Source organism: Lineus longissimus, chromosome 4 (assembly GCF_910592395.1).
Source record: "Lineus longissimus chromosome 4, tnLinLong1.2, whole genome shotgun sequence".
Lineage (NCBI taxonomy): Eukaryota > Metazoa > Nemertea > Pilidiophora > Heteronemertea > Lineidae > Lineus > Lineus longissimus.
This window is the reverse complement of record NC_088311.1, coordinates 23906656-24128480: the sequence shown is the minus strand read 5'-3', so window position 1 is coordinate 24128480 and position 221825 is coordinate 23906656. Positions and strand designations below refer to the sequence as shown.

At 41.2% G+C, this 221825-nt stretch overlaps 19 protein-coding genes and 1 long non-coding RNA gene across 42 annotated transcripts; 13 read left to right on the top strand and 7 right to left on the bottom strand.

Moving 5' to 3' along the window:
- Positions 1-824: 824 nt before the first annotated feature.
- On the bottom strand, positions 825-4043 carry LOC135486430 (uncharacterized). Its single transcript, XM_064769210.1, has 2 exons — positions 3879-4043; positions 825-3021 (listed from the first exon to the last, which is right to left on the bottom strand). Exon 2 carries the CDS (start codon positions 3003-3005, stop codon positions 1080-1082), a length of 1926 nt encoding a protein of 641 aa, XP_064625280.1. The 5' UTR covers positions 3006-3021; positions 3879-4043; the 3' UTR covers positions 825-1079.
- A 760-nt stretch (positions 4044-4803) lies between these two features.
- LOC135487139 (receptor-type tyrosine-protein phosphatase F-like) lies at positions 4804-24427 on the bottom strand. 2 transcript variants are annotated; one of them, XM_064770557.1, is made up of 33 exons: positions 24190-24427; positions 23079-23306; positions 22664-22798; positions 22286-22483; positions 21474-21677; positions 20982-21122; positions 20550-20705; positions 19899-19994; positions 19096-19178; positions 18529-18772; positions 17990-18093; positions 17613-17769; positions 17316-17421; positions 16776-16898; positions 16327-16435; positions 15945-15990; positions 15473-15602; positions 14589-14719; positions 14029-14114; positions 13577-13661; positions 13249-13322; positions 12853-12987; positions 12461-12586; positions 12040-12182; positions 11317-11452; positions 10920-11078; positions 10370-10469; positions 8706-8776; positions 8216-8353; positions 7280-7420; positions 6790-6923; positions 6176-6311; positions 4804-5618 (listed from the first exon to the last, which is right to left on the bottom strand). In XM_064770557.1, exons 1-33 carry the CDS (start codon positions 24266-24268, stop codon positions 5544-5546), a joined length of 4209 nt encoding a protein of 1402 aa, XP_064626627.1. In that variant the 5' UTR covers positions 24269-24427; the 3' UTR covers positions 4804-5543. The 2 variants fall into 2 exon arrangements, with proteins under 2 accessions (XP_064626627.1, XP_064626628.1); XM_064770558.1 differs by having other exon boundaries at positions 6790-6920.
- Positions 24428-26098: 1671 nt separating this feature from the next.
- Positions 26099-60119, bottom strand: LOC135486991 (cytochrome c1-like). 10 transcript variants are annotated; one of them, XM_064770234.1, is made up of 13 exons: positions 59733-60109; positions 57098-57115; positions 55465-55497; positions 53906-53965; positions 52902-52949; positions 51883-51909; positions 41647-41838; positions 39027-39053; positions 37355-37510; positions 36534-36572; positions 35740-35778; positions 34235-34293; positions 26099-28951 (listed from the first exon to the last, which is right to left on the bottom strand). In XM_064770234.1, exons 1-12 carry the CDS (start codon positions 59830-59832, stop codon positions 34256-34258), a joined length of 777 nt encoding a protein of 258 aa, XP_064626304.1. In that variant the 5' UTR covers positions 59833-60109; the 3' UTR covers positions 26099-28951; positions 34235-34255. The 10 variants fall into 10 exon arrangements, with proteins under 10 accessions (XP_064626304.1, XP_064626302.1, XP_064626305.1 ...); XM_064770232.1 differs by lacking the exon at positions 34235-34293 and adding an exon at positions 35023-35061 and having other exon boundaries at positions 59733-60107; XM_064770231.1 differs by lacking the exons at positions 26099-28951; positions 34235-34293 and adding exons at positions 29594-29621; positions 35023-35061 and having other exon boundaries at positions 37355-37507; positions 59733-60111.
- Positions 60120-60730: 611 nt separating this feature from the next.
- LOC135486989 (neurensin-1-like) lies at positions 60731-72363 on the top strand. Of its 2 annotated transcripts, none has more exons than XM_064770228.1 (2): positions 60731-60903; positions 70426-72363. In XM_064770228.1, the coding sequence occupies exon 2, from the start codon at positions 70460-70462 to the stop codon at positions 71231-71233; it is 774 nt and encodes a 257-aa protein (XP_064626298.1). In that variant the 5' UTR covers positions 60731-60903; positions 70426-70459; the 3' UTR covers positions 71234-72363. The 2 variants fall into 2 exon arrangements, with proteins under 2 accessions (XP_064626298.1, XP_064626299.1); XM_064770229.1 differs by lacking the exon at positions 60731-60903 and adding an exon at positions 68425-69171.
- A 308-nt stretch (positions 72364-72671) lies between these two features.
- LOC135486988 (serine racemase-like) lies at positions 72672-77416 on the bottom strand. The gene is made up of 9 exons (XM_064770227.1): positions 77225-77416; positions 76618-76659; positions 75436-75602; positions 75176-75260; positions 74825-74951; positions 74632-74682; positions 74195-74322; positions 73823-73873; positions 72672-73729 (listed from the first exon to the last, which is right to left on the bottom strand). Exons 1-9 carry the CDS (start codon positions 77396-77398, stop codon positions 73583-73585), a joined length of 972 nt encoding a protein of 323 aa, XP_064626297.1. The 5' UTR covers positions 77399-77416; the 3' UTR covers positions 72672-73582.
- A 1539-nt stretch (positions 77417-78955) lies between these two features.
- On the top strand, positions 78956-96934 carry LOC135487245 (potassium voltage-gated channel subfamily C member 3-like). 2 transcript variants are annotated; one of them, XM_064770767.1, is made up of 4 exons: positions 78956-79708; positions 92381-92640; positions 93924-94189; positions 95653-96934. In XM_064770767.1, exons 1-4 carry the CDS (start codon positions 79635-79637, stop codon positions 96526-96528), a joined length of 1476 nt encoding a protein of 491 aa, XP_064626837.1. In that variant the 5' UTR covers positions 78956-79634; the 3' UTR covers positions 96529-96934. The 2 variants fall into 2 exon arrangements, with proteins under 2 accessions (XP_064626837.1, XP_064626836.1); XM_064770766.1 differs by having other exon boundaries at positions 92378-92640.
- Positions 96935-111241: 14307 nt separating this feature from the next.
- On the top strand, positions 111242-124823 carry LOC135486984 (uncharacterized). Of its 3 annotated transcripts, none has more exons than XM_064770214.1 (16): positions 111242-112067; positions 113591-114204; positions 114482-114634; positions 115235-115358; positions 115806-115948; positions 116192-116337; positions 116850-117006; positions 117425-117513; positions 117949-118183; positions 118510-118655; positions 119014-119185; positions 119545-119709; positions 119931-120180; positions 120628-120694; positions 121145-121291; positions 122685-124823. In XM_064770214.1, the coding sequence occupies exons 2-16, from the start codon at positions 114195-114197 to the stop codon at positions 123207-123209; spliced, it is 2529 nt and encodes an 842-aa protein (XP_064626284.1). In that variant the 5' UTR covers positions 111242-112067; positions 113591-114194; the 3' UTR covers positions 123210-124823. The 3 variants fall into 3 exon arrangements, with proteins under 3 accessions (XP_064626284.1, XP_064626285.1, XP_064626286.1); XM_064770215.1 differs by having other exon boundaries at positions 113591-114208; XM_064770216.1 differs by lacking the exon at positions 113591-114204.
- A 3029-nt stretch (positions 124824-127852) lies between these two features.
- Positions 127853-132986, top strand: LOC135486985 (dynein light chain Tctex-type 5-B-like). 3 transcript variants are annotated; one of them, XM_064770217.1, is made up of 4 exons: positions 127853-128355; positions 129757-129892; positions 131764-131974; positions 132335-132986. In XM_064770217.1, exons 2-4 carry the CDS (start codon positions 129768-129770, stop codon positions 132536-132538), a joined length of 540 nt encoding a protein of 179 aa, XP_064626287.1. In that variant the 5' UTR covers positions 127853-128355; positions 129757-129767; the 3' UTR covers positions 132539-132986. The 3 variants fall into 3 exon arrangements, with proteins under 3 accessions (XP_064626287.1, XP_064626288.1, XP_064626289.1); XM_064770218.1 differs by lacking the exon at positions 127853-128355 and having other exon boundaries at positions 128973-129892; XM_064770219.1 differs by lacking the exons at positions 127853-128355; positions 129757-129892 and adding an exon at positions 131223-131495.
- A 361-nt stretch (positions 132987-133347) lies between these two features.
- LOC135486983 (uncharacterized) lies at positions 133348-134770 on the bottom strand. The gene is made up of 4 exons (XR_010446760.1): positions 134700-134770; positions 134233-134308; positions 133814-133864; positions 133348-133488 (listed from the first exon to the last, which is right to left on the bottom strand). It is a non-coding gene; the product is annotated as an uncharacterized LOC135486983 (long non-coding RNA).
- Positions 134771-137652: 2882 nt separating this feature from the next.
- Positions 137653-139627, top strand: LOC135486837 (dynein light chain Tctex-type 5-B-like). The gene is made up of 4 exons (XM_064769940.1): positions 137653-137732; positions 138395-138530; positions 138800-138827; positions 138971-139627. Exons 2-4 carry the CDS (start codon positions 138406-138408, stop codon positions 139172-139174), a joined length of 357 nt encoding a protein of 118 aa, XP_064626010.1. The 5' UTR covers positions 137653-137732; positions 138395-138405; the 3' UTR covers positions 139175-139627.
- Positions 139628-145061: 5434 nt separating this feature from the next.
- LOC135486982 (RING finger protein 11-like) lies at positions 145062-150194 on the top strand. Its single transcript, XM_064770212.1, has 3 exons — positions 145062-145311; positions 145901-146052; positions 146487-150194. Exons 1-3 carry the CDS (start codon positions 145195-145197, stop codon positions 146659-146661), a joined length of 444 nt encoding a protein of 147 aa, XP_064626282.1. The 5' UTR covers positions 145062-145194; the 3' UTR covers positions 146662-150194.
- A 569-nt stretch (positions 150195-150763) lies between these two features.
- Positions 150764-156087, top strand: LOC135486981 (minor histocompatibility antigen H13-like). Its single transcript, XM_064770211.1, has 11 exons — positions 150764-150980; positions 151178-151276; positions 151668-151750; positions 152063-152151; positions 152419-152504; positions 152634-152759; positions 152973-153030; positions 153189-153309; positions 153466-153568; positions 153975-154060; positions 154391-156087. Exons 1-11 carry the CDS (start codon positions 150789-150791, stop codon positions 154482-154484), a joined length of 1137 nt encoding a protein of 378 aa, XP_064626281.1. The 5' UTR covers positions 150764-150788; the 3' UTR covers positions 154485-156087.
- Positions 156088-156928: 841 nt separating this feature from the next.
- LOC135486980 (WD repeat domain-containing protein 83-like) lies at positions 156929-161407 on the bottom strand. Of its 2 annotated transcripts, XM_064770210.1 has the most exons (8): positions 161263-161407; positions 160892-161073; positions 159201-159425; positions 158909-159021; positions 158517-158649; positions 158066-158174; positions 157680-157794; positions 156929-157482 (listed from the first exon to the last, which is right to left on the bottom strand). In XM_064770210.1, exons 2-8 carry the CDS (start codon positions 160980-160982, stop codon positions 157339-157341), a joined length of 930 nt encoding a protein of 309 aa, XP_064626280.1. In that variant the 5' UTR covers positions 160983-161073; positions 161263-161407; the 3' UTR covers positions 156929-157338. The 2 variants fall into 2 exon arrangements, with proteins under 2 accessions (XP_064626280.1, XP_064626279.1); XM_064770209.1 differs by lacking the exon at positions 161263-161407 and having other exon boundaries at positions 160892-161092.
- A 2096-nt stretch (positions 161408-163503) lies between these two features.
- LOC135486978 (2-Hydroxyacid oxidase 1-like) lies at positions 163504-167703 on the top strand. Its single transcript, XM_064770205.1, has 6 exons — positions 163504-163658; positions 165034-165185; positions 165599-165888; positions 166385-166612; positions 166892-167120; positions 167385-167703. The coding sequence occupies exons 1-6, from the start codon at positions 163519-163521 to the stop codon at positions 167450-167452; spliced, it is 1107 nt and encodes a 368-aa protein (XP_064626275.1). The 5' UTR covers positions 163504-163518; the 3' UTR covers positions 167453-167703.
- Positions 167704-167924: 221 nt separating this feature from the next.
- On the top strand, positions 167925-172509 carry LOC135486977 (2-Hydroxyacid oxidase 1-like). The gene is made up of 7 exons (XM_064770204.1): positions 167925-168200; positions 168491-169271; positions 169943-170094; positions 170509-170798; positions 171283-171510; positions 171796-172024; positions 172289-172509. Exons 2-7 carry the CDS (start codon positions 169132-169134, stop codon positions 172354-172356), a joined length of 1107 nt encoding a protein of 368 aa, XP_064626274.1. The 5' UTR covers positions 167925-168200; positions 168491-169131; the 3' UTR covers positions 172357-172509.
- A 386-nt stretch (positions 172510-172895) lies between these two features.
- On the top strand, positions 172896-179554 carry LOC135486979 (2-Hydroxyacid oxidase 1-like). Of its 2 annotated transcripts, none has more exons than XM_064770206.1 (7): positions 172896-173106; positions 173394-174174; positions 175910-176061; positions 176477-176766; positions 177251-177472; positions 178841-179069; positions 179334-179554. In XM_064770206.1, exons 2-7 carry the CDS (start codon positions 174035-174037, stop codon positions 179399-179401), a joined length of 1101 nt encoding a protein of 366 aa, XP_064626276.1. In that variant the 5' UTR covers positions 172896-173106; positions 173394-174034; the 3' UTR covers positions 179402-179554. The 2 variants fall into 2 exon arrangements, with proteins under 2 accessions (XP_064626276.1, XP_064626278.1); XM_064770208.1 differs by having other exon boundaries at positions 172896-173113.
- Positions 179555-185578: 6024 nt separating this feature from the next.
- LOC135486975 (uncharacterized) lies at positions 185579-190625 on the bottom strand. Of its 3 annotated transcripts, none has more exons than XM_064770202.1 (2): positions 190517-190625; positions 185579-187802 (listed from the first exon to the last, which is right to left on the bottom strand). In XM_064770202.1, the coding sequence occupies exon 2, from the start codon at positions 187660-187662 to the stop codon at positions 186226-186228; it is 1437 nt and encodes a 478-aa protein (XP_064626272.1). In that variant the 5' UTR covers positions 187663-187802; positions 190517-190625; the 3' UTR covers positions 185579-186225. The 3 variants fall into 3 exon arrangements, with proteins under 3 accessions (XP_064626272.1, XP_064626273.1, XP_064626271.1); XM_064770203.1 differs by lacking the exon at positions 190517-190625 and adding an exon at positions 189298-189740; XM_064770201.1 differs by lacking the exon at positions 190517-190625 and adding an exon at positions 189302-189740.
- An 886-nt stretch (positions 190626-191511) lies between these two features.
- Positions 191512-193143, top strand: LOC135486688 (sterile alpha motif domain-containing protein 15-like). Its single transcript, XM_064769723.1, has 4 exons — positions 191512-191755; positions 192248-192346; positions 192497-192584; positions 192766-193143. The coding sequence occupies exons 1-4, from the start codon at positions 191633-191635 to the stop codon at positions 192900-192902; spliced, it is 447 nt and encodes a 148-aa protein (XP_064625793.1). The 5' UTR covers positions 191512-191632; the 3' UTR covers positions 192903-193143.
- A 685-nt stretch (positions 193144-193828) lies between these two features.
- LOC135486199 (uncharacterized) lies at positions 193829-197318 on the top strand. The gene is made up of 5 exons (XM_064768845.1): positions 193829-194310; positions 194831-194967; positions 195264-195376; positions 195908-196138; positions 196582-197318. Exons 1-5 carry the CDS (start codon positions 194194-194196, stop codon positions 196674-196676), a joined length of 693 nt encoding a protein of 230 aa, XP_064624915.1. The 5' UTR covers positions 193829-194193; the 3' UTR covers positions 196677-197318.
- A 1026-nt stretch (positions 197319-198344) lies between these two features.
- Positions 198345-208633, top strand: LOC135486974 (tubulin polyglutamylase TTLL7-like). 3 transcript variants are annotated; one of them, XM_064770200.1, is made up of 15 exons: positions 198345-198456; positions 199158-199303; positions 199604-200293; positions 200585-200774; positions 201016-201174; positions 201368-201584; positions 201905-202323; positions 202549-202690; positions 202959-203171; positions 203272-203649; positions 203856-204071; positions 204211-204371; positions 204684-204851; positions 205227-205251; positions 206475-208633. In XM_064770200.1, the coding sequence occupies exons 2-15, from the start codon at positions 199225-199227 to the stop codon at positions 206493-206495; spliced, it is 3078 nt and encodes a 1025-aa protein (XP_064626270.1). In that variant the 5' UTR covers positions 198345-198456; positions 199158-199224; the 3' UTR covers positions 206496-208633. The 3 variants fall into 3 exon arrangements, with proteins under 3 accessions (XP_064626270.1, XP_064626268.1, XP_064626269.1); XM_064770198.1 differs by lacking the exon at positions 205227-205251; XM_064770199.1 differs by lacking the exon at positions 205227-205251 and having other exon boundaries at positions 198364-198379.
- The last annotated feature ends 13192 nt before the right edge of the window (positions 208634-221825 follow it).

Genomic DNA, 221825 nt, shown 5'->3' with positions numbered 1-221825 from the left:
CGGTCGCCATTCACAGCTTGAGGGCTAGATTGAATGTTTACCTTTTGTCTTGCTTGTTGAACAAGGATTGCTTCGTTCTTTAGGCTACTGGTTAATTGAAATGATGACGGGCGATGGCAGCACTTTTTATCTCACCGCATTGAAATAAAAAGCGCCAATAAAATACAAAGTTGAATAAGCCAAGGATAGACACGAAGCCTTAAGGAGGCTATTGCACAAAATCTTCGGACAAGGCGGCCATCTTGAAAATTAAACAAAGTCCTATTACTCCGAAACTAATGATCGGATTGCAACCAAACTTCATGTGATTATGTATCTATGCACTCTCATCAATATCCTCAATTTTCAGTCAAATCCCATGATAAATATGGCCACCAGGCCGCCATTTTGAAAATCCAACGAAGTCCTATTACTCCTAAACTGTTGAACAGATGTCAACCAATTTCCATGTGACATGTACACTCTTCAATAACCCTGAAATTCAGTCAACTTTATAACCAAAATGCTATACTTAGGTGGTACCGGTAATTTTCTTTTGTGCCATTGAGCCAAGAAGAATAATATTATTCAATGGAATCAAAACTGGTGAAACTAGCCAGAAACTGTTCTCCCCATATCCACTGCAAATGACATGTATTACATTACCCGAGGTGAGCACATGGTCCCTGGACCATTTCATTCTTGAATTATTCCCATACGATGTGGTGTATGAATCCTGAAGTGCAAGTGCGAAACTGAACGGCTCAGCAATTTAGATTTCATGAAATCCCTGAACTGATGAAAAATAAAAGAATTGAATATTTTCACTTCAAGTAACAGTTATATTTTCGAAATGAATCGGCAGCCAGCTCATGAATATTCATGATCATAGCATCGAAAATGCACATTACCGTGCATTACGCCACTTTGGATACTTTGTAATTCAATCTTTGTCTTTTTACTAGTTTATGTATACAATCCAATTTAGGAACTAAACGTTTCATTCCACATACTTGCTCCTCATTTGACATACCAAAAATTACAATTTCATTGAATATGAACTCCTTAAAATTTGAAATGACATTTATTATTAACATACCTCATTTGGAAACCTTATGATCCTTTAAATCCCGGATCCGCCCAGGTTTTTTGCACACACAGTAGGCTGCAATACGTGGAAACACGTAATAAATGCAACTTGGCGCGTCCCCGTACATGTTAGTTCGGCTAATTTCACGCTCCAGTACCGTAAATGTATTATTTTTTAGGCTGTGCGTAATTGTTGCCTCAAAGTGGCCGCCACCAGGCTTGGTATGAATGGTCAGTTGATACAGCATTACCTCAGCGTGTGTCTTCTCCAGGTATTCCTTTCCACGGGAGTAGGCAACGCTCCTAATGATCTCATCTATTTCTAACATATGACATTGATCCTTTTTGCTCTCCATCAGCGCATTCACGAAGTCGATAAAGGCCTTTCCAGCCGCCTTGACTGCCGAAGAGTTCGTGGCGATCGTCTTCCAGTTCAAACAGTTACAATAGTGAGGTTTGATACTTGCAGTAGCACATGTCCTCGACACAGGAATTTCTGAAAAGATGCTTATGCCCCTATTGGAGATATTGCCAACGGGAACATTGCGAAAATTCAAAATGTGACGAAATGTCTCATGGATATCGAATGGTGTTATAAGGCGCTTTGAGTTAACCAGGAGATTTTTGAAAGCACGAGGATATCTTTGTTTGAACCAGTGGGGAAGCCTGAAGGAAAAGAAGGGATTTCGTTCCTCCGTTTTGCCTTCATTTGTTTCCCTCAACTTTTGACTGAACCGTGCGCCGTGGTCTGCCATCAAAATCAGAACGGTGTTGTTAAGGTAGCCATTACTGTACAGATATTTAAGCCAGCCTTTAAACTCTTCGTCAGCAATGTTTAGGTATTTAATGCCGTCGTGACTCAATTCTGCATGGATTCCAAACGAAAATGTCCTGCCGTGCTTAAACATACGAAGAAACTCCGACACCCAGTTAAACATCACACTGTGTCTATATTCAGATCCCAAACAGAACTTTTTAAATTCAGCATAATGATCATTCATTATTCTGTAAAAATGTAAATTAGTGTAGTCCGTTGGATGATTTTTGAGTCCATTCATTCTCCATTGCCAAGTTCTCCCATCCTCAGTAAACTGAGTTACATAGCCAGCCTTCTTATATTCGTTCCAAATCCATGGAAAGTCATCTAATGTATTGTTTGTATGTCCCCTTCGTACATCAGGTAGTTCATTCTCCTCCTTTCCCGTTAACATTGGTAGCAATGCGGCTATTGTTCCGTCCCCAACAATATTGAAATTCTCCAGTACAGTGCATTTCAAGACTTTCATCATGTAGGCGTACGACTTAGGCAGTTTCCGCTGCCACGCCATCCGTGAGACGGAATCGAACCCAAACATTAAAACATTCATTCCTAAAGCCCCCTCCGGGAGTTTGAATTCTTCAGCGCGCTGCAACAGCCGTTCTGCCGGCGGTACGGTTAGATGATAGTTTGCGTACCGAGCTCCGCCAGATGAACAATTTACCTCCGAACCTATATGTTGTACGTCCGCACCATCCTTAATGCGAACACTCAAACCTTTGCGGTAGTCGAAGTCATCCTTTCCCCTAATAAGCGGTGCCAAATCACATGTGATGTTCCTGTACTTCGCTTTCGCCGATTGCGTAATTCTGAAAACGCCGTGATCTATTTTGACCCAGTTTTCTTCTTCCGCGCATTTCGTTTTTGGGATATCATGGTAGTAATCCCGAAACAACTTATACTTGTTTGAAGGCCAAAGTTCCTGTTTGACCACTACACAAGTCGCCTTCTCATCACGCTGTCCAACCTCGTGAACGCGTTCAGTCTGCCCTTGGAAAAAGGTCCGAAAGTTTGTGGTCGATAACAGCAACATTTGGACAATGGCGATCACTGCGCATGCAAGGAATAGTTTGCGAACTCTTGGGCCGCAGATACTCGACATCAATTCTATGGTATTCATGCTGTCACCTTCTCTACTGAAAGACAAATGCGAGTTTTTCAGGCAGGTTTCACATCTCTTTATACTAACGAAGAAATACGATATGCAAAGGTCTATTGTCTTCATTATACTTGCAAGGATACTCATAAACAAGGAATAAGTAAAATCGTCATGGCTCGTCGTTGATAATTGTAGTGGGTAGGTTTCGCAAGTTTCGCGACGAAGTACGATGTATGCAACATACTGTACTTTATCGACAAATCTTTGAATGATTTTCACAATTCCTCGTAAAACCTAAGTATAGAAGATGTCTTAGTTGCGAATGGTACCCAATATGAAATGAAAGGTATTTTATAAGAGTTGTTCAGTTTGAGGTTACAATATTCAACCCTTGATTTTTTATTTTTGAAATTTGAAATTTGACGAACTATAAAGAATGAGTGTTTTTTTGCCACGGTACACCCTGTCAAATAAGAAGTTGGGTAGCGGGTGACTTGTCGAAGAGAAGTGGAGGTGGTTTTGGGAACAAACTAGGGTGTAAAAGTCTCGAAAAAATGAAAAAGGGTTTATATTTTTTACAATTACTTGCAATTCATCAGACGCGATTCGTTTTCTTTCAAAATAGTGACCAGTTCATATATTGTCGATGATAATTAGCATCACAGCACAATCACGATTACAAGTATTTGGTTTTTTAACGTGTAAGAAAGCGTACGTTGTCTACGTAATTTGTCACGAAACCCCTGAACTTGGGATTTCGTGGAAATTCCCTGAGGGGGGGGGGGGTCATTTTGTAATACTAATATACCCACTGCCACTCCCTTATATTTACGGAGAGGAGGGACAGGTCGGCTTAATTGTTATCGAAAATCTGGAGAAAAAAATTATGCTTACCTTGTTTAATTTTTGTGTGGAAGATGAACGAGTGATATGTAAGATCGTTACGTATCTCAGTGGAAATTGATACGCATATTCTAATTTGTAGCCTTACTTCTTCTGTCTTACACTTCAGAACGAGCACGATGGAAAGCAAGTTTGATGTAGGTTATGACAGGTGGACCTGAGTACTAGCGCTAGACTAAATGTCGAAACCATATATGGTGTGTTTGCCTCTAATTTTCTTGGGCATGTGCAGTTGAAGTGACCCGTGCACTCATTTATGCGTTTTGCATATGTCGATAATCAATTTTTAACCGTTGAAAATATGAACAGTGGTGTCCCATTTCTGCAGGTACATTTAACTATCAAGTACTTCAGCTTTATCGAACTTCCTCCATGGTTCTACGAATACACAGCTCTGTTGTGTCTTGAAGTTCTGTGCTATTTTTGTTACGTGGCACTGGTAAATCATCCTAGTTGCAGAAGGAATCGGGTAAAAATATCTTTAAAATGCGTCGAATGAAATACAGTTAATTCATACTTTGCGTTATTCGTCGTTCGAAGCTCTTTGTAGGGCTTGCGACACCTACTTATTGCACAACCAAAGGCATTTGTACATTCTCACATTAGTAGCGCAGCGAAAACCGGGCGGGAGTGGTCAAGGTGTCTCTAAACACAATGCCACAGCCATATTCTCTTGGTCTCGTTGGACAATTTAGGTGCTCAAGTTACAATTTAGCAGGCCTGGGACAACAGTTGTCACAACCAGGCGACATCTATATATCCTGAGGCTTGTAACCATAGTTCAGGACAAGTTCACAACGTTGAATCCCACGTTGATGCAAAGTGCAGCTGCATGTGCTGATGATATGAGTCACAGGGTGAAATGAATACTTCATGCCACCATGAATAGACAAAATATTGTAAATATATAATTGGTTTAATCGGATGTTACAGTCAACAGTTGAGCTGAGCCTCACTGCCAGCACAATGTACATCAATTTTGTGTTTCCCTGGCAATGTCATTTTGTGATTGCTTTGGTCGATCGACACTTGGGGCATTCTGTTATGTATGTGTCACTTCTGTTTTTACATGACTACTAAAACATTTTAGGGCCCTCCCGAATATTTCAAAAAGCACATGTAAATACAAACGTGCCGGTGTCACTCGCATGATTGTCCGCTCATCTATGTGTTTAATTGTAGTAGTAAATTTTGATTGAACTGATGAGAATTAAGCTATGCCATGTCTAATACATTTACGATTCTGAGTATCAGTGGTTCTGATTTAAAACTCACGTTCACATTCCATCACCAAAAATACTAAACTTTATCAGTTTTGCTATTCTTGGGTATAGGAACTCCGTCAAATTTTAGTTTAAATAGGCCGGCGAAAATAGAAAATATGATAATTAGTTCTCCGGATTCATCGGTTTTGTTTTTTTCATCAGGTTGATCATATATTTTCACGAAGAGCAATACAGAGTATTTTATACTGTAGCAATTTTTCGGTATGCACATTATAAGCATGTCACAACTCCCAATTTTAAATGTTAATGAGAATACAGTCTTTAATATAAATCTGCGATATCGTAAATGACTACAATCGAACGTTTCTAGGATGAATATCCGCCACACACGACCGCTGGATTCAGCTCTTTGATGGATATCCGTATTGCCTTATTTGAGATTCTCGTAGACGACGAACGAATCGAGGAATTTCAACGCCACTTTATAACAGAAGTCGTATTGCTCCTGGAATGAGAGAGAAAGGGTGTTCAGGATATTGCTACGTGCTTATAACTCTGCCATGGCTCAATATGTTAGTTTCAGTGTTAAACTCTAATCGCTGATAAATACTGATTCTGATGCTGATATAGATACCGACAGTACTGTCTCGAAAAAAACAGACACGGTTTTACAGGGTAAAACCTAGTTATATAAGATCTCATTCAGTTTCGTGTAGATTTACAGTGGAACCTCCCTTAGCGGACACCTCTCTATTAAGGACAACCTCTATTAAGAACACTAGTTGTAGTCCCAAATTGGTTATTTCCATTCAGTTTGACCTCTCTGATCGGGACACCTCCCTACTAAGGGAGGTTCTACTGTACGTGGCCAATCCCTGAAAGATTCTTGTAATGATATTGTTATTGTATTAAAAGTGTGTTGGTAAAGTTTGGTTGGTTTAGGATCTCAAACTAGAATCTTACAAGAATCTTGCAACGATAGCACATGCACATTGCTCAGAAAATGAATAAGACATTAAGTAAGACTCTCATTATGGAAGGTTCGACCTTGGTCTGCTTTACCTTTGTCCAGACGAGCTGAGGTCTGCTGGTACGTATTCTGTGTATACATTGGAGGACGTTGACTGTCTCATCCAGTTGCATCTGCTTGCAGATGTGATGGCACGCACACAAAACTCCACTCCATCCCGCCCCATCTCTGCAGAAGATGAAATTGTGTTTGAAGTACTTGACAGTTAGACTGTTTTGACAGCAGCATTTGGGTATCACATTATTTCTGCGATTTGCCAAAGATCTTTTAAAAGATAGTGTTTAAAATATATATATATTGAGTTGAGCGCTTCTGAGAAATTTAGAAAATGTTTGATCAACCCCAATCTTGGACAACCCTGTTAACACGAATGGTCGTATAGGTCGTCAATAAGTTTCTGAAATTCAAACATTTTCGGGGGCTGACTGGTCCTATCTGATCACTCAACACCTCCCGGCCTTTCATAATATGTGAAGTGATTTTTTTTGGCTTTGCAAATTAAACCTCCTTGAACGGCTAACGTACCTTGGTGGTGGTCGTGGAATAAGATAACTTTGTTAGTTTTATAAGAAAGACAATATCAAAAAGTGTTCTGAGCAAGACATTTCTCAACAAGTTTCCCTTCAGGAAAACACCCGTGACTTACTGACACAATGATACCACGGGCCCTTTCGACATGAACTGAGACTTATTGTCCAATTCGCCAAGGATGACAGAGATGGCGACTGGTGATGGTGGGTAGCTGGCAAAGGAGTAATGGGTGATCTCGACAGTGTTCTTCTGAAATAGACAAACTTCGTAAATATCATTTATCATAATTGTTATTGTCTACACCGTGCTTCAAATTCTGAAGAAAAATGAGGGTATGATATTTCTTTTTGTTGTTTGGTTTAAAAGAAAACCATCAGGCCTTGTTGACGAATCCGACTAAAAGAGACACATACTGTAATGGTTCTTAATAATATCAGAAATATGATCGGGCAGCTAATGTCTTTCCTATGACTTTCGGCCAGTAACAGTAAAGTCACGCCAAGCTGCACATGTCCTCGCTGGATCTAGGGCCATTTGACTTTTACAGTATATATTGAATCTATTACAACCGATGCACAGACTTGATCTATAGAAGCATTACTTACCTTTGTTGGATGCCCACACACCAGCTTTCTACAAATGATTTCTTCCATTGGGGGAGATGTTGATTGGATTGAATGCAACTGCACTCGGAGTGTTCCCACCAACAAATCGTCCTCATTGGTTGGCAAATAGGATGAGCCATTCTGCAATGTTATTGTATCCCCAGGTCAATCATCCAGGAAAGATTTTTATAAGATGCATGTACTTAGTTAAGATTGTTTTCAGCTTCCTATTAATAAACCAGTACATCTGTTACAAAATTTTCTTGTAATGTTCTTAAATCTTCCAAGATTGGCACTTATGTGTATGACTGTGCATGTTCATTCGTTACAAGACCCATGTATTCTTGGTTAAAGATTAAAGAATCTTACACGAATCTTGCAACTAGTGTCCATGTACATGTACTAATCATCTAACAAGAATCTTGTGAACTTTGTACTGTATATGTACATATTGTATAAAAAATTCAATAATTTAACTGAGACTCTCATGATAACTCTAACTCCGATATATTAGTATCTTATCGGAGTTGTCGACCGGTGTAACATCTGTGGTTGTTCCCATGTTTCAGTGTTTCCAAACAATAGGCAGCTAGAGAGACCATGACTTTTCAATAGGGGGGATACACAGAAAAACTCGTCAATCTATTTTTGAGCGTTCCCAAACAATGAGGGGAAACACTCAAAAACAGAAACACTCAAAAACATTACACCGGCAGTCCACTCCAAAACGAAACAAATGATGGGTTAGTGAACGATTAGTGATTAGCATCGCTGAGAACAGAACCGTTTAGTACCGCATCGTTGATAGCACAGGGTCGTCCCAATGGCCGCAGAGCTGTGGGACATGATGATGATGATGATGATGATGATGATGATGATGATGATGAAAGATAAGACCACGAAGGCAACCGACTTCAAACTTGATTGAGTGTATACCTGCTGCTTGAGCTCGGGGTCCTCTGTCATCTGGACCAGTACAGTTGCCCCGCACTCATTCACCATGTTCCAGAAGTCATCCGTTGTGTTGGCCATTGGGATCTGAGTCACAATAAAGGCCCTCGGTAGCATATACCCCTGAAAGATAATTTTGTTTGATACGGTGAAAGTTTATAAGAAAAGCTTTTATTTTTAACTGTACAGATGTAACCCAATATCAGTACAGCTGAATGTGTAATTCAAATGATCTTTTCTAATTTTATGATCATGTGTCGATGAAAAATGGTAATCAATTCTTATCGATTGAAAATCACCGCAGTATTATCAGCAAGATTGGCCTCTAAATGAAACGTGACCCCGCCCCCCCCCCCCCCCACTTGTGCCTTTTTAAGTCACTGAAGTGACCAAGTTTACCCATTATCCCCTTCGTATTGTAACCCTCTGACAATGCGGAACACAGTCATATAATACTGTTAGTGTGGTCACGTACATCAACATACACCGCATTTATGTAATCGGAGCATTGTCCTGGAGCCGTCAACTTTACTGCATGGTCAAAATCTGGAAGAAGATAACAACAATGATAAATGCGACATGGCAATGCTCAGCGAACTTTCGAGTTAACCACTCGAGGTGACGACGTAACGTAAAGCATGTACTCAATGTCAGTTCCTGGCTATATACTAGGACAAGGTGAACACATGTGGGTAGTTGTAAAACAAGAAACACAGAAACGAAACAGAAACACAGAAACGCAGAAACGAAACGCAGAAACGAAAATCAAACGGGTTTTCATAAAAGTTGGAATCAATCGGCACGCCGATACTTTCCTTGCCCAATCCGTTGTTATTGTCGTTTAAAAGTAAAATCTGAGGTTGGTGGGTTGCGGCCAGCCGGAATGCAATAGAGTTGTTGAGGGGATACATGGAGCAACTTGGGGGGGGGGGGGGGGGGCGGCACGATATGGGTGAAGTCTTTTGAGGTGGTGGTGTAGTACTTTGGTAGGTTCGATTCGATTCCTACAGCATGTTATTTTAAATGAAGGTGCAGTGCAACATCTTGCCTTGTAGTGTTCAATTTACATGAAGTACCAGGATCATCCTACAAATCCCGTCTGATGCAGCACTAAATGCAAGGTACGGTACCAGTACATGGGTGAATCATTTCGACGTTATGTGAGACGTGAGAGACCAATTTTGGCGACTAGAATAGAGTAAATTGGGTGGGGGGCACTAGACTTGGACTTGGAGTAACTCAATCTTGCCTGCCCAGCTGCTGCCTTTAAATAGTCCCTTTAAATATCTGTTTATGTTAATGAGGTTGCAGTAGGGAAGTTCAGCCTAGTGTCGTGCACAGGCCATGGAATGTACAAAAGAACAGGACTCGCTATTCGAATGACTATTTTCTATTTACGCCGTGTAGTACATACATGTAGTGTATTGGCACGATCAAGGCCGGATGCTGCCAATCTGCGCACACGTTGATGAGGCTAAAAGGGTATTGGGAAATGAGCATTCCTCCTTCCATTCCGACTGAATACCAGTTTTAGTTACACCCGCGTTCGCGGCAACAACCATGGCAACAAGATGGAGTCTGCAGACCAGAATTCGCCACAAGACTGGTTTCTGCGTTTCGTTTCTGTGTTTCTGTGTTTCTGTTTCGTTTCTGTGTTTCTTGTTTTACAACTACCCAACACATGTTTGTGCCGCCGCTCCTATGTAAAGGTGACTGGCCTACATTTTTTGTGCAGGTGTGCATGAATTCCGAATTTTGTGTCTTATTTCGGTCTTTTTTTCGAGATGACAGTGATAGATTTTTATTTTCAATTGCGTCATGTGCTTGACCTAATTCGATTTCCTCGTAAATCTTAGTGATATATTGAACATGTCGGGACTGTTCTTAGTTGATAGACATTTTGAACCACATATTAGTAAGTTACAGTGCGATTTCCATCAAAATCACAGTGGTGATAGTTGGGCCCATTCTTCAAATAATAGTGCCGGAAAATGTCACCATCAAACCGGTGCATTAGTAAAACATGGTGACAAGGGAAATTATAATGGTTTTGGTGATCTGCATATAGTATCGGACATATGTAATGTTGTTTGCCATGATGTGATAATGGTCGTTAATAAAAGTTAAATATTGACTCACTTGGAAGAACTCCTGGGTGTCGGTTCTTTTCTTTATTGGCTTCTGATAAGGCATGTCTTAGTTTTCTTTCTGGGACACGATTCGTCATGCTCTCAAGTACCTGAATAAACTCCATGGCATCACCACAAATATGAGTTGTAAACAATAGTATGCAATGGTATAGGTTGAGATGATAAGCTCGTAGTAAGGGCGTGCCCATCTTTTTGAAATAAGCCACTCAGACGTTCAGACATTCAGTGCGCTCAGTATAAGTTTGTCATTATCATGCCCACGTATCGTTACGACTCCACCCAAGCCCTCTCTGTGACGACAAGCCAACGACATTCTGTCTCTCTGGTTGAATGCCAACATAGATGTTCACTGGTCAAGATACTCTTAGATGGAATTATGGGTGACTAAAACGGATCTCTGTTGTGGTAAATACAGCCTTAACAGCTCATAGATTATGTAGACACTTCCCAATAATGGTGACAAGACACTGGCGCTCTGTCTCTAACTCGAGATTATTTCGAATGCATCCCTAGTCATTTTTAGCAATGCCAATCGCTACCTCAAATTCTTCATCTAAGCCTGTCGTAGTGAAACCATCGTCGGCAACCATTGGTTGCTGGAGCTCTTTGTAATGCTGGTGAAGCCTGTAAGGGTCTATGGCAGTTTTCCTGTGCTGAAGATAGTCTCCAATCGTGGTGTAGATGTAAATGTACTGGTCCTGAAAAGTTTAATTTCAATTAAGAGAAACACTTTATGCCTAAGGTGCTCAACAACTTACTTTGTCAAATAGGGACATGTACCCCGGGCCTGTAGCTTATGGTTCAGTTGTTGCACAACACCCATTTTGGACACTACTTTTTTTGTGTTGTTTCAAAATCATGCATTAAGAGGCATGGTCTCATCTTAACGAACTGACTACCAACCAAAACCACACTGCGGATTCTACTAAACTATACCTTGGTTTGCACCATCGAGGGCCTGCTTTGCCTCATCTGAAGGACAAACTTCATGATGTCTACTGCACCCTCAGCCTGGCCTTGCATCAGTATCTCCCTGATGGCAAAAAAGGTTCCTGTCCTACCGACACCGGCGCTGAAATGATTAGTGAATATCATGGCATTCAGTAAAGTGCCTCCACTTGCGATATTTATATATGACTTCCCATGCCCACTACATAACTACTTTCCTCAAAAATACAAAATACTGGACGAAGAGAGAAGAGCAGCCCGAGAAGCGCGCTTACGATTCGATCTCGGTAATCGTTCTTTGCAGTACATGTATATGAGCTTTGGGCCATCTCTGCATTATAATCGACGCAGGAATCAGGGTTTACACCTGTAGTAATTTGTTTGCAAGCAGACGTTCAGTCCGCACTGAACATGGAACTGCATTATCAGGGTGCCATATTTTCGTGAAAACTGACGAAGATTTCCGATCACCTATTTTCCTGAGAGAATTTAAGTTAAGATCTTAGTACGCTTCTGATACATGCACATTCTTAACGTGGTGCTTTTCAGATTCTTTTTCAAGAGCTTAAATCAGAATATAAAAAGAATCTTATAGAGAATACGTTCTTAGTTAAAAGCGTTATCAAGACTTGAGACCTGGGCAGTGACACAAATCTTCGTTGTCGACACCGACACAGCAGAGGTGAGGTCTAGTTGATAGCTTTTACTGACCTGCAGTGGACTAACATGGGCGCATCAACCTCGATCTGGCCTACATGCTTCATCATTGCAAGCAGTGAATGGGTTTCTGTGGGCACCCCGTGGTCAGGCCAAGCCATGTAATGGAATTGTTGAATTTCACGGACAACATCGCCCTGAAAAGGATTTTTAACTTAGCACCAGGGCAAGCTAGAAGTAATTGTAAGTTGTATTTCATTGCACCTTGAATTGTGGTTGTCATTCCGTGACAAACATTTGTTTTGATTGTATAAATTTAATCTATATAAAGTGGAATAAAAAACAAAACAACCAGTCAATCAATATCCCAGTTGCAGCACCCTGAATTGATATTTTTTTACTGTTGTTGCCTCGAACCTCATCATCACTGCAATTTACCCGTATGGTCGTTTCGAGATAAGATTCCAATACCCACCCGCTGAACTTGGAGGCGGCGGATGGTGAAACCCTGCATCTCGATCTCGTCCAGGCAGGTGACAGTCAGGTCAAAGTCAAAGGAGTCTGTCTCAGACACGTCCGGCCAGTACTTGTGGCACTTAGCCTTGGAAAAGAAACACGACAACAGCATTATATTTATTCTCGAAGTAAGAAAATAGGCATACTGTTAAGGGTCATATATTGTGTCATGGATATACCTCGTCGCTTTATGTTCGAAAAGTAGGCATTCTAATTGTTTTCTTTCTGTAGCTTTTTTGAAGAACTCTGACGTGCTTCGACTTTGAATGATTACAAATACAATCACTTTCTTTGGCTGAGCTACACGTAAATCATTACAAATGCATGCATGGTGGTTAAAAGAGCAATTACCCGTCCCTCTTCGACCACCTTGGCCAGCATCACGATCTCTACCACTTCTTGCTGCCAAACCATCAGCCAGAAGTCAGAAGCTGTCGTCGCCTTGGGTCCTTGCGTGGCGATGTAGGCCACCTTGCCCTCGTGGTCCTGGAGGGGAATAATACTGAATACATGAAAAAGAAGCTTTGTCGAAAATCCTGTGAAGATTCTTACAAGTTATTAAGATCTTATCCAGTTTTGTATATATACACATGTACAATCTTTACAAGATTCTTATAAGATTCTTGGTTATCATAACCCTATACCATTAGGAGAATAGGATTTAACTTTCAACCAAAAATGTTACATCTTTTCTTCGGAATGAAGAGCTCTTTACAAATCACAACGACCGATGAAGGTTCTACGTACCTTAATGAAATTGGCGTTGATATAGTCTGATTCTACTGGGTCATCCATCTGGAGGATCACGCGGGAATGGTCATCTGCAAAAGATAGGTCGCACGATAAGGGACCAATTGGCTTGGAACCAAATAAGGACCGCTTACTAAAAATGTGAATATATATTGTTTTACCCGACACGGAAAGAATTATTTTGGCGTGTTTAGCTGTCATTACTAAATCCTATGCTGATGGTCTTGAAACTACTGTTTCCTCAGACTCTGCTCTCACTTACGTTTTTTTACAAGGATAAATGCTTGGAGTGTAAAATCAATATCATTAGTACTTAGAAACTTACATGAAAGAACGTTCTGGTATCTGTTCTTATTCATGTTGGCCCTGGCCACTTCCGTTGGATGAGATCCTTGTCCACTGCAGATCAACTATATAATACAACATAAAGCTCGCTTTAAAAGAACCAACCCGAATGTGGAAATTGTCAAAAGCAAAAAATGATCGTTTTGGAAAAAAAATGAACGACTACCAATCGGAATCGGAAGCGACTGTTTAAATTTTCTGCATACCCAAAATCCCAAGCTTCGCTTTTATAGCGTCGAATGGGATTGGTGTGGTTGGGGTCGGTCTGGGAGGGGGGGGGGGGAGGTGACGTTTTAACGGAGAAAAAGTTGATGCGGTAGAGTAATAAAAAGCAGAGTCTGCGCTGCTTTGAGTATGTTGTCGTGTTTAGATTGACAGCTGAACAGAAACACTTAGCGATAATAGCACATGGATTGGGCATCGTTGGTCTACCTGGTATTCCTCGGTGAAGAGTGCGCCACCTTCCTGCCTCATCTGGCGGACACAAGTCAGGAACTGTTCCAGGTCCATACGATGACCTATGAACACAAAAAGTACAACTAATTATCAATGATGCCATCCTTGTTTGGTGTCCGTAGGAAATTTTCCAACGCGAATGTTTTTTGTCACAATCATGACAATCGGAAAGTTGCAAATATTTGATTCGGATATTTTGTTACTGCAATGTTGTTTTCGTCACCAAGAAACTAAATCCATGACCAATAGAGCTGTAAATAGGCAATAAGAAAGCGAGGCAGGTAATGTTTGCCACCCGAATGCACCTCATATCATTTATATTTTAGCCAAACTTGTAAGGAATTCTGAAGAAATATGAAGACTTTACTCCTTGGTTTTAGTGACGTCAAACCATCCACTCAATGGGGCAATTTTCTGGAGTTGTGGCTGACGTACTCGACCCAGTCACGGAAGTTAAGAACCGCCGAGAAGCCAATTCAACGGTGAATTGGTGACCGAGGTGTATTTACACGATCGCGGGACAAGACATCTCTTACCCAATAATGCAAGGACTTGGTTCTGACCGCTGTGCCGCGACAGATGGTCAAAGAAATCGGAATGACACGTCGGGGCTAGTTCCACATCTTCCACCTCTGGGTCAGCAACAACCTTGGGTCTACTTTTCCTCCTACAAAGGAAATAGAGATTCACCAGAGGCACTGCTGGGCATGAAAAGTGTTTCGAGCCTCCACATCATCCACCACACTACCAGTCAGATCAAAGCTACCCGGTTTAAGACTCTTGTAAGATTCTTAGTGAAGATCGGATCCAGATGTGCATGTTTGATCTTTACAGTATTCGTCTATGATTCTGGTTTAGAACTAGAATCTTACACATTTATTGTAAACTTATAAACTCTACATGTACTTGAAAGTATGAAATAATAAGATCATAAAGAAGAATCTCGAAAGAGCGGCGGAATAATGCTCATATGTCTTCGTGAGCTGTGAGGGTTGGGATAGTAGGATCGTTTTCCCTCAGCATCTGAAACTATTTTTGTGCTGTGCATTCGGTGTAACAAATTAAGAGGATATCAATAATTAATCGTCCTAGGAAATCAAACCTCTTAATGTAATGATTTCCAGTTTCTGCCCGAGATCACCAGCTACTGGTTGGTATACAGGATAACCAGTCCCAGTTCCTAGTATTTGGCCCACGAGTTTTTCTCCCAGGGTCTGAGACTCCGTCCCATTTGTAAAGAGGAGCATTAATTACATGGTCGGGCTTGATACTGAAATTGACCTAATCTACTTTGACCCATTATAGCTTTGTAACTTTTCTATGCACTGCTCAAAATTTCACTAAATTGCTGGCGATATCACTTTTATTTTGTGATCTGTATGTTCTCATTAAACAAGATTCGAACATGCAAAACCTATACCTGACGATGACCACTATCACCGCTGCAACAGTTGAAATCAAAAGTAAAGACGCGGCAAGGCTCACTCCTACAGTAACATACGGCCCGGAAGAACTGTCTTTTCCAGAATTGATGATAACTTGCTGATGAGCTGGAAGGGGAAATTATTACCGGTAATCAAACTTAAGACGTTCGAACATTTCTGGCCACCGATGACTTAGGCGTCCTTCGCCAACTCTTATAGGTGAACCACGTGTGCATATGTCTTCTAAGTCAGTGAGCGGCCATTTTGTTTTACTGTAGTGATATTAACTGCGCTTTTTGGTGACGCGGAGATGCGCAACATTAAGTATTTTGGAGAATAATATGTTAGATATATGCTAGCAGCAGAATATAGAGTATGTAGAGTACGAAGATAAACACATGAAAGCAAGCCTTCCAGTGCCGTTTTTGGGTATCATCTTCCCCATTTTTCGAGTGCCTATAAACTCACCTTCAATTATGCTTCCCATTTCTGTGTACTTTGTCTTCGTAGCGTTCTGGAGAGGAATCGATTCAAAAACGGATTCAATCATTAGGAATTGGTATTAGATTTTAAAAGCCAATGTTGAAACATTTTGTATTGCTCTACCAAAATTAGAGTAGACTGGAAACGCCTCCCATTTCAGCCAAAATGTATTTGTACCAAATTTCCAAGGAGATCCTATCTCAAGATGAAAAGAAATCCCACTGTCGTTTTAACCTAAATGTTATCCTCGGCAAATAATGCATATGGACACCGTCAAGTTGGTGTTGATGTCGGGGGTGGTGAGGAGGGGGGTGTCGTATGGCAAATTGTTATGAATAGTAATGATAAATACAACATGTTGACTTACATGTTGACCTCGGACTTCAACGCCATAACATATCACATATTTCGTATCTGCCTCTACTTCCATTGCAACTTGTTTTCCAGGTGCCACCTCGTCTGCACCAAATCGTATGCTTAAAAGAAATTTGTAAAGTCAAAGACACCGGCCCTGATTATTATGTACACCGTTCTACGAACCACGGTGATCAGACAAACGTTAGTGCTAAAATTGAGTACGAAGACAATGAGGACGCAAGGCGCTGAGAATACTTAAGGGCGTGTTTCTTTTTCGAAAGCGTGGCAGGGTTCCAAGAGAGACAAACCTGAGTGACCCAATTTTGCGGTCCTGGTGCAATGTAATAGTAGTCTTGGTAGGTTTACTAATGTATATCGAGAAGAGACTGTCGAATGCTGCGATTTTATCTTAAGAAATTATCTATAGCTCTGGTAAAACTGACTCCAAGAGTCACTTACACTGTGTTCTTTGAATTGAAGTCCACCTGAAGTCCGGCATCGTTCACTGTACAGCAACGGCCATCAGGTTTTTCACGTTTTCTAAAGCAAGTGTTCGCCACCATAAGCTTCAAGACGTAACCTCTGAAATGGTGACAAAATGATGACGTGTATGCAAGGAAAGATATATTGAAATAGGTTAAATCACTGGATAATATAAAGTAACAAAATATCCCTAATGATTTTATGGCTTCCGCTCTAACCTGAAAGACTACAACTGCATGTTTGTATTAAGAAAACATATTTCAGAAGGTATATTGAGCTACCCAAATATTGTAGTTTGATTAAAATGTGCTGATTGACAGTGAAACTTTTCCAACAATTCTAATGTCAGAATGCAGATATATCGCTTTGTCAACTCTTAGCATTTGTTGTTGTTTTTGTGTTTCATTTAGCATAGGTCGTCAATCTCCGTCAAAACAGATCAAAGCAATGAATTTATAAACAAAAACAACCAGCGAATTTAGAACGCTTATAACAACTGATTGATAAATAACTTACATAATTCTGGCACCATTCGATTGAGAAGCAGGAAAAAGTTGTACTGATATTGAATTTGCTGTCGTCATGTCTTCCATTAGTATTGGTGGCTTCGGAGGAGAGGGATCTGAAAGACAAGTCACGAGAGTATCTCCAATTCTAATTGGTGTTTTTATTGAAATTGTTCATTGGATAATACGAGTGAACATAATCCCAAGTGAACGGGAGGATGGAGGAAAAATTCAAGAAGAATGAGGAGGCTCGTGGCTCGAATCCCCGCCCGTTTTCTCATCCACTCATGCACGAAGCCTCGCTTACCTTCGATATCAGTCCAAGCTTTGATGCTCTTAGGTTCGCCAAAGCCAACTTCATTTCGTGGAGTGACCGAGATTAGGTATTCCGAGCCAGGCTTGAGCTTTCGGAGCGTCACCTCATTATGGTTCCCGTTTGAAATTGGGCTCTCACCGTAGCTCACCTATAGGTGAAATAAGTTTGTTTTTATTCTTAATGATGGAAAGTGACTAAGGGAGGGGGAGAGGCACATATGAGATCAAGTATCGCCCATAGACATCTATATGTTTTATAAGCCTTACACTTGGAGGGTAAAGGGTTTGTCAGAATTATCTTATGTTAGGACACACAAAATATGGTTTCATATCTGATTTGTAGCCAGAACGCGGCAAGTGTTAGCCAACCTTGTAATCAAATAGATCTCGGTCATCTTCATTGGGATCCCATTTTAATGTCAGTGAAGTCGGTGTTCTTTGAGTCACTTGCATGTTCTTCACAGGTCCTGGATCTGGATGAAAAATGTAAAATCACCTGTACGTTAGAAGAACTAATAGGATAAAATTACAGATAAAAAGCCACAAGAAACTATTATGCCTACCTAGCAGCAGGCATTAATTGATATCTACGCAGACGATTTCGGAAAGTTAGTCGGAGAATGGACTGCATTGTTGGACAATAATGAGTGATTGATTGCCTTGTTCCAAATAGAAACCCTAACCGATACTGTATATCTAATTTGCTCGGCACACCAATTTTTTTTAAACACGACCGTGGATTTTCTTTGGGTGGTCAAGTGTGGGTATTCCCGTACAGACGATAGTTCTGATGATCCATATCTTACATGGAAAGTTCAGTCCACCCGACTTGAAAAAAACGTTGATGCATTCATGCAACACTATGCAGATGATACCAGATAATAGAACCAAGGTGTGCGACTACTTACATTTGTTCGACGATGTTATCGAAGATGCATTTGACCATTCGGATGACTTGCAAGGATAATTAGAGCAATTCAAAGACTGAACCGAAACAAGAATCAGTGAGTTAGCTGAAGCATCCGCCCACTCACTGAGAAGTTCGTCCGTGGCGTTAACATAATATTCAACCAGACCTTTCGTGGTCGCAGTGGTAGTGAATTTGACGTTGTACTTCATGTTGAATTTACATTCCTCGTTTGAAGGTGAAGCCTGTTAAAAAAAGTTACATGTAAGATACGATATCTTGGAACCCATATTGATTGTTTCGTCCAACTAATTATTGTCCTTACAAGAAGATTAATCCCCTTAAAAACCCAAACCTCCTCCCAATATTGCAACTCTTCCTCTTTTAAGTTATATTCCCTATATTTGAGGCAGATTAGATAAATCGCCTCAGTTTCCTTTCCTTTCGGTTTTGTAACCAAGGAAAATAAAAAGAATTATGATATTCATCGGTAAAATCGAGCTCCATCAGGACAAAATGCGGTTTCAAAGAACCAGCAAATAATTGTCTGTCATCGTGAATATTTTACCTTCCAAGTCACTCTAACGATAGCTTGTTTCCCCAATCCGGCTGGTTGAGTTGTCAGAGTGATGTTAATCGGAAGGGAAGGTCCTGCAAATATTCAAAGGCAACAACTCTTACGGGTAAGATAAACGACATGTAGTTATTGAATATGTTAGCCTGAATGGCCGCGAGAGCAGTAGCATGCTGTTTGTAGGGTATAGTGAGTCTTTGGGTCCATATCAGGAATTCGTCTGCATATTTCGAGCAGCTTTTAGCGTTTCCGAAGGGATGTATTTAGTTAAAACTCAACGTCTCAAACTGAATTCCTATCAAATTAGAATAGTTAAGGCCTCGGTCAATGCAGAACAAGTAAATGATGGGGATACTGTATGGTTAAATGAACAATACCTTCAGTGATGTTGGCCTACCTACATATTCAACTCAAGAAGTTTATAAAGCACTTTTCCTGTCGGCACAACGAGTTTCACTAATCAACTAATCAGCACTGTCGCATCCTGCTACACTTTAGTACTAAACTAAACGTTTATAGGTCTTAAAACCCCTCTAAGACACGAGTGTTCTCACTTAGGGATGTTCGACAACATCATGAAGCTTTTTATTTGACTCCACCAGGGGATTCAGAGCTCAGAGAGATCGTTATATTGGTCGCATTGGATGAAACAATAAAACTTGTGGGATAGTGATTTAAAAGACAAAACCTTGCTAGTCCTTCTATCGTAACATATTGTTCCTTTTTTTCATTTTTGTTAATATCCTACTGGTCTATGCCATCAAAAACAAGAATAATCCTTCTACCCTAATTCATACCTTCAATCGTCGACACGGTACTTGTGTGTTCGATGGTAGTGGGTGTCGAATCGACTGCTGTAGTCAATCTTGTAGTGGTTGTTGAAGTGCTTGCAACTAAAAAAGTGGTACTTATAATGACGATCAGATCGGAAATACCAGAAGTTCTACTTCCTGAACTGATATATAACTATATTGATCGGTCCAGTCATCAGAGCAACGCATTCATCTTTGTACGAAAGCAGTTCCACCAGCCTTCTAAGAAACAAGGACTTGATCAATCTCGTTCGTCAAATTCAATGGTCTCAGTAAAAAGGAGAACCATGCGAGTTTTCATTCCTGTTGCTGATGGGAAAACTCTAAAACTCATGGTTCATAGTCAATTTCAAATGTTTGTGGGAACAGCGGGACTTAGCGAGTCCCAAGACAATTGATATCAACAATTAAGGAGAACAGTATGCCCTTAAAAAGAGTTTTGGCCCGGGCTGTTCAAGTCTGCGTTTGGTGGCGTCTGTGTTTTCTTCTAAGAAAACATAAAGACGAGAAATGTACTTTCATGGACTAGAATATGGGTCGTATACATTGGATAGGCAAAGATTCATCTCTATTGGTTCCTTTGAATTTCACCCGCTTCAAACAACACTTATATAACATTATCATTAAATGCCTTACCTGTTGTTGCTGTTGTTGCTGCTGCTGTTGATGTTGCTGTTGTTGTTGCTGTTGTTGCTGTTGTCGATACGGTCGTGGTAGTGGAAGTGGTAGTGATCGTGGCGGGACTACTGGCGGTGGTGGTCAATGTCGTCGTATCAGGTGTGGAAAAAGTCTCTAAAAAGCACGATAATGATTTATCACACCATTGTTGGTTGTGCTTGCCATGTTCACTAGATTATTACGGTAACATGGGTTCATATACCCCCCCCCCCCTGGTATTGTACGATGGGAGTCTTTCTTACCCTGTGGCATATAAGAGCATGAGTGTGGAGACAAAGATAATATCTACCGGAAAGTCCAAGTAAAATTTGACATCAGAGCGAAATGTTTTATTGACCTTTCAGGGGTATTTTGCTTCCACTCAATTCCTTACAAATTGAAAGAACTTACCACTTTGGCAATCTTCTCCTGAATGGAGTATATTACACCCGGACACTGGACAGCTCCCGGTGATGACGTCACACTTCTCGGTTGCATTCTTACATTGGCACTCGAGGTTGCAATTCGGACCATATTCTGAGTAGGGACAATCTGAAATGGTTGGAGTTTACGAGCATTTTACCATAAGCACTTCGTGTTTTTCTTGTATTGCTAGCCTCAAACGGTACGAATTAAAGTCTGGGAAGACATGAACTCTCTTAACAAAGAGGCTTTTAGAAATGTATTGCTATGTGTCCTAGTGTCTTAATTACATTATCATCATTTAGATAAATATACTCAACCCTCGTTATGTTTTAGAACAGTGTGTCCGAGTTAAACTTTATATTGGATACTTATGTGCAAAAGCCACTACATTCGATCTCACGTGCATAGTGACCAAATGTGCATCGATTAAGCAACCTTATAAGTTGTGGATCTAACCTCCATCCTAATTATAAATACCTTTGTATTGATATGCATGAACCCTAACGTCACAGATCCTCATTCTGTCGTCACTGTACTCTAGTTGTATGAATAGGTATCGGCCAATCACAGGCTTGTTACATACTACTTTGTGACTTTCTGGTTCAGGATTGTTTGCATAGAAGGAACTGCACAGTTTATATGGTGTCGATGAAACATTAGTATCTTTTATGAATATCTTTGCTGGAACAAAGAAAACAAATGTCCTGTACCTTGCGTTGCGTTGCAGTTTGTAATTGTGTCGGATAAAGGACAAAAGGTGGCCAGAGTTACAATCACAGGGGCATGCTTTATACGAGTTATTGCTCCTGTTAACTCGTCAACTCGTTAACTAGGTAGATCACATTTCCAGGTCAAAATGTTTCTCTCACATTGAATGAATGAATGAAAAGCATTTATAGGCGGCGCCTTTCCAAGAGCCTGATCAAGGCGCCACCCCGTTCAAAACCGAAAACATCATTCAGAGAAGTGCTTCTTAAAAAGCCACGTCTTTAGCTGAAGTTTGAAACTGGTGATATTTTGGCATGCCTTGACGTGGCCAGGGAGGGCGTTCCAAAGAACAGGTGCACAAGACGAGAGACTCCGGTCGCCTAGCCGAGTTCGGGTTCTTTTGACGGAGACCCGATCAAGCCCATTGTTATATTTCATATCAGTTACATGGATATGACGATTCTGCATGGAGACATGACATGTGAGTGTCCTACCAAGTGATATGGTGTTTCAAAGGCGTCGACCTCATAGGTAATCAACAAGAGCCCACCCATCTCTTGGTTTAAATGAATAAATCTCACCCGCGCACTGGTAGCAGTCTCTAGTGACGATAGTCAGGTTGAAGAGTACCTGGCGATGCTCTAAGTCCACAATCAACCACTGATTGTTTTCACTGTGCATGTACAAGCAGCTACCATCATGGCGGTCAACAGCGCGGCCAGCATCAACAATTCCATCAGATGATGTTGTAATTGCAGTTTTGTTGTAAGCTGCGTTGCCTTAAAAGCACAGATGGAAAATGAACTGAGGAAACTATTTACGATCATTCGACCTCGACGACCTACGATATGCATAAACTTGGCCTAAACAGCGACATAATCCTGTTGTTCAGCCCCATCTAGAAGTTTTGGGAGATGTTAACAAATAATTTCAAGGAAAAAAAGAAAGTAATGGTTTACCTAGCTGACAAGCTTCGCCACTCCATCCAAGGTCACACCCTGAAGGACACGATCCGGTCTTTTTATCGCAGACAGCATCATTCTTACAATGACAACTATATTCACAATTGATACCAAACTGGCCGCCTTCACAATCTGCAACGTGTAATCCTTCAGATGAGTCCTCGAATTTCATTATGACATGATATATTCATTAAAAGTTACACCTCTTTTTACTATACCGAAGAACTAGACAGTAAAGCTGAAGATAACAGCTGTACCAGGAAAGTGACAAAATAACGTAGTGTGGAATGATCTAAAGCGTGTCATTGTGTTGAAAAATAGTTTTCGTGGCTCATCTAATGAAAAACCCATAATCCACACATAAAAGGAAAGAATTGTTATTTGATACAAAATATTCCCAGGGAATACTCACGCAAGGTTGTTGAACTTGGAGTCGTCGGTGAACTGGCTACTTTTGTACTTGCCGTGGCTGGTGGAGATGATGTGACACTGGTAGTGACTGTAGATGTTGATGGAGAGGTTCTTCTGCGGCATATACCGCATGTTGCCGGACAGTTGTTTCGGATGTAGTAGTTTTGCGTGCAACTGTCACTCTTTGCATCAAATCTCAGGCAATATTCTAGCCAATTATCCCGACAAGCTGCAAGAAAAGATAAGAATACATGCGCCTTTTTGCCCAAAAGCATTCTTTCTAATATTCATTTGTCGAGGTTATGGTGCAACGTCACAGGTGTGTACTGTTAGTGTCAAGAAGCATAGCCACATGTTCACAATGTAGCCGGACGTAAGTGACGGAGCTTGGTAGTTCGAACACAAGGCCATGGTTTTTTTCACGGTTGATTTCAATTCTTCCTTGTGAGGAACAGTCCAGATTAGCCATTAGTGAATGCAATGCGCTTTACATCGTTTACCGAATGGTATATACGACGGTATTGTGCTGCACAATGTATGTGACTCTCTTTTGAAGTTGCATTGGTGGATAATATTTCTCTGTCCCAAGGTTAATGGATGGCGGAGAAAAAAATGTATGCTTTTGGTGTATATAGTATTTCAACACTTAACATATGATAACTACCGGGTAAATTTATGGCAATCTATGGTAGCTTCGAACACCTCTCAACAGACCCCAGCACACCCTACAAATCGTTCTACCGACTCCAGATCCTGTATCAACCAAAATAATGCCGCTCTATACAAAAGATCCTGACGCACTAAAACATTCAACATTGGCAATCTTCTTCTTCTCGTTCGCTCTAGACAGTCAAGTCCGATCTTCTGATGTATTCTATGGTGTTTCGCAGCTGTTGGAGGTCTCCATAGAACTGGTCTTGTAGGCTGGTAAATTCTGGCCAGATGTCTTTTCTCAGAGCTGCCAATCTCGCACATCTTGTCAGGATGTGTGCCACGGTCATCGGTTCCGTGGCACATGGGCACAAGTCGTTGTCTCCGATCCGTAACATTGGCAATAATTATTTGTATAAAATAAGCATGACCAAACACTTCTAAAGGCAAAATATACTTACCAACGCCATGGGCAACCTCTATGAAGGCCGATGATATCAAAATAGGGTATAACACCCTCATCGACCCGGTCAACAACATCACAAAAAGAAATTTATCACAACCAATTCTCTAAGCCTTTTCAAATTAGTCTTATATTCCAAGATGTTTATATTTGTAAATACTTCACGTCATTAAGAAATGTGTCGGAATATGAGACTTGAATTCATAATCCAGGAGAGAAGTTTTCTTATTTTAGTATCCAAAGCAAGAATACATTTCGACGCGTTTTGAGCAGTTCAAGATAATTAATCCCATTTCGTTATGATATTCCATGCCTTGTTTCAGTAGTAAAATTAGAACTAGTCATGAGGATATCACGAATGCATAAGGACACTGACCTACATCAATATTGTAGTGGACTAATCATGAGGGATGGATGAAAGTACTTGAGTTTGAAATATCAAGGTCGAAATCGCGTTGGAAGATAGAGAAACTCTCGATAGAAGATTCTCAGTTAACATCTTATTGAGTTTCGTCTTCCGGTATATTCCTTACAGGATTCTTGTAATATTCTTTGTTGAAATCTTAAATGAATATGTTCTATGATACCTAAAAGGATTGTACAATAAAAAAACTAAATACATAAACTAATAAACTTGTTAGAATGTTATCGAGCGTTGAATAAATCCGGGAAGGATTTTTATGTATTAAATTGTTAATTAATATCTTATTCTATTTTGTGTACTTGTGCATGTACATTCGTTACAAGCTATACGACATTAACGAAGAAAATTACATGTATCGAATGTACACATGTCATGTACACGGAACTGAATCAGATCTTCACTGAAAACCTTATTCATCTGAACAATTATCGACCTCGGGCGGCTATAGATGAACTGTCTTGTTCAAGCCATTTTCTCTTCTTCAAACAGCTATTGCTCGAGATGTTTTGTATAAGAAATATTGTTGTAAAACGTTCGCTCTCAACATGTACACGTATGCATGTTACAAACCATGTATTGCACATTATTTGGCCTGGTAGCAAGCCAGCAGCAGTTAAAGACAACAGGGGAAATAGCCACTCGGCACGAGTTCTGTTTAAGGCCCGTGACTTGCGCCGGATGCTGACCCAAATGGAACGGATGGCATGAGCTCTTCCTTCGGGACACTTACTACAGTTTAATCACGCATATGTATAGATCCGATTGTTGCGTAGCAGGTTTTTCGGGTTCGAAAAGTCTAGACACAAGTTGAGATTATAATCAATACAATATGTCCTCCGATACGACGGTTAACTGCTGGATCGAAATCAAACCTTCACCATACGGTCCCCAGCCGTGCAAGTCAATTACAGTTTCACCAAGGGCTGTTTTTCCGAACTATTTTGCATTCGTTGGCTGGAGTGCCCCTTGTGGGCACTGTTGTACCTTCATAGGATTGGGTGTTGACTGTCGTCAGCCAAATCATCAAAATGAAACTGGGGCTGTGACAACGGTTGCAGGTGCAGTGAGCAATCAGGAAGGGGATCTCTTTCTCCTCATTGAATGTGTTGCAGACATCCACACATCTGAGGATCTGTCCCCTTCCCACCTTCCCCTTTCCAGACTCATCACCAATCTGTTGTTTACCTCTCTCCCGTTTGTCGTCTTAATGTTATTGGTCGAACGTGCCAAGCAATTCCGAGAAGACCATCTTTTCCACGCATGTCAAAAGTTCGGACTTTTTTATACGGCAGTCGCCTTTTTGACCACTCCCGGATCTTAATCTCAATCACACACTGTCAGGTATTTTGGAAGTCAAAAATATGGCCAAAGCTACCCATGTGCGGCATGATGCAATGACGCTAATATTGACATATTTTTTTCTTCAAATTCCTGATGGCGGTGAATGTTATAATGATCATCAATCAAACAAAAAACAAAGATGTCCAAACGAATCGTAAAAACTTTATTGACTGGTGTAAACAGACATAGTGCGGGTCGCTTTTCAAGGCGAGGTTGGTCACATCTTTGCACGCATCCTCAGAGATCCCGTTAGGAAATTGGAACCAATTGGAACAAATATTTATCATAAACACGTAATTGAATTGCTGCAAAACTTTTTTTCTTTTAAGAAATAATCTAACTTCATCACAATCACATTCGGACCGATTTGATTAAAACGTGTGTTTTTTTCCATTAGCTCAATCAACTTCGAGAACCAAGTACCTTGATCTGAGACAAGAGAGAGCCGCCGTAGTTATTTTGCGTGACGCAATTCGCGCTTATTGCATGATAGAACAATCGATGAAGCCATTAGCAAAACGTGGCAAATTAAGCCTGCCTGTTTTTCAAATATCGCAATTGCGGGAACTTTGACATTTCATCGCATTCGCAACAGATATGGCACTTTGTGCAGTGCAAGATTTGACCAACCTATGGACGGAATGTTTAAGGATAATACAATGCATATGGCTGATGTACAAACACATGTCTAACAACGCTTTAAAACAAAGATGTGGTCCACTACTAGGATATTCCAAGCAATTGACCAAACAGCAAGTAATTGTGCGGACTGGCCCTCGAACGATAGTTTTGCAGCCGTGACCTTGAACTTATCCAGATTGCACTTTCTACTACTGACAGCCAAAAGATATTTTGGGAAGACTTGAGTACTATACATTTTTTCCTTCGCATTATTCAAATGTTATTTCGGGCTGAATACTATACGTGTTGAATATTATACATATAGGTGTGTCTTCATTGAAATGGACAAGGAAAATGATACTTGGGTGTTTACAATGGCTAGATGTCTCTCCTCGTGCCATACATTACAACATGCCTCCATATTTGGTATCATATCTTCATCCTTGGAACTTCCACTATGCATTTGTAGTGGATAGTGATGTTTTTCCAGTTTCTTGACTTTAAAAAATCATTTGGTCATGGCTACATTCTGCCATCTCATTTACCTATTATTATACGGTGTTCGTTTACAATAATTACTCAACAAAACGACAATGTTTATGTACACATACAATGTTCTTTATCACAGTAGTTGCTTCCTTATCTGGGGTAATCAGCTTAGAAAGTGGTGTGAAGCACACAAAATGGCGCCGAGATGACATCATAATAACATTTCTGTTATTTTCGTCTACTTTGTATACAATTGAATTGTTGCTTGGAACCCTAATGCCAATAAACTGAAACGTAGAATTCGTTCGATATATATATATTTCTGCTCTGATACACAATCAAAATGGTTAGTTTCTGACACGATTATGAATTAAAGGGCAATGTCTTGATTTGATGTCATCAGGGAGATGAAACCATGGACGGAATGTGATATGTAAAGTAAACGATGCATTGTACGATATTGATAGGACCCTGGCATTTTGTTTAAGAATCGTCAAGATTTTGAATTTTTTCATACATGGACATTGGCTCATTCGCAAGTATTTATGTACGATTTTGTAGTCCTCTAAGAATGGCAAATGTCTTATTCGCTCACAGGTCAATGGTTTAAATAACGCTTAATTTTGCGCTGCCCATTCAACACGCCTCGTTTTTAAAGTATCTCGCAAATGGCTTATTTTGATGATAAAAGCGATTGGAATTGCACTTGAAACATCTTCTGTATATACATGAGTGAAATATGTGAAGTGAAATCACCAAATCATACACAACAGAGAGAACGTCAGATTCAATAAAGTTAACATGCTCAATATAAAAATATCGTTTATACTTACATTAGTATATTCAAAACTGTCTTTATTCCAGGAAGTTTTTTAATTAATAGTTAGGAAAAACCTTTCTAAATCTATTTCTTTCTACCAAACTTATACGTACATCCAATTTTCAACTTGCACACTGCGATAATAACTTAATCAGTTGCCTCAGTGTCGCCGGTTTATTTACAAAATTAATAAAACTGCTGTTCATTCTGGTTTAAAACTGCAGTTTGCATAAAAAGTGGAGCACTGTTCAATGTTCATGAAATATCAAACGCCGTACCAATTAAATGAAGTAGAATTATTTTTGATATCGCTGAAATTCCATTAAATTCCCTTCACCAAGGCCATCTATAAAAACCCTTTTATGTCAAATACATGCATGTAGTATACAAAGATGACCTGTTGCATTTATCTGACAAAGAAGAACTTGTAAAGACATTACATGTTAAAATATCTGATAAACCCCATGATAAATCATTTCAAGTATTATTGCAAAGTCACAGTCACAAAACGGCATGACATTTTCCTGCTCAACGCTATTCAGGATGAACCAAGAGGGGTTCTACGTAACACCGAAACAGATTGAACACTACAATGGATACTCCAGTGTTATAAGCCACCAGTGATAGTGTAACCCTCTTCACTACATGTCAGACAGTGTGTGTTTGCCACCGGTAATAGACTAATTCTCTTCAATACATGTCGGAAGTAACTCCATAGTGTTTTTGATTGACTTTGGGCGACAAACGACTTCGATGATAGGCAAACTCATCTTGACACATCCTGTTCACAAATGTATCCGCGGATTTATAACCCCACAAGAATGACGGAGATCGCTGTACGCATATACATAAAATATACAGCTGATTCCGGCTATCTTGAACTGATAGCAAATCATAATGTCTATAGAAAGTGAGCTGGATCAAAATCGCCACAATGTTCCTGCTTCAAAAGTTTGGATGTTTAAGGTTGTAACTGCCATGGATCTCTCTGCAAGGCTGATGTCAGCTGACTGGCTCTATGGTACAAGGTATTTTTCTACGTGGGAGGAAGCCGCTGTTACTATTCTGCAAGTACAAGAAAGAGAGCAAATGAGTCGAGCTTCAATTTATTAGACTGGAATATTTTAGGTTCTTCAGTTCTCGGAGGGGGCGCTGGAGTTAGATAACATTTTTTATATACATGTACTTGAACAGTCCGTTAAACTAGAATCGTACAAGAATGTTGATCATCGAGACAACTCAATCAAATGTCGATGTATTAGTGTATCTGATCTGACAACTTAATTCAATGATTTCTTTATCTCACACTCAAAAATATCAGTCTTTTCAAAAAAGCCAAAATTACAGAACAACAAAGAAATAAACAAAAGAAGGTAAAATACTTTCATCAAGATTTTCTGCAACCACTTTGGAAATTTCAATCATAAAAATCAAGTTACCTCTGATTTGCATGCATCCGATTAAGAATTTAGCAAGAAAGGTTTCTTTCAAATTTTTCAGAAATAAATATGTCAAATTTATTGAATTTCAACGCAAATTTAAGGTTTTTGAAACTACTGGTTAGTTTAATTCATACGTGATTTGTTTTTTTTACTGTAATTTCTACTGAAATTTCCAAAGCGCAGTTTGCAGGCGTGCCAGGTAGACTACTCAACTCAAAAATGATCTCAATTCAAAATGGTGCAAAACACAGGTATTTTAACCAACCTGTGATGCTCTTAAATTTGATGAAGGTCTATTGGAAGAAGAAAAATATTGTCGCTTTAAAATACAGATGCATGCATATTAAGTAGGTTTGATTTTTAAAGTAACCTTTCTGTTTGCTTCAACCCACAGTTTTGGTTGTTTTAAATGAATTTCCGTGCGAAAATTGCAAAGCTCAATTACTGTCATAAATTGCAGCTTATTACTGCTGCGGCATTTCTATTCATAAAGAGCGAGTAAAGAGCGATTTGTAAAAAAAGAATCTTCCAGGATTATTCTTTCTCTTTGCTTTCATTTGTATTTCAACTCATCTGACCAAGATCGAAGAAGAGTCACGTACAGAGGACGAAAATCCTCACAATGTATCAAACTAGTCTAAGTTAATATCTCATTTGGTTTCTTATACATGCACATATTGTTCAATCGTTACACGATTCTTGTAAGATTCTGGCCTAAAATCTTTAACCAGAATCCTAAAAGAATTTTGCAGATATTTTTTTAGATAAACATGCTCGTACACAAAACTAAATAAGATATCAACAAAGAATCTGTTAAGAACCTTAGCTGAATTTTCTACCAATGACTAAGTTTCTTTTAATCATTTTCCATCAAGCAATAAAGGAAATCGTGGAGCAAATTCCGCTCCTTAAACTGTGGAAAGAAACAAACGTTATAATTTGCAAAGTAGTCCCAATTTTCTGGCTTGATGAACTTAAAACACGATCATTTCTGGATACATTTCAACTCAAATCAATGATCAAGCATACAACGAACGTAATTTCTTTAAAACAAATATGATCTTTCGATCAACACTACGTACTAGGATCTCACTTAGTTTTCAAATTGGCGCGAGTCATTATTCACTTAGTCCCCAGCTTTAGCTCCAGTAGATGTGTCACAAGTTACAGAAACGCGATCTTTACCCTTCTTTCCAATAACCGAAATTTCAGAAATAACGTCTGCTTTTGAAGCTTGTTGTAGGGGAGGAAGCCGTGGGGAAGCCAGGCTTACTGGGTTTTCAGGAAAATTAGGCAAAGGGTTCTTTTTATCAGGTTTAATTGCATCAGTTTTTAAAGGCGGGAGGCGAACACCAGCTAGGTTCTGTCTTGGGCTCTCAGGAGAGAATTCTCCAAGCTCATTGACGTCTTCATCGTTTCCAATATCTTCCAAGTCTCTCAGACGGTCACCGACATCTGATTGTGTTGACGAAGACTTGAAGCCAATCCCGGAGTCCGGCCTGCTCTCGGTTAACTTGACCGAGTGCGGACGTGAAGATTTAACTATGTAGTTCCTACCGTCGCCAGAGGCAGAAACTCGCATGTTTTTGACACCTGTAGCAGTTTTCGTTCCAGACGCCGATTTTGGGCGAGCTGGCTTTGATTCTATGTCCGGTAGAACATTCTTCCCCAAGTTAGGCATCTGTTCGACACGACTCAAGCTTGTGGCAGAACCAAATTCTACGTTCTTTGCAGCATTTGGGACCAACACAGAACTCGAGTTACTCACAATAGAAGCTCGTCTGCTGTTGTTCGCGGACACGATGCTATCAGCACAATATTCTTCTTGCTTTGATGGCGAATCGGGTATTAAGCTCAGAGCTGAGTTTGGTCTTGAGTACCTTAGACTACCCGAAGCTTCTGCTTGGTACAAGTCAGCTTCTGACATAGGTCTTGAATAGCTACGAGATGCGTTAGAGCTAGATATCGATGGAGTTCGAGAACGTTTGCTATCAGCAGTGCCAGGACGACTTTCTGTAATCAACTGTCGTAAACTGCCAGTTCGTGAGCCAGGTCTGGTTGTGGTGCTTGTAGCCGAGGTCGGCCTTTCATAAGCACCAGTATGGGAAGTGACTGATCTATTCGAGAGACTATGGGCAGAACTTACCCTCGAGGATTTTTCACCTCTCATCGAACTAACTGATCCATCGTGACCATTGGGCAGCATTGCGGGAACCAAATCTCGATTCAACTCGGCCTGAGAAGTGTTTCCCGCCGACGCATTGATAGAGACCGAATCTAACTTATGTTCATTGTCATTAACATTGCTACTGGCTGCCGATTTAGGGCGTTTAGAATTGTCATTCCATTGTTGCTCTGCTTTGTTTTGAATTCTCTCTGGAGCTTCAGCAGTGCGAACAACAGAATTAGATTCCGCCATTAGATCTCTGGCTGTCTTCGCACTGCTGTCATGATTCGCCCCCGATAGCCCTGATGAGCTTTGACTGCTCTTGTTACTGCTCGCGGAATAAGGCCTATCTGAGGTAAACAACGATTGCGCAGAGCCAAGGCGTTTGGATGGATCTGGACTGTTACTTTGCTTGATTCGATCATTGCAAGACAAGCTTATTTTACTCGAATTTGGGGTCGATTCTGCCGAACCCGGTTGTGCATCACCTAAATCTTGGTCAATCCGAGGAAGGGAATTCGATCTAGATTCAATGTCATCACTGCCAATCTTTCCATTTATACTCAATGATTCGCAAGACCCTGGGTGTTCTGTGGTATCATCGTAATCACATCGATCCTCAAAACCGGGTCTGTAACTGTTCGATGATCGAGGCCTCCTCCTGCTGGCACTGGACCCAGCAGAGTCCGGCCGACTGACATTACTCGAGGAAGACCCTGGTCGGGTGTTAGGTAATCTGCCTGTTGTTGACTGAGAGCTTTCAGCATGAACATTCCCAGCGTCGCCTAAATGCACGGGCGCCTTTTCTGACCCAGAAGTTTCAGGAAGCGTTTCAGAGGACGTGTCCTTGGCAGTCATTGGGATGATTCTGTTACCATCTGTATGACGCTGTGAAGACTCAGAGTCTCCATCTGCAGCAATCAGATGAGGGTCTCTATGCAAGTGCAAGTCTGAGTCTGAGTCAGACCTAACTCCCTCAGGTTTGAGAGGGATTTTGTCGTTCATTGACTGATCTGCCTTGACGTTATCCCGCCTACAGCTGTCACGACCTGAAACTGAACCGGAAGTGCTGTCTGACGACTTATTATTATTGCCTGCTGAAACTTCAAAGTCCCCATGGTCTCGCTCATCCTGGCGGCCTAAAGACTGGTGGTCGTCAGATGGCTCAAGTCTTTCAGCGCTGAACACCTTGTGACCGATGCTAGGTCTTGTGAAGGAATCAGCGCTGTGTTTAGTTGGACTTGACCGATGGCTGACATTGTCCTCGAATAAGCTTCCCGAGCAATCACCAGAAACTGAGTCGTCATTAGGGATATCAAATTCTTCATGCAAGTCAATCTGCACAAACTGACAAGCATCAGCTGGAGGGTCGTTCGATATGTCTTTATTTTGAGAATTGTCTGGTGGCGGAGTATTACTTTCGCGAGTACAAGTTGGTTTGGTTCTGGGCAATGCAACTTCCCTATCGATCGTCCCCATTTCACCCGGATCAGGCCTAGGGGGCCCTTCATTAGCTGATTCTACCATGCAGTCAGGTCGTAGGGGAGACCTGATGCTCGCTTCCTTTCGAATTATGGACATTCTTTTAAGTTTTGACGTATCTTTGTCTGTGCCCTGGTCTTTCTGTACGGCGGATCTCGGTCGGAGACCAGATTTCGGGCGAGGTATTTGACTATCAAGACTTCTTAATGAAGTAACGCTGCCTTTTAAGCTAGGGTTTGGCTTACTTAAACTAGTTAAAGAATCAGAAATTGGTAATTTTGGCTCAGCGAGATCTTTGATATCTTTCAGCAAATCGGAGAGACTTCCCAATGAACCAGAAGAAGAAGTAGCATCAGAGTTTTTCGTTGTGGTGGGGCTGCCACCTTTGACGGTTACCCCTGTTTTGATGATGTCAAACCCAACCACATATTCTGAATTCGTATGAAGATGACCAGCCAGCTTTTCATCGTAGCCGGGATTGAGAGCTTGAAGTGTCCGAGATTTGTTCGCGCTTTTTACCCGTTCAAGATGACGCCGAGACCCCTCATCTTTGTTGACGTCAATCCTAGACACGTCACACGTTTTTGCTGATGGCGAAAAGTCAGATACTTTATGGTCAGGCGTTGTTTCTATTTCTGTTACCAAGAAAATGGCATCGCCTCCGCCTTTAGTTTCAGATGTACCCGCTATCTTATTTGAAGACTGCCCATGACCCGTGAATTCATTGTCTACAGGAGCTAAGCTGAGGTGAGATTGCGGGTCTTTGTGTTGATGTATTAGTGAAGAGGACTCTGTGGCAGAACTGCCGGCTGTAAGCGGAAGGAATGGTGAATGTTAGAAGCGTAGGAGACAGCAAATCCGGGATGAAGGGTGAGATTGAAAAAAACGTTTAAATTCTTTTTTTTAAGTTTGAACAATCGAGATAGTTTTCTTTGAATGTTATTACTGTCAAGCTTATATGAAATATCTTCAGAATAAAACTTGTGCATTGATCCAAATAGCACTGTTACCTTTATCTAGAACAAACCCAATCATTATGTAGTGCAATTTTCAACAACTTTACTTTTGAAAAGACTTGCGTGCCGGCGATCGTTAATGCTTCCGACAACACTTGAGAAATTTTGTTGCGATTTTCATCAAATTTGTGGTCGGTGATTTCGGATATATTTCATGAAAGCTTGAGTTAATGGTCTTTTAACATGAAATGCCATTAGCATTTATTACATTATTAACATGATTTTAAAGGAAAAAACTCACAGAGAAAATTTAATACTAAATCTAAGCTTCATCGTGATGATGGTGGTGGTGATGTTCATCTGTGAGATAAATTGCACTAGTTAATTCATGAGTTTGATCTGGACACGTGTTACACGAGGGGAAATAGAGAGGAGTGTGCGGTAGGTATAGCAGACATGGCCATAGGCAGCAGATACACCAATAATGCACGAACATCCTTATACTGGAGAGATGACAAAATAAGGAGTTCAGATGCAAATTCAATAAAGCCATTTCGGAAAAAAGAACTGATTATGATAATTTCACTGACGGTATGTCAAAAGCATTTTACTGCACTCAAGTGGGTTTATTTGCATCTGAACTCGTATAGACAATAATAAACAATGTCAACGGAACACTAGCAGGAATGCAATAATACCCGTAAAGAAAATGGCAAGGACGGGGACGGATTCCCTATGGCATCAAGCATTCATCTGAACATCATAAATTCATCACTTGTAATCGAGTTTAAAACAAATATCTGACCATTTCCTTATCATCAAATCAATGTATTCTCAAGAACTAGAGAAGTTCCCTTGTAACACACACACTGCATGCTGCAGAATATATAAAATTAACTTGAAATTATTTCTTTTTCTGATCAGGAATACACAAGCCATATCATACAAGGTTTTTGAACCAGTCAGCTACTTTATGGTATGGATGATTCTCATCCCCTGCTGCCCTTGCTCTCTTGCTTAAGGACTTTAACCAAGAAATAATAGCAATAAACGAAAAATTAGAAAATAATGACATCATTGATGAAATACCTTCTTTTGTTTGAATTTCTTCGTTACTGGGTGGTTGCTCTGTAATGTGATTAGGCGCTAGTTAGTAATGAAACCTACTTAACGTTAATGTCTTGCATGTAAGTATGTTATGACAGGCAATAGACCATAGGCATCTGATGAGAGTGAACCGAATTCAAGTGTCAATCCTGTGGCAATTCATGCAAATGTATCCTGTCAAAATCCCAGTAAGATTATCGTTGGAGTATTAGTCAGCTTCATATGTATTTATTTCACATATCATGTACAATCTTTACAAAAATCGTATATGACTCTCATACATTAGTCAAGAATCCAACAAGAGTTTTGTAAGTTATCATTGTATATGATTGTTCATGAGAAGGGGTCTGAATTAACTAAACAAGGTCTTAACTAGCAATCCTCTTATAATCTTGTCTGGATTTTTGATCTTGCCTAACAGGATGGTAAAGATGAGATGATAAAGAAGGCGTGGGTTGATTTAGTGAGTAAAGTTGTATGGGCACGATTGCTATAGAGTTCGTGCAGTGACAACATTCAAGCAGTCATTTTGGATTCGTGGCCTTGACCCTGCTGACGTCGCCAACAATTCGTGCCACGTGTTGAAAAATGGCGTCTTTGCTGTCATGACGTCAGCTGTACGACTTCTATAGGCTACAATGCCAACTCATTGAAAGTTTACTGGAAACAGGATAGGGAATTTTAATAGGGAATAACTACCTTCTTCAGCTGGTGGACTATCTTCTACGGGTTGTGACTCTGTAAGCAAGTGCACATACATGGACGTGAGTTAATAAGGTATCTAAAGGCATGTTACGAAATCGTGAATGGAACTACGTGTTGTCTACGGGTCAAGTTCCTGGTACTCTCTTTTCATTTTTATATTGTCGGCAGAGTTTAATGCAGTCAACAACACCCCAGCTTTCCTGCTCAATTACGTATCAGTTTTCATAGGTTCCGTGAGCCTGGCCTTATAAAGGTGAAGAGAGAGTACTTGCAAACATACAAATTGACATGCAATGGATATATTCTAAACATGATATACGACTAGTAAAGTATGGGCGTCGCTGGACACTTAGCTACCAGGCATTGGCGAGTAGAAGCACAGTTTAACAAACAGAGGTAGGATATCCTAAAGATACGAAACAGAGATCAGGAAATCGTCAAAGAACCACGGTATGATGGCTTGTCATGGAGACCTACCACTGATAATATGAACATGGTGTATTGCTAAACTTATCAATGACATTCAAATGCACATGGTGTTCATAGCTCGCGCAAGTATTTCAACCTTGCTCTAGCTGTATAAGTACAATTGCTGGCACACAACCACGACATTTGCCAGCAAGCGATGCAATGTTGATGACATCTTGTTCGTCAGCAACCGGGTCTTCGGCAAATGTCGTGTTTGTCCTCAAGCGAATAGACACCGACAGCTGACGACTGTCCGTACACCAACAACTGACTGTTCATCAAAGAAATGATAATAAATCAAGGGTAATTTGTCAAACTACCTTGGCTAGCTGGTTCGGCTTCATCTTGGGGTGAATCTTCTGCAAGCAAGTGCACACACAACACACGTGAGTAACAAAAACACAGAAAGAAGGACAAGACAAGTATCTATACGACAGGGTTGTTAACACTTTCCACTCATGTCCATTATGTTGACTCTAAATGACAATTAATTGCCTTTAATTTCTCTTTGTTAATATAGCTTAAGAACCAGCTGGTAAAAGGACTGCAGTTATGTATACTCTTACTTCAATGCTGGCGGGTGAACAAAATTGTATATCACGAAATATTTCATGTCTTAAATTACTTAACATACCATATGTTTTAGGTTATGATGCTTCTTTATTACATGACACGTGTAACCAAAAAGAGATTGGAGAGCATGGAAACTTAAAACAGCAGATAATATGCAATTGAGGTAGATTTGAGTGGAAAGTGTTAATGAATAGAAAGAGTCTGTGACTAACAAGGGAGTAGGCTAATAAGCAAAGTATCACGGAAGTTAAGGTTGTTGGGATCATTTCAAATTTTACTACACTGATTAGTTAGTATTAACTGCAACGCCATAACTCAACAACATGTAGACTCAATGATGAAGAGCCGGGAAAATGATCACTATTGCACCATCTAGCCAGATAGCCAAACAGGTGAAGGGAACTAGCATGTGATTTCAAAGTGTTGTAGGCTTTTTTCACCCAGCCCAGTATTCGTCATATTTAGCTCCCACACCCCATGTCCTAATGTTCAATGTACCCGCAGCATTTTAACTAATGTGACCTATACGGCAACGGTTGACAGTTGCTCTGGAGTCTGATTAGGCTACCTTTTTGTTCGGAAACTTCTGTAGTTTCTTCAACTGGTGTTTGTTCTACTCCAGTATTTTCCTCAGTGGTTTGTTCTTGGTTAGTTTCCTCAGCGGGCGTTTCTTGTTCAGCTACAGTCTCTACTACAGGCGTTGACTCCTCTTTTTCTACTTCTACTGTAAGCAAGGTAATAGTGTGCAAGTGAGGAAAGCGAACTTGATTCAGTTTAGTAGTACGCACTACCTGTAATTTTCCTACTTCTTGTTCAACTGGGCCCAGTTGCTCAATCAGCGTGAGACACAAACGCCGGCGTTGTCTTACTACTCAGCGTCATTTACCGTAGCAGTGCCAAGACTGATCGCTAACATCACTGCTATCATCGATTGACCAACTGGGCCCAGGAATATTAGCCAGGGACAGAATCCCATTCGCAAGGTTTAATGACAGGATTTGTGTCCAAACTGTGAACGGAAATGTTATATAACACATCAAATTATTCAGTTCAATATCTCAGGCAGCAGGCAATAAAACATACACGAAATAAATAACGAAAAGCAAACACCCCACGACCCGTTTCGTTACAACAGGCATTTCATTGTTCTTCCGATGTGTGCTGAATTATTTGTTGCAGAATTTCATAATCTGTTGCAGCTTGTTTGATTCACCAACGTCAGTAAATCTATTCAACTTCCTTGTTGGTATTTCCACATTGGGCTGCCCATCATTTCCCACAAGAAATAGGTCATGTTACCAGTGCTGACCCCTAGCGGTATCTCAAGGTCCATTTTATAATGATATTGAAAACTGACTCCAGACCAACTGGTTAAAAATGTTTAGAAATAATTTTCTATTGAACTACGAATGGACGACATCTCGCCGTAGGACCATTTGATTATACAATTCCTTTTAGCAGGCCAAAAATGTTGTAGGAATGTGAGACGACATTCCTTCATGTGAAAAGTCTTAGTTTTAGAATATAACGATTACCGACATTCCTATGGAGATTTTCGTCGAGTCACAGAAATTCGCAACAAATAACTAGCTTCATCGGAAACTTTCTTTCTCAAGATTATTTCCAACCAACCTGCCAGATATTTTTGAGCTGAAAAGGATGCCATGAAGAGGTTAATCTATGTGTGTGGAAACGAAAAGGAGTTGATACGATAGGAAGTGCTGGTGTTGGTTAGATTTTCTGCAAATGCATCAAGACTAATTGATATAGCCCGAACCACACCTTTCATAAAAGATAGATGGATAGTCTCCAGAGGTGCAACAAATACCTCCTATGGCACTGAGTAGCTAGATGACCAACTAACCTATGGTGCACCTCATACCAAGCTCGGTGATCGGCCAAGGTATATCACTATAAATCCAGTGAGTTTATGTAGCTGTTAATAATGAAGTTAAAACACAAGCAACATGCAAAGTCAGATGCAACCGAGTCCAGCCTCCAACTTTCTTACCGTTTACCATCATGCGAGAAACGTCACGAAATGAGTTTAGATTTCCAACCATGTCTTTGAAAGTGGCATGTTTATCGAAGCAGCCTATCTTTAGAAATCTTCTTTCGAAGGATTCGATCAAATGATCAAGGTATTTCGATACCATACATTAATGGGTTTCCGCTTCCGAACATGCAACTTCCAAATGTCAACGGTTCAAGATCATGCAAAGCAATTATATGAATCATACCTGCAGCTGGCTCTTCACTTGCCCCTCCTGAAACGGAACGAAATATAAAAATGAATACACATGAAGAATGCAAAAACACTTGATTGGTCTAACATTGGAACTGATCTGCAGAAGCTTAACTAAAAAGCATAATTTGAAGCAAGTTTAAGAAAATAGTTTCGTTCAGCTAAAATAAAATGAAAATAAATAAACTGTTCAATGCATGGAAAATTATAATCAGGTAGGAATAATCAAGTATCATCAGTAGGGCTCTCATAGTGTAAAGTAACGTGTGCAATGCTGCATGCTACAAGACAGAACGAAATAATCTGACTTTAAAAACAAACATAATAAGACTTTAACCTTAATGCTGAACTCGAGAATTTTTGGTATTTCCACAAAAGCAGTACGAATATTCTTTAAACGAAACGTGATCAGAAGTATAACTTCTTATACTTTTCACTGACTAAGCATGTCGAGTTTGATTATCCTCCAAAACAGGGATGCACCCTCATTTCAGGGATCCTTCCTTGTAAGTGACTGTATTGAAAAAGAAAACTTTGCTTAAGATGAGAAGTTACGTTTTCAGAAAATATTACAAGGTTGTATTTTAGATTTATTATTAGATACTTTAATCCTGCAAATGAAATTAAACTTAGGTGACAATCTGTGTTATGTCCAGAAGAAAGTGATGCGAGTGACAGAAACAATACGTGAGAATAGGGAAGTATTCGGTTATACCATATGGGGGGAAACACACACCCCTTTTGGTTAATCAAAGTTTGACATTTCTGTTAGAATGCAATCTTAGGGGAAATGCATGTACTCACAATGGAAAAAATCTAGTTCTGATACATGTACATCTAAGAATAACAAAGAAATTATTTTTAATTTTCTGATTAAAGTTCATCGTTCAGAGGTAAGGCTGAAAAGACGACATTTACTTTGGTCAATCCTTCACCTGTCATGTTTGTTTATGCGCTGGACATTTTGATGATATCGAAGTAGATGCAAATGAGCCCTCTGATTGGAGAGAGTCGCAGAGGTTAGGATCGATTATTAGAGGGTGAGTAAGTTATGCAAACGCATCAAGTTAATCACTACAACATTAAATGAATCTCTTCATGAACTGGTGACCGTTGGTAGACCAAATACTAGTTGATTCAATTCAAGTCCGATTTCGGCAACCTATTATTCAGTATCGTACCACGGCCATCGGTATGAGCAGTTTTGGTATCATCACGGCATGTTGTCCAATCAGAATCACTTGATTCTGCATCACCAATGATCGGTTATACACTAATCATAGAAGAATATTAGTGGCATTATGTCACTTCTGTTTCCAAAAATATGCATAATTGTACCAACGACCATATATGACAGAATATAGCAGATCGTTTAAGCCTATTTAATGTAGGTATGCTAATGGTATATCCGAACAGATAGGAAGAATCAAAACCAAACAGGAAAATAACTCATTAACTTTGAATCTTATGTGGATGTTTTAGGTTGGCCCAGCACCACTGCTCGACTTTGTATAGCGCATTGACATGGCGACGACGAGAAGTTACACCAGGCTATGATAGAAGTACAGTATTCAGGAAGAATAGTAAGAGACTGAACGTATGAAACTCAAAGAGAGAACAAGAACTCGACCATAAAAGAGAACTAGAATTCAACCAAGACCCACAGTGGAGGCAGTTGACGAAATGGATAGGACAGTAATCAAAAAAGCTAGGAACTCAATATGAAGGTAACTTCTGTGATATCAATTCAAAAATCAAATTGTGTAGTTCTCATCCCAGTGAATAGAACTCACACTCATTCGAAAACCGGTAACTAACAAATAATTCCAGGTAGAAATTGATTACCAACTTGAACCAGAAGACGTGTTTTTTGTGCACAGCGGTAATTTATAATTTCACCATTTAATTTTTCTGGTAAGTTGTTATTGAACCGATTTGAAATGTTCCAGATGCAGTTCTTTCATCGTTGCTTTAGAATATTCTTTAACCAAATGCAAGTAGACGATAACACTAAATAAATGAACTGTATGCTATTTATATAAACTAGAAGATAAACTGATAAATAATCACTAAAATCGCTCGTTAAGATATAGTCACTCCAAACGTTGTGAAAGCCAGAGCCTGCGCGCGTACTTCAGGACAGAGACAGGTCTCCAAGCTAGTTTTGTTATTCGTGGAATCAGAAAAAGGCACACGAATATGAGGTGATTGATGTTATTTCGGCTTGTGGACTTTAACGGCAACAACTATTGTTAGGTGTTAGAGGGGGTGGGAAAACCTCACTCAGTGGGTTGATTCACCTCCTTCCGCCATGTCAGCCTCGGGCTGTTTGGATGGTTCGACGGGTTCCGACTGTTCGGTTGTCTCAGTTTCAACAGTTGTTTCTGCAGCTGTTTCAGTTGCAGTAACTTCGTCCGTTTCTAAGGTTTCCTCGGTTTGTTTAGGACCTGAACTATTTTCTACAGCATTTTCTGGCTCAGTTTCTACATGTACAGGGGAAGATACTTCAACTGATTCCACGACAGTTTCTACACTTTCTTCTTGATTAGACTCTTCTACAATATGGGTCTCTGCCTCTGTCGTTTGCGCATGCTCCATCGTGGCCTCACTCTCACCTGTCTCCGGCGTCACTTCTGTTTCCTGGGTTTCATTTTGATCACTAGGGGCCTCTGTTGTGTTTTGTTGTGTATTAGTGTCATTTGTTTCTGTTTCTGTTACTGTTTGTGACTCTTCGACATTTTGTGATTCCTCTACTGCAGTGTTTTCCACAACTTTTGGTTCGGGTTCGTGTTGTTCTGGAGTGACACCTTTTGAAAAATGCAGGAAATGCAGTGCTGTGGTTAGTGACATGCTTATCTCATCAGAAATCGCTGTGTTTCTCTTTCTGAAGGAAACCTGTCACCGCAGGAACGCATGGAAGTTATAAGAGTTGTTAAGACTTTCAGACTTATACCTGAACGCCAGGAAATGTTGAAGTATTAACTGATATGCTAAGGCTGAAGAATCTTACGTGCAAATATGGAATCTCAACGTCGCTGTCAATAGCAACATGGACCAAATTAAGCCCGCAGTGGGCTTTTGCTATAATTCATTTCACATAAATAAGATGGCACCCGTACTTCAGGCGTTTGGAAAACTGGAATTGGTTGAGAAAATATTTTCTAACTTCGAGCTGTTCCGAGGGTTACAGATTAAAGCATGCAGGGAGAGGAACACGCGCTACAAGCTGATACGTGCGAGCATTTTACAAGCGATGGCGTACTGCAAAAGCATTTTCGGTCTATTATTCTGAAGCTGACTGTGAAGATGGGGGATACGGATGCAATCATTAAATTTATCAGAAATTCAAATTCAGTTTGTTTGAAACTTTAACTAGTCTTACAATTTTTGTAAAAAAAATGTACGTCTACATCTACATGAAACTAGATACGGTCTTAATTAAAAAATTAAGAAACATTTTATTGATATTTTGACCTGGATAAATCTGCGCGTATTTTCTATCCAAAAAACCAATTTCTGTAGCAGTTTAATTACAGACACGTCTATCGCCAAATCCGAAGAGTATATTTAATACCAATTCAAACTGAAGCCAAGTCTTTTTGTTTCCTTGTCGAAATAGTAGTGTGACCAATAGTCTGTACCTGGAATACATCAATCGTTGGGTGATTTAGTTCATCACTTAATCGCTAGAGGTTTTGGATTCTACCATCGATGCGATTTTGACAAGATCCAAGCAATTAATGGAATTGCATGTAGCTTATCACCTGTTGTATTGTTTTTCAGTATGAAAGTTTACAACAGTGGCGCCAAGCAGTGTCGTAAACACGGCCCATAGTTGACCAGAAATTTAAAAAAAACATCAAAGGTGTTGTACATGCAACCCGAATGCACTTCCCTGGTTCTTTTCATTGTACACAGTGCTAAATGGTCGTCATGGTTACTGTAACAAATGAAACAATTGATGGGATTAAAATCCGACGGTTGTGCCTTTTCATATCCATGAATGAAAAAAGTCATTATTTGCGTATGAATTGACCGGAAAAGGTGGGCTATCACAATTTCACTCTGTGTTGTGATAACCGAAGGCCATTGAAAGTGCTTGTAAATTCTAAACCTTTCTTTTCACGTACTAGATGAGTTCAGTTCCATGTTGATGTTTGCTAATTCATCGGATTGTTCGTCTTCAAGCTAGGCCTTGTGAGGCCCTTCTCTTCCCACCAATTGAAACATGTGGGGAGAGAATGTTGTCTTCCAATTGCATTATAAAAGTCGGAAGAAAGTGTATTAGTGTAAGGGTATCATGTTCTTTCATGGTTCGTCGGACACAACACAGTATGACACGTAAGCCAATGGCGAATAAATGAGGGTTGATCGTGCTAATGTACTAGTCTAATTGTTTATCAGTAACTAGCATGCTACTGCACAGTGGTCTATGTCGTGATCACCATTGGCACCGCATGCAAACATACAAATCACCCCACGACAGCCCAAGGTGCTCAGGCACATAAACATTGAAGCGGCAGCCATGATGAGTGTTGTCGATAGGGCTGACTGTTTTGATCTTTATCTCCCTGTGCTAAGTGCGCTCAATATCCAAACACTGCCAATGCATGATACTGCAAACAGTTGAGTGAAATTCATTCATGGAATAAAATCGACAATATAAAGTGAAGACTGTGAACATTGACATGGCGTGCAAGCTACAACTAAGTAATGGGTGTCCTAGACACAAACACGTGATCGAGATAGAGCAAAAAACAAAGAAATGCAACCTGCGAGTCAGAGTAATCCACCTGCCAGAGAATACAAGGCTACTGTTATATTAAGTCGATCAATAGCGACTTCATAGTTTTTTCAATGGCATTTTAGGAAGCTGGTCTTTTTAATTATTGATTGAGTAAATTAAATGTTGTTTGTAATCTGATAATTTATTCGGCTACGACGTTTCACCCTATCTTTTTTCTTGCTGTTGGTCGTTCTTCTGATGTGAGATACGGTACGGAGAGGTTGGATGTCAATATTATGATGCCACTTTCAACCCACCTAACAAACATCGGGTAAACATATAGGCCTATAATCCTAAGATGTGTATGATAAAGGAATGTGTCAGTAAAGTAGCACTGAACAACTTTGAGGTTGAAGCAATGCAAAGTTTCTGTTCAATTTGAAATCTGTCGCATGTCTTTAAACAACTATAGTTGTAATTGGACTCGTTCATAACCTTCAAAGGATCCGCAAGTCCTCATGTCCAAAGTGATCGAGAACATATTCGCCTGAGAAATATGGAAGCTAAGGAGGGCTACATCTGCCAGTGAACATGAAAACGGGGTTAATCTGCAGGTAGAAACATCATGCTGAAATAAACCTTCGATTACAAAAGAAATATATGAACAACATAAAGACAGTTTAGTGCTAAAGTAACGCTGGTATAAAGGTTCCCTTTGCCAAATTATTTCTTTCCTCCAATTTCGAGTAAAGTCTTATTGGTCCTGTTTCATTTTCGTCTGTGGTGGGCCATGCTTCGTGAGTTCAGATCAAATCACTGTGAGGTCAGAACGATTGTCATTCCATGCGTGGTGAAGTTCGAGAAAGAGAGAGTAATCAAATTCCCTTGAATTGAGAGGCAATCCATGCATAAAGTATTTTGTGTACGAAGCACGCTTGGTGATTTGACAAGGCGTCAGGAATGAATGGTGGTAGTTGAAACACACTGAGAGAACGTAAACATCACCTTCAGGTTCCGCTCGCTTCGACAGAACTAAACCATTGTAGTAGTTATCTTTGTAGTTATCCAATGTCTCACCATCCAGCTCTAGAGGCTTCAGCGTCCTCCTCACCTTCCGCCGTCTCAGTCGTTTTCGTACTCTCATCTGTTCCTTCTCGTCAAAGTCAGACTCGGTGTAAGATTCGGAGCTGCCAGATGGCGAGGTGTCCCGCATTTTCTGACCTGCCTGAACCACCGTGTTCAAAGTGTTGGCCACGTCAGCCATATGCGACTCCCTACCATCGTGCACTGGATCCGGTGTCCCACGGGCACTGTGTTTCAAGGAAACCTTACTCCCAACACTTCTTCTACTTCCGAGGCTTGTCTGACTGCCACGAAGCCTCTGGCTTACTTCGTCGACGAGTTGCACTGTTTCGACGATGTTTGCAAGTTGCGACGCTCTATTTTCTCCTTCCACAGGATCTGGTGTTCGAGGATTAGAGCAGGCTCTCTGTAAGTTTTCACAACTACTGGGTAACCTGTCAACACATTCTGGAGTATGCAATCTTGTACTGCCGGTGCCATTATGCTCCGATGGAAGAGGTGACTGTATGTTTAAGGTACATCTCGCCTCAGTCTCCGGGAGTTCTCTTGTGTCTGTCCCTATTGGAAGCGGTGTGGCCGTTTTCTGGCACCCCGGTTCTCCATCGGGTTCGATAACCGGATCGCGATGCTGGAGACGGGGGTTACACAATTCACAGTTTAGGGTGAGGCATGATCCAGACTCGTTGCCGATTTCAGTCATGACAGCATCCCCTTTTATGGGCGGGTCATGATTGCATTCCACGGGAACGCTCATTGTTTCATGTGCTCCTTTTATGCCTTGGCGACTACCAGAGACAATGCTGGCTTTACGTGACGCTGGGCAAGGCTGACAAAGTTCACAATCAAGGTTGAGACAAGACTCTGTGTCACTGTGACGTTCCATGCTGGCTTTACGGGACGGTGGACAAGGCTGGCAAAGCTCACAATCAAGATTGAGGCAAGACTCTGTGTCACTGTGACATTTCCCTTTTGTGGTCACTCCAGGTACCCCACGATGACTTCCAGGCGAGATGCTGTTGTTTCTTGGGTGAGACTGGCAAAGCTCACATTCATTATTGAGACAAGACTCTGTCTCACTGTGCGTATCATGTGCATGCGACCCAAAGCAAGGTTCCGGTACGTTAAGGCTACGGCTCGATCCATGCTGGCTGTGTGCATCCGGCCCAGCTACTCCCGCGCTCGACAGGTCAAGGTTACTGGCGTATCTGTTGCCCCCAGAATGCCTGCTACCCGATCGGCTGCGAACACTACCAGGGGTATTGCCCCGGCGTATTTCGGGGGCATCAATCGCCATGGGCTCCGCAATAACGCATATACCTGTTGCCCCCTCGACATCCTCCCTTCCAGCATCACCAGGGTTTTCAATGACCACGTTAATGGTCTCATCATGCATCTCTCTTTTCGAGCAGGCAGAAAAATTCCTTTCAGTGTCGATGTTTGCCTTTGTGGGATTATGCTCACCAGATACGGATGCCCTTTGCTCATTGGCAGGAGACGCCCTCGAGCCATTTGGGCTTCCATTATTTGACTGGACGCCGTAATTGATGTTAGAAACATATTTCTTGTTCAGCTTCGAGTCAGTTTCAGATTGATAGTCACTGTCCTCTTTGTCCTTTGTCTTTTCAAAGTGCCCAAATACCTGGACTCCCTCGTCCGAGTCATTGCTCTCTGATCCAGAAGTTGCCTCACTTTTGTATTTAGAAGCACGGCCCTTCCTCGGAGCTGGTGATTTGCCGCGATTGCTTTGCCGGGATCGCCTCCCTTTTCCTCTTGATTGATTTTCAACTGTACTGCTTGTAGGGACAGGGTGGTAGCTGTTGCAAGGACTTGGTGCTGGGCATACTTAATGTAAATGAAGAAAAAATAAAATTTTACAGCAACGAAATAATACAGTGATTTAGGTATGGTTTCAAGTGGTTTAATTAACTTTCATGTGAAAACGTAAATAGTAATTATCATAGAATTTGTAAATGTGCATTGGAGACAAAAAGGTCATGTAAAAAGAGTTTAATAATACTAATTGGCAAAGCTGTGTAAAGTACCTTTGTGTGAATGTACAACAACAGCGTGGCAGCATTGGACTTGGAGGGAAATGAACAGAAAGGAGACCGATTGGTTTCTTTGATTGTTTTGTCAAGGATTTAGGGAAGGATTACAACGTTTTCCTTCATAATTTAGGAGTTCAGAGGGCACATGCATTCCAGCTATCACAGGGCTCCAATCTGTAAAATCTAACTCAAACTCAACTTTTTATAACTCCTCAATATTTCGACATTGTCATCATAAGATCTTGACATAATTAACTTTTTAAGTGGATTTACAAAACCTCCCTGTTTGGTAATGACTGGTCAAGCCTCGATAAACTGACACATAAGCAGAAACGAATGAATAATGAAAAAATCATGGAAGTTGTGATTGCACTATGGCTACGCAAAACAACACAACAACGCAATCGATGCGGTTTTGGCAACCGTGCACAGCGGCCTTTGTTGTCATTGTGCTCCTGTGAACAACTAGCAGGAAAATGTATCAACGCATGGGTCGTTATTGACGATATGCGTCCCCTGGTTGGAGTGATGCATGCATTAGATGTTTGTGAGGTAGCTCATGCATCGGGCTCATTGCCATCACAATCTGGGTCAAGAGATGTCGCCCTTTTGTGATTTGTGATTTGGGCTTGTTCATTGCTCATGACGAGGTAGAACGCCTCAATTGAGTGGTAATAGTGTATCACAGGCCGGTCATGGCACCAAGTAACAGATACGTGAGATACAAACTAAGCGGCGATGTTGTTGGTTCAGCCCTTGTGGCATGATGTTTCCTAATGGAGGAGCAGTGGTTGAGAGCCCACACTGTCGAAAGTTGAATACTAGCCCTGAAAGTAGGCCTTTAAATGATAACTTTCAATGCTAAAGATAGCAGACATGCGGATTGGAGATAAAGAACAATATGTCCATAAGTCACGGTGTGAAGTTAATATGAGTTTAATGCTGTCATGACGCAATTTTTGTAAGGTTAATCATCAATTACACCAATCGTAAGAATCTATGCCTGCTTCGAGTTTGTCACACATTTGTTTCAGGTGTATAAATGTAGAATCAAAGTGTTATTATACCTATATAACTTGACGTCGGAAATCTTACTTTTGCTTTGCACATACACATTAATCGAAGCTAATGATCTAGCAACCTAGTAATATTTACATTGTTGTCCAAGATGTTGCGTAAGACTAACTATTGTCAACTATGTGATGTTTTTATGACCTGTTTTTTTTTGGCGGTTTGGCTTTTATCCGGACAATGCTACTGGTTTTGGTATTATTTTTGACTGAAATGAACGTCACTGCACTTAAAAACAATTTTTTCTGTTCCAACTTCGATATGTTGAATCCTATACACTGGAATTTCGTTACACTGAATGCATTGATACCTTTTGGTGACGTGTATTGAATGTTTATATCAGATTAGCTAACGCATCTGGTTTGAATTCATGAAATTTCTGATGAGTCGGACTTTCTCTTGTCAAAGGTTTTATTCATGCGAAACAAGGAGAGGGCTAGTTTCGTGGTATGCCCCCCCCCCCCCCCCCCCCCCCCCCCCCCCCCCCAACTTATCAACCATCACAATACATGTTTAGAACATAACAAATGTGTTGTATATTATTCATTTTAATTCTGATTTGAATGACCGTAATCCGGACAACTAATCCGGCAATAGAATGAACGAAAATCCATAATACATACTGGCCACATTATACCTCAGAGCTATTTAATATTAAATGTTGCTTATTTTCTTATGTGTGGTAATCAAATACAATCAATCTTGTTTTGGCAACAACGAAATAATGAAATGACCACGAAACTCAAAGTGTAGGCGATATGAAAAAAACACACAACACTTGTAATGCTTTTAGTTCATTTTTTTACAGAAAGGTCTAGTGAAAATATATATGGCGTTTAAGATAAGAAAGATAATTTACTAGTTTGTAAGTTCTACCACCTATTGTTACAATAGTAATTTAAACGAGTTCAAGTTGTTGAACACTTAGTTATGTGAACTGCCCAGTACATCCGTTTGATCTATATTGATATACAAACGCTCAAGAAACCAATGTAATGTGATACACACAAAAAGCTAAGAATAAATACGCCTCCGCGAACGTACAGTGTACCAGTCATATCTGTCGTGTGGTTTCTTTATTCTTAGAACGGTGATAAGAAACAAAAGGTCAATTATATAAGCAAATTAGCCGCCATCTTATCAGGGTGATCGGCCATCAATTAGAGATATTTCAGCTCAAATCAAACAAAATCAATGGATATAACGTTAGACTTTAGTAAACTTTAGACAGTCCCAGGTCAAGTAGAGGTACTTCTGGAGGTATGTTTATGTATCGTCGCCTTGGAGACGAAAGTAAATTCATCATATGGTGGAATACAGGGTTAAGTACCAGGCAGAGAAGATTGGTCTATTCATTGTTCTTGAGTATAAGTTATAACTTATTCCGTTAAGAATTCGTAACTGTACACAGTGATTGAGTATGTACTTCGTCATGCATGAAGGACACATTACAATCACTGTGGCCTGTTTACTAATGTAGTTTAGTGTCTATGATTACACATACCAGTTGTATTAATTTAATAACTACATTTGATACAAAAGGAAACCAAGGGTTACGATTCAGCTTCATTTAGAGATTCTATTATGAACTGAATGAGGATTAGATTATAATCGCATCAGGTCAATTGAACTTAAAACCCACCCTCTAGGGGCTTAGAGTAAGCCTTAATAGGTTTCGACACAGTAAAATGAAACGATGTAAATACGCCTATAGTTTCGCAAATGTAGGCCTTCGCTGAATCTGTAGGCCTTCAAGCCAATATTGGCCAATCTTTGTGGGTATTATCCAATATTGGAAAACATTCTGCTGGTATTTTGGCCGACATGCTGGAGCTAGACCTTAGACATGTTAGAGAGTTATTTTCTCTCAGCCCGAACATATACCACTAAAGGTAAACAGTGCCACTACATCTTCTCAAGAAGTCAATTTTAGTTTTCATCTCCAATGAAAATGGAATTAAAACTATTGTTTGTTCAAGTGCATCGACTATAGTGGGAGATAATCTACCTAAGGTTTGGATGAATGCACTGTTGGCGAGGAGCATGTGTCAATAAAACTGATTTTACCGACGAAAGGGCAGTTTAAAACTTGGCATGGTTATCATTCATCCATTCTACAACGTTCCCACATGTGTGATTAGTGGGGGTGATTTGATACCTATTTTCGGTCAGCACTCACTCGGTGCATATTTCCACTAAAGTATTACAAAAGTCAAAAATGTGAAATACTTGTAAGTCAATGTAGACTTTCACGAGAGGATTGGGTCGTCGATTATAGTTTGCATTCTTTTTCTATACCTTGGTTATATATGCCAAACATTTTGAAGTTCTAATCTCGCCAGTGTACATAAATCAAGTATTCATGCCCCACATTAAGACATAAGCGCAATATCTTCAATAATCTTTCCTTTTAGGGCCTATGGGCAAACCCGTTGTCAAAATAGTGTTAATAAATACATGGGCTTAAGTGTATTTTCCTTCTATCGAATGTTTCGACCAGGCGTTCAAGCCCAGGCACAGTAAGGTTAATAATAGCTGTGGCACATTACAAAAAGTACCTTTTCGTGGGCCTACATACAGAGCTCATTTTGTTGTTTAACCTTTCTTTTTGACCGCATATCGCTCATAAGCAACTGCAATGTTATTTTTCCTTTTAATGTCGGGAAGTGACGAACCGACGTCAGAAGCTGTTTTATTTTGTGGACACATTTGTCTTAATTTGGTCAAGCTGTCATTAGTCAATAAGTTCTGATCCTTCATAGAATAGGTGGTTTCTCACTGATGATCTTCATGTGCTGACCATTCATGTTTCACGTGATTTTCAACGGTACTAGTAGCTAATTAGCTAAGCCAAGATTTGCCACCCTGCTAATGCTACGATTGCATGGGTTGACTTTAGGGTTTGGCCATGCCTAAGGAACATGCCAACTCTACAGGTAATATATCACAAGAAAAAACATGTAACATGCATGGGAACAGTCATATGCGGGTGGCACTGAATTTTTTTGATTTCTAAGGTTCACCTTTAGAATTCGAAAAAGTGCCCTGTACACATGCTACCCGAAATTGGTGGCTTGCATTGGAACTAACTTTTTCCCCCTTGTCCGTCATTAAAGGCATTCAAGTGTGTTGGTCAACCATGACTATCTCCTCTGTCCCTTCACCATAAGGCCTAGTTTCCCCTTATGACATCACTATTTCGGACACTCGGCGCCCCATTTCTGGAAAGGTGTATAAGTTGACATTTCTTTATAACGACTCTAGTTATGCTATAACTAAGTTTTCGTGTCTTGCATATCACGAAACTATTGTTTTATCAACACTGGCAGAAGACACACAACATGGAAAAATGTGTATATTTGTAAAAAACGACAACATGTAAAACACTTATAGATTACTAAAATTACTTTACAAACATCGAGAAATACATCACGACATCAAGGAGGATAGGAAACCCACATGAGGATTGTTTTTATCTGTCCGCACCAAGGAAGCAATTTTGGCATCCCTAGAATGTATTCTCGATCATTTGGTGGGGCAATGCAATCGTACGTTTTGCGAATAATATTGTTCTTTGAAGAAGGAACGACTACACCAAAGGTCCAAATCAGTGATTTCATTTTTGGAATATACGTCTTAGCAATGTAACTGGTGGGCAGAAGAAAAGAGAGGTGGAAATGTTTATCATCTAGTGGGCAGAGTGCACATATCTTGCAACGATGATAGACATTTAAAGATATTTCGAGAAATAAAATGTGGAAAATGCAATTGTCAATATGGTAAGAGGATAGAATGCGTTTCAATTCGTGTACAAATGTTCAAGACTTTGTTTTCTTTGCATGTATAAAATAAGGGTGTATTCAATTCACAAATGTGTCTGATACATGAGCTGGACAGAAAACAATAGTGCATTCTCAAAATACCTTCATCTTCAACACTGCACTGCAAACCTGTTCAGAAATATATGGTATACGATTTCATATGAATTAAAGAAAGAATGAAAGGAGTGGCAGTTTTTTTTAGAGCAACGAGTATTCATAATCATTTAAAACTGTCATGACTTTAATTTTTGTATCATACAACACTGTAATGAGATTGATATTAAGTGTTTTGAAACATCAATACAAGTAGGTCTGCGATTTTATGATATAATACGGACCGAATATCCTGAAAGAAATATTTTGTAGATGTATTAAAAAACAGTGTTCGTTCAACGTCATGGTGTATATAGTATTTTATATAATAAAAGAAGTGTGTAACATATAAGGCTTTCTGCTAACCATGACCAGTAGCAAGATGAATCCTCACAGTGAACCCTGCTTAAAACTTCCCGCTTGTTAACACCCAATCCAAAAGCAATGCTAAGAATTTAGGACAATAATTGATAAACCACACGTCAGGTCAATGATAAACAGATAAAACTTTTTCGTACTGAATAATTGTATGATTTGATTTGATATATATTGCTTTAAAACTGTGACATAACAGTCTGTATTGTATATCTGCCTATGATAACAGCGATGCCTGATATCTGCGTTGGTGCATTGTTTCACAGTTGTCAGAAAGAGAACACATGTGTGCGGACGTTAATGTTTTATTCAGATATGAAAAAAATTGATAAAGAGTTTGAAAAAGGCATGTGAAGGTACAAGTAAGTCAAAAATGATATTCTTGATATTAAAACTATCAAGAATTCATAAAGCTTAAAGTCTTCATTTATTCTTGATATTATCATGTTATCATTGATCGGTAACATTCTCATCATTGTAATAAGTTGATATTATTTCGACCCTTTTTGGAAGTGGGCGTTTTGGGCATTACTTAGATCTATGAATTGGTTAATTTTCAAATGAAAAAAAGATTTACATGCGTATATAGCTGTTGGAAAAGTCGGCTGTGCTCTTTAAAGATAGTGTAATGGATAGTAGTTCGTTGGTAATACCTTCGGGTTCAACAAAGTTCTGCGGCCAGCGATCACTTGACATTGAAGCTGCATAAAATGTAAATATTAGACTGAGATAGATTAGTCTGTGAGTTTGTCAGATTACCAAATTAACCTAGGTACTTTACATCAGTAGTGAGAGGTATGTGTAGTAACAGTACCACTTTTGTAAATGAAAAATTATTTCATTTGAACCAGATTGAGATAATATATCATCTCGTATTCTAGTTAAGCAACAAAAGTGCAATATTATTTATTGATGACAGTGTGATGCTATAGGGGAATTTTATCTGTGTATTTCCACCAAGTCGTTATGTACGCGATACTTACACCTGGTTTGTGTTTGTCGATTCAAAGAGACATGTAGTTGGGATGAAAACGTTGTATAGTGCATTTGATCAGAACTACTACTAGAGACCGGACAATTTTAACTAACAACGTACAGTTTTTCAAGTTGAAAAAACTGAAAGGAGAATTTGTAAGCTACTGTCAAGTATGTAGTATACATACTTGCTACTACTAATAACATACACATGAAAAGCAAGGAATCACACAGAAGGAGAATAAAGCATTGGTGAAATATATTTGAGTATGCAGGAAGTTTGAAAATGGATACATTTGAATGTATTTTCATCGAAGTTGTATGTTATACATGTAGTTTCTGTAGGAATGGCGGTGTCTTCAACAATATTTTTTAAGGTGTCTTTCGGACATGTCGGGCCTCTCAGTGACGCTTCTGTTGTCTTGTTAATGAAGTGCACAGCGAGTGTATATTGTGGTTTTTTTTAAAGGGTGGCAATTGAGCTGACTTTAGAAGTTTTTTAGACCACGTGATTGCACAGAACCTTAATGAAATGATAGCATTGCGCAATTTGCAACGGTGTGGGAAAGTCGGAAGCAATCTCGACACTGCAACCAATAAATCGAAATAAAACTGACAACTGAACTTGAGCACGCTTTGTTCTGTCGAGAGAGCTAGCAGACGACACCGTGCGTTACAATACCTTGCGGTGTCTCTTCTGGTTCCTGCGATGTATCTTGTGACGTCATTCCGTAGATGCGACCTATGTCAGTGGAAATAGGCATTTAATGGTGATCATGCTCTAAATCCAACTCCGATGAATAAAATGTTGATGGTTTAGGCCTAAAATCATGATGTCCTACAATGGTCTACCTGTGGCGTATATACCGATTTGAAAAACTGTATAGCCGCAGGGACTGCTATGTTTTGTAATTTTGTCGAGATTTCGACTAGGGAGGACTGACTGATGGAGTACCCTGCACAAGTTTGCTTCCTCTAATCCTTCGCCTTGCACTTTGAGAGCCACGAGGTAAGCAAAAGTCATGAAGCTTTTAATACTCCCCTGGTGTCATAGAAATGGAAAGAAATTGATTAAGTGGTCGGTGCCTTTGTTTGGCCTTGGTTACATTGCCGTGGCTTACACCATCACATGCAATATATCACAATATGGACCAATAATCTTTTTCATAAGACTGCTTTAAGTGACTCTCACCACAGGGTCACTGGTTTTACACAGCTGATTCGTGCACTGCAACGCGTGTCAGTGGATATGCCTATGTGAGCAAAATACAACATAGTCAAAACTATCCCTATCAAGTTTGACTAGTCATTGTGTTCAATCAGCTTATTCTATGCTTCGACAGCTCACAATGGAAATTTAATGCTTCATATAAACATGCATATTGTCAACGAACTTTGCGCTGTTTTTTTCTTTAGTATTCACAAGAACTGCTGGTAGTAGGCTCCCTATTTTCCCTACTCCAGACGTTTGCTCCTACGACATTTTTTTTCTGGATGGTATTCAAAGTTACCCCCAGTGACGGTAGAAAATGCAGGATAGTTGAAATCATACAGGATGTCACCAACTTCCTCCATACAGTCGGCAGTACATTATTGCTGATTTTGTGCAGGTGCTTAGATTTCTCTCACACTGTCGGAGGACACACACCATCTCCGATATTTATGTGACCAAGTTGATATAATCCATCTTTTATTATCACCCGCCAGGAAACCTGTTGTTAGCAACCGTTGCTATGGACGCATTTTAACAGCGTCCATAGCAATGTCTCAATATAGAATTCAGCGATGGTGATTTGACCTCATGGTCGCAAGAATAACATCAGTCCATTAAAAATATCAGGCTGGGATTGAAGATGTAAAAATAATATCGAATATTAATCGAGGCAGGGTGCTGCTATATTTAGGTCTATTATAATGCAAAGAAACTGCGCAGGGATAATGTCCGATTAGGTAATGAAAATGCTTGGCGTGGAATGCTTATGCTGGAGCTTGATAGGCTCGTTTTGAAATTGAAATAGCCAATACATAAATAGCCGGCCTGGTGAAACTTGTCACAACATAAGTAATGATCAGTCAAAATACAATGATTATCAAAATTCGTTATTTTCAAAATGGTGAACTATAAAAAAGAATTGAAATGTATTCAGTCACTTATTATGTAGGATATGCTGGTACAGGGAGTGTAAATATCAATTAGCATGTTATTGACGTCATAACTAATCAACCAATAATAACGCTTACCTTCTTCTTCGGTTTTTTGAACTTCACCTCCTTCTGAAATGACACAAAAATGATGAAATTGAAAAATCTACTTAAACTTATATTTTCATTACCTTTTGTTATTCATACTGATATTGGAATTGGGAATACACTCTGACGCTGATATAAACTACGCTTGATTCAGTTACAATTTCGGAAATCCTAGTCAATGTAAAGTACATTTCGTGTACATAGAGTAAGCTGAAGTATGTTAGCAGTCTGCGGTGTCACGGTTTTGTTGAGGCATATACAGGTACACATCAATTGGTTCCCTAAACACAGAAAATTGTCGCCATTAAGCTTGGCGTCATTATCAAACTAATTGATGTACGCATCAGAGCAACCAAACTTCCATGTGCAGTTTCTAGAGTCCATAATCTCCCTCCTACTATATTTATCTTTTTTCTGTTACAGTATGCAGTTTAGGAATCTAGAATTGTTCGCATACTGCTTTTAAAAGGTGGTCGATAACATTCAATGGCCATTAACAATAGGAAAATATTAATTATTCAAGACTGCATTTGTTTATAGCTGCCACGAATAGTGTGCATTGGAGACTTGAACAGTTTCACGTTATAGCACGCATTCTTCAGTGCATAATGCATCACTGCACGTGTTTTGCACACAACTTTTATCAGGTTTATTCATTTCATTTGGGTACACATATGGTCGTTTTTACCTATGGACAAGAAAATGTTATCAGTGTACACATGGCTTTAGGTTTGTAGAAGATTTAACTCCGATACATAATTCGTCAAAATCTCCATGTGTCACTGAACGGCACTTATAAACTTAGGTTGTTTGTGACCATCGAGCGATTTAAGCCCAAGAATATTAAACCGATGCACCAGAGTGATGTCGGCTCAACGATCAGCCGAGGACATCCCACTGTGTTAGAAAAAAAATCATGTCTGAGACTAACATCAATGAATGGCTCCTTAGCAACGCGGTAATCAATGTAAACAAATGAATTAAATGTGTAATTGGATCACAGACCATGACCCCGCTCTGCCAGCCGCTTCAATTATAGCCAGAGATTACTGGTTTAATATGCTCTTTCCTTGCCAACGGATGGTTCAAAGCAAGCCATGTTTAAACGTTGGACAGTCCTCTGAATGGCTTCCTAAGCCATTTCCTCGGCTCAGAACGTAGAAACTGCCTTATCCGACATCAAAGAATGCATTCAAATGTACAGCATTTCAAGAAGTATACATGAGGGTGATAATGAAGTTGGCCTTCTCGTGTTGGAGGTTGCCCCGAACAGCAAGACAACTCATTTGTTCAAACCAGAAAGTGGTACACGTAGAGTACGCTTCATCTTGAACAAATCCGGCGTCTACGCAACAGCAATTAACCTTGGTGTCACAAACCCAGTAATTAAAGTTGCTCGTGTATCCATCCACTCCTGTGCAATGAATTCAGACCCATAACCATGTGTATGAATTTTAATAGAAAAAAGCTGAGATAGGGCTATAATCGATGAACTCCCACCTCAAAAAATCTTTTTACCATAAAATGATCGGAGTGCGGCACAAATGCTTTTAACTTCACCTCAGTGAAGACTTATATCTACGGTCTACCCTATGCAGCAAGCTGGCCCATTACCAAATCTTACCTTTCATATCAATGGTGACTGAAACGGTCATGGAAAAAAATTAATTGTCGTTGAGATATTGCCCAAGTGTTATCTCTGGGTAGAAATATATGTCATATTCTCCGACCCCTTTACTCGAACAGGATGGATATGCCCGTGTAGGCCTTAGTTCAATACTTTGAAGGAGTGTAATTCGGGTGCATTTCCGGGAACAACTCTCCCTAAAAAGTTGTTGAAGCTTTATCCAAAGACAATATTGATGTCTCTGGTTACTACTCGTTTGCAAATTTCCTTAGTAAAAAAATGAGTAAAAACGGCCTGCGACCCAAAAGAGGGAAATCAACAGCATTAAAGAGGTAGCTTTCTAAGCCTAACCCATGGCCAGAATAGACTCGTTCATTGCAGTTTTCAAGATTTCTGTTGTCAAAGTTATAGCATGCAATCCCAATAAAAAGTACATTGATACTAGATCAAGTATGTGTCTTAATTTTTTCTTGAGTACATGTGACATACACATAGGACAGTCTAAGATTGTCCAAAAGCACGGAAAAAAAGATTGTCCAACGGCATGGTAAAACAGGTCATGACATAACAAGTGAAAGTAAGTATGAAAGATCTTCAAGTGCATTATTGATTGATAATTGATTTGACAATAGAATGCAGAAGTAAATAAACACCGCTTAGCCGATTAAATGACGCCCTTATTTGCTATCTCATCTCAAGATTAGCAGGGTAGTCATTGTCTGGAATGTCAACCGATAGCTATGCATATAGCTTTTATAGTCCATTTAGTATGCTGACCAATATAAACGGTATATACATGTATATTGATTGACACATTAACATTTGGTAATCATGCCAGGTAAAATTTGAGTGAAAATTCTCTAAAAAAAGTAAAAATATGTTAGGCTGAAGGAGGTAAATGTGTCCGAGATCATGTACAGGGGTCTTTACAGTCCAATATCAACAGACTCTCAACTAAATATCATACAGAAACTTGGGACATTGCCGGAATCTGTCTGTGTGTGCACGTTGTCAAGAGTGCATTCCGATAGAATAGTGGAACGTCGCCATTAGAAGCCACTAACCATGCAATGATGTCCAAAGTCGTTGGTAACCGCCAGGCATGGCTCGATGCTCGCACTGGTGTTTAACTAATCACACTGAGATGGTCACATTACGACCGGGCGATCACCAACTCGACGAGACCACTGACTGTGCTTGTTGTAACAAGGAGCCATGGTTATCGACGTATTTAACAAAGCTCAATTTTGCTCAAAGAGTATTTTTTAGGTCTTTGGGTTAATTTAACGAAGTAATGACCGTGTCTTCATTGGTTTCACACTGGGCCTATTTTGGAGATGAACCGTAAATTACCCGTCAGACACTGAGTCTTTGTTATCACATTTGACCTTTTTTAATGGGTGTGATATTTATATCTTAGGACGTCAGTACCAATAGCAACTGACGTATAGGTCCTTAGTAATATATTTCATGCAGTGTATTTCTTTATTTTTGCATCTGATAACTTGAGATAAAATACTTAACTAAGCTAAGACGTTCACATACATGGCATACTTGTACCTAGTACAGTGCTTGCATGTTATAATAGAGGCGGTGACCGGGACCCCAGTCTTACAAGTTCTGATAGTCCGATGAGTTTTTGTTTCCGTTAAAACGAAAGACGAAGATGCTCTGAGCCACTCGGATAACCTGACAGTGCTACAATGACATGGCGCGATGAAATAATTGAAAACTTCAGTATTTAGATTCAAACAACTTTCGCAATTTTTTTAAACGATCCCTTAAAAAGACCTATGTCCTGCAGACCAGATCGATAGCCCCAACTTGACACGCACATTCTTCAGATTTGGGTTGATACTTGATATATCTTTATATCAAGGGCGTTCTTGAAACTGCTGTTGAAAGCAATTTAGATAGGTCGCAAGGCATCCGCCTTAGTCATGTTGGTATCTATATCGGCCACGAATGAAGCCTAATATTGACACGCTGATTGGGCTGCCAAATATACTCTTCTAATTGATGATGACTTGACACAGCGAATGTAATGCATGATATTTTTACTTGAGACGCCTTGACCACCATTACTCATTTTTCAATACTGTACGCATACGCGTCTCCCTGGCCACGCGTAGCGATACAGATAGATCATAGCCGATAGTTCTCAAAACCTATATCAAGGCAAATGTTGGATCTTAATTACTTTGTACATGTATTATAATATTTTCAGGAAATACGGAATGTTACGTTCTCATAATTCGTTGCAACATTGATTCCATGACTGCAATTCGGCCAACATCTCAACTTACTCGTTTCTAAAGAACAGAAACACAACGCAATCCTTAATTAACTGTGTATGACAATCTTGTTACTATGTCAGTCAATGATAATTTCTCATGATGGAGAGATCATGGCAAGAAAGTCGTACAGTCTATGTTATACACCAGCCTAACGACTCGCTTGTCGATACAAAACTGTCAAAACAGAAGCCCGAAAAACCAAAATATGCCTGGTTATGTTCAAATAAATCCCTTTTTACAAATACGACATTTGCTTGACGTTGTCTACACTTAGGCCTCAAGTCCCAAATGTTTAAACAATCATTGACCGCACAAGAAAGTAAAATCTCACGTACCTTGGTTATCTTCTATTTTTTCATCCCGTGGCTGTGGTTTCACTTCTTGCTTCGCTCTACTACCATCGGCTGGGGCCGGTGAACTTGAATTGCAACCCATTTTGAATTTGAAAGTCCTAAAAGTTATAAAATGCAAAAAATGCTAGGGATCCTCTTAACGTTCGAACTGCTTGGGCCACCAGTTAACACTAACCTAAAACCGAGGGCAAACCAACATTGTTTAGCGTTGCCCCGACGACGATTAATTGGTCTAAATTGATTATATCAGCGGATATGGTCGGATCAACTGTCCATTTGAATTGAGCGCTCCCCGTGGCTACAAGGTGAGTTAATCTGTGAAAACTTCGTATGTTTGAGCTGATCAAATGTGAATACTGTATCAAACTAAACTTGATTATCACAGCTAAGTGCGGAACACGTGAAGTAAGTATACAGGTGTAACACACACATATTGGAAACTGTGTTGATATTTACTAGACGATTGTCACAACATTGGTGGCGGTGTGACAGCGGATATAGTCCCCCTGGAGTCATAGTCCGGTAGCATTGTATTTGATCAATTAAGCAGCCCTAACCAAAACATTTAGCAATGCGGGCTATTGTTACAAGGACTATCAGCCCTAGGACTACTATCCCTTGCACAGCGGTAAATCGACAAAAACAGTAAACCGTCGTAAATAACCTTGCCCTTCTTGTTACTCATATCATCCACAAGTCTCCAAAATGACGGACACTTCAGTAGTGCCATCTGTCATAGACAGTCATGTGACACATTCATTACCTTATAAGGCTAGGTTTACAGTCACGTGGTCACTTGTAACTCGTCACTTAATTCGCGTTCATATTGTTGATCATTGATAGCTAACCAAACTTAGTGATGTTCTGTTCAGCATTAAATGTTAAGCATACCTATTCTTCCTCACGAATCTCACAGTACTTTTACCCCATCTAGTGGGATGTTCATAAAAGCTCGTGCCTGGTTATACCGACGAAAGATTTTAATTCGTATGCAGAACAACGCGACGCTCGCGAGCATGGGAAAGCGTGGGCGTGCGTTCGTCTTCTGTCGGCAAGGTTGTCATAGTGCTTGATGCTGTCAGCGGATAGGGGCTAGCTGTCTGCATATGGTGGCTAAATGAGCGCCCATATGGACATGGGATTACCTGCTAAGGTAAGAATAATGTTCGATTTCGATGAATGTACAAATGTTGAAATTTCGATTATGATCGGATAACGCTGTGACCGTTTGTTTGGCATCAGTGCTGTTTTCGAGATGTTATCCCTTGTGTCCTTGGCATAGCTATTGCATTCCAGTACCGTAAAACACATCCGGCCAGTTTTATCCGGCATAACCGAGGGAGAACACACAATGTTGTTTTTAAAAAGAGTATTTGCATTGCTTGACATTTCGGCGGCGACAGGATCGTTACATTTTTTACAGGCGCAGTATTGAATGTTGTCGGTGAACAATGATGGCATTCTGGTTTCTAAACCATGGCTTCTGCATTGGTAGCGACAGAGGCAAAAAAGGAAGCAAAGACTAGCAGAAGAAGAAAACTAGAGAAGGCCTATACACTGTACGACAGTGGCACATTTCAGTGGCTCAACTTCGCTTCGCCTTTCATTGTATACATGAGTCATAATCTATGCATTTTCTGATTTCCCTGGGTGGCCACTTATTCCGTTGTCTACAGTATCACATGTATGTATCGCACTAATTGAATTACGCTCTTTAAAATATTTATTTCTGAAACCCACGGGATTTGTTGCTTTCAGTATGAGCATTGCTAAATGTAATTTCAGAGTGATTGATAAACAAATTTCAGTCTGAATAATTGCCAACTGCTTTCCAAATTTTTAGTAATTCTTCAAAACTGGATTCATAATTTGAGACACCTGTCCAATGTCAGACATTCCCCATCACTGGATTTGGCACCGCTGCCCAAATTAGTCATTCTTTCAGAGTCAGTGAATAAGGACTGACTTAGAAAAAAGTAATCATGACTTAAAACACCTGTCCAAAGTCAAGTTCAGTCATTCCTTAACACTGAATTAAGACTGACTTAGAAAAAATAATCATATACTGAGACACCGGTCGAAATTCAGACGATCTCCACAACTGAATTTGAAACCGCAGCCAAAATTCTTATCCAATAGTGAAGATGATCTAGCGTGCAATCATCGCTAAATAAGTACCACAATAGCACTATCAACGGATGAGCCTATGATCCATTTTATTACGCAACATATACATGCATCATCCACTTTACGACAAAAAGTGGGCGAACCAGTATTCTATGTTTCATTATATGCCAATAATGACAGTGTTTTAACACTCTTCAGAATTATATCAGTGCACATTATGTGATAATGTCTCGAGATGTATCCAGATATGGTGCTCGAGGAACCAATAATTGGTAATCATTCCACAGGTTATGATGTATACATATATATATATTTAAGTTATAAGTTTTTCTACTGACGGCAGCAATAACAACAAAATGGCTCTGTAAATACCACATCTTCTATATTTGGACTTCCTCACGTGGGTTTAAATGCAAGGGAATGATTTCTTTAAATGTCAGTTCAATGGTTCTGTCAATTTTCATCCAAGGGAGTGGCATCGTATGGTGCATTTGATGTCGCCATGCGATTATATGGATGAATGCCATCTTCTTGTCCTACAAAGATCTTGGCATCGAGCGTAGTGTCAATCGTTGTTTCAGGCTACGGTCATCCATGATCCTCTCCAAATAGCAGTAACCCAAAAAAGTGCGAGCGTCGATCAGCTAGGACTGATCAGGCTTCGATATTAATGAAGTCTGATTTCTTGAAACGGCAAAAACTCCTTGTTTTGTCATCATAAATATCATGACAACATTTGACGATGTTTCATCTTGGAGGTGCTAATCCAACGCGTTGTAGCCTTCCGGACCCGGAAGTGGCTTGACATCCTAGGTCTTTTCACAGCCAACGCGGACCATGTACGACGTCATGAAGTGTTAGGTAATGATTAGGTGATAATAAAGTTCTCACAGAAAGTACGGCACTATCCCGATCTGTTGCGGTTTTCGTCACACGGATTCAAAGTACGATAGAGATAAACACTGGAAATCAGACCGGACGACCCATCCCTCCATGACCAAGGTTTCAGCCTTTTACTACTTACATTGAAGATAGATGTAAGTTAGTGTTTCTTTTGATATCTTACTCTATGTTTTGTTGTTTTCATATTGATCGACCGTGATACATAAACGGGGTCATATAACATATCTAATTGCACATGTTTCCGAATGTGACTTGCTTTTTCATTACAATTATAAGTCATTGTGAAAATCATATTTTTGCGGATTTGGATAACATACTATACATACCTGAGCCAAGTTGGAGGGCATAACAATGATTTGTCATGCCTGACATAACGGGATCTAATGCTGTCATGGTCATCTGGGCTTGCTTTCTTCTGTCTGTCCCTCCAACATGGCGGATGCTGATGTCACGTGCAACCACTCTATATTCCTGAGGCCGGTGTAACAGCTGTGAGTGTTTCACGTATTTCGATGTTTCCCTCGTGGAAAAATGCGACCATATGACTGTGATATTGGCATAAAATTGGGGGGCGTAGTTATGCTTTTAGTTGAAATCCCAGCGTTAAGACGTACCGCCACGTTAGTAAACAGTAATGTTTAGACACAACAATATATCTCAACTCGAAGTGGTTCCACATAACAAAAGGGATATATTAACAACTTTCAAACATAGTGCTTCACCAATGCAGAGATGAAATTTGATTAATAGTGGCTATATTGTCGACAAAATAGGAATACAACAATATATCCGTAGTACATTTCAGTCGCTCTATTATGTTCAAAGCACTGAGTTAGCTAACTATCGTTGTTGGAGAAGAACTAATCTACGAGCGTTAATTGCCGTTATGTAAATATTGTGCGACGCGATGGTGTGTGTGAAATGGACACCCAATAGATTTTATCGCAGTAGTGCGGTGATTACAATAAGTACCGGTAACGGGTTGCGAAGAATTGGACAATAGACACGCTGGAATCCTTTGTCGGATGATTTTTGACGAGTTGAAAGACAACTCTTTCAGCTTCTTTCGCCCCTGAAGTTCATCGGCCACAAATGAGTCTGGCGAGCCTACTGTCTCTTTCCTGCGGCCCGTAATCGGTATTTTAATTGACTCTCGCAACACCAGCATAGGACTGGTACCATCTTGATACGTAAATTGAAGTAACTATCATGCCACAAAGCATTGGGGTAATAGTACTCGTTAATCAACTTGTCTTATAGTGAAAAAACTCACCCTCGTAAATTTCTAGTTAATGCTTCCCATCTAGCGATATTCGGCAAAAGGAGTTTTTTAATGGCCATTTGGAAAATCTATTAGTCAATGGAATGAGGTGTTTGAAATTTTCGAACGTATTTCATGTCTTGTCCTTGTTGAGGTTAATGGCGCGTTGGTAGGAGGATGGAACTATGCAAAGTTATTTAAGAGACGCGCGGGGGCCTGTGCTTGGAGTGGCCTTCATTTAGTTGTTTGGGGACAGAGGCAGATTTCACAAGTTCTACGAACGACGAGATACATACTACTCTGGTATGCCTTGATGTCCTGTGCGCTATCCGTTCAAGCGACACTCGTTTATCATATCTTTTAGTTTTAAAAGAAGCTCCCATAGTGTGCATGTATACGCGTATCTTGATCATCCTATTGATTTGTGTTCGAGGAGTAGGACGATTGAAAGCAAAACTCCCAGAGTGTACATGTATGTACGTACGTGTGACAACAAATAACTTGCCCTGCAAAGGCATCACTGTCACACCAGATAACAGAGATTGCGTCAGCATCGTGAAGCTCATGAATCACTGTAACTGATTCTCATGAAGGACTTTTAAATGAAGTGGCGTCCGGAATTTAATCATGTATACGACCACTGACAAACTATAATGGGTAGGTACAAACTTCCATACCATAATATTTGTATCTTGATCATTCGCTTCGAATTAATGGGGAGCGCCATTTTCCCTAATGAGGTATCCTCAAACAGTGGGCTTCGTTAGTAGTTATCCCCTCGGGAAATGTCGCTGATAATACCCAGTCGTCATTAGCATAGTCGTCGGTTATTCGGCCTTAAAATTGTCTCAATAACGTTTTCCAAGTATGTCTTGATTCGTGTTTGTAACATTGTTGAATTTACAACTTTTTATGCGTCAAGGAGGCAAAATAATCTACCCTCTTTCTTACAAAGATGTGTTCGATGGCAGTCTCCTTATAGGGAATGTTAATTGGAAGCTGGCTCTCCCCAGTAGTCGAGTTTGGATATGTCAGGATGAGTCTAAGCTATTAGTGTGACTTTGGTTTAATTGACTTCTTGTAATCGGCGATGGTACCATCCTCCCCTATGACCCGGGCCCGGCAATATATTCAGTTTGCTTTCAACTGTTCAAACAGCAACGCAATCGATACCATGAAGCCATTAAGCTACCAAAGTAATCGCCACCCCCAGTGGCATTTGGACGTGACCTTCAGTTTGTTTTAGCGAATACGTCAACAGCACCATATGTAACATGCAATCAAAGGTTAGCACGAAAAACATTAGCTAATGCTAATAGGCCTTCTTGCATACTTTAAGAAGCGTTTTGTTTCCATGGCAATGGGAAGAGCGAGCGGTTTCCTTAGTAATTCGATATAAGTACTGAAAACCGATCGACAGTACTCGTACTCGCACGCTACTTAAAGTCGTAGTTGCTCCAGGACTATCGTTATTGGTTCGGTTCATTGTCAACAAAATGACTAGCAAGCATATTTCACAAAGGTCTTGACACTGAGCCCCGTTACAGTAATCAGCTCCTTCTCCAACTCGATACGGTATAATAACTTCTCAACATGGAAAAATACAGCAAGGGGGCTCAACATTTTTCACAAATGGCCGCTCGCGCTTCTGCGATGTGCATGGCGATTTGATACGCGCTTACCCCTTTCTATATCAAAGAAGGGCTATTTCAATAGTCTTTTCCACGTCGACAGTCGGAAATACAGCCGCTGGAATTGATCAAATATCGGTAAACGTGGGATTCTTGAAACTGGTATAAGAGTCATTGATAAAACCATCCAACCGGTTGACCATCCTGTTTTGCAAGAGCTTTTTGAATAGATTCCTATCGAAGCTAAACAACATAGATCGATATTAGCAGGTGCAACGGAACATTCTCAAGGCGTCTATCATCACTCTGTCCGACGACAACTTGCTGGTAATCGTCGCTTGCCCTATCAGATTGTTCCAGCTAAGTGTCCTAAGGGACAGCACATTCAGTGGATTTCTTAAGCAGCTTACGAGAAACACCTGCCTTGTTCGATCAAAAATACCCACTCCGTCTAGGTCTGAGTTGCTGGAAAGCCGGTGGCTGACGGAAAATTCCCGTTGAGAAAACTGTCCTGTCCTATTGAATTCCGAGGGATGATGGTAAATGGTTCTTAACAGACATAACCGTCTATTCCTCAGAGCGGATAATATAATCCTTTGTTTTCCTGACATTCTATACTAGTACATTTGAAACCGTTGTAGTTGTACTATAGGCAATAATACGGATAAATGTCAAGTTTTAATAACTGCGAAGTTCTATACTTAGCCACATGGGTATTAAGTTATTTACCAACTCTAGTTGAACAAGTGATCTCATTGTTTTTATTTAGACCAATTGTATGTAACTATATTTTGTATAAATTGTATGTAATCTATCGTTACCCACAAAGCAAGCAGTTCCAGTATTTATTCAGGAAACAATGTTTATCACTTCAATGATGGCATTTACAGAGTTATCCAGTGACACCTCGCTCAGCTCGATATTCAATCGATACCAGTTTGGTTATTTAGGTCGCTTGCTACTCTCTGGTCGTATGAATACAAATATCCATGCTGTGCATGCAGATACATGTATCTCTCATTAGCTAGAAATCATCCAAGGTCAAGGACACCGTTGAATGGAAAATGAAGGTCGTCGTGGTGGTGATCACGGTGGTGGTCATGAGTTGGTCGGGGCAACATTCTCATATCTGAAATCAGTACGTCGAACAACGTTATTATCGTTCGCTACAATGCTCTCAATAGCGCTTTATGGAGTCTTAGACTTGTGACATTTTCTTGTATGATCGTGTGATATGCAGGGTCTAAGGCCGAAGTTACATAGACCTCATTCGTTCATTTACCACGAGTCACTTTCCGGGTTTTTCTTTCATTCCTCGGTGAATGCACGCCACAAGGCCGTGCTTTTACAGGGGAACGAAAGCTAAAGGGGAAAATGAGTCCTGGGAAATGAACGAATGAGGTCTATGGAACTTCGGCCTTACACGTAGAGGGATGGACTTTCATTCGCCATTTGCGGCTCCACTTTCTAGAGCCTGCAGATCCTGTTGGAGGCTTTTAGTATCGGCCAGGAACTTCATTTGGCGATATATGATTGTGTTGTCCACGAATAGTCTAACAAGGAAGGAGCAGTTTTCTGCAATTTTATTGATGAAGATGAGAAGCAGGGTCGGTACCAGAACTGAACCCTGGGGACACTCGAGGTCACTGGAACTTTCTCTAATCCTTCTCACTACAGAACCAACCATTGTTACCTTGAGGTGAGAAAGCTTCAGATCCAGTTTGATGTTCTGCCTTGGATCCCGTACATAGCCATGCTCAGAAGGAGCAAGGGGAGCTTGACAGGCCTGTGACACATTTTCAAAAGCTTGCACAGCCTTAGACTAAGAGCATCAGCCTTGGAGCATCGACCTGCTTTCCTCCTGCAATGGTTTTTGTGCAGGCCAATGACAAAGTCAATGAGATGCGTTTGGCACGACAAACCCCTTCTCGGCTGGATCTAGCTTTGTCGACACGTGGCCAGAATGTACGTTTTACAAACACAAAATTGTGCGCCATCTTACCGAGAAGATTATATACATTAGAAAATTGGGAATTCATCGTAATCAACAAGTTTTTTTGCGAAGACTCATATCAGAAATGACATGGGTTATAGCGAAGAGTGTCTGGTGTGATCCCAGACAATGCGTCTAGTTGAAGCCGATGGTTTCTCGAAAAAAGCTCGTTGTGGCGACAACACACCGTTCGCTAATCCTTGTTTGACTGGTTGCAGTGAGTCATTTATGTCCCAAATTGCTTTGCCCAATTATCAGGAGTAGCCAATTTCACTCAGTCCATCCCGTCATTATGCCGACAGGCTGGGGACAGCCGTGTCATGGGATGACCATAGATTACAAGTCAGGCGTCAATACTGAACAGAAAAGGCGGGTAAATTGTCCTCTGCAACATTGTAATTGTCATGTTGGAAGACGTATGTCCGAATGAGTCTCGCTTTCGGAATTGAATTGAAGAAGCGACATCCAAGTCGAGGATGTTGCATCTACAAATGTCAATGTTAAAATGTCAACAAGCAACCACTGTCCTCTTTATTTTCCTACGCGAGTGTACATGTACATCACTCTTTTGTAATTGCGCATTGTGTATTCCAGACATGCTCTCTGCTAAGTTCTTTAGCCTAATCCGTTTGATGACTCCGACTCATGCTAATCATGGCCACGATGCCTTGGATACCATGGAAACGGCTTACAAATACTTCCAGCATTTGTGCTGTTGACAACCCAGAGGCTACAGCCACCTTGACACACACACTCTGTTTGCATGCTTTAGACACAGCCGAGGGGAGTTGAGAATTACCCTTGGAAAACGAGTGAAGTGAATGGTAGGAGGATTGATTTAGGCTAGAACGTTATCATTCTTATCAAGGGAATAAAAAATGGCTCAGCATGCTATCAGCCTTTTACGGAAAGGGCACCTGACTTTTTGTCGATTTATCAAGCTTGATTCACGGCCAAATGCGACCCCTTAGTGCACTATACGAATCGCATTGGGAACGAGCCGATCCAAAATACCATAATATCAATAGATAATTGAATGGATGGGATAAACAGCCTTGGTACATCCTACTAGAAATCCGATTTAAATTCCAGCATCAAAGCTCCACGCGTGCGATGGGCTGTCATCTGCCCATTTAAATTAAGACAAATATAACCTCGAATGGAGTGGAATATCGGAAACGATATCGGCGATCTTTAAATCAATAAGCTAACGGTTGCTCGATACCAGAGTTGGAAGTTCGTTGTGTACCAACTACTCAATGTGGGTGTAACGTTTGCGAGGTGACTGCAGGCGATCAATGTTCAGTGAACTGTGATTATGGATGACGAACGGTCTTCGGTGAATAACAAGTGTTATGCTCGTTGGAAGATGAAAAAGGAGATAAGATACAAATGCTGAATTCTATATCTAGACACAGTGGGTGCTTTTAAAGTTGGTGCTTAGCACTGGTGTCGGTATCTCAAAAATGTCCGTAGGCCCTACCACCAGTTAAAACGAGTCGCACAGTAAGTGTAAACCTACAGTTTTTATGTCTTTGATATGTGAACAAACTCTCTGATTAGCTTGATTGGGCTGTTAACATGTAATCGCTATGTATAAGCCTGTAATGGGTGAATCTGACTGGAGCAAAAAAGGAAATACCAGACAATGTTGCATTGGCAATCATCATTGCTGTTGATTAACATACTCTATTGAATATTTGAACGGTTGATTGAAAGTGCTTCAGCTTCAACAAAAACATCTGTGTTGTGAGAGTGTGTGCCGTGTGCTATATTGACACGTCATATTGAAGTCATTTTGGAAGTGAGTCACATCCAAAGCGACTTAGTTCGTTTTGACCCAAATCAGTTGCAATCAGTCCTTTGAGTTCAATTCCTATTCTGCATCCAGACGAGAACCTTAAAAACAAATTGAGCGGCTACAGTATAATGTACACACAGTAACAACCCGCCCGCCATTACCGATTTATCAGCTGACCGTTCCACTGACAAGTCTCATTCGGGAAATTGAATCAATTGATATCGCCGGAGCTGCAAGCTATAATTTATTCGCGAGCCAGCACTGAGAGGCCTCGCGTGTCAGATCAGTGATATCACGGACCAATCAATTTCAATCATGTTATTGAATGGATGCTAAGGTTGAACTGAACAGGTTCAGATAAAAAATACAAAGGAATTTGAAGAACATGTATGCGTGTATGTAACTGTATTGTGACATATTAGGAGGATAGGCGTGGTCGAGAGTTTATTGGCGTTTTCGATAGGAGGTCGCCGCACGGATGTCTCTCAAGCTCCAACAACATCAAAAACCAATGAAAACATAACTCTATCAAGCTAAAAATTTGACTTTTGAAAGATTTTGATCATGCCCGAAATGCACCACACGTTGTCATTGTGTCAATTTTCTGAACAGTGGAAAATCTGGTATACGGAATGCACCTGTCAGTGCATCAAGACCATTTCAAGAATTCTATCACATATCCCGGTTATGCCGACATTTCTGGAGTTTATTATTTACTGACATTTCCGATATCTATAGCGCACTGCTGACATTTCTGGTGTCTACCATTACTGAAACTACTGATGGTTGTTATATACTGACATTGCTGGTGTCCTTTTTCTTTGATGTCAAATATTTTTCATTAGAAGAAGGCAGTTGCCGGATTCTTCTTTTCAGTACGAGACAAATGCATTATTTGCTTTCAAGCCACAGTTTAAAGAATGCGCATCCTCTATCACAATATTCTTGTATCTTTCCAGGATCTAAGAAGTAGTGCCAAATAAAAATCACGCCATGGCTGAAAATGAAACAACCCGATTGACAGCAAACCCGGAGAAAAATGGCGCCGCAGATACTTCCGGTAATGGCGGCGGGAATGGCACAAATTCTAGCAGACGACTAAGTGGCAAGCCGCCACTGGAACGGGTTGACGAAGTCGAGCGACAGGATAGTACAGCTGAGAAAACTGGGTGTCCGGATTATTTCGGCGTTAGATCGTATTTGCATCAGTTCTACGAAAGAACGAGTTCCTTCAAAGACCCGAAGATTTACGAAGAAGAGGAGGACTTTCGGTACCTCCTGAATCCTGGTGCGAGGAAGCGGCGGTGTACATCTATCTGGTGGAAGATCTTCGTCTGGATAGGGGCGAATCTCCTTGTCTTCGGAATCATTGGTATACTCGTGAGCTTTCTGATCCCGCAAAAAGTCACCTCACATCCCGCCGGCGATAATATTCAGAAGGTAGACAAGGCTGCGATTTACTTCAACTACAATTTGGATATCTGTAAACTTGTTAGCCTTATTGTGTTTTGCGTTGGTGGTGTAACATTGACCATATCGTTGCTGTTCCCGAGTTTCTTGCACCACTACTGCGACTATGAAACTAAGAAGGGGGATGAGGAGTTTAAAGTCTCACTGACAGACCCTGACCCGACGAAAAGTCCAGCTATGTCGAGCATCCCTGCCACCACCAAACTTAAAAACATTCAGCCGGGTTCTAAAAATGAGCGAGAACATTTACTACCGCAGGGATCGGCCGAGGGGACTGTCCGGTTCCAGGATGACTGACATCACTGTGATCGTGTAATGGCTTAATCTCTGTCGAGTTTGAGTGGATGTCATGACTTGATGTCTTGGCAATATTCAAAATAAATACCAAAAGTGAATAGGATGAGATGCATCACCTAATTCCATTTGGATCCGACATTTTTGTTGATGAGTCGCAGAACGTTGGGAAATTTCATTAGATTACGGTTGGTTTCCTTGGTTTGTAAAAATAGACTGTCCAAGAGAGGTGTTGCGGTTACTTTATCTGAAGGCGGTTTCCGCAGTTGGCCTTTTATTGCCAATGCATTTGGATCAACTAGAAGTCAACTTGGATCTGTCTGTAAACGGTTGTGATTAAATGTATAGATGTTAAACTAGGCGTACTGTAGTAGCATTAGACCATCCTCTCCGCAATGACCGTGATGCAGTGCCCGGAATACAAGGAGTGTACTGTGCCCCCAGTTATATGGCACGGCTTAACCCACCGGCCATGGATGAATTCCTTTATGGTTGGCGCGTTGTCTGTAGAGCTAGAAGTAACATATCTTGACCCTCATATTGATATTCCTCAGCTTACTGACAACCTTTGAAGATACAGCCCGAGGTTGGTCTGATACGACCTCTTCCAGTTTCACTCGAAATGACGCGATGTATCAACGCGTTTAATCTCCTCAAGTCTGGTGAATTCAAGTACCCATACATTCGTCTAACGGTAGTGAAAACGTTTTCATTGGATGAAAGATCACCTGTATCTGAAATTAAAAAATTGACCCTCACTACTCCCTCACACATGTCAACATGGTTGAAGGAGGGTAAGAGGCAGGAGCTAGGGTCGGAATTGGTGGTCTTGGGTGACGAACACGTACAGTTAGAGACTCTAAGTCGTGCTTTATCCAGTAATATAATCCTGGTTAAAGCGAGAATTGTTTCGATATACATGTGTCCTGCGAGATAGGAGACCCCTACTTGAGACTTCGTGTTACTGAGTCGGACATACCTGGCTCCTGCATATGAATTCCGTGTTCATATTTCGGCTCTATTACATGTATCACGTTGGCCATTTGCAATTGCTAAATATTTCGTCACATTTTGATGTCGTCTAAACGTTGTTCATATTGTTGAATAAAACGTGAGACACGGTTGGTAAGTCCTGGGCGCTTTTCTTTTTTTCGCACTAAGCATTACCATGGTATATAGTTCCCCATCTATAACGAAAAATGTGCTCAAGGAGGACTCAGGCTGTCCACCCTCACTGCATGAAGACCAATGCATAGCCTTGACGAGCATTATTCAGAAGACACGGGTATGGATAACAATGACAAAATTGAAACTCCTTCTTGAAGCTGTTTTTTCACTCAGTACCTGAAGACCACCCGGGAAAGACCCTCGTCGAACGGAGGGTGAAATAACCAAGCCTCTGAAATACTGCTGGAGACAACGGCAGGAGACAACTACACAATCAAGTCACAACCGAACTGGGGGTCACACTCCCTGCTTCTCGACTACCCAGTGTTACAATAGCGCCTGAAAGACGCAAGGAGACCGATGTGCATAGCCTGCACATATACAAGGTTCGCCATCTAACAGGAAAGCATGGAACCAAGATTCATCGGTCATAACTAACTGGGCCGAGTACAGAATCACGGTACGTTGTAGCCTGGATTTGAAATTGAATAATGAACAACAAAAGTTTAGCGATAATAGGAATATTTTATAATAAAGTTCGTAAATTCAATCAAAATATTTTTTTTCATACAAATGTTCAAACGATTCTAGTTTGGGCTGAGCAACACAATTCGAAAGGAAATTAATAAAAACACATGTAGTGTACTTATTTTCACTGGCCCACCCGATATACCCTGTATCATACATACCACTAGAAAATGTAATCTTAAATCAGTCATAATTTATTGCAAAATCATATCTGCATCTTATCACAGTCTAATGTCCAACTACACGAGGTAGTATACACATGGATCATTTTGTTGTAACCTTATCACTGACTGATGTAACTCCATTGGAACATGACATTAACGGCCGGTTTCATACCGGTGTGTTGATATATAACTAAAAGCTCTCCAATCAAAAATAGTCCAGGTGTGGCCACTTTCTCTACCATGTTTAGATATATACTGAACAGAACTCTATGATTTAGACTTGTTACGAATGAGATGGTCAGACCAAATACATGTAGTACAAATGGTATACGTAGCCATTTTTTTTGATAATGAAATTATGCATCAGGCTGTAGTCCACTTCTCAGACAGCTAGGTCAAACGGAGTAGGTTTGGGTTTGAGCGAGACAATTGGGTCCAAAAAGTAAATCTGCACCTCAGCCAGCAGTTTTTCTGGAAAACGTGTAGAAAAACGCTAGCTAGCCTGCCAAGGTAAATTGTCCAAATCGACATTTCCTCCACATAAGATAACCCCGATATTTTTAATCGCTGGATCCATTTCTTTCATTTTCTCTGATATCACTGCAGCAACTCCAGCAGCCGAACTTGCCTCGATCACAAACTGAAAGAAAATTCTTGCTTATTATTACTGCAAGGGGCAGGGGTTACTCACGAAATTTACTGTTATTGCTACTTCAATTAGAATGAAACATACCTTCATTCTCTGCATAGCAAACTTCATGGTTTGTATCATCTCATCATCAGTCTGGAATCAAAACAATTATCAATGACACCATTTCCGTTTGACTAATATTGATGGGCCCATTGCAGTTCAACTGCAATTATGCTTGTTTCCGAATATTAGCTAATCATTATTTATGTCTAGAAAGAATAATGACATTATTAGTATTGCTGAAGAGTCGGAGGAAACTAGTCGCTAGGGATAGATTAACGCCCTCCGGACGGAGAGTCAGATGTAACAAGTAGACATACATGGAACACCATTATGAACCACGGTAATTGTAACCACTCCTATCGGTGTGTAGTTACTTAGATCGAACTCTACCATCCAAATCAAGAAACCTACCACAGTGAAGACCTCTTTTTCAACGAGCTCTTTCAAAATTGGAAATGTCAACATGCCTACTTGTTGCGTTCTTATACCTTCAGCGATAGTGTTAACAAACCTTGGTGGGTTTGGCCACAAGCGCTCTCCTGAAAGTAAAATAAAGAAACAAAGCTCTGTAGAGGTCGCCCTTGCCTTTCTTATGTTCGCATGAATATTGAACTCAGAACTGTGCTCATGAGCATAGGAATATGACCGGATTGTCAAGATACTTCGAAAGCAGTGTCTGCACAAGTATCATTATTACACATAATCATTGTATTGATATTTTGAATGCACACTGCCCTTCCATTCGGACATGTATTAAGCCACATTTCGTCATAATAGACGGGACCTATAACCCCACAGGCGAAACCTAGGCCAAATCTATAAAGAGTCAACAAATCAATCATACCTACCAGCACAAAGACATTTTTCTAGATCTTTGCCTTTTGGTTCAACAGCAAACACTAAAGAATAAAACAAAATGAAAAAACATGACTGTTTGAAGCATGAACATCTAGACAGGTGAACTGAATAGGTCGGAAGCAAGGGAAAGCAGATTTGTAGGGACTCTTTCATGATAGGACTTTAGTGTTTCAGGAGAGATACCTTTAATGGACGGTTTCATATATTTTGCAGCTATAGCTATTCCTGATGTCATGCCACCTCCACTGATTGGAACAAGTATAGCGTCTAGTTCAGGTACCTGTTCCATTAACTCCATAGCTATTGTCCCCTGAAAATAAAACAACAGAACTTTTAAAATGATCTTATCCAGGCCTTAGTTTACAGCACTCCTAAAATGACAACGACTGTCCTCCTTGGACATAACGTTACCAATCGCCCAATACAGAGCTAATACTGTCCATGTGACCTCTCTTAACTGAGTATTTATGACTTCAGGGACACCTTGGTAAATCTGATATAATATCAATGTGAGTTGCCTCTACAAAAACTTGCCTGTCCTGCAATGACATCATAATGGTCATAAGGAGGAATTATCGTCAAGTTCCTTTTTTCTGAAAGTGCCTTACAGGTCTCAATTCTGAAAAAAAACGGAATGGTGATGTAGGTTTTGCAATGGGCTTGCAAGTGCAACCCTATTTTTGAAAGGTAAATAATGAGCAAAATGTTACCAATCAAATGGGGCCATGTGTCAGAGGTTGATGATTGTTCCTACATGTACATGCAGATAAAAAAATTTCTCTCTCTAATTTTACCTTGATTGGGGACTAGGCTCACAATACACCAACTCAGCTCCATAATCCTCTATTGCTTTGGCTTTGATAGCAGGAGTATTATTTGGGACGACCACCACAGCGTTCATACCTGTGATTTGCGCAGCCCATGCCACGGCCATACCATGGTTACCGCTGCTATGGGTCACCTGAAGTGTAAAGCTCTGTACACACTGACAACATTTTGGGAAACATGTTGGCCAACATGTTGTCCAGGTGCGATGTTATCGAAAATGTTGGCAGTGTGTACAGTTCGGAAACATTCGGTAACATGTTGGTCAAATGTTGCTCAAATGTTGTCGAAATAATACAAAATCAATTTTGTTGCCGAGATGCTAATGATGTTGTCGAGTTTTATCCAATCAGAAATAGGCCACAAATCACATGATCTACCTTAAGCCATGTGATGTAGTCAAAATGGCAGCCTCAAGCAAGGAATGGTTACTGAGAAGTTGAACAACTTATTGCAGTATGAGAAAGTTGTGCCTGTTTATGGGATGTAACATCCAGGGAATATAAAGACAAGAACAAAAAGAAAGCTGCTATTCTAGAAATAGCTACAAAATCTGCCCCATGCTGGTGTCTCATATAAATCCATGGTCTTGTCCACACTCGTTTCTCGGCTGTTATAAAACGCGGATTTTCTCATCTTTACGTCTTCTTCGCCGTCTTTCAATCAGGATACGTAAAATTATGGCAGAGCCACCGACAATACATCTTCTTTTCTTGGAATCTTCCATTGTTTATGAATTTCCCTCAAAAATATTCCCTCAAAAATCCTCATTTCTCGGAAACATTCGACAACAAGTTGCCCAACATGTTGTCGAATGTTGTCATGTGTATACAGGGCAAAATTTTCGATAACATCGCACCTGGACAACATGTTGGCCAACATGTTTCCCAAAATGTTGTCAGTGTGTACAGAGCTTTAGAGCTCATTTTGTAATATCAGACATCATTTTGAAGACCTAGTGCATCAGCAATAATTTTTCAAGTAGCTGCATCCAATAGTATTATGCTCAAGGAAAGCGGTTATCAGTGTAACCTGATGGCTGCATTCACCCCTTCGCTTTGTAGACTGAGGTACAGAGCGTTGAATCTGCGAGACTTGGGAGACGGACGTGAAAACTGTAGCAAGAATGGACACCATATTGATCTACTTACAACGCCAGGAACTTTTGGGTTCTTTTCTTTTAGTGAGAGAATCTGAAAATAAAGTTTAAATAATACATTAACACAAAGAGGCCAGTTAAAAATTAACACATTTTCAATTCAATGTTTCAAATGGAAACATATTCACAACATGACTATAGCCAAAGGATTGACGTTCCCTCCATTTGCCTCTCCAACACCCACTACATTAGAATTAAAGATTCGTCAATGATCATCAGGACTCATACTCGGTCCCACGTAACGGAAGTGCTGCCACCAGCACTGGCTGGAATGTGTGGTCTGGTGTGAAACATATTGATTTGGTGGCACAATGCATACCGACATGTACATATATTTGCTAGTGTAAGCTATACTACTAGGATTAGATTAGGCTACCTGAACAATTGCCCAATGCGTTTTCAGCCTATTAGTAGGACGAGCACACTGCACTGTACTTCATTTATGCATCGAGAAGACAAGGATCTTTATTACGCACCAAGTCGCATCACTGGGTCTATTGTTCGGAAGTCTGTTGCGCCGTCGAGGCAAAGCATGCCACGAATCATTGAATGCGGGCTGCATGGTTATGGGACGGGTATGGAAGGAAGGAAAAACTCACCGCATTTATTGCACCTCTCGCCTTGAAAGCACCAGTCTTCTGAAGGTGCTCCGCCTTAAAAAACACTTTCCTGCCCGTCAACTTGTCAACAGTCGCTGACGTAAATACAGGAGTTCGATGAACAAATGATAAGATGCGTTTTTGAGCTTGCAAAACATCATGAAAACTTGTCATTTTGCAGCCGATTTTAGAAATTTCAGGACGAGGAACACACTCAAGTACCACACCGGCGTTCGAGTCGCTCTACCCGAACGAGTAAATCAGTTCGGCTCGCCTGGTGTAACGGGAACGGTTTTCCCCATACATGCAGGCACGACAGACAAAACAACATCAACAAGGGCACAGAATTGTGGGGGAGCATGATTAATTCAGTTGCAATTCCGAAAATATTCATTCCATTGCCATCCTGACGTGTGCCACAATAGGACATGCATTTCTTCTAAGAGTAGTCTGGTTACTCGAACACTTTCTGGTTTTTCAGCAAAACCAAACGCAAGCTTACTCGAGAGCCCAGACCACCGCCTGCGTTCGTAGTCAAATTTATTGTCAGTCGATGGGTGGTGAAGTGAATGGCACAGTTGGTGTGTTCATTGTGCATAATAAAATATATTCAAAAAAATTTGTATACATGTATATTACAAAATGGTTGTTTATTAATGTTCAAAATGTATAAATTGTTAATTTTCTAACATGTACGTCTTAGTCATGATTTTTCATACTTACGTGTATATGGGAATAAAATGTTCGCACGAACACCTGTACGCTGGCATATACAGAAAATCAACCTTAAATCGTTTTACGTTATTCATCCTCTTGTTGCCTGCGTAATGAACAGTCCCTTAATTAATACGAATAGATAGAGCCCTATTTTTTACCTTCTTCAAAAACAGGCCCAGACAGGACTCTGGGTTACGAACCACGTTATTTTGATTACGGTCTTAGCTTATTAGTAAAACACGGAGAAACCGGATATGCGCGAGTTGTCGGTCCGTGTCGGCATTCCCTCAGAGCTGGACAATCCGTGAGATCCGTATGAGGGATCATCGACAGCTGCGTATTATCGCCACGGTAAATTGTACAAATCCACGAGTTCTCGAATGCTTGATATTACTTAAAGATTCTTAGTTGAGATCTTATCAAGTTTCATGTAAATGTAGTGCATGATCCTTACAAGTCATGTAAGATTCTCATTTAAGATCGTAACTTTTTATCTTGTAAAGATTGCACATGTCATGTACAGTACATGCATACTAAATAAATAAAAAGAAACTTCACTAAGAATTGTGCCTACGATCGAAGCGGGGTTTTCCACCCCGATGATGACACCCATCTCTGATTTTATCACGGTAACACGACTTGTTTCCACTGTCGAAAGTATGGTGATGTAAAAAAAAACAATGTCTGAAATGAATAAAGACTAGCAAATGGTTTTTACTGAAAACGTCATGCATATTTACATGTGGCCGTCCTGTGCAAAACTGATGCAAAAACATTTATCAAATTCATTAATATTTATTACCAATTGATTGTTCTGGCGTTCTGTTCTACTGGCCATAGCATAATTCTATCACTCCAAGCGTCTGTTTCACACAGGCGATCATGGTGATGACTAACCACCAATGGCGTGCAGCATACACAATCCCATCACAATTAAGAGAAAGAGAACACCAGGATGCTCCCATTAAGCCAGAGTGAGAATTATAAGAGCTAGTTTCATGAAGTACCGACCGTGGCAGGATATTTCATCTCGCATCGGATCCGTGGTCCGGCCAACCCGCGACTGCAAAGGAAATTGGCCAGTGAAGACTCGAAATCAAATTTGTTGTGCATGTATAGCACTCGTGCTCTTTTGAGATTTTCCTCAGGAGAGAAAGGTTGCGTGCAGTATTCTGTGGATATTTCTTACAAGAAACGTTCGGAAGTGAACAGGGTAAATGGGACATCAGCTGACAGGACATCGGCAAGTTAAATGAATTTACTTTCACGACGAAAGCGATGTAGGGTGCGCTCCTGGTGGCGTTCATGGCCTACTTTAATCTGTTTACCCACCATGAGCGGACTATCACCATACCTTTATAGCTTAATGTGTCAATATTGTATAATCAATTTGATCTCTGCGGAGAGTGTCTATTCAAGTGCTTAGAGTCATACCCGCCACAAGCCGCGTTTGTGACATGTATCGGCAGACCAAGGACAACATTTATCTATGAATACGCACAATTTGTTTTACTTTGTACATATTACTCTATTCACGATATACACCAGCATTTACTGTTTTACAAGTTTAAATAGGAGAGAATCATTAACTAATGGAATTAGGCAACGCAACTAGGCTTGGAAAATATTTTGAACGTTCTCTTTCTATCTAATGAGGTGGTTGCATAAAACCAGTTGGAGCCAATGATTCGCAATGGAGGAGAACTCGCCGAACCACAAGCAGGGAACTGCCCTCATTAAAATGAAGGAGTTCAACTCGGAGACCGGGTAAGTACCATTCCATGCTTTTCTAACGACGCGTATTCATACACACCCGATGTTACATTTTAGTTATTCCCGTATTTAAGTGTTACCGGACAATAGACAGCGGAGACGACGACTTCTAGACGGGGGAATCGGAGAAGTACGTGCCCAGCCGCTGATCCAAACAGTGAGGGAAAACGGTTGGGAACGGTATCACGCAAACACATTATCACTGATGGGAGAAGGCGCGACCTGTCACAAAATAATTAAGATGCCATAAACAAAAGTCTTTCGGGTCAAGACCCGACAAGAGCTCTTGAAACATTATCTGGCGACTTTGACCGTGAAGACATATTGTCCCGTGCCCGTCTCGTGCAGACCTCCTCCTGATGGGGAGGTTCCTCATTTTGTTGTGCTCACTCAAATTTACCGGAACATTCCTCGCTTGGGCAAGTTTGCTGTGCGAAAACCTTCGCCGTACTACGCTGTTTGAACACACGGTCCGTTTATATAAGATTATACACCTTATTTATTCAGGGGAATATCTTCGTTTATTTAGGCTTTCTTTGCTCGGGCAAAAACATACTGTATGATAGTAGGAATCAAAGGCATTGTACACACAATATGTTTTCCATCGCCCTCGTCGTATCATTCCAAGGACATGCAGGTCTACGTACAGTCTCGTTCAAAAGTTTATGAGCATAACTGAGTCATTGATTTGGTCTTTAAAAATACAGAAAAATACATAAAGGGATGTCTATTTCTTTTGAAGGTTGTCGTCCGTTTAATGAGATGACGGAGCATACCATCATTTGAACGATTTCACCATCAGTTGCACAGGCATCCGCGTTACCTTGCTTGGAATGGAAAAAGGCTGTTTATCTTTGACGTAGACTGTACAGACAACATGCCGTCAAGCCAATCGAAGTATATCACTGCATGAAATAACCAAATAAAAAGCTCGTTTAAATATTCATGGACATGGCAACTAGATGACCTCATCCCCTATTTTGCCTCATACAATCTATGGACTTCCAATGATCGACGATTTATAAATCGATCGATACCTTGCCCTCACTGAATCGGAGGATGGGACTGAATGCGTTGAAACCGGCCAGCACATCTGATTTAATGGTCTTTGTCTGGCGTAGTTCCGATTGTCATTACTGATAGAGATACGAACTTCTAAAGTTTGCATGCAAAGGCCACGTTGCGATTTCCGTCGTGAAAGTAGGAACAAAGCATAAAAAACACGACTGTCTGACAAAAAGTGCCGTTTGCAGTTTGAAGAATTTAGGAATTTTTGACCTGGTACTGGTAACTATTCTAAATAAGGTCACAACTAAGAATCTTAAAATTAAAAAAATAGATAAATGCGAGTTCTTACACAGCGCTTTTTAATGTACAAATGTACAATATTCTCAAAGTGCTTCACAAAACTATCGGCATTTCGACCTGCGGTGTAGTGAAAGCATTAGGAGTCACGCCTCGAAAATCTCTTTAAGAATGATTGCAAAAATGTCATTGCATTGTTCTCCTTTAAAATCCCCTTGCTCTGGACCTTTTGAAATTGAATTTTATATCAGACTTACACATACATAAAGCGTTTCAGCTGGCGAAATATAAACATGCCCTCACCATTACATTACAATTATCTGTTCTTGATGATGCTTCTAACATCGACTCTGAATGATCATAAGTCAGAGCTAAGATTAGTATTGATCACGTTAAACATTCATGAATCTCTTCATATCGTGGCTGGGAGACTCTAGAGGAACAGGCAGGTGTTATGGTGATATTATGCTCAGTTTCTCCTATCGCGTGTGCTGCTACATTGCAAGAGTAATTTTAGAAGGAGGTCCCATGCAGCTAAGAACCTCTCCACTGCCAAACAAGCCTGAGTTTGCTATTGTCGGTTGTGGATTGGAAAGACCGACACCGTATGAGGTTTAGAAAAAGCTTATAGTGGAGAAGCACGAATTCCATTGAAAGATACATGGTTTGGATTTATTCTTACAGGCCGGTTTTACATTCAGTTTGTCACGTGATATCTCTACGGTGGTTGTTCAGCGACCGTTTTAGCCAATGATGACGTAACAAGGAACTATTGTTCATTGGCTGTTAGGACAATCACAGGTCTTCTGATAGTATGTACATGCATACATCCATTGGCAAAGATCCCAGGGATGCAATCTATATACGTGTACACCTGCTGGAATGATGATGACGTGCATTCCCGCTAGAATGATGATGGCCCGAACCTGCCCTGGGTATTGATAGGCATACCGTGTCAATGTAAACGTTCGTGTAGTTTATAGTTGCGAAAATGGGAAATCGTCCACTTATATCGCTGGAAGTGTGACCCATGGATGTGTGTGTGTGTCATGTGTTATCAGGGAGCCCCAGGAGCATGTGCTTTTGACATTTATATGTTGAGATGGTCCACGTACAGTTGTCATTGCAGCTTCAACGGCTGTCGAAAAGGTTCAAAAAGATATCAAATACCTTGACTTACAAGATCCAATTTTCACCGCAGCTTCTACAACAACTCGTATCTTTATCGCCATGTTAAACTGATATTACCCTTTTAGTGTACCAAAAATCTCCTTGTTTCCATACAATAAACAGGTAGAAAGACCATGAACATTCAATAGAGGAAACTGAGAAATAAGTTGTTCTTATTTCCTAGCCTAAACGCTGATGGGATGTATTCAGAGACGGAAACACTCAAAACATTATACCTTGCTTCGAAACTTTCTTTGGAAACTTTCTTTGAACCCTCTATCTGTAGTTTATCAATAATCTGATTAATTCTCATCATCCAGACTTCAAACATCACTGCTGTCTTCCCCACCAAATGATTGATCAATGGCTGCTTTCATGCCGAACTGATCGTCAATAATCAGTTCTGTCTGACTAATCTTCGTCCACGGGTCATTGCCGCAGAAATGGATAGGGCCCATAAGTCCCCGCTTCTGGACGAACCGGCTGTAGCCATCCGCTGCTCGTTGTGCCCAAGGCATTCCCATGATAGGCTACATTACCATTTGGGACTCCCTCCGAGCCTTATTAGCCTCTGATATTCCCTCTGGAGCCGTGATCACATCATTTTATAGCTCACCCCATAACATTTTATTACCAATGGCCAACATTACAAGCCTCATGGCAGATGGGACGCCGCATGCTATTTTATATCTCGCCAATCATCGAGTTATGTCGAAACTTAGCTACCAGGGCTACCCAGCAATTGGAACTTCGTGGCAATGTCTTGCCCAAAATGAGACTCAAATCCATCTGTCGTTGACTCCATTTTATGAAAATCTCAAAATGGGCTGACTAGTGTAGATAACGGAGGAGACACTCGGGCTGCTAAATAAATAGCATTGGCCAGAGATAACAATTAAGCCAGACTACATGTACATGTACATGTACATGTACCTGTGTAAAATATAACCATAGTTATTGGCGTGCCTTCGGTGTAGGATTCCAGTCCGATTGAAGCTTTTGCAATGAAACGTATTGACCAAGGTGATATATATTTGAATAGCTTCGTAATATATGCCTAACTATTATATAATGCATCTAAATCAATTGATAATCCAATATCATAGTAAAGGCGTTGTATTTCGCATAATGCTATTTTGACTGCAGTGTTTATGGATGCGGATCATATCGGCAACAGGTCTAATACATAATCAAGCAATCTGTGGATCAAAACGAATATCATGATTGAGCAATAGAGAAATAGACAACACGCAATGTGTGATAATTATCATAGCAACAAGAAGCATTAGCTGTATTATTGAAGTAAAAGCCTAGCTCTAAATCACTGGGGTCAAATATTCAGCTACGTTGCCTCTTCCTACGTGGCACCCTATCTGTCACTATTGCGAGCAGTTATTTTCACATCGGCCTACTCCATGTAATAAGCAAGATTTTACGTTCAACATGTTTAAGTCAAGTTTCTAAATAACTCAAAGCAACAACCCCAATTCCGGGATCACCATTTTGCCATCGTCTACCCACCCTCGCCAAATCTTCCTAATGACTACTGTACTATTAGTACTAATGGCTTTACCAGTTTCCCCACTGTTATCAAAGGTCTATGCACATTTAACCAGTGAGCCTGGGTCCAGTCAAAAGTTAGCCAATGGAAAGCATGACGAAATTCGTCTTTGTTCAGGCGAGTCTAATTGAAAGTCCATTGGACTGAACTGAAAAGATAACTCTAAGTTGAAGCTAGCGTCAATTTGGTGTCAAGCTATTTTTAACAGCCGGGCTACGATAGTCGGGTCCACAACAGACACAGTTCTGGTCAGAAACACAGAAGTAAAACTGACGCTGAAAGTGTTTTTTCGTAATATTTATTTTAGAACAAACAGTACATTACAAAACAATACATACAAATTAGGGGCAGCAATGCCAAGACAGGCCAGCATACAGCTAGTCCGGAAGGCCCCGCACACAACAGGATCTGGTGGTAGCATGCCAAGATAAATCGGCGAAGAACATGGTTCCAAGCATCCCTACACACAGTTGTAGTGGGTCACTTGTGACAACAACAAAGGCCTCACAGCGTTCAAGTCCACACCGCTTCGTCGACGCCTTGTCGTTGTACACACACACCACACTCTGCTTCAGGGCTTAGACTGCCAATTCGAACATGAACACATCAACACTAACAGTCCTGAGCCAGTTACATAAGTCCTATTAATAGTTTCTAATGTCCCATTCACAACTTGTAGTGTTCATTTACAATGCCCTATTCAACTCGGTGCGTAATGCATAAAGGATCTTTAGCATAAGAGGGAATTGTGGCCTACAAGTAAAAAAAACAAGTCGAGAAGCTTCTCTCAATCTGAGCTCAGGAAAAAATGACGTAAAGGCCATTCCTTCACAAATAGCCAAATACTAAAACAACTGTCACCGTCGATATGCATGCTGCACTCAGCCCGCACGCAGGGCGGATTTACGCAATGGGGGACTTATGGCAAGATCTGACGAGCTAGTGTGGTGGACCCCTCCGTGCATGACTTCAAACCTGCCCCTGACGCGTGATGCATGGCATGTCCCAGATTGATACCAAACATACTCTGGTCTCTTCAGGGGACAACGCTGATGAGATTCTCATAAGATTCTTGGTTGAGATATCAGCAGTTCCGTATTCGCTTCAATGTACAGTTTTTACAAGATATGCTTTCAGCGAGCGATAACAAAGTTCCACGGAACTGCGCTAACCACACTATCTTACAATCTTGGAAATAATGTTCTCTCTGATGTGTTGATATGAAGCAGAATTCCCAGAGGAGAACGAGGCAATGTAGCGGACTGTCAAGAAAAATAAGGCGTGATCAATATGCAAAAGTCTCCAGTTCGTTGCCACAAATAATGAATTGTATGTTATTTTTAAATACGAGTATTAAATACGACTATTTCAATAGTGCATGCGTGTTCATTATAAATGCTAATAGTGGCGGGAAGAGATTAATTTGTTTGTACTAACGGCAATGTACCATGAGTTGTAGATTACCAACACCACATCAGAGCCTTATACAGCTATGTGCATTGGTGAGCACGATCAGGCTACACGCACATATCGGCCAAGGTCACATTCGATCAGTGGTATCCATGGTTTGGGTCCATGAGCAGAAGTACTTAAACACTACATGTAATTCATCTCTAATTAACGGTGCTGATCTGTAATTAGTTAATGGCATATCATTGTATACAAAAGTTTGTCTCCTAACGTGATGGATTCCCTGTATGAAACGTCACAGAATCTCGATTTGTTTTGATCTATAGAAATTGAGTTGTACACTGTAATAAATTGCTGTATCGGATACAGCATAGTAGTAATAGTGATCACAACACACGTGTCAGATCATCATCATACAAAATGTACATTGTGTATTAAACATGTACGTAATGACTTTTGAAAGATTTCAGTGACACCGATTACAGCGAAGCGACCACCGGAATGGCCAAACAATACGTTGTGAAAATGGATGATTATCCTTTTTCAGCCGAAAATATGGAAAAATCGACTTGGGACTTTATGATTTTTCATGTTTGCAATTGAATACACTTGACGTCCGCCCCGGCATTAATCAGAAAGTGCAAATTGAATTGGGAATTGAGTCGAAACGAATGTTGTTACGCCTTTGATGAAAGAAATGCTGAGTAGAGTGATACCATTGCTGTCATCTTGATGATCGTCATCTTACCATCGGAGAATTCGGTCCGTTCGAATTTATAACTAAAGCGGAATGATTATAATGATAGTCTAACGCCATTTATTGCTGGAGGACTCTCTTTTGATGGACATTTTTGAGGAAGGTCGGGGCGCCTTGCCCTTCCTCGGACGTGGAACTATTGACTGAGTTTATGTTCAGAATTTGACTGGCTGCCTATAGCAGCATTTTTATCCGAAATAAGGACAACTAAAACTTTGAAAGGTATTCGAATCGGTCCATTCGAATCCCCTACCAACCTACACTACTAGATTGTCCTTGGAAGAGTTCTGGGAATTGTCATGAGCTCTGCCATCCACTGTTTCATAGTGCCTAACTTCTTGAAATTTGGCTACTAGGCATATTCATTCAAGAGACCAACACCTCGGAAGACCCATGTTATTGAGTTTTTGTATTGTCTGTGAATCTTTGGAGCTTGCGAAGATTTCCGCTATTTTAGAGTAACCCGGACGTATTATACCATTTTATCGGGCTATCATACTGCAGTTTACCCAAGCGATGGAACCCATGCTTTAACATTCATAGGAATGCGCGGTTATGCCTGATTGTCGAACGGGAACTGATGCTTGTCGCTGCTGATGATTGTAATGAAGATTCAATTTGGTTGATTGTAACCAGGAAATTGTTCATGACATGTAATATTGTTCAGGAGTGCTCTATCACTGTGCATTTACGCCCATCACATGGAAGGGATCATATGTTGTCATTAGCTTAAAGGTTAGAAACCGCTCTTGACACCGGTGATGATGATATTCATGTAGATTAGATGATTATGCTATTATATGGAGAGTAATTCCTTGCTACCCAGTAGATTTTGTTCATCTATACCACAAATTATCCATAAGTTGTTCGAGTTGTAGCATGCATTAGCAGGCTTCCCACCCATGTTAAAGTTATTTTAATAATTTAGAAAACCATTCGAATTTAACAGTGTCTGCACAGACGTTCTTAAAGGTGTTCTTAAAGGACGGATTAAGGAAGGTTTAAAAACCATGAATCCGCTTACTGGAGAAAATTACAGTCTCTGGGTTTTTATCTAGGGGTCTGACCACCCGGCTATGAAAAATGACGGATGTATTGCTCGACCGCAATTCTACCAATTCCGCATTCTCTCCCACCTCAGCTGACAACTAATACATCAGTCTCCATCATCAGACCTGTTATTATGATACAGTCCAACAAGTTTCCCACACTCTTCATCCACTCTTTCTATTACAACGAACCCCAGCGATAGAACCATCCAAGCATAATACGAAATGCCAAGACCCGGCTCTCGAGGGTGTCGTAGACGTTCGTCTACATCCAGTCTTGCACGCATTACCATGTTCGTCTTGATGGCTCTCTTACATGGCATATGTACAGCGTATGTCAAAAATATTGTCACCCAAAACTCATCTTTATCAATGACTTCGTCAATTGAAAATGCATTACAAATGATTGCCATCTTGCATTGCACATGTATAACAGAACAGCAAAATCATTGTTCATTATAAAGATATACATCGCAGGGCAGGTACGTTGACATAGTAAAGCTCAATCCTGTCCAACCCCTCGATTATGGCTGTAAATAAGTCAAATATCTTACAAGAGTCATAAGATCTTTGGCTAAAATCTGATTCAGTTTCATGTATATGTACATGTGCATTCTTCACAAGACTCTTGTAAAGACTGTCAGTTAAGATCTTAACCACTGCCGAATCTTACAAGTTTGCTTTAAAGATTCAACATGAACTTGATGTATACGAAACTGAATAAGATCTTGAAAACTGATAATCTTCTTTAAATTATTGATAACTGGGTTTCACTAAAGCACTAACTTCTCACTCATGTTGACAACAAGACCCACCTTGGCTGCATACTACCAGAAAGGTTGTGCTATTAATTGACGAATGAAGTGTAGGCGTGGTATTCCGTCCCTATGAGAATCAACATCCCGCGTATTGCGAATGCATGGCGCTGTTTGTGATAATTGAGTTTCGCGATGTGCAGACATATGCGACATGCTCAGGGGGCTTTGACCACCTGGTGTTGTCCGTTCGGTTCGTATTATTATAGATAGATATTTGGTTGAAGCATACGAAAGAGCCATCCTACATATAATATTATATAATCTATCCTAGCTGGCTAGGATTCCGCCGGCTTTTCTGTAAATCAATTTTGTCTCTCTGATGCAAAACTACTTTAACACACTTTCTTCTATCATGCACTTTCGTATCAAAACAACATCATAATCGAGAAATAGCATCAGTTGCTAGTGAAGTGGTCGAAGTCAATCGAGGAAAGATCTTAACTAAATGAAGGAATGGTACACGAATCCTACCGAGATTGTACATGTACTTGTAACGATTAAGATATTGTACTACAAGAATCTGATAAAAAGTGTGTTTGAAATTTCGACATAGGAATTGCTATCGTAAGAGTTACAAAATCTCCCTAAGTTTACAGAATATGAGAATTATTTCCGACTTATGCTCGGTCTCACATAACGAGCTAACCACATTTCTATGGTCTCATTTGTATGCATGCCACAAGCATAATCTACTCTCAGCCTAGCAAAGATAAAATTTATTGAATTCCCAAATTCTGCAAGTCCGGAGATGGTGGGTAGGATTATATGTAATACGATGTATTCCCAGATGAAGCTGCAGGCTACGTCGTATGGACTGATAAAATCTGCCAGTACATGTATCACATAATCAATCATCGCCCAAAAACTCAGCCATGTACCTCGCCCAAATTTGATTTGGGGGTACCTGTGCAAGCAGCACACAAACTACATCTCACTTAGCCAGATAAATGTACTGAAGTTCATTTTTTCATAACACAATTTTCGATGCACCAATTTCCTGTATTTGCAAGTACATAAATATATTTTCTATTTTTCCGCGACTGTACAGTTCTTCTATATTCGAAACGTTGATACTCTATAATAAATCACCCGTAATGTTCCTGACGTTGAACAAGAAAGCAATTTAAAGAACAGCAATTTGGCAATTTCCGTTCCACTTTATTGCATAGCTGTGTCACTAAGGCTCTAACGCTAGACGATAAACACCGGTTAGGATGATATGGTACGGGAACTCGTCTTACCGCACTATTAATTTCAAATTCAAATTCAAATGAGCTTTATTGTCACTTTATACTCGCATCCATACATAACTCAAATCGCGTTCATTGTGAAATTCAAGCAAAACCGCGGGATGATGATGATAAAAAATACGTTGAGGGTGTATCACGCATCACAATAGAAAATTAGGGAAAGTCACATCAAACAAAAAAGCCTCTTCAGAATACGTGCCATGCAGTTCAGAAAATCAAGAAATTTTCTGCAATCTTTGTTATTTACGGTTACAGCCGACTTTACAATCTAGGAGTTGTGTGCTGAATTTAAGTCTCGTCACTTAATCTCAATGCTGAGCTGATTAAATATTTACCGACATTGGTCGATTCATTTCATTAAAAGACGGAAGCATCTATAACCGCTGCTCACTTCAGTTAATCAACTTTGCATGAAAAACGCCGATGGTGATGAAGAAGGTTTAGAGGGGAGGTAACGGATGTGACTGCGAATAAACGGCCCATTGCTATTTCTCATCAACTAAGTTGTAGGGAAATAAAGTAAAGTGACAAATCTTTGAGGACGTTTGAATTTTTCAGAACTAGCTGAGAGGCGCAAAGATTTACAAGCTTATACACTGCAAAGTTCTTAGGTTGAATAATACAGATACCGATTCTTACACGATTTTATTGAAGATCGTATTCAGTTTCGCACACATGTACATTATGTATGTACAGAATTTACAAGTGAATCTTAAAGAATCTTTTTTTTAAGAGTGTGTGTCATGTGTGTACATTTACAGTATAAAAAGAACCAATTTTCATCTTTGACTAGCTTTGAAATGTGAAATATTTGCAGAAGCCGGCTGCATACTTTTCATAATGTTGTTGAGCCAACTCCGCTAATTGATCAAGCCTTCTTCCCCATCTCCCAATATGGTGCTACATCAAGAACTGGCGCTATTCAGACTAAAGCTACACACTCACACATTCACAGTGGGGGAGATCTTGATTAAATGGACAATGTATGAACATGTCTTTGTACGAGTCGATGTTTTCCGGGCAGCCATAGTGATGGATGACCCTGGAATGAATGATGGTGTGCTGAAGAAAGGGTGGTTCAGAATTGGTGTGCGGAAGAAACCGCAGTACATGAAACAAATTTGAAGAGTTCTCGATCGGCACGTGGTACGAGAGTTGCCATTTATTCTGGAGAATGGTGTATAGAAAGAGTTATAGGCGGATATGGAAAAAATCCTCCATATATCATCGTTGTGGGATGATATGTGTGCTCGTAGAGTATGATCATAGATATACTGTTCTTTATTCTCGAAAAAAATCGTAATAGCTGTAAATACTGATAATTTGTTTAACAGTGTATATAAAGGGGAAAAAGACACTGCAGTGAGGTTTATTCTCTCAACACAAAACTCATATCAACACTTTCATCAAATATTATCAACACGCGCTCTATTTCAGCTGGATTCGCAATGGTGAAAAGCATCTGTTGATGGCAATGATGTATCACAACATGAGGTGCAGATGTCGTTCGATTAGAGGGTGTGAGAGCAAAGCACGCAGCTGTTACACTGCTTTCTGTGTCATTTTGTAATAAATTCGCCGACGATAAAGAGTAGTAAATTACTTTTTTAACCGAAAAGCATGCAGTGTTTCGCATCAGCAGACTTCTGAAAAGGTCAAACCGGGCAAAGCTCAGATCTTGTTTCATTAAATATGGTTCAGGATTTAATATCATAACGAGTATTGAGAGTTTCACGTCGATATTTCACAACTTCTAACCCCATGTATTCCGACCTGGGTCAAATTTTGCTCCTGAAGACCTGAACTGTGAATGGGGTTTCTTATAAGATTCGTATTTAAGGTCTTAACTAAAAATCTTATTCAAGGTCTTAACTAAAAATCTTACAAGAATCTTGTATCGAATGTAAATACTCTTGTATACAAAACTGAATAAGATCTTACCGAGGAATCTTATTAGAATCTTGATTTGAATTTATGACCTCGGCATGCTGGAGTTAACAGACACCGACATGACCAGTCCAAGAAACACAAATGATGCATTGTCTGGAAGCTGAGTGTCTGCTCCTTGATTCAACCAAGGCCGGCAGATTATCTTAGTTGTGTTCCAGTGCCAGTTGAACCAAACAGCCATTATATGTGAGGAGCAAGATGAGGACAAAATCGATGATTCAAGACGGCCTATATCTTCTATTTCTATGGAGCAGTAGATGACTCGATACAAGACGGGACCTGCTGGGGGAAAGCTGTTGTCGCGTTCTAAGGCTGCTTTCTCTTCTCATTAGCGATGATGAGCTTATGAGCTTATTATGCAAGATGACATTTTTCATATCACTTACATTTCTGAGCATAGAACTAATTTTGCTGGCAGGAGACTTTATTGGGCTGTATGAAGTAGCCAAGTTGTCAGTCCTCAGCATTATTTGTCGGACCCTTGGGTATCATATGTTAGAACGCAGCGTTTATCTGAATAACTAAAAACTCCAACTATTTCTCCGGCAACATTATCTAAAGCAATAAAACAAGAAAGAGCTTTGCAGGAGTTTGCATGGTATGAGGTCATTTTTGCCAAAACGGCCGACCTTTTTTTGCGCCAAGTCGTTTGTAGTTCATGTGGCCTATTCCTTTACAATGTAGAAATATTTCGGTAGTTCATAGTAGTCATAAGGCACACGAGGTCCGAGCGTCGATTTCTCTCGACCCTGATGCGGCTGGGTGAGCGCAAATATGGTAATTGAAGGATGCATCGCTGAATAGTCAGCTGGTTACGCCATTGATCGTTTGATGGATGTAAGAGACGTTAAGCCATAATGGCGGGGGACTTGTTCAATGTGTACCATTGGTATATGTGGTGGCACATGCCAAACGACCAATATATCACTGTGATATCCTTTGGGTCTTTGTACATCGAGGCAGATAATTGACAAAAAGCATTTTCCTCGTCTTCATAAAAAGCTAGAGCCATACTGGTCCGGTCGGGGACAATTTTCGTTCGTTTAAAATATGAAGGGTTCAATACTTTCTTTAGACTTCTTCTTCTACTTGTTGTTGTTGTTGTTGTTGTTATGTTGTTGTTGTTGTTTTGTTCTCATTCTGATTCTTGTCCTCCTCATTTTCATTTGTTTGCATCCTCTTTGAGGCGTTTACATGTCACGGCAATTTTATGCGGCGAAGCAAGAACTTCTTTCGGCCGATCAGGGTTTGAATCCTACAGCAGTTGGCATCCTTACCATATCATGTTCTAATTTGGCTTTTCGCAGGTGACTGCCACACGACTGAACGACCAAGCTGTGTCTCAAAATCATGCATTTAGATTACGATTATTTATCAATGTCTATCTTTCCAGCAGTTGTACTGTTGAACGAACAGAGACCGAGTTCAAGGAAGCCGAGCAAAGCGGTACGACAATCAACCTTAACATAGCGGGCGTCCACCACCAAGTGCCACTCTCCACTTTATGGCGGTTCCCCAGCACGAAACTTGCTCGACTTGCTGACTATCACCAGCGGAAGATCAACAATGGTTGTGATGATGAGGCTTTGTCCACCAATTACTACTTCAATAGACACCCGGGGGTCTTTCAAAGTATCATAGATTTCTATAGAACAGGTAGGTAAAAGGTTTTGCACCATAGTATGTGCTTCGAAGTTTTTGAGGGGTGAGGCAGCCTTACTATTGCTATAGTTGTTCCAGTACCACTTAACCTTAGATGAACTATAATTGACGACGATTTTCGAATAGTTCTCCCATAACCCGAGCTACTTTAATTAGGAAAGCCGATTTATAAGTGTTGCGTAAATAAATTCTCCCAGGATCACACCACAGGCGTTCGTAATTCGTACATGAGGGTTGCGGAAAGCTGGCTAGTTTCAGAAAACACGATGTGAACCACCAAATGAAAAATACATGCATGTTAGTGTGCAAGTTCCATGCATCAGCAGCTGGTTGTTTCTCAAGCAACTTTTACAAAAAGAACCCATCATATATCAACTTATTAATTATTTCTTACTGATATTGAAGTGGATGGTTTTGTAGATCCGTTATAATAGAACACTATGGATGATATACTGAGCAATGTTTTACATAATGATCCATTTTGTCAAATGCAAAGACCAAGCTACGTATTCCTTTTAAATAAGGATTTGAATCATTAATCAAAGTCATTGACTTCAAATTCCATTTCCATTAGTGGATCACATATTGGCAGACCATCGTGACTCAGTCGGAATCGCCGTTTAGGTAAAGTGTGTAAAATTCATCCGCTCTCATCCCATCTGATAATAATTGACTTCACATACATTGAAATCGAAAGACACTTTTCTTCCATGATGACATTTCCTGACCTTCTGTTGTGTTTCCCCCATTCATCTAAAGATTCTCTTCTTACCAGAAACAAACATTTAATTTATCCGCATGGTTTTTTACAATTTCTTCCAGGATTTCCTCAATTTTCGAAACTTCCCTTTGCAGATCTATTTATTTACTTTATCTAATTATATCTCAATTCATCATACGATTTTTGCATTTATCAATGCAGCGAATCTGGTGTCAATGAAATTGAGAGTCGAGCACAAACTGCAACTTCTGAAAATACCAGCGGGACACCAGTAACTTATATCGCCAAAGTTAGTGAAGGAGAATAAAAGCTTCGATTTTGACTCGTACAATATCCAACTCTGCTGGCAACTGACGTATTGCATGACGTGCAGCTCGTAATATTATTGTATCGGGGCATGTTTACCTGAAGCCGCCCAAAGATGGGTGAAGCAATGTGCAGTATTCTTAGCAATTCGGTGTTATTGTTACTTTTACGATATCAATCAAAAACATATTTTATTTAAAGAGATGTAATATTTTATTGTATGATTCATTCTTTATTTTTCACTTTCCAGGAGAACTTCACTATCCGTCAGATATTTGTGGCGTCATCGCAAAGAGAGAATTTAAATTCTGGGAAGTGTCAGATCAAACAATGGAAGCGTGCTGTATTACGAACTATGTCTCTGCTAGCGGCAACCTCGACATATTGTCTAGGTTTAAGAGAAAACACATAAAACTTGATAAAGCTCCGGAGCCTGTCGACGAGGACGAGGTGAAGACATGCAAAATGAAGGTCTGGACCATACTAGATGACCCGAAACAGAATTGGCCTGCCATGGTAAGGGTATCACAGGGCGCTCATCTCCAAGCTGAACGCGGTGTAAAACGGAGAGTAGTCCGTCCGATGGGTATTCACTCCTGTACAGACTTTCATTACTCACAGCACGAGATACCAGGCGTGTTACGATACTCGAATCAATCAATTAATAAGTAATCTGCCCTCAGTCGACACACAACCTGCAGAGAACACGCATAAAATGAGACTATTTGTATAGTCTGTCCGTAGTTGTCTGCATCAATTGACTGAGGTTGATTAATTGCTATACTGTATTCTCCCGGTGTTTTCTACTTCACATATCATGAGTAGGCGCTCACGTAAATTCAGTAATGAATGGCCCAGCCGAGACACGGATCGAGTGTTTGTTTGCACCCTTGTCGAAAATCCCAACAACTTTCTTGCAAAGATTCTATGTTGGGACCTTATTTAGTTTCGTATACAAGTCATGTACATGTACAATCTTTGTATGATTCTTGTGAAGCCTTAAAGCTTTCAGGATAATTCGAGTAAAGCTATAATCTAAATCTTGTATCGGGAACATGATTTTATTACATGAGAATCTTATAAGAATTTAATCGGAATGTTTGACATTGGGTGGAAGGGAATGCCGAGGTGATATACGCATCCGCGTACAGCCATTACATGGCATAACCATCACAGTTCCCTCGGTTTCTTACAAGCTAAACGACTGCTACGCAAATTGCCTCTGGCATGTCTGGTGCATTTTACTTTTTAATTTCACTACGGTTAAAATGGGTCCCTTGCTAGCAATTTCTCCTACGCCTCCTCTCTACGTTTCTCAACCAAAGCAGCCCGTTAATAGATTTTTGGAGTCATGAAACTTTAAGAGTGAGCGTGATGGAACTACAATAGAATTCCCATGAAATGAGAATAATCTACTGTATTGTTATGTATAGTATGATTATACGTACACCGTAGATTGACTGAAGATATACATGTATTATTATTCTCCCTCTTGGGTGGCGGTTTAAATTATTCAGTTTCATTACTCGAGCCTATTTTTCCCACTGGTACATTGGATGACGTGATGATAATCATTCATTCAAATTAGTTGAAAGAGCTCACTGAAGGCTTATTTGACTGCATTAAAGCTGAATCGAATGAGCAAGCTTTACAGGGGGAGCCGCGGCAAACATTTTTATCAAGCGTTCTGAATATGCTAGTTCAGGTTTGCACGTCGGCCATTACATTTGAGCTAGAGGCCCGATATCAACATTTTCAGAAAATGTTATGGAATTATGTATTGATGTGGGGCAGAAGTAGAAACTAAGCTCACAATGAATACCGAAGAGAAAGACACCAGTATCTGCCTCTCCCTCCTGTTTGTGTGAACGTTACGATACTCACTTGTTTGCAGTACTTGACGCCTTCTGGCGGAAGTTGTGGAGACTATCAAGACAGTTGTTAGTATTTCGTCTAATTTTGCGTTTCATTCCTTTCAGATTTATGCAACAGTCTCGTATCTCATTGTGATGGGTAATATAGTTGGACTCTGTGTTGAGACAATGGAAGTTGGTGAGGTAGCAACGAATGTGTCCTACACGTGCAATGGAAGGGACGAATACGTCATAGTTCGACATCCCATATCTTCCCTGAGATATGTTGATATGGCATGTGCTGTGTTCTTCACGATCGAGCTCCTGTTCCGCCTTTTGTTCTGTCCAAACAAAAGCCGGTTTGTTCGGCATCCGCTGACCATCTTGGACGCGGTGGCCTTGATACCCACCTACGCTCACCTTGCCATGACTTACAGCAGTCCGGACTACTGTGTCATCAAATACAACCGGGTACTCGCCACGGTCATGACCTTACGTATCCTACGGGTATTCAGACTCTTCCACTTACTCAGACACTACAACCCTTTCTTGATTTTCGTCTACTCGATACGCATCAGCTTCAGGGAGTTTTTTATGTTGATAGTGTTCATGGGAGTGGCTGTGCTATTCTTCGGAACGTTAATCTATCAGGCTGAACAATCCGAGTTATACGACACGAAAAGTGAAATGTACCCGGATGCATTTGCTGGGCTGTGGTGGGCGTTGATAACAATGACTACGGTAGGGTACGGGGATAAGTACCCTATCACTGGCGCTGGCTATATCGTCGGTTCGTTCGTTGCCCTATCCGGTGTGCTCATCGTTGCTCTGGCCGTGCCTATCATTGCCAACAACTTCACGCTCCTCTACGATTTCTATGCAGCGAGCGAGAAGCTTGGGGAAAAGGAGAAGGAGCTCGGGGAACATGCGGAGAAAAAAGGATGCAGTTCTTGTTGTGGGAGATATAAACCCGTGCAAACCAACTTCGAAACTAATGTGTAGAATTTCAACTCTTCTCTTGACCTTTTATCTTTAAACTTTTAATGATCTTCATAGTATTCTTCTTTGAGAAATTCGACTACAAAATTACGCCTCAGCACAGTTCGTGGAGGTGATGCAAAGGTTATGCTCAAACTATTGGCACCAATGTATAATTATGGTGTCCTGGCTATCCACTGCTCGGGTATCTTACATTCTTGCACATGCCACGTTCTGAGACACTGCTGGAACGCGTAAACAAATAGTCTAGACAAATACTGTTGCCTACCTTTTAGAATTTCCTATAGCAGTTAGTAGACGAAGTACCCTTTGCACTCTTTATGATGTTTCACTTTGAATGCGTTTGCTGATTCTTATACAATCCTTTTTCAGTTTCATACAAATGTACATGCACAGTCTTTACAAGCGTCTTGTAGTTTTAATCAAGAATCTTACAAGAGTATTGTAGATATTACACATGTAAACTGAATAAGATCTTAATTGATTAAGAATCTTATAAGAATATGCCGTTGGAATAGGATAAGAATTTTCGGCTTGCATGGAATACTTAGAAAATGTCTCGGAATATTCACACGATTGTTTTTGTTCATCAAGAGCAACATAAGGCCATTAGAAACTGCCATTAGCTAACCACAGGGCTTCACAGAATAACAAAGGTCACAAAAAGTTATACATCTTCGAAAATTCTCTGGCGACTGGATACTAGTAGGAGTTGCAGAGAGTATTGAGACAGACATTTGATTCAGCGACTATGTCTGTCACTGTCTCGTTGTGGTAGTTGTACATGCAACCAGATAGAGTCGATCGAATCGGTAACACATACCTGTCAACGCAGTGAAGTCAATCAAGTCACAGTCGAAATGCATTGCGCTATAGGCTTCAAAAAAACGTTTTCTGGAAACTTCCATTCGCCTGATATGCAGTGATACATTGTGGGGCAATTTTATAGTGATTTTTTGTGTCGAAACGAGACTATTTCTCCTATTATGCAAGATTTTACATTTGATGTATGTTAGGCTCTAGGTATACACGGCAGTGGATACAGTTGTTTTAATCTCAATGTATAAACACCGTTTATCATTATACAGTTTACATCTTTTTACTCTTCCAAGTTTTATTAAATTTTTATATTTATTTGTTCTGCGACAGGTGTAAAGGCTGGCCTTCCCATACTGAAAGAGACGAGGTATTTAATCATCATAGAATTATGAGCTTTCTAATTGGTGTCACAGGCAGCAAACAGTGGGTTTTTTTTGGTTTTTTTTAAATTGATTTTTTATCAGCATGTTTTTAGAGACTCTAGTCCGGCTATGCAGTTGCAGATACCAGCCCTGATGGCCAGAAATAAGACAGAACAACCCCACCGCAACAGTGGTGTAACAAAATTGCATTGGTAGATACCCTACGTCAAATTATCGCATCACGTACGGAGAAAATTGGTAATTGATAAATTTTATATAAATTGTGGCATTGGGCCTGTCCACAGAGTTTTTTCATAATTGGTATTTGAAGCCCTGACAGCCATTTCCATTACGTAAGATTATCTCCATTCTTGATCTGCTTGGGGGCGCCAGTTTCTATATCTCAAATAATAATAAATGATTAATTTATGAACAATTACGTTGAATTAGTCGTTTGCCAAGTTTCATGAGAAATGTTTACTACATGTATGCCGATCGAAGATCGAGAACGTACGTACATCGTCACGAAAATGTTTGTGACAACACGGTCACCGACGGGTCGTAGATATACTAGTACAATCATGCTTGAAACGAAGGATATACAATGGTATCAGCGCTGTCTAGCGGAGGTATTATACACTATAAAGATGTATTCTCCCAAGGTCACAAGGGAATGAGGCATTCATTGATAAGTCCTCAGAGTTATTTTGTGAGTTGATGGTTGGACGTATCCCGAATCCACTTCATTATCGGATGCTGTACTAACTGTGGGCGAATTACTCGATGACGACTCATTCCGTTGCAAATCGGCGAAATCGGGTTGATGAGGTGGGTCATCAGCATATAGCTCTTCATCGTCTGAATCATTAGATGATGAAGAAGAGAACTCAACAACGATATCTGAAAGTGCTAAATTGCTACTGCCATTGCTATTGCTATCATTGGCAGATTCTCTGATGGATGGTTCATTTTTTAAGCAAGCCTCACCAGCGATGTTTGGCGCCTGATACCCGTCGGAATCTACATCCAGCTGCCCTTCCTCTTCGTCCGAATTATCAAGTAGGGAAGGGCTCTCATCATCGCTAACAAACAATGTCGACTTTCTATTTTGTCCATCTCTACATTTTCCAGGGGATGACTTGGGTTTTAGGTAACCATCATCGTCAAGATCCATGACATTGGACACGTGATACCGCACTGGCAGTACCTCATGGTGATATCTCGGAGAATCCGTCTTCACTGAACCTGCATAATCTCTCCGTTGATTTGTCCTCCATCTGTCATAATCTGCATCAGAATCCATGTCTTTGTTTTTTTCATTGTCATTTCCCGCAGATGCAGCTTTCCTCAATATAATTGGTGTTAATGGTTTAATATGTGTCAGCGCGTCATTGGAGTATTGGTGCTGCTTCGAAACCTCGATTGCCTCCAAGTTTAAAACGCACTCAGGTCTAGTTGTACCAGTGACGGAGGCAGTCTGGTGGCTTGACAAGACCAGTTGACAGGGCCTTTTATGGCTAACAATGTAACGTGCCCTGGGATGCTCACCAGGGTAGTCCACAAGAACATTCCCACCACCAGGACAGCTGGTACCACTGTTCATCGTTGAAGTGTTACCGGTTGGATTGTTTGGTGTCTGCAGACGGAACGAAATTAGGCTACTGCTCTCAGAATCGTATCGTTCAGGACGAGCCATGTTATCGATAGTGACGTCATAGTGTTCGTCAGTCCTACCATTTTCTTCCAAACACTGAAATTACAGCAGACGATACTTTTTTTAAGATGATACCCCTGATCATGGACATGAGTTGATAAATAAGGAACCTAAGAATCTCATAAAAATCTTATCGAGACTTCAAACATGAATTTTTACTTGTATTCTATAAACACTTAACATCTGGAAGGGAAAACCACTGCCATGCATAAAACTTATAAAGGACGGACTTCATGAGAAAAATACATTGAATCAATTACCAGGGAGTGTGTGACAGCTGGTGTCCTCTGAATTTGTATTCCTTCCTTGTCGGTAATTGTTTTATAAAATCTATAAAACAAGAATTATAAGAATTTAAAAAGGAAGTTATTCGTATCAGCTTACTGCATCTGACTGATTTTGCTCGATTTCTTCCTGTTATGTTTCTGGATACTCGTCCTATCAAAGAGAAAAGATAAAATGCCAGTGGTAAAGTCGAATTTCGACGTTAGTTGCCATCCGGGAGTGTTGTTTACTGATTTCAAATTGCCTCGCTGGAAGATTTCACTTGACGTGTACGCTACGATGCCTGGCAGAGTTTCGACCTGCGGCTATTTTTCGTGTACTCTTCGTCATGACCAGGGAGTACATTTGACCCGTAAGCTATTTCAAAATAGTAGCACAATTCCTTATTTTAACTTTTATTTTAACTATCCTAATCATCTTGGCACGAGGTGATAATACCAACCTGTACAACACAAAACTTGACAAAAATGAGACTACGAATACAGTTAGAACTGTCAGTCCAGTGGCCCAATTAGGGAGACTGAAATGTAGCGGTGGTCTTGTCCGGAGCTTGATCCAAGGAGTGTGTTGACAATATGACCCATCACGGCAGATTGCCGTCAGACTTAAGTTGTAGTAGGAGCTATCTTTGAGTTCTCTGGCTATGTACTGACGTCTTACCCGTGGGGCGAAGATAACTTCTGTTCTGTTTAAACCTGCAAATATACATGTAGGGCCTACATTGTTTTTCCAAAGTGTTTTAGTGTGAAGAATGGTTTGAAAGGAAATGACGCTCTCCTTTTGGATCATATCATATAGTTATAAGTTGACATGCTACCGCTGTAAGAAAATATGATTTGGTACGTTCTCCAGCGTACACCGATACGTGTCATGCCAAACACTAGTCTTTCCATTCATCAGCAGGACAGAAACACAATCCCATTCGATCCCTGTGCAGATAAAACAAGTTATGAATACCCCATACTACGAAATATATTCTACTACGAAAACAAAAATATGCATAATTTGCAGGCGCTGCTTCTAATTGGTTTTCTATGCAAATTGCTTTTATTTTGTAACTGCAATCATCCTATTTCGTCAAGGAAGATGTTAGCTCATTATACCATCATGCTGTACCCTTCCATCTTCGATCACCTCCAGGATGCTGATCATGATCTTCACAATCTGTCTGTGCCCGTGTTTACATTTCTGTGGCAGTATCTCCAGCATGAGGCTGTCCTGGTCTTGCTTCTTAGGCTCGAAGGGTACAGTTGGAATAACAGGTTTCTCTGAATGAAGAGGCAAAGTATACAATATGTTTAGTAGCTGACAAATTTGCCGCAGTCAATTTCTTAACAGAAATCATGGCAGCGTTCCTCTTTTCAGTTCTCATCATTCCACATTTCAGAATGCTCCAATGTGTTCGGTGTAAACGCTGCCTGACTAATGCAAATCATATGATTTTTTGCTGTCGGTACCCAGCATGTCTAACACTTGACAGGGCTGCATGATGTATATGATGGATCATGTATAAGAAACTGAATACGATCGGGATTTGGAGCGGGGAATCACGTCCAGTGTAGGTCAAGTTAATATCTAAACTTAAAACTCCAAGTAACTGTAATGCTTTAAACAACAAGCTTCCAGTTTACTGGAGCCCGCTTTATTTCTGCAAGGCATCTAACGTACCACCATCCTGCTCATATAAACAAGCAAGGAATGGCTTGGACATGCCAACACTCCGTCCAGATTTCTCAGTTGCAATTGCAAATTCATAGTTCCGTAAACTCGACCCGCCGTGCTCTATGACCACTTCCGCTGTGTTCTGGGTTCCATTCAGAACGAACCAATCCACACTTCCCTGGAAAAACAATGATTGATGTTTCTGATATTTAGGGCATCAGTGCTACAGCCAAAGTGGGATAATTGCCAGTGACTTCATTCTAGGTCATCGCTTTCTGTGAAACGCTTCGGAGAAGGAGGTAATTTCAATCATGAACTTTGGCCGACGCATTGCAAGGTTTCATGTAACTATATAACGTGTGACACTTCTCTTGATTGGAAGTTGTCTCTTCTCTCTCGATACCGAAATAAAGTCCAGGCAAATCCAGATAGTTAAAATTGAGTTTTTTTAACTTCAATAGATATATATAACACAACTAACCTGAGAGTGGTCTTCTAGCACCCGCCTGTAGTAAAGTACTTCATAATCGGTTATCTCGTCCGTAGCACTGCTCCATTCAAACAGGACTGTCGCCTTGTTATCGGCTTTACTAAGAATCTCACCAACCAGGTGCTTTGGAACTTTAGACCCTAAAACGGAAAAGAGGACAATTTGACCAAGGCGTGTTTCTGTGGGGTTGTTTCTTTAACATAATGTGACACCTAATCGTCCATGCAGGTCCAAAGATAAAAGGTCCTGATTATTGTTTCTGGATCAGTGGTATGTTTAAACTTCCTTAACCTTCTCACCTGCAAGGTATTTAGGGATGTTCATCACACTTGTTGGAATGCGTGGTCCAAGTCCGACCGATGTTGATCCGGCAATCACAACCGAAAAGGCACTGCTCAGTGGAAGATTACTCAATTTGCATGTACGATCTCTGTCAAGTGAACAAGGTGCAGAGAATACGGCGTGGTTGCCTTTCAGTGTTGCGGTCATACTACTGATAGGACCATTGGTGTATCTCTCCGGGATGGCCTGAAAAGAAGATACAGTGACTTGGAAGGGGTACTGCCGCTACAGTTTATACATCACTGTACTCCTTTTCACGAAAAACTCAGACTGTACACTGAAAAAGTCTAATGGCAGTGAAAAGCATTTCGTTTCGAATGGTTCGTTCTTGACCATGCTTTGACGATTCTGTTAACAGATGAAGCTCATAGGTCAACAAAGACACCAGATCATACTACTATCATACTATCTAACCTTGAAATAAATGATAATTGTCCGGCATTTAACACCACATAGCTGGTCCTGAAACGAGCTTGGCCTTGTCTCAGGGTTACGAGCAGGAACTGAAAAAAGAAGAGTGTTAACATAAGGATAAGTTTGTCTGATCTTAGTGCTAATCTAATCTCAATTCAATTTGAGAGGATGTAAAACATCTTGTCCCCGTAGAGCTGATGGTGTGAGTTAGAGTAATAGTTGTAATGCAGTCTCCATTGTCCCCAAACAACTGCAGGAATGTTCCACTGTGGATCACTGGACGTACTGTATTAATTTGGCATAATATACAAACTACTCCTAGTGAATTGGTGCGTGTGTATCGATTGCCTTATAACAGGATGACTGAGGCTGAGAAAGAGGTCGCCATAATGAGAAAGATGGGCATGGTGATACCGACAGATTCTCCATGCTCCGATAGTTATTGTGAAAAAGCACAAACAGGTTCTGCGTAGACTACCGAAGTTTGAATAGAGTGACATTATTCGGTTCTTAACCAATCCCATGTATTGAGATTAAAACTATGACGATAAAAGAAGATGTTTTAAGTAATGTTGTAATCGTCCACTCTAGGAGAGCCTCGTGACAAACTTACTATTGGGGTATGTTCGCGTCGACCGACTGGTGGTGTTGCTCCAGTAAGTGCCCTCTTTCGCCCGTACCTTTATATTCGCTGTGTAGTTCGCATACGGTATCAGACCCTTAAACTCAACTGTATTATTTTGGCCAATTTGACTGTTCACAGATTCAGTCTGAAAATTAAGAGGCTTATAATTATCATCATAAATATCATAACCTTGTTTGCTTGGTTATTAGCGAAATTAGATTAGCCACATACAGTGGCAATCAACACAGCGTTATATGGAGAAGATGCTTGCTTTGTCCACCAGAGCAAAACAGAGTTATTTGAACTCCACTAGGGCAACGTTGGCCAAAAATGCTGCTACAAGCACGCGTAACAAACATTTAATTTCAAGTGAAGCATTCATCGTTATTTTTTTCATGTCTTCCACACGATGAGAGTTAATTCAAAGATCCTCACCAACGGTTGTTGATCAAATTTCGACTGCAGTGTTACATTATACACAAGCGGGATAAGACCTTCCAGGTAAATAGGTCCTTCAAAAATGACTTTCACTGACTGGCTATCTTCGGGTATGACTCTGACCTCATCAACTGGGTAAGGAGCAACTGAAAAATAAATCCCACGTTTAAATACCAACCATACCTGCAGGAAAAGACACAAAAACACTTTATTTTCTCTTAGAGTCAAACCGATATATCGATAATACCTACTTAAACTTTTATTAGAGAAATCCACCTCAAATAACTTCTGTGTTTCACCATAGTTATTTGTCGCCAATATGCTGATATTCAACAACAATCTCTTGAAGGTATCATGATGTTCCTCATTTGCCCAAGTACAGGTACACTTCGTTCTTTCTGGACATGATTTCCATGTGCTGCAAATATGCAATAAATGTCCTATAAATCCATGTAGCAAGGGGTACGGAGGGAAAATAAGGTTGGTTAGATAAAGAAATGTAAGTTCTTATACAGCATATTGTAAAAAATTCTCAAACTGTTAACAAAAGCACAAAGAAGTCGAATTATATCATTACCCGTTCGCTCCCTCTTTGTATTTTACAGCCCACACTTCGCCATCAGATTCCTCACACCAACTGCAGACAGCTTTTTCCCAGTTCCACAGCACACAATTTAGGTACTCTGCTCTTGCCAGCTCTGAAAGTTATATAGGTGCAAGGATATCACGAAATAAAATCATCACAAAGAAAGTGGAGGTTCTTTCCTACAATAGGAATATTTCACCTTGTCGCAGCCCTTGGTCTCTGCTCTTCATGTTTTTGCAATGCCATACTTGTCATAAATGAGGACCCTGGCTATTAGGTATGGCCTTACAGTGACAAAAAGCTAACGAGTGTTATAATGTTTTAAAACTTCCGTGACTCCCTCAAGGCTTTCTCCTTGGCAGTGTCAATTGACAAACAATAGGATGAGTGAAATGGGTATTGCTATTCAAATCTAAAATGGTGTACCTCCAACATCCACATGTGTTTGGGCGAGTGTCCTAGCCCTAGACGGATTGGAGGCGTTTCGCAGATAGCAGTGATAGTGCCCATGGTTTTCATCCAGCGTCACATTCTCCTCCAGGTAACGCACTGTCAGATTGTCCAAAATCGTTGTTGAGACTTGTTGACCTTTCTTTTTGATATACATGTATTTAGAATCGCATATGAAGCCATCGGCGACAAAATCTTTCACCCGGTCACAGTTGATGCGACAGGTCATGTCGAGGGGCTCCCCAACGAGTACATTTGGTGGAGTAGTTTTGATTAGAGCCATATAATCTGAGAGAAAAAGAAATTTGGTTAAGTAAATCAAGTGATCGTAATCTCGACGAAGTTAAAGTTTTAACGTTAAGATATTATAAAATAATTATAATAAACTGAATTAGGTAAACGTGATCTTTTGGTTCGCAGTAGTCATCGTGGTGCTTGCAAGAAGGAGGTCATCCCTGCTAACTGTGATATTTCTTCCGTCGCTCGTTTCAGTAATAATCATATATCGCATGTCATTGATGAAAGTCTGTGGTTTGCCTTGCCTGATGCTTTAGTGCATACACTCCCACCTGCCCCTGACACGTTCCTATGATAGGCTGATCTTCTATACAATGCTGCATCCCCAGGGGACAATTCGACTTGGTAGTTCATGAACACGATCAAGCAATTAATCAAATCAAAGATTTATTTACCCGGTTAACTGGACACAGATCACACTGATATAATATTTTCTGGGCGAACAGCTCATCAACAAACAAAATAACTCATGGTGACATTTTTCTCCCTGTCGTCTGTACCGAGGGAGCAGAAATTATTGGTAGTTCATACGAATTTGCCCCAGAATGATATCAAAGTGGTTTCCCTGGTGGAGCAGCACACACATGGATTTGTTGACAAACCTTGTCATTACATAACAACGAGCTAAATGATGCACCAAGGCACATATTTTATGTTGCGTGTCTGTGTGCAACTAGAGCAAGTAACCGCTTCTAAGCAGGCAACGTGTCAGGGAAAGAGGATTGCCTGCCTAATTTATGCATTTGAGGTTGTGTATTTATGGTAAACAATAGTTCTGCATTTACAAATACAAATTGGGATTCTATTGTCGTCACTGAGGCACCACCATTCGGTTTTTTAAGGTGATTGTAGTTGACACTCTTGAAACAGCAGGGTGTTGGTAACGCCCTACACTTTGTAACGTAAAATCATTAAGTTTAATATAAATCTAATGAATTTGATTCGGTATTGTCAAATACATTTGGGCCAAAGCTCTCGGTGATATTGTAATTCGGTAGCGCATTCACAGGCTGTGAGGTTGAACGGAAAGGTTTACTTGAAAAATCGAAGGCCCTGGCTGCTATTGTTACGTTTATCTGTTTTTAGATTGTTGTTTGCAAGAAAAGTGAAAGAAACAGACTCACATACCGAATAAATATCCGGACACGTTCCCCAGAAGAACTAAACACAGCGAAAACAGGCAACAGCGTCGGTCCATCTTCTTCATATGCACCGATCAAATCTGTTTCCCATTCAGTGTATTCACGATATAGCATTCAAATCTGTTTCCCATTCAGTGTATTCACGATATAGCATTCAGATCTGTTTCCGATTCAGTGTATTCACAATGCAGCAATCGACTCTGTTTCGAATTCGGTGTATTCACAATGTAGCAATCGACTCTGTTTCCTATTTGGTGTATTTGAAAGGTATTTAATATATTATGGAGGAACTGAAGTTCTTCTTCTCGGCTACCGACGTTATAGGGTCGGTGTGACGCCTAAGCCAATTCGAATCAGGTGTTATCGAAGTGGGCGTATTTTGGGGCGTAACATAGGGCAGTTAATTAATTCCCTATGAAACTCCGTTATTCCAAAGTTTTCAGAGCCTAGGTACTAAGTTGTTGCCAGCAATTGGGGGTTTGAGTTCGCGTTAAAAAGCGCACGCGGTGACCTCGTAAGCATTACTAATTGCATCTTTGATTATGGTAACAATGGTAATTGCCGATAAAATTTCTAAAGTTCAATTTGTCTAACCCGTTTTGCTTTGAGATGTCATTTTAGGGGTGTCCATCTCAGATAGATAGAACTCTCTGATTGGCATAGTATCCTGAAGTTACGCCCGTCCGCAATTTTGCTTGACATAAGTAATAGGGTCACTGTGTAACAGGGGCGGATCGATGACATTCGTCTCCATCTGATCAAGATGGAGAATTTGCGTGTTGTTGACCTTAACACTGGCATGATATGTTATTCGCTTTAAGTCTTGTCCCACTGGATTAATATATCATTACTGGATAAATTGCAACCTATATTTCTATTGCCCCTCGCAAGAACACCATGCACCAGTGAGGCCCATTAGGTTGTCAGGATGTTTTGTATTTTGATTCTTTGTTCTCATATCGCCCATGCAACGACTTTGTACACCAGGAGAGTAATGAAAACTGTAATTGTAGAGGAATAACTCTTATTTCACAGCAATTTCGTTTCCAATTTCGTTTCCTCCTGCGGCTATGTATCAGTGCGCATGTGCTGTTCGCATTCCTCCTGACGTTAACTTGGCTCCTTCAAAACTTCGAAACGGCTACTTCTTCTCATTTCTAATCGTATCGATGAAACAGAGAAATCATTGATTTTTCTCCCGAAGGATTGCATCTCTCAATAAATTACGTGCAAAACAATTAGGTGTATGTGTCTGTATTTTAGAAGAAGGAAGAGGAATCATTATGGATGACTTGCTGGCTTACAATACCACTGAGCTGCCGCCAGAAACAATGCCTTGCAGATACGGCGATATTGAGATGTTTGAGTTCATTTACGTCACAATTTCCCTCTATAGCGGCGTACCTTCATTCATTCTCGGGTTTCCGGGAAACCTTCTTATCATATTGATCGCCAGGAGGGGCGACAACACGAAACTTTCATCATCGGTGTACATGTCTGCAATGGCTGTAGCGGACGGTTTGATCGTTGTTGTCGTCATATTTTTCATTCCGTTCTTTTATGGTTGGGCCGTGCAGGATGACAGAGATGTGCAATATGTGTAACGTATATGGAACATTCGTTCTGGTTGTTTAAACAAAATAGGTTATCGACATTCCGATAGGTGGCGCTGACTTTTACCTGGACTTGTGTCCAACGCAGACAAAATTGATGTCACTTCTCTGTGCCGTAAGCTGGTGACAGTCAGCGCCACATAGCGGCCGTTGTTTTGCCGATATCCTATTAAACCTCTACATGTATCTTTGCAATACTAATTTGGGGTTGTGACCATCAGAATATCTAACGCCAAGTAAACAATGGTTACAACAAGGATACCCCTACATAAGTAGAGCAAGTGCTGAGAATATTTAGAGTTCGTGCTCTAGATGCGCTTCATCTGATGATGATGACATGGGGCACATTTAGACCATATGCCGCATGCGCAGCACTGTTCATCAATAAGATGTTTTCAGCTTGAATAGGGGTCATCATGACTAAACCGGTAGGGGGCAAATAATGTGATATTTCAACCTTTTATTTACAGTTACGGTTTTTCTTTCCTATCTATATTTGCTGTGCTTTCGGGATTTTACCTCTCGGCGATGTCGGTGGACCGAGCGATAGCGGTCCGCTTTCCAATGGTTGCACAAAGGTACTGCACACCGGGAAGAGCCAAGAGAGTTGTTTCGATTGGGACAATCATCCTGGTTGCTGCCAATGTTTATCTGTTCTATGCGTGGCATTATGTGCAGGATGCAAACACAGGTTAGTGCCCCCACCCCCCTCAGATAACCCGACTAAAATAACTACTTTTAATTGAATAATTAAATGACTTCATTTTTGAAACATGATGGAGCTCTTCTGATTTCTTCACTATTGCACACTCCGATTTTTCTGCGTGGTTGGGTATTCCATATTATAAGTACTCTCAGTACTTCAGTAAAATATTCGATGTTGTCTCATTCTTTGCTTCCCATCAGTTGGCAAGTAGCAATTCATGTGTAACTGGCCCTAAATCCGTATCGAGCCACGCGAAGATCAGCAGATTTCGGGCTTTCAAATTCTCCGGATGATGGCTAATATACCTGAAAAACTTGGAGACGTTGCTGCTGGTCAAGTGGAGCAGTTGGTTGGATAAGAGACCGGAACATTTTCTCCGATTACCACCGCTCTATCTCAGACCAGCAACAAATTTGCAATTAGGTAAAATACTACATGTACATACAAGTCGAACTACCAACCGAATAATCGAAAGAACAAAACCCTGAACACGGTAACCTTGGTTTTACCGGAGATTGAACAGATCAAGTTTCGCAGACGGCACTAGCGAGGCATACAGAGTAATGAAATCTTCATGGTTTTTAAATGCCATTTTGGATAACTCTGCCCGACAGCAGTATATCGAGTGGTTCATGCTGCAGTCTCGGTTTTACTGTTGAATGGCCTCGATTTCGTAACTCGATCGCCGGAGATAATGGGTGATATGAATAAAGACTAGCAAATGCTTTTATCTAACACTCCATGTACATTTACACTAGACCTTTCTGTACAAAATTGAAGTGAACGCATTTGCTAGACTTTATTCATATTAGCCAATATCTCGATCGCCCGAGAATAATTTCCTGGAATATCTCGATCGATGGACTTGTTATCTCGATCGATCGAGATATTTCAGGAAATTATTTTGTTCATGTTAAAAAATGAATCATGCGATGTCCTTTCCCAGCCACCGTACGTACTTCCAGGGCGCATCTATACTGTGTTTTGTACGTTACCTGCTATTCAAAAGCAAATTTTCATTTCTTGAGTGCTCGAACATACTCTGTTGATTTCTTGCGTTTATTTTAAGGTATAGAAAATCTTGTGCTTTTAATACCCGGCGACAGAGATGGTACCCTAGCTGCTTCTGGCTTTCAGCTGGTTATTGCGACACTTATGCCTTTTACCATAATCATCACTTCTAACATCGTAATCATCATAACAGTGAGAGATGCCTCAAAGACCCGCGCTGCGCTCAGTCACACTAAAGGCCCGTCAAGCCAGACGAGGGATCATGCGACACACTTGGCCAGGATGACTATATCAGTTAGTGCCGCATTCCTTATTACATCAGTGCCGTACAGAGCTTTCACCCTCAGCCTCCAGTTTCCTGCAGTCGTTGCACTATTTGAGAACTTCACTGTAACATGTAGCTTCATGCTGTACAATCTTATCATGGCGAGTCTGTGGACTCTTTATCTCCTGAATTACGCTCTGAACTTTTACACGTATCTTCTGGGCGGAGGGCGGAAATATAGAAAGGACTTGAAGGAATTGATCGCCAGTATCAATTGTAAATTTGATTGATGCCGAACTTGAGGTATTTGTTGTCGAACAAAACACCGCGATGCTGGAGCTAGGTTTTTTGCGGCCGATGTTTGGTGAGACAGTTACTCGTAACCGATAATGATCTGCCGCCAAACGCCTTATCCTGAATTAAGTTGCATTGTGACTAAAAGTATCACTCCTCCATGACAGGATGCTGGTCCATCGCAAGTAAATTTCTCAAGAAAGCCTGATACCCATTTATACTTATGTGTGAAGAGAAAGCCGTTTCGCCTTGCTCAAGTACACTGAGTCGGAGATGAAGACAGAGAGTCGAGCTCACGTGATTATGAGTACGGCGCTGTAACCTCTGAGCAATTGACCTCCCTCAGTCATCAACTCGATCAAACTATTGGACTGATTATGACGACGAAAAGATGATTTGATAAAAGTTTTTAGATACAAAACATACACTACATTGTGTAGAATAAGTTTGACCTCTCTGTGACGAGGACATTTAGGGAAAACATCTGTCGGACCAAAGGGTGTCATTGAGGTTCAACTGTATGTAAACCTTCCAAGAGGAGAAGTGACCAACACTCCGTCACTTCTTTGCACTCAGAGATAATCAGCTTTACGCTTGCTCGTTCTTGCCCACCGATCTGACCCAAAGGTGAAGTAAAAAGTATAAAAGCTTCCTAGAATGTACATACAATGTAGTTTTGACCCCATTTCTTCAAACAATTAATGATAAGTCGGACAATGTCAATGAGATGGCAAATACATCGGATTGTATTTTATAATAATATCAATATTAATATTATCGATGATATTGACATGATGTCTAATCAAGGAATGGTTATTTATGTGAGACCATCCCTTGTTTGTCAACTACTTTCCCCTGATAATATACTACATTGTATTGGCATAAGCACAGGTTTTTTTCTTCATACCTATCTCTGCTTTCTGGTTGCGATTTTGTCTTCAGAAGACCGATTTGTGACAAATTGAATGACATTGCATTCATTGCACTTAAACACTCCGGAATCGTTTCACCTGCACCACAGCAATGTCGAAAGCAAGCACTGTGCACAGCTAGGCCTGTTGTTGGAAGTAACAAGAAGTGGTTGCATGCGGCAGTTTCACTGCCAGTTTCAAATGTTATTTTGTGGAATATTCGAAAGACCCTTTAGTGCACGATTAGCACGATTTATACCTGAAGGGATGTGTGCGGCCACAAACTCATTTTGACACTATATATTACCCCTCAAACACTAAAGTAGAAGAACATCGCTGTGGTAAAAGCAATGCTGTACCTTTAAACACTCCGATAACCTAAGTGTTGATTAGCTATATCGTGATAACCTAAGTGTTGATTAGCGATACTAGCTCTTCTACACGTTTGCCTCCAAGGTAAAAATCTCATGAGAATATTTGATCAGAAGCTTATCCGATTCTTAGCTAGGATTTTGTCAGATTCTTGTAAGATTCGTAGCAAGAATATAACGGGGATAATACGTGAAACTGAATAAAGATCTTAGCTAGGAATGTGAAATAACAATCATATCGGAATTTTCGACCTGGAAAATAGTGCTCCGTCATGAAAGGAGGTACACAAAATCTAAAATAGTAAATGGATTTCTGTTCTGAAATCTCATACTCTACTCTACAATCTGTATAAAGGCACAGCCATGTTATACCACCTATTGGAAGGATTAGGATATACGAAATGCACAAACGATATTCAGCTCGGAATTCCAAGGAAAATAAATCTGCGATGATGTCCTTTCCAAGCCACCTTAAAGCTCTCAGTTAAGAACTTCCAGCACCCCAACGCACAGAAATGTTCCACTACAAAGGTGACAAAAATCGTTTCGACTGTAATGATGTCGTAAACAATGAAGTGATAGTTAAGAGCCGATATATATGTTTAGTTTAGGAACCAGATGGGCATTTCAAGCCAAATCCTAACCATGGAGTGAGGCAAGACCACTGTGGTAAGAGATAGGACTACGACACGACATCTATTCTGTCCACATGGTCTCTGTGACATCATAACCGATCACTCTGCAAGTAAGTATTATTGCTAAAATTTCATTTCTTAATTTCTTTCCACTCATAAATATGAGTAAGGTATGGATGGATAGCCCGCTGTCATGATGTTTTTAGGTAAATTTGCCGAAAAGCTGCTTCCCGAAATTGGTGGCTTGCATTGGAACTAACTTTTCCCCCTTGTCCGTCATTAAAGGCATTCAAGTGTGTTGGTCAACCATGACTATCTCCTTTGTCCCTCCACCATAAGGCCTAGTTTCCCCTTATGACATCACTATTTCGGCGCCCTATTTCTGGAAAGGTGTGTAGGTCTCGAATATTCAGTGATTGTGGAAAAGATCCATATGATATGTGTCCGGTGAAGACCTTGTACCAATTCTATTATTCTGTCTTTGGCAGTACATATATGTATACTCATTTTTTGTGGCCCACCCAATATTGGGCCTAGTGATGCAAAAAATAATCTGACCTTAGCAATTTACAATTTGGAAAGGTGTTTATCATAATTCTTGACAAATAACTAACTGACTATTTCAATAAAAAACGTATTTGTGGATTTGAAATCCATTAAAATTATGTTGGAAAGAATAGCTTAAATGTTCAAACTCATTTTTCTCAAAACCATGATTTTAGAGTTAACACTTGGCGTTGACCCCACGATATTTGGTGCAAACTGCAAAGTTATAGATTTATAACTTTGTCCGAAGCATGATAAACAAAAAACAATTAAATTAAAAAATAATAAACGTGTTCAGGTAATCCAACAAAAATCGAACTAACGAAACCATATAGATAAACAATATTCAAGATGCGATTATCCCAGGTGTTGATATTTTAATTGTGAGCTAATAGGGTGGCCTCGATTTCCCGCATTTCTAAAGCCGATCCACCTTGTGGCAGACACCTAAGTATACAATTAACCAACCTTTTGATTACTTATATAGCGTCAAATTTCCATGAAATACGCTTATTATGACGCATCGTTACAGTTGAGACAATCTGTGGAGGTGATTTAGGAACTTCAAGCAGACTCTTTTCACTTTATTTGGATCAAATCAGACAGCTTTTCTTTGCTAGTTTCTAAAAGAAGCACTTACATTTCATTAAGGAATTATTCTCTGATACAAATTGATCAATTTAGATTCCGTATAACTGTCCAAGAAGAGTATCCTTGATTATGGGTCGTCCCCTGATTACTCGGGGAAGGACAACAACTTCAATGACCTTGCACCAAAATCTACAGCTGCTGATGAATCACTGCTGTTGCTATTATGTTCAGGTTAATCAATTCAAACTGTCAGTTGATTGGACCCCGGCCATGAACTGTATTTTCCAGCTGATGGATAAGCAGCAACTACCAATAGACCAGTCATTAGCAGGAGCCGCTGTGGTACTGGTGGCTCGGACTCTCAGTTAGCAGTTGTGATGTCCGTGGTTCGAACCCTACAGTCGACATGAGATTCTAGGCAATCTAACTTGCTGCCAGTGACATGGCCACTTGGCAACAATTCAGCAGCTTATTTAATCGTTTCCATTGTTTAAAGGTCCTTGCTTGAAGCACCTCGTCATCACAGAATCTTCAGAATCGTCTGCGATACTAAGGAGCAGCTACTAAGCGCTCACTAACTTTCGAAATCTAACAGGAAGCAACTAAATGCCTCGGAAGAGATTCGAACCCGCAACCGTTCGGTCAGGCACTCTGACCACTAGGCAACCGTGCTGCCTTTTTTCATCCCAAATTCTACAGTCGTCATATTTGACCTGCTGATAACGTAAAATGACATGCCTTTTGGGTTATCTTGCAGAATTTGATGAATGTATCTTCAGGACCATTACTTTATTTATTCACCATAAAACTGTTGACATTTTGTATCATTATGCCGTGTGCACATATGTCCTGTCCCAGAACTGGGACCTATAACGGTTTCTAACACTTGGGATTTCTAACTTGAATATCACGTTTTGAATCCTACTGACTTCGCATATAGGCCATGTGTCTGTCTGGTAGAATTGTGCAGAGCTTATCATCCCGCGCCAATTTAAAACACAACAACGGAAACTGTACTTGTGATCTGTATCAACTCGATGTTTTAGCAAAGGCTTTTACTGAAAAAAAACCAGGAAGATAGGACTTGGCATAAGGAGTAAATGGATGACAGTGAGTATGTGTCCTCCCTAACATCCATGAATTACACGACTTATGTAGGAATTAATCACTTAGAGCTCAAGTCAGAGCACTGTGAATTGGCCTATGCATCTTTTTTATTTAGTGCAAAAAACACGATGCAATGCATCCTCCGATGACATTCTGTGCACTAGCGCGTTCGAGGATTACATTTTTCTCAGTTATTGAAATTAGTTTTGACTCGACAAACGATCTATTCCGCAAACACACACCACCATGGGACATGTAGGAGTGTTATTTTTATTTTTAGCCATGAAAGAACGTCGTCGCACGCACAAATATTACCCACTCTTCCTCGCCACTCACCCCATGCTGACCAGTTTTGTCTTGTGCTTGCTATGTCCCAAAGCTGTCATCACAGTGGAAGAATCTAAAAAAAACCGCTCAACCACGTCAGCTCCAGGTAGGTCTAAGCAAGACGGTGGGTAAATGTATCGGGTCGCAAGGGAATGACGATATAAAAGAAACATACAAAAGACTAGTTCATTTTGAGGGGCGTAAGGCCAAGGATTCCTTTTCCCAGTATACCCCTCAAACACCATGAGACAATCCTCCACCACTGTGTACATGTGAAGGTCGCCATTTGGCGAAGTTGTCAACTTTTTACCAATTGCAACCAAATGTACAAAGTCAGACAGTCGCTACAGTTTCTTCATATTTCATTGTGATTTGAATGCAAAATAATGTCGCTCGTGCATGTGCATCTGAAGATCAAAACACACAATCTTATCGTTTCGAAGGCGCCTTGTTGGCTTTCGTACTTAACGGTATTTTCTACCAAGGCCATGCCAGTGTAGAAGTAGAAAATGTCCCCCTGGAAAGTGCCCCCCCCCCCCCATTCTATTCTGACGGATTATGGCATGGCTCGTGTTCGTGACCGTCAACGGCTTTGAGATTAAAGAACATCGGGAAAAAAAGAGTTCAAAGAACATTGTAAAGTTTCATGTATACATGCAGCTGCATGGATCGTAGGAACTTTAGCTTTAATGATGTTTTTTTTCAGAACTGCAGCGAGTTGAATACCCGGATTGTGTGCTACCGAATTGGGACACAGCTTTTTGTAGATGGTGTGAGGGTAATGAGACGGGTGTAGAGTGGGAGGTCAAATACAGAATAGGCAAAAAAGGGTAAGGGTTGAACTAGTAAAAGCACAGAGGACCTCAAATTCACTTGGTATCTCCTTTTCTAAAATAAGCCCTAAACATGCTATAGTTGAACAATGTGTGATTTTGCATTGTCACCAAGCCTCATTTGCAAAGACTGTATAACAGTATTGATTTACATTCTTTTAACAACAAGCTGAATAACGTTAGATAAAACCAATAAACGGCGTTATATCTGATGTTAGTTGGAAATTCAAAAATCGGGCTTCGTAAGGACACTTTCGGGACCCGTTAAATGCTACATGCAAAATCTGGGGTCGCTCAGCCATTCGGTATGGGAGATATGAGCGCACAAACAAACAAACAAACAAACAAACACACAAACTTTTCTCGAATTTAGTAAGGATATCTCGAAGTATGTGTCCTAAAAATGACTCTTTATTGATTTCTGGTAGCATCCTCTCATTCCAGTAAATGGGTGTCCTGTCGAAACAGAACCAACTGTACCTGCACATTGCCAACACATATTTCCATTAGACACATGGTGACCTTCAACATATCGGCTTCAAACACGTCCGAGATATTCGAAGTAAATTGTACCGATCAAAGTTTAAGTAAGTACTAGTATTTCCATCATTCACATCAGTCCCTGTCCAGCTCAAAAATCCTGAAGACTCTTACGTGAATGCACAAGATTCTTAGAAAATATCCTCACGAAGAATCTTACAAGAATCTTGTGAAGGTAGCACATGTAAACATGAATAAGATCCAAAATTCAAATAAGATCTTAACCAAGAATCTGATCGTTTTACTTTCGACCTGCTTGCTTAATTAAGTGTTGCCTGCCTTGTTTTCAGTTGTGCCTAACCCGGTAGATAAGCTCAAAGTGATTCGCACTGATAGTCGGTCCATGAAAGTCATCTTCAAAGAACCCGATAGTTTAGCACTTGTATCCCTTACCTTTCATATCACCATGGAATCCAAGTTTGACAAGAAAATAAAGGTACGAAGCAAGGTTTGTTTTCAATTGTATATGATATCTACAATCTATCACAGGTCAAAGATCCTTGTAAAGTCCTCGTACGATTCTCAGTTAAAATCTTGCAAGAATCGTGTGATGAATGGAAATTTTGTGCATTTGAATTTGAATTAGATCTTATCATAAAAATCTTAAATGAGTCCTTTCAAAATTGGAAAAAAATGGTCAGAAAGTGGGAAACGTTATCCTGCAATCAACTGTCCACAAGATTTTCAAAATCTTCGACCTGGAATAAACGCTGGCTCGATCCTCTGAGGAACCACTCTACCATGCAAAGATTCATGATATCCGTCCCGATTTTTGTCTGATATGCCGCTTCTCATCATAGAAATACCTGCCAATTAAGTGTCGCACCATGGGTGATCATCATTTTCTTCACTCCCGTTGTGCTATGGATGCCTCCAAGTTGAAATCGAAATAGAAATCCTAAATGGTGCCCTTCCTCTCTATTAATTTGTTCCACTACTTCTTTTCAGATTCTTGGAGCTACACATAGTAAAACCGGTCGTCATTCTGTTGTATTTAATGATCTTATACCTTATACAAACTATTCGACTAGTGTGAAAATGCGACCAGCAGTGGGAACATATTGGAGTAAAATCGTTACTGAATATAAAAAAACTCTTCCTGATGGTAAGTATGCGAAGAATTATCAATGTGGTACACGTTTATTCACTGTGATCTTTCTTTTAAATATATCAAAAATTCATTCAAGTATTAAAGCAATACTTAACAGGTGCATAGGCAGTTACATCAGGCAGTACCAAGGTGGGACAAACTCTCCATTGTGCCATGCCTTGGTACTTCCTGATGTAACTGATGCACCTGAGTATTGCTTACTTTCATGAATTGGTGAGAGATCTGAAAACCGTCACCCCATTCTTCAATAAAGCTTAGAGTTTAGGCTGGTTACTTTAAGTAGTTTTGGTAATTTCAAAATTTCAGATGTAGTGTTAAAAGCTACTCTTCTTAAAAAGGACAATATGTTTATACGTGTTGTATCGCTCTGTTATTAAACATTCGCATACATCTAACTCCTTGCCTTTACCAGCCCCAGCTCGCAACCCAGAGACACGGCCCAGTTCATTTCAATACCATCGCTGTCCTGGCGATTGCCGCACACTAACTCTTTATTACAAAGTAAGATTTTTCTTCTCTTCTCTTCTCTTAGTTTTCCTTTTCTCTTTATTGTCTTATCCTTCTCTTTCCCTTCCTATTTCTTTTATGAAACGGCAGCATGAATGTACCAATATACAGCGAGATAGTAGAGATTCCGTGTCTATCGGCGACTTCGTGAGAACTACTCTTGCCTATTTGTCGCCTGGCTGTGTTCGTGTTTTAATCACAACCATATGACCTTGAAAAAGAACATCGGCATTGTTGTCGGCTCGCATGAGAGGTTGCTGCTGTTTCATTTGTTATTAACGTTTGAAGCTGTAGTGTAAAGTCGGATTTAGCGGGATTTTGAATGTTTGAGGGGGTGAATGAGTGAGAATCGGCCGCATACAGTTGTTGACTTTTAACTGAAATGTGCAAAAATAATCAGTTGCTAAATCAAATGGTTTGTCGTTCTAGGATATACCCGAAAGATACACCCAGGGTAACATCACGGGCATGCGCGCAACATTCAGGGATGACAATACAAATCAAACGTACATTAGAGTTTGTTCATTCAACGAAGATAGGAAATGTGAGCTGGATAATGCACCGTTGACGAGCGATTTCTCTGTTGAGATCACTGGATCAACGGCCATTGGGTTCGGACCACGCGTTCCAACAAGTGTGATGAGCATTCCTGAGTATCATGCAGGTAGGATTTTTAAAATTAAGCATGTATGCATCGATGCATCGTTAGTGGCCCTGGACGAGTTGGGTTTTTAACGTTATCACCACATTTTGCTTGGATATCACACTGATAGTCCTCGTTTACGGCAAACTAAATATCACTTGTGGTCGTATGAAGTGAAAATGGTTCATCCCTTTGCAGAAAAAAACGCTGAGAATATCAAGTATATGATTTGTTTTATTTAGCTTTTGAATAGCGCTTGCATTAGATTTATATTTGGTTCTACTCACCAATAGCGTTTGTCACGTTAACCCAAGCTGTAGGCATGCAAGTTCCTGTTTCTACCGTAGGGTCCAATGTCCCAGAACATCTCGCTGGCGAGATTCAGAATGAAACAGACAAGAAAGCTGTGACGCTATTCGAATGGAGTTATGATGGGGAGACACCAGATGCCTTTGTACTTTACTATAGACGCATGCTACAAGATGTCGCTCAGGTAAGGTTATGCAAAATTTCGATACGATTCTCATCAGATTTATAGCTTAATAAGATCTTATTTCAGTGTCTTGTACATGTACATGTACATGTACAATATTTACAATATTAACAAGATTACTGTAAGATTCTTAATCATAAGACGTTAAACAAAGAATCTTTCAAGAATCGGGATTTTTTCGCTCGGTAAGTCTTTCTCCATACGGCAAACACTCGGGTTTATGTCGATGCGCAGTTATTTGGAAAAAGCATCAGTAAATTACATAACGATTTTAAGGCGGGTCAACCAAAGACCCCGGAGGAACCTAATGATATTCTAAATACCACGTGGCATAACTCCAATGACCATATATTTTCAGGGTGGTTTGAGTTGGTTTGTTCTCGACGGAACCCAAAACAGAGCAGAGGTGGTCATTGAGCACGGCAGGTCGGGTTTGAAGAACTACCAGTTTGCAGTTGCCGCGGAGAAAAGAGGGCAGAGTGCTGGCATGTCCAAACAATTTCTTAAATGTCTCTATAAAATGGACGGGGGTAAGTAAGAAAGTTTTAAATAAAGTACGATTAATATCCAGGTCAAACATCAAGAAAAGACTCTTAGAAGACTCTTAGTGAAGACTCTTCAGTTTCGTGTACATGTACATGTACATTAGTAACGATATACGTTGTATTCTTGTAAGAATCGTACAAGAATCTTGTAAAGAATGTACATGTTCATGTATAAGAAACCTTATAAGATCTTCACTTAAAATCTCAAAAGAACCATATCTGGATTTAACTAAGAAGGGCTTATCTTTTATGTGATGTTCCTTCTATTGAAAAACGATGTCCCCAGATTCATTTTCTCGACCAAAGAAAAAATTACAATCGAACTCTCTTCTTCTGATTTTCAGAGAAACCTATCATTCAAGCACTACTCTTCAAATCAACCCACCAAGACCAGAACAGCCTGAAGGTGGTCCTCCCGCCACAGCAATGTAAACCTAGGCACAGACAGATTGTGAATATAATTGTAACTGTCCAGGAGGTGACGACTGAGGGGAAGATCAAACAAGGAGGTAGGCCTAATCAAGATATTATTCTGACGGATGGGGACAAAGTATAACTAATGACACTTCTTCTCATCTTATAAGAATCATACATGGATATTCTTGTAACGTCGTGTTTTCAATACATTTTACTGCCAAAAATGAATCGTATTTCAGAGACAAAAGGCCCATTCACATGTGAAATTTCAGGCATTGAAATATGGTAAAATGCCCAACGTCTTCTTTCGTAGGTTTTAACAAAATTGAGAAGATCCCTGCCCCACGTGTACCGCAGAAGTATACCGTGCCAGCGCTTAAGGACAGTACCTTTTACAACATCAGCCTTACGGCTGTGTGCCGAGATGGTTCTGATTGCCAGCATTTAACAGGAGTCACACTGGAAACGAAACCTCCATTGTCATATGTGTTTCCCGCCTGGGTTTATGGAGTTATTATTCTCATTTTGGCACTGGTATTGCTGGCGACAATTGGAATGTATTGGTAGGTACATGTATTTTGTAGATCTTAATTGATACACATCATAATGGGGCAGCGGTAGCGCAGTGGTAGAGAGTCGGCCTCATGATCAGGAGGTCGTGGATTCGACACCCGGCCGAGTCACTGCTTAGTTCCCCTACTGGTCGAGTTCAAGTGAGCACCTTCTGGTTGTTCCTTGAAACCCCGGATTGATTTCTGTGGAGACCGGGGTAATAATATATCCCAAAGCGCTTTCAGCGAGAACTATATAGTGTCACAGAATTGCGCTATATAAAAGACTCATTATTTATTATTATTATAATATGGCAAGTTTTCATTTCTTTTAAATAATTAAATGATCAAAACCTGAGTTTTCCTTTCTTTTTCTTTTTTCTTGAAAATACCTTTGAGTTATTTACTTAGACATTTCGATATACATGTAAGGAGATGACATTTCGGTCGTCGTTGCAGGTTCTATAGGAGAACGACATCCAAGAAGAAACGGCTACAAATTCAGAGAACGCCAGCCGTCATACAGGCAAGTACTTTGTACATGTATATGTATAAGCTGCAACCTACCCTGAAACTCGGGATTTGTTGTAAATTACTGCCATAAGATTTCTGAAGTGTTGATTTAGATAAAAAGTTCCACTGGACACAATGGTAGAAAAAAAACTTGCACTGCAATAATTTAACAAACATCCAACTAAGTTTCATTATTACGGATTTTATCTAACGAATACTGCCATTTAGTTTTATTATTTTTTGTAATTATCAAACAAACCTTGTTACTAGGCAGTGCCTTGGCCAATCAGTAACTACGTAAATAACCTCGATCAGCATTCATCTCTCACCAATTTTCTATTTTCTCCCAACAGAAACGGCAGATGCCACCAAAATTTATGGCAACGTGTAGTGATGATTATTTAAGCTTCTAACACAATTTTAATTTAGGAGTATTACTTTTTTTTAAATTCATGTATTTCAGGCTTTGGAAGGAAATGATGGTACCACTGATGAATATTATGCGATCATGATCGATAACACGCAACGTCCTGAACGTTCAGAATCAGAGAGTAGCTCCGGACATTGTGACCATAGCAGTAGGGAACTAACTCAACTGATACCGACCGTGGTAAGGACGAATTCTAGAGCAGCCTCATAAAGGCTATAAAACTGGTGAAAATCCCGCTTAGCTTCATACGAGATTCTGGTTTATAAGCCAGAATCTAATAAACGTCTTGTAATTCTATTGGATATTGTATAGACAACATCGTTGTCAAGGTTGGTGTACCACGGATCCAAACCCTGTGGTGAATCCTGGGTTTCCTCGATAATTCTTAGATTCTTATACTTCTGTGTTTCGGATGACTCTATTCGTGAACACTACACTGGTATAGTGTATCAAGCTGAACACTTTTCTGGGAGTGTTTTGACCTTAACCAACTATTCAAGGTATCGCTTATATTTCTCGACGGGTCACGTTTTTTTTAATTATTTGTCCGCTTGTATTTATATAAGCAAAATAAATGTAGATAGCAGTTAGGTATGTACACTCGTTCAAAAATATCCAGGTCAGTGAGAACTACAGTGGATCCCCGGTAACACGACCACTCATGGGACCGAGGTTGAATGGTCGCGTAACCGGGATGGTCGCGTTAGTGAAGTTGAAAATCCGGGGACAGATAATGATGTTTCTTCAATTTGAGCCCCAAAAAAATGGAAAAAATATTTGGACTTAGACATTTTTTCATCTGTAGCATGACAAATTTGCCGCAATCGATCTCTTAACAGAAATCATGCCAGCATTCGTCTTTTCAGTTCTCATCATTCCACAATTTAGAATGCTCCAATGTGTTCGTTGATAAACGCTGCCTGACTTGATGTAAATCATACCCAGCATGCCTAACACTGACAGGGCTGAATAATGAAGGGAAAAAAGGGACCGATAGTAAATGCCTGTACAAAAGTTTTCAAATGGATTCTCATGATAGCCACTGTCCGTGGTGTTATAATAATCAAGAGAGCTTCGCGCCAAGGTGGGTTAATTGGAGATGCTGTCCCGACCGATAACGGCAATTAGGTCCTTTGGTCGGTATAGAGGGGTGAATTTGACTTTGGGACCGCCCAATCCAGTGGTCGTGGTCTGGGTACCGGGATGGTCGTGTTACCTGGGGCCTTGTAATGGTAATTAGGGAGGAAACCATTCGGGACCGGCGATTCTTGGTCGTCATAGCGGGGTGGTCGCGTTACCGGGGTGGTCGCCGACCGGGGTTCGACTGTATTCGAAAATACTGATAGGACACTGAATTCTAAACTATAGAATCTTACAAGAATTTGGTAGAGATAAGAGTTTTACAAGAATATTGTAAAGATCATAGATGTACATGTACATAAAACTGAGTAGAATCTTATAAGAATCTGATCTGGAGTTTTGGGTAGGATAACAGGAAAGAGGGATCTGCATTATTTCTGAGATACTTACCTGTAGATTAAACTCACGGAACGTTTTCCTTTTTCAATTTAAGAGCGGAGGGTCTTGTTATACCAACATGGGGGACGGCACGAGCCTGCTTAGTGCGTCAGCTTCTGATGGAACCTTTGGCAGGTCCCCAGGACTTTTAAATCCGACCTCCCACCAGCCCAGCCTACAGCCCGTCCCAGAAGCTGATGAGAATATCATAAACTATCCAAATGGAGACGTGTTTATGGAGATTGTCGATGAGCGCGAGCGGGGCCGTTTCGTTGCAAATAACCAACTACCATGGCAGAGCTCTCGGACTGCACCTGCTCATGTTCTACCCGTGCTTAACTTGGAGGCACCATATGACCCAGATGTCATACTCAAAGGAACGTCCGCTAGAAAAAGAGATGATTCACCTTCGAGTGACCTAGGGAGCGCTTCTAGTGAAGATTCGGTTGATGATTATGTTAAACTTGCCTCACTTCAGCGCTGTTTTGATCCGGGTCCAAGTGACACCGAATCAGAGGGGCATCCTGCACCAAACATATTGAATGACGTTGATGACGCCGGTCACTCGAAACTACATTAATCACCTGCAGAATCAGCATATGATCAAGAAAGGAAGTGTGTCTCGTCATCAAAGTTTGAGTTCCAGGACTGTAATTCTAGAACCTTGTCTCTGTCACCGGAAGATTCGGAATCAGTGACCTTCCCATTGTTAAACGTTTTTCCTGATGAATACGATAGTGATGTTGACTCAAGCATGTCAAGTACGACGTGGTCGGGCTCTGTACCTCATTCGGACGCGGAATTTCCCCAAACTATACTTCTGGGAATGCGAATTAGTGGTGGATATATGCAGAGACCTGAACAGTGTCAGGATCCAGTTTCGCATCCACAAAACACGTTTATAAAAAAACTCCGCAAACTTTCCAAAGCTTGAGCAGTTTTAGAAATAATTCTCATAATGCTCTCGGGATCCAAATGTACTGATCATCAAATAAGCAGATCTCTAATCGCTATGTTGTGAAATGTACAGAACCTTTGCCATTGATCTCGACTCCGCATTCATCAGACCCAAATAATTCACAGAGGCTGACGAAAAAACGATTCTCATTCATGCGCAAAATTACCTTAATTTCACCCTTCGCAATAATGAACCAAACTCTACAGGTATTCAGGATGTTATGAAAATCCGAGTGGACAGATAAACATTGGTCATCCTCATTATTGATTGTGTTGTCCAATGTGGCTTTAGAGTTTCCATTGGAACATCATTCATCTTGATTAAAACATACCCCTTAATTGATGATGTCGTTTTGGCTTTTAGGTAGGCCTCAGTATTATCAGAGGTATAGTCTGCATAGTTTTTCTCATACAACCTGCATACTCATGACTGGTGTGGTATCGCACCGCTTTTTATGTGTCACGTAGAGCTGATACAAAACATGCAATAGCATCAAACTGATGTAAATATCAGCTATTTCTAAAAACACATCACGTCCTGATATATCCTGGGATTAAAATAGTTGTGTTATTCGGATTTACATAGGCGTTACTTGTTAGCTAATCAACATCTGCAGTTGTCATGACTGCACATATTCAAATGAATACGAGATGAGGATTGTCGAAAAAAGTTTAGAAGCCAGCTATGACAGAGAGAATTTGTGATTAATGAGACATTCAGGTTGACTGTACCATCACACCCTAACTACCATTGACCAATCGCGAATGGTTATTCCGTCGAGGCTTGGCACCTCATGATGAGGAAAGTGTGACCACTTCCCAACAGTGTTTGTGAACGTTTCACATAACTGTCACATACAGGAGTAGTTCCAGAACAGAACGCTTACCGATGGAGATAAAAGAGTCATACCAAACATTCTGGGAAGCCCGTGTAGTGTTGGCATTGTTTTCTTGATGTTAGTGCGGATATCAAAATGAATGCCTCATGCGTTGCATTGTAGCACTTGCTTTCAATAACAAGGAAGCTGTAGAAAGAGATCTTGCCAAATATCGTAAAAGCTTTCTTGTAAAAGGAATTTCCGCAGTGCTCGGATTAGTGCCAGGGACCCAAATCTCAAATCCATTGGACGAGGACAGTTGTTGTTCGTATTTTAAAGTTTATACAGAGAGATATAGTTGAAAAGGTAATAACAAAGTAAAATCGCCAATAACAAGAATAAAATATTAACCTTTTGAATGTCAGTTACAATTTTGTTCCTTTCGTCATCGAAACTAGCGATAAGAAGCAAACAGCCTGGAATTATGGATAACGAGGCTGGCGAGCATAATTTTAGTTCCCGAGCAGATATTGTGTTCGATGCAGAATATCCCGGGACCCTAGCACACATCATTATCATCTTACGGAACTACGCATGGCTAGTAGCAGTCGTATTCGGAATACCAGGAAATATCCTATCCATTTTGATTGCGACCAGGCAACGTAACAGGGATCTTTCCCCCAGTGTTTATATAATTGCAATGGCGGTCGTTGATACTGCACAACTTGTGCAGATTACCTGGTTCAAGTCATTCTTTTTCTCTCAACTTGGAAGAAGGATCCTAAGACCAAGGGACGCTATTTACAAGTAGGTTTTGTCATTGCATCTAGTACTAGTTTTGGCGGTGTTGTCTTGGCAGCATCTCTCCACACTCCGTATTCTTATCCTCTTCAATCCGAATTCACGAGAAATGAAGAGTGTCGATGCGAAAGCCACGAAATCCGTTTTATTTGGCGTTACCTATCAGGAAGTCCCTTGTTCCCGATTTTCTGATTTTAAGCAATCACATCATCGCAAAATGTCATTGTACCATCCCGAAACTATGCTGATGCAATGATTTCATATGTTGAAACGATATCATCTCTGTTCCGCACAACATTTGTTACAGGTGTCGCCAATAAGTTAATAGTTAATGGCTTTCGCCCCTGAATAAGCACTCCTTCATTTTCAGAACCTTTGTGTGGCATTGTTTTTCTGGTTTCTTCCATTATCCAGATTTGTTGTTTATTTGATGGCGACTTTCGGAATGCAGTCAGGATTCTTCCAATCTGCCATGTCCGTTGACCGCCTGATAGCAGTGCGGTTCCCGATGGCAGCCTCGCGTCTCTGCACAAGGACACGGGCAAGGAAAACTGTCATCGTAATGACCCTGGCGTTAAGTATTGTCAACCTAAACATGCTGTTTACCATTCAGTATGTATCGGATCCAGAGACAGGTACAAAGAGTTTTATCGTTAAGTGTTTTCAGGTGTGAATCCAGCTTGTCCATGAAATAGAGGGGGCCCGAACTTCCCATCTACAATTTCAATAAGATTCTGAAACGATTCTTGGTTAAAATCTTCAGCAGTTTCTTACATAAAAACTTATACACTCTTATACAAGATGCTTGTAAGATGAGAATATCTTACAATAATCCATGTAGCACAACAAGATGGACGAAGCGGAATACGATCATAACTGAGAATATTATACGAATTGTATCGGTAGGTTTCGACGTGGGTGATTCTCCCCCAACGACTCCTGGCAAGCAATGGCATCTCAGAGCATCTATAAATATTAATCTCCTTATTGACTGAATTGTTCAAAACAAGTTAGGTCACCAACTTGGCGTCATTTTTTATGAAATTCTCATGAAATTAACGCAATGATTATGACCAATGTCTGCTAGTAAGTACGACCGGCTGTTACCTTAATGCTTTTGTTGGTAGCATTGGCTCTCAATTCCATTTCAGGCGCTGAATTCCTGAAGTCGGCCATTCCAGGAAACAACCAAGTCATAGAACTCTTGGTCTCGGGGCTTCGATTCGTGCTCGGTACCCTGCTTCCCTTTGCTATTATATTCGTTAGTAACATCTTTATTGTAATAGGCGTTCGGAACGCCTCAAAGGAGCGTCATTCGATGCAATCGGGATCTTTGGATAAATGTGCAAAGATCAAGGATACGCACTTTCTTACCCGGATGTTACTCCTTGTCAGTACCGCCTATATTGTGACGTCACTTCCATATAGATTGTATCTTTTTCTGATGGACGTCCCTGATGTATCGCGCAAGTACGACATGAGAGATGCATATTGGAGACATCGTTATGGCCTGGAGCTTTGGCTTCTTTATCAATTGTGGTGTTGTAATTATGCCGTCAACTTCTATCTGTACTGCTTAGGAGGCGGAGTCAGGTATAGGAAGGATTTGAAAGACCTCATTCGATGCAGATGAATGTAAACTCAATTTGGCAGACGACACGAGAAAGCCAAAGTCTAGTTATACATTCATACGTACGACGCATACAATTCAGTACATACGTCTCGTTTCTATCATGAGCACATCACAGTAAATATGTAAAGGACCTCAGTCGACTCTAAATAAGAATTGATAACTATCTAAACAAGTGACACTTTTAGTAAAACTGAGTTCAGACTATTTCCTATATATATGTACATCGTTGTTGAGTATACCTGCTACACTTTAATCAATTACGTAACTAAAACGCATGAAGCATAAGCCTGTGTTAATAGCGTGTCGTGTGTCGTTTTCTGCCTCGACCGATTGCTTTGCGTTGCTGAGGTCCAATCCATAAATACGCCATCCTATGTCAAAGTATGGCTGGCGAATGTTCAGTGACACATAAATAAAGTTTGTATATAGATGACATGGTCCCTTCATTAAGCTACTTATTGTCACCTTGCCAGAAAAAAACGGTGCATGACAAACAAAGGCAGTTTTCGCCCTAGCTTCCACTGCCAGTTTTAACTGCCAGAATCCACGTTTTAAATCCATTCAACACTTGCATCTTGAAGATTAGTTAGCTGCTGATGGCTGGTATTTTCTGTCAAACTATTATATTCAATGAATTTTATATGAATTTTTTACGTCAGCTCGTGGGGATCAAAAACATGTCAATGTACATGTAGATGGTACAGGGTTGTGCTGAGGGAAACTCTAGGCTTTATTATCCATTTTTTAACCTATGCCATAGAAATTCTATGCATATCACCACGGACACCCGACACTCTTTATTCTATAGTTCCCGTTATATCACCAACGACCTTGGGAACCCTAAAGTGTTTTTTAAGAAAGAAGGGGAATATAAAAAAGGAGGAAAAACTAGTACTAGGAGTTTGTATCAGGCAAACGTGCCTTCAATGTAATAATACTCGAGATGAAAATTCAATATGCGTGGAGAAATTGTGATTAAAATTCATGTCACATGGACATGCCTCGGGTAGTTTTTAATAATTGTTTTAAAAAGCTTTAAACACTTCAGGGATTAATTTGAGCAAAGTAGATGATCATTTAATCTGGTGCTTAAGCAAAATTGTTATTGCATTATTGAGCATTTGTTCATTCTGATGTTGTCTCTGCCCCGTGGGCATGAAAGGCCTATTGGATTACGAAGAATATGTATTTAATACAAGTTGCATGTTTCTAGAGGCCTTTGTGTACAGTGTATGCAGACATTTTGACATACAACACACAGGCCTACCTGGTAATGTACAATAAGAAGTATTGTCTTTCTCTGCCGATATTATTCAAGACTATGTATTTATTACAGCCATAGCGTCGCCATTATTACACGCAGACGGAGGTCTTTTCAATTCAGTTAGGAAATGCAAATAGTTACCACTCACTATAACGATTTTTTCAATTCGATATATTGCTATAGCATACGATTTATCCCGGGAGAGTACGGTATTACACAGGCATATCAATCTCAAATGGTTGTACGATAAAAGGTGATGTATGATATTAGTTTGTTATGTTACTGCTTTATGCCTTATCCGTAGGTCTGTTTCTGCGTTTTGCCAACTCCTGTATAAACCTGTTTCTTCTTTGTGTTTTACCCGCAGACCTGTTTCTGCTATTGCTTACTCGTAAGCATGTTTCTGCTTTATGCCTTACCCACAGGCTTGCTTCTTCTTCATGTCATGCCCGTGAACAGGTGAAGCCGTATGATGTGTGGGTAGGCCTACGTTTTCGGCAAACTATCAAGATGATGGTCGGCCTTCATTCCCAGGAATTTCCAGTGTGCACAGACACTTATTGGGAAACCCTTTATGACATTTTCTGGAGATGACTTTTGTTTTCCAGAGAACCGAAAATATTGCTCGATTTCATTTTATTTTCTTCCCTTGAAGATATGTATTTTTATTATTTAAACACTCATGCGGTCGATTTATCAGACTTTCCTTCAATTAAGAACTCGTTGTGATGCATTGAACATATACCCATTAAAGTTTAGCAAATGGTATGCAAATATTAGTAGTCTACGTTAATTAAACGATTTTCTCATTTCAATATAGGCCTACTACTAAAGCATATAATATCGGGAGAACGCAGGTGTAACAATCTATTTACGATAAGGGCAAGAAAATAAGATGTTTGTCTTCCGCCATTTTTGAGAATTTGCTACGAAGAAAAATATCTCGTTAATTTTTCATGTGGCGGTGAGCAGTTTAAACCATTTGACGCAACCTGATTTGAGCCGAAACGAAATGTTTTACGTCACAGTATAATATTTGTTGGATTTTTTCCATTTTTTGCAAAACTTATGAATAACGAACACGGATATTTTTGTTGGCCAAAATACTGTAGTGACAGGTTATGAGAAACAGGTAACCCAATTTCATTGGCCTAAAGGTGGAGAATACAACCATTTATTTTGTAAATATGACCGTGTCGTGTCGGTCCCTTCGTACCCGAGATTTTGCTCACATCTCTCATGGCCTTGAACAGCTTGACTGTTTAAATCCATTTAGAGGAGCAGTAAAATCAAGGTTGGTTGCTACATTTCATTTGAACTTCATGAATAACAATATCGATTTGTCCCTAACGTGTCCAATAAGGAGCAGCAAACCATGTGTGTGTCGATTGCTTGTATATTTCACGAAATCAGCAAACTAATCGATTTTTAGTGAATTCCCATATACAAATATTTAGCAAATGGATTAAAGTGTCTATCGATTTTGAGCCATTTGCAATGTTTCGTTGCCAGTGCAGTTCTTTGACGTATTTGAAACATGTAAAGGGAGTTTCTAATTTCATGCCTGTCCCAGGCATAATTTTCAGTCATGCATGAAAAAAGTGTGACCACTCTGACGTTAGAGTACGTCTTTCAATTTTTCATCTTTTTCTAGAAAACCACAAAATGAGTGACGTAGCAAGAGAAAAAGCAGCGCGGCTGCTGAAGAAGCGAGCCAGCAACACATCCATGGTCAGCTCGGAACCCCTTCACCCTGTTCACAGGGTAGGGATGATGTCGAGGAGGCAAGGGTGAGTGACGCGTCCATGGTGGTTATAATCGGGACCCCGCCACCCGGTTGACAAAGTGAGGATGACGCCTGGGTGTTGGCGGGCAATGGTGGGTAACAATTTCATAAAAGTCTTGTCACTGTCGGGCCGGCACCTTCGACGTGTGAGTTACACGGCCATGGTCAGCTCTGAACTCCTTTCCCATGTTCACTGGGTGGGGATGATATCTCTGGGCATGGGTGTCACATAATGGCCAGGTGTCATGGTCGGCTCGAAACACCTTCAAACAGTACACAGGGTGGAGACGATGACGAGAAGGCATGAGTAAGTAACATATGAGCCAGGTCTGACCATGGTCGGCTCGAATCACCTTCACATAGTACACGGGAGGAGGTTTGTGTCAAGGAGGCATGGATGCGTTACACGTCCTGGTCATGCCCACTTATCAGAATGTATCTGAATATGCCTGAAAGGAAATGAATTTGGTTCATCGCCGCACTCGATCTCAGTCGAGCAATTAGCATACGTAATCAATGAAGGTTTGGTATTATGTATCAATAGGAATGTTATTTTGAATCCAGACACGCTTAGCGCATTAATCCTCGTCACCCTTCAGATGGGGCACTGTGTGCATTCACCATCATAGTGTGATGCACAGGTAAATAACGACAGTAGCCGAGGTTAAAAAATCAAAGCATCGGTTAAATGACTCGTTACTTGCTTGTCTGTCGCTATGGAGGCAAGTGAACACAACATGGCGATAATTACTTGTACTGCGTACTAAACATATATCGGTAATCCTCGCGCATATTGCAACAGCGCGATGGCGAAGAAGGTAAGGGAGGTACAGATTTTGATCCTAGAACGAGAACGAGGGGGTATTTTGACAGCGAATATCGCCTTGCATGTTATCAGAAATGCAATGAAACAGTCTATTATATATGGTATGCCTAGTAAAATCAGACAAAACAATCAACTTGACCCGTTGTCGTCAACAACAACAACAAAAACCTCGTCCCCAATCTTCGTCCAAATCTAAACCGCTCGATTGTGTCTGATTCACACTTAATGATCGTGGGTTCGAAGCCTGGTCTAGTCGCCGCTTTGTTAAGTATTCAAGGCAGCGGCCATCTTGGACACCATCCTTTGATTTCTCGAAATGCGTGAACTAATTGCATGAGGCGGGCTTTAAGAAGGCACACACTATAGACTATATCATGATCCAACTATAAGAAAAACGATACATCAATTTTAAGGTTTACCAAAACAAGGGTCGGTATCGGACTATACGAGAGGAAAACCTGCTCCGGAAAGTCACACTGATCTCGTATAAATCCACCAGTAATGAAAATAGAATATTTATGCACAAACATGACTTATATATTAATATCATGATTGATCTGAATGCCCCGGAAAATTACTTATTTCTGAAGTCTATTTTAGAGCATTTTCGCCATCCATTAAGTTGATTAAACGCAATGGCGTTAGAATGCGTAACACTGGCTGTGGTCTGCATGTTGCAGTAAGACGGATTAGTGTTATCATTAATTGATGTGCAGAAGATACATGTAATTACTATGTTTAATGACTTAAACAAAGGGACTGGCCGTCACGTCCGCATCAGGTAAGAGGCACATCGGCCCGATGAACAGTTATTCAATTCCCAGACATAGTGCTAGGGTAAGTTCCACGGGGTAGGGATTAGTAAGTACTGTACAGTTTATTCATTTTGGACTTGGGTAGCTGTTAGCGCGTTCAGTTACTTAGAATGCATAACTCTACTTGGAGGAAGTCAGTTTATCCATATGGATTGCGAAATTGCTCGAGATCCTAAACAAAGTGGGACTACATTCTTTTCACACCGGTTCTGAAATAATTTCTTATCATTACAGCTCAATGAGCACGATATCTTTCGCAGACGAACCGCACGACGACGTCCTTCGTCCGCCTATCAGATTGGAGAACACGTACCAGCTTGAACCAGCAAGGAGGCTCTCCACCTTAGCTATCACGAATATCATCAGAGATGTATTTGAAAGCTATCTCGCGGAGGAAAAATACGAGGCAGAGCTATGTAAACAGATGACAAAGACTGTATCTGAAGTGAGTATGAAATTCATTCTCCATGCAGACATAAAATTCGTGCGTCCTCTCTGCCAATATCAAATTCCATTTCGTGACGTCATTATGTTTAGGAGATATAGCACACATACATGTAGTGTCGTGCTTGCTAGGGACACGAATGTAGCACATACATCCGTGCTATAAACATCCGTGCTAGGGATGAAGAAAAATTTAACCAGCATCCAGGATCCAGTTAATTCAAACACCCATCGAAAATAGGCACTTTGCTCATTCAGTCAGATAACAGGATGACAAATCCATTGCCAGTGACGAACTAATGTGTCTCATTATGTCATCACGAGAGAAGTTTTTCAAAGCTGTTGCATTTTGTTTTTCCAGGTTGTCAAGGCAAGAGTAAAGGAAATGATGGTACCTCGGTATAAAATCATCTGTGTTGTTCATATAGGACAGCTTGACGGTCAAGGGTGTAAAATAACAAGTCGGTGTCTATGGGACCAGAGATATGATACGTGTTCCACATACGAGTATAGAAACCATTCCTTATTCGCTGTCGGGACTGTGTACGGAGTGTATTCTGAATAGACTGCTGCATGGAGCGCAAGTCTGCATGCGGTGTATCAAATACTACGTAATTTTGCCCCGTACAATAAACAGCCTCATTGTCTTTAAACTGAAATTCCCATTGTTCTACTGTCTTATCAAAGGAATAACAGGGCCAATCTATGACAATATCAACCCCCACGAAGAACAGCTTCCAGTTTTATGGGGGTTGGTAGGCCTAAACCGACAATGGCAAATGAACGCAATGAAACCTATTTCATTGCACTTTCTCAATCATAGACTGTTGTTGGTTATCAAAAATATGGATATATTCTTGCGGATTCTACTTTACTATTTGCATTATTGCGAATCAATGGCAGTTGAAGTCCCATTTTGCACTTATCGACATATGTACATGTTTCCTTTCACTTGCTAATACAATGTACTGCATGAGATAGTATGTATGAATGTAGAATAAGGTATTGTAAATAAAGAAATCACAAAACCATATGCGCTATTCAATTCAATCATTGGCATGCGATTCGATTCCATTTCTACGTCAAGTAGTCTGCATCAAGATCCCCAAAGGCGTCGACATCCGGATTGACATCGGAAGTCTCGTACGTTTTGTTTTTGTTGTTGCAGAAGAATGAAGCGATGGCAATGGCAGGGAGCGAGGCATAGCTAGCCTTGTGCATGTGGGGCGTGGGAGGGGTATGACCAAATTGACTGTCACCCGGTTGTCAAAACAATTACATTTGCATTTAATATAAAATAAAAGAACTGCAGTATTTACGATTGAATATGCATTTATTTGTCATATTCAGTTACATAGTACACGAGAGGATGGTATCTCATTGGTGAGGTGGCGTAGGTGCGTTATTTGTTTGTACAGCTGAACATGAAAAATACCTCATGTTTCTCCTCACAGACGCAGCTACTACCTCCGCCTGAATTGAACTTGCATTTACCGTCGGGGCCAACCTTGCACGCTGAAAGAAGAATATTTACAAGTTTACATGGCCGGATATAAACAATTTGACAACCAAACATTTTTTACATCTCCTCAATTCAAAGTATCGGCATCTATGGCCCATCTTACCTGTTCGGTACATGGAGAGATGAACAAGGCAAATGTTGTCTTGCATTTGACCAGCTGCGCTATATTAAAATCATTTTTATGAATTTCTTGCAGTTTTTAAACCCGAATCAGTATTGTTTTACCCAGATGAATACTTGGGGCCAAGGTGTGTTGCAGTGAGTGCAGTGGAATCCGGATATTATAACAAGATAGCCCCATTATTGTAGTCTACTTACGACACCGGAGATCCCTTGGTAGTACCGATTCAACGGAACAACCCACCAATGCTGAAAAGGTTAAAAACAAATATATACGTCATTGTATGGCCCAAAACGTGAAAATATCTTTAAAATTGGTTTACAAACAAGCAATTTTTTATCAAACTTTAACCAGATATTTCATGGGTTTAAAAAACAGTAGACTCTATTTCAACGTTTGATAGCTTTTGGTTATCAAACGACGAAATACTGTTTTTTAAACCCTTGAAATATCTGGTTAAAAATTGATAAAAAAATGATTGCTGGTAAACAGTATTTCAACGTTTGATAACCAAAAGCTATCAACGTTATTATCTATTTGTACCAGAATCTCATTCAATTCTGTATGCATTGTTTAAATTGCACGAATGTCTTAAGGACGGTTTATCACTACTCACCAAGGACGACAAGTATTGCAAGGATAGTCTTCATGGTCCCAAAGTTTGGAGAACAAGTAAGTATATAAAACAGGTTCTGAAATGGATAAATAATGACATGGCAGGACTAAAGCTTTGATCAGTCGTACATCATACATGTGTAGATGAAGCTGAAAAAAGTATGCATCATAGATATAGGTGAAGATGAAAAGCTTATATGCATCATGGATGAGATGAAGATGAAAAGCTTATGCATGTAAAGATGACATCACCATGATCACAGTGGAGCCAAACCTATTATTCCGTTGTAAGGGTCGGATGGAAGGGAGGCCATGTGTACCCATGCTACCCATAAGGGAGGCAATGTATTATGCTACGCTGTGGAACGATATTTTGCGTGTTCTGATTTTGTCCTTGTCTGAATTCGGCAAAGGCTTGGTCGAGTTGGCTTACATTCAAAACGAATTTACCAAATAATCGGACCTTACCTGCTCAACAGTTTTCTTCCTCGGCAGCTCAGTTCTCTGAAATGGCAAAACTGTGTGAGGATTGTCGAATTTTCAGGAGAATTTATACTGGAAAACACGTTCCATCGTGCGCACGTCACGTGATGTGAGGGCCACGTGATACGATGGCCAAAATTCATTGGTCGTTCTGGTAGTGGAATACTCATTCGTCAGAGAGAATAACAGGTGCAGAGTACCATCGTCTGGCAGGCAAGTGGCACACTCCGGACGCAGTGGACCCGCCTCGTTTCTCACCCAAACCACTGCGACAAGTGGTGAGCTTATCAACTGGCTGGAAGGGACGCTGTAGTCGGAATAATATTTGGTGATTAATTTTCGCTAATTAGCACGAAAAGAGTTTTAAAGAAGTCGTATTCCCAGTTAGGTTATGTAACCTGAGATTTCATAGTACAAGACTTTTGCATTTAATTATTTTGTTTGTTGTTTATTCTCATTAGGTTAACTAATGATACAACGCAGTGCGTAACGATAGCCTACCATCTAAACAGTGCTGGAATGAAGTGAAATAAGTTGTCCTTAATACGAGGTGTCCTGGTCAGAGAGGTCAAATTGAATGAAAACAAACAATCTGGGACCGAAACTAGTGTATTTAATAGAGAGGTTGTCCTTAATAGAGTCGAGGCGTCCACTAAAATGGAGGTTCTACTGTATGCAGTATTGGGCCTATCGTGAAGATTCCTAAATAGTGTAAACTGAAATTGGACAGACAAGTAAATACTATTACGTACGTTATGTATACCAAAGCGGTGTATACGTCGAGAATTCGATTCGGTGACAGAAATTTCCCTAAAAGTTTCGTTACAGCAATGCCCATTGGCTAATCTTCCGACACCGCACGAATTTCCGCTCAAATCAGGATGACGCTATGGGCGTCTGAGTCTGGATTTCAAGTTAGACGCACTGTATAGGCCCTGCACAAGTGAACTTGGGAACACCTGGCATCTCCCTTCCGCTCTGAGGCAGAACAGATAATTCAATGTAATTCAACATGTCAATTCCTCTTATCAGTGCGGGATGGAGTTGCGCAAGAGGACATGAGAGGTGCAATCCTGGATCTATATTTTCTAAAAGCATGAAAATGTAGAACACTTTAGAATAGACTTGTCCAGTATCTAAAACAACGGCACAGAGGTGCAGGTTGCCGGGGCGCGAATCTTTGTTCCTACGAACTTTTTGTCCTCATTTTCAGATGCGCATGCGCACTCTAGTCAAATATCCACTTTGCCGCATCGCATTGACAGTGACAATGGAAGAACTCGACCGTGATAGTTTTCTCGTTGAATGCGAGCATTGTTCGCCATCCTCTATCAATAAAGTTCTTTTGGCGGTAGTTTTTGATGGCAGAGAAACCAACTGTTTGATCAATCTGTCGGTAGCCTAGATCATTGTTATTTGATCCAAATCGCCGTAATCTTCTCATGAGACTGAGCTACGTTCCACAGAGATTTAGCCTATAGGCTACATACATCATGTACATGATACACATGTATTAAGATCCAAGTTCTTTTCACTGTCAATGCGGCCAAGTGGATGTTTGACTAGAGTGCGCATGCGCGTATGCAAATGAGGACATAAAGTTCGTAGGAAAAAAAATTTCGCTGCCGGAGCAGGACACTGAAACTGAAGAATAGTGTATTCTAAATACACCTCAGAAGTCTGCTATACAGCGCCATTTCAAAGAAATCATTGCGGAGCCCTCTGGGCGTGTCGTTGACGTAGACTCATGCCCGCCCGCGAAACGACTTTTTTATAATATGACTCTGCCAACACAGGCCGCCAATGTTTATCACAGGTGCTTGATGATGCCAGGGCGCAGACGACGCGCCTGGCTATGTAATGTATTGTGTCATATGTAATGCCCTTGCGTGGAGCTATTTTCAAGAGAGCTAGCTATAAGTGTTTGGAGGATGACCCGAGTATCCGAGCGCCTTTTTAAAGGGATGAGCTGGCGATAACCGACCTCCGTATGTCCGACAGGAGCACCGACTGACTCTTGTATTCGAGGATGGGGAAATATAAATTCTGCAGAGCTATATATACAAAATGGTGTTGGGCATTATTCACAAAATGCAAATTTGGCTTTAGGATTGTCCCTTTGCATGCAGAGGCGGAGGGGCTTAGTCGTATCAATCAGCCCTAGCTTTAACAAATACGCATGATAGCTAGGTGAAGGCCGTATCACCTGATCACTGTCCAGTCGTACTCCGTACTCGATATCATTTTTGTACGACGAAGGAGTGAAAAGAACTAAACCCTGAATCTCACCGTGAGATGTATCAGTCGGCCCGGCGGTTAATCCGGGGGCCCGGTATCATGGCCAGAGAATACGTAGGCCCATAGTTAGACTTTTTAGACTATCTTTATGATACGACTCGTTTTAATACGTGACGTCCATGGTTGTATGATATTGTGAGTTTCCTGTGGTTTCACACGCCTGTGCTACATCCGGGATCTGGAAATCATTGTTGGCAGAGAGTATTTTCAGTAGAGAGAATAGCATTCGGTCTGCTTGGAGAATGGTTTCAAGGTACCACAATCATATCCAACAATCAATGCAAGGTGCATTAGGTTCTGCTAGCTAGGCCTCTCCTTCTTTATTATTGACTGAAATATATAAAAAATGCAACCAAAGTCAGCGCTGATTTTGACTGATCGTGTTGCTTTACGTTTATTGTTTTTTACAATATAATGTGTGTTTTTGTGTTATATAGTGGAAAAGTTCAATTTGCTTGTACGATCTATCTCATTTCGGTGTGCTTGGGCTAATGTTTTTATTTTGGGTCGTCATTTTGATGAAAGAACCCTATGGACATCCGCATTTTATCACTGTTTCTGAAAAGATATGACCTCATCTGGAGGTGTTAGAGGGTAGACAAGATGGGGAACTGTCTCAAGACCCCGACGACGGATGATTTTTCCCTTTTGAGGGGAAGCGACAGTCAGAGTGACTCTCATCACGATACATCAGATTTGGGTCCTTCACCACCATATCAGGTGTGATATTTTGGGATTTCCCCTTGATCCTTTGTCTTGCTTGATCGTCTTTGGTGAGAACCCTGGGCCTGGTATAGTGGTAATAACAAAGGAAGTTCCTTGTCTCTATATTTTAGACGGTGACACTGAGAATGATTCTTCAATCTCGAATCTGGATGTCATAGTCAAGGAGGATGCAGTCCTGGTAGTGGCCCTTGGCCCGGAGTGTTGATGCTGGGGTCTGGGGATTGGGATTGCCTGGATCGATGTAATCTAACGACCATTTTGATTGCTGGAGTACGGCATGTTTTGTCAAAGCCTGTGCTCTACCTTCAAGCTACATTGGATAATGATGGCTATAAATTTACTCAATCTTAATGTTATTGTTGATTTGTCCCTAACGTGTCCAATAAGGAGCAGCAAACCCTGTGTGTGTCAATTGCTTGTATATTTCACGAAATCAGTAAACTAATCGATTTTAAGTGAATTCCCACATACAAATTTTTTGAAAAATTTTGAGCCATTTGCAATGTTTCGCTGCCAGTGCAGTTTGACGTATTTGAAATATGTAAAGGAAGTTTCTAGTTTCATGCCTGTCCCAGGCATAATTTTTAGTCATGCATGAAAAAAGTGTGACCACTCTGACGTTAGAGTACGTCTTCCACTTTTTCATCTTTTTCTAGAAAATCACAAAATGAGTGACGTAGCAAGAGAAAAAGCAGCGCGGCTGCTGAAGAAGCGAGCCAGCAACACATCCATGGTCAGCTCGGAACCCCTTCACCCTGTTCACAGGGTAGGGATGATGTCGAGGAGGCAAGGGTGAGTGACGCGTCCATGGTGGTTATAATCGGGACCCCGTCACCCGGTTGACAAAGTGAGGATGACGCCTGGGTGTTGGCGGGCAATGGTGGGTAACAATTTCATAAAAGTCTTGTCACTGTCGGGCCGGCACCTTCGACGTGTGAGTTACACGGCCATAGTCAGCTCTGAACACCTTTCCCATGTTCACTGGGTGGGGATGATATCTCTGGGCATGGGTGTCACATAATGGCCAGGTGTCATGGTCGGCTCGAAACACCTTCAAACAGTACACAGGGTGGAGACGATGACGAGGAGGCATGAGTAAGTAACATGTGAGCCAGGTCTGACCATGGTCGGCTCGAATCACCTTCACATAGTACACGGGAGGAGGTTTGTGTCATATTATGTCATCACGACGAAGAGAAGTTTTTCAAAGCTGTTGCATTTTGTTTTTCCAGGTTGTCAAGGCAAGAGTAAAGGAAATGATGGTACCTCGGTATAAAATCATCTGTGTTGTTCATATAGGACAGCTTGACGGTCAAGGGTGCAAAATAACAAGTCGGTGTCTATGGGACCAGAGATATGATACGTGTTCCACATACGAGTATAGAAACCATTCCTTATTCGCTGTCGGGACTGTGTACGGAGTGTACTCTGAATAGACTGCTGCATGGAGCGCAAGTCTGCATGCGGTGTATCAAATACTACGTAATTTTGCCCCGTACAATAAACAGCCTCATTGTCTTTAAACTGAAATTCCCATTGTTCTACTGTCTTATCAAAGGAATAACAGGGCCAATCTATGACAATATCAACCCCCACGAAGATCAGCTTCCAGTTTTATGGGGGTTGGTAGGCCTAAACCGACAAAGGCAAATGAACGCAATGAAACCTATTTCATTGCACTTTCTCAATCATAGACTGTTTTTGGTTATCAAAAATATGGATATATTCTTGCGGATTCTACTTTACTATTTGCATTATTGCGAATCAATGGCAGTTGAAGTCCCATTTTGCTCTTATCGACATATGTACATGCTTCCTTTCACTTGCTAATACAATGTACTGCATGAGATAGTATGTATGAATGTAGAATAAGGTATTGTAAATAAAGAAATCACAAAACCATATGCGCTATTCAATTCAATCATTGGCATGCGATTCGATTCCATTTCTGTTACCGCCGCGGCGGTCTTCGCTGTTCTACCCGGCGGCCCGGAATCGGTCTAGGGCCTTCTTAAGCAACTAGACAATTTGATGACGAGGATTTTCGCTTTCCTCACTCTTTATTAGAGTTTTGTTTGACAGCCAAGATTGCCTCCTGTGCCGTTTGCCGTATGATGATGGATAAAGGCACCAAGGTTTTAGTAAGTTTATACATTTGTATGTATATAGCCCAAGAAGGGTGCTTTTGACCCCTGTTTTATGGCGATGCCTCTTAATTTGTCGGACGCCATTATTTCACTGTGTGCGGGTTCGACCCTCTCGTCAAATGTAGATTCCCTTGATATTACTGTTGCTGCTGTGCCAGCTTGGTCAATTTTTGACCTATTATGTGGATGGTGTGCCCGTTGTGGGTCGTAATTCTGATGTTATCATCATAAAATGGTGATTTTTGGGTATTCTTGGGCACAGCCCACATTTGTGTCATTTCCGACCATCCTTACTGTTCCCACCATGTGCGTTGGTTAGTGTCTTGTAGTGTTTGCAGGTGGCAGCACCTCCCGATACGTCAGGGACGGTGTCTTCTAGGTTGTGACTTGGATGTGCCCTACATTTTGTCTCTACGAATAATCATTGTTTCCATTGTTATTTAAGACTTTAGCTTATGCCTAGTATCATTTGTTTCTTTTCAGTGAACCCTTCCTTCCTTCCTTCCTTCTCATCTTTTGAAGAATAAACACGTTTTTAAGGAGTACATAATCTTGGTAATTGGTTATCCATCACGTCGACAAGACTGCATATCCTCTGTGGGTTTACGGCGCCCACAATTTCTATGTCAAGTAGTCTTTCTATGCCAAGGCGTCGACATCCGGATCGACATCGGAAGTCTCGTACGTTTTTTTTCTGTTGCAGAAGAATGAAGCGATGGCAATGGCAGGGAGCGAGGCATAGCTAGCCTTGTGCATGTGGGGCGTGGAGGGGTTTGGCTAAATTGACTGTCACCCGGTTGTCAAAACAATTACACTTGCATTTAATATGAAATGAAAGAACTGCAGTATTTACGATTGAATATGCATTTATTTGTCATATTCTGTTACATAGTACACGAGAGGATGGTATCTCAATAGTTGTGAGGAGGCGTATGCGTAGGTTCATGTATAAGTTCACAGCGTACTGATATCGGGCCAACGGGTTTCTCCTCACAGTAGCACTTTGTTGTGTCTCCACTGAACACGCATTTGTGGTCACAGTCAACCTCGCACGCTGAAAGAAGAATATTTACAAGTTTACATGGCCGGATATAAACAATTTGACAATCAAACATTTTTTACATCTCAATTCAGAGCATCGGCATCTATGGTCCATCTTACTTGTTCGGTACATGGAGAGATGAACAAGGCAAATGATGTGTTGCATTTAACCAGCTGCGCTATTAAAATCATTTTTATCAATTTCTTGCAGTTTTTAAACCCGAATCAGTATTGTTTTACCCAGATGAATATTTGGGGCCAAGCTGTGTTGCAGTGAGTGCAGTGGAACCCGGATATTATAACAAGATAGTCCCATTATTGTAGTCTACTTACGACATCTGTGTTTCCTTGGTGGTGGTACCGATTCAACGGAACAACCCACCAATGCTGAAAAGGTTAAAAACAAATATATTCATTGTATGGCCCAAAACGTGAAAATATCTTTAAAATTGGTTTACAAACAAGCAATTTTTTATCAAACTTTAACCAGATATTTCATGGGTTTAAAAAACAGTATTTCAACGTTTGATAGCTTTTGGTTATCAAACGACGAAATACTGTTTTTTAAACCCTTGAAAATATCTGGTTAAAAATTGATAAAAAATTGATTGCTGGTAAACAGTATTTCAACGTTTGATAACCAAAAGCTATCAACGTTTTTATCTATTTGTACCAGAATCTCATTCAATTTTGTATGCATTGTTTAAATTGCACGAATGTCTTAAGGACAGTTTATCACTACTCACCAAGGACTACAAGTATTGCAAGGATAGTCTTCATGGTCTCAAAGTTTGGAGAACAAGTAAGTATATATAACAGGTTCTGAAATGGATAAATAATGACATGGCAGTACTAAAGCTCTGATCAGTCGTACATCATACATGTGTAGATGAAGCTGAAAAGTATGCATCATAGATATAGGTGAAGATGAAAAGCTTATATGCATCAAAGATGAGATGAAGATGAAAAGCTTATGCATGTAAAGATGACATCACCATGATCACAGTGGAGCCAAACCTATTATTCCGTTGTAAGGGTCGGATGGAAGGGAGGCCATGTGTACCCATGCTACCCATAAGAGAGGCAATGTATTATGCTACGCTGTGGAACGATATTTTGCGTGTTCTGATTTTGTCCTTGTCTGAATTCGGCAAAGGCTTGGTCGAGTTGGCTTACATTCAAAACGAATTTACCAAATAATCGGACCTTACCTGCTCAACAGTTTTCTTCCTCGGCAGCTCAGTTCTCTGAAATGGCAAAACTGTGTGAGGATTGTCGAATTTTCAGGAGAATTTATACTAGAAAACACGTTCCATCGTGCGCACGTCACGTGATGTGAGGGCCACGTGATACGATGGCCAAAATTCATTGGTCGTTCTGGTAGTGGAATACTCATTCGTCAGAGAGAATAACAGGTGCAGAGTACCATCGTCTGGCAGGCAAGTAGCACACTCCGGACGCAGTGGACCCGCCTCGTTTCTCACCCTAACCACTGCGACAAGTGGTGAGCTTATCAACTGGCTGGAAGGGACGCTGTAGTCGGAATAATATTTGGTGATTGATTTTCGCTAATTAGCACGAAAAGAGTTTTAAAGAAGTCGTATTCCCAGTTAGGTTATGTAACCTGAGATTTCATAGTGCAAGACTTTTGCATTTAATTATTTTGTTTGTTGTTTATTCTCATTAGGTTAACTAATGATACAACGCAGTGCGTAACGATAGCCTACCATCTAAACAGTGCTGGAATGAAGTGAAATAAGTTGTCCTTAATACGAGGTGTCCTGGTCAGAGAGGTCAAATTGAATGAAAACAAACAATCTGGGACCGAAACTAGTGTATTTAATAGAGAGGTTGTCCTTAATAGAGTCGAGGCGTCCACTAAAATGGAGGTTCTACTGTATGTAGTATTGGGCCTATCGTGAAGATTCCTAAATAGTGTAAACTGAAATTGGACAGACAAGTAAATACTATTACGTACGTTATGTATACCAAAGCGGTGTATACGTCGAGAATTCGATTCGGTGACAGAAATTTCCCTTAAAGTTTCGTTACAGCAATGCCCATTGGCTAATCTTCCAACACCGCACGAATTTCCGCTCAAATCAGGATGACGCTATGGGCGTCTGAGTCTGGATTTCAAGTTAGACGCACTGTATAGGCCCTGCACAAGTGAACTTCGGATCACCTGGCATCTCCCTTCCGCTCTGAGGCAGAACAGATAATTCAATGTAATTCAACATGTCAATTCCTCTTATCAGTGCGGGATCGAGTTGCGCAAGAGGACATGAGAGGTGCAATCCTGGATCTATATTTCTAAAAGCATGAAAATGTAGAACACTTTAGAATAGACTTGTCCAGTATCTAAAACAACGGCACAGAGGTGCAGGTTGCCGGGGCGCCGGCGAATTTTTGTTCCTACGAACTTTTTGTCCTCATTTGCAGACGCGCATGCGCACTCTAGTCAAATATCCACTTTGCCGCATCGCATTGACAGCGACAATGGAAGAACTCGACCGTGATAGTTTTCTCGTCGGCGAGCATTGTTCGCCATCCTCTATCAATAAAGTTCTTTTGGCGGTAGTTTTTGATGGCAGAGAAACCAACTGTTTGATCAATCTGTCGTTAGCCTAGATCATTGTTATTTGATCCAAATCGCCGTAATCTACTCATGAGACTGAGCTACGTTCCACAGAGATTTAGCCTATAGGCTACATACATCATGTACATGATACACATGTATCAAGATCCAAGTTCTTTTCACTGTCAATGCGGCCAAGTGGATGTTTGACTAGAGTGCGCATGCGCGTATGCAAATGAGGACAAAAAGTTCATAGGAAAAAAAATTTCGCTGCCGGAGCAGAGCACTGAAACTGAAGAATAGTGTATTCTAAATACACCTCAGAAGTCTGCTATACAGCGCCATTACACCGAAATCATTGCGGAGCCCTCTGGGCGTGTCGTTGACGTAGACTCATCCCCGGCCGCGAAACGACTTTTTTATAAAATTATGACTCTGCCAACACAGGCCGCCGATGTTTATCACAGGTGCTTGATGATGCCAGGGCGCAGACGACGCGCCTGGCTCTGTAATGTAGTGTGCTATATGTAATGCCCTTGCGTGGAACTATTTTCAAGAGAGCTATACGTGTTTGGAGGATGGCCCGAGTATCCGAACACTTTTTTAAGGGATGAGCTGGCGGTAACCGACCTCCGTATGTCCGACAGGAGCACCGACTGACTCTGGTATTCGAGGATGGGGAAATATAAATTCTGCAGAGCTATATATACAAAATGGTGTAGCATTATTCACAAAATGCAAATTTGGCTTTAGGATTGTCCCTTTGCAGAGGCGGAGGGGCTTAGTCGTATCAATCAGCCCTAGCTTTAACCAATACGCATAGGTGAAGGCCGTATCACCTGATCACTGTCCAGTCGTACTCCGTACTCGATATTATTTTTGTACGACGAAGGAATTTAAAAAAACTGCACCCTGAATCTCACTGTGAGATGTATCAGTCGGCCCGGCGGTTAATCCGGGGCCACGGTATCATGGCCAGAGAATACGTAGGCCCATAGTTAGACTTTTTTAGACTATCTTTATGATACGACTCGTTTTAATACGTGACGTCCATGGTTATATGATATTGTGAGTTTCCTGTGGTTTCACGCGCCTGTGCTACATCCGGGATCTGGAAATCATTGTTGGCAGAGAGTATTTTCAGTAGAGAGAATAGCATTCGGTCTGCTTGGAGAATGGTTTCAAGGTACCACAGTCATATCCAACAATCAATGCAAGGTGCATTAGGTCCTGCTAGCTAGACCTCTCCTTCTTTATTATTGACTAATTATAAACGTCAATTTCAATTATTTTGAAGAGCACTGCCGAATTTTAGTTGAGCAGTCTTCACAGGTGATGGTAGTTTCGAACTAAATAGTCCGAAGACTCTCTGACGTAAGATGTATAAATACTCGTTAGTTTTATTTCGAATATATCAAAAATGCAACCAAAGTCAGCGCTGATTTTGACTGATCGTGTTGCTTTACGTTTATTGTTTACGATATAATGTGTATTTTTGTGTGATATAGTGGAAAAGTTCAATTTGCTTGTACGATCTATCTCATTTCGGATGTAGAGATTAAGTGTGTGCTTGGGCTAATGTTTTTATTTTGGGTCGTCATTTTGATGAAAGAACCCTATGGACATCCGCATTTTATCACTGTTTCTGAAAAGATATGACCTCATCTGGAGGTGTTAGAGGGTAAACAAGATGGGGAACTGTCTCAAGACCCCGACGACGGATGATATTTCCCTTTTGAGGGGAAGCGACAGTCAGAGTGACTCTCATCACGATACATCAGATTTGGGTCCTCCACCACCATATCAGGTGTGATATTTTGGGATTTCCCCTTGATCCTTTGTCTTGCTTGGTCGTTTTTGGTGAGAACCCTGGGCCTGGTATAGTGGTAATAACAAAGGAAGTTCCTTGTCTCTATATTTAGACGGTGACACTGAGAATGATTCTGCAATTTCGAATCTGGATGTCAAGTCCAGGAGGATGCAGTCCTGGTAGACGTAGTGGCCCTTGGCCCGGAGTGTTGATGCTGGGGTCTGGGGATTGGGATTGCCTGGATCGATGTAATCTAACGACCATTTTTTAATGAGGGGATGAGATCATCTCAAAAAAAGTATCAAGAATGGTCTTCACGTCCCACTCGAGGTCCTGTCGGCTGTTGGCCAACTATATATTTTGACTAAGACAAACCAGAGCCCTAACAAAACCAATGCGCACACTCTCAACAGTAACACATCAGAAGTGAGAATGCCTTGGCTAGGAAAAAGTTACTTCAGACAATCCCATTTTGATTGCTGGAGTACGGCATGTTTTGTCAAAGCCTGTGCTCTACCTTCAAGCTACATTTGATAATGATGGCTATAAATTTACACTCCATCTTAATGTTATTTTGATTATTCAGGAAAGTGTTCCAATTTATCATCCTGCTCCAAATATAAGTCGCCCAGCACATCAACTGACTGAAGAAGAACAGATCAAAATAGCCAAACGGATAGGTTTGATCAACCATCTTCCAACGGGAATCTGTGATGGAGGTAGCAAGAAAATTAAGGAGTAAGTGCAGTGGTTAAACATGTAGTGTAGTAGCAACCCACAAAGGGGTAACCAAATAACACCAAGTAACAATAGAGTCAAACAAACTGAACGATTGTAAATATCCTGAATTATTGAACTTTTGCATGTGTTAGTCACATTTTTTCATGCAGGTTGAGGACACACCATTATTTTTCTGACTGTTAGAAATGGTTCGTGGGAATAGTCATGAGCCACTGTGTTTAGCTTTACAACTATTGACTTCAATTCAATATGCAGATTTTGTTTCTGATGATAGATGTACGTGTGCATTACAAAATACTCATGACTTGGACCTACTACATGTAGGGGAACTGCCATCCCTTAGTCAGTGAGTAACTGCAGAGTGTACATGTACCATAATTATCAATGAACGGAACGCAAGTTGTAGGTTTAACCTTTTCTCTTCATTTCAGGTGTGTCATATGCATGGGAGAATTCACTGTTGGAGATTCATTACGCTACCTGCCGTGTATGCACACTTATCATAAAGACTGTATAGATGACTGGCTTATGCGCTCATTCACTTGTCCTTCATGTATGGAGCCGGTTGACGCTGCATTGCTGAGTTCCTATGAGAACAATTGTTGACTGTGGCTGGGCCACACCTTAGGCAAAGAATAAAAGATGTGGTTTGGGTTAAACCTAGGTTCTTTCATGTACTTCGTGAAGGTTCTACCCAAAATTTGTCATGAATTAGTTAAAGCTTAATGTCATCAAATCATGGAGGCATTTGTACTTCACAAATCAAGACGAATTCCTCAACCACGTCTTTCATTTTTTGCCATGTCAATCATTTGTACAAACTTGTAAATGGAAGGAATATTTATGATAGACTGTGACAGTTTCTTAGGCATAAAATGTCATTGTGGCTTGATTGACAAGTATGAGGATGGTGAGCTGATGGCAGGATAGACATCCAGGTGTGAAGCCAACTTCCCTCAAATGGATAGTGATTTTACTTAACTTTGTTCATTTTGTGAGAACACTGAAGGGAATGATTATGATAATGGATGTTGAAAAATGTCAAGCTTATTCGAATAGCAAACATGTTGAAATGGCTGACCGTTGCCATTGGATAAAGATAATGATGCTCGGGTGTTAAATCTAGGGAATATCAAAATCATCATCAAGCGGTTGAATACATTTTGTAGTGTCAAGTAAGTGTAAAGACTTCATACAGAGTTGGTAGTGTGTATTCTTCAAAGAAATGATTGCTACAAATAATTCAAAGTTCACTCCATTAGTGTGGTGATTTGGATTGAAATCCCGGTTACAGACTTGCTGGAAATAGACAATAGACTTGCTGGAATCCTTTGTGTGTTGGTGAAATAGAGTGGCAGGGGAACTGATATATTTTAGCATTTTCACCCCTCAATTTCACCAGCCCACAAAGGATACTGGCAAGTCTGTTGTCTCAAGTCTCTGGCAAGCTTGAAATCGTCTTCCCAATGTCCACATTTTCAGTTTGTTAACCTAAGTTGAAACCCTACAAATACGATGATGTAGTTGAAAAGAAGGGTGTACACAGTAAATTTTGTGCTGTACCTTTACGTTTTAACATGCGTTACAGGAGAAATGGTAGCAGCTTTTTATTTGTAATTGACTGGGGATCTGATCTGAGCATAGCTGAAATATACAGCGTCTTATCTTTTGGCAGAGTGCAATACTAGATTAATGTTAGAAACTGATGTGATGGTCAACACTGTGCTAGTATAATGTAGTCGGAGTAGGCATGATGTTTTCCTAATGGTACTTTCTATAATTATCAATCAATGCAGTGTGCGGACAAGAATAGTCTCTTCATCATAAGAAATTATTAAATCCTCTGGAGCAGAAATCTTCACCTAGGTTAAATACAAGTATTTTGCAATAGATGGTAAGCTGTACCTGTCTTATCCACTCAGTTTGAAAACATTCATGACTGTGTTTCAATTTCAGCTTTAACTTCACCAAAAACCTGACCATGAGTGCACATACGTTGTGATGATGGCTCTTACCAGCAAAAACTCGTCACAGTCAGGTTCAAAGTTCACCATGATAATTGCAATATTGGTTGAACTAGGTCTCATTGGCATGGCATCAACAATATAACTTTTTCTTGGTGGCAGGCATACAACATGTACATGCACAATATAGCAAAATCTGTCATTTTTTGAAGGACATGCAGGTTCATGTTGCACTTATTTGATATATATCGTGAACTTTGTGTCATCAGTATACATATTCATTGCCTCGTAATAGTCTGGATATTGTTAGCTTGATTCATGAACCGTAATATTGTACATAAAGCTACATGTAATATGAGTGTAGCCTGATTAGGTGATCATCAGTCATGTCAGTGACAAAGTGGTTAAGAGTGCTTGGTTACTAGATAGGACGAGGACTGGAGGTTGGTTGTAGGTTCAACTCAAAAGAGCTCCACTGTTTCATCTCTTGTGGCCTTGAGAAAGGCACCTTCTCTTCATTACTTGTCTCCACCAAAGAATGTACATGGCTTGCCTCAGAAGTTAACCCAACACAGATTAAATCTTTCCTTTGGAGAAGAAATGTTTACATGTTTTCATGAAGGTATTGCAGGAAATGTAATTCCTTGAAGTTGACATCACCCAGATTGTATGTTATTGTCAAATTTTCGTTTTATTCAGTCAGTTGTGGTAGTCTTCACTGAATGCTGAAAATTTGTACAAAGTGTTGCTACATGTTTATTCACATTATATGTTTATTATTTATTTGAGATATTGTGCACCTTGTAGTCAGTGAATTCAAATTTGAACAATTCATATTTTGTTTGAGTCAAATTTTAGCTGTGCCACTTTAATAGTATACAAAACGTTTCGTAACTGTAGCGTATGTGATTGAAATTGTGCAAGAGCCCTGGTGGCTCCCGACAGTGTTTGTTTAATCTTTTGTGTTCAGTTTGTTTCGAATTCCAAGAAGCACTTGCTGTGGATGCTGAAGATCATAGACTTGAAACTGAAACTGAAAATTGGATATTTTATGTAAAATTTCACATTCATATTTCAGAAAAAGTTTTTTGGGTTAAATTTTTGTTGACATATCATTTTGAAGCATGGTAATGGTAGAAGGGTAATGTTTCAAGAAATAGCTCTGTTGAATAACAACTTGGTTAAATTCTTGCAACTAACTTTTGGTGGAATCAAAGATAAGTATTGTTGTTATGACTATGAGGTCAATCCTTTAGCTACCACACCTGGGGAATGTACCAGATTCGTACACTTTCAGTGGAATAGACCTTGGCATTGTTAAAAAATTTATGTTTGATGAGAAGTGTTTGATGTGTGTAAAGATGTGATTAAAGACGAGTTTGATAGACACTGTAGCCTTGCTCAGTCAAGGCAATCTGTGGTAGACTAGAATGCAGAAGCCAGGCAGATCAGAGTAAGCTACACAAAGCTGCTGATGGTGGTCTCCTATCTCACAGTAAACAAACATCAAAACTATTCTTGTTGGTGAGGAATATAATTATCGCTGGATCAACCACAACCTTGTCTAGTTAGTATTGAGAACTGTACTCATATTAGCAAGAATTATGAGGAAAAAGAAAGTGGAAGCCATACTACAGCATCTTATCTTGTAGTACTGCATGTATACATGTACATGGTGTGCCGAATTCTTACAATAGGGGGCTTTTACAAGAGAAAGCGGCTCCTATTCAATTACTGCAGCTCTCATTGGCTGGTTGTTGCATAATTTTGGGCATAAACTGAAGCCTCAAGTGCTTGTTAGTTGTACTAATAGTCAGGTATTGGCATTTTAATGAGGTTGTGAATCACCTCTGAGAGCATGAAAGCAAATGGAGCTTTCAGAGCTAAATTAGAAATCAGTTTATTCGTCTTTGTTCTAAAGTTCAGCAAAATTTGGGAAAAATGATGTTATTTCTGAAGTTCCAAATTCTTGGTCACACAGAGACCACCAATGCTACCCGAAGATCTTGCCTGTAGTCCCCATATTAGTTTGTCTTTGACAAGTCATTCATGAAAATAAAACTCTGTTGAATAGGCTTTAGCCTAGTGCTTTTTGATTTGCTTGGAATTATGGTTCCGTTATGTGTGTAAAAAATTGTGACAATTTGCTTGAAATAAAATGGTATAACTAGTCAAGGGTTGTCTCTTGAGTAATTTTCCAGACCAAAAAGTGAAGCTATCAATGCTAAAGATGGGCATTTTGTTCAAGCACCCCTCAACTAGTGAAATAGCATCGACCCAGTCTGTTAGCTGGCCTTGTGTTGTCAATGGTTGTTGCTCATTGCTGTGGTTTGGATGGAACGTTTCACCTCAGGATACGAATGGACTGCCTCTGCCCTGGAGTAATGAATAACTACTGGAACATTTAATTTTGCCCACAGTCAGCAGTTGCCATCGAGCACCTTAACACTGTGAAATCAGTCACACGAATCATAACAGCTCACTGAAACAACTTGACGTGTGCTGTAAAACTGGTCAGGAGCCAGCACTCATTTTGACTCGTTTGGCGCCCCATAGAGCATCCTGACAACCAGTGATTTTCAGTATACTCCGCCTTCGTCAGGAGTATCAAAAACCTGTATCTCAGGATGCGATCGACACGTCAGCGCTGGCCGCGAGTTGGCAGAGGTGTTCATGCAGAGCATAAATACGACCCTGGTTGTAGAGATTGTGCTAAAATATGTCAGTGCGCATGCGTAGTTTACCCGGAAGTACCGGCAAATCGTCAACATGGCAGACGTGGTCAAAGAAACTGTTGAAAAACTGAACGAAACTTTGAACGAAACAGCTAAGAATGCCACCAAAAAGATACCGGCTACACCAGAAGGGATGGCCATGGCATATGGCAGTTTGTTTATCATGGCGTTGATACCGATTTTCTTCGGATCCTTTAGATCTGTGAAGTTCCACAAAGCGCAGAAGGTGAGGCCAGAATCCGTCCATATGTTTTGTGGAAAATGCACTGCATGCCGCTACTACATGTAGGCCTACTATACTGTGTACATTGTCTAAAGTGTACCAACGCCACTTCCGCGCCAACTCTGTAAGTGACGTATAATGATAATGTCGTGATCACTAATACATGTATATACTATATATCTTTAAGTTCATCGTTTCAGGAATCCGGTGAGGCAACTGAAACTATGACACACAAAGATGCTGCGATGTTTCCAATCATAGCCAGCTGTTTTCTTTTTGGTCTCTACATCTTCTTCCAGGTAAATTGATGTTGATTTAGTTCACTAGATAGACCTCCTTGCAGTCGGAGGAAGTCGTTCGAGATCACAACAAAACAGCAGCAGATGAAAGACCACGTGGTCACTTACCGCATCTATTGTCCGTTATGCCCTTATTAAGATTTGTTTTGGCTTTTAACATCTATCTCCACAAGAACAAGAATATCTATTGCCAGGCAGATTATGCCAACAAAATTAGAAACTTTACGGTACGCCTTTTGTGTCCGGCTTCCTACTTGGCATTTGATACATGATTATCTCCCTGACTTAAAATATATCGCCACAGTAAACTATGCTTCACATGTTAAGATACAGTTTTACCTATTAACATACTCTGACCCTTAGTTTGAACATTTTATTCTTCCTGTTTCAGATCTTTTCTAAAGAACACATCAATCTCCTTTTGACTGGTTACTTTTTCTTCTTGGGAATTCTAGCTCTGGCACACATTTTAAGGTGATTCAAAATAGTTTCATAGAGAGTGTTTTCAATATTTTGAGCCATTTTCCTTCGGGTGAACTTTAAATAATTTCTTTAAAATGTACCGTACTTCAAAATATAGTTTTGCCAATTTGCCAGTAGAAATAATACTTGAATAGTTGGATGCTGCATCCTCAAAGTAGAGGGCCTCAAAAATGAAAGGGGATAGAGAAGACTGGGCAGGGTAGAGCAATTCAGAACCCCTTTACAGCTTTTGTGATGCTCGATGCTTGATTCCTGAAAAGGTTTGTTTGATTGATGTTCTCATGCTTGTTGTTCACCTTGCAGTCCTGTGGTGAGAGGCTTGATACCTGAAGCCTTCCCTAACATGCCCTATCACCTTATCTTCACTCAGGGCAAGGGAAAAGATAAAGAAAGTAAGTGTCATTATTATTTAGCCAGTATTAGTGTATTCTAGGTCTACCACCGTAGTAATACATCTTCCAGCCAGTTGACACACTTTGCAATGTCTCTGATATTTGCAGAAATAAAAAAACCTGTTTCATCTGATGGTGGCATGTGCTGCCCCTTCTTGTGGTAAGATGGTATGCCTTGAAAACCACTGTCTGTATTCCTTGATATGTTACTTCATTCTTAAGTCTACCAGCTCATTTTTAAATGAATTTTTCTGTTCTGTTTTTCAGGTATGGTTGACTATGAATTTGATAGGAAGGACTGTGTTAGTTTGGTGCTGTGTAGTATTATAGGAGTCTGGTATCTTTGGAAGAAGGTGAGTTATGTGTATAATAGATGGATTAACTAATTAGCCAATTACTCACAGCATGTATATGTACCTCAAATCCCTGTGTGTAAACATGTGACATGTTTGTATTAAAAGTTTCACTTGATGTGTTTTCAGCACTGGATAGCGAACAACCTGTTTGGGTTAGCATTTGCCCTGAATGGCGTTGAATTCCTTCAGCTGAATACAGTCAGTACTGGATGTATCCTACTCGGAGGACTCTTCTTCTATGACATTTTCTGGGTAAGCCATCTTCATTTATAATGCTTGTGAGACACAAGTAGATACTGGAAGCCTTAGTCCGAAAACTGTTTGTGACTGTGAGCAGTTTACTTTCCTTCACATAGATATGACCTGTTGCATGTACATTAAGCAGAAGTAACAATAGATAATCTCTCAGAGTGATGTTACACTTAATTCCCTGTGCTGATGATGCTTAGTGTGTTTGTTTTTCAGGTGTTTGGGACCAATGTAATGGTGACAGTTGCCAAATCATTTGAAGCACCAATCAAATGTAAGTAAAGATGAGATCTAAGAAGTACCTTAAATAGTATCTTGATGTAAAACTTGAGACTTGACGCATGGGGCAGGGTGTTGCAAAATTCTATCTTACCTAGCAGAAACGCTAGAGTTTGCAAGTAAATCTGTAATACTTTCTTCTTACTTTTTCAGTGGTATTTCCCCAAGATCTTCTCGAGAAGGGCTTTGGTGCTGAAAACTTTGCTATGTTGGGTCTTGGTGATATTGTCATCCCTGGCATCTTCATTGCACTTCTCCTTAGACTGGATGTCAGGTATGTGCTGTATTTAGTCTAGTAGAGACCCACTGTTAGTCTGCCTTGTATGTGTACATGGATGCCTCAGGCATGCTCTGCTCTTGAAAAAAAGAATGGTCTAATTTAACTATTACTCTTAATCCCTTCATTCATTTTAATTTCTCTCCATTTCAGTTTGAAGAAAGATAGTAAAACATATTTTTACGCTAGTTTTATTGCGTATATCCTCGGTCTTGGGCTGACCATGCTTGTCATGCATGTGTTCAAACATGCTCAGGTAAGCTCATTTCGAAAGTTTTAATCAGGTAGAAATTTGTCTTCAGACTCACTTCCAGCTGTACTGCTAGGCTGGTTTGACCTTTCATCATTGGCGTGTCAGTTTTTCTTTAGATTTGATAATAAAGCACTGGGACTAATTTAACACTTTGATATGGTATCTTTTACTGGTACTCAGAGTGACTGATAGTCCAGAGAAAAATGTCTTTCATGAAGTTTTCATTCAGGTCAGACGTCCATGTGTGCTATGTCCACGTAGCAGAAACAAAGGATAGCAAATGACATGTGCATATAACATATCCAACTATCTGCAAGTGAGACCTGATGAATCGTCTTGCTAATATATGGTACATTTAGTAATCATAAGAAATATCCTTGTTTGATTTTCATGTCGTCATTTCTTGCAGCCTGCTCTGCTGTACTTGGTTCCGTGCTGTACCGGTATCCCAATCTTAGTTGGTTTGGCCAGAGGTGAAATCAAGGAAATGTTCAGGTAAAGTCTTTCGCATTGCACTCACAATATACAGATCGTGTTTAATATCTGCCTACATGTAGTCAATTGAGATTAATGATAGATTGACACACCAAGTTGCCTGATAATGGTGACTTCATGCTATCGGTGTGGCATCCTCTTGCAAACAGGGCGAACAAGACGACTCTTCCTTGTGCATGTTTCCAAGCGAGTAAGTATGCATCGAGTGAAATGGCCTGATATTGTCAGGATGTTGGTGTGGAGATACCCTGATTAGTGAAACCAAAGTGATTTTACTAGTAAAATAATACGAATGACTTTGTAATATCATCAATTGATTTTTACTTGTAGTTACCAAGACAATCCACCAGAGGAGGAAGGATCCGGGGACGACAAGGACAAAGAGGGCAAAGGAGAGAAGAAAGAAGTGAAAAAGGAGAAGTAGACTCTGATGAATCATATAATATTTATGAAGTGAAGGCTCTTTTTATAGATTTTTTCAACATCTTCTTTACTTGTATGTGAATTCTGTTTTGGGAGACATGAGGAAGTTCTTTAAAAAGGTTCTTCTGTTTTCATCACTTGGGAAGCTTGTGAGGCTGTTCTGTTATTATCGTACATGTCATCAGAAGTTAAATTTGGTCTTGATGTTTGCTATGTAATGTATAGTGGCTATTTCGTGAGGTCTGATTCTACACTTTGGTTAGCAATGTTTTCTGGCCGAAAACGATCCTCATTGGTCAGTGGTTGCTTGATTTAAAAAATGCTCACTGTTGGGAGCAAATCTCAAAGACAAGAAGGAAGATGTCAGTAGCTTTATGGTGCGGTTTATGTTTTACCCCCAAAAAGGTGATGGAGTATTTTATGTCATCATGCATGTATGTGTTCATGGTCATCTCGGCTACATGTGCATGTAGTTTTTAGCCCTCGGCCACTGGCATTGTTTATTCAAATGCTTGAATTGGAAAATTAACGGGACACGATGGATGGTATCAGGGCAGAGGCACCATCTGCATTTAACACTGTGCAATTGCAGAGTCGGCAAACATAATTGGCCAACTGCAGGAGGGGAGAGTTCTTATTGAGTGAATCATGTTTCCAGCGTTCTACTCTGATAATATCAGTTTAAGTGTAATCATAACTATAGACATGATAGACCATACACCCAGGAATTCGGTTCCAACCTTTATCCGTAAGGGGGTGAGTATTGGTCAATACTTTCAGACTCCCTCCCGATAGCTGGTGGATCAGCGGCATGAGGGACTAGTGCTTCAATTTGAGTCTTGACAGTTATTGCTTTCGACTGGTAAATTTTGTAAATGAATCCAAGTGAATACAAGTTTCAAGAATTTGTGTACATTGTTCTCAAAGAAGTTAGAGATCTTCACCCTGGGTTGTGCAGTATATGTAACTGTACAGCTTGACTCTCAGGCATGTCTATTTTGGTAAACAATCAGATGATATTCTAGTGCTTGTACATGAAGTACATGACTAACATGTTCTGTCGTTAGGCTCATGCCTAATTCTAATAAACGTACATTGTTGTGACTGTTGTCCAGTCGGGGGGTATGTTAGTTGTAGATGTTTCATAATGATCAGGTGGTAAACCCAAATGTCCAGTGCATACATAACAGTTTGAAAGAATGTATGCTTTCTCACTAGACAATGTGTATTGTGCGTTGAAGGCTTAAAGGGACAAGTAGGGCATGTTGGTATTCTGTTTTCATGTGAAAACAGGATCACTAAAAATCATTATTATAAAACAGCAATAAGCATTTCACTAAAATAGAATGTAACCCTCCGTCTACCTGAAATTTGTAACTTATCCAAAACCGCCTCACGGCACAGGCAATAAGTGTTATAGAGAATATGATCAGCTTTTAGTGTGGCGCTTCATGGCATTGAGTGGGGACTTCATCCTCCTTGCCTCCTAAATCCCATGCCCCAGTTGTCCCTTTAAGAGCCACATCAAGTGGAGTATGTCCATTGGTTCAGAGATGTATGTATTTTTGTTGATGTATCTGAAGAATAAAGTGGTATGGCCTCAACAGATAACTAGTTTTCTCGATCTATTTGTCATTGAAGTATATGAATGCAGCCATATCTGTTTCTCTCCTAGTGTGCGCAGAATGAACCTTCCTTTAAAAGACGAATGTTACAATCTGACCAGCTTCTTCACAATTTGACAGAACTGAGGACCAAGCGCGACATGTAGATGCCTGCGAACACTGTCACATCGGGGTCATTGTACATTATATATGTATCAGACAATAACCCATGTAAGAGTTGTGTTAAGTGTGGGTATCTTAAGATAAACACTAGCCAATGACTCATGAGATTGATCTATAGCCGTCTGTGCCTCCCTGGAACCAAGAGGACTAAATCATTCATGTCCTTTGACCAAAGGTTGAACTTATGACCAGGGAGAAGAAGCATGTCTTGTGCGCAATGTAGCATACAGGCCAAAGAGCAAACTTGGATATTATCAAAGACAATATCACAACCTGGCTGTGCTGAAGACAATGACAAAATCTCAGGATGGCTCATTCATATTCAGGTCATGTTGAAATATTGTTTGCGTGTGGATATTTTCTAGGAAATGGTCACAATCTGACAGTTAAGAGGACAGGGTCAAGATGTCTCTTGCACAACATCATAGAGAATCTCAAATTTTGACAATGAAAAGGGAGGAAATGATGTCGAGTGCACAATGACACATCCAGGTCTAGTTTGGGTTATTAAGTCGGGATACATCGGAAGCAGGTCATTAAGTCTGGATACATCGGAGGCAATGTTGTAATCATTCTTCACCAGGTGACAACAGAACCTATGAGGGTTTACCCATAGTTCAAGGAAATAAAGCGCAACATCGCTCAAGTTTTCATTTGAAAAAAGCTTTTATTACCGACTCACAATCTATAAAAACAGATGTAGTTTACATGTACAATGTATATTGTATGATTGGCATTCTATGTGTAAGCATGTCCACTGTCCATTCGTGTAGGTCTACCACGATGCCATGGACTAGTGTCCAACCCAATCAACAGATCTACCCAACTCAAGAGTGACGACCGAGAACACAGTACATCTCGAAGGACTTCTGGAGCCCAACACGAGTCTGAACTTCTACAATGGTTTATGTCTTCTGACTATTATTGACTCAAAACAAGACCATGACATGTGGTCTCTTGTTATCACACATTGTCTGTGTTTTATCTTCAATCTAGGACTATGCGACACTGCATTGTCAAAAAAATGTTTCATCCCCATCTCTTTACTGTTCATAGCACAAGTCCAATTCAGTCATGGCTCTGTCCGTGCTGTGTTTTCCACACAAAAACTTTGTCCTCATAGGCTGTGAGGAGGCAGACTTCACTGGGGTGGTAACTGAGCGAATGCACACAAGATCGTCCAGGATGCTGCAACTTTGTAACAACTTTGCCCTGAAAGAGATCACAAATCCGTTCTTAATACTGCAGTAAACCAGCCAGGTCAACATATCAACCTCAGCACCCAAGGATGTGATCACGTGATGTGACGTCACCGCGGTATCCTCCTTGCTCAGCACCAACCTTCCACGACACTGGGTTCAACTCTTGAAAAAACACTGAAATATCATCATCACTGAGCTGTTACTTACATCAACGAGGTCCCATACGTAGACAGCACCGTCCTCTGAACCATTTAAGATATGCGTATCATCGCTGTTCAAACAGTTGTCCACCTTGTAATCAGTGTTCTTATGACCGGTATACCTAGAAATGCAATGACAACCACACAATAAGCCGATGCTAGTTTAGTTTAAAAGCCCCACATGCTTAAAAGTGAATTCTTACAACACACAGTACCACCATGACATCTCGTGTTACAGTGAAAAACTGTTTAATTCCAGAACCATGGCAGTGAAGTGATGGAAATCTGCTACCATTACACAGCGCGTTTGACAGTGAAGGAGTTTATATGATAAGAAAAGAAAATATAACAAGTGGGTTTTGGGTACCCAATTCAAACTTCCAGGAGACTTACTCATTCAGCATCTCTCCTGAATCCTTGTCAAAAAGACGGAGGGTGCTGTCAAGAGTCGTCACAAGGATGCACTGACCGTCTTTGGTGAAACTAACTGACGTCACTGAATCTGAAATTCAAAGCAGAGATTGATTGGCATGAGATTTGGGGACCCGGGATCCCAGTATGCTACAAATGATAGGAGTCTGCTGGGAATATGTTCAAGACACCGGATGACATAACCATGACGAGGTTAGACTTATTAGCAAGTCAATCGAACCTCAAAAGATAAACATACATAACGGGTGGGGAACAGACATGACAGAAGGTGTTTGAAAATGTACCTCATGCAGCAACTGATCAGATATGGAAAGGGTGGGCAATGCCATCTTGACCCCCTTTTGACCGAGGTAAAAGTATGGGAGTCAGAACAGAAGGGGAAAGCACCAGTCGAAGTATAAGAAAGACTCACTCCCAACCAGATCGACCAGAATTTGCCCATTCCTCAGATCATAACGCCTCGTTCGGCCGTCAGCACAACCAGTGAGAATCTCATAGTCTGACACTTGTATCGCAGTCACACTATCTTTGGCTTCATCTAAAATCTGAAAAATATAATGGCTTAAAATTTAAATATTTCGTACAATGATAGATGATAAATGCAAGTCCTGAGCAAGTTTGTTTGCAGGGAAATTGATGGCATAAGTGATTATAGAGTACTCATAACTGGGAAGTTGTGAAGTCCAATTAAGACTTTTTAATCCTACATTGCTTTTCTATATTGATAAATGATATTGATTTATAGGCCTTATTTTCAAATCCAACTATTATGAATCTATCACATAAAAAACCACTAGAGCATACCTGAATTGGCTCTGGACGTCTGCTTCGGCAATCCCATATCCTCACAGAACCATCAATCGATCCCGATAATATCACAGTTGACTCTTCATTGAACTTTACACAGTTCGTCCTACCTGCAGAAAGCATGGTCATTTCTTTAGACACTTACACTTACAGGGATAAGGCAACTTGTTATGAAATTTTGCATTATCTTCTGAAAACTTTGACCAATTCATGTGATGGGCCATGTAGTTCTGAGTTTTGTGCAAGCAAATATAATTTAGCTTTTGGATCACTGCTCGTAAATACTTACCAACATGACCCCTGAATTTTCTGAGAACTTTTCCTGATGCGACGTCCCAGAGTATCACAGTTTTGTCCATACCACATGAACACAGCTGAGAATTGTCACAACTCCCTTGTGCATCTAGAACATCATAGCCATGCGCATTGTAGGTCTTTAGGAGTTTATTTGTGTGTGGGTTCCACAGTTTTAGAGATTTGTCACTGCCACAGGTTAGGCAGTAATTCCCATCAGCTGGAAGAGAAAAACAGAAAATGGAAAGTTCAAAATGGAAGATGTTTACAGTTAATATGATGTCATCATACCAAAAGACATCATTTTGGACGTCAAATTTACATGCATTGGGCATAGCATTACTACATGATGTACTTAAAAATACGGTATCAGGCTGTTTCGCTACATTGCCAGTTCGCTACAAGTCGTCTCGCTACATGTGGCGGTCGTTTCGCTACATGGTAGGTCGTTTCGCTACATGGGTGGAGTCGTTTCGCTACATGATGGGTATGGTCGTTTCGCTACATGGAGGACGTTTCGCTACATGGGTGGAGTCGTTTCGCTACATGGATGTAGTCATTACTTTTACTCTATGTTACCCTACTATAATTCCCGGTGGTGACTACAAATTTATTATAGCACAGTTTGCCGGTAAAAAAACTTATACGGTTTGATGGCGCGCAAGGGGGTTCTTGTCGTCCTGGCCTGGGTTAGGCCACATAAAAAAAAGAGTTGGTGATGAATACAAAAAATACATGTATTCTAGTTAGGCCCGAGATCATCACTTCTAAAGCACCTTTGTTTCTGAAATATAAGAATTTAAAATTAATAAATGAGTAATACATACATACAATAAAACAAAACCAAATTTTCAAACTACAAAAAGGATTTTTTTTGTTTTGTTTTTTTTTCTGTTCATATAACTACCATTATTCATCTTCAGGTACGGCTGGTTTCTGAGGGCAAGTTGCACAGAATACAGCGAAAGAAGTACGTTGCGCTTCAAAGACGTATCTTTAAGGCATGGGACGATTACAGCGACGGGGAGATAACGACAGAACAGTTGTTGAGAGTTTGTTCGCACTTGAATGGACCAGTAACCTCATAGACATCCATTCGCGTTGGCTCGCTCAATTACGTACTTATCATTGATTGACAGGGGTCATTCAACCGCACTTCAACGCAGATTTGGAGGCCTTTGCAAGGCCTTCGCGTTGGCTCGCTCAATCGTCTATCCATGTATACGTACTTATTATTGATTGACAGGGGTCATTCAAACGCACTTCAACGCAGATTTGGAGGCCTTTGTAAGGCCTTCGCGTTGGCTCGCTCAACCGTCTGTATCCGTGTATACGTACTTATTATTGATTGACAGGGGTCATTCAAACGCACTCCAACGCAGATTTGGAGGCCTTTGCAAGGCCTTCGCGTTGGCTCGCTCGTCTCCACCCATGTAGTAGCCAAACGTCCTCCATGTAGCAAAACGACCATACCCATCATGTAGCGAAACGACTCCACCCATGTAGCGAAACGACCTACCATGTAGCGAAACGACCGCCACATGTAGCGAAACGACTTGTAGCGAACTGGCAATGTAGCGAAACGACAGTAATTCAAAAATACTACACTACACTACTGACTTGGACTATACATTACATGCTATACAGTCACCGAGTCAGCTGTTGGAACCTTTTTGAAACCCTTACCATTGAACCGTACTGCCCTCACTGCGCGCTGTTTGCAATCTAAGATGTGCACAACCTTTTCAGGGATTCCTTGCGAAACTTTTGAAGCCATTTATAAATCCTTTCATGCTAAATTCGGGCTAAACTGCCAAATAGAGTGGATTTCCTCAACGTGCCAATATTGTTGTCTTGCCAGAACGAGGCTAGATCCCAGAAATGAGATTAAAGGAGTACAAATTAGTAATTACAGAGTTTACCATTCTTAAAGGACCATTCGAGTAACTAGCCTAGCGGCATTTCGGTCAGCATAAGGCGGATCTACTGTTTCTGACACTGTTACCCAACGGTCACTACGCTTCTAATTTTAATTTTACTTTTACTTTTACTCTTACTTTTACAGATTGGCAGGAATTGTTGCTCAATCTGCTTCTACACTCCGGACGCAGTGGACCGGCCTCGTTGGGTCCTGTCGCCCGGATAGGACCAAGGAAGTTTTAAATTGGCCGAGGATACCGGTACGGCAGCCGTATCTGAACATTTTTTGGCTATTCGTACGGCAGGTCGCCAAACTGCAGTTGTGGATTAAAGTGCCGCTTCGGCGTCCGTTTCAGGCACTTCTCGATCGTTCGAGACCTCCGAGTATACATCTTGCAAAAGTTTACATCTTCATATATTCTTTTTGCCTTTTCAAGTTCAGTAAACGATGAAAATTCGGCATTTAATTCAATTTCATATTGGGGATACGGCTGCCGTACCCGTAGTCAGTTCGTTTTGAATTTTCTATCTTCATGGCTTATTTTGGGGTGTGATCGGGGATTGTAAACTCGTTCCAAACAAAAAAACAAAAACAAAAACAAAAACAAAAAACAAAAACAAAAACAAAAAACAAAAACAAAAACAACTTGTTGCTATCCAAGTTACAAGTTCAATTAGTTGGGACGCAACATCACGATTTAGATAATGTCGACCTACATGTAAACATGGAGGTATTAATAATACTCTCCCCTCGTCTGTTTATGGGTACCTCATTAAAAATCAGTAGTACCTCCCACATTACTACATGAATTTTGTTTGACAAAGAGGCCCATTTGTGATTGCTGGTTCGCCGGGCTCGGTAAACGTTTGCGGTTTGCGGCGTACCATGGTTATGAAACAGTATTTAGTCCACGAAAAAGGGGCCATTCGGGAATCCAGGCACACGTGGTTCTATTAAAAGTCAGACTAGAAGTGTGCTTTCATACAGGGTGTGTCAAAAATCATGTACCGCAGTCAACGATAGGTGAGGGAACTGTTTACCGCTCAATTTTGAACCGCGTCACTTCTGCACTTCTTTTGAACAGTCAAAATTGGCACAAGACCGCACAGGAGCGTAGTTAGCGGGGGGGGGGGGGGGGTTGGCAAATGCCTCTCAAAAAAGTGTTTTTCATTCAAGTCTTGGCAAGAAAGTGGCAAAATATTTTTTCCCCCCCCCCCCCCCGGGCGATAGCTACGTCCCTGCTCTGCAGTTACTCGAAGGCTGAAGTCACAATCACATCCCAGTTGATGAAGGCCTACTCCATAATGTCTATTTCCTCCTGATCTACATTTTCGAATTCTATGTCCTTCCTCCTCCTCGTCAAGAAGAGGCAATGGTCCTCCATCGACGGGGACAGGTCGGAAGGCTCTTTCAAATCCGCTTTCGACGACTGCGACCGGTACCGTATCCCATGCCTGACTCACTATGCGAACAACATCTAGAAGTTCAATGCGTGGACTACGCCCTTCGTTGTCTGTGTGGTCTTTCTTCCACCTCTTCCAGGCTTTTCTTATTTCGCTCTTCACGGATTTCATCACAGTTAAATCTAGGCTGCACGGGCGAAGTGCACCCCGCCGGATTGAAGTCAAGGACACCTGCCAGGTTCATCACTCTCATACCGAAGGCTTCCTTCCGGTGGACTTTGTAGCGATCTACAAGGAGCAAAAATTGGTCAGCTGCTTCAGCCGTCATATAAGGCTCAAACACCGTGTCGAACCAATGTTCTGCCGTCTCCTGTTTCACCCATCCCGTCGCTGAATTCGTTACAACTACATTAGCTGGCAGTTGTTGGTCTTCAAGGGCCGCAAGTTGTCTTACAAATCCTCTACGTGGGAACGTGATATGGGCTTGCAGTTTTCCCCCTGTGGCGGTGATGACAAGTGTTACAGTGCACCCGAGTTTGGTGTTAGATCTCGAGGATCTAACGTCAACAGTCAAAAGTCCTCTTCATTGTTGAAGAATACTGATGAATTTGACTATAGAGCCCCAAGTTCACAGTACAATGATTCATTATTTCTGGCGCACGCTGTATAAAAAATCGCGAATGATGACAGGGCCAGCGCTTGCCACAAATGCCTTGGTCGGCGCCAGTTGAATGCACATCAATGGCCGAGAATAGTTCCATACCTGAATGACACCGGCAGGGGCTGGGCCTGGAGGCCTACCTGCATAATTTGAAAGTACCCATAAACAGACGAGGGTAGAGTACCTCCATGATGTAAATGTGGACCAGTACATTTTATTGCGCCAATTCCCGCATATAGGCCTTACACTATCGACATGTCCAATCTCTAGGCTCACTTTGTTTATCTAATAGCATTGTACAGGTCTATACTAAAAGATACTCATTAAAATGGCTGATAAGCGGTTCGTCTGTATTGGGGACTTTGAGAAATATGCGGCCACCCATCTTCCATCCGTCAGCAGGGTCTTCACCAACCATGGCGCCGACGATGAAGTGACAATGCGGGACAACGTCGAAGCATTCAGAAGGTAAGAAAAAGCCTATGACTGTGCAGAGTCCCGGGGCAGTCCATTTCGTCATCATATTCATAGGTGAGGAACGAGGCCGGTCCACTGCGTCCAGAGTGTACATTTTCGGATGCTCAATCGACATCGAGGGACAAACGCCAGCGTTAGCTCAGCTCAGCGTTATCCCCTTCAGTGAGTTTCGTCGACATTTTGGGTTTATCAGACGTTAAGCAAACATTACTGCCAACGGCACCAACAATGTAGTGGGTTACATCTGTACATTAAGGTATAACAGGTTCGTGAGAAACAACTCTTAAACAACTTGGTTAATCCATGGAGGTATAAATAGAATAGAATAGAATAGAATAGAATAAAGTGTATTGCTCAACAAAATTACATTGCGTAGAGCACAAAACTACCTATATACAATAGAAATACGAATATACATGCGAAGGTTTTTTAACATCAACAAAAGAATACGAATTTGCTTACAATATGATTAGAGTAGTTGGAGAGACTTTGACAAAAATTTAGTTAGTTTTATTAATTTACATATTTAAATAAATCGGGATATCTGTGAAAGTCGGCTGGAATGTAATTTACTCGAATGTTTGAAAAGAAGGGGCATGCGAGGGCGTGGTGAAATTCATCTCCAACGACTCCGAGGTTACATTTATTACATGTATACGTTCTAGTCGGAGGGTATTATTATATCGGCCTAATTTACGGTTGGTACATCTAAATTTACAGAGTAATATACGTTGGGCTTGAGATAGACAAAGCAAATAATTCTCAAAACCCCATGCAAACTTGATTTCTCGTTAGATCAAACATTTTGGAGAGTTTATCAGAGTATTGCGCCATTCTTGGAGATACTGGTCCTGCAGTCGCCTTCTGACAATTTCACCGAGATAATTAACGTTGGGGAACATCTGTGTCAGCCAGATGTCCCCGAGCCCACAAAGTTCCAAAATATTTTTGACAAACGCGACCCATTTGATATTTTGACCGTTTTGGTGTCTATGGTATGCAATTTAATAAGATAAGATATAAGATATAAGATATGATATTTATACCTCGATGGTTAATCTAAGACTCAAGTGAATCTGCTTTATTATTCACAAACATATCATATACGGGTTACAAATACATACAGGATGAATGCAATTACTCTCTCTGATTGGTTCAGAGAAAGGGATTAAAATCAGGAATGGTAATTAAGTCGTCTCATTGACTGCAAGAGGGAGGAGCTTAGCGGCAAGCTGCAAGTGGTATAAACAAGCATGGTTACATACATAATTAGCTGGCGGCGACACGCCGATTTTGCAACTGGACCCTGCCGGTTCCCTTGACATCAGATAGTTGGGTAATTATTGTCTCAATTTCGATGACTCAGATGGCGCCTCCGACCAAGAGTACTGGTCGATGTTTCAAAGAGGACCACCAAAACCACGGTGCTTGGGCATGCTATAGACTTCCCCGTGTGTGTGGCACCGACCGGTTTCCAACGACTAGCCCATCCAGACGGAGAAGTAGCCGTTGCGAAGGGTAAGGATACAAAAGTTTATTGCGGATGATGGTTTATCAGTATTCACATAGGAGAATTACCATTTCTCTCGAATCGTCAGGATTCACACAGCGGGGAAAACCTTTTGCCATGGGCTTGTTGATATTGGCATAATCCGTACTTGCACGGGCCGAGGAGAAAATCTTTGTCATTTAGAACGAGTAGCGGTGATCACTTGGCAGTGGTCTCTGGCCTTTCGGCGCTCTCTTTAGCACCAGGACCTAGTGCTATAAAGTTAAGTTGATCAAGTTAAGTCACTGACTTGGTGTTCAACTTTCAACTTTCGTTATCTCATTAAGGAAAAATATTATATGAAGGAGTCATACATCGTACTTAGTATTCGTATTTCATCAGTCACTTCCAATCCATACTTTTTTCTTGCGAACATCTCAAGCCGCCGCTGACATGAACACGATCTACGTCATGAGTTCAGGTGCGACGAGTAGCATCGAAGAGGTGACCGCCGAGGCCCCCAACGGAGTAAAGTGGCTCCAACTATACATTCCGCAGGACAGGCGTTTGACGGAGCAGATGATCAGACGCGCAGAAAAGGCGGGCTTCTCTGCACTTGTGTTTACAGTGGATTTACCACAGCTTGGCAAAAGGAGGGAATCTTGTCGTAACCCTTTTGAGATCCCGCCGCATCTCAAGTTGGGGAACTTTGGGGACAGCATTGATAAGGGGGTAAGTTGAGGAGATAACGTGATGAAATCAATTCTGGCGATCACGTTGCACTCTCCCGATCAGAGAGCGATCTTTGTTTGGAATCATTTCGAATTTGGCAAGTCAGATTGCATTTCCTAGATTTTCCTCCTTAGACCACACAACCTTTACCATTGGTGAGGCTTGGAGAAAGACCTTGGAGAAAGACCATATTGACAACGGGCAATTCTGATAGGTTAGTCCGGTTTTAGATGCAGGTGATCACTCGCCACTTCCCAAGCATGTTCCCGTAAAAAGAGGAATTCTGTTTCGACGTTCCCAAGAGCGACGTCGCGCGCCAACTGAAAACCAGTCATGCAGTGAATGATGACAGTCTCTCAATCAGTCCCCGGTACCAGTGGAGAGGATTGGTGATTGTGGATAACCAGCAGTGTTTTACCTGCCTTTTATTAGTCGAAAGAAGCAAGCCAGAACATTACCCATTTATATTCGCCTGATCAAATTTTCTTTCCCCTAGCTCAACGACGACCTTCAAGGCTACGGAGTTCCAACAGCTAAAGGGGAACAATTTCAGGATAACCTAACCTGGAAAGATATTGATTGGCTAAGATCCTTCTCCAAGCTACCAATCATGGCCAAGGGAATAATGACGGCAGAGGACGCGGAGCTGGCAGTGGAACATGGAGTGTCGGCCATCTTTGTTTCCAATCATGGCGGGAGGCAGCTAGATGGCTGCCTGGCAACAGTAAGATGTTTACCCCATCTATGATGAAGCAACCTTTCAATTTACACTCAGATAACGATTGATAATTATTTGCTTATTGTTATCTTATAAATTAAAGATCTCGTTGAGTTGAGATTGAAAATATGACTACACTGTATTTATATGACTGTATGCTCATTGTCATGGTGAGTCGGACTCAGAGTCGGCAATTCCTCTTAACCTCTCTATAATTGTGAAGATCGCCGGGCGGTTGTTCGTGTCGGCGAATCACGTACTGATTAGAATCATTGTTTCCTTCAGATAGACGTCCTCCCAGAGATAGTGCAAGCTGTCAAAGGTCGCGTGGAGATCTATCTAGACGGAGGTGTGCGGACAGGGACCGACGTCCTGAAAGCAATTGCACTTGGCGCCAAAGCAGTCTTTTTGGGTCGTCCCATTGTCTGGGGTTTGTCTTACAACGGCTATGAAGGTGTAAGGAAGGTGCTTTCCATCATGAAGGAAGAGTTCAACTTGGCTTTAGCTCTGATAGGTCTGTTCAGATTCTTTATTGAGATTTAGGTCCACTGTGCGCTTCTAGTTTCCCCTCTCCCGCCCCTGATGATGCAATATACCGGAATATATCTGAAAAAGGAAATCTATCCTATTTTATCAACTTGGTCATAAGTGCCGAGTTTTGCACTGAAGTTCAGGATGCTCCTCATCTGTCATAATTCCCGATGCTTTGCCCCCGAACACTGAATTGCAAGGATTGCGTCCATATGGAACTTTAATATAACTCCTTTTGCAACTTCAGGTTCTACTGGTCCGGCGAATATACGACCGTCACTGGTCGTGAGAGACTGTAGATGTTCAAGGTTGTGAAAGGAATTTGTTACCAGAAAAAATGGATTGACAATAATTGCCGGAAGAAAAGTGTCCGGGGGATATATATAACATGTATACTCGGACCCGTGTAGATATCACACTTTCACATGTCAGAAAATAGGAAAAAGCAATAAAAATTGTGGTCTAAATATTATCATCACTTTATTCGCAGTTTAAAAAATGAACTGTCTGCTACGTCCGCACCACAGTTAAACATTGAAACACCCGCTTTTCACCTGGATTATCGCGGGTGTTGTGATAACCAGCTGGCAGAGCTGATGGCACGCCAAACCCTGTGCCAGCTGGTTATTTCCCAGGGTGCACTTGTAGTTCCACATTCGTCGCATAGGCAGCGCCACCAAATAATTCAGTTTTTGGCTTTTTATAAAGATTTTTGCAACTAATGTGTTGCGTTTTAGTTTACAATGGCCCAAAAACTTTATATATTCTTCAAGATAAGCTATTCAACAAAATTTTAATGTCAATAGTTATTTGAAATGATAGTTTGAACATATATACTAAAGTGTAAAAGTCTTGAGAAATTTATCATGACAATCCGACCTTCACGGTAAGTTCACCCTTCCACAGAATGCGGATATATCAATTGACTGACTTGTCATATGATATTGATGATAGATATCTTCGGGCCTTCTTAAATTTGCCGTTTTCTCGAACTTAGGCGGGATAAAACAGGCCTTGGTCCTGTTTAGTCTAAACAAGGGAGCATTGGGCCTGTTTACACTCGGTGAGAGGTTTGTGTGATCGTAAAAACTCATCAAATATGCGGCTCCTGCTGCTGATCACATGTTCAATGCACTGGCTGAACGAGACGTACATTGTCGACGCAGTGTGTGGCAGACCTATGTACATTGCGTGTACACACACATTCGAGTAACTAGCCTAGCGGCATTTCGGTCAGCACTTGGAGTATCCAAGGTCAGCATAAGGCGGATCGACTGTTTCTGACACTGTTACCCAACGGTCACTACGCTTCTAATTTTAATTTTACTTTTACTTTTACTCTTACTTTTACAGATTGGCAGGAATTGTTGCTCAATCTGCTTCTACACTCCGGACGTGGACCGGCCTCGTTGGGGCCTGTCGCTCGGATAGGACCAAGGAAGTTTTAAATTTTCTATATTCAATAAGGCTAAACTTTAGAATCCCCGATCGGAAATGACATAGTTTGATCGCATTCAACTATAAATCCATTGAACAGTGGTGCTTGGTTAGTCAACCGATGACCTTTTTTTGGGGTGGGATCGGGGATTGTAAACTCGTTCCTTAAATAATTCTCCATGTTCAAACCCAGTTCGTGAGACTATTGTGACATAGGTATAAAGAGATGAGTGCTTGTGCCTACTGATTGACAGTGGCATTGTCATAGGAGCAAGTCTTTGTGTTTAACAAAAAAAAACAAAAAAACAAAAACAAAAAACAAAAACAAAAACAACTTGTTCCTATCCAAGTTACAAGTTCAATTAGTTGGGACGCAATAATATAGACGTCACATCACGATTTAGATAATGTCGACCTACATGTAAATGTGGACCAGTGCATTTTTATTGCGCCCATTCCCGCATATAGGCCTTACACTATCGACATGTCCAATCTCTAGGCTTACTTGGTTTATCTAATAGCATTGTATAGGTCTATACTTAAAGATACTCATTAAAATGGCTGATAAGCGGTTCGTCTGTATTGGGGACTTTGAGGAATATGCGGCCACCCATCTTCCATCCGTCAGCAGGGTCTACACCAACCATGGCGCCGACGATGAAGTGACAATGCGGGACAACGTCGAAGCATTCAGAAGGTAAGAAAAAGCCTCTGCCGGTGCAGAGTCCCGGGGCAGTCCATTTCGTCATCATATTCATAGGTGAGGAACGAGGCCGGTCCACTGCGTCCAGAGTGTACATTTTCGGATGCTCAATCGACATCGAGGGACAAACGCCAGCGTTAGCTCAGCTCAGCGTTATCCCCTTCAGTGAGTTTCGTCGACATTTTGGGTTTATCAGACGTTAAGCAAACATTACTGCCAACGGCACCAACAATGTAGTGGGTTACATCTGTACATTGAGGTATAACAGGTTCGTGAGAAACAACTCTTATACAACTTGGTTAATCCATGGAGGTATAAATAAGATATAAGCTATAATATTTATACCTCGATGGTTAATCTAAGACTAAATTGAATCTGCTTTATTATTCACAAACATATCATATACGGGTTACAAATACATACAGGATGAATGCAATTACTCTCTCTGATTGGTTCAGAGAAAGGGATTAAAATCAGGAATGGTAATTAAGTCGTCTAATTGACTGCAAGAGGGAGGAGCTTAGGGGCAAGCTGCAAGTGGTATAAACAAGCATGGTTACATACATAATTAGCTGGCGGCGACACGCCGATTTTGCAACTGGACCCTGCCGGTTCCCTTGACATCAGATAGTTGGGTAATTATTGTCTCAATTTCGATGACTCAGATGGCGCCTCCGACCAAGAGTACTGGTCGATGTTTCAAAGAGGACCACCAAAACCACGGTGCTTGGGCATGCTATAGACTTCCCCGTGTGTGTGGCACCGACCGGTTTCCAACGACTAGCCCATCCAGACGGAGAAGTAGCCGTTGCGAAGGGTAAGGATACAAAAGTTTATTGCGGATGATGGTTTATCAGTATTCACATAGGAGAATTACCATTTCTCTCGAATCGTCAGTATTCACACAGCGGGGAAAACCTTTTGCCATGGGCTTGTTGATATTGTCATAATCCGTACTTGCACGGGCCGAGGAGAAAAATCTTTGTCATTTAGAACGAGTAGCGGTGATCACTTGGCAGTGGTCTCTGACCTTTCGGCGCTCTCTTTAGCACCAGGACCTAGTGCTATAAAGTTAAGTTCATCAAGTTAAGTCACTAACTTGGTGTTCAACTTTCAACTTTCGTTATCTCATTAAGGAAAAATATTATATGAAGGAGTCATACATCGTACTTAGTATTCGTATTTCATCAGTCACTTCCAATCCATACTTTTTTCTTGCGAACATCTCAAGCCGCCGCTGACATGAACACGATCTACGTCATGAGTTCAGGTGCGACGAGTAGCATCGAAGAGGTGACCGCCGAGGCCCCCAACGGAGTAAAGTGGCTCCAACTATACATTCCCGAGGACAGGCGTTTGACGGAGCAGATGATCAGACGCGCAGAAAAGGCGGGCTTCTCTGCACTTGTGTTTACAGTGGATTTACCACAGCTTGGCAAAAGGAGGGAATCTTGTCGTAAGCCTTTTGAGATCCCGCCGCATCTCAAGTTGGGGAACTTTGGGGACAGCATTGATAAGGGGGTAAGTTGAGGAGATAACGTGATGAAATCAATTCTGGCGATCACGTTGCACTCTCCCGATCAGAGAGCGATCTTTGTTTGGAATCATTTCGAATTTGGCAATGCAGATTGCATTTCCTAGATTTTCCTCCTTAGACCACACAACCTTTACCATTGGTGAGGCTTGGAGAAAGACCATATTGACAACGGGCAATTCTGATAGGTTAGTCCGGTTTTAGATGCAGGTGATCACTCGCCACTTCCCAAGCATGTTCCCGTAAAAAGAGGAATTCTGTTTCGACGTTCCCAAGAGCGACGTCGCGCGCCAACTGAAAACCAGTCATGCAGTGAATGATGACAGTCTCTCAATCAGTCCCCGGTACCAGTGGAGAGGATTGGTGATTGTGGATAACCAGCACGTGTTTTACCTGCCTTTTATTAGTCGAAAGAAGCAAGCCAGAACATTACCCATTTATGTTCGCCTGATCAAATTTTCTTTCCCCTAGCTCAACGACGACCTTCAAGGCTACGGAGTTCCAACAGCTAAAGGGGAACAATTTCAGGATAACCTAACCTGGAAAGATGTTGATTGGCTAAGATCCTTCTCCAAGCTACCAATCATGGCCAAGGGAATAATGACGGCAGAGGACGCGGAGCTGGCAGTGGAACATGGAGTGTCGGCCATCTTTGTTTCCAATCATGGCGGGAGGCAGCTAGATGGCTGCCTGGCAACAGTAAGATGTTTACCCCATCTATGATGAAGCAACCTTTCAATTTACACTCAGATAACGATTGATAATTATTTGCTTATTGTTATCTTATAAATTAAAGATCTGGTTGAGTTGAGATCGAAAATATGACTACACTGTATTTATATGACTGTATGCTCATTGTCAAGGGTGAGTCGGAGTCGGAGTCGGCAATTCCTCTTAACCTCTCTATAATTGTGAAGATCGCCGGCCGGTTGTTCGTGTCGGCGAATCACCCATAATACTGATTAGAATCATTGTTTCCTTCAGATAGACGTCCTCCCAGAGATAGTGCAAGCTGTCAAAGGTCGCGTGGAGATCTATCTAGACGGAGGTGTGCGGACAGGGACCGACGTCCTGAAAGCACTTGCACTTGGCGCCAAAGCAGTCTTTTTGGGTCGTCCCATTGTCTGGGGTTTGTCTTACAACGGCTATGAAGGTGTAAGGAAGGTGCTTTCCATCATGAAGGAAGAGTTCAACTTGGCTTTAGCTCTGACAGGTCTGTTCAGATTCTTTATTGGGATTTAGGCCCACTGTGCGCTTCTAGTTTACCCTCTCCCGCCCCTGATGATGCAATATACCGGAATATATCTGAAAAAGGAAATCTATCCTATTTTATTAACTTGGTCATAAGTGCCGAGTTTTGCACTGAAGTTCAGGATGCTCCTCATCTGTCATAATTCCCGATGCTTTGCCCCCGAACACTGAATTGCAAGGATTGCGTCCATATGGAACTTTAATATAACTCCTTTTGCAACTTCAGGTTGCACTGGTCCGGCGAATATACGACCGTCACTGGTCGTGAGAGACTGTAGATGTTCAAGGTTGTGAAAGGAATTTGTTACCAGAAAAAATGGATTGACAATAATTGCCGGAAGAAAAGTGTCCGGGGGATATATATAACATGTATACTCGGACCCGTGTAGATATCACACTTTCACATGTCAGAAAAATAGAAAAAAGCAATAAAAATTGTGGTCTAAATATTATCATCACTTTATTCGCAGTTTAAAAAAATGAACTGTCTGCTACGTCCGCACCACAGTTAAACATTGAAACACCCGCTTTTCACCTGGATTATTGCGGGTGTTGTGATAACCAGCTGGCAGAGCTGATGGCACGCCAAACCCTGTGCCAGCTGGTTATTTCCCAGGGTGCACTTGTAGTTCCACATTCGTCGCATAGGCAGCGCCACCAAATAATTCAGTTTTTGGCTTTTTATAAAGATTTTTGCAACTAATGTGTTACGTTTTAGTTTACAATGGCCCAAAAACTTTATATATTCTTCAAGATAAGCTATTCAACAAAATTTTAATGTCAATAGTTATTTGAAATGATAGTTTGAACATATATACTAAAGTGTAAAAGTCTTGAGAAATTTATCATGACAATCCGACCTTCACGGTAAGTTCACCCTTCCACAGAATGCGGATATATCAATTGACTGACTTGTCATATGATATTGATGATAGATATCTTCGGGCCTTCTTAAATTTGCCGTTTTCTCGAACTTAGGCGGGATAAAACAGGCCTTGGTCCTGTTTAGTCTAAACAAGGGAGCATTGGGCCTGTTTACACTCGGTGAGAGGTTTGTGTGATCGTAAAAACTCATCAAATATGCAGTTTCTGCTGATCAGATGTTCAATGCACTGGCTGAACGAGACGTACATTGTCGACGCAGTGTGTGGCAGGCCTATGTACATTGCGTGTACACACACATTCGAGTAACTAGCCTAGCGGCATTTCGGTCAGCACTTGGAGTATCCAAGGTCAGCATAAGGCGGATCTACTGTTTCTGACACTGTTACCCAACGGTCACTACGCTTCTAATTTTAATTTTACTTTTACTTTTACTCTTACTTTTACAGATTGGCAGGAATTGTTGCTCAATCTGCTTCTACACTCCGGACGCAGTGGACCGGCCTCGTTGGGGCCTGTCGCTCGGATAGGACCAAGGAAGTTTTAAATTTTCTATATTCAATAAGGCTAAACTTTAGAATCCCCGATCGGAAATGACATAGTTTGATCGCATTCAACTATAAATCCATTGAACAGTGGTGCTTGGTTAGTCAACCGATGACCTTTTTTGGGGGTGGGATCGGGGATTGTAAACTCGTTCCTTAAATAATTCTCCATGTTCAAACCCAGTTCGTGAGTCTATTGTGACATAGGTATAAAGAGATGAGTGCTTGTGCCTACTGATTGACAGTGGCATTGTCATAGGAGCAAGTCTTTGTGTTAAACAAAAAAAACAAAAAACAAAAACAAAAAACAAAAACAAAAACAACTTGTTGCTATCCAAGTTACAAGTTCAATTAGTTGGGACGCAATAATATAGACGTCACATCACGATTTAGATAATGTCGACCTACATGTAAATGTGGACCAGTACATTTTATTGCGCCCATTCCCGCATATAGGCCTTACACTATCGACATGTCCAATCTCTAGGCTTACTTGGTTTATCTAATAGCATTGTATAGGTCTATACTTAAAGATACTCATTAAAATGGCTGATAAGCGGTTCGTCTGTATTGGGGACTTTGAGGAATATGCGGCCACCCATCTTCCATCCGTCAGCAGGGTCTACACTAACCATGGCGCCGACGATGAAGTGACAATGCGGGACAACGTCGAAGCATTCAGAAGGTAAGAAAAAGCCTCTGCCGGTGCAGAGTCCCGGGGCAGTCCATTTCGTCATCATATTCATAGGTGAGGAACGAGGCCGGTCCACTGCGTCCAGAGTGTACATTTTCGGATGCTCAATCGACATCGAGGGACAAACGCCAGCGTTAGCTCAGCTCAGCGTTATCCCCTTCAGTGAGTTTCGTCGACATTTTGGGTTTATCAGAGGTTAAGCAAACATTACTGCCAACGGCACCAACAATGTAGTGGGTTACATCTGTACATTGAGGTATAACAGGTTCGTGAGAAACAACTCTTATACAACTTGGTTAATCCATGGAGGTATAAATAAGATATAAGCTATCTATATCATAATACTATAAGGCGGCTCGCTAAAGTGCCATTTGGGGGTCGTGTTTCGTCTCGAAATTTTGCACGTTTGCAGGTGATATGTTATCCTGATGCAACGTCATGTTTATTTTCGGAAATTTACTTCAGCGGAGCAGTAATGAGGGATTTTTAATCGGACACGGTCAATTCTCCTTATCACTCACGGAAGCCAAGCCATTGCTGTTCAGTTATGCAGGGGATTAATGAATCACCTGCACTCCCTGTGGGGTGACTAACACTACCTGTTGAACGGCTGGCTGTAGGGGGATGATTGGAACAGCCTGTACACGTGTTGACCTGCTGAACCAAGGTTAATGTTATTTTCAATCCACGATTGTAGGTCACCTGATCTTCGAGATTTCGCGGGAAAGAAATTGTAAACAAACGCATGTGTGCAGTTCAAATGTAAACAAAAATGTATTTTGATACTTTTGGTTGCTGGACTTTGGTTTTCCCGCAGTAAGGAGCTGGGGTCAAATTGATGGTCTATCGTATATTGGTACTGTATTAGCCAGAGCTAGCCCTTGATTATGAAGGGATTTTCAAATTAAGGTTACAATGGTATGTTTATGTGCTCACCACAGCTTTCAAAACTTGATGTATCTGAAGAGGCACTCTGAACTTGGCATGGCCTTATCAAGGAGCTGCTCACGGTGCTGAACTTCTAGCTTGCCTGTCGACTAAGTGCCTTGCCCGAGATCATGCTACATGTAGGAGGAGATAGTGCAATTGGTCCGAGCCATTTGGAGGCCGCCATGTGAAGGCCTATCTGGGTTCTCCTTCATCTCCGTATAAAAAGGGGCATATTGCTGACTAAAGAACGAGGTATATTCACATTGCCTCATCATCTCATTCGGACCAATTGATTTACTTTTATATGCACGCATACAGCACGCCACAGGGTCCGAGTCTGTGGACAAATGGTTGGTTTAATTTGTCTCTTCGATATTGCTCCTTTGATATTGCATTATATTTTCATTGCAATTCAATCTATTCAAGGTATAGCCCATTTGAACCTGCCTGCGCCACGGGTACAATGCTTAATATTTATACCTCGATGGTTAATCTAAGACTAAATTGAATCTGCTTTATTATTCACAAACATATCATATACGGGTTACAAATACATACAGGATGAATGCAATTACTCTGATTGGTTCAAAGAAAGGGATTAAAATCAGGAATGGTAATTAAGTCGTCTCATTGACTGCAAGAGGGAGGAGCTTAGGGGCAAGCTGCAAGTGCTATAAACAAGCATGGTTACATACATAATTAGCTGGCGGCGACACGCCGATTTTGCAACTGGACCCTGCCGGTTCCCTTGACATCAGACAGTTGGGTAATTATTGTCTCAATTTCGATGACTCAGATGGCGCCTCCGACCAAGAGTACTGGTCGATGTTTCAAAGAGGACCACCAAAACCACGGTGCTTGGGCATGCTATAGACTTCCCCGTGTGTGTGGCACCGACCGGTTTCCAACGACTAGCCCATCCAGACGGAGAAGTAGCCGTTGCGAAGGGTAAGGATACAAAAGTTTATTGCGGATGATGGTTTATCAGTATTCACATAGGAGAATTACCATTTCTCTCGAATCGTCAGTATTCACACAGCGGGGAAAACCTTTTGCCACTGGGCTTGTTGATATTGGCATAATCCGTACTTGCACGGGCCGAGGAGAAAAATCTTTGTCATTTAGAACGAGTAGCGGTGATCACTTGGCAGTGGTCTCTGGCCTTTCGGCGCTCTCTTTAGCACCAGGACCTAGTGCTATAAAGTTAAGTTAATCAAGTTAAGTCACTAACTTGGTGTTCAACTTTCAACTTTCGTTATCTCATTAAGGAAAAATATTATATGAAGGAGTCATACATCGTACTTAGTATTCGTATTTCATCAGTCACTTCCAATCCATACTTTTTTCTTGCGAACATCTCAAGCCGCCGCTGACATGAACACGATCTACGTCATGAGTTCAGTGGCGACGAGTAGCATCGAAGAGGTGACCGCCGAGGCCCCCAACGGAGTAAAGTGGCTCCAACTATACATTCCCCAGGACAGGCGTTTGACGGAGCAGATGATCAGACGCGCAGAAAAGGCGGGCTTCTCTGCACTTGTGTTTACAGTGGATTTACCACAGCTTGGCAAAAGGAGGGAATCTTGTCGTAACCCTTTTGAGATCCCACCGCATCTCAAGTTGGGGAACTTTGGGGACAGCATTGATAAGGGGGTAAGTTGAGGAGATAACGTGATGAAATCAATTCTGGCGATCACGTTGCACTCTCCCGATCAGAGAGCGATCTTTGTTTGGAATCATTTCGAATTTGGCAAGTCAGATTGCATTTCCTAGATTTTCCTCCTTAGACCACACAACCTTTACCATTGGTGAGGCTTGGAGAAAGACCATATTGACAACGGGCAATTCTGATAGGTTAGTCCGGTTTTAGATGCAGGTGATCACTCGCCACTTCCCAAGCATGTTCCCGTAAAAAGAGGAATTCTGTTTCGACGTTCCCAAGAGCGACGTCGCGCGCCAACTGAAAACCAGTCATGCAGTGAATGATGACAGTCTCTCAATCAGTCCCCGGTACCCGTGGAGAGGCTTGGTGATTGTGGATAACCAGCACGTGTTTTACCTGCCTTTTATTAGTCGAAAGAAGCAAGCCAGAACATTACCCATTTATATTCGCCTGATCAAATTTCCTTTCCCCTAGCTCAACGACGACCTTCAAGGCTCCGGAGTTCCAACAGGGGGACAATTTCAGAATAACCTAACCTGGAAAGATGTTGATTGGCTAAGATCCTTCTCCAAGCTACCAATCATGGCCAAGGGAATAATGACGGCAGAGGACGCGGAGCTGGCAGTGGAACATGGAGTGTCGGCCATCTTTGTTTCCAATCATGGCGGGAGGCAGCTAGATGGCTGCCTGGCAACAGTAAGATGTTTACCCCATCTATGATGAAGCAACCTTTCAATTTACACTCAGATAGCGATTGATAATTATTTGCTTATTGTTATCTTATAAACTAAAGATCTGGTCGAGTTGAGATCGAAAATATGACTACACTGTATTTATATGACTGTATGCTCATTGTCAAGGGTGAGTCGGACTCGGAGTCGGCAATTCCTCTTAACCTCTCTAATATGTAAAGTCAAGGACTTAGTGAGCCCCCCTTTAGGTCGGGGGAGCTCCCCCGAACCCCCCTACGAGCATATGTTAAGTGCAAGCTCTAACAACTACAGCTGTTACAATGGGGGGACACCCCCCAAACCCCCCTCCGTCGACATAGGTTTTTACCAGTGCGTTGGGGGGAAGCTCCCCCCAAACCCCCCGGTGGACAGTCAACTAGCCCTTCTGTGTCATACTGCTGGAGGGGGGGGGGGTGCGATGGGACCATCCATATAGTTCCTTCCGACACATTTTTGTATTGGTAATGTAATACATTGTGATTGTCCTTATTCACGGGAATCGGGCGTTTCCAGTGATATACGACACTTAAATGGATTGTCCTCATGCATTCACTTTGGAAACGCATTTTAAAATAGATGTCACGTCCTGTTAATGGGGCACGTCATCATCGCGTACATTTGGGAAAAACTCCCTAACGAGACCGGAGCAGACGGCTGAAAGTAGTTTAATTATTGGACGCTAGGGTTCAGAATGTCGCTCACCCGAATTTTTCACGCAACTTTTGCTAAATAGAGCTAGTTCTAGTTTGTAATTCATTTTGATACTTCAGATTTGGGTAGTAGACTAAAATAACTTAGTCGTCAGTGTGGTTTTAAGCAGGAAAAACGTTTTTTTTTTTTCTTAAAGTGCCTTTTTTGGACGGGTGTGTGCGATTGTTTTGTTTTTATGTCACGTGACCTCGACCATGTCGACACAAAATTGAAATAAACCACCCTTTTCTGTCATTATTTAGGACGGATATTTCTCTAATAAAAATATTAATATAATTGGCCAATTTCTTAGGCATATGATGTAGCGAATTCCCATGAAGATTTAAATTTAATTTAACTTAATTTCAACCAATGGGATAGCAACCACCACCGGAAGATCGCGGAGAAATCGGTAAACTCAACGGAGTTAATTCAGAAAAATACCAAAAAAAATTGTTTGTTGGATATACAATATAGTTACTCTCTTTATTTCTCTTCATTCATTTACATTATATACTCCCGCACACACGTGTATCTTAAGAGCCCCTCCTAAGAGGGGGGCTTATAATTGTGAAGATCGCCGGCCGGTTGTTCGTGTGGGCGAATCACCCATAATACTGATTAGAATCATTGTTTCCTTCAGATAGACGTCCTCCCAGAGATAGTGCAAGCTGTCAAAGGTCGCGTGGAGATCTATCTAGACGGAGGTGTGCGGACAGGGACCGACGTCCTGAAAGCAATTGCACTTGGCGCCAAAGCAGTCTTTTTGGGTCGTCCCATTGTCTGGGGTTTGTCTTACAACGGCTATGAAGGTGTAAGGAAGGTGCTTTCCATCATGAAGGAAGAGTTCAACTTGGCTTTAGCTCTGACAGGTCTGTTCAGATTCTTTATTGAGATTTAGGTCCACTGTGCGCTTCTAGTTTCCCCTCTCCCGCCCCTGATGATGCAATATACCGGAATATATCTGAAAAAGGAAATCTATCCTATTTTATTAACTTGGTCATAAGTGCCGAGTTTTGCACTGAAGTTCAGGATGCTCCTCATCTGTCATAATTCCCGATGCTTTGCCCCCGAACACTGAATTGCAAGGATTGCGTCCATATGGAACTTTAATATAACTCCTTTTGCAACTTCAGGTTATACTGGTCCGGCGAATATACGACCGTCACTGGTCGTGAGAGACTGTAGATGTTCAAGGTTGTGAAAGGAATTTGTTACCAGAAAAAATGGATTGACAATAATTGCCGGAAGAAAAGTGTCCGGGGGATATATATAACATGTATACTCGGACCCGTGTAGATATCACACTTTCACATGTCAGAAAAATAGAAAAAAGCAATAAAAATTGTGGTCTAAATATTATCATCACTTTATTCGCAGTTTAAAAAATGAACTGTCTGCTACGTCCGCACCACAGTTAAACATTGAAACACCCGCTTTTCACCTGGATTATTGCGGGTGTTGTGATAACCAGCTGGCAGAGCTGATGGCACGCCAAACCCTGTGCCAGCTGGTTATTTCCCAGGGTGCAGTTGTAGTTCCACATTCGTCGCATAGGCAGCGCCACCAAATAATTCAGTTTTTGGCTTTTTGTAAAGATATTTGCAACTAATGTGTTGCGTTTTAGTTTACAATGGCCCAAAAACTTTATATATTCTTCAAGATAAGCTATTAAACAAAATTTTAATGTCAATAGTTATTTGAAATGATAGTTTGAACATATATACTAAGGTGTAAAAGTCTTGAGAAATTTATCATGACAATCCGACCTTCACCCTTCCACAGAATGCGGATATATCAATTGACTGACTTGTCATATGATATTGATGATAGACATCTTCGGGCCTTCTTAAATTTGCCGTTTTCTCGAACTTGGCGGGATAAAACAGGCCTTGGTCCTGTTTAGTCTAAACAAGGGAGCATTGGGCCTGTTTACACTACGTGAGAGGTTTGTATGATCGGTAAAAACTCATCAAATATGCGGCTCCTGCTGCTGATCAGATGTTCAATGCACTGGCTGAACGAGACGTACATTGTCGACGCAGTGTGTGGCAGGCCTATGTACATTGCGTGTACACACACATTCGACACGTCTATCATTTATTTACTTTAGTTCATTGCTCTGCATTTGCAGAAATGAGAGGTCTTCTCAGTTTGCTTCAGGCACGCGAAAATAACAGCTGATTGAATAGCCCCCGTGCGCCAATTAGGCCTACAGTCAATACACATAAAAATATATTTGTACATAGGCTATTCAATCATATCATATTCACTTCAGTGCCAGGGCAGTGGGGTTCCTTGAAATAAATAAATGACGTAGGCCTACTCTTCTAATTTTCAGCTTTACCCGATTCCCGTTTTTACGATAGGCATCGATTGACACAAGCCCGACATTGTTTTGCAGGTTTCACAGTTTAGAGTCAAGATGGCGGCTGTATACCAAAACCAGCAGGCATACTATGCCAGTCCTCAACAGCCAGGACCACACCAGGCAGTGGTGCAGTTGTTGCCAGCCGCGAATCCCACGCGACCAGCCAATAGCAACAAACGTAAAGGATTCGCCCACAATTCAGCCAGACGTTGCGGAGTATTACAAATTTTATGTGGACTTGTTAGCATGGGGGCGTCAGCTGCTATGTTATATTACTGTGCTTATCTTTACTTTTTCATGACTGGATTTTGGTGTGGGCTCTTCTTCTTAATCTCTGGCTCCTTGGGGGTACGGTCGGCTCACAAAACGACAAACTGTCTGATCGTCAGTAGCATGGTCCTCTGTATCTTCTCGATGTTCTTCTCAATTGCTCAGGGTGGATTTGGAGGATTTGGGCTATACTTCGAGATGGTACATGATAAAGGGAATAAGGAGTACGGTGGGTTTGATGTTCTCGGTGTTTGTGAGGAAAGCTATGGTTCCAAATATGCATGGCAAATTCGTGTTGGGCTAGAAAGTGCCTTAGTTGGGGCCGCCTTTATTGAGTTCATTGTCGCTATTATCCAATCAATTGTGAGCTGTGCGGGTGTTTGCTGCGGTAAACAAAGTCAAGAGCCAGTTGTTGTTTATGTTCCACAACAACAGCAACAACAAGGAGAGATCCAGTACGCCAACCAAGCGCCACAGCAGACGTACTCACAGTACCCGGGAGCAAGACCATCTCTGACACAAGCTGCCAGCCAACCTCTCATGGGCCATCCTGGTCCAAGTGATCGCCCTGGCTCGATGGTACTGCCACTTGATGCAATGGTGCCGCCAATGAATCCGGAATATGGTGGAGCAGAACCACCCCCTTATGACCATCGTATGATGAAGGCACAGTAAAGCCACTAATGGGGATTTCAAGAATATGGATGCTGAGAAACGCTATGTTTTCGTGCCGATTTATTTTGGAAATTTCCAAAAATTTCCAAAAATTTCCAAAAATTTCCAAAAGATGTTAAAAAATCAAGATTTTTATTTTGGTGGATTTGCATTTCTTTCGGCTTTTTGAATCAACAAAGGATTTTTCACAGTTTTTGTTTTCGCAAGTCGAACTGTTTTATGAAATTCATGAAAATACAACGCCCGCAAAAAATTGACAGTTGATAGTATTCCAACTTATACTAGTACTTAGTAAGTGTCTTCTCATAGTGTAATTAAAACTTGTACAGAGTTGTGCATTTTATGTCAGTCATGTCACATGACAGTCATGTCAGTCATGTCACATGATGTGACTGCCTATCTGGCGTAAACTTACAGTAATTACTGACAGATTCGTAGAGCTGAGTATTAGTAAGCTCAGTCGATCAATGGTAAGGATGGCGTACACTACCAGTCACAATAGACCAGTCTTGCGTAACAAGTTTTGTGTAGCTTCTCTTTCTAAAGTCTTATGTCTGCCATTTGTATTGAGATGTTGCATGTATGAATGCAGTAAATTTGTGATATGGATTTCATTTTACGAACCCCCTGGAGGCTTGTATTGGGAGTGAAGTGTCAACTAAACTGTCCTCAAAATGATTTGTTGAATCTACTTGTTACTCTTACATGGACTTTGGCTTAGGCAAATCGTTCCACTCCGACACAGGCAAGTTTCATAGAAACTTTGATGGCATCCCCTTGTTGAATCTATCACTAACTATGTTTTATCGTTTATTCTATTGTGGCCTGTTTATATTATAGTTTCTATGACATGATTTCCATTTATGGATTCTATACTGACTGTTCCATGATTATAGTTCCAATAGTGTTATTGCATCATAACAGTTTCAAATATATTGTTTCAATCATTGAATCCATAACTGGTTTAGAATTTATCCTTTGTCATACATTCTATGCTGGACAGTTTTGCAATTTTGTCTAAAAAATAGAGAGATTTTTGTTCAACATGTTGAAGGTGTATATTATGTTATCAGAATTTATGAACATGTAGATTAGACTTGTCAAAAGATAGCATGCATACTTGAATTTAAATTTGAAGACATATTTTGGGGGTCAAAGTTACGCTAGTGGTTGATTTGACCCCAAAACATGCTGAATGAGAAGTTAGTGTATGAGATTGATGCATTCTATATGATGGAAAAGTTTGTGAAAGAATTAGTGATGTCATGTTTCTTGGATCGAAGATTCCAGTTATTTTTTAGTTTGTCATCAAAAACTAGTGCGGTTGTATTTATCATTCTGTTAGTGTACTACATGTGCTTAAGTGTAATGTCTGTTTTATGGCAGAAGTTGCTAATTTATTTCTAGGTAGTGCATTTGTATTTCTGGTATGGACGGACTCAAGAATTTTTCAGACGGTGCCCAAGTATTCTCTTGATTGGTACCATGTAAGCATTGATCACTAACAAAAACTAATGATAATTGTTTGTTCTGCTCACATAGATCTGCATAGATCTAACAGGATACATGTGTCATGCTTTTCTTTCTTGGAATGACTCTGTTTCAAAATTCATGGAATGAAAAAGAAAATCAGGTCACTAATGGCTCATATGTGCTGGGATGTTGTGGTTTTGGGTTTGAGCAGAATCCTTGAGGGAGTGTACGCACCAAAAGCATATAATGCTTCACGTAAATCTCATTGGTCTGCTATCTGAATGGTTGTTGAATTGGGTGTAAGTTATCCTACTTTTAAGTCAAATGAAGATCAAATACTAATAGAAGTATTAAGTAGTCGTATGACCCCGGCCACATTCTATTCATGTTTTCACTTGCTTGCCATCTTGCTTGCTTGGCATTTAGGTACAACACAAGGAGAGGTTCAGTGTTACCGCGTATACAAGAATAAGGATTTGTCAGTCATAGTATAGTAACTTGTCGGTCAATGTCACAAGCCATGCCTCGGCGTTAACCAAAAGGGTCAGATCACATGATCACGTCTGCTACTGTGACGAGTAACCTCTAAGAACATAGCCTCTCTTTAATGCTGGGAATCAAACCCACGACTGCTTCCAGAGATACCAGGTACTCTCTCTGAGCAGCAGTCTTCCACATGGTTTGCTCACTACCTAGATGAAGACAAGTGCATCCACATTCGCCTGTGATATTGATTAGTCGTGGAACATGTTTGATGGCTTGTTTTCCCTGTGGACAGAGCAGCTCGTTCAGTCTGTTGATGAGCAAATGGGGAGATGTGCAGATATCCTCAAACAGTTATGATGATACTGAAGGTGCAGGCTGTGCAGTTAGTCATACTGTAAACACCTTTATTTTTGCAAGCCTCATATTTTCCCACTTTCACAAGAGGGCGTACAATAACAAACTTTAGGGCTGCGGAAAATGTTTAACTTATGGTTTTGTCATTGGAAAATGCCCCCTTTTATTGAAATGAATGGAAGGAAGCAAAACTTACACAAGGGCCAAAAAATAAAGGTGTTTACCGGTATTAGCCTTGTATTGTAATGTACAGACGTTGTCCTCATTATGGTAGCAGTCTTCACTACTGAACATAGCCATCCGCGATATCTTATCGATATTCGAGGCCAGCCATTAACTGTTCAAATGCTTGCCTGTTTGAAAATCCCAGGAGTTTATTTGTTCAAACTGGTGTTGTCGAATTACTAAAAATGCCATGACAATTGTCTGAGATTTGAGTGATGTACAAGTGTGTCATTGAGACAGCTGAATTTTTTCATTTCAATTTGCAAATGTGTGTGAAGAATTCCGAGTATGTTGAATGGCCAAGGTATCTCATAGAAAGAACGATATAATGTGCTTTCTGAATCCAGACAGGATGTTAACCCTTGGTTGGAAGTTTGGTGTTCTCCATGAAAATGAACATTGCAGCTGCAAATTAAACCCTTTTATTTTGTGAGCTTATCTCTTCCAAAAAGTTCACACATTAATTTTGTGAACTGTTCTATTTCTTGGATATTATTTGAAATCGAAAGAGTCGAGGGAAAGAGGGTTTATCAAAAACAAGTGATTCAGATTTACTTGAACCATATGCCCAATGTCTCCAAATCCTTTTTAGCCGTTAAACGGTGTTACTGTTATTGCAAAAATGTTTTTTATAGAATTTTTACTTGATACTAAAACAAAGCAATACAAAACTGTACTCAGTGTCTTCACATAAATGTTTTAGACAAATTTAGGCACAGGATTTGACTATTATGATGTTATCTTATCTAAGATGTTTTGTTATTGTGTTAAAATCATGTTTTTGTTGACTTTATCAAGTTTTATATCGATTCCTGGTTAAATTTGGACCCCCATGTCTTGAAAATGGAAGTAAATGTGCGCGTTGTTCTATTGTTTTCACTTTCATTTTCTTATTGTTCGGTTAGATGGTTTGAAATGGCATATCCCAAGTTGGCAAGACTTTGTTAAATTTACTCAATGTAAATATGATTATTATGAAAACATTTTGCCATAGAATTCTAATTACTGCAGTTTAGAAGTAGGCCTAAATACTGTATGTAGTAAACCTGAATTTGCTGGGCATCATCAAAGAAAGTGTTGGTGGAATTTTGTTGAGCTAGGCGGGAGTGAGCTAGGCGGTCAAATTGGTAGTTTACATGTGACTGATGTGCGAAGTTAGGGAATTGGGTCAAGTGAGAGAGTGCTTTTCGGTAAGGCTGTGGTAACTGAAATGTCAGAAGAGCTTGCCTCTTGTCTCTCTCTTAAGGGGAGTCGTGATAAATTGTGCAAATAACAGACAGTGATTATGTCCAGGATTCCAGGTATACCAAATATTTATTTGAAAACAAAGGCAAATCACAATGTATATTAACTGAGCTGTCATTTGGTTATTGTTTGAATATGGAAAACGTATTATTTATGCCTTGTAGTCAGGCCACACCAATTTGATACCACGACAGTTTCAGACAGGAGCATGTGTTTAGTGGAGCATGGAGGGAAAAAAACTTGACCTCAAGCAATAATTTTTACCCCCTCTTTGTCAGCCCTCCATAATCCAGGGTATCAAGTTGGTGGGGCCTCAGTATAGTGAGATATTGGTGCTGTATTATGAGAGATCTTAATAATAAATATCAAGTTATGTGTTCATAGTATTATACCACAGTTATCGTACCATTGTCTACCTATTTCCCACCCTGAGGCCGCATTCACTGTGCTCTAGTGTACGTGCTGTGCCCTAAGCTCAGCGCCTCCCCCTTCTCATAATCCTGGTTCTGCCCCTGCACCCTGCATGCCCCTACCATCTTGACCTGGCAGGTTTTGGACTTCACGACCCCGCATCTTTTGTTACACCAACCTTTGACGAAAAATACATTCGCCGACCTAACTCTGGTTTCCATCCTATGACCCATGCCGACCTACCGGCGGTGAACGTTAATCCAAGTCTCCTCCTTTCCTAAAGGATGGATAATGCGCGCCGTGACAACGCCGGTAGATTAGAGGCATGTCTATGACCACGCCATCTTTCATTTTCGTTCAGAACGACACATCCAAATCCCATCATGATATCACCAATAGTTTTCAATATACACCACTTCTCGATATTTGCAATGACGAAAGAGTGAAAACAAAGCTGGATCTCCTTCGATGTTGTCAAGGTGAGCAATCCGAGCAATCCCCTCTCTGGACAATATTCCTCAGTCCAGATGTCCCTCCACTTGCACAGCAGGTGAGCCAGCGATGTTAGGTAAAGAAGTCCGTGTCCCAACCCATTCTTTACTCGACTTCCTTCCCCCTCCTTCGCCGAATAATACCGGCTGAAAAATCGCCCGCTTCGCATTCACAAGTTTCGATTGCGTCTTGCGCATCTTTTCACGAAGTTTATTGTCACTATTTGGAGATGATGACCCGGACAATGTGCCCGAACTCTCCGCAGAGCTCTGTCTCCCTATCCGCGAAACGTTGGACGCACGGCTTGCAATTGTCGCCCGCGACGGGCGGCGGCTGAGTTTGTTTTTTATAAACATAGCCGTCTCTACCACTGAATCCGTCCCTTTGAATCGCCCGCTCACTTGAGACGCACGCCCGAAACTTCCTTGTGATGAAGTGCAGAAGCTGTCTTCGCTGTCACAATCATCTACCGTCACGGAGACCAGTGGTATGGCCGTCGGGCGGTAGGCGTGGCACAGTTGCGTCTCGTACTTCATGAACAGCTGCCGCAATAACTGTGTGTTATTGTATCTATACCTGTCCCTCATGAGTCGAATCCGTGACTCTGCACTCCGCATGTCGCTGAGATCGTCCACCGACGGCGAGGTGATACTTCCGTCGTGTTTGATGAGACTTCCAAACCTGTCTTTTCGCGGCGGTGCAGATGTCGACCGGTGACGTAAGACTGGTATATGATTCTGGTTAACAACGCCTAACGTCGACACCAAACTTGTCTTAGACCTCTTCAAAGCCAAAGACGGCGGGAGGTTGAGTTTTAAAGCTGACCCGTCAATTTCTATAAACTTCCCTTCCTCTGGTTTGTAGCCATAACTAAATGGGTTGACCGATTTCGGAACAAAGATAGCTGAACGGAGCCACTCTAAAGCGTTCCAAAAACATCGATTGTCTCTCACTGTTAAAGATGCATTCCCTTCGTTCACCAACACTTGTGCTACCTCTAGGTTTCCGTTCGCGCAAGCACACATCAGAGCAGTCAAGCCGTCCTTGTTTGTCTTGTCAACATTAGTCCGGTTCAGGGGAAGCCGCGAAATGATGAGCCGTACCATTTCCTCCCCACTGTTAAATGCAACATGATGCAGCAAAGTATTGTCCGAATCATCAAGCTGATTCACATTAAAATCTATCAACTCCAGAAGAATTTTCATGACATTGATGCGGTTCGTCAAAACCGCGTGGACGAGACAATTGCGGTGGAAGCGGTCCGTTGCGGCCTTGTTCGCGCCGTGTTCCAGCAGCGACTTTGTCATGAAGGTCGCGTAGCGGTCGTTCTCGATGTAGCAGCATCGCATAAGCGGGACCAGGCCGTCCTCGGGATGCGAGTAGTTCACATCGATGCCTAGTTTCATCAGGAGACAAAACTGCCTATAGCGGCCTTCCTTGATCACATTATGGATACCTGTCATCTTGATGGAGAAGTCAGGACAAAGTCACAACCAAAATGTCTCTTGTCACTATCGATTGCTCTCTCATTCTTCTATAGTCTTCAGCAACGAAATACATCTCCTAGTAGCAAATGTTTCGGACTTCTGCTGTGCCGTCATGTCTGAAAAGAAGAAAAGAAAATAAAAATATATACTATGCATTGTTACACCAATTTCGAGATTTCATGATGAATCCTGTACGACTGAATCGCAAAAACGGAGAGATGACCAGCTTGTCAATGGTGTCACAGTAATCATTATCGCCCTGGTAAAAGTCACGTTGTCCTTGATCGCAATGTTCTTTGGCGAATCATGTGTGCATAATATTATGATACCGTTCACTACAGATGAAATCTTCCGTACCACTGTGGAGATTATATTCCATCCACGTCACAGATATTGTTAGAAGATAGATCGCCCCAGTTCACAGAAGCTACGTCTCCCATTCTAAAGAACTGGGCGACCCACTACATTGATCCGCCCCCAGTACTAAAGATGTGCGAATATTTGTAGAGTGCACACTAAAGGTGGTGATTAGAATTGTGAAAACATTAAAGGAACGATGATTTTGATTTTGAGGTGGGTTGAACTCTCTTTCCATTCTGATCTCCAAGATAATTACTTTTTACTTCATTCAGAAAACCCATGTACATCTTTTCTCACCTGAATCAAAGGCCCGCTAGTTATGAAAGAAGTACTTTTCACCTTTGACAGTGATATTCCTAATTGGATTTGGCACAATGTCAAAAGCTCCCCTTCTAAAATAGATCGATCGTCAATTATGTGTTCATCTCAAAGGAAGTACATCTGATGAAGGCCCTATTTCACTTCACGTTGAATTGTTTCATAAGCTCAAAATTCGGGGGCCTTGTAATGGTTATTAGAGAAGAAACCATTTGAGACCGGCGATTCTTGGTCGTCAGCGGGGTGGTCGCGTTACCGGGGTGGTCGCCGACCGGGGTGGTCGCCGACCGGGGTTCCACTGAACTCAAACAGGTTTTCAAATGCGTAAAATTTACTTTTTAGTACCCTAAAGCATATTGAAACAGTATATCACTCAGAAGATTCCCCTGGACTGGTAGGCCTTTAGTTCAACTTACTCAATACCATGTGTAAATAGTTAAATCTCTCTGTATTGACCTGGTGAATTATGAAGGACAAAAAAACCCAAAAAACTATTTCATATCGTGTATTGACGAAAGGTTTTGATCGATTTTTTCCGTGTTTAATTTGTGGTCAAGTAATCACGTCGTCCAAGTGCAACATTCTGAAACATTCAGCAACGCCAAAGGCTACTTTTTTTATGGCATATTAGATGTGTCAGTGAACTGAACTGCTTTGACCACCTTCTAACCATGCATGTTAGAAATTTGAAAAACTCGAGACAATGCTGATACGTAAAAGAGTTGACAATAGTCTGTTTTACTCTCAATCTTGGGTCACAGTCTCTTTTCCCATAAACCTTAACCTGTCATCGAAAAATCATCAATAAAGGCTTTATGTCTGTCCATCGCGGAATTGATGTTAGGATGTGTGGAGGGGTTACAGTTTTTAAAAGTTTTTTCTACTTTTTGACTAGAAAATCTCAGGACGTATATTGAACAAACTGCCACGTACTCACGATTTTGCCTCTCCGTTCTCCACTTTTAGTGAGGAGAAGCTTGATCCATGAAGTTAATAGTTCCTTCTCTCTCCCGTGACAGCTCAGAACTGTCAAAATTCAGCAGATAGACCAGCACATTACATTTTCTAATCCATTTATCCGATCAAATAATCCTATCAAAATGTAACGGCATACTTTCTATATAGTACAAATCTCTTGGGGTTATCGAATCCATTTACCGCCTGAGGTTAATTTGTATTTTATGTCACAGTTGGCAAGATTAATGTGCCAAATTATCGCGCAATGTTGTGAATTCTTAAAATGTCTTACAACATAAGTAAAATCTATAGAAACGGATAGCAAAATATCAGGCCCGATACCATGTTGAAAATGCATGGGAAACTGTGGAAGTCATTGACCAGTGCCTAGCCGATACAAGTGTCAACGTAAACACAGTCCCCCGGGAAAGAAGTAGGAAATGTGCAATAGTGCATTTATGTAATGTGCGGTTCATTCTAAACCAACTTGTTTCAGAATGAAAGACCTAGCGGTATTTGAATAAAATGGAGACAAACTAGAGGATTTATCACATCGATAGAGTACTTTGATTGATCGATCGTCAATTAAAATTTCAACCACGCAGGAGACAATTTCGTGCATGAATTATTCCTCGCTTATACCACTGATACCATATCAACACCGGATGACGTTACTTATTAATGAGATGTTTTTAGTTGCTATGACAACAATGGAAGTACTGTGACAGCTGCGGCATCTCTGCGTCCAACCAGTTACGGACACTCTCACATTGTTAATGTATCAAATTGGTCTGCGATCTAGATCCGGTAGGAATTGATGAAATTCTCCCTTGGTTGGCCATGACCGTCATAAGCTCAGAATCCTCTATTCCCCGGATATTCTATCCGAAGACGTCTCCAACTTCTTCACGCCATCGGCGGTTCTACTCACAATCGCTCACGTAAATAGAAACGAGAGAGAAACCGGGCTATATATAGGGCCTACTTGTAGTTTACTCGCTATTATTCAGATTTGGAACATTATACAGTACTAGCATATACCCATAGTATATATGAGAGGTGACGCAGCAGGTCGACAACACTGCTCACGACCGCTATTCAAACCATCCTCTAATACCAGAGTCAGTCGTATGCGCCTCCCCTCGCACACGATGTGTTGCCCTGAAGTAGGATGCTAACCAATTAATTCACTTACCTCGGCACTGAGCGTCCAGTAAAGTTAAAAAACACCCCACTCTTTCGAGCCTAGATATTGCTGAGAAACATTTTCAGCTCAGAGTAACAGCTGTTCCGTTGAGAGATTGTCCAAGGTTGTCTCACTAGGCGTATATATTTGCGTATCTCGACCATTCCAAAAATATCCGAGAATTCGAAATCGGAAAAACTAACAACGTTTTCTGTCGTCAAAATAATCACCAGTTGCCAGCCTCGCAGGGCTGTAACTATGTAAACTGAACATAATATGAGCGACTGTCCGTAATGTTTAGGAGATCGAAGAACTCATCCATCGAATGCCCTATATATCCCAGTTTCCTTACTAATGGCCGTTATTGACAATGATTTGTCAGCGCTAACCCATGAATAACGCATTGGTCAAAACAATACTTCATTAGGAGTCAGTCAGTATACAGTTATTGTCATGGGGATCTTCTGCTTTAGGCCATATAACAAGTTCGATTTCGTAGCAAAATACATGTATTATCAATGGCGATTTCTCAACCATTTCAAACGACACGTCAGCGACAAACGCAAATAATTTTTCTTGCTCCAAGACGCTTGCATCTAGCTGTCCTCCATTAACACAGCTCCAAATTACAGCACAACGTTCTGTTGCCATGATATCATTCTTCGAATTGGTTGTCAAGTATTGAGTTTGTGTCATTGCGTGGTTTGTGTCTCTTGCGGTTCCCATCAGGCTGGGTTACCAGTGCCATGCGACCGTGCTATCTTTTAGTCGCCGCGGGTTAGGGGCCGACACCCCACTTGCACGCGCACCAGTTTCAAATCAAGAACCTTAAAATTCAAATCAATATTAATTCCCGCTTCTTTGGCAACTCCTGGTGTCAGTGGGGCTCACCAGGTCGCGCTCGTCACGGGCACCTGTTACCTCGTCCCCAAAAATATCAATAATCCATTAGGAGGTGATCGAGCGTATACCGTAATCGCTGGAAACGTGGTTTACTTGACGACGCGTAAACAACATGGTGGCCACTTAGGTTAGGAAAACCAGTTTCCTGTATAAAAGTCTAGTAAAAACGCGAATCTTGACACAAAACTTTCACCGATTGGCTGATATATCGTAGGAGAAACCATGAGTACGACCAGCAGTGCCAAAATTAAGGATATTCGCGACGAGAGGGTCCCCGAGTGCCTCCACTGGAGTTGTGAGGATGTGGCCAACTGGGTTGAGGAGCTGGGATTTCCTTATTACAGGGTAAGAAGAGACCGATTCATAGTTTTATATCATATGGGTTCGAGACGATGATGCCAAACCTAAGTAGACCTATGCTAAACGTTCACAATTTCAGTCAGTATTACGTGTATACTACAGGCCTAAATTGTATGTGTGTGCCCAGGCTAATAATACTAGGCCTGCATTTGTCATTCACTCGCCATTACCATACATACTCAGTCATTGACATGATTGATCGTATAGGCTAGGGCTAGGCCAATGGACCTACCTTTGCCCCAAGCTTCTCTTTCTATCACTGTTGCACCATTCTGAGTTCATTGGGTTCTGTTATATTGTATTAAAGTTCCCTAACCTTCCTTCTTAAATTATGACATACGGTAGTTAGTATTGTTAGACATCTTGTTAGATGTGTCTAATAGATAGGCCTACATGTCTATTAGATCACTAGATCTTCATGTGTAGCCTTTGAATTATAATTACTTGATCTTATAAGCCCTCTTGTTTCACTTCCAGGATTGTTTCTTAACAAATTTGGTCAACGGAAGAAAGCTGATACAAGTGGATGCTTCAGCATTGCCCAGACTCGGTATCACAGATTTTGAGCATATCAAAGTAAGTAGGGAGTATATAGATTCAACGTCCCTGCTCCACCTCTTCATATCTACTCCTGCTGCATGGATGAGGCCTGGTCATTACTATACCAGTCAGGCACTCCACCAATATTATAATGACACGTATATTATTCTTATCTTCTCACTTCAGGTGATATCTAAAGGTATTCGAGACCTACTTTATATAGAAGAGCCAGATTGGTCCCGACGTATTGGCCTACCTCCACGTGAAAACATTGGTAAGATTTAACACAAATTGGATGGTGATTGATATCATTTGATATACTAGTACATGTATTCAAAGATATCACTTCCTGCATAAGATTACTTATTTTGGGTCCCTATATCTTGGTCAAAAATTGGTCAAACTACCATATTTTTGTCTACCTCATCACATATCTTCTTGATTTTCCTTTTCAGGAATGTACCTTGAGACAAAATCAAGAACTGGAGAAAGATCTGATGACATGACATTCACATCATATCTCTTGAAACACGAAGGAGTCATTTGGCAGCCACCTTTAGCCAACCATTGCCTCATCTTACCCCATGACTGAGGAAATGATTGGAGGGAATATAAGAATAAAGACAGATTAATGTGTATTCCAAAGAATGCTTTTCTCAGCATTTGAAAGGTTGAGATGAATGATGTTTAGAGCCACAACCATGAAGACTAGGTGCTTGGGATGGTGAAGCCAGCTCCATATCTTGATTGAAGAACAATGAGGAATACTGGCTAAAGGAACAACCCTTACCACGAAACTGTATATGTTGTAAATAAAAATTGATCTATTCTTTAAATTACTTAATGTATTCATGAATGCATTTCTGTTCATCATGGCTCTGAGACATAGTGATCATAATGAAGAAGATGACGCCATGTCACCATCTTTGGCTCTCCACTGCTTAAACAGTTGTGATGTTCAAATGGAAGTCTTTCCTTGTGTCCTCACATTGATTCATTTCAAAGCATATCTTTCAATCACTGCGAGTGCAAGTGTACTTCACTCATACTGGCCACAGTGGATCATGAAGGGACAACACATCTCTCGGGGTATGATGGTCAAAATCAACATCCCAGCCATCATGTTCTTGATACGAAGTGGTCTTGATGAATATGTGGAGAAGGTCACATCTCTGAAACAGCGGTCATCATGACGTATGGAAATAATATCACATCTCCAAGATAGATGTGAAGTCACATCTCAGAGACGTCGTGGTCAGAAGAATGGCAATAGCTCTGAGACTAAAGTGTATAATAGAATCCTTTGTTCTCTGAAACACATGACATAAAATCAATGTAGGCCGCCACCACTTTTGCGACAAAGTCACCTTCATTCTTATCTTTTCTGCGATGAGTTCAAGTGTTTTGTTTCCCATCAATGTGTTTGCCTTGTGTGTGTTACACAGGACACGTATGATGTCCGAGTCTGGGTCGATATGAGTCGGACAAGACACGACGCGTTTCACATTGCCGGAGAAGCGAACATTAACCCCTCTGATTTCCTCAGGATTTATTCACGGAGTAGTGAATTAATTCTACTGCAGGCGGCATCTAAAAAATGGAGATTTCCGGGCTCTCAGATTCTTCTCCATCGGTAAAAACAACATGCCTGTCATATAATTGCAGGACAATGTAAATAGGGGTGAGCCCAGTTGCTCAGTCGGCCTAAGAGACAAACCGTTATGGCGTTCTCCCATGCTTATTATATGAGATGGTCCCTGATTTTTATTTATTGTAATCTAACTATTTTGTCCTATTTGTTTATCTGAATTAAATACGTTGCCCGCTGCCGGCTTTACCTGATTGCGTTCGAACACTTTGAAAGAGATACTATTTCTACCATCATGAAGTCTGCAATTCTCCTCTTCCTGGCTGTAGCCTCGGTTGCCCCGGCTTACTCAGAGACAGGGTTCTACAACTGGACCGAAGAACATGTGGATTCGTCATTTGATTTCGCTAAGGTAAGTCTATTTTGAGGAGAGAGAAGAACATGACTCTGGGAAGTGAATTCGCCATAACAGCAGGCCGCCCCTCAGTTAGGTCGGGTTGATCACAGCCTGGCAGCATTGGTTTTCAATATACTCCGCATCTCGATATTTGTATACGAGGTAGGAGTATCCAAAGCCTGAATCTCAGGATGGGAGGTCACTTTCCAAGTTGCATTGGGCCAAGAGTAGGTAACGGGATGACGGTCATCCTGAGGAATACCATGAAACTCTTGCCAACAAGTGGAACAATTAACGACTGATAAACCCTTTGGTTCGTAAATGGGCCACAACTTCTTTTCAAGCAGGACTTGATTCTCGTTGTACAGCATTTGCCGGGTGTGTTTTGGGGCGGGTCTGGGGAGTGTTCTGGCCTTGCAAAATGAAGTCCTTACAGCGCTACCTGAATCAGAGTCATATCTGAAGGAGCAGATAACTCATATCATTCCTCAAACAAACCCACAATTCTTTATTTACATCACGTGTTATATTTCAGTTCGCAAGTGATAAAAAATGGTATGAAGTGAAAGGATGGTCCGAAGAACAGGATCCCAACGAATTGGAAAACCTGTTCTTCTACGTCAATAAGACGTCCAACTCGGAAGCTGCCGTAACCTTGGTGGGAACAAGAAAGTAAGAAAGCCGCAAGATGTTCTTGTTGAAAATTTTTTAATGGGGGACTATTACCCCTTTTTACAACACCATGAGTGACATTACGCACCCAAAGCAGTGGTCGCACCTAAACACTGGTATCGTAAAAGAGAAAAACATCTGCACATGAGTGTAGTAAGCCACATACATGCAGCTAACTTAATGACGGCCTCTGATAAAGTTTACAGTAAACGCATAATGACTTTGTGTTCAAACCAACTGTTTACAATATTCTACGATGCATACATCACTTTATTTCCCTGTTTGTCATTTTTCAGGAGTGATTCTGCTAAATGCGTCTACCTCTCTGGCTCAGGCAGCATGAACCTCTCCCTGCCCGATACAACGGTACCGGCCAAGATGATCTACTACATCAGCCCAAAATATGAGAGTAAGATCAGTGCTGTTTCGTTAAAGGACCATCGGCTGCAGTTACCTCCTATTCTACATGAGTAGTTTCCGTCAACATATTGCACAAAAAAAGGAAAAAATCTAAATCTGACTGAATTATCACGCTTTTCTGATGTTGAATCCGATTTGACCCGAGATGAAGGTAGCCTAATACCATTAGGCCCCGCGTGGTAGCGCTGAGGCGGCCGCTGTAATGGTTGAGTCAGGAAATATATGGGTTCAAGTGTAACTAATATGCATAGTTAGGGGAATGTGTCATGTTTGATTGAGGAATGAATATATTCCTTGTAAAAGCGTAACTTTTTTGCCTAGCTAAAATTTTGGCAGTCTCAAGTAGGCCTTAAAGTCTATTCTCTTCGACTTTTCATATTTGAACGTAGATTCGTGATGTCGTTAGAGCAATATCATATGTGTATTAACTCTAAGACTCCATCAAGTATGCGATGAACCTTGCAAACATGACATAAAATCACGTGATCTTACGTCATAACGTTGCCTCCTCTGATTTCAGCTAGCAGATTCAACATCATTAAGAAAAATAGTACCTTAGATGCAGAGATTCTCATCGTCATTCAATGCATCACCGTAGAAGCCAACGGCACGTGTTCCAAAGGGTTAAAGGTCAATGTCCTCAGCTCCAATCGTGTCCTCTCGACTGCGACCAATGATGACATCAATTTGATCCTTGAACAACTCGAACTGACACCGACGGCTAAATACACCACAACGAAACAGGATAAAGGTAAAGTTTGACACAACTAGACTCCCTGGGCAGTCCATTGCATCATCCTACTTTGGTCTCCTTAGGGTGAGGAACGAGGCCGGTCCACTGTGTCCGGAGTGTAAACACGACCTGCAGGCTATACAGACACAGTGGAACGGCCTCGTCCCTCACCCTAACTTGCAGGGCGACCCAATGCCACGCAGTTGACAACAGAGCGAACCTGGCGATTGATGCTGCATCGCTGCGGTTTTCACATGGAGCGTTCGTCTTCATGATGAAGTATAGACTGAAACTTCTATTTTCATATTAAGATATTTTGAAACTTTCGACAGGTGAAGATCGAATATTCTTTCTTCATTTATAGCAATGTTGTGCGAAAAACTCCTCAGGCCACAGCTCTTCGGGCCTAGTTTTATAGTCATATTGAACTGATCCTCACAATAATCACTTCCCTGTTTCAGACTGTCCATCGACCCCCCCGGTTGGAGGTGCAAACCACGTTACACTGGGTCTGCTCACTTTACTCCTCGGACTGGTAGCGAACAGTTTGATCTAACTGAGTTTGGACATTTTTGTGTGTCAATGCTTTATATTGTCAGTATTTACGCAGACTGACTTGCATGCGTTCCTGAGCAGATGTTTTATTAGCGATGCTTCAGGCTTGCTTCTTTGGACCTCTGGATCGACTGTAGTACGACCGGGTGCAATCAGTCTGAGGCCGATGGTCTCAAGCATGAACGTTATAAACCAATAGCGTGACAGTTTTCCTGCCCAGTGAATGACCTCGAATTGACCTTGACTCATCAAGGTTATTTTACATTCACGAATTCATGATCTCAGTGCTGGGGGGGGGGGGGGGGGGGGGGGGTTCCAAACGGTCGATTCCAAACGTGTTGTTATGAGCACTAGCGAAGTTCGTGAATTCTAACCATTGAAGCTTCAAGACGCTGAGAAAAGGTGCCATATCCTTTATTAATTGCTTTTTATGTTTTGTACAAATGACTGATCTTGACCATGAGTGAACCATTATGTAAGTCTAAGTGTGTGTCATAGCTTGCTTCCGGGGTTCAATTCAGATGATTGGTCACAATCATGATGAACAAATTGCGTTTATTGTATTCATTGTACATGTAGATGAAACTAAATCACTTGTTGAATCTATGGATTAATCAATGTTATCTAATAAACCTGAAAATCATACTTTTAGTTTGCTTTTCATTTTCTAAAATGCTCTAGAGTGTTGTGTCCCCGGGATAGAGTTTATAGATCATTAAACGAGGATCAAGTTTGTAAGAAAACATCACAGCACCTTGTCGTGTTATGGCCCGGGATGACACTGGCAGGAACATGTCGATTTGTTGTGATATGGCATAGCTGAAAGCTAAAAGCACTACCACCCCGGTAACGCGACCACCCCGCTATGACGACCAAGAATCGCCAGTCCCGCATGGTTTCCTCTCTAATTACCATTAAAAGGCCCCGGTAACACGACCACCCCGGTACCCAGACCACGACCACTGGCTTAGGCGGTCCCAACGACCAAATTTACCCCTCTAACCCGACCAAAGGGCCTTATTGCCGTAATCGGTCGCGACTACTGCGTCTCCAATTATTAACCCGGCAACTAACACCTCGGTGCAAAGCTCTCATGATTATCATAACACCATGGACAGTGGCTATCGTGAGAATCCATATGAAAACGAAAATGTTTCAGAATTTTGAACCTATGAAAAAATTCAACTCTGAAAGATGAAAACATTTCTAAGTCCAAATATTTTTTTCACTTGTTTTTTCTGCTCAAATCAGTAAGAAATTGGAGAGCATTTGAAGTACCAGACGAAATTTTGTCAATTTGCAGACACAAAGACAGGTAATCACCTCATAAATTCTCAAAGGAATCGATTTCCGAAACCGGATGACCTGAACTGACCTTATCGGTGACCCAGAAATTAGGAACCGTCCTGATTGATTGGCACGAACGGATGGGGAGAAAAACGGTGAAGAAACCACGCATGACTGTCGTCGCACTCTGCTTGCTACGGGGCAATCCAAGTTCAACCGGCTCTGACTCTGAGACTGTAGGCCTATTCGACGGTGGACTGGATGAGTTGCGGTCACGTCAATGAATTTTAAATTTCCCGCGCCATCTTTCCCGCCACTATCCAGGGTTGGTAGTCGCTCGAACGACAAGATTTACCCGGGTAAGTTGTCAAGTGACGTATGAAAACAAGCAACATGGCGGCGAGTTTTTGCCAGCAGGTGCCCCTGAATTTTTGATAAAAAGATCGTCAAAAGTGAATTTTCCTGTACCGCTTCTATCTTTAAAGAAGCTATCAGTAAGACCATGCATATATGTATCAGCTGAAGTTCTGAAAAATGAAATATTTCCTTGTACAATGAATAATTAGCTGTTTAGTGTAGTTTGTTCCTCAGTTTTTTTAACCTAGAGTAGAGTAGACTGGCTAGACGAGGCCTGCCTAGAGGCTGTCAATGTCATAACACCTTAGCCTTAGGCTGCCATAAGGCTGACGAAATCTCACATTCACGTTGTTACTTTGTGGGGTCCTACTTGACTCCTAGACCTAGACCCTAACGTCAGTAACGACTATAATGAGACCTGTGAGAAAAGGATGATAGTCAATCTGTAACGTCGGCATGCCGGTAGGCGGTAGGCCTATGGCTGATCTAGTATCACGACACAAGATAAGAATGAAGAAGTTGTACTGTGGCCGTGTGGGGCCTGGGGGGCTTGGGCTAAGACCTCCCAGGCACTGTGAGACAAGGATTGGGGGGCCGAAGGCCCCCAGTTAGCCAGTACGGACGATAAACAACAAAATGTTAATAACTCACCTATTTTTGTTCAGCTGATCAATGGGTTTTTGTCAATGATCTAGTAGTATTGGTCTACAGTCTGATCACATTAGTGTAACAAGTCTGTTGAAATTAAAATCTAAACGACTAAAAATGACAGTTAGAAGGTTTTATGAAGTACCGTATGTAACTATATTACATTTGTCAATGTGTTCTTTTATTTCAGACAAGATGGAAATCAGATTATTTCTTTGATCTCACGATACCTTGAAAATCTCGGCATCGAATTTAAAATGCCCGTTGCAACTCCACCAGGTGGTCGGTTGCAGACCAACTTTGGATCTTCCTCCTCGCTGGCTGCTGTAGAAAGAGGTAAGGTTGCCCTTGACTTGTGTGACAGTTAGTCCAACATCAATAGCTGGTGAGTCCTGTCTAGTGTTTGGATCATTTAAGAATATCATATGGAACCGCTTTCTACCTGTTGTTATTCAAAAAACATCGTCAAGGCAATGTCGTGACATTTTGTCAGCATCGCTCTGCATCATTCGTTTGGTTCTGGTTTTGGTGATGAAAATGTTTCTCTGTGTTTGCTTTGAAAATGAACTAAGTGGCAGCACCTCCTACCAGATTCAACAATGTGCAAATCATAAATGTGTAATTATCTCTTTTCAGAACTTGGCCTGAACCTGAGCAGCACGAGCAATACATCTCCGAGGAAGCTGGAGAGTGCGAGACTGTCACAAACGTTAAACATGGACAGAGACAGCAGATTTTCCGTGACACATTCTTCGAATCCATTGGACAGTGCCAGGATGTCGTACATGTCAGGTCTAGATTCCAGTAGGCACTCCCAGAGCAGCCGATTAGACAGCACCAGACCTTCTCTGGCGCAGACATTAAGACAGGATATGAGGCATGATTCACTTTCCCGAAATGATGTGGTGAAAAGACGGGATGATCCAAGACACGACGCTCTCTACAGACATGATGACCCTCGATATGAAGCGCTCTCGCGACCTGACGATGCTAAATATGAAGCTCTTTCTAGACATGAGGGAGCTCCTAGACAAGACGCTCTCTCTAGACACAGTAGAAACACTGGCCATGATGCAAACATCAGAGGAGATGCTGTCTCTCGGCACAATGCACGGAACGCTACATATGATGCTAACAGTAGATTTGATACAGGAACTAGAGCAAACGTTCATTTCCACACTGGAACGTCTGCTGAGGAAAGCACTGTTGAACGTACCGTCTCGAAACCTGAGCGACACGAGCGAGGAAGGCAGGAGAAGAAAAGAACGAGTAAAAAGCGGAAATCTTTAGTTTCAGCAAATATCAGTGGAACAAGATACGATATAGGTAAATGCTCACATGATTCTGTGCGCTTCGTCCTCTTCGTAACGGTGATGTTTTGCACCAAGTTTCTTATGTTGTGACTTGGTATAAAAGTAGTGAAGAACCAGCAAAGTAGGTCAGTTGTAGCCTTGTTATCATCATTCTTAAGAATATTGATTTGAACTTGCTTTAATGCTAAATGCATGACTTAAAAACTTTGATTAAATGGAAATTGTGTATCTGTCATACAAAGCGCAAATTAGCTATTTAACACCATTGTGCTTGTTTTAAGAGATTACACCCTTTGCATTTCAGTGAGGCAAGTAGTAGAGCGTGCCGGCTATATCGTGACCAAAGACGATGATATCAACAGCTTCTTGATCTGGGTGGATAGCTTTGTGTCAACCGACAGGATAGCAGAGATGAAACCTTACCAGAGGATCAACCACTTCCCGGGAATGGGTGAAGTGTGTAGAAAAGACTGTCTTGCCAGGAATATGTTCAAGTAAGTCCGGCGATCACTGTCTCTCATCCTTGATCTGATGTTGTGATAAAAACTGATTCACAAAAAAGATTTGGCAGCACTGTATTTATGATTGATGTCATTGTGTTTTCCTTGGGTGTTCTTCATCATCATCGGCACTTGAGCTGATGAATCATGCAGTGTTGTACAGAAATGAAAACCATTGTTTGTTTCATCACAACCTTTACTACCATGAATAAGTTCTTATCTACTTTTTTTCTAGAATGGCAAAGGCACATCCAGAGGAATACAACTTTGTGCCAAAAACCTGGATTCTTCCATCAGAGGGGACTGCCTTCATGACCTATGCAAGAGAGTTGAAGAAGAAGAAGAAAAACAAGACTTTCATTGTGAAACCAGCCAACGGAGCAATGGGAAATGGGTAAGTGAGTCCATTGGTGCTGCCTTGCCCAGAATCCATCTTGATGTGGAAGGGGTCCATTTGTGCCACCTAGCCAAACGGTGGGGAAAATGAAGTAGTTTACAGTTCCTCGCTTGCCTTGAGAAACCGGAACTAACCTGAAACCAAATCTTGTCATCTCAGTACACATTTTATTGATCTCTTTCTGTTCTAGCATCCAGTTGTATCGCAATCCTGAAAAGATCCCTCAGTCTGAGCACATGATCGTACAGGAGTACATGGACAAACCCTTTCTCGTCGATGGTTATAAATGTGACATGCGGATTTACGTCTTGGTGACCTCGTGTGACCCCCTTCGAGTGTTCCTCTACAATGATGGCCTACTGAGACTAAGCACGGAGAAATACCTTATACCTCATGACACTAATGTGGTAAGTTGGCTGCTTGATCAGTTTCCTGCTGTTTGGTAGGTCATGTTGTTTTTCTCTGTTTCCTAAATTTCAGTTTCTGATGTTAGGTCTGTTGAGAGTGTACTGGTATCGAATGGTATACACGTATGACGTAAACTGGGGTTAGAAAATATAGTTTCAAATGTCCGTGTGTTGCACAGTATGTGCCACTGCCGTTCCCTGGTTTCTACAGATGGGCTCTCGATTCGGCTGGGGAAGGAATGTAAAACAAGTTGAGGATGCTGTACAGTTTAAAACCTTATATAAGAACTTCATGTCATCATATCGCCTTCCACTTCCAGGATCAGCTGTACATGCATCTGACAAACTATTCCATAAACAAGCACAATGAAAACTACACCAAAGGCGAGAGCTTAAACTCCGGCAGCAAAAGATCGCTAAAATTCTTCAACGATTATTTGCGAAAACATGACTATGACATAGGATTTATGTGGAAGAGCATCACAGACATTATAGTGAAGACTCTGATCGTCGCTGAGCCACATTTGCTCCATGCGTATCGAATGTGCCGGCCTGGACAGGTATCGGGCAGCGACAGTGTGTGCTTTGAAGTTCTTGGCTTTGATATTATCATGGATAGGAAACTGAAACCTTGGCTGTTGGAGATAAATCGATCTCCAAGCTTTGGAACGGATGAACAGATTGATTTGCAGATCAAATCTGGAGTCCTTGACGATGCCTTCAGGCTGCTAAATATCAGGTGCGTATCTTCAAGTGATGCTTAATTAGGAAAACATGCAAACAGTTTCAAGTCTAATACGCTAACAAATAGAATTCGACTGCAGACAGAATTAGTATAAATCAGCAAATTTGCACACATATCATGGTGAACACTAAAGTGTACAGAAGGGCAGCTGCTATTTTTCAATTGGTGATATTTTATCACAAGCCAATTTTCAAAAATGTTTCATTACCTGTGTTGCAGGGCCAGTGACAAAAAGAGGAATATCGCTGCCCAGAAGGCAGAGGCACAGAGGCGGTTGTTCCGTCCTAACAAAAGAATCGATAACGATCAGTCAGAACTAAACAAGAAAAGACAAAGTGTCGAGAGGAAGAAGGAGGAACTGGTATGTACCATGTGCATTAGGTTGTTGGGCCCTTTGCCATGATCAGAGTCACGAAATGCAAATCAGTTCATCGTTTTGATTGGCAATTGGGGGCATTGCTTTGAAGTGGCCACGGGCAGACGCAGCGCAGTAGAAAAAATCGAGAGTAATCGAGTTCGAAGTCAGAACTTGGTTCCCTACTGGTTCAAATGAACACTAGTTACAAGATGCCACAGAGATGTGCTTGGCTGAACGGGATATCTTTCTACAGCAACTATTTCTTTTGCAGAAAGACCTGCTGATGAAGGTGCGTCGAGGTGCTGCTCGGGAGGAATACGAGAATCGAAACTCGGGCCGCTACCAACGAATCTTCCCACCGGACGACAAGTTCAAACAGGAGAAGTATTCCACACTGTTAAACGATGCATTCTCAATTTTCCTCTCTGGACGATCGGGTTCCCTGCAAAAAGAGATAGCAACGACTTATAACCAAAAACTCAGGGTGAGTACTGAAAACTACTCGTGCTTCTGATGATTGAATCTTCTTTCCTGCATCTGCTCTTGGGAACATTTTTGTTGAGTGTCAATCACTTTCCTTACAGGAAGTCGACATCCTTGACATGATAGCTCAGTGTGAAGCAGACGAGATGCAAGGCAAAGCAGTCGTCACAGCCAAGCCTCCTCGGGGGCCCAAGCCACTCTCCAGCATGCCCACGTATGAGCCTGAACCAAGAGACAATGGCGACGAATCCATGTCAGTCGACAGCGATGACGAAAACTTCTCCCTATCACGATCGCAGACGAACTATGAGGGGCGTTCGCGTGCTCAAAGAGGTCAGATGTCACGGCCGTCAACACAGCAGTCGAACCGTCCGTCCTCTGAACATAGACCTGCTATTAGACAGAAGAGTCAACAGCGGTCAAAGTCTCTAACCAGACCTGGCAGTTCAACCAGAGTGCCGCCTACTAATGTTACTATTGTGAGTAAAAGGTTGAGTTTTGTAAGGTTGATGTGTTAAATATGTAGAGAAAACTTGATACTTGTTGTACTAAACTTCAAGTTTAGAGTTGCCTTTAGCTTGACCGTAGAGTTAAGACAACAAAGCAGCAGCCAGACTGGAGTTCCAACCTACAACCTCTTAATTGTGAGTCATGCTCAACATATCACATTTGTTACTCATTCTAGGACGACCTGTACATGAACAACGCAATCCGGGACAGAGAGGAAGATTACACGAAGAAGACGCTGGTTGCGTTGAACGACATGCGCATTAAGTTCCCAGGGAAGAGTGACGAGGAGGCAGAGTTTGTCCTCGATAAGTTGCACGAGAGCTGGAAGTTTCACAAGCCTCGGGTGGCATCGTACTGGCTAGTCAAGTTGGATTCCATCAAGAGACGAAAGGTACATGTTGTTTCATTAATGTATTAGAACAACACCGAACCATTCTTTGCCTCAAATAACTACCGTGTAATGTATGTATCTGAATTGTAAAACCTATCAGCAATATCTGGTGCTCAATGGTTCTTGTTTCTTGTTTCAGGTGATAGATATTGTGCGATCAAATGTGCGAGCTGTCCTTCAGAGAGTTTGGAGGACAACAGACGTCGAGGCACTCAAACTTTATCGCATTTTCAGCCGGGTGTTCAATCGTTTGTTATGGAGTCACGGCCAGGGCCTCTGGAACTGTTTCTCAACATCAGGGTGCGTACTTTTCGATTAAACGTAGTCTATCCCTAACCAAATGAGAAGCAAATTCCAAGCATTTGATGATTAGTGACACTGCAAGGATGACAAATCCAATCTCCATCACAGAGTTCTTACATTAATCATTGTTGTTGGAGATTGGGATGGTCACTCCACAGACCTCTGGTGACAGTGACCCGAAACACCGGCTACTTTTGAAAATACCGGCTTTCCTGAAACTACTCTTAGTGACAGGGTTTCCTGCCTAACAAACATCAGATAAAGAATTTTCGGGAATAACAATTCTTGACATTTTGTTTTCATTTCCAGGAGTTCATGGGAGACGATCTTCAGTAAGAGTACGGATGCGATCAGTCAGTACGAGATGAACTGTTCGCGAAGGATCGTACAGCTCTGCAAGGATTGCCTCCTCATCGTTTATCAATTTGCCGCCGACGCCAAACAGCAACAAGCTAATCAGGAAAATGTGGATCCGAGGTATGTGTGGGGACGATGGGTGCAGTGGTTTGGGCTCTCTGAATTGCACACAGATGCTAAAATTGCCAACCTGGCAATGGAGTAATAGCCTGAGCTCAGGAGTATGTCCTTGCTACACAGGAGAGGCCATTAGGGTCACAAATTTGTCACTGGACGAAAAACAGTTATTGTGTTGGTTCCCTGTACAGAGAAAAGGCAACTGCTGCCTGAAATTCAAACTTCAAATGATATATTATCAATATAGTAACCTAAATATAAAGTTTATACTTTCCTTGTAATTCAAAAATCAAACTTAAGATATCGAAATTGACAGTTTACTATTCCTCGAAAGCATGTGTTCCAAATGTTAAGCCATCACTTTAATTTTGCCTCAAGGTGCAAAACTGGCCAGACTGTCTGGGTGAGTATCTAGAAGTAAGGCTTATGTGTACCTAGAATGCTGCCAAACCCCTGCAGTTTAACAGGATGATGTTTAGACTACGTATGAATGTTATGGATGAAGTTCTCTTACAATATGACGATCTAAAGTGGACCCCGACTCCTGTTTTATAGACATTGGTTGGCGATCTCAGTTAGTCGTTGGCTCAATCTCATCACATCATTACAGATGTAATGTAAATGTAATGTAATGTTTATATTTATATAGCGCTAATCAGTAAAGACTGCTCAAGCGCTTACCCTGGTCTCCACAGAAATCAATCAGGGGTTTCAAGCAGCAACCAGAAGGTGCTCACTTGAGCTCGACCAGTAGGGGAACTAAGCAGTGACTGGGCCGGGAGTCAAACCCACGACCTCCTGATCATGAGGCCGACTCTCTTCCACTGCACTACCGCTGCCCCATTTGCTTCTTTTATGTGTCCGAATCCCATTCTTTCATATCTGATGTCATCATAATACACATCAACATGTAAGCGGGATTGTAACACAAACAAATCACAAAAAAAAGCTGACATGTTTGTCCAAAAAACACTACATATATTTGTAGAAGCAATTCTCACTGACTGTGGTACATCTAGATTAGATTCTTTTTTACTGTCAAAGATGCATGCTTTTATGTCATCTTCCTTAAACTTACGTCCTGGTACATGTGATATGTCAGTAATGAATTGTGTTGTCCAAGTGCCCTGAAAAATTGTTTCCTTCCGTGGTGAATGGTCCCACGTGCTTCATGCACCAACCCCCCCTAAATTGGTCAATCATTCCATGCTTTCTGCATGTTTAGCATGGGATTGTGTTAGCTTTGCACATTTCTTACTACGGTACCAAATTTGATTGACGTGTCTTCAAAATACCTTGTAATGAAACTAGGGCTTTTCTCGCTATGATATCTGTAGTGTAGGCAGTAAACTCAGTAAATAGGCATTAATAATCCGAAAGATGAGCCAAGTTTGATCGAAATGAAGGTTCTTGTACAGTAGTGATAACATTTGTCAGGAGAGGTTCTGATTTGTGAACGAGTTCAAGTTGGCTGGAGTTAGATATCTTATTCTTTTCTATGGTCTTCCTTGTTGCTATCGACTGGTTGCTGGTTTACCAGTGTTCCTTATCACCAATCGCACAGAGAAAGGCCTCAACCTCGCTTGTAAACTGAGGTATTTTAACACAACTTGTCTTCCTTTCCAGTTCTACTCACTCCGCATCTAATGCTAACAAACATGAAAAACAGATGGCAGCGACCAACCGCCTGAGTCAAGTCCCACAGTTACGGTTGGAATGAGGCGACCTCTGTCAAGTCCTTCTTCAACCCCTCCATGTGATGGCAGATTCATGCGTCTCTGCCACTGTTTTGGTTCTTGGAATGCAGAAGCACAGCATATAGACTGGGAGCAGGTACTTTGTAGTGACAAGGCACTATTAGGGTGTTACATGTATCTATAATGTTAGTTTACTGTCTAGGGAGCTGGTCTCACTGATTTCCAACTTGAGTTAGTTAGCGAAGTCCGGGGCTGTTTTGCGATTCGAGCTAGAGGCTCAAATGGAAAGATGAGGTGCCTTGAGTGAATGTTTAGCCCCAAATAGACTAGAAGAGAACCATAAACTTCTGTGTGCAACTATCAAAGACCAAGGGGCTCTGCCTCTGCCTCACTCATCGCGATGAGGGATTGTGTCACTTTACTTGGTGAAGTGGTTTTGTTCCGCAGAACCGGATAATGCGCCTTAAAAACTTTCTATTTGATAAGAAATAGTTGTAAGATTGATGAATTTGGAATGGTTTTACATTCAAGATGTTTAGCGAATTGAGTTGATCATTAAAAATGAAAACCATGTTATTTAACTGAAAACCAAATTTGAGTGAAATGACCATTGTCACAACTGAGAAACGATTCTATATTACTATTTTTGATTATACTTACAGTGGTCTGTCTGTTTTACTTTGAGCTCCCTGAAATACATATCTCAGTTATGAGACAAAAAGATTGTTAAAAGATACTGTCTGAACAAGCTACAGATGCCAAATTTAGATAAGAAAAATCTCAGGTCTTGTGTACCGATGTGCTGTGATACTTTTCTTGTTAGAAAGCAATCTGTTTGTGATGTCCTTTGTTGTTGATATGCCGTCCAAAAGAGCAAATATTTTAATCAGGTTGTTGGTCTTGGATTGTTTGAGGGTGTCCCATCCTGATGTTTGTTCATGGGTTGGCGATGCAAATGAAGAGTTTCAGTACAAACCGAGATACGCTCAAAATACAATATTTTGAGTTAACTGTACCATAAGCATATAATGGCTCATTTGTCATTTTGGAGCAATAGGGCCAAGAGTGAACCTTTATTGTTAAAAACTTTGCAAATTTCCAATGCATTTTCAAATAAAACCAAACTTTGAAGCCATTTATCACAAAATTGTAAAAATGGCTATTTCTTGATTTGGGATGAAACACTTCAAATTATCTGTACATTGGTACCAATCTGGTGATTGCTTTCACATTTTGAGGTTCTTGCGCACAAGCACAGAATAATTGTATGTAATTTGAGGAAAAAAAGTTGAAGTTGGTGATGTGACCGACAGATGAAGTAGTCTGTAGAAAATATTTTCAATTCTTGTATTTCAGTTATATTCTTTGTTGATTTTATAGAATCATCATTCATGTAATTGAGAAGAAAGTGATTCTGATACCATCCTGTCATAATATTCTGCTGTGATATCTTAGGGTTCGTAGTCAGTAGATGGTATATATGATAAAAATAATAATGATAGTTATGAACACCTTAGAGAAAGCATAATTCTGCAAATCTGAATGTACCTCGTCCTCAAAATATAGTGAGGCTGACTGTTCTCCTGACAAGTTGCTGAATAGACAGTTTGAGATCCTGAAGTGACCTATGCAAAAACAGAACAATCTTATGTTGAAGGAAACAGAAACATTTTGCAATAAAAAAGTTAAGTAATCATAAAAATTATAGCGGTAGTTAGTGTGTCAGAATTTTCATTACTGGGTTAGTTATCATTTATATTTTTTATTCATAATTTTGATATTGTGTTTTACGAATGAAGTTGTCATATGTGATCAGTGAACCGTCCATGTATACATCAAAACCTAATGATATGTTCTTATAAATGTAGCTCAACGGTTACATTATTACCTGGAGACAGTTTTAGCCTGTCACACTTTGGAGCAAAATACCAGTACTATCGAAAACTGTGTATCACTACTCCGTCCAGCACCTCAGAATTTTATGGCGCATAATCTCTGGCACAGGTGATTGTAGAATTCTGTTTTATTTGAGCTTTAATTCTTGTATTTGAATATTTTGCATATTATGTACAAATAAATATATCTCTTAGAAAATTGATGTGTCATGTTGACAATAATTATCATCCCATTTCCCACCGCACAGATATCTTCAAAAATCAACAAAATCTGGTCAAATGACAACCAAAACTGCCATCTTTGGCCCCCAAGTCCTTAGGTCCGTTCCCTTTCATCTATTGAGAGACATCGTGCTGGGATGTGATTGTGATAGTCCTCCAGTCCTTTCCTGGTTGTGATGTTGCTATTCATTCTACATTTCCTGGCAGTGATGTTGAGACGACTTATCATTTTCTTGGCTTCTACAAGAGCCTTGAGTTTGCAGCAAACTGTCTCCCCAGGACTGTGGAGCAGAGTCGTGATTGCGACACTTCAGGCAAGAGTAGTTCGATTTTGTAACGGCAGCTGTCACACCAAGCGTTTCGCGTGGAGCGGAACACGGTGCAATCTGAACTGTCCAGGAAGCATCATCATTCAGTGATCAGCATGGAGTTTCTCTTTTGAAATAATACTGTCGTGATATTACATAACAAAGAGGAGATATTCATGATAGGTCCGTGCACACAGGAAAAGCTCACAGGAACTCCCAGTCACGAGTATAATTTTGCGGCAGCCGATTCCTCAAATACCCGTAGAAAGTGTCCTTTCCTGCCATGCCTGTTGTATGATGACGGACTAAGGTGTGGCGCTACAGACTCACGACCTTCAAAACGCGCATGATAAAATCCTCAGTCCCCAGGACACTATCCCCTTGGACAATTTTACATTGCCCCCAGACGAGGAAGACCGCTGGGGACTTATCTCTAGTCTGCGCGGGAGACTGAGTGCCTACTGCATTTGCAAAAAGCCAGTTTGATTTACTCAATGTGTTTCATGGTTGACACCATCAGCTGCTAGGGAAAAACGTTCCAGGCATGGCGAAGTTCGCCCGCCTACCCATTGCACTAGTATTCTTTTTCGCAGACTTCATAAAGCACATCGCATTATGAAGAGTTTCGGTAAAGAGCCTTTTTTCTGAATCAGAAATCAGACCATTATGATTCCAGAGGTAATAATCTACAGTCCCCACCATCAAAGTCCCATTCAGTGTCTATTTCCTCATTCTCCCCGTCCAAAACAAGTTTTCGCTGATTAAACCCCGACGATGCATGCGTTCTTCGTTTATCATCACCATACTGCAGTAGTGCGCGCTTTCCATTCGATTTCCATCCACCTGGATTGATGCCAAGTTCTTTGTTCCCGCCGGGACATGCGCAGTGAGCTCGGCTAACGAAACAATGGTCTGGTAATCCATACATAATGACAGTTATACTCGTCTATCACTATTTTGCGACAATAGCGAGGTTTTGCAGGCTTACGTTTCGACTAACGTTTTCCCGCTCAATGCGTGATTTCAGGCGATGTAAACGGGTGCGAGCTACTCGTAATACAAGGCTACATTAGTTTTTTTTGGTGTTCATTAACTGTAGAAGATAGATCTCGAAGAAAGATGAAATAATCAAATCTTTGAATAATATATCAAAATGCGAAAACATTATGCACGTAATCATATTGCCAGGGACCGACAGACGAACCGCTAACTCTCCAAGTAAGTAGAAAACCTGAAACAATTCTTAATGAAACACTGAAATCAAACGGCCGGATCCTAATGGTTACTCAAATAAACAGGAAGAACGCTTGAACTAATCCCAAATGTACAAGGAACAAAAAAGCGAATCACCGAACAAACACCATAGGCGGAAAAAAAATTGCTGACGAGGCGGTTTTTAAAAATATAACTCGTAGATAATGGCAGGTTATCACAATATCATATTGGATAAGTCGTTCCATGGTGGTTCAGACACTGCTATCGAATTTCAGATTACGAGTTTTCAGAATGTTTATACATATTTACGGGGACCAGGGATCGGTTGGGTGTTGCACTCATGTTTCATCTCTACCGCGCCAAATGTTGTTTCTTCAGGCGCTTAACAACCACGAAGCCGGGGATTTATAATACCGCTATACCGTGTTCATCAAGCCATACCATGCCGCATATGAAATGAGTTTTACGTTTTCACTGCGGCGCAAGAAGTCAATAGGCGGGAAACAGCTGCGTTCGTCTCGAGCACAACTAGGGAGCAGCTGACGCGCAAATGAATGCATGGACGAATAACGCGGTTCGCAAATGATGACGAAAATCCCCCGCCAACGACTCGCTTGTGCGATCAGTTTTTTTGTAAAGAAGCGAAGGGGAGGTCATAGTTTTTGTTACAAATGACAGTCACTATACAACATACATGTATGAACATTGTTGTAGCGGTGATCATGGCAGGTCGCAGCGACCGACCTCGACCCGGCAATATCAAGACCAGCGATGCGGTTTTACCCGCAGACGAGATAAATTATTCTTTTGTCGCTTGAAGTAGCGATTATAATCGCAGTTAGCCGCGATTTAAAACGCGCGTTTGTGCGGCCGTTGAATCTGACGTATACTTGGCGCCTGGGCCTAGTACAACCCTTGTTGGCTGTTTTTCTAGAGAAACCCGTCCTGGTCCGATCACATTCGGCGTATCAGCACTACAGGCAGAGACAGTTTAGATAACTTTATTCTGCTGATCATTTGATCAAGCGCGAGACGTCTTGAAGTTTTCTCCATCGTTCATGGGCGATTACCCATAGTATCGATTACGCCTTATTGGAATTGTAAAATCAATAGCCAAGATTCCCGCCAAACTTATCTTCCGTTGTCATGGTTACCAATTTCGGCAAACGTGATCTGGGTTGAATATGATTATACATGTGCCAGGGCCACCGGAAACCTTAGAAAACGCAGTCCGTATCGACCAGTGTAAATGGTCATCGAACGACCCTGCCAGAGGCGGGCGTATCAGAAATCCGCAGCCAATGCTTGGTGATGGAGTGTCAGGTTTGAAACATTTCGGTATAGTTGCATTTTCCCTCTGTAAAGACGTCTGCTGCGGCTTTACCGCGCCCATACGGATATTCGCCAATACCGTACGGACGGAGTATCTCCCACATGGATCGTGTCCATGTGGATTTTGTTTAATATTTACAATAATCCGATTAATGTTTCCGAGCAAATCCGTTTTTGTTTGCTCGTTTGTGGTCATCAACCGCTCATCTAATAAAATGGACTAAGGGACGCTATCGCAAACGTTTCCAGTAAGCCTCGGGCACTGTGACAGCTGACCATTGCAATTTTGCGATATGATTCGAGGGAAATGGACATTGGCACAAACCGCCAGAGTTCCAGTCCTCGGCATTTTATATCTGAAGGCATCTGAAGGTACCCTGGGACCGCAGGACCGTGTGACAGCACGAACCCTGCCCTGAATTACACCATCTGTAACATTACTTTCTATGGCGGCATTTCGCCGATGGTTCAGTTAACCCCTTGGCAATCGGCTTTTAGTAATATGCATTTTGCGGTAAACACTACGCTTGTTTAGTTATCTTCACTGACACGCAAGCTAGGCTATCAGGGGTAATGAAAATAGCAGAGCTAATAACTTAAAACCCATCTCGACTGTACTTAGCGTGAATGCGTCCGCCCAATCCAATGAGATGAGATGATATCAAAACCGGTTGGTTAACCCTAGAGTTACCGCTAGGCTGAATGACGTGTTCAAACATACAGACTCATTCCGAGCAGCAAGCGCGAGGGGTTCCTAAATTTGGAAGAATATCCCAGGACTTTCACAGTGTCAGTCACCAGATATAAACTGCCGGAAAACAATGACAAAACATAACATTTATGCTGAGCAACGGTTTTCACAGATTATATTTGTATGGCCGAGACTCTCATTTTCCCCCGCTGGACATTTCAGATGATATTGTCATCAGTCCGATCATTCGACACGCGCGGTATATCTGTAATTTATAGGTAACCGATATACGTATGACATAGCTTTTTTCGAACTGCAGTAATGACGTCGTAAATTATTGATCTATATGTAGAGCGGTGTTACTTGTACACCAAGCTGAAGTGCCGGTATATGATGAACCGAGCGATGTGTTTAAAATTTAAGGCAGACGCAGCCAGACGCGCGGGGAAATTCGATGATATAGCTCGTCCATCAACGCATATTTTCAATCAAATGTGCACCGTCTTTTTCTAGATTTGAATCTAATGCGATAAATAATGTACAATTCTAATGCGCAAAACGATCCATCGAACCGACCATGCAGTCATTGATCGTCAGTTTGAACATTACCCGCTGGCAGTACCTGTCTTGCCGCGAAATCTAAGGTCTTAGGCCAGGTGCGCCTTTAAGACGTGATATAATGCTAAAGCTACAGTCTTGAATGAACTACGCATCTATCAGTCTTGAATTCACTGCGCACCTATCAGTCTTGACCACAATGCAAGAGCAACAGTCTTGAATTAGATGTGCACCAATCAGGCTTAGATCTATTGCGCATCTAGCAGTCTTGACTTTCATGCGGATCTATATATCAGTCTCGAAACTGAATTATTATGCCCACACACATGTTTCAGTATTAAATACAAAGTCTCTCACCAGTCACGAATCTAATTCGCACTTGATATTATTGCCGAGTGAACGATATAATGCGCACGTATCAAAAACGCATGCGCTTTACAGATTCCAGTGATATACATGTAGTTATAAGAAGGAGTATTGTCGGTTTTGGAGCCGATCACGCCTCTCCCAGCAGTTTTCCCGCCGAATGGTTTTTCTACTCTACCTGCAGCAGACCATGCGCGCATACCAAGCAACATACGCATAGTCCCTGGAGTATTCTCATTCGATTAAAATACGAAGTTGAAGTTGAGTGCGCGCATTGGTAACGCGGCGGCCATTGCTTCTGGCCCGAGACCTCGGCTTATATTTGACAAAATGTCCTGCCATAGCGTTTCTAACGTTAAATGAAAAAAAATTGTTGGACTTAGAATTTTTTCATCGTTAGGTGTTGAATTTAATATTTTGCTTTGCAACGGGTATAAGAACAAAAAACGCATATTGACTGAGGCTTTAAAAGCCCTCTTATCACTTTGGAAGTCAAGGATGAGTGCGCATCAGATTCGAAATGAGGTGTAGAATCAAGACTGCGATTCGTGCACACACGGACCTAGCAGACTCATAGACAGATATGCCTCAGATGACTACTGTTTAGGTGCGCATTAGATTCAAGACGGATACATGTAGGTGTACTTGAGATTTAGGGCGAATAGGTGCGCGTGTGATTCAAGACTGTAGGAGTATGGATACAAAACTGATAGATGCGCATGGGATTCAAGACTGATAGTTACGTATTAGATCCAAGACTGATATGTGCGCATTAGACGCAAGACTGATAGCTGCGCTTTACATGTAGATCCAAGACTTGATAGCGCAAAGAATGAATGATGCGCATTAAAGTCAAGACCATCACTGATTGTGTGCATTCGTTGTTCCAGAGGACTGGGCGCGCACCTGAGGCGAAACTGATAGATGCGCATCAAGGTGCGCATTAAATTCAAGACTGTTAGGTGGTCTTTTGTTTCGGGAAGTTAAGCAGTATCCAGATTCGAGGAATTCATTAGACCTCAGAAATACGGAAATTTATGCGCTTCTCCTCTCCCTGCCATGCAGCGAAAAATGTCACCATTTTTATCGTTATCAACTGAACTACAGCGATTTTTACGATATTAGCACAGTAATCAACGCCTACGAATACATAACAAGAAGGATACTCATGGAGCTGTCACCCGCGTGTATATGCATGACCTAAATTTCCTGATACTATAATGTTATATGACGACCGCTTCGTCGATCAATACGAGGAATATTATAGCCGTACACGACGCGGTATGCATGAATGGGCGAGTGATCGTATTCTTGTTGAATAATGGGCCTATACGGAATATATTCGTACATAAAAATAAAGTCGACCGAACGTACACGGTACGATCTTACTGAGGCTTGTCTGGTCGTCAAATCAATGAAAACTGGCTAAACCAAATAGACATAGGCATAGACATCATTTTCTCCATCTAGTAAAACCGCACTGGCTTCCGTTTTTGTCATGTGGACGGGACGATGAATATTTTAGATTGACGCGACCACTAATCTTGTTTTACATGCTTTCTCTTTGGAAAGTCACCTTATCGCCAGCAACACACTGGCAAGCACGCGCAATTTTCTCAGTCTAAAAGAGAGCGGCAATATCCTTATGCACGCTTATCACTGAATGTATCTCCATGCGCGCGCATTATCATGAGGCGCACTTAGGCGCACCTCATCTCTGAACAGACTGACGCACTTGGGCGCACCTCATCTCTGGACAGTCTGACGCACTTAGGCGCACTTCATCTCTGAACAGACTGATGCACTTAGGCGCACCTCATCTCTGGACAGTCTGACGCACTTAGGCGCACTTCATCTCTGAACAGACTGACGCACTTAGGCGCACCTCATCTCTGAACAGACTGACGCACTTTTTAGGCGCACTTCATCTCTGGACAGTGTGACGCACTTAGGCGCACTTCATCTCTGGACAGTCTGACGCACTTAGGCGCACTTCATCTCTGAACAGACTGACGCACTTAGGCGCACCTCATCTCTGAACAGACTGACGCACTTGGGCGCACTTCATCTCTGGACAGTCCGACGCACTTGGGCGCACCTCATCTCTGAACAGACTGACACCGACACTTAGGCGAACGGCATGTGTGAACAGAGTGACGCACTTAGGTGCACCTCATCTCTGGACAGTCAGACGCATTTAGACGCACCTCATCTCTGGACAGTGTGACGCACTTAGGCGCACTTCATCTCTGGACAGTCTGACGCACTTAGGCGCACTTCATCTCTGGACAGTGTGACGCACTAAGGCGCACTTCATCTCTGGACAGTCTGACGCACTTAGGCGCACCTCATCTCTGAACAGATGCACATAGGCGCGCCTCATCGCTGGACACACTGACGCACTTAGTAGGCGCACCTCATCTATAAACAGCTGAGACTGACGCACTTAGGCGCACTTCATTTCTGAACAGATTGACGAACAATTGTACATGTTGATCGTTGAGTGGAAGCGGAATTCAAGCTGCGGACGCACACGTACATGAATGTGACCTTCCACGGTGGCAATACGGCAGAAATGGCGTTGCTTAGTTTCGGCCGTAATCTGTGAGGAAATCGGTGTTATAGTCGACTCGGCACGGGCATTGTTGATACGACAGCGTAAAACTGAAAAGTGTTCCAACCTATACTGGGAGATGCTGAAATGACTGTGACTGACGTCTAGTCGGAGTCGTCCGGCATGGGCGACTCCGCATGTTTACATGATTTCGTTGAGCTTGGAGAAATGAGGGCCTTACAATGTTTTCAATGGCCCTTGACGCAATCATTTTACAATAATTGCAAACGATATCTACCAGACATGAACTCGGGCTACAAATAATGATCAGATACAGTATTCGTGTAACTCTATAGCACACAAACATAGTCAGCTGCCCCAGGCGCGTTATACATGTACACGATAGGGCATGCGGAGAAGTAGGAGTGGGAAACCACGCCCTTCCATTAGTCTCTCGGAATCATCACGCCCGGGTCATCACGCAAGGTCTATATTGACTGCATAAATTAGTAAATAACTACGCAAACATGTATTTAGAATAATATCTGGTGATAAGCTATAATTTGATTCAGGTTAACCAGCCTAAGCAAAGAGCGTTTTGCGCATGCGCCAAGAGCAATAAGACAGTAAAAGAGTTCTGCGCCATTAAACGCATCGTCGAAGGGCTTTGCGCATGAGAAAATAACACATCAAAAGTGGTGTGGTCGCATCAGAAATAACCGGCGTATGGGGCCTTGGTGCTTTATTGACAGACACCAGGATTTATGTGCATTTTTGCCGTATATCCATCAAATTGCAAAATAGAATCGCCGGACCGAGGCACACCGATGGCAAAATGCCAACCTGTCCTGTATTTTTCCACACACGCATATACTTGGGCACGACAGACTATGCCTTCTTTCAATAAACGTTTATTATTTATACATGTTTGACACTCGTGACGTCATGCGCGCAGATGGCGCAGATTAGTTCGACCCGTTGGGCAGCTTTTTGCGTGCAAATCATTTATTCAACAGGTATGTTCGCCTTCGTTCAGTCGACGAACGTTATATTCGGCTTCGAGTCACCTGGCGCAGAACTCACGGGTCTTATTGGGCGTAGCCTACTCGACTGCACTATAATACGTATGATTAGACATGTTCGGCGTAGTAAGCAGACAGAATAAGAAAGCGTGTCTAGAACAATACGCGGGTACGATTCACAATATTTTTTCTGCATGCAAGTATTCAAAAGACAAATCGGATAATCAGGGACATTATTACAAAATACTGTTCCGACTCAAAATCAAGATTGTTGAAATAATTAGTTCCCAAGCTCAAAAGAAGAATCTAACAAACACACGAAGCAATAAAATGAAACTGGTCGTTTTATAGAAGAGGCAGTTTTTCTGAACTGTTACCTCGCAGCACAAAAATGAACTATATGTATTTGGCCTCTTATAATAGGCCTACACGAGATCTCCGACCAAATCTTCGATTGAAGTCTTTGGCGGCTATAAATGTCCTGACAATGTTTGGCGCAGAACAACTGATACCTTGACAGTGTTTGGCGCATAACAACTGATGCCTCGACAGTGTTTGGCGCATAACAACTGATGCCTTGACAGTGTTTGGCGCATAACAACTGATACCTTGACAGTGTTTGGCGCAAAACAACTGATGCCTCGACAGTGTTTGGCGCATAACAACTGATGCCTTGACAGTGTTTGGCGCATAACAACTGATGCCTTGAAAGTGTTTGGCGCATAACAACTGATGCCTTGACAGTGTTTGGCGCATAACAACTGATGCCTTGACAGTGTTTCGCGCATAACAACTGATGCGTGGACAGTGTTTGACGCATAACAACTGATGCCTTGACAGTGTTTGACGCATCAGTGTTTGGCGCATAACAACTGATGGCTTGACAGTGTTTGGCGCATAACAAGTGATGCCTCGACAGTGTTTGACGCATAACAACTGATGCCTCGACAGTGTTTGACGCATAACAACTGATGCCTGGACAGTGTTTGGCGCATAACAGCTGATGCCTTGACAGTGTTTGGCGCATAACAACTGATGCCTTGACAGTGTTTGGCGCATAACAACTGATGCCTTGACAGTGTTTGACGCATAACAACTGATGCCTGGACAGTGTTTGGCGCATAACAGCTGATGCCTTGACAGTGTTTGGCGCATAACAGCTGATGCCTTGACAGTGTTTGGCGCATAACAGCTGATGCCTTTTCAGTGTTTGGCGCAACAACTGATGCCTTTTCAGTGTTTGGCGCAACAACTGATGACTTGAGAGTGTTTTACGCATAACAACAAGTTGAAAGAGAATAATCTGTCTCGCACGTATTTTGTATGAATAATTTCATGGAGAGTGAAGGCAAAGAAAACTGGGACAAGGAGTCAACGTTCAAAGGAAAATTGAGCTTATCATCCTCGAGTTTCTGACCATGTCTGATTGTTTTTAGTCTTCTTTGCGTTCGACTGGTATCGACATGTCTGATGTTATGTTTCATTTTTGTTTCAGCAGCGGCTGCAGAAAATAAAGGTCTGCTGAATTTAAGACACGGCATTTTCCGCAACCCGCTGATCTCCTCAGTAATTTGTTTGTGCATCGGACCCGTGCCCGTTTCTGCAGATTAGGAGATCCTCGCCGCCTCTTTTTTACACAAAGCGAGCGTTCGATGTCGTAATCAGACGCCGGCGCAGGCAGACAAAGGCAGTCTTCCGCGTGGATCGATCGATATGTGACGGTCTCGTGACGTCAGCTGCACGGGGTGTCCGCGGGCAAATGGCTGTGAGTCATCGGGGCTAAGAGGAAATGGCATGCGTGTCAAGGCAGTTTGCTATTTGAGATAAGTTGCGTGTTTTGGCTAAGAACTGCCACGAGCTTTCCTCTATAACCTGGCCGAGAACCTGGAGGGGACAAAGAAACCGCCACGCGGAAATGCGTCATCTTTATATTTCTTTGGGCTGATTATATACGACAAATGATTTCGAGGTTCAAGTACTGGCCATGGGCATATACTTTTAGTACGGACCTAAATACTCTTAAGTAAGCTTTTTAAAAGTATTTCAGTAATCATTATTTGTAATTGATCGAGGCCGCAAAGTTGTCGTGCGAGAAACTCAAAACGATGGCGCGCGGGCGTTTGATATAGGCGAAATCAACCTTCAGTAGTTGGTGCTCAAAATAACCAGAGCGGGCTGGATGACGCGCCCGTACGTCGACCAGGTCGTTGACACTAAATAAACTTCTTCTCCTCGCATCGCAGATCATATCCGTTTGATACAAATGCCGCCATCATAAGACTTCCTGGTTTTTATCCCCTTTGTTACATTCTGACGGCCCCGTGATGGAGGGACGACTTGGCGGTGATGAAGAGAACATGACCGGGAGGATCCAGATAACAACACGGGAACGGAATCGAGAACATCTCATTGACGTCATACAATCTTCACAAAGATGATCGCTGCACGAAGACTCAGTCGACAAAAACTGATACTTCCGTCCGGTGTTTTTAATTTTTCTATTTTCTGCTGGATTTGGTACTAGAAACTATAACTGTAGTGGGGAAGGCGACTTGGCAGCCGGCAGCTTCGTAATACATGTACTAATATTGAACGTTTCGCATAAAAGCGCGATTTCTTTAGCTGAGACCTGCGGCGTCGCTAGACAACATTACGATTGACTGTGATTCAACCAATCACAACTGTCATGATGTCATAACCACATCTCAGGTAGCAGCGATAAAAATCGCTCGTTTGAGGAGCTTCTCGGGCAAAGTAACGTCAACTCAGAGCGAACATTTCATAAATGCCGCTTACGAGAAAACGTCACAAATAGCGTTCATTTCCGTATTGATTCAGTTTAGGCATACGGTTACAATACATGAGAAGCCTAATCGATATTTCTGTGAAGAAGAGGCCATTGTTCTAAATCCCGTACATATATGACCATTATCAACTTTACAATACAGAGGAATGAGGAAATGATCGCATTGCACGGCCGGTGGAAAAAGTGTCTGGCCCTATTGTATTCTGCAATATGGTCCTATAGAGACCCTGACCGTCAATAGCTCAGAGATTGAAGCGCATAATAGACTCCTTTGTTTCCCGGTAGGACATTTTAAACTTCTACACCGGCATCGGAATAGCGAAGCGGAAGAGCGTCTGCCGCGTGTGGTTGCGGGCTCGACTCTCGCCCCAGTTCCTACTTGGTCGAGTTCAAAAAGCGCTCTCAGGTATCTCCTTCCACGGCCATGCAGATTTCGTTGGAGACCGAGATAATATAAATCAGTGTGGACTCAGAGCTGACAGTATTATCAACGGGTATAAAGAAAGAATTTCGTAGCCGGGTCCAGGTTGAATGATCACTTGGCCGAATCCTGGAACTCGAAATCCCCTAAGGGTGACCAGAACCAGGACGCTGCGATCTAATTGGATATCACGCGTCTCTGTTATAACCATGGCAACAGTACGTCATCCGGTGGCGTGAATGGCCCCTTAGAACCTCGTACATCCGGCAAGAACGCCGCTTGACTACTAAGTGACAATTACTGAAACGCGCTATCTCACAGCGGAACGCTTCAAACTTTTACACGCACCCGTCGTATAAGGATTGAAAAGAAATATTAAAGGTTTGGTTCCCAATACATTACAAACACGAATAATGAAATCATTAAGTCGAGACGATAAAAATTATGATCAAAATCTTGATTTGGCAATGGGATTCAAAAACTGGCGCCAAAACACGGTAACTAGAAGCACGGGCAATTTGGATGGTGCCATTTACGCAAGTGGGTTCGAAACAGCCACGCGAAAAAGAGAAATAGTTTTCCAACATGGTCATTTCTTAGAGAAATCTGATCGACAAAGATTATTCCATGAAATACATGTATTCCCAAAATGATTAAATGCAATGAACACATACTTAGTTTTCGCGCACAGTCAAATTGAAGAACCCGAAATGTGATCCAAGAAACGGTTGCTTAGCGACCAGTCCCGTTGCCACTATACATGTAGTTTCAAGCAGTAAATCTTTTTTCTACATCGGATATCGTTTTTACCCCAAGCGCGAGAGAGATTGGAACCGCTTTAGATTTGTTATTTATCACTATGTCTCAGTGGGAGGTTCCGGGTATGCCGTTTTTCAAACCACTATACATGTACTAATATAATGATGATGAGTCTTTCGTATAGCATCATCCCATGGAAACGTAGTCCTCTCTCTCCACTGGCATAACACCCTGTAAAGAAGAAGGTTTTCAGTTATGCTTTGAAAATCCTGATTTGGAGCTGGTTCCATATCCGCAGCCAACAGACAGCGGTTCCCGAACTTTCTCTTCTTCGTTTTTCACAAAGGGCATATGAACCGAATCATTGTGCACTTAACTTTTATAAATTAGTGTTGAGAAGGTCCTGTGGCATCTTTACCCTTTGACTGACATTTTTGTTCTTTGAATTCTTGCCTTTGTTTCTTCAGCCGTCTTTTTCGGCAAACCCGTTGTATAAACCCCAGGCTGGTATTATCATCTTTGTATCCGCGCAATTATGTATTTTAAACGATCATTGAACGAATCGACGCCATCTGAGCGCCCAGCTCACATTAGTACATATCGCTGTATAATCGAATGCCTGCGATCCGCAAAGTAAACAGTGCAGGATGTGATAGTTTGTGTGCCGCGTACAAAATATATGAGCGTATGCAGGTAATTCTAACCTGAACAGCGTTTACAAGAGGACTGAGCATATGGGTTAAGCAGCGGGAATTTTGATTAAAGCGTGTTCAGGACTATCACTGACCTATAATTGTAAAGAGGGTATTTCTGGTTACACCAGTCCATTCGGGTTAACACATGCATGACATGTGTAAACCTCCCTGCACACCCCAACCGTTATTTCCCGGGCGGCTGCTATAATCCACCCCATTAGACCAGCGCTAGACCATCAGCTAAAAATAACGATTGCAACTCCATAGAAGCATCTTAATCGTCTCGCGTCCCCAGGCACAAGTCACAGCGGTAGAGACGTGGCGTGACTACGATCGAGATTTCGATGTGCTTCTAACGAAAAGGTTACGAAAGTCGACACAGTAATTATCTTTTAAGTTGACCCTTAGCGGCCCCGAACATAAAGTGTACAAGTAC

Coding starts and splice junctions, on each gene's coding strand:
- LOC135486991 (XM_064770230.1), bottom strand. CDS start 59,832: ATGGGTTGCAATTCAAGTTCACCGGCCCCAGCCGATGGTAGTAGAGCG. Junction 39,054..41,646: donor AGAAGTGACGCCGGAGACAG/GTGAGAGTGAGG, acceptor GTTCCGTTTCAG/GAGGGGCAAGTGAAGAGCCA. Junction 36,573..37,354: donor AGAAGTTTCCGAACAAAAAG/GTAGCCTAATCA, acceptor ACTTGCTTGCAG/AAGATTCACCCCAAGATGAA.
- LOC135486430 (XM_064769210.1), bottom strand. CDS start 3,005: ATGAATACCATAGAATTGATGTCGAGTATCTGCGGCCCAAGAGTTCGC.
- LOC135486688 (XM_064769723.1), top strand. CDS start 191,633: ATGAGTACGACCAGCAGTGCCAAAATTAAGGATATTCGCGACGAGAGG. Junction 191,756..192,247: donor TGGGATTTCCTTATTACAGG/GTAAGAAGAGAC, acceptor TTTCACTTCCAG/GATTGTTTCTTAACAAATTT. Junction 192,347..192,496: donor CAGATTTTGAGCATATCAAA/GTAAGTAGGGAG, acceptor TTCTCACTTCAG/GTGATATCTAAAGGTATTCG.
- LOC135486984 (XM_064770214.1), top strand. Junction 116,338..116,849: donor AGTTTGACAAGAAAATAAAG/GTACGAAGCAAG, acceptor ACTTCTTTTCAG/ATTCTTGGAGCTACACATAG. Junction 119,186..119,544: donor TCTCTATAAAATGGACGGGG/GTAAGTAAGAAA, acceptor TCTGATTTTCAG/AGAAACCTATCATTCAAGCA.
- LOC135486974 (XM_064770198.1), top strand. CDS start 199,225: ATGCCCGTTGCAACTCCACCAGGTGGTCGGTTGCAGACCAACTTTGGA. Junction 200,775..201,015: donor CTTGCCAGGAATATGTTCAA/GTAAGTCCGGCG, acceptor CTTTTTTTCTAG/AATGGCAAAGGCACATCCAG. Junction 204,072..204,210: donor ATTCCATCAAGAGACGAAAG/GTACATGTTGTT, acceptor TTCTTGTTTCAG/GTGATAGATATTGTGCGATC.
- LOC135486988 (XM_064770227.1), bottom strand. CDS start 77,398: ATGACAAGTTTTCATGATGTTTTGCAAGCTCAAAAACGCATCTTATCA. Junction 75,603..76,617: donor ACCCAAAAGTTCCTGGCGTT/GTAAGTAGATCA, acceptor TTTACACTTCAG/GTGACCCATAGCAGCGGTAA. Junction 74,952..75,175: donor ATGATGTCATTGCAGGACAG/GCAAGTTTTTGT, acceptor TTTTATTTTCAG/GGGACAATAGCTATGGAGTT.
- LOC135487245 (XM_064770766.1), top strand. CDS start 79,635: ATGGAGGAGAACTCGCCGAACCACAAGCAGGGAACTGCCCTCATTAAA. Junction 92,641..93,923: donor CATAGATTTCTATAGAACAG/GTAGGTAAAAGG, acceptor TTCACTTTCCAG/GAGAACTTCACTATCCGTCA. Junction 94,190..95,652: donor AACAGAATTGGCCTGCCATG/GTAAGGGTATCA, acceptor CATTCCTTTCAG/ATTTATGCAACAGTCTCGTA.
- LOC135486989 (XM_064770228.1), top strand. CDS start 70,460: ATGGCTGAAAATGAAACAACCCGATTGACAGCAAACCCGGAGAAAAAT.
- LOC135486975 (XM_064770202.1), bottom strand. CDS start 187,662: ATGACAGGTATCCATAATGTGATCAAGGAAGGCCGCTATAGGCAGTTT.
- LOC135486837 (XM_064769940.1), top strand. CDS start 138,406: ATGAGTGACGTAGCAAGAGAAAAAGCAGCGCGGCTGCTGAAGAAGCGA. Junction 138,531..138,799: donor ATGATGTCGAGGAGGCAAGG/GTGAGTGACGCG, acceptor ACCTTCAAACAG/TACACAGGGTGGAGACGATG. Junction 138,828..138,970: donor GTGGAGACGATGACGAGGAG/GCATGAGTAAGT, acceptor TTGTTTTTCCAG/GTTGTCAAGGCAAGAGTAAA.
- LOC135486980 (XM_064770210.1), bottom strand. CDS start 160,982: ATGGCTTCAAAAGTTTCGCAAGGAATCCCTGAAAAGGTTGTGCACATC. Junction 159,022..159,200: donor AAAATTCAGGGGTCATGTTG/GTAAGTATTTAC, acceptor TGCTTTCTGCAG/GTAGGACGAACTGTGTAAAG. Junction 158,175..158,516: donor TCTGGTCGATCTGGTTGGGA/GTGAGTCTTTCT, acceptor TTTGAATTTCAG/ATTCAGTGACGTCAGTTAGT.
- LOC135486981 (XM_064770211.1), top strand. CDS start 150,789: ATGGCAGACGTGGTCAAAGAAACTGTTGAAAAACTGAACGAAACTTTG. Junction 152,760..152,972: donor TCTTCTATGACATTTTCTGG/GTAAGCCATCTT, acceptor TTTGTTTTTCAG/GTGTTTGGGACCAATGTAAT. Junction 153,031..153,188: donor ATTTGAAGCACCAATCAAAT/GTAAGTAAAGAT, acceptor TTACTTTTTCAG/TGGTATTTCCCCAAGATCTT.
- LOC135487139 (XM_064770557.1), bottom strand. CDS start 24,268: ATGTTGTTGACCGGGTCGATGAGGGTGTTATACCCTATTTTGATATCA. Junction 21,678..22,285: donor AGACTGCTACCAGTGCGCGG/GTGAGATTTATT, acceptor TCTTTGTTCCAG/CAAAGATATTCATAAAAGAT. Junction 19,179..19,898: donor TACCGTGTCGACGATTGAAG/GTATGAATTAGG, acceptor GAATATTTGCAG/GACCTTCCCTTCCGATTAAC.
- LOC135486199 (XM_064768845.1), top strand. CDS start 194,194: ATGAAGTCTGCAATTCTCCTCTTCCTGGCTGTAGCCTCGGTTGCCCCG. Junction 194,968..195,263: donor ACCTTGGTGGGAACAAGAAA/GTAAGAAAGCCG, acceptor GTCATTTTTCAG/GAGTGATTCTGCTAAATGCG. Junction 196,139..196,581: donor CACAACGAAACAGGATAAAG/GTAAAGTTTGAC, acceptor TCCCTGTTTCAG/ACTGTCCATCGACCCCCCCG.
- LOC135486977 (XM_064770204.1), top strand. CDS start 169,132: ATGGCTGATAAGCGGTTCGTCTGTATTGGGGACTTTGAGGAATATGCG. Junction 170,799..171,282: donor GGGACAGCATTGATAAGGGG/GTAAGTTGAGGA, acceptor TCTTTCCCCTAG/CTCAACGACGACCTTCAAGG. Junction 171,511..171,795: donor TAGATGGCTGCCTGGCAACA/GTAAGATGTTTA, acceptor TGTTTCCTTCAG/ATAGACGTCCTCCCAGAGAT.
- LOC135486982 (XM_064770212.1), top strand. CDS start 145,195: ATGGGGAACTGTCTCAAGACCCCGACGACGGATGATATTTCCCTTTTG. Junction 145,312..145,900: donor GTCCTCCACCACCATATCAG/GTGTGATATTTT, acceptor TTGATTATTCAG/GAAAGTGTTCCAATTTATCA. Junction 146,053..146,486: donor GGTAGCAAGAAAATTAAGGA/GTAAGTGCAGTG, acceptor TCTTCATTTCAG/GTGTGTCATATGCATGGGAG.
- LOC135486979 (XM_064770206.1), top strand. CDS start 174,035: ATGGCTGATAAGCGGTTCGTCTGTATTGGGGACTTTGAGGAATATGCG. Junction 174,175..175,909: donor AACGTCGAAGCATTCAGAAG/GTAAGAAAAAGC, acceptor TCGATGACTCAG/ATGGCGCCTCCGACCAAGAG. Junction 176,767..177,250: donor GGGACAGCATTGATAAGGGG/GTAAGTTGAGGA, acceptor CCTTTCCCCTAG/CTCAACGACGACCTTCAAGG.
- LOC135486978 (XM_064770205.1), top strand. CDS start 163,519: ATGGCTGATAAGCGGTTCGTCTGTATTGGGGACTTTGAGAAATATGCG. Junction 165,889..166,384: donor GGGACAGCATTGATAAGGGG/GTAAGTTGAGGA, acceptor TCTTTCCCCTAG/CTCAACGACGACCTTCAAGG. Junction 167,121..167,384: donor CTTGGCTTTAGCTCTGATAG/GTCTGTTCAGAT, acceptor TTGCAACTTCAG/GTTCTACTGGTCCGGCGAAT.
- LOC135486985 (XM_064770217.1), top strand. CDS start 129,768: ATGAGTGACGTAGCAAGAGAAAAAGCAGCGCGGCTGCTGAAGAAGCGA. Junction 129,893..131,763: donor ATGATGTCGAGGAGGCAAGG/GTGAGTGACGCG, acceptor TTATCATTACAG/CTCAATGAGCACGATATCTT. Junction 131,975..132,334: donor TGACAAAGACTGTATCTGAA/GTGAGTATGAAA, acceptor TTGTTTTTCCAG/GTTGTCAAGGCAAGAGTAAA.